Genomic DNA, 288,358 nt, shown 5'->3' with positions numbered 1-288,358 from the left:
AGCATCTGTGTCTTGGGATTTTCCCTCCTGGAATGCTGTTTTTGCCATGTGAAGAAGCCAAGTCTGATGTCTTTGAGGATGAAAAGTTTCACAGAGAGAGAGAAATTAAGCCCTACCAGGTATCCCAGTCAAATCCAGCCCCTAGTAAACCCACTAGGATTTCAGAATGCAGCTGTATGAGTAAGCCCACACAAGACAAGTAGAAGAATTGCCCAGCCAACCCACAAGATTGTGAGAAATAATAAATCATTGTTACTTTAAGCAACTAAATTTTAGAGTGGGTTTGTTACACAACAACACATAACTGAAATGAGGATAATCTATCCCTTTTCTCTGGCTGATTTAGAGATTTCCTCTTGTCTTTAATGTTCTGAAGTTTCATTATAATGTGTCTGGCTGGTGACTTCTGTTTATTTACCCTGTTTTATATTCATCTGGCTTCTTGAATGTATGGATTTGTGCTATAATCATTTCTAGAAAACTCTTGGACATTATCTCTTCTAATATTGCTGATACTCCATTCTCTCTCTGCTCTCCTTACAGAATTCTGATTAGACATAGGATAGACCTTCTCACTCTGTCCTCCATGTCTCTTCTCTGAACCTCTGATTGTCTGCATCTCTTTATCTCTCTGTAAGCATTCTGGGTAATTTCTTCTGACTATCATTCAGTTCAGTAATCAGCTATATTGAATTTGCTCTTAAATCTGTCCTTTGAGTGCTTCATTTCAATTATTGTATGTTTTATTTCTAGAATATCTATTTGGTTCCTTTAAAAATCTATTAGGTTATTTTTAATAATTTCTGCCTATTTTCATATTTAATCTTACCTTTTTTCTTTAAACATAGTAAGCAAAGGTTTTATTCAAAAGGTGAGGAATGATTCCATTATCTGAAGACTTTGCTGTCCACTTGCTTTCATTGTCCTTGAGAAATCATTCATGGGAATTTTTTTACTTACATGTTTTACTGTGGTAAAATATACACAACATAATATTTATCATTTTAACCATTTGTAATTGTACAATTCAGTGGTATTAAAAACTTTCACAGGTGGGCTGGCCCCGTGGCTTAGCGGTTAAGTGTGCACGCTCCGCTGCTGGCAGCCCGGGTTTGGATCCGGGCACACACTGATGCACTGCTTCTCTGACCATGCTGAGGCCGCGTCCCACATACAGCAAGTAGAAGGATGTGCAGCTATGACATACAACTATCTACTGGGGCTTTGGGGGAAAATAAATAAATAAACAAACAAATAAATAAAAATAATTTAAAAAAAACATTCGCGGGGCCAGCCTGGTGGCATAGTGGTTAAGTGTATGCGCTCCGCTGTGGCGGCCCGGGTTTGGATCGGGCATGCACCGACACATCGCTTGTCAAGCCATGCTGTGGCGGCGTCCCATATAAAGTGGAGGGAAATGGGCACAGATGTTAGCCCAGGGCCAATCTTCCTCAGCAAAAAGAGGAGGATTGGCGACAGATGTTAGTTCAGGGTTGATCTTCCTCACACACACAAAAAAAAATTCACAGTATTGTGTAGTAACCATCACCACTGTCTATACCCAAAATGTTTTATCATTCCCAACATGAACATACTCATTAAACTATACATTAAACTGTAACTCCCCCTTCCTTCTCCCTCAACTCCTGGTAACTCCTATTCTACTCCCTGTGAATTTTCCCATTTTAGGTACCTCTGTAAGCAGAATTATATGATATTTGTCCTCTGTGTTGGGATTATTTCAATAAGCATAATGTCTTCAAGGCCCATCCATGTTGTAGCATGTATCATGGGAATGTGTTAATGGCTAGGATGAAGGCACATTCCTCTTGAGAGGATTTGTGTTTGCTTCTGCCTGGTGCCTAGAAGCAAAACTAGTGTGAGGCCACTTTAAATTTACCATTTTAGGTTCTTGAACCACTCGGGTATTATGAATTTGAGCTTCAGATATTCAGAGGGGCCTGGATGCTGGCTACAACTTCTCAGAGATGGATTTTGTTCCCTCCTGCTCTGTTCAGCTCCCACATAACTTTCTTTGCAGTCTCCTGAGGTGGAATGGGGCAGGTTTGCCTCTGGTTCTCCCTAATTCTATGGTTAATAGCACTTTGGGGTCCCATCTTTGTGGAGGATGCATTCGTTTGCTAGGGCTGCCATAACAAAGACCACAGACTGGCTGGCTTAAACAAGAGAAATTTATTTTCTCATGGTTCTAGAAGCTGGAAGTCTAAAATCAAGGTGCTGGCAGGGTTGGTTTCCTCCGAGGCATCTCTCCTTGGCTTGCTGATGGTTGCCTTCCTGCTCCCATCTTCACGTGGTCTTTCCTCTGTGTATGCACACCCCTGGTGTCTCTGTGTGTCCTAATCTTCTCTTCTTATAAAGACACCAGTTAGATTGGATTAGGGCCCACCCTAAGGGCCTCATTTTAACTTAATTATCTCTCTAAAGGTCCTCTCTCCAAATATAGTCACATTCTGAGGTACTGGGAGTTAGGGCTTCAACATATGAATTTTGAGTGACAGAATTCATGTCCATTACAGAGGGAGAGGCTCCTATGAGAATCATCATCTAAGGGGAAACCTAGCTTTGGCATCTGTCCCTCCTAGCATCAGGAAACTGTCAAAACCTAGGCCTACCATTCACCTGGCTCAGCAGATGCCCTTAGGGCACCAGAGGTTTAAGTGCTGGGTTCCTATTTAGTGTTCTTAGTTCTTATTTCCATTTAGACTTTCACCTGTTCATTTCTTCCTGTTTTGTCAGCTTTTTCATGTTTTAATAACCTAACCTTATGTAGTATCAGTATCACAAATTATATTCTACTGAACTTTATATAGTAAATATGAGTACTTTGCTAATTTCATAAAAGTATTTTCCCACTATATTTATGTTTTGCTTTTTCTTTTTTTAGTTTTCAATGTGCAGAGATATAATGATTAAACATAGCAGGGCCTTGAGCACTGAGCACAGAGCTGGTCTCAAAGTGGGAGTTCATTCAGTATTTGTTGAATAAATGAATGTTCTTTATTGTTATGTGGTCAAATATGCTGCTTTTTTCCATTGTGAATTTTCCTATTTGTAGGTTCTAAAGTTAAAAAAGCTATTCTTATCATGCATGCATTAAATGCAGGATATACTCTGGAGTAAGAAAAATCAGTCAATATTTCTAAAATATATTGTACAAATATAGGTGAAATTAATGCAGACCTTATCTTTATTTAGCCAACCTGACTACACTCCAGGCCTCTGAAGACACTCTATGGCTAAAGACCTCATTAAGTGTGATTAGCACGTTGGATTATGTTTTTCCGCACTCCTGAAGTCAGTTAACCCTCATGGGAGATGTGCCTGCATACCACCAAGGGCATTATACCAATTTGCTTCTTAAGAACTTTTCCAAGCCATTTCCAAGGACCTGGACCTTGGAAACACCAAACCAGTGTTTAGGACATAACTTGGCGACTCAGAGTCCACTCTCAGCCTCCCCTCAATTTCCACAATCCCTTTCAGCCTTCCCGTCTGCAATGCCTAAGGAGCAAGGGGAACACTAAATCTCCATCTTAGTGATGGTGACTGGTACTCATGGTGTAATGAGCTCCCTCGCTTCCAAAAGTCCCAGGAGCACGTTCCCCATTTGGCGAGGAATCCTATTTATACCAGTGACCTTCCCCACACTCAGAACTTGAACAGCTGCACAATATATATAACGGAATGGAAAGTAACATGACACACGTTTCAAAGAGAAACTTGGAAAAGGATCTGTATCCAGTGTTCTTTCCAGCTCTACAAGGATCTACTTCTTGGAGTCTATATTATAAAAACTACGAAGGGGCCAGCTTGGGGCATGATGCGGGAGGCTGCTTTAGGGAAAATTATTTTGACTCCCTAAAGTTAAAGCCTGAAATAAAGAAGAAAATGTTTAAGGAAAAAAAAAGGCTACTGATAAAGACTCTTAGTAAATGATATAATTATTCTCTATCTGAATTTGAAACAGTACATTTTAAAAGGTACCAATCTTTCCACTTAACATATTTTAAAATAATTATAATTTATTTATCGGTACCCTTGAGATCCAGGATCATGTGTGTATGACTTTGTATCTCCAGGGCCTATTTAACACAGGGCTACACATATAATAGTCACTCAGTTCATGTGTTGTAATTAACAAATTGTGACAATCTCAAGAGCGACAGAGGATATGTGTGTGTTGGGTATACACACCATCATTATAAGGAATCGTTAGCATTTATAGAGTACCTACTGTATACATCACACTGCTCAAGGGATTGAGACATTTGAGGAGATACCCAGGTCATAAGTAGAGTGAAGATACTGGGCTTTGTGACAGGACAATGACATTTAGAGTGTAAAACTATTTTAAATCATAATTTTAAAGTCAAATTAAATAAACTCTTTTCTCCACCAACAAAGGACCTCCCCTGTCTGTCTGTCCAGTTACACATTGAGCTCACCTCTGGCCGACAGAGCTAGAAAACCAAGGTCAAAGGCAAAGGCTCCCTTGTTTGCCTGGCGCCTACCTTCACCCCATCTTCCCCATTATGCACCCCCATAATCCAGAAGCAAGTATATGCTGCTCGCTCAGATTGCTACAATTGCGAGATGAAACTCTGAAAGACACAATCCTACACTTACATTATCCTTGTCTCTGAAACACACTCCCTCTTTCTAATAGCGTAGCAGGAAAACAGTAACGTTGTTTTGCCATTATTAAACTGTCAGTGCTGCTCAGCAGAAAACATAAAGAGCATACAAACACAGGAATATGTTCAAATAACTTGGAAATAAGTTTATTTTTCTTTTAATATAAGAAGAACACAGGGACTTATTTCTTTCTATCACACCCCACCCAATTTTACTCACTAACCAATTTCTGGGATATAAAGTTAGTTTTTCTTCTTCTTCTTTTTTTTTTTTCAGAGAAAGTACATTTTGAATGGAAGAATGGGAAAGTCATTTTAGCAACACGAAGTGACATCTTGTTCTCAGAATTCAAATATGGCAAAGGAACACAGATAAGTTTGTCTGTAAAACTTGGGGTGGGTTCTACATAGACTGTGAGTCCCTTTCCTGCTCTAGAATTCTAAAATGCTGTGATTTGAATGAAGAAAGGTGGTAAGCAGAAAAGACAGGTGAGCAAAAAAGAGCTATCTCAAGAGATAACTGTCATTCTCTGTCTTACTACAGCGGTACAAGGCTGACCAGGAGGGACCAAGACCTAGTTTCTGCCTATTTGTTGGGTAAGAAAAGAGACTGGCAGAATATTCCTAGCTACAGAAGCTAGGAGGAGTAGAGGCAAGCCGAGACTGAAATTGGCCTGGTCAGACAATGCAAAGTGGCTATCAGGGGGCTCTACAACCCAGAATCAGTGAGTTCCAAAAGGCAGATGAAGAACAGGGACTGGGAATCCAAGAGTTGTGAATTTTCAGAGATCCAAGCAAAACAGGGGAAGGTGGCATCAGGGAAGTTGGCTGGGACTTAGGTTGACTCAAAAAGATGGAATCTGCTTTTGATGGAACCCAACAGAATTGGGTTTAAGGTAGACCTCCAGGCCTCAGGAAGAGGAAAAAGCCAGTTTTCAAAAGTAGACATAGAGGTGAAGTCAAGATGGCGGCATAAGCAGACTCGGAACTCACCTCCTCCCGTGGACACAGCCAATTTACAACTACTCGTGGAAAAATTACCCCTGAGACAGAACTGAAAACTGGATAAGAGGAACTCCTGCAACAACGGACAATCCTAACTGGGGTAGAAGAGGCAGAGACTCCCTTCTGGAGAGGAAAAACGCCGCCTTCACAAGCCGCAGAGCCTCACGGCCTCCAGGAGCCGCCCACAGGTCCGCAGCCCTCCCTGGAGGTGCGGGGCCCTGAGCCGGGGAGCGCCCCCGCTGGGGGCATTTTGTGGACCCAGCACAATCGAGACCAGCGGCATAATATCTGACTTTGCCTGCTACTAAAACATTGGGGAGTACCCCCAGAAAACCCGGTTCACAAAGAAACTAAAACTGGCTCTTAAAGGACCCGTGCACAAACTCACCCATTTCAGAAAGCATCCTAAAATCACGAGAAAGAAAGGTGCACAGTGCTGTGGTGAAAAGAGACTCACCTAACAGGCCCTGAGTGCATCTCGGTGAGGGGTGAGACCTCTCCAGGGACTGGGACATTGGCGGCAGCCATTGTTGTGGCCTGGTGTGAGCGTGCTGACACAGACATCATTGGAGTTCTCCCTGAGGCTTGCTAGCCCAGGGTCTGCCCCACCCGCTAGAGCACCGATTTAATCCAGCTCAGCCAGGGCAGACAGCCCACCCTAGAGACTGGCCCCACCCAACAACAAGCCCTCAGGCAACTTGTGGGCCTGCATAGATTGGTGACTGGATTCTCTGCAGCCTGGCAACTGAGCAGACTTGAGCGGGGCAGGGTGTGCACAAGGAGCGGGTGGAGAGTGCGGGGCAGTGGCGGAGTGTGTGGGGCTCCCACGGTGGAGAGACTGGGTCCGCTTGGGGAGGTCGGGGCGCTCACACGGGGCAGGACTGTGTTGACTGTGTGTGTGGACCTGTGGGCGGCAGGGTTTGTCAGCTGCAGAAGATTTGTGCTTCTCAAAGACCCACATAGGGGGTTTGCCCCACCTTCCAAAGCCTGAAACAATTGGGTGCTCCTGTGCCTGAGGCCAGCCCCACCCAGCTGCAATCCTCAGAGAGCTGACAAGAGACCTAATAGGCTAGAGGCTTACAGCAATTGTAAGGCCCTGAGCCTAACAACCTGCCACGCTGGGGGCCTACTCACTTAAAAGAAATACTGCAACACAAATGTGGTATTAGAACTTGCAGCCAACTGTGCTGGGGCTCCCCACACCTGATAAAGAGACTGAAGGGCCCACAACAACTACAAGCAGCTGAGCATTACAACAGCTGGCCAGGAGCATAACTCGGCCAACCTGGGCACCTACGGGGAGAGCAAACAGGCCACGACAGAAGGACACACGTAGCCCACATAGGGGTCACCCCTGGAACATTGAGAACTGAGGGAAACACACTGGAAGCCTCCTAAGGCATCACTTACATAAGGTCACCTATCCAAGAGCAGGAGACGTAGCTGACCTACCTAATACGTAGACACAAGCACAGGGAAAGAGGCAAAATGAGGAGGCAAAAGAATACATTCCAAGTAAGGGAACAGGACAAAACCCCAGAAAAGGAACTAAGTGAAACAGAAATGAGCAACCTACCCGACAGAGAGTTCAAACTAAGAGTGTTAAGGATGCTCACTGATCTGGGGAGAAGAATAGATGAACTCAGTGAGAATGTCAACAAAGAAATGGAAGATATAAAAAAGAACCAATCAGAAATGAAGAATACAATACTAGAAATGAAAAATTCACTAGAGGGACTCAAAAGCAGAGTAGAGGATACAGAAGAACGGATCTGTGAGCTGGACGAAAGACTAGAAGAAATTACCCAAGGTGAACAGGTAAAAGAGAAAAGAATTAAAAAGAGTGAGGACAGTCTAAGGGACCTCTGGGACAACATCAAGCGCACTAACATCCGTGTTATAGGTGTCCCGGAAGGAGAAGAGCGAGACAAGGGGTCAGAGAATCTATTTCAAGAAATAATAGATGAAAACTTCCCTAACCTAAGGAAGGAAACAGACATCCAGGTACAGGAAGCACAGAGAGCCCCAAACAAGATAAACCCAAAGAGGCCCACACCAAGACACATCATAATCAAAATGTCCAGAATTAAAGATAAAGAGAGAATCCTAAAGCCGCAAGAGAATGTCAAGTTACATACAAAGGAAACCCCATAAGGCTATCAGCTGACTTCTCAGCAGAAACCTTACAGGCTAGAAGAGAATGGCATGATATATTTAAAGTGCTAAAAGGAAAAAACTTACAGCCAAGAATACTCTACCCAGCAAGGTTATCATTCAAAATGGAAGGAGAGATCAAAATTTTCCCAGATAAGCAAAAATTAAAGGAGTTTGTCACCAAGAAACCAGTGCTACAAGAAATGTTAAAGGGACTGATTTAAGGGGAAAAGAGAAGACCACAAATAGGAGAAATTATCTATTTCCATGATTAGAACATAATGGATACAAATACACAAAAAAGAGGTTAGATATGATATCAAAAACGTAAAATGAGGGAGGAGGGGAGTTAAGAGTACAGCTTTCAGACAGAGGTCAAACTAAAGTGACCATCAATTCTGTATAGAAGAAGTAAGGAACAGAGAAGGACTACTAAAATACTGAGGAAAAAAAAAAAGTTAAAAAATGGCAGTAAGTACATACTTATCAATAGCTACTTTAAACATCAATGGACTAAATGCTCCAATTAAAAGGCATAGGGTGGCTGACTGGATAAAAAAACAAGACCCATATATATGCTGCATACAAGAGACACACTTCAGACCTAAAGACACTCACAAACTGAAAGTGAAGGGATGGAAAAAGATACTCCACGCAAATGGCAATGAAAAGAAAGCTGGGGTAGCAGTACTCATGTCAGACAAAATAGACTTTAAAACAAAAACTGTAAAAAGAGACAAAGAAGGGCATTACATAATGATCAAGGGAACAATCCAACAAGAGGATATAACACTTGTAAATATCTACGCACCCAATGTAGGTGCACCTAAATATATAAAGCAATTATTAACAGACATAAAAACAGAAATAGACAGTAACACAATAATAGTAGGGGACTTTAACACTCCACTTACACCAACGGATAGATCATCCAAACAGAAGCTCAATAAGGAAACATTGGCCTTAAATGACACACTAGAACAGATGGACCTAGTAGATATATACAGAGCATTCCATCCAAAAACCGAAGAATACACATTCTTTTCAAATGCACATGGAACATTCTCCAGGATTGACCACATATTAGGCCACAAAACAAGTCTCCATAAATTTAAGAAGATTGAAATAATACCAAGCATCTTTTCTGACCACAACGGTATGAAACTAGAAATCAACTATAGGAAGAAAATCAGAAAAGCCACAAATACGTGGATATTAAACAAAATGCTACTGAACAACGACTGGGTTAACGAAGAAATCAAAGAAGAAATCAAAAAATACCTGGAGACAAATGAAAATGAAAATACGACATGCCAGAATTTATGGGATACAGCAAAAGCAGTTCTAAGAGGGAAGTTTATAGCGATACAGGCCTATCTCAACAAACAAGAAAAATCTCAAATAAACAATCTAACAATGCACCTAAAGGAATGGGAAAAAGAAGAACAAACCAAGCCCAAAATCAGTAGAAGAAGGGAAATAATAAAAATCAGAGCAGAAATAAATGAAATAGAGACCCAAAAAACAATAGAAAAAATTAATAAAACCAAGAGCTGGTTCTTTGAAAAGGTCAACAAAATTGACAAATCTTTAGCTAGACTCACCAAGAAAAAAAGAGAGAAGGCACAAATAAGTAAAATCAGAAATGAAAGAGGAGAGGTTACAACAGACACCTCGGAAATACAAAAGATTATAAGAGAATACTATGAAAAGCTATATGCCGACAAGTTCGACAATCTGGAAGAAATGGATAAATTCCTAGAATCATACAACCTTCCAAAACTGGATCAAGAAGAAGTAGAGAATTTGAATAGACCAATCACCAGTAAGGAGATCAAAACAGTAATCAAAAAACCTCCCCAAAAATAAAAGTCCAGGACCAGACGGCTTCCCTGGTGAATTCTACCAAACATACAAAGAAGACTTAATACCTATCCTTCTCAAACTCTTCCAAAAAATTGAGGAGGGGGGGAAGCTCCCTAACTCATTCTATGAAGCTGACATTACCCTGATACCAAAACCAGACAAGGACAATACAAAAAACGAAAATTACAGGCCAATATCACTGATGAACATCGATGCAAAAATCCTCAACAAAATACTAGCAAATCGCATACAACAATATGTTAAAAAGATCATACACCATGATCAAGTGGGATTTATTCCAGGGATGCAGGGATTGTTTAACATTCGCAAATCAATTAACGTAATACACCACATTAATAAAATGAAGGATAAAAATCACATGATTTTTCTCTGCATCTCAATAGATGCAGAGAAAGCATTTGACAAGATACAGCGTCCATTTATGATAAAAACTCTGAATAAAATGGGTATAGAAGGAAAGCATCTCAACATAATAAAGACCATATATGAGAAACCCACAGCTAATATCATCCTCAATGGTGAAAAACTGAAAGCCATCCCTCTAAGAAGAGGAACCAGACAAGGATGCCCACTGTCACCACTCCTATTTAACATAGTACTGGAAGTCCTAGCCAGAGCAATCAGGCAAGAGAAAGAAATAAAAGGGATCCAAATTGGAAAGGAAGAAGTGAAACTGTCACTATTTGCAGATGACATGATTTTATATGTAGAAAACCCTAAAGAATCCACCAGAAAACTTTTAGAAGTAATAAACGAATATGGTAAAGTTGCAGGATACAAAATCAACATACAAAAATCAGTTGCATTTCTGTACACTAACAACGAAGTAGCAGAAAGAGAAATTAAGAATACCATCCCATTTACGATTGCAACAAAAAGAATAAAATACCTAGGAATAAACTTAACCAAAGAGGTGAAAGATCTGTACACCAAAAACTATAAAACATTTCTGAAAGAAATTGAAGAAGACACAAAGAAATGGAAAGATATTCCGTGCTCTTGGATTGAAAGAATTAACATAGTTAAGATGTCCATACTTCCTAAAGCCATCTATAGATTCAATGCAATCCCTATCAAAGTTCCAACAACATTTTTCACAGAAATAGAACAAAGAATCCTAAAATTTATATGGAACAACAAAAGACCTCGAATAGCTAAAGGAATCCTGAGAAAAAAGGACAAAGCTGGAGGTATCACACTCCCTGATTTCAAAATAGACTACAAACCTATAGTAACGAAAACAGCATGGTACTGGCACAAAAACAGACACACAGATCAATGGAATAGAATCGAAAGCCCAGAAATAAACCCACACATCTATGGAGAGCTAATCTTTGACAAAGGAGCCAAGAACATACAATGGGGAAAAGAAAGTCTCTTCAACAAATAGTATTGAGAAAACTGGATAGCCATATGCAAAAAAATGAAAGTAGACCCTTACCTTACACCATACACAAAAATTAACTCCAAATGGATTAAAGACTTGAATGTAAGACCTGAAACTGTGAAACTTCTAGAAGAAAACATAGGCAGTACGCTCTTCGACATAGGTCTTAGCAACATCTTTTCAAACACCACGTCTGACCGGGCACGAGAAACAATAGAAAAAGTAAACAAATGGGACTACATCAAACTAAAAAGCTTCTGCACAGCAAAGGAAACCATCAACAAAACGAAAAGACAACCTAACAATTGGGAGAAGATATTTGCAAACCATACTTCTGATAATGGCTTAATCTCCAAAATATATAAAGCACTCATGCATCTCAACAACAAAAAAACTACCAACCCAATTAAAAAATGGGCAAAAGACCTGAACAGACATTTCTCCAAAGAAGATATACAGATGGCCAACAGACACATGAAAAGATGTGCAAAATCACTAACTATCAGGGAAATGCAAATCAAAACTACAATGAGATATCACCTCACGCCCGTCAGAATGGCTATAATTAACAAGACAGGAAACAACATGTGTTGGAGAGGATGTGGAGAGAAGGGAACTCTCATACACCACTGGTGGGAGTGCAAACTGGTGCAGCCACTATGGAAAACAGTATGGAGATTCCTCAAAAAATCAAGCATAGAACTACCATATGATCCAGCTATTCCACTGTTGGGTATTTATCCAAAGAACTTGAAAACACCAATTTGTAAAGGTACGTGCACCCCTGTGTTCATTGCAGCATTATTCACAATAGCCAAGACTTGGAAGCAACCTAACTGCCCATCAAGGGATGAATGGATAAAAAAGCTGTGGTATATATACACAGTGGAATACTACTCAGCCATAAGAAACGATGAAATCCAGCCATTTGTGACAACATGGATGGACATTGAGGGTATAATGCAAAGTGAAATAAGTCAGAGGGAGAAGGTCAAATACCGTATGATTTCCTTCATTAAGTAGTAGATAATCACAACAATAAACAAACACATAGGGACAGAGAGTGGATTGGTGGTTACCAGAGGGGAGTGGGGGAGGGAGGAGGGTGAAAGGGATAATTCGGCACATGTGTGTGGTGATGGGTTGTAATTAGTATTTTGGTGGTGAACATGATGTAATCTATGCTGAAATAGAAGTACAATGATGTATACCTGAAATTTTTACAATGTCATAAACCAATGTTACTGCAATAAACAAAAAATTAAAAAAAAAAAAAGAGAGAGAATGTCCCCATTGAAGCCATGTGCAGCAGAAACAAGCCATCCCCACTGAGCTCTGCCCAAATAGAAGACTCATGAGCAAAATAAAGCATTGCTATAGTCTTAAGTCAAAAAAAAAAAAAAAAAAGTAGACATAAATAAAGCTAGGGGGAAGGTACATGGTAGTCTATTGTGGTGGATTAATGATGGCCACAGATCTGCTCATTTTTCCACCAAGAGATGGGCCCTATATCCTCTACCCTTGAATATGGGAAGGCTTTTGATTGATTTAACCAACAGAATATGAAAAGATACTATGCTTGTTTTTTGGCCCAGGCCTTAATCAACTGGCACTTCCACTTCTTCCTCTTAGCACTCTCACTGTTGGAAACCAGCTGCCATGTTGGGAAGAAGCCTAAGCAGTCCTGTAAAGAGACCTACATGTAGAAGAACCAAGGTCCCTACCTACAAATCCCAGCTGACTTTTAGCCAACAGGCAGCACTAACTTGATAGCCATGTGAGTGAGCCATTTTGGAAATGGATCCTCCAGCCCCTGTTGAGCTGCTCCAGCTGAAGACAGATTGAGCAGAGGCTAGCTGTCCCAACTGAGTCTTGCCTGAATTGCAGATTCATGAGCAAAATACATATTGTTGTTGTTTTAAACAACTGAATTTGGGGGTGATTTGTTTTGCAGCAATAGAAGACTAGAACATTCATTATACTGTTGTCTCTATTTTTATGTATTATGGAAATCCCTCAGATCCTAACTCTTCTGCTCGGTAGTTCTCAACCCTGGGTGCATATTGGAATCATCTGGAGAGTTTTGAAAAATCCCAGAGCCCAGGTGCACCTTGAACTGTTTAAATCAGTAACTCTGAGGGTGGGATCCAGGCACTAGTATTTTGTACAGTTCCCTAGCTGACCACGATGTGAAGCCAAGGTTGAGAACCATTGCTCTAACCCAAAGTCTCTTAAACTTTAAGGGGTATCAGAATTCCCTGGCAGTACCTGTAAAAATGAAAATTCTTTTTCCTTTCTGAGAGATCCTGACTCCTTTGGCCTGAGGCTGGATCCAGTAATCTATTTTACAAGCACCTTAGGGGAATGCTGATACCAATGGTTTTCAAACATTTGAGCTGCAAAGGAGTCACGTGGCACCAGATATGTGAGGAAGAGGGCTCTAGAGACTGGGAAACAGGCAGAGTCTGCTGGAGAAGGCTGACTATGAGGATGTAGAACTTGAAAAAGAATAAGGATTCTTTGTGACTATGTGACAAGGACTAAATTCACCAATACGGGATGAAAACTGGGAGAATATCAAATGAAAACTCCATTTCCATAATTTTAAAGCAATGGAAAATAAAGGTACCAAAGCACAAATTACAGTTTCTCTTCATGACTGAGTAGAAAATAGATGTTTTCCTGCTGAGAGGAATTCTGAGTCTAACTTCCTTTTCAAAATTTTTTCTGCACTCCCGTTAAAATTTTCGTGTCTCTCTTGCTATGTCAAAGGCGCTCTGAGCATGACTTCACATGAGGCCTCTGATTTTGAGTGGTGTGGTGAGTTGCTAAAGAAGTGGGGCTGTAGGGAGAACTGACAAGGACCAGGAGTATAAATGATGCTTCAATGGATTGCAAAGCAGGCAGACATGATGGGGCACAAATAATTAGTGCATGAGTAATCATAGCTTTTCTCCTTTCCCCACTGCTAAAGATAATTTTGTATTGTCCACTTGACTTCCACCCTTTACCTCCTCCCGCCCCTAAAATGGAAGAGAATCTAGATGGAGGGACAGGGAAGAGGAGAGAGATACCAGAAAACTTCACTGGCTGTTTGTTGAGAGTTTTACTCTGGACCAGCTTTGAGGTGTGAGATAATTAGGAGAGAAAAAGAGTGAAATGGAGTGTTGCTGTGGATTATGAAAGGAATCTCTTTTGTTATTCCCTGAGAAATCCAAATAAGAGGATGGAGTTGTTTTTTAAGTACTTGCACTTGCTCCTTGAATGCATCACCACTCTGAGACTGGTCCCAGATATGTAAATATTGCATAAACATGGACCTAGTTTGGGAAGCTGTGGTGACACCCCAGGGACTTTCTGCTCTCCTTGGAAATTAGATGCAAGGTCCTTGGGCCAACACTCCACCTTTTCAGGATTTATACACACTTTTATTAATAAGCTGCCAAGAGTTACGTATATATTTGACTAGTCAGTTTTCTTAGCATCACCAGAGACAAACACAACAAAACACATGTCCCTATTACTCTCTTGTAGATAGAATTTCAAATCTAAAATATTTTGTAGATAGTCATATGAGAGAAGCAAGAAAAAATTTCTTCTTGGTCAGTAGTAGACACAGACCACTATCCATCTTGCATAAACCCGATCTCTTGTGAGGGAGAACTCCTTTGCATTTGCTTCAAAATAACCAGAGAAGGGTGTTCATGGAAATGGAGCTGAATAGAGTCCTTGGGGACAGAGATGGTTACATCTCCCAAATATTGGTGGCCTCCTCTACATTTCCCTACCTCCTTCCAATGGGTTGGGAGCCACATGACTAGATCTGGACAATGAACTTCAAGTAGAAGTGATATTTGTCACTTCTACGTCAGCAGTTCAAAGCCAGTATGTTTCCTCTCTTCTGCTTTCCACAGTGACCTGGAAGTTGTACGATGCAGATAGCATAGCTATAAGATAGAAGCAACCCCAGAGTCCCTGCTTGGACAAGAGCTGTGACATGAGAGAGACGTACACTGTTGTTATGTTAAGCCACTGAGAACTTGAGCTTTATTTGTTATTGAAACAACCTAGCTTGACCTCAACTAACATGGTACCTGGGGGAAAGAGAGAAGAGATTCTATTGTCCTTCTTACTGGAAAACTGTGTAAAAGGAAGAAAGCCTAAGCGTACTACTTTAGAAATCAACTCAAGAAGGCTACCTTCCCACTTGGTGGGAGCTGCAAAGAGAGATGAGATACAAACATTAGGAGGCAAGATGATTTTGTATCTATTTGCCCAGATTCTCTGAGGCCCCCCCGATCTCCTGACGAATGCCACTTGGGACCAACTTTTCAGTAAATCTTACTGTATTTACCTGGGGTCAAGCCTGGCAGAATTCTGCACTGACTTTGAGAAAGATGTGGCAATACCTTTGACAAAGCCACTAGTCTTCACCTGCCTTCTCATTTATTCGATTGACGTTGAAGACTTTCTACAGCATGAGGCTGCCTCCAGTCCTCAAGGATCTTTTAGTCAATGACAGCTGATTCAAAGAAAAATTGACCTCTTGAGAGCTTTAAGCTCTCAGATCTTTAAAACAGTACTACCGAACTCAGCATTTAGTCAAAAGGACATTTCATTTTTACGTAAATAATAACCAGTGGTAAATTAAAACAGATTGAGATCTCAAAAATCAACCCTTTTTCCTTAAAACTAAAAACTTAAAGACTTGATGAGATAATGTTTTTGAAGCCCCAATTGGATAATATATTTGAAAGTACTTTTTGAACCATTAACTTTTGCTACTATCCGCAGAAATGCTCTCTTACTTGGATTTAGAGAGATGGAGAATACTCGCCTTATTTTCAAAAGACTACTCAACCCCAGTAACAATTTAGAGTTGTTGTCATGCAGCTGGTGGCCTCATAGGTGCCTTTGTCTTTATCTGATAGAGCTGTGAATGTCCCCTCACAGCCCCTCTCTGTTTCAATAGTGTGCAATCTGGTTATTATGTGAGTTTTATTCTTTTAAGCACCAAAACCCAGCATTTAACCCATGGGTTTCTTTATTACCATCTATGGAGTCCTGGCAGACTGGAGCCATTTTTCCCTCTGACAGACCTTTAAATGATTCTTCATGCTTTTGTCACATAATTAAAATTAGATTACTTCAACTCCCCGCTGGCTGGCCTGAGTGGGGGCCCTTGTAAAGCCTCCAGCTGGCCCAGGGGCCTTTGAAAAGAGGAAGACGGTCCAAACACGCTCAGCCTCAGCCTCACCCCACCCCCAGCCTGGAAGCCATTGTGCTTCTTGTCAGTCAGACAAGATTTACCCCGAGTTGATCAATGGCCGCTTATTTTCTAAGGGCTGGATTTTCCACTCTAAAAACTTGAAGTCAGAGATTGGTATGTTTGTTTCTAAGGATCTGAAGCTGTTCTAGTCCCCCATTTTCCAGCACCCAAAGAGCTCACTTCTTAGTGCTTTCCCTGGTGGCTCAGCTGAAACGGATGATACCAGAAAGTTCAAGCAGCTGGGCACATATATTGTCCTATGTGCTTGCTTCCATATACAGTCATGCATCCCTTAACGATGGGGACACGTTCTGATAATTGTGTCATTAGTTGATTTTGTCATCGTGCAAACATCACAGAGTGTACTTACACAAACCTAGATAGCCTACTACACACCTAGGCTCTATGGTACTAATCTTAAGGGACCACTGTCGTATATGCGGTCCGCTGTTGACTGAAACATCGTTACGTGGCGCATGACTGTTCTTGTTTGGTTTCTCAGCGAAGGCTGAATTCAAAATCCCTTCTCTCTTTGCTGGGCCCTTCTTCTTTACATCTCTCTACCCTCTGCCACTAGGACACTCCCCAGGTGCATTTCTAAGGGCAGCCTCAATTAGGTTTCCACATTAAGCAGAACGAGAGCTCTCATCACTGTAGAAAGCACAAAACAACTCTTCATAATACACCCTCTCCTGCTAAATTTTTGATCTGCCTCTTCTCTCACCTTCTCAATTTCCCTAAAAAAAAAACAGAAGCAGGACAAGTAAAGTCCAGTGTTACTATCCATGAAAGAATCTCAGCTCCCTCCACTAAAAGAATAGCTGTTGTTGGTCTCTTCTGGCGCGTTCTCTAATCAAATACCTTCTTCATAGTCTTTCCCTGGATCCATCTCTTTGCCTGTATTTCACCCATCTACTTTCTATTAAAAGTGCAGCCACGAAAGAGAGGGTTTGAATTTGATCAGATGTGCACTAGACTCCTGCATTAGTAACTTGTTAGGGCTGTGACCTTGAGCAAGTGACTTAACCTCTCTGAACTTTATTTTCTTATCATAAAATTAGGGATAATAATACTCATCCACAATGGCTGTAGGAAGGATTAGGAATAGTACAATTAATGCTTAGCCTACAGTAAATGCTTTTTAACTTGGCTTCTCAACAGAGCAGAGAAATTGCACTCTTATCTTAGTTATTAAACATTGCCTCCACTCTTTCTGTAAAAGGCAGTTAACTTTCCTAGTCTGTTTATTACTGTAGTCTTGACTGCCTCATGATAGGGTGGATCTCCTTTAATCCCCTAAAAAAGATAGCCATCACCATATCTTCTGCCAGAAAGCCTCAGCTGCTCTGGTGTGTGTGAGAGTGTGTGTGTGTGTGTGTGTGTGTGTGCATGTGTGTGTGCCTAACATTTACTGAGTATTTGCAATGTGCCAGGCATTGTGATATGCACTCTGCGTGGATTCTCTTATGTGAGGCAGCTTCTGTTATATCTCCATTTTACAGGGGAGGAAACCAAGGCTGAGGGCTCATAACTTGCCTGAAGCCACACAATTGCAACTGGCAAAGCTGCATTCTGAGCCCAAGCAGCCTGGCTCCAGAGCCTGCGCTCTACGGCCTGTTTCTCAGCGATGTAAGAGGTCAGTTCAGAGATAAAGCCTTAGAGGATTTTCCATGAAAAGAAAATGCAGAAGTCCCTACAACCTTGAGACATCCTTTATGGTCCTGTTCCCACAACCCTGCCCTACCTCTCTGGATCCTCTGAGCCAGTAGTTCTCAGCCAGGAGCCATGTTGCCCCCAGGGGACATTTGGCCACGTCTGGAGATATTTTTGGTTATCACAACTGGAAGGGTGGGAGAGAGGATGCTACTGGCATCCAGTGAGCAGAGGCCAGGATGCTACTAAACATCCTCCAATGCACAGGACACCACCCCTCTCCCTAACAAAGAATTATCCAGCCCAAACAGTCGATAATTCGAGGTTGAGAAAACCTGCTCTACATCTATGAACGATCTTCATTTCCTATTTCCTCCCCGAAAAGGAGGAAGGGAATAGGAAACCCATGTGTTTGTTTTCCCTATGATACCATCTAGCACAAAGCTTTAAGTTCAATGCCAAAGCAACCCACCCTATGTAATGCCATCTGTTGGAGGTTGGGATCATTCAAGAGTGATGAATGTTAATATTTTATTCAAAATATTTAGAGAAAGCTACCAAAGTGTTTAAAAATTAGAAAAATAATAGTGACAATATAAAGCATTGAATTTATATTTAAGCACAATCCAAAATATCTCAGGACCTTTTAAAAACGTTTAGGAACTAATATCACTAGCATCAAATGACAAACTATTAAATACAAGTAAAGATTTGTACTAGCCGCTTAGAAAAGATTGCTAATTGTATTTTGATACAAATTATGATACAATGTGTCACCAGCAGGACAACTATACGGTTTAAAAAGGAAGGAAGATTGGGTGAATCTGAGTGAAGGGGACATAGACTCTCTCGTATTATTTCTTACAACTGCATGTGAATCTACAATGATCTCAAAATAAAAAAGTTTGGTTTTAAAAATGGAAGGAAGGAAGGGTAAAGAAACAGAAATAAAAGAAAAAACGTATGAGATTTGTCTTTTGTTTTTCAAAATTAATTTCTATGTGTAGCAAATTACTACCAGTCACATTTGTTTTTAATACTTTTTTTAAAAATAAAGTTACGATGTGTGCTAAGCCCTCAGGAGGGAGATGGACACTATACCAACTGGCCACCTCCCCTGGGCTCAGCAGGGCACAGTAGGCACATGGCCTAGGGCTCACAAAAATGTTTTAATCTTAATTTCTTTTAAAATCAGAAGAAAAAATGAATAAAATAGTACCAACAATAATATTGTTAGGTTACATTATTGAATATGAATGATAATAGTCATAATAATGAATCCAGCTTAGATTATATTAATCTTTGTAGCAACATAGTCATAAGATATAATTTTTTTTTTATGTAGGAAAGAGCCCACGAACAGGTTCAGCACTGAGCTGATACTAAGGGGACAAGAAGAACCCCAGCGGCACCTCATATTTGTCCAGCATTGCCAAAAAATGAACTGTTCTACATCCATAAAATCTCTAGATAACTAAAGCTTACCTTTTGAAGCTGCAACAGTTATTTCATTTATTTTTTGGTGAGGGAGATTGGCCCTGAGCTAAAACCTGTTGCCAATCTTCCTCCTTTTGCTTGAGGAAGAGAGGCCCTGGGCTAACATCTGTGCCCATTTTCCTCTGTTTTGTATGAGGGTCGCTGCCACAGCATGGCTTGATGAGTGGTGTAGGTCTGTGCCTGGGATCTGAACCCAAGAACCCAGGCCACTGAAGCAGAGTGCACCAAACTCAACCACTAGGCCATCGGGCCGGCCCCACAACAGTTATTTTTATTTTAATCTTTTTATGAGGGAAGGAAATTTCCTAAGATATCTTAAACCCTTTGCTACCTTCTGAAACAGAACATCATTTAAGTTTTCCTTGAGGGGTCAAGGTGGACACTTATGATGCTGCAACACAGCAATTTCTGCTTCTCCCTTGCAACCAGACTCTTGGTCTCTCCATTGCCCCCCCTGCCACTGGGGTGTTTGCCTCTTACAACCTCCTCACTTCTGATTTGCTCCTTAGGGTCTGTCTTTATGTGAAATAAGATGCCTAAGCTGGCTAAGATTATAAGTGGCATCACTGAGCCCTGAATGACGACCCGGGGACTCTCTGAAAGCTCCTACTCTTCAGATTCTTTTTGACAATTTCAGTGACTTGAAAAGCTTCTGCCCACACCATTACCCATGGATTTCTCATAAACTAGTTGAGGAGACAAAGCGAACAGGCAAAACAATTAGAGAATCGCACAGGATTAGCTAGAATCAAACGGCCAACAATAAACATCATGGGAGATCGGGATAGAGAGTAAAATGGTAAATCAATCTTCAGTGGCAGACAAAAAGGGGCACAGAACAGATAGCAGCCTGTGGTTAAGCACACAGCCTCTGTGTCCAGCTCTACCTCTCACTTGCTGCAAGACCTTGAGTAAATTATGTAGCCTCTCGTGCCTCAGCTTCCTCATCTGTAAAATGGGGTGATAATATTACGTGCTTCATACTATTTTTATGAGGACTGGATGAGTGCATGTTTGTGAAGATCTTGGATTAGTACTTGGTGGACAGTAAGTGTTCCTAAGTGCTGTTAAACAAGCTGTGAAGATGAAGGGGCTGAGACTGTCAGAACAATTCTAACACAGAACAAAAAAGGAAAGGGAGCCTGGGATGAAAAGTGAGCCATCCAGCCAAGTCAGAATTATGTCCCTGAATCCTGTATTGCTGAGCAAGTGTGTGCTTCCTCAGCTGACTGCTCACTGCGCCTGCCGTTTCTGTGAGTACTAGGATCAGGCTGGGTCCTTCTCTCCATCCTCCCTGAGAAATAAAATTCATCTCTTTCTGAAAGGCCACGTATCCTTATGTTCCCTCATCAGATATCTCTTTGGCTTGGGTCTCCAGAGGCAAACCAAGAGGATTTGTGTAGACAGTTTTGGCTGTCTTTGCACCATACCCGCTCTTGGCATATATATGTTTATAGTAGTCCTCCCTTATTGGTGAAAGATACGTTCCAAGACCCTCAGTGGATGGCTAAGCCTTGGATAGTACTGAACCCTACATATATTATGTTTTTTCCTATACATACATACCTATGACAAAGTTTAATTTATAAATTTGGCACAGTAAGAGATTGACAACAATAACTAATAATAAAGTTGACTTTGGGGCCATTATTAAGTAAAATAAGGGTTACTTGAACACAGGCGCTGTCATACGGCAACAGTCGATCTGATAACCAAGACCCCTACTAAGTGACTAACAGACTGGATACACTGGACAAAGGGTTGATTCACATCCCAGGCAGGATGAAGTGAGAGGGCATGAGATTTCATCACACTACTCAGAATGGCACACAATTTAAAACTTATGAATTGCTCATTTCTGGAATTTTCTATTTAATATTTTTGAACTGCTGTTGACCATGGTTAACTGAAACTGCAGAAAGCGAAACTGCAGATAAGAGGGGACTACCATATATATGTGTGTCTCTATATATGCAAGGATGTATTTCCTATTTATTCCAGAAATGATGAAGAAAGTTTTGTGAAATGGTGCTGATCATCTGCCAAAGACTGGACTAGTATCTTAGTCCCTATGAAACCAGCTTTATGACACACATGTTGCCTTAGTACCAGTTCACTGAACCTGGATGAGTTTTGCAGGTGGCCATTGCAGTGTTAGCCACATTCTTGGCAACAGCAGGTAACAACAAAACCTCAGAGTTTATTTCCCTGCGCTGTGATTTCTTTCCTTAGCACCGTGGACTGGCAGGGGTGAGTAGGTAGAAATGGTCTGTGGTGTTCCGGAAGCCCAAGGACACTTCCTGAGTGGACAAATTAGTAGGCTCTGGTTGGGTATCCTGACCCCTGTACCCATGCCCCCTGCTTCCTGTGGGACTCTGCAAATGCAGCCCCAGGCCACCGAGAGATATGGGTGGAGGCCACAAAGAGCAGTCCTGTGTCACTCACCACCTTGCTGTGGCCATTTTAAAAAGTCACATCCACATCCATCCCAAAATTCAACACCAGGAACAGGTGACAAAGTGTAATAAGAAGCCCAGTTTCGTTTAGGAATAATTTTCCTGGTGTGTAGGTTTGGGGGGCATCTTTAACGCCCATTTTACACCCTCTCAGCACCTCCTTTTGATTTGCCCATTGCTGAGGTAGCCCTCATGTGTAGCCTGACACACTAGCCTCAGCAGAGTGGCCTTTCTCTTGCTGACTGCCCAGAGCTTTCCACCTGGGATGCCTGAGGAGACCACCAAACTCCTCTGCCACATATACAGGCCTGGCGCAAGAGGGAGTCAACACCTTCAGAACAATCCTTGAGCAAGGGAAGTCGAGCCAAAGAGTAAATATTCCCCTGCTCCTTCTCTTATGGAAAATCCCAAAGAATACTCTAGTAGGTTTCTCAGAGGGTCCGCAGTGGGCTAGATCCCCAATTGACAACAGGAGTACCAGCTCAATTATGCTTTCTTGAATTGGCTTCCCTTCTTTCTCTGTTTCACCCTCCCCAGCCCTCCCCTCCCCACTCTTTTTTCTTGGACTCAATTCCCTAAGTATGCTAGCTGCATGAAGGCCCTACCTTATCCCAGTCTATTTGTTTCTAGGCTAAGATGGTAGAGATGACTCCGAGAGCAGTATGGTATATATAAGGCTTTCATGGCGGTTAGCCAGGGCCCTGTAACAATGTTACCACACACAGACCCTAAAGAGGGAAATTGATTTCAACACGCTGTACATATGCTAATATGTGTTTGTTACTCAGTATCAGTAACAATTGAGTGTCAGTAAATTGCAGGCTTGCAAAATTCAAGTGAGTCTGTCAAAAGAAGGGCACTTAAAATTGTTTCAAAATGGTAACAGGAAATGTAACATAGCCCTCGTATTTGTTGAGGTTAATGGAGTTTCTACTTCTAAACTAAAATGTTATTAAGATGTGTGGTGCCCTTAATAAGGAATCCTCAGTTTAATTCCCATAATTTCCTTTCTTAATAGAAAACTGCCTACATTTTATTCGATCTCATTTGGTAACATTTGCACAAGTGCATCTGTAGGAACATCTTGAGACCCACAAGGAACCAGACTTATTCTGGTCATAACTGTCCTCATTTTATGTCATCAGAGCAAACAGCTCGTTTTAAGTGACATATTTGAGTTCCAATTCTTGTTTTTAATTGTTATCAGGGTTGACACAAATTTTTTTAAAGAGAGAGATGCTAAATGGAATGTGTCAAGAAACTTATCTTGAATACTTTTTTTAAAAAAGAAATGAATGGATCAGAGCTGCGAAGGCACTAGAGATGATGAGACAGCAATACAAAGAATGCTAGATAACCAATGAATAGCTCTGAAAACTCAAAAAAAAGAAGAGGGGGAAGGGAGACTTCACTTTAAGTCTAATTTCCTAATTTAGAACTAGGACCGAGAAAACACAATAAGCCGCTGCTCCTGTCGTCTAAGATAATAAATTCTAAAAATCCTATCTAGTCTAGAATTTCTTATCCCTTTCCGTTACTTCTTTGTTTAAAGGCAATATTTAAAAACAAAACAAAAAGAAAAAAGGGAAATGCACTTCCAGACTCTGGTAAGCTTTTATCGTGTAATTTCATACCAGATATGTTCTCACCTACAGAAACTCTGATGGAAGGAGATACAAGGCAAGTAAATTTTGATCATCAGCACAGACCTGGGAGAACAAATTCAGCAGTTCAGTAGAGAATCCTGGTTTTTCTAAAGACCACACGATATAATAAGATTGATAGTTCACGTAGGAAATTTAGTATATGATAAAAGTGACATTTCAAATAAATAGGGAAAAGGTGAATTATTCAATAAATGGTATTAGGACAAGGAGGTGGCCACCTGGAAAAATTTAAAATAAATCCACATCACATTCCTTGAAGCAAAATAAATTCCAGAGAGAAAATATATTTAAATGTAAACAATAAAACCATAAAGTATTAAAGAAAACGAAAAATTTTAAAGTAATTATGGAGTGGGCAAGAACTTTCTATGACTCTGAACACAGAAACTATAAAAAAGATAAATTTATCATGTAAAAAGTCAAAATTCTGCACAACAAAGAAAAAACATTAAAAATTCAAGACAACCAACAAACAGAAAAATATCTCCAACTCGTGTCACACACACATCGAGATAATTTCCTTAATACATAACGACTTACAAATGGCACTTAAACACATAAAAAGATATTCAACCTCACTCATACTAAAGGAAATACAAAATAAAACCATAAAGAGACATAGTCAGATTGACAGCTGTCAGAGAAGAGGCTAAAGGATTTAAATCTCACATGCATACAAACCACCTGGAGATATGATTAACTTGCAGATTGTAACTGAGAGGCTCTGGGGTGGGACTCAAGAATTTGCATTTCTAACAAGCTCCCTGGTGATCGCCTATTCTGCTGGCCCACTGACCACATTTTGTGTAGCATACATTGCCGGTGGGCATGTAAATTTATGTTACCCGTCTGGAGGGCAATTTGGTAACATCTTTCAAAATAAAAAGCTCACATACTGTTTGTCAGCAACTCCACTTTAGTAATTATCCTACAATGTATTCATATATATGCAAAGTTACATGCAAATGAAGAAATTTACTGCAACGTTATTAGTAGTAGCAAAAAATAGCATCAATATGAATACTCTTCAATAGGGGATTGTTTAAATACATTATCCATACAATTGAATATGCAGGTGAGAGAAAGAATAAGGCTGATACTGATGCAGGAAAATCTCCCAAAGACTTTAATTTTTTACAGAAGTTTCAGAAGGGAAAACCACATACATTGGTGCCTCTATGCGTGTGTGTATGTGGGTGTATGTATGATTGCTTTATTGAATGGACTGAAGACATAACTGGGCTTTTTTCCCTCCCCCCTACCTGTTCAAACCTGCTCTGTGATCTAGTTCTGTCTCAGACAGGTTCCATAGCTTTTTCAGACACACTTGGACAACACGCACGTGTACACACAGAGAATGCTAAAGTGCTATTTGCTTCCAATGTAATTCTCTTGACTCTGCCACTGCAGGCAGATGGTCACAGCTTCCTGCCCTTAGATTGCTCAAACACAAATCATCAGACATCATCCATTATTTTCCCTCAAACTCCAGGAGACACACTTCAAGCTTTCCAAGTAGACTCCTTGAAGCCCCTCTCAGGTTCAAGGAGTGGTAAGATAGAAACTTTTATCCTGTTTAAGCTATTATTTCTGGAGTTTCTGCTACTTGTTTCATTGAAACAGATGTAGACACAGATCCTATTGATACAAACTCTAATATTAGAGGCCACAAACGGGCAGCCTCTGCCGTGCCTGGCAGCAGAGATATTTTGGTTTTTTTTTGTTTTGTTTTGTGTAAAAAATTTTTCCAGCTTTATTGCGATATAATTGACACATAACATTGCATAAGTTTAAGGTGTAAAATGTGTTGATTTGATACATTTATAAATTTCAAAATGATTATCACAATAACATTAGTTACCACCTCCATCCCGTCATATACTGTAGTTACCATTTCTCTTTTGTGGTGAGAACAATTAAGATCTACTCTCTTAGCAATATTCAAGTATATGATACAGAATTATTAGCTATAATCACCATGCTGTATATTAGATAATCCCCAAACTTGTTAATATTTTAACTGCAAGTTTCTACCCTTTGACCAATATCTCCCCATTTCCGCACCCCTCATCCCCTGGTGACCACCATTCTACTCTCTGTTTCTCTGAGCTTGTCTTTTTTAGATTCCACAAGAGTTATTTTGTTGACTGTCAGAGTACAGTCAACATTCCCAAACTAGAAGATTTTACATAGACTTCCAGATTTCTGAAAATTTGAAAGATCTGCCAATATAGAGCCTGTGTTCCTCCTTTGCAATATTTGGCCGTAGCTGATCAATGGTTGCCTCTTTAGCGGGACCCTCCAGGCAGCATGTTCCAATCATTCCCTGTTGTCTCAGGTCCACTTATTATTATGCTGGCACTGTCGTCTTTCTTCTACCCGCCTGTTTCTTTCATTGGTGTACATTTGAGTATGTGACCCCTCCCCCCATAGAGAGCATGAACCATGGAGCAGGGCTGGCAAAGCCTCCAGAACATCCTTACTACTTCTTTCTAAACAATCTCCCCTTATTTTAATGCCCGTTCCCTGCCTCCAAATCCAGGAAGTTAGTGCTTTCCTACTGCCCCAGGTTCCCCTCTTTCCTGAAAGAAAGAAATGGGACCATCTCATTCACACTCAATTGTTGGTGATTTAATATGTCCTTTGGGGAAAAAAAATAGCCAGGAGATGTTTAACATTTCCAAATGGTAAAATTCCAGCCAGTCTGGTATTTGGATGAATGAGGCATCTGGGGACAGGAGAGTCTTCTCTAAGACCCTTCAAATCACATCCTGTGGACAATTACTCCTTCTCCACTTTTTGTCAGCCAGATAAAATATTTGCCAAAACTATCAGAAGGGCTGCTTCTTTTTTGCTTCTCAGGCTAGTGGCTTGCCAGGGAATCCCTGCCCTAGTTCGTTCTCCCTGGGAGAAATATTTATATAATTTGTTCCTATTCTGGGATGGAGTGCCCTGTGTGTGTTAGCCTACCAGAAGTTAATACATGCCAACAGTGCAGTGTGGCTATAAACACACACACACTTGAACATAATCTTAGCCATGTCATCCATAGAAGAGAAAGCATAAGAAATAGTTTCATTGAAATCTTAGCTCACGTCTGGGGATTTGCACAGATCATTCAGAGAGTCCACATTTTGAGGACACTGACAAGTTAAGAGCATTCTGAGGAAAGAAACCAGGAGGGGGAGAGGTTGGAACCACACCAATAATTAGAGAAGACTAAAGAAAGACTCAATGGCTGCCTTCAAAGGTTTGAAGGCTGTCACCGAGAGGGAACCAGATGGATTAGGTCTTTGTTGTGCCAAAGAACAAACTAAGACCAATGGATGGAAGTTAAGGGATGGGAGTGGGAGGAGATTTTGGCTCAGGAAATAAATTTAACAGCTACTAGATAGAGATTAGAGGAAAACGACTTTCCCTTTCACTAAAAATATCCTGGGAGAGGCTGTTTGACCATCTGTTTGGAATGCTATAGAAAGATTCCTTTCAATAGTTGGTGGCCTGATTCGATTTTGTTGGGACTCTTCTTACTAAATTCCACTTTTGTATGATTCCACTTGCATATCGCTGAGAACATATAATCCACAAATGCAAGATAATGTCTCTGCCTGTTCCATTTGAACTTCAGTATAATCATTTATGTGCAATAACATCAATGTTCTCTCTCAGACCCAGCATCCGTGATTTCTGCAGTTTTGTCTTTATGCCCCTTGGATGTGCACACTTTGTATTCTTGTTGTCAGAAAGCATGTGAAATAGATTTTCACTCAGTGGGTTTTTCCTAAGCACTCTTGCAAAGAAAATAATGTGGCCAATTGTTTATTCCATGGATAGCCTTTTTCTGTCCCCAGAATATGGCCAGCATATGTATGGCTCATATTCACAGGACAGAAGGATTGTTCTGGCTTATGCTTTTACTTCTTTTGGCCAATTGGAGAGTTATTTATAAACATTTATTGATTTGAATTCATAAACCAAAGGGGGGAAAATCTTGCTGTGCTGGTTGCTATGGTAACTAGCATTTCACACATGTACTTGCCAGCTAGCAATGATGGCTCAGAACAGAAACCCAATGCCTACCTGTAGCTTCAAACTGCATATTTACTCCTTTTACACTTTTAATTGAAAATCAGTGATTTCTACCACCAGCGTGATATGATAGCATATTGTATTGAAATAGATAAAAAACATTTTTTTCATTTATTCCTGAGGTGGTTTCTATACTTCTCTTGGGGCAACGTCCAGACAGACGTGACTTCTAATCAATTTTGGTTGTCAAGAATTAAAGAAATTCCACCCCAAATTCAGCTCTCTGCCATGTGTTGAAGGTGATAGGCAAGAAATTTGGGTTCTCCTCTTTATCTTGAAGGAACTTCTGGCTGGAATCAAGGAGCACAAATGTAAAGCAGCAGGCAGGCAACGTGAGGAAAATGTAGTTAAGCCCGAAACTATGCAACACAGAGGGTAACAGAAGCAAAGCATGCTGGGTGAGCACAGGCTGCAGAATGAGACAGAACTAGTTTGAACTGTCTCGCCTTGAGTAAATTACTTCATTTTTCTGTAACTCACTAAAATGAGAACCATATCAGCCCACAGGGTTGTCTTAAGGATTAAATAGGAGAATTATTCCAGTTACAAGATAAATAAGTACTAGGGATGTAACGTACAGCATGATGACTACAGCTAACACTGCTGTATGATATACGGGAAAGTTGTTAAGAGAATAAATCCTAAGAGTTCTCATCACAAGGAAAACATCTTTTTTCAAAACGATTGCTTTCTCTTTTTATTGTATCTATATGAGATGATGGATGCTAACTAAACTCATTGTGGTAATCATTTCACAATATATGTAAGTCAAACCATTATGCTGTACACCTTAAACTTACACAGTGATGTATGTCAATTATATCCGAACAAAACTGGAAAAATAAATTAAAAAATTAAGCACACACAAATAAGAGAATTATATAAAGTGTTTAATGTCAGACCTATAGCTAGCACTCAATTAATAGGAATTATTATTTTTATGTTGGGATAATTTGTTAAGATAATAAATTATATTTTGTTTTTGCCAGAAGAAGATTCAGGGTTTATGGGGATAGAAGCTTATGCAATTTTTAGGCCCCTACAAATTCAAAATTTAAGAAGCAGACAAAAGTCCAAAAATGCAACATAATATTTTATTATTTAATTGTCTGACACATATCTCTAATATTTCTTCCTATACTTTCTGACTGTATACTCTTTGATTGCCTCTTCATATGACTTTGATTTTATAACATTTTCTACAGAGTAAATACAAAGATAACTCAGTCATTCTTCTAGCAAGGTTAATGGAAATTTACTTTTTATTATTGATAGTTGAGATGCATAAAACAAGTGACTTCACGTACAGATATACTTGCTGTTTATACTGCTAAATATACTGCTAAGTATACAGATATACTTACTGCTACAGGCTTATGTCTTACAAACACAAGAATCCTGATAAATTTATTTCATGTGATTGGCATAAAAATAGGAAAAAACATATAGTGCATATGTGATTGTATATGCTGCACCATAGAATATATTCCAGAGAGAGCTTCTGTTTTGACTAGGCATCCAGGAGAACCGAATACTTGGCTTACATTTTTCTACACTTGGTGATTGGAATACCTCTCTGCATAGACTACCTTCCAGCTCCATACGTTTTAAACCTTGTCTCTCTTCCACTACTCATTTATTTCTGGTGCCAGGTACCCAAGGAGCTATGCATACCCTAATTGACCCCCTGGCCCTGCCCAAAGAGTTAACAGAGCTGCCAATAGGAGGATTCCTAGGAGCCATTCCTACACCAGAGTGGCCAGCAATAACCGAACAATATATGGAAGTGACTGCCTACCACATAAACATTTTCCACTAAATCTAAACTAAATGTTTTTCCAACTTACCTTTCTCTAGGCTGGATTTCCAAATGCCCACGCCACCATCACCACCCAACACTAGGGGGAAAAGAGTTGTCTTGTCAATTATAGCTAGAATATCTTGTTTTTGCTAATTTTGCAATGACCACTTGAATACACTGCTAGACCTCCCAGGGTCTTAGAAAGGGCCACTGCATGTGAGGGCCTTGAGGCTAAACTTCATTACCTTCATGGAAATGCTTTCAGTTCTTTCTGCTTCGGGAAAAGAGACTTTATTCCACATGTGAAAAAGAACATGAGCAAGGACTCTGAAGAAGTGTAGAGGATCGATGGGAACCTGGGCAACCAGACAGATATGAGCGGAGTCCTTGTCAATAGGGTTTATGAGATCCATCTCTGGAGGCCCTGGAAGGTCAGGCAGAGAAAGAGCAAGGAGTGAAAGGCTTTTGGCAGGAGGGAGACAAAATGAAAGCATTTCAACATATTAGTTTGAATGAATATCTACTGAGCCTTAGTTATTTGCAGACGCCCAAAGAAAAGCATATTGATCTCATCAGAAGGCAGAACTCAATATGGCAAAAAGAGCCTAGATAATAGACTAGGGAAGTTCTATCTTCCTAAAATATGCTATTTAAGGCAATCTGTGGATCTAAACTATAGATCATTTGGTTGAAATGCTCTTATGATGTGCCACTGGAGAATAATCTACTAGGCCTCAAACACAAGGAGAGTATAGAAAAATTATTGCTAGTGGTGCTCTCAGGACACTTATGCCAACTGGAATTTTAAATCAACAACCTGTTTTGTCCTCAGAAGTTCAAGATGTAAATGACAGATGCCAGAGAGAAAATCTGCTCCCATAGCTAGTCCACTCCACACTCACTGATGTCTCCCAGCCGTCATCAAGAGTACCCAAACTTGTCTGGTGGACCACTGCATTGTCTCCTGAGGGCTAGTGGACCATGATCAGAGGAAAAACAGGGCTAGCTATGGATGGACCAGTTACATGGGGTAAAGCGGTAAGAAATAAGAAATGGGCCCACAAGAAGAGGAAAGAGTTAACCAGGATACTTGGCTGAAAATGCCTTATAATGAGAAAGAGAGGGCAGCAAGAGCCTAGAATCACAATACTTTGAATATTAAAAGAGGTATGGCCATATTTTGTACCTTAAATCAATGCAGTAGAATATATGTATTTATATGTTAGGCCAATATGCCTGGATTTTAAATTGCTTACTTATTTATTCAGTGACTATTGACTGAGTGTCTGTGAATGTCTATACGCATTATTGTCAGTGTGGGAGAAAGCAATGTTCAAGACAGACAAGGTTCCTAATCTCACGGCACTCACATTCTAGTCAGAAGAGGGGAAATACAAAGATTAAAAAAGCATAATAATTTCAGGGGCCTGCCCCGTGGTGTAGCGGTTAAGCGCGCGCGCTCCGCTGCTGGCGGCCCGGGTTCGGATCCCAGGCGTGCACCGACGCACGCTTGTCAGGCCATGCTGTGGTGGCGTCCCACATAAAGTGGAGGAAGACGGGCACGGATGTTAGCCCAGGGCCAGTCTTCCTCAGCAAAAAGAGGAGGATTGGCATCAGATGTTAGCTCAGGGCTGATCTTCCTCACACACAAAAAAAGCATAATAATTTCAGATGCTAAGTGCTATAAAAAGTACAAAAGGAGGAGCTGGCCATTGGCGTGGTAGTTGGGTTCGCACGCTCTGCTTTGGAGGCCTGGGGTTCATGGGTTTGGATCCCAGATGCGAACATACACACCGCTCATCAAGCAATGCTGTGGCAGTGTCCCACATACAAAAATGGAGGAAGATTGGCACAGATGTTGGCTCAGGGTCAATCTTCCTCAAGCAAAGAGGAAAATTGGCAACAGATGTTAGCTTCAGGGTCAATCTTCCTCACCAAAAAAAAAAAACAAACCAAAATTACAAAAGGGGTAATAAGATAGAGCTTGTGCCATGGGGGGAAAGGGCACAGCTATTTTCCCTTAGATTACCTTAGATCTGTGGGGACAGCATATATGAGTTGAGAGATAAGAAGTCTGCCATCCAGACACCTGGGGCAAAGCATGCCTGACAGAGAGAGCACCAAGGACAAGATCCGTGAGGTTGGAGGAGCAGAGGGAACAGCAGAATGGCTGAGCAGACTGGGCAAGGGGGAGAGCAGTGATAGCACGAGGGCACAGAGATGGGAGGGGCCATCAGATCCTTTACAACCTGGCATTTGTACCAAATGCCTGGTAAGGCATTTGGATCTTAGTCTAAGCGCAATGGGAAGCCACTAAAGGGCTCTGAGCAGGGGAGTGACATGATCTGATAGATGTTTTTAAAAGACGATCTGGCTGTAACGTGGGGACTGGGCTGTGGGCATCAAAGTAGAAGGAGGGTAACAGTTATAATGGGGGCTGCTGGAGCCATCGAGTCAGGACCTGATAGTGACTTGGCCCCGTGTGATAGAATGCAAGCATGAACGGCCTCAATTAACGGCCTCCAGTATCCAAACCCTTTGGTCTATAATTTATTATCCTCTTCCATTCTGAATCTGGGCTCTGAGCAATGTGATGCAAGCAGAGGTTTGCAAAGGGCCTGTGTACTCGGGCTTGCTCTCCAGCATGGTTAGTCCTGCTTGCTTTTGGAGCCCTGCCATGCCAGGAGAACAGGCCCAGGCTAGCTGCCTGCTGGAGGAGGAGAGACCACATGGACCACAGCTGCTTCTTCCCAGTTGTGGCCCCGCTAGATCAGCCAGCCCCAAACCAACTCTTAGGTTGAGTATAGATGCATAAGCAAGCCCAGCTGAGATCAATGGAGCCCAGTCCAGATCAGCAGAAATGTCCAGGCAAACCAAGGACAGGTAAGAAACAATAACTGGTCGTTGTTTAAAGCTACTACATTTTTAGAGTGCTTGTTACTCAGTGTTAAACAATGCATATATATGCTAGAAAATATATGGGCAGAAAAATTTGGATTTGGAATATATTTTGGAATTAAGGAAGGCAAAATTTGCTCAAGATTAGAATACTTATCCACCCTCAAATACTCCCAAAGTGGACATATTAAAATAATTTAAATCTAGCCAAAAAAGTATATATTCTATGATCCTAATAAATGGCATATTTTTAGTCACTAGTGTCTCCATCAATTCTGGCAGTCCAGATCAAAGTGGAACCAAGAACTCCATTTAATTCTGTGCTGCTCACAGAATGGTACTGTGGAGACTTGGAGAAGCTAAAACTTTCACCATAGAGCAAATCTTTGAGGACTTAATGGGGCAGGAACCAAAAAAAGGGGAGGGTACAGAGAAGGACACAGCTTCTCTAAAAAGGAGCACATCATTGAGATAGAGGTGTCATTAAAAATTTAATTCCCAGAAAAACTGGACAGCCACATGCAAAAGAATGAAAGTGGACCATCTGCTATCACCATTCACAAAAAATTAACTCAAAATGGATCGAAGACCTGAAGGTGAGACCTGAAACTATAGAACTCCTAGAAGAAAATATAGGCAACACACTATTTGACATTGGTCATAAAGGAATCTTTTTGGATGCCGTGTCTACTCAGACAGAGGAAACTAAAGAAAAAATAAGCAAGTGGGACTTTATCAGATTAAAGAGCTTCTACAAGACAAATGAAACCAGGATCAAAATGAATATACAACTCACCAGCTGGGAGAAAATATTTGCAAAACATATATCCGACAAGGGGTTAATCTCCATAATATATAAAGAACTCACACAACCGAACAACAAAACACCTGACAAAAAATGGGCAGAGGAAATGAACAAACAATTCTCCAAAGAAGATATACAGATGGCCAACAGGCATATAAAAAGATGTTCAACATCACTAATCATCAGGGAAATGCAAATCAAAACAACACAAAGATATCACCTTACACCTGTTAGAATGGCTATAATCACCAAGATAAAAAACAACAAATACTGGAGAAGATGTGGAGAAACGGGAACCCTCATTCACTGCTGGTGGGAATGCAAACCGGTGCAGCCTTTATGGAAAATAGTATGGAGATTCCTCAAAATATTAAAAATAGAAATACTCTATGATCTAGCTATCCCACTACTGGGAATCTATCCAACGAACCTGATATCAACAATCCAAAGATATCAACAATCCAATGCACCCCTAGGTTCATTGCACATTATTCACTATAGCCAAGAAGTGGAAGCAACCTAAGTGTCCCTTGACTGATGATTGGATCAAGAAGATGTGGTATATATATATATACACACACACACACACACACACACACACACACACACACACAATGGAATACTACTCAGCCATAAAAAAGACAAATCGTCGCATTTGCAACAACATGGATGGACCTGGAGGATATTATGTTAAGTGAAATAAGCCAGAGAGAGAAAGACAAAGATCACATGATTTCACTCATATGTGGAATATAAATGAACACATGGACAGAGAGAACTGTATGGTGGTTACCAGGGGCAAGGGGGTTGGGGGTGGGCATAAGGGGTGAAAGGAGGCATGTATATGGTGACTGAAAAACAATAACATACAACCAAAATTTCACAATGTTATAAACTATTAAGACATCAATATAAAAAAAAGTTCCATCTTCAGAATGTTACAATGTTTAGAGGGTGATTTACCCTAGAAGTTGAAATATGAACCTAAAAATATGAATTAGGAGTTTGTTACTTGTTTTAGGGGGGAAATCTGAGTAAGTTAAACATTGGATAAATGTGCTATGTAGATCAAAGTCAGAATTGATCAATAAATCAATAAAGTGTGAAAAAAAATTTAATTCCCAGAAATTTGACTATGGTTCCAAGGAAGAAACTTTGGTCCAGTATCATTCAAAATAAAAGTTATTCTAGAAAATGAGGAAATTGAACAAAAACCCTAGAAATTGGGACTTCACTGCATTTGTGGCCTGGGCAAAATTACGTTTTTGGATTCAATCTGATCAAAGCTCCCTGGGTCACTATGTGCCAGCAAAGCTGTCTGATAGGTAGAGGCTGGGATTAACAGGGAGGGATTCCTGACTCTATTATCAGTTTTTCTGGGAAAATCATTAGTGTCCTCTGTGTCTTACATCAAGCTGCCCAGGAAATAGACTCTGAGATAGACGTTTACTTGGAGGAAGTTTATTGGGAGTGCTCTGAGAAGCCACGGTTGTTGGGGAAGGGAAGAAAGCCAGATTGGGCAGAAATTTCTCGCGCTGGAGGAATTAAACTTGCAATAAAGTTTTAAGAAAGACCTCAGTCAATCTCATGGAAAGATTTGAAGCTTGGATGGTTCTTCAAAGATGTCCTTCACTGAGGCAAGGGGCCCCTGTATTGACTCTAGATGGAAAAGTCAGCAAATGCAGGCTGCCTCTGGAGAGGAGAGCAACCTTGATTGAGGCAGCTCCCTTTTGCTGAGAGCAGTTACTGGGGAAGCCCTAGGCAGGTGACACTCACAGCAGCTAGGAAACAAGTGCTTTGGTCCTGAAGGGGGGATCTTCGTGGTTACAACAGTGTCTACTACAATCTGTCAAGCAAGGACGTTGGTATTTCCTCCTACATCACTGAGAGGAAAGACACAGAAATTAATCCAGGTGTGACCACTGACAATGCCTTTCCATTAGCATGATGAGGTTAGTAGCAGGCCACAGTGAGTTGAGAAAATGGGAGATAAGGAAGCAAAGGCAGAAAATATAAACATTGTTATGTGAGGTGGTGAAGAGAAGGAGAAAAGCTGGGAGTGACCACAGAAGAAAGAAGAGAGGCAGAGAAGATTTTTAAATAATGGTGGGGATTTGAGTATGTTAATAGAATGAGGGAAGATTAAATATGGTTATTGAAAACATAGAAGAGAAAAAATAATTGTTAAAACAAGTACTGAAAAAGAGGGGGTTTAGAATTGAGAGTTTATGTAGAGACAAGCCTTGGAGGGGGACAGGGAAACAACTTTCTTAGGAGAAAAAGAAAAAATGGCTGCAGGGAGAGTTGGAGGGAGGCAACTTGAAGGAATTCATGACCTTTATTGTTCTCTGTGAAGCAGGAGTCTAAGTCTTCTGCTGAGAGTGACAGGCTCAGGGTAGATTCAGGACTTGAGATAAATAATGTTCTGAAATTGCTGCCTTGAGAAATGGGTAAATTTGCTGGGCAGGGATGAGAAAACAAGAAGAGGCTAGAAATTCGACAATGGTGTGGAGCCAGTCCTAATCTACTTTTTGGCTTAGGTTTTGCTTTTGGTTTGGGGTTGTTTTTCCAGAAGCATTTTTCACCTCAGGAATAGGAACAGAAGACATGAATGGCTGCACTCAGCTTAGATGAGAGATTGACCGGATTGGCTGAGGTGGGTGGCATCATAGGGAAGAGAAAACTATGGGTGGTGATGAGAGCTTACTTGAAAGAATTGATCCTGAGCCAGGACAGCTACAGAGGAAAGCACAGCCAGGTGTGGGGCTGGTCACCTTGGATAACTAGAAGCAACCATTGTCAGGAGAGGTTTAGCGGAAGTGACAGAGCATTGGTATGGCAGCCATATCAGGGGCTGCTGAAGTGGGGTGAAGGGCGCGCCCCCATCAGGAATTCTATCTTGGGCCTTATCAACAAGCAATGATCTTAGGGTTTAAATCTTTCTGGTCTTGCTGGCCCTCCTGCCTAAGAAGCCAGTAGCCACGCTGACCCATCAGGCTGTGTGTCTGACGGTCACATCTCTAATACCCTCTGACTCTCAGGTCCCCAGGATCCTTTGATCTCTCCTTAATGTTGGATCCCACTATGCTCTGTTGTCAGCACCGTGAGGAGGTTACTGATCATACCTTTATAGATCACAGTGGGAAAGCATGACTTCTTGGTAAAGTGCTGCTGGGGAGGCTAGCCTTTCTTCTGTGGGATTTTCTTCTAACCCTCTTAAAATCTGACCCTTTCTCCCTAGTTACAAGACAAGGAGAAAACGCTCTATGGCAGAATTGATTTTATAGCAAGACAAAAGCTGTGGGTGTCCATATAAATGCTTTCCATATGGGAATGCACCCATATGCAACAACAATGAGTTTGTGTTTAAGTAAACTTGGAGACAATAACAAGACTTATGTTTCATAGTGCATATGTGCATATACATAAAAACTCTTTTAAAAATTTACTTGAGAGCCAGCCCTGATGCTCTAGCAGTTAAAGTTTGGCACTCTCACCATTTTGGCAGCGTGGGTTCGCTTCCCGGTTGTGGAACCACACCACTGGTCTGTCAGTTGCCATGTTGTGGTGGTGGCTCACACAGAAGAACTAGAAGGACCTACAACTAGGATATACAACCATACACTGGGGGGCTTTGGGGAGAAAATTTTAAAAAGAGGAAGACTGGCAACAGATGTTAGCTCAGGAGGAATCCTTCCCTGCAAAAAAAAAAAAAAGAAGTAGTTTGTAGTTCTGCAAACACTTTTTAAAAAGAATTTATTTGAGATTGTGAAATATTTCTGTTCTGTGAGATCACATCTGACTTAAGGTGATCTTTATTTAAATCCAGGTTACATGAGAATGGCTGTAGGTGTTTTGGGGGATGATAGTAGAAACCAGAGACGGATGAGGCCTTCAGGTCATCGTGCACTTCAAGCTCCTCGGCAGAGAATGCCCTGTGCTCGTTTATGCTTTTCTCAGGTCAGTTATAACAGATGCAAGAAATCAGGCTGCCAACAGCTCCTCAGGAGTTTCTCCTTTTCAGAGCTGATTAAGACCTTTGGCCTTGTTTCACTCTGATTTAAATTTTGTCACTGCCTCCTAGATATATCACATTATGATATTCTTGAGCATATCTCCTGCTTATCATGAGCTGGATTTCAGAATGCCTTCAAGAAAAGAGGGGGAGGGAGGACATTTTCTTGTAAGGAAGCTTTGGACGAAATGACCCCCCACTACCAGCTCACCACTGACATAAACCACAAACCGTCACAGAGCCCTTCCCACTTGCCTTAAGGACCAATATAAAGAGAGCATCCCAGGCCTCATAAGAGGGTAGTAGCTTGACAGGAGATGCCATAAATAAGTAATTCACTCCCAGGTCCAATTTCTTTTGTTTAGTTTAAGTATCCAAACGCCACCTTGTTGTTTTATTAATGCAGGTGTCTCATTTCCATTCTCAGTTTCAAAGCTGATGGAATCGGAAAAAAAAAACCCAAAACAAAACCCTGCATCTGTTAGTAGGCCAAAGTCCATTGATCTCCCCATGAAGAGTATGTTAATTTGGTATATTAAAGAAAAAAATTCTATTGGCATTGTCTCTAGTTTGATTGTTTAGGGTACATACCTTCCTATCCTATCATTGTTTGCTGCCTCTGTTTTGTCTTATAATGAGAAACCATTCCTGGTTGTATGTAAAGTGGATTCTACCAGTCTGTGTGATCAGCTTGTAAGGGAAAATTGGCTCCCATTCTCTAGGATGGGTCATTAAAATGAGCCCCAGACATCCCTGAGTAATGGTAGAGGAGTACAAGAAGCATGTCTGCTCATAGGCCAATACCAAGGTTAAACTTAGCCTCTTAGTTGGAAGAGATTCATGGAGGCTCAGAACTGGAAGGATGGTCTAGCTTAATCTCCTCCTACAGGCAAGGAAACTGAGGGCTAGGCAGTTCAAATCACTTCTCCAACACTAGCAGGGAACTAGGGGCAAAGACAAGAGTAGAACCCAGTCTTCCTGACCCCCAAGCCAATACTACAACCTGAGGTTCTTAAACAGAACTACCCAGTCCTAAAAGAGATAACTTCGTGTGCCAGGAAACACTCAAAGCCATATAAAGCATAAATATGCCACTTCTTCCTAAATCTTGAATATTACCTTAACATAAGTTAAAACAAAATTTTTATTAAAAAATGAACATGTATTTATTATGCAGTAGAAAACAAAATTCACATGAATTTTTAAAGAGAACACAAGTCTCAAAGGAAGTTTATGCTTGGGGCAGCCAGCTCAGACCGACAGCGGGTATGCGTTGCTGCTGCTCAGGGTGCATCGTGGGCTGGTTTGACAAGCACCGTTTTACCTCCCACTGCCTTTAATGCCCAGGAAACCCCTCTGAGGACCACTTTGGCTAGTTACTTTTTGTCCTGGCCATTTTCTTCTGCTCTATCCCTACATAAGCAAGTATAAGTAATTCAAGCCCAATGTCCTGGAATCTACTTTGTTTCCTTCTTCTTGAATAGAGAGGGAAAAAAAACGGCCTTAATGTCTTAACATGTTTAATTTGGAATCATTTTTATGCCTTCTCTGCCATATTCTTTTTGGACTATAGCTCCAATTTAGCAATACTAAGCCTGGGAAGGAATAACTTCTATATATATTTTTAATCTTCTCACTTAATTCCATATAGTGCTTTGGGTAACAAAGATGTTACCAAATCCATATGTAATTGTTTTTCTTCATCCCAATTTACCATCACTCCCATGTTTTAGAGCATAAACACAAGTTTTTCCCTTCACTAATTACTTCCTGTCCTTCGAGAGGAGTTGCTCTTAGAGTTTAGTTATAGCATCTGTGGTATGAAGCATCTGCTTTCTGGAAGTATAAACTGAAAGAGTGTTTGAATACTTTTCATACCCCTTACCTAATCTCTTTATATTTGTTCAGAACAACAGCTAGAATTATATAGGTAGGTGTCCCTGATTCACTTCTGTCCAGAGAAACAGGCTACAAACACTTCTCTGGATAGCTCTTTTTCACTAGTTACCTTGTGGTGCATTGCTCTGATGCCTCCAATTCTTTACCCCTTCTTACAGCCATGCACTTTCCCATATGACTTCATAGCCCTTCCTATCAAGGACAGAACATCCTCCCCTGTTCTTTGATTAGGAGCTTAGTCGTGTGATTTACCTTGGCCAGTGAGATCTTAACAGATGTGGCATGAGCAGAAGCTTAAAAGGTGCTTTCATGTATCTGCCTGCTATCTTGTGTCTCTGCCATTACCGTGAGAAGAACATTCTCAAACTAGCCTGCTAGACTCAGGAGGAGGATGAGAGACAAATGGAGCAGAGCCATCCCTAGTCAGCTCCACGTGTCTGGATGAGTCCAGCCAAAAACAGCATTTCGTTATTTTATTTGAGAGCTTTGAAGATATCATCCTACTGACTCCTGGCTTCCACTGTTTTGCTGAAAAATCAACTGTTACTCTTATTGTTTCCCAGCTGGCTGCTTGCAAGATGTTTTCTCTCTTCTTCTTTTTCAGCAGTTTTACTGTGGTGGGCTTAGATATGGTTTTCTTTATATTTATCTTTCCTGAGGTTTTTAGCATTTCTAAAATGTGTGGCTTGATGTCTTTCAGGGTTACTATTGTTTTTAATTCCCAGCCACTATCTCCTCATATATTGCTTCTGCCTCATCATCTGTCTCCTCTTCTTCCAGAACTCCAATAATACATATGTTGACATTTTTACTGTTATGCTCTATGTCTCATATTTTGGTGTTTTTCTTTCTTTTTTTTTTTGTGAGGAAGATCAGCCCTGAGCTAACATCCATGCTAATCCTCCTCTTTTTGCTGAGGAAGACCAGCTCTGAGCTACCATCTATTGCCAATCCTCCTCCTTTTTTGTTTTTTTTTCCCCAAAGCCCCAGTGGATAGTTGTATGTCATAGTTGCACATCCTGCTAGTTGCTGTATGTGGGACGCGGCCTCAGCATGGCCAGAGAAGCGGTGCGTCGGTGCGTACCCGGGATCCGAACCCAGGCTGCCAGTAGCAGAGCGTGCGCACTTAACCGCTAAGCCACGGGGCCGGTCCCTGGTGTTTTTCAATTTTTGTTACTGCTGTTGCTCTAGGATTCAATATGGATATTTTCTTGTGATTTATCTTCCAATTATTAATTCTCTTTTCATCTGACTCTAATCTGCTAATAAACTCATCCAATGAGTTCTTAATTTCAACTATTGTATTTTTTTACTTCTGAAATTATCATGAGGTTTTTTTATGTTTTCCTTTCATCTGTCAAAATTCTCATCTGCTTTTTAAAAATTTCCTGAATATTTTAAACCTTTTCTGATACTCCATTATCTATAGATTTATTTCTATTTTTTATTATTTTTCTTGTGTTTTTGCTATGTTATGTAGTCTCCTCACGTAACTGGTTAATTTTTATTAAGTATGAAACATTACATGTGAAAGATGGTAAAGATGATTTTAGGTTTTAGATGATATTATCTTCCTCCAGAGACTTATATTTGCTTCTAACAGGCTAGGCTAAGGCATTAGCAATCCCAGATCACCTTAATCCAATCAAAGATTGAGATGATTCAAAACTGGTCTATTTCTGGCTTATCCTCTCTCTTAGGATATAGTTCTTCTGGGTCCCAACCCAAAGCCTAGGTGAGGGTTCCAGGGTATTCCCCATCATTGGCAGGCCATAATCTTCATTTTTTTGTGCTCCTACTTTTATGAGTCAATGGAAAGCTCTTGTTAGATTTTCAGCTGTCTCCTCTGAAATCAACAGCTGCCTCCAAGAGAAAGCAGTCACAAATACTGACTCCAGCTCTCTGAGTTTCCTTTTGCTTCCAAATTTTGGCCCCATAATTCTTCAATGCCTTAGCAGCTATCTTATGTCTTCAAACAGATTTTTGCCCATATTCTCTATTTGTTCTCAGAGGGAGAGAGATGAAAAATTATCTCAGAAAGAATATTGAGATGTATTAGAAATGTTGGAAACCTGAAGACAATGGAATGACATTTTTCAAGTAAGGAAAGAAAATAACTGCCAACCTAAAGTTTTTTATCTGTCAAAAAAAATTTTTTTTCAATAGTAAGGGTGAAATAAACACATTAACAGATAAAAGGAAATGGAGACAATCTGTCACCAGTAAACCCATAATAAAAGAAATACTGAAGGAAATACTTTAGGTAGAAGGAAAATGATCCCATGTGGATACACATAAATGCAAGCAGAAATGAAGTGCAAACAAAAGTGGGTAAATGTGGGTAAATCTATGTAAATATTGACCATACAAAACAATAAGAAGAAGATTTTATAGGGCTCAAATATATGCAAAATTAAAATGTATGACAATAATAACACAAAAGGTGGAAGAGGTAAATGGAGTTAAAGTGCTCTAAAGCCTTATTGTCTATAAAAAGGTAAAAACACTACTTTATGTTAGTAGTATACGAATGTGTGGTGGTGGTGGAGATAGAAAGATGAAATACTTGATGAGTCCAAAAGAATGAAAGAAGGGAGAGAGGGAGAACCATAGAACAGATATAGGCAAATAGAGAACAAATAATAAAATGGTAAATATAAACCTTAATATATCTGTGTCTGTAATCACATTAAATGTAAACAGACTAAATAGTCAATTGAAAAATATTTCAAACTGGATTAAAATAAATGAAGTCCAACTATATCCTACTTATAAGAGACACCCTTTAAGTATACAAATGAAAAAAAATTGAATATAAAAGATGGAAAAAACGGTACTATAAAAATACTAAGGAAAAGAAAGTTGGTATAGTTATACCAATATCTGACAAAGTAGACTTTAAGGTAAGAAATATTAATAGAAACAAAAAGGGACAAAGATATATAACAATTGTAAATTTTTATGCACTTAATAACATGGTTTCAGAATATATAAAGAAAAATTTGACAGAAATAAAGGAAAAATAGACAAATTCTCAATCATAATGAGACAATTTAACCCTCCACCCCCACCCCCAGTAACTGAAAGATAAGCAGCAAAAATATCAGTCAGGATATAAAAAAGGCTGAACAACATGATTAACAAACTTGAATCATTTGGGATATATGGAACACTATACCCAACAGCAGCAGAACACATATTTAAATGTATAAGAAACATCTATCATAATTAGCCATTTGCTGGTTCATAAAGTGGGTGTCAAACAAATTCAGAGATTTTAATCATTCAGGATATGTTTTCTGACCACAGTGGAATTAAGCTAGGAATTAATAATAAAAATATAAGTAAAAAATTCTCAAATATTTAGAAATTAAACAGCAAATTCTATTCTAAGAATGCAAGATTGGTTTAAAATTTAAAAATCCATCAACGCAATTCACAACATTAACAGAAAAAAAAGGAGAAAAATTATATCATTATCTTGATAGATGCAACAAAAAACTTTTGATAAAATTTAGTAAAATACAACACCCTTTCATGATTCTTTAAAAAAACAAAAAAACCTCTCTCTATATAATAGTCACTACAAAATATCATTCTTAATGGTGAAATAAAGAACATTTTCCCTCTGAGATGAGGATAGAGATGCAGATTCCTACTATCAATTCCTATTTAACATTGTATTATATTTCCTAGCCAGTGCAATAAGGCAAGAAAAAAAGAGGATAAATTACCACAGTAATAATTGATTCAAGCAAATATTAATAGATGCTAAAGTCATTGGATAAAAGATGGTTGGGGAACTGAATAGTCACAGAGTGTGAAAGTATTGACTCACAGGTTTATTTATTAATTACAAAAGAAAAAGAAAAGTTTACGATGGAGAAAAATGGCAAACACTATCTTAACCAAGTGATTGGAATTAACGTCACCAATAATAAGTCAAAATGACATCATGTGCCTCCGGCTGTGAGGCCTGAGAGACATATTATCACATAAAAATTACTCCTGCCAAGAATGTTGATTCTGAATATAATCATCAGGAATCCATCAGATTAATTCATATTGAATGATATTCTGGTTAACAAATGGTCTTAAAAATTGTAAACATTATGAAGGACAAAATAAAAGGTTGGGAACCGTTCTAAAGAATTTAGAGGTGAAGAGTCATCATGTATGCAACATACGCAACTTGCACGATTCAGCAAAATACGTGCACATATGACTGTATCTATCTATCTATCAGAAAGAAAGAAGGGGAAAGAGCATTATACAAGAGGAAAATTAGCAAAATGTTAACAATTGGAGCACCAAGGCCAGGGGTCAGCAAACTATAACCCACAGGTCAAATTTGGCTGAAACTTGTTTTGTAAATAAAGTTTTATTGGAACACAATTTACACATTGTATATGGCAATTTTTACTCTATAATAGCAGTATTTAGTAGTTGCAACAGAGACTGGCCCACAATGCCTAAAATATTTACTATCTGGTCTTTTACAGTAAAAATTTGCCAACCCCTGCTTTAGAAGATGGCGTAGAAGAATATCTTCATGACCTTGGAGTAGTCAAAGATTTCTTAAAGAGGATACAAAAAGTACTAACCATAAATTAGGTTACATTAAAATTAAGAACTCCTTTCATCAAAAGATGCCATTAAGAGAGAGAATAGGCAAGCTGCAGAGCTGAAGTAGATACTTGTAATATGCATATACAGCAAAGAACACGTACCTAGGATACATAAAGAACTCCATGGTAGGCAAACTCCAAGATGGCTCCCAGTAATCTCTGATTCCTGGTATTTACAGCCTTGTGTAATCCCCTGTCCTTGACTATGGGCTGAATCTTATTGCTTGCTTCTAACATATAGAACACAGAAGAAGTAACCGATGTCATTTCTGCAATTAGGTTATAAAAAGACTGGCTCCCATCTAGGTTCTCTCTCACTCACTTGTTGCTCTCTCACTCTAAGAGAAGCCAGCTGCCATATTGTGAGCAATCTTATAGAGAGGCCCATATGATATGGTGAGGAACCAAGGCCCTCAGTCCAAAACCCGTGAGGAAGTGAAGTCTGCCAACAATCACATGAGAAAGCTGGGAAGAAGATTTTCCAACATTAGTCAAGTTTTGAGATGACTACATCCCTGGCCAACAGCTTAATTACCACCTCATGCAAGATCATAAGCCAGAGGCACCCAACTAAATAGCACCCAGATTCTTGATCCACATAAACTGTGAGATAATAAATGTTCTTTTAAGCTAGTAAGTTTGGGGAAATTTGTTACACAGCAATATAAAATTAATATAATATACACTCCTACAGATCAATAAGAAAAAGTTAACCCAATAGAAAAATAGGTAAAAATGGACAAAAGATTGCAGAAGAGAATATCCAATGGCCAGCAAATAAATTTTTAAAAGCCAGCTTCATTAGCAACTAGGAAAATGCAGTTTAAAGCCATAAAGAGCTACCACTATCCATCCACCAGTATGGATAACATTTTAAAGGACTAATTATACCAATATCGGTGAGGATGTGGAGCTACTGGAACTCTCATGCACTGCTGGTGGGAATGTAAATTGGTGCAACCACTCTGGAAAACTGCTTGGCAGTATCTACTAAAGCTGAACATATGTAAACCTTATGACTCCTAGGTAAACGCATTCACACCTATTAGAAATGTGTTCACACACATACAAAAAAATCTTGAATTCAGCAAAAAGACAATATATATTCATTGTAAACACACATTAAGATTTACAAAAAATCAACATTCTAGGCTACAAAGAAAGTCTCAATAAATACCAAAGAATTAATATCAAACAGACTTGGACAGATTCTCTGATCACAATGCAATAAAAGTAGAATTCAAGAACAAAAAGATAGCCAACTTCTCTCCCCACCCATTACGTGTTTGTAACAAAAGAAAAATCATTAAATAAGTCATTGGCCAAGAAGAAATCAAATATAAATTAAAACGATGTTTTGAACTGAATGACATCGAGAGCACTTCGTAATTTCTAGGATACAACTAAGATGGAACTTAGAAGAAAGTTCATCATCTTAGATGCATTTATCAGAAGAGGAAAAGATTGAAATTCAATGACATAAGTGTTCAACATAAAAAGTTAGAAAAAGATTAGGAGAGTAAACTTAATGTAAATAAAAGGAAGGATATAATTTAAAATAAGAATTTAATGAAATAGGTAACAAAAACAGTAATGACTAATTAATTAATCAAGTTTAAGTTAATATCCCTATACTTCTCCTGAAACATACAAAGATCTTAAAGTGCTTAATTCTTATTATCCTTTCCATTTTCCACATTGTTATCTAGTACGTTGTTTTTAGCTTGCTTATAACCAAATCCGCAATGAATCAATGCTTACTTAGAATTACCAACATGTTATCAATTTCTTTGCTTACTATTGCTTCTTGCATCCCACTTTTTCCTTTTGCATTCAATTTTCTTCTTAGTGAAATACAACCTTCGGTAGTTATTTAAGCTCTGGAAGTAAACTTATAGTTCTTTTGTGTGTGTGTATCTGAACGTGCTTTCATTTCAGCCTTGGTCTTGGATGATGGTTTAGTTGGGAATGGAATTCTATTATTTCCTCCAGTCTTCTAACTCCTAATTTTGCTCATGAAAAGTCTACTATTAGTCTAATTGTCATATCTTTATAGAGATTCTCTCCATAATAAGTACACTGAGAGAGCAATGTGATAGGGTACAAGAAGAAAATTACTTCGTTAATCTCCTCTTGGTCACTCAAACCCGCTCTATGGAGCTGGTTTTTCCCTTACCCCTCAGATGATATCTTGGGAAGGTACCATGACTTTTTTCATTGTTCTCAGCTAGTAAAATTTTCTGGGTCCTTTTAATTAACAAAAACAGAAAATCTCATTTCAGTAAATAAAACGTCCTTCCTTGTGTGCTAGTAAACCAATGGAAATTTATTAAAAGTTAAAGCCCTCCAGCTAGGGCCTGCTTCACACTAAAGCTTGCAGAGGGAAAGGGAAGAGGATGACTTCTCTGTTTTTCCTCCTTATGCTTCTCTAATTCTTGCCCCTGCTCCCTGACTAGGGGCAAGGGATTTCTAGATTCCTGGGGTAGAGTGAGGGGCCCAGTGCTAGTTTGCTGGGAAAGGAGTAAGGTCTGGCAGGAAATGTCTTACTTTACTGATAGTGCCATGATCTGGTTTGCATGTTTTCTGGGATTTATGGATTTCAACAGTGATTCTTTCACTTGGGGGCAACTTGGGTTTTTGAGCCCCTCAGTGAGACTCCACGTTGCAGTTCTGGCAGAGGCAACACAGTAGTTAACCTCTTGCAACCTACCCTCCCCTCCTGCCCCTAGCAGCCCATCACACAATCTTTTTTTTTTTTTTTTTTTTTTTTTTTTTTTTTTTTGTGAGGAGATCAGCCCTGAGCTAACATCCGCCAATCCTCCTCCTTTTTTGCTGAGGAAGACGGCCCTGGGCTAACATCGGTGCCTATCTTCCTCCACTTTATATGGGACGCCGCCACAGCATGGCTTACCAAGCAGTGCGTCGGTGCGCGCCCGGGATCCGAACCAGCGAACCCCGGGCCGCCGCAGCGGAGCGCGCGCACTTAACCGCTTGCGCCACCGGGCCGGCCCCGCACACAATCTTTTATTGCTTGGCTCCCCTCAATTGCCAGGCCTCCATCTTGGGCAGGTTCCTTGAAGACGGTTCCAGTTCAAGTCCACAGTGTCCATTTGGCCTTTAAGAAACAATACATATTCACCAAGCCAAACGGAGAAGTGTTTCAACTACCACTCTCCCTTTCTGCCTCACCTGGACCCTGTAAGTGGTTACAGCCAAAGCTTTTTACCTTCACCAAGGCTTCTTGAGACTGAGTGAAACACTAGTTCCTTGTATTTTCACAAATTCTAGGGGACAATATCAGACTCTCCAAGTGATCCTCTCAAAGCCCCCATTAGTAGACTTAAGAATGCGTGGAATTCTTGTCTCCCACCACACACACATCCACACCCACACTCACACATAAATGTGAGGGATGGAAAATGCCGCAGCTCTTCACTAATTATACTCACCACTATACTCTTGAAGTGGATTTGGGCTAAGTGTCATGGTTTTTAACACTCCCTTCCCACATTCTGCCTAGTAGTATAGTACCTCTCTTTGTAATAAGGGACTACTTGCTCCTTACTATTTTGTTATTGGCCTTACATTGCCTCCACAGAAATTGAGACAGAAAGAGTCCCATTGTAACATTCTATTACATATCTTTCCTTCTGTCGCTTTCAAGATTTTCTATTTTTCTTTGGTGTGCTGCGGTTTTACTCCACTGGGTTTAGGCGCAGATTTATGTGTATTTATTCTGTTCATAATTAGGTATGCATCTGCATGTTTTTCTTTGATTTGAGAAATAGCTATTATCTCTTTAAATTTTGCCTCTCTTCAAATATTGTTTCTTCTATCTGGAACTCCTACTAGGCATATGTTGGACCTTCTGATTCAATCCTCCATCTTTCTTAACCTCTCATTTTCCATCTCTTTACCTCTAGGGGTAATCCGCCCCCCCCCCACCCCAATATCTTGTTCTCTTTGGATGAATTCCTCGGCTCTACCCACTGGCACATTACTTCTCCATTCATCTGCATCAAATCTCTTGTTTACTTACCTATTGAGTTTTTATTTTAGTTTTTTCATTTCCTGAAGTCCTATTTGGTTCTTTTAAAAATCCACTTTTAACTCACAGTATCCTATCTTGCAATGCATTCTTTTTTCTTTCTTTTGTCTCTTCAATAATTTTAAATGTATTTATAGCATTTTTCCAATTATCTCTTATGTCCAATACCTGGAGAACTACTTGTTTTATCTGTTGACTCATCCTCACAGTGGTTGATTTCTTTGTGTAGTCCGTAATTTTTTACTGGTAGTTCACACTCAGTTTCTCTCTCACAGCCAACGGTATGCCTTATCCCTGAGTGGTGGAACTGTTCCTGTAGAGCCTTTTCCATTTCCTTCTGTCAAAGCCCCAGAGGTTTTCAGTGGATGCTAATTTTTTTTTTTTTTTTTTTTTTGTGAGCCCAGAGCTCACATTCGATGACAATCCTCCTCTTTTTTTGCCGAGGATGATTGGCTCTGGGCTAACATCTGGGCCCATCTTCCTCTACTTTATATGGGACGCAGCCACAGCATGGCTTGACAAGCAGTGCATCTGTGTGCGCCTGGGGTCCGAACCTGAGAACCCAGGTGCACACTTAACTGGATGCAGACTAATTTTTATGTTTATTTCTAAGTTTCACGTTCCTTTATACTGTAAGTAATAAAAATGTGGACTTCATACCTGCTTGTAACATGGGTTTGGAATTTTTTTTCTCCTTTATTTAGATTTGCTCACACATTTACAAATATCTTTGTCTACCATTGCTACAAGAAGACAACAACCTTCCTTTTAGCTTTCTGGGTTGTTGGGCAAAGTTTTTCTGGTTCCTTTCACACATGAGGCAAGCCTCCAGTATTCCCAACTTTAATAAGGAGCTTCGTTCCAAGCTCCTCTCCCTGCACAGGTCCAAGTTTATGTATCCTGTCCCCCATGCAGACATTAAAATCCTATCCAGTTCTTAGGGTCCGTATTTGGGCCTGATATTCCTGGGGGCTTTACTTCTTCAGTTTCTTCTTACAACTGCAACTTTGAGTTTCCTCTCTGTTCTAGCACCTAGGCATCTCCCTTTCTATCAAGCTAAGGAACATATTCTATTTTACTGTTGATATTTTCACGTGATTTAAGAAGTTAAAAGTGCAGAATCAGGCCATCTGGATACAAATCTCAGCTCTGCCACTTATTGGCTGTGTGACCATGAGCAAGTTACTTATCCTCTTTACACATCAGTTTCCTCATTTGTAAAATATGAGTAATAACAATACATAACTCATATAAGGAGTAAGAGGCTTACTATAAGTGGAGTGCCCAGAGCAGTAGGTTGCACATATTAAAAGGTCAGTAAGTTATTAGCTATTATTTTTCTTGTGATCATTACCACCATTATCATCTCAGGCATTCTCACGTATTTATACCAAAAGGAGGGCCATTTTTTATTGGAAATGCTACAATATATTTTCTTTTTAATTCCAAAACAGTATCACCCTGCCATCTGTCACACTAAACAAGACTCCATTCTCTGTAGCTCACGTAGGCTTACAGGATGCAAATCAACTTTAAATTTAGTCTGTGTAAACTATAATTAGGAAGAGTGAAGTGTTTCAAGGGCTAGTTACATATTTCTGAACTAACTATAAATAATTTTTATTATTTTCTCTCTCTCTCTCTTTTTTTTTTTTTTTGGAATTATCTGAATCATGGCTCCCCACATCAGGGCAAATAATTGAAAGAAGGGAGTTGCATATTAGTGATACCACCAATGGCTCAACTATCAAAGACATACTATTTGAGTTGAATACGCTGCTGTGAATCCCCTAGAGACAGGGGTCCTCAGAAGTGAAGGCTTAGCAAGAATGAACAAAGTGGAGCATAATGAGGGAGGCTTTGTAGTACAGTCTAATGAATGACTCCTTGACATTCTCTGATCTGACATGACAGGCATATGGTGTTTATCAATAAATAAAAAGGATATAATTACGTGGAGGCTGAAGTATTCAGGGCTTGGTAACATTTGGTAAGCTGGAAAGCTGTCTGCCCCGCTCTTTATCCTGACAGGTGGAATAAAATAAAATATCTCCATAAAAATCTATTCATAGTACATGATAGTCTTTGGCTGTCTTTAGTTTTCCCAAAGAAGCAGTAGGTCATGCTCTAATTTGTGTCCATAGATGTATGTTAATATATTATTTAAATGACACTTCAAGGTAATCACAATCAGTCCTCCGAGCTTTCAATACACAGCTCCTTAAAAATATCTCCAGCCTGAAGGTCAAGGTTTTTCATGACACGGCTAATCATTACCTGGGGTTTGACACAACTAGCATGTTATTTTTGTTCTGTGGACTCCACTAAAATCCTAATGAAAGGCACGGCTTTGTGCCCTTCGACTCCCACCTGTGGCAAAGGTGAAAGATACATCAACAAGGAAACTCCAAGGGGAAGGGCAGATGGCACACACTCTCTGTCTGCCTATTTTCTGCATCTGGGCTGTATCTACACAAAAATAAACATTTCGTCAGCAAGCAACTGGGGCAACTCAATCAATAGCACCAAATGAACTTTTAACTTATTCGTAGTCCACAAATTTGCCACAGTTTTTTAGAAAGGAGCCACTACCATGATGCTGTTCATAAAGCACCTGCTTAGGGTAAAATCCTTGATATAACCCTTAACTCCTTTCCTTCGGTCACATCCTACCTTCAATCTTTAGGAAATCCTGTTGGTTCAACCCTCAATGTATCTCTGGAGTCTCACCACTTCCCATCACTTCTACTGCCACCACCATAGTCTGAGCCCCTTCACCTCTCACCGTGATAACTGTGGTCACCTCCTAATGGTCTCCTTGCTTCTATACTTGTCACCCTATAGTCTAAAGTGACCCTAGAAAAAGATGGAAACAAAACAGATAAACAAAAATAAATAATTTTCATAAAATGTTTGGGTTGTTTCACTGAGTTTTTGTGGGTATAATTAGATGAATTGCTTTGTTTTGTAAACGGAAAGAAATAGATATCTTAACCATAATTATATATATATATGTATATTAATCTTTATAACATTACTTTCACTGTTTAAGTGATTTAAAACACAGTGAAGAAAAGTTTCTTGATTTGCACAAGGTCCACTCAGAATCACTGCAAGAATCTGACAGAAACTCTGATTGTATTTGACTCTTCAGTGTGCTATTTAGCTAATTTATTGGCATTTGTCTCTTTGGCAGAGCCCGATGAATTTCTTTCTAATTGGAGTACTTTAAGTATATAGATAGACCCCTGTTTTCTTAATTGACCCTCCTGCACTCCATCAACTGGTCGCTATGCTGCCTCTTCTATTTCTCACTTCTAGGTTCCAAATTTCTGGAGTTGCCTCTCACAACAAGGACATATACCTGTGGTAATGCAGGAATATTGCTGGGTGAGGAAAGATCAATATTCAGATGTCAGAGAAAACATCTGGAATGATGTTTTCAGGCACACAAGTTTCACCTAGGAAGAGAAAGCCAAGCCAGTAAAAAGCTCTATGATTCTCTGACAAAACCACACATCTGGAAATAGATACATCCCCATTTTCATGTCCCTTCTCAGTCCAATGTAGACAGAATAGGGGGATGTGCATAGTCTGGCCAAACACGTCTGGTTCCTCCTTCTCATGTCCTCTTAAAAGACTTACATATGTACACCTAGGCCATGGCTGCAAGAGCTTATATCATTGAGCATAAAATTTCCATGCTTGGAGGCCAAGAGCTACATTTGTGGAGAACACAGCTACATGTCCATGAAGAAAGAAGAAAGAATTCTGAGGCAGTGAAGATTTACACTTTGAGCCTATGGATCTCTTGAAAGACATATTTGCATTGTAATTTTGTCTCTTTGTGTTGATCTTAGTTCATTTACACTGTTCCTGAACATTGTGATTAATACAAATATGCTCTAGGCTAAACTTTGAGACAGTACAATCAATTTTATACAACTTGCCCAGAAATTGATGGATAAGGAGTCGATCTGGAAGTTGACTTTGATGGACCCATGATTTTTTTATTGCTAGAATTTGATCATTAAAATCAAGTTTATTTGTCTTTTGCCAAGGCAAAAGTTTAGTATGAAGAAGACATTTATTTACTCTGATAGATTTTTCTGTATGAATATGTACCTTACAAACAAAGAGAAATTTCCTTATTTTCAGTAAGAGTTTGCTGGAAATCCACCAGAAGTACCCTAATTGCTATATGACAAGCCTCAAAATATGTTTGCTTGATGAACTGAAAAATGAAGAAATACATTAATATTCTTAGGGTGAAGGAGTTTTCCTCAAAAATATTCATATTTATAATTTATTTAAAGGAATTCTGGTTCAGGCCATGATAAAGTAGCTGGTATCAGACTCATATCATTAAATAAGAACTATAAAGGCTGAACACAATATATAAAACAACTGTTAGAAGGCATTGGGCAGCAAGCAATTCAGGAGTACAATTTTCAAGCAAATGGAAATACATGAGGTGAGACCTACAGTTGCTCAAGATTTCTCCCTGAAAATCCTTGGCACAGGGAAATAAGGCCCAAGCACAATGTGCCAGTTTCATTGGGCAGAAGAAACAGAGACCAGAGTTTGGATCTGCTAAGAATGCTGGGATTGGGGGGAGGGAGGGCAGGTAGCAGGTAAGGGAGAACTCAAGATAAGGAGCCAAAAAAAAAATCTGCATAAAAATTCTTAGAATTTAAGCTAAGTGGGACATACTTCAAAAGAAAGGAATATAAATGTGTATATATATATAAATAAAGATATATAAATATAGTATATATAAATAATAAATAAATACATATATATAAAGAAAAAAAGAAAAAACAGCTGTTGGGAGGCTAATTGATGAGCAAAGATTTCAGAGGTTGCAAAATGCTATGAGATCTGAAAATTCCAGCCTATTCAGATTGAAAAGACTTTGATGAACACTCCACTCATTCAGCTGAGACTCTAGAAAGTCCATGTTTAAGAGTGAGGGCTACTTTCTAGGAATAAGAAAATAATTGAAAACCACTAACCCTAAAAAATTCTAAATCAAATATTGACAGAATTGAAGTGATCTGCCAGTAATTCAAATGCCTACTGATACAAAATTCAACATAACTTTAGAGAAAAATTACACAATGCAGAGCTTCTGCAACACAATCCAGCATACAATAAAATATTACTAGACATGTGAAGAAGTAGGGAAAAGGTGATGATAATCTAGAGAAAAAAACAGTCAGTAGAAGCAGACCTAGAAAAGACCCAAATATTAGAATTAGCTTAGAACAACTTCAAAATAATTACAAATAATAAGTTAAAGAAAAATACAGACAAAATAAATTAAAATATGGAACGTTTCAGCAGAGAATTTTATAATTCATAGAAGTGTTAAATGAACACTCTAGAACTGCAAAATATAATATCTAAAATTAGAAGTCACTTGATGTGTTTAGCAAAAGACTGAATACAGCAGAAGACAGGCTTAGTGAAGTCAAAGACAGGTTTATAGAAATAATCAAATTAAAGCAAAGAGCAAAAAAAGAAGAAAAACAGAATAAAGACTAAGACAGATTGTGGACATGAGCAAAGGATCTAATATATATGCCATTTGAGAGGAAATGAGGTATTTCCTCTCAATGGAGAAGAGAGAATAAAATACAAGAAATATTTAAGGAAATAATACTCATTATTTTCCAAATGTGATGAAAGACCTAAAATCCAGAAGTTCAACAAAACTCAAACAGGAGAAATACAAAGGAAACCACAATTTGGCACTTCATGGTCAAACTGCTGAAAAACAAAAATAAATAAACAAAAAAATAAAATTTTAAAAGCAGTTAAAAAATGTATATATACATTAATCTCAAAGAAAAAAAAAACGAATAAGAATGACAGCTGACTTCTCAACATAAACTATTGAAGTCAGAAGACATCATTGAAGCACCAAAAGAAAAAAAATAACTGCTGACCTTGAATTCCAGGTTGTATTAGGGAAAATACCCCTAATAAATGAAAACAGTATAAAAACTTCTAAGAAAACAAAGGTTAAAGCAAATACATCACGGGCAGACCAGTCTTACAAGAAATATTTAAGAAAGTTCTTCAAGTAAGCAAAACAATCATTGCAAATCAGAACACAGAAGTGCAAGAAGCAATAAAAAGCACCAGGCAAGAGTAAATATATGGGTAAACATAAAAGACTAACGGCCATTTAAAATAACAATAATAAAGTTCTTTGCAGTTTAAAACATATGTTGAAGTAAAATATCTTTTAAAAAATAGCAAAACATATAGGGGGTAAATGGAGGTAAAGGTTCTTGCATTGTTCAGGATGTGGTATAGTACTGATTTAAGGTAAATAGTAAAAAATTAAGAATGCATTTTGCAATTCTAGAGTAACTACTAAAAGAATGAAGTTATGACCAAAAAAAGCTAACAGAGGACATATAATGAGATAATGGCAGAAAAGGAGGAAAAAGGAAGGGAAGTCAGGTGGAACAAATAGGAAACAATAAGCTTGTAGACTTAAATTCAACTATATCAATAATAACATTAAATGTAAATAGATTAAATACTCCAATTAAAAGACTAAGAATCTGACCGAATATAAAATAGATGCAACTTTAGGTTATTTATAAGAAACGCAAAATAAATATAAATACAGATAGGTTTAAAATAAAAGAATGGAAAACATATTCCATGCAAACACTAATTTCAAGGGGGTATGGCTTTATTAATATCATACAAAGATTTTAAGGTAAAAATTATTATGAGAGATAAAGAGGGACGTTTCATAATAATAGAAAGATCAAATCAACAGGAAGGAACATAAATTTCCATGTACCTAATAACATAGCTTCAAAACATATAAAGCAAAAATTGGCAGGACTAAAAGGAGAGATAGACAAATCTACACTCACAAACCTCTCTCAGGAACTGATAGAATAAGCAGACCAAAAAAAATCAGTAAAACTACAGAAAATTTGGAAAAAAAGTAACAACTTGACCTAACATACACACACAGAACACTATACAATAATTGCAGGATACACATCATTTTCAAGTGTACATGGATTATTTACCAAAATAGAACATACTCTGAACAATAAGTAAGTTTCAACAAGTTGCAAAGGATTGAAATCATACAGTGTGTGTCTCTGACCACCGTAGAATCAAACAGAACCAATAACAGAAAGATAACTAGAAAATTTCCCAATGTTTGAAACTAAAACACCTTTAAATAACCCTTGGGTAAAAAAAAAAAAAAATCAAAATGAAAATTAGAAAACATTTTAAGATGAATGATGATGAAATACAACATACCAAAATGTATAAGATTCATAAGTTTGGCAGTTTCTTAAAAGGCTAAAATAAAAATACACCTACTTTATGACACAGCCATTCTACCCCTAGATGTTTACCAAAGAGTAATAAAGCATATGTCCATACAAAGACTTGTACATGAATGTTTATAGCAGATTTATTTGTAATAGGCCAAACTGGAAACAACCCAAAGATCCATTAACAGGTGAATAGATAAACAAATTGTGCTACATCCGTAAAAGGAATACTACTCAGAAATAAAAAGTTACAAATTACTAATACACACAACACGGGTGAATCTCAAAATCATTGTACTGAAAAAAAATTAGATAATAAAAAAATACATACTTCATTATTCATTTTATATAAAATCCTAGAAATCAGACTCTTTTATAGTGACAGTAAGCAGATTAGTGATTGCCTGGGGATGGGGAGGGGCAGAGGCTAGGGATTACAAAGGTCACAAGGAAACTTTTGAGCTGTTAGAAATGTTCATTGTCTTGACTGTGCTGACAGCTTCATATGGTGACAGCTTCACATGTGTGTGTATATATATGTCAAAATTCATCAAACTGTATATTTTGTGTGCAGTTATGATTGATTATAAATCAATTATATCACAACATAGCTGTGAAACTTTTACATATAAACTTATAGAAGGTAGCCTTTTGCATATGCTATGGCAGCTTAGTCAGAGTAATCGGTACTGAAGTAGCCCTTCTTCTGTAAACAACTGTAAATACAGGCATACATCAGAGATATTGTGAATTTGGTTCTAGACCACCACAATAAAGTGAATTTCAATAAGAGAGTCACAAGAATGTTTTGGCTTCCCAGTGCATATAAAAGTTATGTTTACACTATACTTTGGTCTATTAAGTGTGCATTATGTCTAAAGAAATAAGGTACATAACTTAATTGAAAACACTTTATTGCTAAAAAAAATGCTAACCATCATCTGAGCCTTAGCAAGTTGTAATCTTTTTGCTGGTGGAGGGTCTTGTAAAAAATACAATATCTGAGTACAATAAAGTGAAGTGTAATAAAATGAGGTAAGCCTGTACCAGACAAAATATATGAGGGTACTGTGTTCAGGCAATTTGACAATAGACAGCACTAGACTAACATCCCTGAAAGAAGGGAAACTCTGAGCTGAACATTATAATTGTCCTAGCTCTCTCTTTAGGGACAAATTCCTGACCTCCTGACCATGGCACAGGGAACTGGAGTCCCAGAAGAGCTAGGCAGTCTTGCTGAGCTGAGGAGGCAGAGATTAGAGTTTGGGGAAGATCAAGTGCCTAAAATCTGTGGAGCAGAAGCATCAGGAAGGAGAGAGCCTTGAGAGGCAGGAGAGGGGGAGAAATATGTGAGGGTTCTCCTATAAGTCCTTGGCTATGAGCTGGGCTGTACCTACACAGGGCAAGACTATGTGAGGCTTACCAGAGAGTGACTACTTTGGGAAAAAATACAAGAAGACAAGCAAGTGCTGAGGGGGTGTTGTAATTTCAGTCTGGCCAATAACTCAATATCTTATTAACATCCTAGGATGTAGCTGAGACACCCAAAATGTAGTACTTTAGAATTAAGAGCTATATCTTAGATTAAGGCCTACCCACCACCTAAAAGACTAACATCATGTCCAGACAAGATCTTCAGGGGAGAAAGTATTTGTATGTTGAGTTCTGCCAAGTTAGTGGAGCTTGGGAAACATCTCCACAGTTCTGCCTCAACAAAATGTAAAACCAAGCCTTCACACATCTAAGGTGATCAGCTAGTAATTTAACTGCCAGCTATCACAAAAGTCAAACTCTTTAGAGAAACATAACAGAAACCAAAGTCTCTCTAAAGTATCATTGCCAAAGGCCATTTTCAAAAAAATTACTAGACATGCTAAGAAATAGGTATTGTGATCCATAGTCAGGATAAAAAGCAGTCAATAGGAATCAACCCTGAGATGGCCTAGATATTGGATTTGGCAGATAATGGCTTAAAGCAGTCTTATAAACATGATCAAAATATTAAAGATAAATAAGGTGTTAATGAATGCACAGATAGGGAATCTAAGCAATGAAATGGAAACTTTCCAAAAATGAAAATTGTATTGCAGAAAGTATAATAATTGACACTGTAAAACCACTCATTGGATTTAATAGCAGATTGGAGATAGCAGAAGAAAGAGAAATGAACTTTAAGACAGAGCAGTAAAAATATTCAACCTGAAAAGTAGGAAAACATTTCAAGAAAAAAATGAACGTAGCCTCAGGGGCATGTGGGACAATATTAAAAATAGTCTAACGTAGGTATAATTGAATAAAATTAGAAGGGGAATAAAATGAGAATGAGGAAGAAAAAAATATTTAACAAAATAATGGCCAAAGAGACCTACAACAGCTAGGCATCCAACAGAACGTCACATTGGTCCACTACACCGATGACATCATGCTAATTGGACTAGATGAGAAAGAAGTGGCTATTATATTAGAAGCCTTGGTAAGACACATGTCCTTCAGAGAGTGGCAACTAAATCCTATGAATATTCAGGAACTAGCCATATTGGTAAAATTTGTAAGCATCTTCTCCAAAGTAAATGACAAATTATTGCATCTTCTACTTCCTATCACAAAGAAGAAAGCACAATGCCTGGTGGGCCTCTTTGGGTCATAGAGGCAGATATTCTATACCTGGGAATATTTTTCCTGCCCATATAACAGATGAGATAAAAGACTACAACCTTTCAGTGGGGTCAAAAGCAAGAAAGAACTCCACATCATGTCCAGGCTGTGATGCTAACAGCCCCATCTCTTGGTTCATACACCCTAAGAGATGAGAAAAGATACAATGTGGAGTTTATGTCAACTTTTCCTAGGAGAATGACAACATAGATCCCTAGGGTTCCAGGGAAAAGTGATGCCAACTGCAGCGGATAATACTACACCTTTTGAAAAACAGCTCTTGGCATGTCATTGGGCCCTGGAAGAGACAGACTGCCTGACCATGGGACACCAAATGACACCACGCAGCCCTAACTCCCCATCATAAGCTGGGTTCTGTCAGAACCACCAAGTTCTACAGGTGAACGGGCCCAATAACAATTCCTCTTAAGATGAAAGTGTTATATCCAGAAGTGAGCATGAGCAGAACCAGAGGGCACAAGCAAGCTATACTAGCAGGTAGTGTAGACCTCCTTCAGCACATCTCCATGGCTTAATCCTTTACAAAGAGCTGACAGAAAAGGAAAAATCCCCAGCTTGGTTCTTAGATGAGTCTGTCTATTACGTGGGGTATGAGCCAAAAATTGATGGTAGCTGTACCACAGTCCCATTCAAAGGTGGCCCTGAAAGACAGTGGTGTAGGGAAATCCTCCCACTGGGTACCATTTGGGCAATGTACCAGTTTATCCACCTTTATGTGGAAAAATAAGTGATTCAAGGTTAGAATATATATAGATAGGTGGCAGCAAATTATTTGGTGAACTGGCCAAAGTTCTGGAAGGAGAAAGATTGGAAGATTGGGGACCAGAAAGTCTTGAGAGAAAGAGGCATGTGGATGGCTACATGGGAATGGGCACGAAGTGTGAAGATCTTTGTAGCATATGTTAATGCCCATCAGAATGCAACCACCACAAAATGTATCACCACAATCAGACAGACAAAGCAGCTTCACCAATTGATATCAGCCACCCGGGGCTAGCACAATGGGTGCATGAACAGAGTGGCCATGGTGGCAGGGATGGAGGCTATGCACAAATCCTACAGTTCTTACCAAGGCTGATCAGATGTCAAACTTGCCGGCAGCAGAGACCAGTGCTGGCTCCACAATATCTCTCATCCCTCTATGAGACCAACTAGTCCCTTGGTAGCAAGTTGACTACATTGCACTCCTTCTACCCAGGAATGAGCAGAGATTTTGATATGTATAAGTATATATTTTGGGTACGAGTTTGCCTTTTCTGCCCACAGGGAGCAGTGTTTTATCCACTGGCACAGGATCCCACATAATATTGCAACTGACCAAGAGATCCCCTTTACAATAAAGGGGTATGAGACTGAGCACAGGACCATGGAATCCATCAGTTGTATCACACACCTCACTACACAGAAGCTGCTGGCCCAAAGGAAGGACGGAATGTTCTGTTGAAAACACAGCTAAAGTGCTATCTCAGAGGTGATATCTTGCAAGATTGAGGCATCAACTTCAAGGACACTATGGTTTAAATCAATGACCCTCATGAGGTGATTTGTCCCTGTGTGGTTTTTTTTCTGACACTAAATGTGTGGTGTCTTTTCCAATATCAACAAGCAATTCTTCAATTCTCCAACACCAACTAGGTGTCCAACAGTTCAATTCAATTCTGACACTAACTATCCAGAGTTAGTGCAGACCCCACAGGTGAAGGGCTCAGTCCCACAAGACTGCCCCCACTTCAGACGTCAGCAGCATGTGAGGCCACCAGGTAACCCACACACTGCCTGGCTGACTACACATTCAGGGGTTCTCATGACCGCTCCCTCAGGTTCAATAATTCCCTAGAACAACTCACAGAACTCAGGAAAGTGCTTTACTTATGATAACTGGTTTATTAGTGATATGATTATGATTATGATAACAACTCAGGAACAGCCTAGTGGAAGAGACACATTGAGCAAAGCATGGAGGGGATGGGGTGGGGTGGCGCAGAGCTTCCATGTCATCTCGAGGCAGGCTACTCTCCCAGCAGATCAGTGTGTTCACCAACCCAGAAGCTCCCTGAACCCTGTCTTTTAGGGGTTTTTATGGAGGTTTCATTAGACAAACATGATCAATTACATCTTTGGCCACAGGTGATTGAACTCAATTTCCCTCTTCTCTCCCTGGATGTTGGAGGGTGGGGCTGAAAGTTCTAACCCTCTAATAGAGGTTAGATTTTCTAGTGACCAGCCCCCCTCCTGAAATTATCCAGTCCCCCTCCCCCAGTCATCTCATTAGTATACAAAAGACAGTAAATTCTAAGGATTTTAGGAGCTCTGTGCTGGGAAAGGAGGACAAAGACCAAACACTTATTTTTTTACTATACTACAATTCCCAAGAGGTAGAACATAAGGGTCTGGGAACCAACGGGTGAAATCAAGAGTGGCCCTGTTTACCATCACCCTCCAGTGACTCTCTGGCAAGTTTGTGCTTCCTGCCTGTGCAACTCCGGGCTCTGTGAGTGTAGAGGTCCTAGTTCCAAAGAGAGAACTCCTATGCCAGGAGACATAGCGAGAGTCACATAGAACTATAAGCTACAGTTGCCACCTGAGCACTTCAGGCTCCTTATGTCCAGGGACTAGCAGACAAGAAGAGGAGTCACCATCCTGACAGGGGTAATTGATCACAATCATCAGGAGGAAATAGGACTGCTTTATACTACAGGGGCAGGAATAAACTTGACACTCACATGATCCACTTGGATGCCTCTTGGTACTCCCTTGCCCCATTTTGACCATAAATGGACACGTACAGCAGCCACATCATGAGAGGCACATGGTCAACAGGAGCTCAGCCCCTCGGGAATGAGGGTCTTGATCACACTCTGTAGTGATTAATTTTAGGCGTCAACTTGGCTAAGCTGTGGCGTCCAATTGTTTGGCCAAACACTAGTCTAGATTTTGCTGCAAGGCGTTTTTAGATGAGATTAACATTTACAATCAGTTGGCGTTAAATAAAAGAGATATTCTGGATAATATGGGTGGACCTCATCCAATCAGTTGAAGGCCTTGAAAGCAAAATTCTGAAGTTTCCTGGAGATGAAGGAATTCTCCTTGAGATTAGAACACAGAAGTCCTGCCTGAGTTTCTAGCCTGCTGGCCTGCCCTACAGATTTCAGACTTCCCAGCCCCCGACTGCATGCCACAATTCCTTAAAATCAAGAGTAGGGGGATATATATGGACAGAACAGAATGGAACTCAGGCGTAAGCAAATCAACAAATCACATTCCTTGGCCTCTAAGATTGGTTCAAAGGTGAGCTGCAACCTAAGATAATACAATCAAAAGGAAGATCAGACTTTTGTTTGACAATTGGGCAAAAAGTTCTGTTTTCCCCTGAATATATATATACATATATGTGTGTGTGTGTGTGTATGTGATTTTTATATATCCTGTTGGTTCTGTTTCTCTGGAGAACTCTAAGCAAATCGCCAAGACTAAGCGGCATGCTAGCTGAGGATGAGTGGAATCTAGAATAGTGAAGGAGGTGAAGATGAGTATCTGTTGCATCCCTGTGACCCCCTGGAGTTGTGGAGGCTGTAGTTCACCCCACTAACCTTCCACTTCTAGGTGTTTTTTTTAGGAAAAAGAGCACCAGCATCTTGGGGGATCTGCTCTCATAATTTACATGAAGAAGCAAATCCGAGAGGCACAAGGGCCAGACTGTAAAGGACACTGTGATGCACTGCCCATATACCCCTTCAGGAATGAAGGGCTTCTCTTCCCAGGTTCTAGCAGTGCTACTGGCAGCTGGCAGCTCCATATGGGGAATAACATTGGCTGAAGAGGGCTGCATGGCCCAAGTGCATGCCTTCTTCCCTGGGGCACCCCACATTCAATGACTGACCACTGAGAGGGTGTAAGGCACAGCTCCCTCAATTGTGAAGGGTCATCCCAGCTTCAGAACTCCCGTTAGGGTTAGCTGAAACCTCTGTTGAGACTGCATTGCAGCTCAACTTCTCCTTGTACCTAATCTTGCTTCCTTCAATTACTGAGAAAGAGGTTTTAACACCTCCAACTATGATTGTGAATTGAGCAAAAGAAGCCAGGCACAAAAGAGTAAATAAACACTGTATGATTTCATTTATATGAAAGTCAAGAACAGACAAAACAAATCCATGATGATAAAAGTAAGAATAGTGGTTTTGATTGTGTGTGTGTGTGTGTGTGTGTGTGTGTGTGTGTGTAGGAGGGGTGGTTATTGATTGGAAAAGGGCACAGGGGAATCTTCTCAGTTGATGGAAATGTTCAACATCTTGATCTGGGTAGTGGTTACATGGGTGTATAGGTGTGTACATTTAGATTTGTGCAATTGAGTATATCTGTTATATCTAAATTTAACAAATGTTTTTTTCAAAGGTAAAATAGAGTTAATTTGAATCTCAGTTGAGTCCTTGGCTAGATATATGACCTTTTGGAAGCCATTTCTCTAGCTAGGCCTCAGTTTTCTCAATTCCAAAATGAAGGATTGGACTGGATGATCTGAGGTACATGGCATAGGTCTATCAAAACAGCTCTTTACAGTGTTCTTAAAAATTGAAGGAAAAATAAAAAAAAAAAAACCTCTATTTAAAAGAAAACAGTCCTCAAAAGAAAAACAAATGGTCCATAGATATATGGAAAAAAAATTAAGTGCAGGACAATATTTTTACCCTAGAAAATACACATATTTTAAAAGTTAAATGCTAATATTCAATGTAGTTTTTTATTGCTTCCAAAGCATTCACGTTATCATTTCTTTGTCCCAAAAGAACCCAGAATCTCACAACCACGGGCTTCAATACAGTTCCTCAGTTCCACAGATGGGCCATCATGGGTCTGAGCAAATTAATGTGCCTTAGGGATCTGTCCCATGACGGGAAAGCAGAATGGAACCCAGGCCTGAGCAAATCAGCAAATCACATTCCTTAGCCACTAAAATTGGTTCAAAGATGAGCTTGCAACTTAAGATGATACAATCAAAAAGACGATCATTGTTGGATAACTGGGCAAAAAGAAGATCTCTTTTCCTCTGCATGTGAACAAGGAGGCTCATGGCTCTGAGAGCTGCTGGCAGCCAACTTGCTACCTTGAGGGTGTCGGCTAAAGAACAAAGTCAACCACCATGGAGGGCAAAGGCAGGAGGGTCTCGGCAGATGGAGTCATAGTCTTGGTGACAACATGACCCTTGGGGTCAAACCACACCTGAAGCCTGCCCTGCCTCTGGACTTTTCAATTAAAGGAGACAAAAAACGCATTTTATTACTGGAGTCAGTGTCAGGATTTTTCTTACTTGCAAACAAAATTATTCTATCTTATACAGCAGTGTCAATAAGGATTCTGGAAAGCTGACATCAATAGGCAGCTGGTAGAAATAAAATCTGATACTATCTTTTGGAGGGCAATTGGGTGATATGTATAAAAAGATCTAAATATGGGCATACCCTTCAACCTAATATATAAACTTGTAAGAATTTATTCATTCATTCAACAAATATTTAAGCATTTCTTAGGTGCCAAACACTATTCTAGGAGTCAGGGGTTTAGCAGTAGACAAAACAAAATCCCTTATGGAACCAGCCTTAGGAAATAATCAAGGATTTATCAACAAGGATGTTAACTTCAGAGCCTTTTATAATAGGGAACAATTGGAAATAATATAAATGCCCAACAAAAGGGGATTGCTTAAATAAATTTTGGGGCACTGACATGATAAAATGCTATTTAGGCATTTACAATTGCAGAAACTATTTAATGATAGGAAAAAATATTCACCATATATTATTAGGTGAAAAAAGCTGATAGTAAAACAGAATGTGGAGGGTAACTCATGTTTGTACACTTACATGTGTATATTTATGTACGAGAAACACCTGATATTAGACATTTTAAAATGCTGTGTTATTTTGAGTAGAATTGTGGGTGATTTTGATTTTCTTCTTTGTACATCTTTATGCTTTTTCATAATTTTCTGTCATGAATATGCCTTTCCTTTGTTAGCAGAGAACATAGCAATCTTACAAAATGATCTCAAGTTTAAATTAAAAAGTAAATGAATAACACTTGAGTGTTAACATTGGGCTCTCTCATAAACTAAACAAATCTGTAAATAAGAGGTCAGACTAGAGTCCTCCATTCTAGGGCGTGTCTGCTCGGGGAAGACTGTTGCAGGTTCTTCTAACCACGTTCATACTTGTTAATGGAATAAACCAAACAAGGTCTTGGAGCTGGTTAATCCCTGCCTGAGCGAGGCCCTAGGTCTCCTGTCTTGGGATCCAAGGCTATTTCCATTGCACCAAGCACACAAGCACCATCATTAAAAGGAATCTGTCATCAAGAGAGAGTCATTCAATACATTTGGAGAGGACCATGAGCTCCCTAAAAATAACTTGGCAGCTCCCAGGCTCACTGTTTAAAGACTTAAAACCGAAGTACACTCTGAATTTAAAATGTGAAGAAGCACACAGTGGGTTTAAAGTGTTTGCATTCTCTTCCTTGCCTTTCAGATTTATATAAGAGAATTTACAGTGTGCATCTACTTAAAGCAACTTCTACACGGTCAGAGTGAAACTGTTGGTGGGGCGAAGTTGGCAGTGAACTTTTTTTTCCCTCTCGCTTTCATTTTTGCCCTCCCCTCATCCTCCAAGTAACCGTATTCTGCCTTCTATTTTCTGGATGTTTGATGTAAAAGAGGCATTATGATTTCAATGATTGAGTAACAGTTACAAATTTCCATTTCACTTTACTTCTCAGCTTAGATGTGGTTTAATGCAGCATGAATAGAATTCTCCCAGAGAAGGATCTGAGCTGAACTGACTAGGTTTCTGACTGCCAATTCTTCTGCACACTAAAATAGCAGCATAACCTATTACACACATTTGTTATCTGTTACTAAGAGAAAATTACCAACCCATCCAGAGAAACAGAAATACAGCTGATCACGGGACTTCTCAAAAGGGCAGAAAACCTGTTGGTTTTAACTCAGAATGCTCACACAGACTCTGAAAAGAAGGTAAACATTTCCAAACAATCAAAACAAAAGACTTCATCAAAGTCATATTTTTGTTTTTCAAAAAAAAATTCCTGGCCTAAATCCTCTGCAACTGATCGGTTCTAATCCAGAATGTATTTTTTCCCATCAAGCTTGTAGATAGATATCTTTAAGATATTAATTCTCTCCAGTAAACATTTCTTCAGTGTTCATATATGTAGAACTCTGCAGAGGATCTAGCTGATCTGTAGGGGATCCAGTGACATCCAAGAGACCAATTCTGCCCACAGGAGACTTACTGTCCAAAGCAATATTATCTCTGGAGTAGGCACCTCCATAAGCTGAAGTAGTGCTTCTCTACCTTCATGAAATATTACTCTCTTTTCTCAAAATTCTTCATAAGCCTTGGACCGGGAGTTGATGTCCATGATTAATATAAGAGGAATGGGCAAAAAAAGAAAATAGATAAAGGAACGTGAAACTTGTGAGTTTGGTTCTGGCCTTTAATAGTCGGATAAACGCTTTGAACAAAGTAGAGAATAATTTACTGTAAGTAATAAAATAACATCGATCTTGCCATGGAGTAGGAACCAAGGACTCAGGGCCATCCATATGTACTAATTTGGATATGACAAGCTTGGAACCTATTTATAACTTTTAAAGTATTTTATGGCTCTGTCTTTCCAAACAAGCACACATCATATTGCACAACGTCTGTGAATATACAAGTGCTCTTCTCTGCCAAAAGCAGCTGAGAAAGCAAAAGGATTACCCCAGTATTGTTTTTCAAACCTGAATTTGTAATGGGTAATTGTACAGAAATATTTGGTACCTAATAACCTTGAAACTTTGAATTCAGAAAGATTTTATGGCCTCAAGGCTACATGGTCTGATGGCTCAGGTTCCTAAATCCACCAGGAATGGATCTGGCTGTTGTAACTATACCCACCTTTGTGCAGATGTAAAACAAAGCCCACAGTGTCAATAATGCCTATACCCCTGGCATAGTGCCTGCCTGTGGGGGGCGCTCAATGGTTTGTCATGCTGAACTGAGTATGAATTATGACTTTTCTTTAAATTGGTTTGGAAAACAAGATGCCTTATTTTCCAAACCAATTGTCCTCAGTGTATCACGCCACACCAGATTATTAGTATTGCTTTAATTATCGCTGGAATTCAAAATCAGGGATACCCAGGCAGCATTTCATACAAAATAAACAAAGTTTCAAACCAAAGCTATCAAATATTTACCACTCGATTGAAAGAATAGACTCACACCAATTGAGTTGCATGGGGTCGGGGAGGGTGGCTGCATTATTTTCTACGGGATTATGGCAAGGAAACATCTTATTCCCAGAAGCCAAATTCTGGGATCAGAATTTCCTTGTAGATCTCACCACTTTACCTAGTGAACATCCATGCTGCTGGCTACACTCCCAGACTCCCTCCTTCTCTGATATTATCACAGTCCCCTCTGGGGTGGGCTCCGTGTCCAGGGAGGAAGAGAGGTGAGACAGCCAAAGTCACTTTTCTTTTTAAGGCTTCTCTGTAAGTAGCTTCCCCTCACAAAAGAGTTTTTGCCTGAGCTTCATCTAAGTATAGTAATTCTTAAGTGACACTGCAAGATGGATGTTGAATATTAAAAAACACTCCTCCTGTTTCATGGCCTGCTTTGTTTTTCTAATTTTTAAAAATTATCTTTCATCATACCAGTACACAGAGTCCCTTTAAAACCTATACTTAAGCAAAGAGGAGAGGGTGTTGTTTACAACATCACTTTCGGGCTTTCTGTATAATGCTTTATTTTTCTTCAATTGGATTTTAAAAACATTTTTTCAAAAGAACTTTAGATTTCTTATTTCTCTACATCTCCCACTGGGAGTTCAAGCTTAAAGAAACTGATGACCTCAAAAGGCCAACCTCGTGCAGAAGTCAGCAAGATGAAAACCAGAATTTAACATTTTGCACGAGAATATTTGCATTCTCATTAGCTTTTGCAAAGGCAGTATATCTCATCCTCTTGGGTTGACTGCAAAGGTGCCCTGGAAAGAGAAACAGAAGTACAGTATGTGCCTCTCTGGTAGGTTAATATATTGAACCACTTTAAAGGAAGTAAATGGTATGGCCCAGGGGCAATTAATGTATGGACTTCAGCAGACACTCTAGGCAGAAATGACTTAAAAGCAAACTGTGCACCAACAGTGGTGGGTGAAACATTCTGCTCACATTTAATATCTCCATCCAAACCTCAAACATGACAATGATTTTAGGCATAATTGTACTCTGGAAAAGAAGTTGCAAAAAGCTAATATAAAAAAAATAAGCATATAAGGGGTGCACTAAAGTCTGTATTTTCTACATAAGATTTAAAGGTCTGCTGATAGAAACTAGTGGTTACATAATAAGTCAATTTCAAAAATTACACCTTTTACAATTACCTCCTGATAGAACAGTTGAGGTCAAGTCACTAAACATTCTTGCAATTCAAATAGAAGGAAATAGATTAATTCTTTGCTTAGAAAAAATAAAGAGAGTTTTATGATGAGAATTCTGTACCAATCTTCTCGAATAGTTAGGGAGGAATAAGTCAGGGGGGAAACAGAAATTTGGTGACTGTGGGGACTAAAGTACTAATTTATGGTTCTCTGAAACAGAAGGCTGTGCCTGATAGACTTAGGTGGCTGCGGTTACTTAGCTTGGCTGGGCCACGAGCAATTAAAGATAATGCTTCTCCCCAGCACACCCGAGCGCTAGACCCCTTTTTTTCCTGCTGGCTCTGCCTCGCTGGTTCTCCGCAGGACGGGATCTTTGGGGTCAAGGAAGGTTAGGGGCTCCCCTTCTCACCCTCCAGGCCCCAGAGTATCCAGCTCGGGTATTGTTAGCCGAGCTCGTTGGCCCTCCACGCCTGGGAGGGAACTGGATTGTCAGCGACCCGCCCCAGGCCTCCGGAGCCCCAGTCAGTCCAGGTCGCCGGCCCTGTCACCGTGACGGAGCGCTAAGAGCTCGCGTTGTCGTTTTGGAAAGCGACGCAGCTCCCTCCTCGGGCGCAGTCCTCGCGCCCTGGGTCCCGGCTGGAGCCACGCCGAGCCCCTAGGACTTTGATGGGTTAGAGCAGGCGACGCCGAGAGCAAGGCCGCCTCCAGCCGTCCCCAGCCCTACCCCAGCGCCGGCTCCAGAGCCCAAGCCTGGCGGCCCAGCGCCGCGCCGGGAGAGAAGCAGCTGTTCCCAACAGCTGGGGGGCGGTGGCGCCCGGCGCCCCAGGTGCGGCCGCGGCCAATCGCAGGCGTCCGGCCCGCCCCCTCCCCAGCCCGGCGCCGACCCCCGGCCCGCGGGGGAAGGGAGCAGAGAGGTGGAGAGCCGGCCTCGCCACTTGTCTTCCAGCTTCCGCGGCGGGAGGGACAGAACCGGAGCCGAAGCCGCGCGGAGTCCCTCACCCGCGGCCCCGCCGCCGTGCCCCCCGCCCGCCCACCTCCGCGCCGGGACGCTCTCACCGCCGACCCTACCCACGCCCCACCCAAGACACCTACCTAATTTCTAAGAAAGAAGAATCTACCTCTAAACGCACCCCGTTCTTCGCCGGAGGACCACCCTCTCTTTTGATTCTTGGCCTCCCCGCCGGGTGAGTGGAAACCGCTTGCACATTCTACAGAACCGGATCCTAACCCAGACGATCCGGAGAATTTGTACCGTGACCGGCAGGGGGGGCGGGAGGAGAGAGCGAAGTCAAGTGTCCGGGGCTGCTGGCGACTTCGGAAGCCACGCGCCCAGCGCCCTCGGCCGCCCCCAGCCGCTCGCCCCCGCCGCGCCCCCGCCCTCGCCCACCGGCCCGCCCTTGGCCCCCGGCGGCCGCGAAAGGGTGCGGGAGACGCGGAGCCGGAGGAGGAGGCGCAGCCGCTGCCCGAGCCGCAGCCGCAGCCGCAGCCGGAGCCCGAGCCGCGGGGCGGGCGCGAAGATGCACACGACCCAGAAGGACACGACGTACACCAAAATCTTCGTCGGGGGGCTGCCCTACCACACCACCGACGCCAGCCTGCGCAAGTACTTCGAGGTCTTCGGCGAGATCGAGGAGGCGGTGGTCATCACCGACCGGCAGACGGGCAAGTCCCGGGGCTATGGATTTGTAAGTTGCGCGCACGCGGGGCGGGGGGCGACAAGAAGCCCGGCGGGGAAACCGTGGACCGCGGGGGCCGGGAGAGACGGAGTGGCGCTTGGCTCCGGGGGTCGGAGTTGGGAGCGAGGGGCTCGGCGTGACCGTGGGAGGAAGCCCGCGGGCGTGAGCGGCGCGGCCTCTTTGCTGCCGGCTGAACTGAAAGTTTGCGCGCGGCGGAGCTGGGGGAGGAAGGGCCGGCGTCTGCCTCGCTGGGTTCCGAGGGGACCAAGCGCGGTGCGATATCGGGGGACGGGCGGAGCAGGGGTGCAAGGAAAGAACTGTAACGACTGCTGGATTCGGGGGTGCGGAGGAATGGGGGGGCGCAGCACCACCGAATTGCACTCCCGGGTCGGAGGCCGGTCGTTAAGCGCTCTGTTGCTTTGTAAAAATGCGTGTGTCTTCTGGCGTCCGGCTGGGGCAGGGAGGGGACACCCCAGGAGGTTTAGGGCTCTTCCCCTTATGCCACCCCCCATTTTTAATTGCAAAGATGGGTTCTTTAAAAAATGATTCTATGGTTCTTTGCGAACTAAGAGAACATATTAAGCTTCCTGGAGATGTAAGCGTGCAAATTCAGCTGCCTAAGAGCAAAGAGGTCTAGAGTTGGACAATAGCTATTGTCGTTGGGAAGTGTTTGCGGGCTGTTGGGAGCACCGGGCGGATGTGAGGCTGAGGCTGGACTTGCTTTAAAGCAAACAGTGCCTCTCTGGCCGGTTAGGGACCTGGGGAGCAGTCCGAGGAGGAAGGATCTAGAGGAGTTCTAAGACGAAATTCAGGCTTCCAGATCTTTACTAGGCCCTACTAGCACTCTTTAGCCTTTGGGGGGGAGATGTGTGCGTGGGAGGGGGTTCTTTCTTTCTTCCTTCCTGTTTTCTTGTTCTTTTGCTTTTTTGGACGGGGGATCAAGGAGTAAGTTCCAGCAGAAAAAAAAGAAAAGAAAAAGTTTAAGAACCTCCTCGGTTTTATCATGATTGACTTCTCCGATGTGATTTTTGGTTTCCTTCAGGGGTTGATTTAGAGTTTTGTATGTATGTCCTGTATGTGTATGTTGCTAAGGTCACCATGGCTGACCGGGCTGCTGCGGAAAGGGCCTGCAAGGATCCCAACCCCATCATTGATGGCAGGAAGGCCAACGTGAATCTGGCATACTTGGGAGCAAAACCAAGGATCATGCAACCAGGTGAGAATTGTCCCTCCGAACCGCCCCCCCCAGAGACCCCCCCCCCCCCCACTTCCCAGTAGAATGAATCCCTGATTCGGAAAACATAGATTCCCTGAGAATCTGTAGATATGTGTAGTAAAGTTGAATCATGATTGGTTATTCTATCACGACTTCAAGGCAAGTGAGAGCTATAAACACTCCTTTCAAGATTTGAAATGTACCTGTGTGCAAAATCGATCTTGGGGGTCTGGACAGTTTGTATATAGCCAGACACAGGCTTGACTCATCTGTTTCCTGTATGACATACAGTCGTAGTCTGCTCTCCATTTTCCAGTTTTTAGCCACTTGTAGATAATTCTAGTGTGGATTATATGGGCCAAATTTGTCCAGCTGGCTATACTTCCGGACTTCAAGTTGTCTCTCCTTTTACCACCAGTTGCCTTGTGCTCAGAGCAGGCAGTCTGATTTGAACACTGACCCGAGAGGCATAGGGGTGGGAGTGGTGTATGGCTGGTAAATATTTAACATAAAATCACAGAATATTAAGTAATTAAAGAAAGTAGAGATTTCACATACTCCAGGACCCTCAAGTTACAGGTGAAGAAGCTAATGCTTAAAGACAAGCAATGTTTTACTCCAAAGTCCTGTTGCTGTTAGGTACCAAAAGAGAGCAGAGTTTTGTCTGTGTGAAAATAGGACCTTTTGGATTACTTAAACACTGCCTTTTGCATGAGCACAAATGATTGAGAGTTGACTATTGAGAAAAATGTAATCTTTTTCTTGAGTAAGCAGCTTCGTTTGATTAAATCATGTACTCTTCACTCTTACATCTTCCTATCTGAAATTTTGGAAAGAGGTTGACACTTCCATCCAAACAGATTTATTAGGAAACTAGGTTGTCAAGAAAGTGAGTGCATGTACAAAGATCCACGAGCATTAAAAAACATGTATTTGTCTAATACATTGTGTTTGTGCACTATCCAGAAAAGCATTTTGTTTTTGTGAATTTTTTATACTATAATCTGTAAAATCCATAATCTTCCAAAGCATTGTCCAAAGCATTCCAGAATGTTCCAAATTACTAAAACTTGTTATGGATCATGGTTCAGAATTGTGGGAATATTTGTGACATGTAACTTCATTATCAAGTCCTATTGTTCTTGGTTTCAATCCACGAGAATTTTTCCCAGGTCTGATTTTCTAAGGTCTTATTCTATGTCTGTCAACTAAACTTTGCAGATTATTTTTAGTTTCCACTTGTAGCCAATTAAAATTTTTATTGGGATCAACAATAGCATTAATAAAAATGACTTTTTAGAAAGTATAATATTTTCTTTAAAATATCAAAAGAATGCTTATCTTTTCTAAGTGAAAGTTGTGATTGCATTTGATATGTAGGAGTAATAAATGCCTAACCATGCACAAATAGAGAATGTGGTATGTTTTATTGTTAGGTTTTGCCTTTGGTGTTCAACAGCTTCATCCAGCCCTTATACAAAGACCTTTCGGGTAAGTCAGTTAATCAGTTTCAATCTGGCTATCATTTGTTAACTTGCCTCTTTGTTATATATAGACAAGACCATCATGTCACAGAATGTTCCTGGTTATACATATTTATATATGTTTGTGTATTTTTCATGCTGATAATATAAATATTTTTAGATGAGTCAAGTTATCTGACCAAGTTATGCAGCCTCCAAACCAGACAAATTTTGAGCTTATGATTAACAAAACAAAACAAAACAAAAATACCAGGTATGACTTGTGTACAAGACGATTGTGTCCCAACACCATTACTACTGTTCAACTTGACTCAATTTTATTTATCTCTTTCTAACCTGACAGGGCTCGTATACAGTTAAGCTAACTGATCAGAAGGATACGATGATAAGAGGTGGAATAGTTCTGTTTGGAATTAAACTCTGTAACCAGTAGACTCAGACACACAAGCTCAGATGGTGATTAACGATGCATGGATGTTGGTGTTGTTGTTTTATTTTTCACAATAGTCAATAGACCTCCGTGTGCTTTATTTTATTTATTACAGTAATGAAGTGGTGTTGATAGCTAAACTGTGTGCTTTTTACTTAATTGAAAAGAGCTGTAGTGGAAGTGTTTTCTTTTCCTCGGGGAAGGGGCTCTTTGTGTTTTTGGTTTTGGTGGTGGTGTTGAGGAGTGACTTTTGACTTTGCCATGGGAAGCAAAGGGCCTTTTTTTTTCTTGCTTTTAAGCTGTAGCCTGTGACTTCCATTTAACCATATTTTTGTAGTGAGTGCTAAATTGTGTGATTTCCCTCTGTAAGAATACAGATTCATTGCCTGCATGTCCTAAGTTTCTGTTTTACTGGGGAGTTTTCTGGGAATGGGGTTCTTTGAGTTTTCTGGGAATGGGTTCTTTCTTTTGCAGTGTGTATCCACTTTTAGGCCTTCTAATTGAAAGGTTCAACAACTCTCATCAGATTTCATTAACACTAGCCAGTTTTGCGAGTAGAGGAGCACTAACTTTCACCTTTCAGACCTGACTCAGCTGAAGCCTGCTCCTGTTTGTGTTATCTCTGGTCCTGTGATTACCAGCTTTCCTCATCTGAGCTTCCTATTTCCCTTCTGTTCAGACATGACATGAGTGGGAGATCCCCCACCAAATACGTTTATTCTGAACACTTAGGGTCTGTTTGGGCTGTATCTACCTGATCAACATTGCTGTAACTCTAATGCCAGAGATTTAAACTTCCTTTTTAAATATTCTAATTGTTCAAGAAGTGTTTTATCCTCAGCAGTAGTTTCTTCTCTAGCTTAGCACCTAAACATCTACATGTGTAACCTGGAAGGTTGGAATCTGTCTATATAGATAGATGTCTACCTTCTGTGTTTCCAAAAATAGACCAAAAAAAGTGATAATAATTTGACTTGGAAGAGTCAAGTTATATTTTCCATGAATACTTTCTTATAACCCTCTCTTTAACGTATTGATACCTCAATCTTAGTCCTAACTCTACTTTTTTTTAACTATAGAAGAGTCTTCTGTCCAATATGATTAGAAAGGGACTCCACATATCCATAGCTATTTATCAATGCCCCATCCAAACCATCCTGGATACTGACAACAAGCAGTGGGTTGATGGGTCCAAATACTTCTGTGGATCCCCCCTCACTGGTCTAGACTATGTTTAAGGTAGTATTGGGGAGGAGAACATACATCTTAAGAAGTGATGATGAACTTAGTCATGATCTCACACTAATAATCTTGAAGTAGTTATAGAACTAAATCGATCAACAGGTATTAGCTTGTGTTTATTTTCCACTGTGCTAGTGGGTGATTCAAAATGAGATTGCACTTTACTTTGGGAAGGAAAACTAACACAAACCAATCAGGAGCTATTAATTGCTAAATTACTTGGTGTTGTTTTCAGTACACAAGGAATTCAGAATAGCAAGAAAATAGGTGAGTTGGAGGAGTTGAACAAGACTTTGTGGGGACTTGAACTAGACTTGAACCAATGGTGATGTTCTGGACAGGTAGAAGGAAGACTGGATATGTCTGAGGGGTATGGGATGAGGTGAGCATAAGGAACTACACAGAGGAGAAAAGCCTTAGTGTGTGGAGAAACCAGACTGTTCATGGAGGGTCTTGAGAGCTAGACATAGAAATTTGGACTGGTTGCGGTAGTCCTTATAGATCCTTGAGAAAGAAAGTAGCACGAGGAAACTAAAAACAACCAGAGTAAAAGGTGTTCTATGGAAATTTTAAATCAAGCCTGTTTTGATAGTAACCTTTGTTTTTCATCCCTTCTAATATTTGCTGTCTTTATAAAGGATGGTGACTATTACTGTTTGCATAAACTGTTTGAACTTGAGATTCTTGTTAGAAATAGATAGCATGCCAGATGGACCAAGCAAGCCTTCTCTTTCTTTTTCAAGGCGTTCTCAACACTGCTCTAATTCCCAGAGTCTGTACCTAACAAATCACACCTGGTCATCCTAAATTCTATTTGAATGCCACACGTTCTTATTTTAGGCCTGGAAAGAAGCTTGAGAATTTTTAATTTTACTTGACTTGTTTGAAATTCTAGTAACTGAACTATTTTTTTAATGTGGTCCTTAAATGACCCCCAGATTACTCTGGGTCTTTAAAGAGAAAACCTTGGACTGAAGGAATTTCTGATGTAACACAGGAGCCAGATGTATAGAAACTTGTGGGTTTGCTGAACAATATCTTATAAATACCTTATGTTGAAAGAAGCATTTTCTTATTGAAACGTTGGAGAAGAGAGACTGCGAATCTGTGAGTAGAAAGTTCTAGGCTAGTTTAGATCAGGTTGAAATACACTTAAACCTTTACTCAGTACACCTTTAAGTGCTAAGTTTTATGCTAGTTGTGTTAACACTGTACTAGGTATGATACTTTCCACTAAGGGGCCAGGAGGGACAGTAACTAACATTAACTGAACATCTGCTACATGCCTGGAACTTACTGATAAGGGATTTACATAAATTATATAATTTAATTCTCACAATAATTATTGGATGAAGCTACTGTCCAAGTCCTTTCCATGATTGAAAAAACTGAGACAGAGAGGTTAATTAACTTCCCACAGGGCTAGTAAGTGACAGAGTCTGGTTCTAGGTTCAGAATCATGGTTTGCCTAACCTCAAAAGCCCTGTTCTTTCCTCTGTGCCGAAAGACACAATCCCATCCTCCCTTGTAATCTAGCAAGAAAACTGACAAGCACCCAGAAGGGCTGTCCATGTGGCTTCAGATAAGGGAGAGAGACATCAGGCTGGTGGGATCCAGGAAGTCTTCATGAAGGAGGTAGAAATTGACCTAGATTTTAAAGGATGGTGGAGGATAGGGAACTCTTGTATTATAGGCTCTTCACATAGATCCTTTTATTCAATGCACAGCAATTCAGGGTTGGATATATTAGGTTCATTTCACATATGAGAAATATATGAGACTAAAAGGTGAAGCAAATTCCTGAAGCCTCTATATGTAGTGAGTGCTAGAGCTAGGGTGGATCGGATTTGGATTCCAACAGGTAGAAATGGAGTGAAGATTGGCATCCCTGAGAGAAGGATGGCACGAGCAAAGGTGAGGATCTAGGAACGTGTGACATGTCCTGGAAACGTTGAGGAGCCATTGACTAAGTGTTTTGGAGCCAGAAGCATAAAAGGCCTAGCAAGCCAAAGTTTAAGAAATTTGTGCTTAGTTTGGTATGATGGTACGGGCCACAGATTACTTGCAGCCAGCAAATGAGATGAAGACTTTGTAAGCAGTTTTGTGATAAATTAGAAGAGGTAACCAGTTAGGATGTCAAAAGTCACAGAGAGATGTCAGAGGGACCTGAAGAGATAGGAAGAAAAGGAAAACCTAGTAAATTTTCTTTGAAAATTTCCCAAAGTAGCTGCTTTGTTCTTGCCCTTTTGCAACTGCTAGGTATATACATTCTGTGATTAATTGAGGGAAAGGGCGTTGGTGGGTATCTAGTAGGAGGGAGATCCCTTTTAATCGCCTTTAAGGGTTCCTTAGGCTGTTAAAAGAGCTCCTAATACACGAATTGCTTCCGAAGTGCCACCTTAGGCATTAGTCTGATTCTGCCCCCTTTCCTGAACTGAGATTTTTTAGGCTCACCATGGTCTTCTGGGTTCTCCTTTCCCTAAGCCTTAAAGGACTGTAGGGCTTCATTTGTCTTCCAGACATCTTCCTACCCCTTGCCAGGCTTCGTGTAGGCTTCTGATGTTCCGGGGAACTTTATGCTCCCATTGGCTGGCATTATCAAATGAAAACCTATTCATGGAAAATAAACACAGAGAGCCCTGTAAGCAACCCTGCCTATCTTGTAAGGCATTCCTCACACACACACACACACACACACACACACACTTTTATGTGCCTTTTTGTAAGCTAAACTTATTTTCAGTTAACATCTTCATGCAAAGATACAAACCTAGCAACCATCCTGTTAGAACTGTGGGAGTCCAGGGGTTAATGTTTTGGTATCAGTGAGATTCACACTGGCCGGCCTTTGCCGCTGATAGACGTTTTACTTTGGCCTTATAAAGACATTTTACCCGCTGGAAACCCTTGTCGCATGACAGGATCAAAAATAGCCCAGCTGCAGCCCCTGCTGTCCATCACCACATGTAAACTGGCATGAGTGTAGGCTCTCTTAGCCATGTCTGCGTTGTGGCCGCGGCGGCCTCCGGGGACAGTGTTTCATAAAGCCACACCTGTCGCTGAGAGTGGGCCAGCCACCTGACCTGCAGGAAAGTTTTGAGTGTGTGCATGACCATGCATCTGGTTTCTGACAAGCAATTAAGAACATCTCTAAGTGTCCTCAGAAACACTTGATGACGTCGTTTCTCCTGGCACTGGGAAAGATCTACGAGTCTAGTAAAATTGAGTGTATTTTTATCATTGGGGTCAAAGTTCACTACCCTCTGTGATAAATTCATCTTTTCCATGGATGTTCGTTAATGAGTGCTTTCAGTAAAACTCTGAAAAGGCAAAGCAAAGTCTATGTTTTCAGATATCTAAATGTGAAGTTTTCTGTTTTGAGTTCTTTAAAATTTGAAGATTGTTACTTGTGCTTGTACTTGTTATAAGTTGGCTTTGCCAACAACCGGATGGCATTAGGGTGTCATATTTTTAGAAATATGGAGGGTTTTGTTGGAGATTATTTTAAAGAAAGATGAAAAAATCAGATATTCATGGTAGTGTTCTAAATGGACAGTAAGGAATCGCAAGAGTGAGAATTGAGATGCATGGGTGTTTGAAAATACCTCTTGTGATTTATTTTGTAACAAAATTAACTTTTAAGTCAGGTCATTGGAGTATGTCTTGTATATGAGCTCTGAATGTATAATTTTAAAAGGTACTTGATTTTGTTTCACTTTCTTGAACTTTTGCAGGATAATACATAATAAGAGAATTGATGCGTATGAAATATCTAATAGTAGGGCAGAGTTAAAACATATGCTAATAAATCTATATCTGTGGAGTAAAACAACAGTTAGATGTGCAAATTCCTTACTCATATTATGATGTAAACCTTTCACGTATATATTAATGTTGGAAATATTTAGTTGTATTTCCCTGTCCCTGCCTTTTCCCTCAACCTCATCATTTCCCCCGAAACCCCTTCTGTCTGTCTTGCATAGAGATAAACAAGCTGGCTGACCTTCAGTTGCCTCATAGTCAAACAGGTTTGATTGACCCTTGTGTCCTTATGAATTTTATGGAGAAAAAGAACGAAAGAAAGACAAAAAGCGTGCTGCACATCTCTTTGGGAATCACTGCCATGAATGTTAATAGCATTTCTGTAGCTTCCCACAACAGCCTCTTGTGGTAGAGTGAGCCGCACTACAGTTCGTTTGAGAAGTGTGATTCTGCTGTGTTTACCACACTTGTGAACTTTAAACTCCTTTTTTATTTTGTCGCCTGCTTTTTTTTATTATTATTTTTAATAAGGGTGACTGAGGTTGCAGAGAGATTAATGTGTGCTGAGTCTGCATAGCAATTTCAAGTAGGGTTGCCATGATAATAAACCTATGGATTTTGTTGACGTTTATTTTCGTTTTGAGAAACCGGCCATCACCCCCAGGGAACAGAATGATCATGGGTTACCTTTTGAGTCCTATATTCATGGCTAAGAATTTTCCTATTTGCTAAACATTTTTGTTTTATGAATGCTTTACAAAATTTTCTAAAGTCTCAATCAATTAAGCATTTATTAAATACCTCTTATATGTGTAGCCCTCATGAACCTTGACTTATTTTCCAAACTTTTTCTAAATGATATTTATTGGTTCTAAATGATCATAAATAAAAATTCTGGCAGGGAGGGTATCATATTTTTGTTGTTGAATTCCTTTTGGGGCACTCCATGACTTTGGCTATGGCCAGAGTACTTGCACTGACCACTGGAAAGTAGATATTGTGGCAACCCTATGCTTATAATAACCACTAAATTTGAGTTTGTCTTATCTCTGAACAAACAATGCTACAGATAGGAGGCAACTGCTGCCTGACTTTGTTTTCCATTTCTCAACAGGATACCTGCCCACTATGTCTATCCGCAGGCTTTTGTGCAGCCTGGAGTGGTCATTCCTCATGTCCAGCCGACGGCAGCTGCCGCCTCTACCACACCTTACATTGATTACACTGGAGCTGCGTACGCACAATACTCAGCGGCAGCTGCCGCCGCCGCCGCCGCCGCCGCCTACGACCAGTACCCCTACGCAGCCTCTCCAGCTGCTGCGGGATACGTCACCGCTGGGGGCTACGGCTACGCGGTGCAGCAGCCAATCACCGCGGCCGCACCTGGGACAGCTGCGGCCGCCGCCGCCGCAGCTGCCGCCGCCGCCGCGTTTGGCCAGTATCAGCCTCAGCAGCTGCAAACAGACCGAATGCAATAGACCAGCCATCTGATCAAAGTTGAATTGTTTTCTCTTTCCCTCCCAATTTCCCAATTTTTAGTAGCTAATAGAGTTAACATTGACTTAACAGCTTTAAAAAAAAAAAACAGCTATGCTATTGTGAAGCAGAATTATTTTTTTTTTTTATACTCCAGTAGTGTTCGAGATGAGAAGGAGGTGAGATTGAGGGGAGTGGGCGCAGTTTTGGAAATCAATCCCAAAGAGGCTGAGTAAATGAAAGGCCACTACGAAATGATGGCAGGAGTAACGAAGGAACTTCACTTTTATAAGGGGATTTTTATTTTTGCTCTTTTTATAGTATCAGGGAAGCAAACTGCCTTTTACAAGTTAGAAAATGCTATTTGAATCTAGTTGAACCAGGGAATACAGAGTGAGCAATATGTAGCTTGAATTACATTTAAAAGCAGATTTTTTTAAAACAAAATGGTGAAAGCACTGATTGTCATTTTTAGCAGTCACTATGGCCTATAGAACTTTTTCAAGTAAGAAGGTAATGTTCCTACTCTCTCAAAAATGGGCATCGAACAATCAATCTAGGAGCGTGGCAGTGGGTAAAATGGCGGACAGGCACCAAAGCTATTTTCTCATCTATCCTGTGGATGAGTGGGACTGTGGAGCAAGTGATGTGGAATTAATGGGTGCAACAGCTGTACAGACAATCAATAACACACACAGTTCTGGAAAGAACACATCACTTGTGCTTGTTTGATGAGCTTGTCACATTCTAATCCCTCTCCCCATCCTGTTTCAATTTTGGGAAACTTGTATCTGCTGGTGTCAGCAATTCTGATTCTGAAATAGGATCAGGCTTTTACTACAACAGCCTTCTCTTTCTATTTATTGTGTCGACTCGTGGCTTATGAATAAAGGCAGGCAAGGTTTGTGGACTCTAAACCCTTAAGAACTGTCTTAAGGACATTTTTTTTTTCCCTTTTTAAATAATTTTACACTTTTTAGTATCTATGTCAGAGTCATATTTAAAACTATTTATTAGTGAATACAGTACATGAGACAGCAAGGTTACTGAGATTACAATTCTTCAAAGGTTAATGATAATGTGGTTTATACTGTGCCTTAATAGTAATGCTATTTAAGATATTTATTTTTAAGTTTTACTATGCTGCACTCTAAAGAAAGGAACTTTAGATGTGACACTGTAAAATTATGTATTCATCTCATGGCATAAATTATTTAGTAGGTCTAGATGTAGCATATTAAATATTAACCTATTCAACTAAAGATGTTGACTTGGATTTATTTAAATTCATATGTGCACTGTATAAGAGAGTACTCTTACATTAACACATTTTAGTTTATTTTAGTTTTTAGATTTTTTTTTTTAAACAGGCTATACTGCTAGTTTCATGCTTCCTTCTCTGATTTTTGCTCATGTAGATCTCATTTATTGGTACTTCATTAGTTTAACACTATTACGTAGTTTTTAAATGCTGCTTTACATTTTTCTTCTGAAACTGCAATACTTGCAATTTTTATTCTTAAACTAAATTGAATACTATTTTACACTGTATTGGATTTTTATACTTGAACAATTTCATACAAGGGAAGACAGGTTAGCATTTTTATGGACTTTCTCCATTACCACTGGATTTACTTTAAGTATTCCCGTACTAGACAGTGTTATGTAATGTAGACATGACTCTCCTGTGCAAATTATTTATTCATTGTGTATATTGCTTTATTACATTTCAGATCTTCTATTCACTTGTATTAAATATAATTTTTAAAAACTTCCGTTGCATTGATTGTTTCTACTTCTGTCATAAAGGTAGAATGATTCCTCCTTTTCCCTAGAATCAGTGGTGGTGATTTATATGTAACATTTTCAGTGATCAGAAGGCTTCCCAGATATCCTATTTCTATACCTTTTAAGTAAATTTCATTAACTCAGAATCTACCTTATATTTAGCAAATGATATAGGTCATCCCCCAACAGTGAACCCTAAAGATCTATTCATATCACTGAAAATTGGTTAACTGAAGATGACTCGAAAAGAGTGGGCTGTAGAGGGGACCAGTCCATCAGAAGCTGGAGTAGCACAGTGATGCTGGGGTCAGGTAAAGTGAGGTTTGGGGCTAGACTCGAGCACTTTCTAGCATTGTGAATGGAGCAAGGTGCTTTTTGTAATTCATGTTTTGGGTGAGGTTTTTATTGGCTTCTTATCTAGGACCATAATGCTTGCCTCACATGGTTATTTAAATATTAAATAAAGTATCCACTACTTGGCACACAGCCAAATATGTAGTGAGCACTTGATAAACCATCACTAGTACCAGTTGTTGTAGTGCTCTATACTGAAAGCTAGCCAAAGAGGAAGTCACCTATTGGGATGTTTTCATTTCTGTCCACAATGATGTGGCAATATCTAAGGTGAGATTAACAGATCAAATGAATGCCTTATTGCTTGTCTTAAAGTGTATAAGTTATGTTAAATATGGAATGGATTTTTGTTGGTCTCTTGATCTTAGTATTTCCCAAATCCGTGATATAATATCTTTTATTGAACTCCATTAGTTTTTAATAATTATAAGCATCAGAAAGTTGTGATAACAGATTCCATTACACTTTTCTACTTTATAATAACATCCTATTTAGAGCCATCACAATCTTAAATTTTAATTTCCTTTAGTTTTCTAAAGAAAAATAGATACCGGTTTATCCCTAGGGAGAGATCTTATTGCACTCTCAAGTATTATCTTGGATCAGTAAAATAATTTCTAAGCTACTTAATTCAGTCAGTGCATCCATGATTCTATTCTTCCAAAAGACAAGTTCTACATTTAATTTTTCAGATTTATGGAAGGTCGCTTTTGTCCTCAATAAGCCATATATTGATTGCTGAACTTTAAAATGAAATGTTACTTGATTTATCAATTAAAAATAGGTCAGACAGTTCTGGGAAAAGCTTGTCAAAAATAGCCATACTCAGGAAAGCCAAAAGTCCACCTACCCCTGGCTGTATGTTTCTTGGGGGCCTTTCGTGATCTATACTAATACCAATATTAGCAGTTGCAGAGAGGGCAAGATTTTTACTTTATAATGCTAAAGCATACATTTCTAAAAAATAAATAAAAGTTCATAATATCTAATAAAGGGGAAAGTTGCCACAGCAGAGTGTCTACTTAAGTAGACAGGCGACTTTTAGCTCTGGAGTTAGAGAAAGCAATGGGTTAGAGATCCAAAGATCTGGCCGAGTCCTGGTTTGCTTACTTTCAGCAGGGTGAACTTGAACCCCTCTATCCTGGTAAAATGTGAGTTAATAGTACACAAGATAGTTGCCCTACCTACCTCTCAGGTTGTACTAATTAAATGAGTTAATTGATATAAGAGCGTATTAGAAATTCTAAAATATTAGGCAAATGGAAATTACACTGAGGGAATATAGATTAATTTGAACATTGATCTTAATTGCCTCATGTTAAATCACCCTTCCAAAAAAAGACAAAATTGTATCTCATGATGTTATCTTTACTCTGTCCCAACCAAGTAACAGCTCAATTTGCTGCACAACAAGAGCGGCACAAAAATAACGTGGAAAGATGGCGAGATTGCCCAGATTGGGGAAGGAAGGGGAGACAAGAAGATTATGGAATACATTTCTCTCACAGGGGAACTATATTTAGCTCCTTCCTCACTCCTGTCAAATATTGTTCTTCTTAATTACCTCTGAGGCTTGAAAGTGTTTATTAAGATGACAGCCTTAGGTTTGGAGGGACAGAGGTGAAGAGGAACCAAAAAATAAATAAATGCATTTTCGTGCTTACTTTTGTCCTCTCTTCTCTTTCAAGAGTTCCAGGCTGTTTCCATGGAAATTCTAACTTGTTTTGCTTAAGCACTTCATACAGAGGAGGTTTCATTTTGGATATTTGTTCTGAGTTGAATTTTAGAAGTTCGATAATGACTTTAGCTAAGTCATTTAAATTCCAGGCTTTGAAATCCCAGTTGTAAATCAAAATGGGAAAGAAATCAGACAATACATGTATGTATAAGCACTTGAGAATTTTAGATAAGAAAAGTGATCTACATTTATGGCTTTGATATCATAAATAGTTCTGTCTTATTACACAGGATTTGGTCATTGTTGACCAAGTTCTTCAGAGAGAAAGTCTATAAAGTCCCCTTCTCTCCAGTCACTTGTCTCCTGGAAGATGAATGCCGTTGCTTTTTTATATCCAAGATGCTACCACTAAGCTATTAATATACTTTAAGTGAGTTGGAGGGTGTGCGTTGTTTTCCACTTTGCCACTATTAGAGGCAATTCTGATTACATTATAACAGGGCTTGAGTGCCAATCGTTATTTCTTTTCAGATAATGTGTTCATAAAAGGGAAAATATCTGAAACTGACTTCAAAATGAGTTTTAAATACAAAAACAGAGTTTTGCCAAGTAGCAAGTTACATTTTAGCTCTATTTTTAAACTTTGTTCATCTGACAGTCCCAACCAGGTACGAACTTGTTTACTTTCTAAATGTTCTGACTCCTGGCTCTGCGTCTATGCTGCAAGTGTCCCAGGTGAGGTGAAAGAGATACAGTGCATGCCTTCAGAGAGTCTTGGAGTACGCATTTCCCTTCCGCATCCCCTTATGTACATAACGAGCTGAAGGAGTGGGAGTCACATGGGCCAGATCACGCGAGGCAAGGGCTTGCCACTAAAGGGACCACAGAGGGCAGAGAGGGAGAGGTGGCTTGCTGGGTGGCGGGAGACTATCTGGGGATGGGGAGTACTGGAATCATTTAAAAGACAGTAATTAGATATGTGGTTTTCATCTGTTTTCTAGTTAAATAAAAGACATTTAGGACAACAGCTGAGTTTTTGAACTTGCAGAGGTTTAGACATTTTAAAAAATGGAGTATATTCTTCGTAACTGAAAACTTTCAGAAACAAATTGTGGTGCCTTGGGTAGGATTAGATAGAGCTTCATCCTGGACCTTGGGCTTCCAGGGACAGGGAACATTGGCATTCCTTTATCTTATCTATCGTGACTTCCCATTTTAAGCAGACAAGCGAGTCAGGAGAGGTGGAAGATTACAGAAAATGTATTTATCTTGCTATCCAGTATACTTTCCCTCACCCATAAAAAAGTCATTTGTGGCTGGGAAATGTGAGCTCCTAACGTCTGCATTTGCACGTGCTGTGCTGCTTCTGTCTTGATGCTGGTCAAGTCCTGCTGTTGGGCCTTTGGAGAAATAGTGGAAAGTTTGCAAAGGGATGCAAGGAAAGAGGCCTGCACCGCTAACCACATACCATGTATGTACTTGTATTTAACCCTCCTAATAACGTAAGGTAGGTAATAGTATCCCCACTTTTCAGACAAAGGAAAGAATATAAAGGCAGTAAGCAGCCTGCCCAAAGTCACAGTGTCAGCATGGGGCAGAATCAGGATTTCAGGGTGGGGTGGCCTGACACCAAATCCTGTATGCACACCGCCTCACCATGCTGCTTCCTGACTCTCCTCCTTCTAGTGAACCCAATGAGCTTCCCCTGGGGATCCTTAGATGCACTGGTTCCGCAAGCGACTGCTAAATTAGTGGAGGGAAAATTCCTACACAAGGTATGAATTATTGGGAAGAATGAGGATAGAAGATTCCAGCGGGGGGCAGAAGAAGCCTTCAGTGTTGTCCGGAACAAATTTGATTCATTCCCAATCACAATTGAACCCACTCTTTAGCCTGACATCTAACTGTATTTCTGTACCTGCTTATCATTGGGGTACCACATTAAAAAAAAATCTCCTAATGCCAATTTTCCACACTATGCCTAATTTATCAATAATATTTTCAAAATGCTCCATACGCTCTGTCATCATGTGTTTGGCAATGTGCTTGGCATAAACCAATGCCCGATGGAAAGAATACGTTGAGAGCCAGTAACTGGGCAAATGTGAGGTCAGAGCAAGTGCCTCAAGTCCCACGAGAACTCAGAGGGGAATTGTAAGTATCAAACCTTACCTCACAGATGATTTGTTTGGTGCTTTCCCCACGCTCCTTGCTTTCACTTTTAAAGAGTCGTTCTGTGGCATCCATCTATATCAGAAAAGGAATATTGGTAATAATCAACATCAAATTGAACACTCTTTTCTATTACCATCGTTCACTTCTTTACATTAAATGTCTAGATTTTTGGCTACCATTTACTGGGCATCCATTAGCGTGTGCCAGACACTGAGCACGTTATCTTAAATCTTCACGACCTCGCTGTAGGCTTGGCATTATTATCTTCATGTGACAGAGAGGCCAGTGTAATCTGCCTAAAGTCACAGCAGAAAGTGGTAGAACTGTGAGTTGAAACCCAGGTCTGGCTGATGCCAAAGACTAACTGCCACTGGATTATTTTAGCAATGTCTTTCTGGGTCTCTAGGAATTGTCTCATAAATTCTAAGGGAAACTTAATAAACATGACTTTGGTTCTATAGACTCTAGAGTCAAAACCAAATCTAAGGACCCCGAGACAAGTGATACACATGATTAAAGCCTTAATAAAGATTGCATGGCATAAATGTCTCCATGCTCATGTTCTTAATTTAATTTCTACGGTCAACATTTGTTTAGTCATAGCACTAAGGATTATAATGACTATTTAGTCATCTTGTCCTCCATCCACTTGTGCTTTTTTGGGAAAAATATCATACTAATACTGTGATTTACTATAATAAACTACTATGAAATTGAATAAGAGTATATCTCGGTTTATGTCAAAGAATGTCAAATAATTATAAGCTTTTAATGAACATTGCCAATTTTAATAATAATGACATTGGATTTAAATGCAGAATATAGCTATTAAAGGTGTATGGTTCAAGTCATCTGCCACTAGTAGCATGACTGTCTCAATGATGATTGAGAGGATATTAAGAAAGGAATGGAGAACTTAAAGGAGTAATGGCAGAAACAAGACGCAGAGCAGCTTCGGAGTAGCTAAGTGAGGGGTATGCACAGAGTCCTCACTCGGAGAGAGTTTGAGGAGTGAAACTGACGGGTAAAAGAAGTCACTCTGCTTGTCCCCTAAGCGCACATGTTGAACATCTTTATGTCCCAGGCATACTGAGAATCTTGATAATTCACGCTTTCATAACAGCTGCATTTCTTATCATCTTTGGCATATTTCTTCAGTGAGCACAAAGCTTCTTATCTCGCAAACAGTCTTTCCCTGGAGCGCTGTCTCTTTCAGCTGCTTAGAGGCCACATCCCTTAAATCTCCCAGCTGTCTTTCTTACCTCTCAACCCTTGCTTCCTTTATCTGTATATATATATTTTTAATCTTTCCCAGCTGCCACTTTTGGCACAGTGGTTGTCTCTCATTCTCTCAGAATGAGACATTTCAGCACGCTGATGTGGGGAAGGAACATAACTGTTACAATGCGTTTTCAAAATTAGCCCTGAAATCTATCAAGAAAAAAGTTGTGTCTCAGCTTTCGTACAACCTGCGCTCCATGAATCAACTCGTGTGTTTCTGAAAAGATGAGACACCCAGAGTCTTGCACAAAGAAATGCAAGAGAGAACCACAGGGCACCTAATCGTCCAAAATAAGAGAGTTCTTCCCTTAGAAATGCAGATTCTCTGTGGTTGCAGCCTCACCCAGTTTCTGTAACACCCTCTCAGTTGGATACAATGTTAACTGGCATCCCCCATGTGTACAGAAATGTAAATGCTACAAGCTGGAGAGAAATTTCATTTCATATTGGACACTAGTTGGCTTCACTTGCCTGCCATCAATACTTCTAGTGGATTCTAAGCTTCTATAATCAATGTGATTGTCACTCCTTGGGGTAATTCTTACAAGAGAATTTTAGTTGTTCTGTGGGGTTAAGATTTACTTAACATGGTGCTTTCTGGGTGATTAAGAGAAATAGTATAATCCTAGTTGGGGGAGTGGGAGGGGATTTTTTTTAAAAACTATGTAATAAGGGTTTGAGGACCTCTGCAAAGCAGAGAGGGACAACTTTCAGGATGCCACACTGCTAGGCACAGCTAGGAGTTTCTGGCTTCGCAATTGTCACTCTTTTATTTCCACTCAAGAAAATGCTCAAAAAGTACAGATGTCTTGGGTAATATCCTAGTTCCCTTTGGGGTTGGCCAATAGTGCTTTCTTCTATATTAAAATTGGAACAAATTTGTTAAAGTATCTTTGTGTTACTAGTATGCTATTGAGATTATTCTTCCAAAGAAGGATATCAAGCAATATTAAAGGTAAATCTACATTTACAGAATTGATTGTACGGAAATACATACCCACCATACTTTGAAGTAAATGGGAACTTTTTATATACTTAGTAAAGTCCAGGTTCTTGGGATGAGGGGAAAATCAATAGACAAGTTCTATCCGAGCTGGATTTAATCATTATGACTGTCTTCTCAATCAGAATCAATTGCCACATCTGAATATATTCTGTAGAAATCTGCATTGATTATGGTCTGCCAGAAAGAACAGTTGAACTGATACACACACACACACACACACACACACACACACACACATACATATACATCTCCAAGTTACAAAGGGCAAACACTTTCTAACTATTGCTAATTAGATAACAGTTGGATCTTGATAGGAATAGTTTGTTAGAAGGATAGAAGCTCTCTAACTGTAAAAGGTGAATTGGTGTCATATTTGAGATCCAGTGATTCCAAAAATTTGTAATCTAACTGAATAGCCCTAGGGCAGACAAATGATGTAGCCAGTAGATTCTACAAATTACAACTTAAAAAATAAAGCTGTAATTATTTTTCATTTCCCGAGTCATTCTTACTCCTTTTTTTCATAATAGTGTTCCATTTTCCTATGCCATTACGATGATATCAACAACAAAATCTAATTTTTATTGGGCATTACTGGGCATTTCCTACTTATAAGGCATGTTAAATCACTACATGTTTCTGGAATTTTGCTTCTATGTAATAGCCAGTATATATGGCAGTTAACATTCCCTTGACATTATTAATTTTTACTCGATCTTTGAATAAATGAATTTTAAAATTCTCTGATAGGGCCGGCCCCATGGCTCAGCGGTTAAGTGCGCGTGCTCCGCTGCTGGCGGCCTGGGTTTGGAACCCCGGGCGCGCACCGACGCATCACTTCTCCGGCCATGCTGAGGCCGCGTCCCACATACAGCAACTAGAAGGATGTGCAGCTATGACATACAACAACTTGCTGGGGCTTTGGGGGGAAAAATAAATAAATAAATAAATAAAATCTTAAAAAAAAAAAAATTCTCTGATCGAATAAAGTGAGAGTAACGAAAATGGTGGGAACTGGTTTCTTAAAATTAAAATATTAACTGTTTTATAGATCAGTTACCTTTCTTATAATCATTCCAGAGGAATTATTTGCAATGGTAATCCTAAAATTTTAATCATTTGCGTGACTTCAGTTATGTCAAGTTAGATAAACCTAGTATGTGTTTATAAATTTTTCAGAGGAGATGTCAGTTAATACAGACATGAATCCAAGCAGAAAAGCTATAAAAAGACTATGGGAACACGCAAGCACAACAAAGAATAAGGCAAAGTATTCTCTGAGGGTGGCAAAATAAAAATAATGTGCACCATAGTGTGAAGAACCATAAATCTGAACAAAGAGAAGCGCTGAACTATTTAACTGTTCCAGTGTCTAATGTAGTATAACAGACCAGCCCAAAACTTAGTGGTGTAAAATCAAAAACAGCAATTTGTTTATACTCGCTGCCTGTGGGTCAGAAATTCAGAAAGGGCACAGTGGGGAGAGCCCTTCTTTGCTGTACAGTGTCAGCTCTAGAGTCAACAGGCATGATTAGAATGGCCCAGGTGACTGGAATGCCTGGTGGCCCGAACAGCTGGGGCCTCGAGGGTCACTTCCAAGATGGTGTCTCCAGCACGGCAGTCTCAGGGCTGTCTGGTTTCTTACACAACAGCGAACCAGGTGGAAGCTGCATGATCTCTCCTGGCCTAGCCTGAGAAGTTATGTAGCATCGCTTCTGCCACATTCTATGGATTCCAAGTGAGTCCACTAAGGCCAACCCAGACTCAGTGGCAGGGGACTTAGACCCCACCTCTTGATGGGAGGAATAAAAAGAATTTTGTGCTATCTTTAAAACTACCACATTAACAAAGTTTTTTTTTCAATATAAATTTGTTTACCTTTAATGCCTTTTTTTTAATCCCAATATCTGATTTGTAAAAAATAAGTTCTCTTCCTCTTTCTGTGGCTGTATTTGCTCATTTTTGAAATGTAGAAATTGGCGTGTTGAGTTTTGAGTGGCAGAGCCCAGGATATATCTACGTAAGAGGTTACTTCTGATGTACTGCTCACTAGTTTTAATAATAAAATAGGAATTCAAATGTCAATAAGGTACATTAGTTATTAGATATAATTTATCACTCAACTTTTTAGGAGACTGACATTTTTTCTAAGCCTGATAACCAGATGTTAGGATGTGGGTCCAAATTTCTAGCACTGGGATGTACATCAGAGGAAAAATAGCCAGATCTAGGGAGCACAGAGTGAATTATGACAATAAAGAGCAGAAACCCACATCCAGAGGAAGCCAGCAGGCTGTACAATTAGAAGGACGCTGGACTGGGAGGCCAAAGCCTGTGATTTTAAGCCATGCCCCACCAGTAATCATCATTATGTGCTTGGGCAGGTGCCTTTACTTCTTTGTCTTCAGTTTCCTCATCTGTAAAGAGCTTTGCTGGGCCGACCCCGTGGCTTAGCGGTTAAGTGCGCGCGCTCCGCTACTGGCAGCCCTGGGTTCAGATCCAGGCGCGCACGACACACCACTTGTCTGGCCATGCTGAGGTGGCATCCCACATACAGCGACTAGAAGGATGTGCAACTATGACCTACAACTATCTACTAGGGCTTTGGGGAAAAAAAAGGAGGAGGATTGGCAATAGATGTTAGCTCAGAGCCAGTCTTCTGCAAAAAGACGAGGATTAGCAGGGATGTTAGCTCAGGGCTGATCTTCCTCACAAAAAATAAAATAAAACAAAAAATAAAGAGTTTGGCTGGGTAACCTCAGGAGTCCCTTCCTTCCAGTAATAATAACACTGTGATTTTAGTTCAAGTCCTTCCTACTATGCTCCTAACAGAGCAAATCTTACACAATGTATGAAAAGGAGGTAGGAAAAATAACTAAACAAGCATCCTTTGGTAACCTATTTTATCTTAGAATAGATATTCTAGCACTTTGCATATTTCAGTGCATTTTTACATGTAATAAAATGCCTAAACTAGAAAAGATCTGAGAAATCACGTGAAGAGAAGGTGTTTTGGTGCAAATAGGTTACGCTTAAGATTCTGGGTCCAGAGAGAGCTTCCTGGTCAGCTTGAGAGATCTAGTAATGATGACTGTCTAGGGCAACAACAATTTCAGTGTCCCTCCCCTCCCGTCTCTATGGGCAGGGAGCCAGGGAAATGGTGCTCCTCCTTTGAGATGTAGCTTGAGTGACAGCCACCCTTACATTGCCTTGGGCGAGTATGCATGTGGGCTGCTGTGAGAGGACATCTGTGCCAGCTGAAATGAGGCTGGAGAGCTGTGTCGTATCTGTCTAGGGCGACAGGGGCCTTGCCTGACAGTGAGATCTATCAATAATCCATGGCCCTGTGGAGAGAGAACCCTATTAATAAGAGATGTTGCTGTTTGTAGAAGACAGAGCCAATGATGCCCTAGTTCCAGGGAAACAGAATACGCTCAGGGTGACGCAGCCCTCTCCGAACTTTCCAGTTACATCACCAGATAGTTTAAATCAGAAGCAATTTTAGAAGATGCATTCAACATACGACTCTCCTTTCAGCCAGCCTAACTTGTTAGGGTCAAAGTCTGGTCAGAAACACACTTGACCAGTTTGTCAATTATACCTCAATTAAAAAATGGAAAGAAAGAGAGAAACTTGACCAGAGGTTTGCTTGTTTGTTTGTCTTTAAGACAAAGTTATTTTGAGAGCCCAAGTTATTTTGGAGCCGTAGGCTTTATATCAGGTTATCTAGATGGTTTTAGATCTAATATAAAAGACAGAAAATCAACAGAATTCTCAAATCTAGTTTTTATTCTATGTAAAGCTGACAATCTTCTAGATCTGTCTAGTTCTTCTTTATGGTAACATTTAATTATTAATCTTTCCTTACTTTTAGGTTCTAATTTAAGAGTGCAGTAATAGATTGCTCACTAGCAAGTTTGCCAGATCACGGCAGGACAAGCTCATTAGCGGATGATGGCTAGGAGCATGGACTTGGAGGCAGATTGACTTGCGACTGAGACTGGGCTCCACCATTTGCCAGCTGAGTGACCTTAGGCAAGTTACACACCCTCTCTAGGTCTCTATTTCCTCCTATGTAAGAGGGGATGATGCCTCCTAAAGTACCATAACGTAAAGAATAGAGCAAGGCAAGGAGTAAGCACTCAATAAAGGTTAGATACTTTAGTTGTTGTTTTTCTTTTTTTTTTCTTTTTTCTTTTTCTTTCTTTTTTTTTTTTTTGTGAGGAAGATCAGCCTTGAGCTAACATCTGCCAATCCTCCTCTTTTTTTGCTGAGGAGGACTGGCCCTGGGCTAACACCCGTGCTCATCTTCCTCCACTTTATATTGGATGCCACCACAGCATGGCCTGACAAGCGGTGCATCGGTGCGCGCCTGGGATCCGAACCGGCGAACCCTGGGCCACTGCAGCGGAGCGCACTCACTTAACCGCTTGCGCCACCGGGCCAGCCCCTAGTTGTTGTTTTTCTTAATCATTCATCTGACAAATATTTATTAAGTGTTTAATATGTGCTAGGCATTGTTTTAGGCATTGGGGACACAGGAGTAGAAAAACATACAGCTTTGGTACTCTTGGAGCTTACATTCTAGGAGCAGGGGAGATCAAAAATAAACAAACAAGTAAATACACTTTTCCAGTAGGTGAAAAAGTAATGAGAAAGAATAAAGAAGGAAAAAAGGGGGCCAGCCCCGTGGTTAGCATAGTGGTTAAGTTCTGCACGCTCCACTTTGGCTGCCTGGGTTTGTGGGTTCGGATCCTAGGTGAGGACCTATACCACTCGTCACCCATGTTGTGGCAGTGACCCACATATAAAGTAGAGGAAGATTGGCACAGATGTTAGCTCAGGGTGAATCTTCCTCAGCAAAAAATTTTAAAAAATAAGAAGAAGAGGAAGGAAAAGGGATTGTGAGTGATAGAGGTGGGAAGGGGGGGGTGGCATCTTATCAGTTTCTTTGATAAGATGACATTTAAACAGGGAACAACAGGACGTAAGGGAGCAAGCCATGTGGACATTCGAGGGAAAATCATTCCTGGAGGGGAAAATGCAAGTGCAAAGGACCTGAGGTAGCAGTATGCTTAGTGTGTTCAAGGGAGAAAGTGCAGCTAGAGTGAAAAAAGTAGGGGGAGAGTGGTAGGAGATGAGGTTAGGGAGGTGGTAGGGAGCAGCAAGAACCTGTAGAACTTTACAGACCATGATGACTTTGGATTTTACCGAGGGTGAGATAGGGAGTCACTGACAAGTTCTGAATCCAGGAGGGTCAAGAAATGACAATGTTTCAGAAGGATTACTCTACCTTCTGTGTGAAGGATAGACTCTAGGGAGGCAAATACGGAAACCAGTTAATAGATTGCCGTAAGTGTCCACACAAGAGATGACAGCAGTTTGCACTAGAATGGTCATAATGAAGGGGTGAGATGGGCTCATATTCTGTATATATTTTTATTATAAAATAGGCAAAAGAATTTGCAGATAGACAAAGTGTGTGGTTTGGGAAACAGAAAGGTGTCAAAGGTGACTCCAAGGTTTTGGTCTGAGTAGTAGGTAGAATGGAGTTGCTCCTTACCAAGATGGCAGAGTCAAAGGCAGTGACAAATTCAGCAATATGAAGTGAGGATGAGAGAGAAATCAAGAATTTTAATTTGGATGTCCTAAGTTTGAATTGTCCCTTAACTATCCAAGAGAAGATGTCAAGGAGGCAGTTTGATACACCAGTCTAGGGTTTATCAGAGAGGTCAGGGTCTGGGATAAAACTGAAAGAACTGTTGTAATCAGTAGAGCTATTCACCAGTATTTCTATGTCCATGGTGGGACTGTACTTCCTGTCTCTTTAAAGTTAGGCTTAGCCATGTGACTTGATATAGCCAACGAAACGAGTGCAGATGTGGTCATGTCACTTCGGGCTGAAGCTTTAAGCTTTAAGAGTGTGATTCACCACCATGTCCCCTTTTCCTGCCTAGGTGATTGTGGACATATGTGTCACCCCGGGTCCCCGAGGGGCCACAATGAACAGATTCCACAATGATGGAAATTTAGAGTGAAAGAGAAAACAAATCTTGGTTGTTCTAAAGCACTGAGATTTGAGGGTACCTTGCAGAAAAATTTAGCCTATTCTCACAACTGCGTATAAGTCATAAAGATAAAAATGTATTTAAGTCATGGAACTGGATAAGATCACCTACAGCATAAGTGTTGATGGTAATGAGAAGGGGGCTGAGGGCTGAGCCCTGCAGTGCCCCAAAACTCAGAGATAAGGAATAAAAGGAAGTTCCAGGGAAGGAGACTGAGAAGGAGCAGCTGCTAAGGAAAATTCAGAGATGACATGAAGAGAATGCCTCAAGAAGGTGAAAGTAATGGACTGTGCCAAATGCTGCTGATGAGCTAAGAAAATGAGAATTAGGAAACGAACAATGGATTTGGCAACATGGAGGTTATTGATGACCTTGAGAAGAGAGATTTTGTGAAGTGGTGGGAGCAAACCTCTGCTTGTACTGGGTTCAGGAACGAATGTGATAAAAGGAATAAAGACGGCAAGTATAGTCATCTACAGACAAGACGGATGAGGAAAATTTTTCTGTTAAGAGAAGCAAAGAATGGAGAGGGCCAAAGGAGGGTGTTTTAGGGTAGAAGATTATGGTAACAAAAAAAATTACCTGGTAGAGAGGAAAATATTAATGATGCAGGAAAGCAATGTCATTGCTAGGCAGAGAAGATGAGCTAGCATTCAAATCAAGAGGCTGGAATATGGGCAGTCGTCCATGGTAAGTGGAGAGAAGAAAATTGTAAGGGCACAGATGCACGTAGAGAGGTAGGTATGGTTGTGAGGTAAAAGTTCTTGTTTGATTGGTTTGATTTTTTCAATGAAATAAGCAGTAAAGTCATTAGCTAAGAGTGAGGATGGCAAAGGTGAGGATGGTCTACAAGGTTCTATGTGTTCTAGCTGCTCCCTGGCACCTCCCCGATCTCATCTCCTACGACTCTCCCCCTACTTTCTCCAGTCCAGCTGCACTTCCTTCTTTGCTCTTCCTTGAACACACCAAGCATGCTCCTGCCTCAGGGCCTTTGCATATGCAGTTCCCTGGAATGATCTTCCCTCAAACGTCCACATGGCTTGCTTCCTTATATCCTCTTGTTCTCTGTTTGAATGTCATCTTATTGGAGAAACTTCCCAGACTAGCCAATCAAAAACACTACCCGCTCCTTCCCACCTCTATCACTCTCTATCTCTTTTCCTACTTCTTCTTTGTCCTTGCCTTTAACACCTATCTGAAAAGTGTATTTGCCTGCTTATTTATTTTGGGTCTTCCACGCCCCTGGAATTTAAGCTCCATGAGTACCAAAACTTCATGTTTTGAGGAGGGAGGAGAAAGTCTAAAATAAAAGGCTAGGAGAGTGGGCGAGTTGAGAGAAATGGAGTGGGACTACCAGGCAGCTCTCAAGGCCTGCTAGGGTTAATGATTGTGAATTTGAAGCACTGGATCTTTTTAAAAAGATGTCAACATTTAAAATTATCTTGTTTTCTACCTGAAAAAAAAAATCAGCTTCATGAACAAATAAGAGAAATAAGAAAAAGTCATGAGATTCCTAATGAAATGCTGTGGGTTGTTATGTAACTGGAGTTGCAGAAAGTGTTCCAAGAGCCCCAAAGCCTGATATCTTAGCTAACTTCTTTGCTTCCAACATACCTTTTCACATCCACATCACCCATCTCCTGTTAGACACTAGTGTTTTCTTTTTAGGAAAGGAGCAGTCTGGACCAAGAAACAGACTTTTCCACTCTCGCTACAAGAGGCTGAACAATAGAAAAGGGCTACCTTTACTTATAGCTTTATGAATCCCTCTATATAAAGCTGAGCGTTTGATTTGCCCCTTTCAGGATGGAGCCACCTTGAAGATAGGACAGTCTTTGTTTATAATATGTCTTATTTATGCGTAAGTTTAGTTTTGCAATCATGGCAACTAACTTAAAAGGGTAAAATGACAGAAATTGTTTCCTCATCACTTGTTGAGAGAGAAATGTATTCTCTGGGACAGAGGTAAACTCCATCAAGGTAATGCGCCCACCTTCCTAGTATCTATCTTGACCTTCCTTGCCCACAAAGGAGATGATTTTGGTGCTCCTGACCCTGAATATTTTAGTAAATTATTTCCTTGCATTTGTTTGCATGGAAGACTCGGCCCAACATCGTTGATCAATCCTCCAAAGTGTGCAGTGTGAATGGATCCCCAAATCTCAGTGGCTTATAATAACAAAGTTTGAATCTCACTCAAGCTACAAGCCCATCGTGGTCAGCTGCCACTCTGTTTCGTGTCATCTTCACTCTGGGACTGAGGATAACCCGACAGAAACTATCTGGAATGTGGCTGGTCAGCGACAGGGGGAAAAGAATGCGGCAAAGCATAAACTGCTCTTAAACTTTTGCATGGATGTGGTACACACCACTTCTCATATTCCATTGGCAGAAGCAGGTCTCATGGCTAAGCATAACTTCAATGGATTGGGATGGTAGAATCTTCTCCCAGATATTGGGATCAAGAGCAAGCAGATATTGGTAAACAGAAATACAATCTACCAAAGAAGCCTCCGGTGGTCTTCCCAGATAGAGTTCAACCCTGCTTCCTCTGTTTCACCTCTAGAACTTCTGTATGCCTATATTATTACAGAGGGTGTTATGACTGTTTACGTGACTCTCTCCCCTACTAGGCCAGGGACTCTTTGTGAGGATCAGGACTGCCTTTTATTGTCTTGTCATTTACACAGTGCCTGGGACACAGTAGATGCACTGTTGAATTAAATAGTATTGGATAGATTGATTAGGATTGGATGAGTTGAATAGAGTTGAATGGATTGGATCAGACTGATGTAAGATAGAGTGTTTGAGTCCATGTGTTGGTGTGCGGTATAAATAAACAAGCCTGAAGAGAATACAGCATAAGCTGAAATTAGCCTGGATGGGACTTGGAATGCAGAGATCTGTTTGTTCAATGAAGGTGCTTTACTGATGAGAAAATTAAAATCTAGGTAGAAGAGATGACTGGTCCCACATCACACACAGAGTCAGTGAGGAAACCAGGTCTCCACTTTCTCAGATTGGTTCTCTTTCTATCATAACCTGAAGCCTCTTTTGGAAAAACACCACCACCACCACAATCACCACCTAGACATTTACTTGGTATTCATTTATAAAATACATATTCAAAGTAAAATTTAAAATAATAACAAAGGATAAGCAAAATCCACCCTCCCCATTTCTTGCCTCCAGCCCAACTCTGGACAAGTAACTACTGTTGACACCTGCTAATGTCTCTTCCAGAAATTTTCCATCCATGCACAAGAATATATACGTGGTTATTTTTTTATGTAAATCATACAATACATATGCCATTTGCTTTTTAAATTAACAATATATCCTGAACACCTTTAGTATCAGTCTATGTGAATCTGCACCCTTGTTTAATGGCTACATGACATTCCATTATGTGTACCATAATTTATATAACTAGCTAGCTATTGTATACATTAAACATTTCATATCTTTTAATACTACAGACAATGAAATATATCACCTATCTGCTCATGGTTCCCTAATTTGCATCTCAAGCCTTGACCTCTCCTCCAGATTCGTACATTACCTGTCAACTTGGTATCTTCACTTTTAGTATCTAATAGGTATCAAAACTCAGGCAGAAAGAGAATTCTTCTGTCCCCATCAAACTTTTCCTTTCTTAATCTTCCTCTTCTCAATTCATAACATCTCCATCCATCCAGTAATACAAGCTAAAATATTAGCATTTTTATTTCCTATCTTTTCCTCAACTCTCATATCCAATTTTTCATTGGCTCCAGATCCAGAATATATCATGAATTCAACCACTTCCCTTGATCTCCAATGCCATTACTCTAGGCTAAGCTCTCATCATGCTTCACTTGGTCTGCCATAGTCTTCTAGCTGGTTTCCCTGCTTCTACTCTTGGCCCTGTTGGTCCATTCATATTTACCACAAAGTAGCCAGAGTGATGTGTTGTCATTTTTATTATCAAATTATATATATATATAGAGAGAGAGAGAGAGAAAGACAGATTCCTTACACACAAGGAATCAAACTATATATACTTATTTATATATTTATATAAATAAAAATATTTGTAAATATTTGTAAATTTATTTATATTTATAATTATATAATAAAATATATTTATATCTATTTATAAATTTATTATTTGTATTATTTAAATATTTTTATTTATATTAGTATATATTTATAAATTATTATATATAAATATATATTTTTTATTCTTAACATATTGTACATATACATATACATATACAAGGTATAAATTCTATCTTAGGAATAATAAAAACAAACACCAAGTGTACCCATCACCCAGCTTGGGAAAGAGAATATTACCAATAAATAATTTTGAAGCCCCCTATAAGCCCTTTCTCAATCACGTCCCCCTCCCTCCTCCCAAAGGTTGCCACTCTCTTGAATTCTCTTGAATTTTGTGTTCCTAATTTGCCTTGCTTTTTGCTGTTTTTACCACCCATGTAATTTGCCCTACGTAGTAGAGTAACTAGTGCTCATCAAGATTTCTGGTTCTCCTCTCCTTCTGAACACCTACAACCTTGATATTAGGTACAATCATTCAAGTTGATTTGGTCCGGGAAATGTGAGAAGTGGCATATCTGAAAACATATTTATTTACATTCATTCCTGAAATATAGTTTCACAACGCATATTATTTTGGGTTTACAGTTGTGTTCTAGAAATACCCAAGATATTTTTTCACTGTCATTTAGCTTCTAATGTTGCTGTGGAGAAGTCACCTGTAAATCTAATTGCCATTTCTTCGTGGTAATACATCTTTTCTCTTTGACTGTTTTAAAAATATTCTCTCTCTCTTTTTTGTTTTTCTGAAATTTTACTTTGATATGCTGAGGTATGGATTTCTTTTTACTTATCCTGCTTGTAGTAATATTTTGGGACTCCTGAGTCTAATGATTGATATCTTTTAATAATTCTGTTCTCAGTATTCAGCATTTATCTCTTGAACTGTTTCCTCCTCCCATTCTCTCTCTGCTTCCTTCTAAAACTCTAATTTGATGTATGTTGGACCTTCCCTCTCTATCTTCCTTGTCTCTTAACCTCTTCATATATTATCTATCTCTCAGTCTCACTGAGCTGCAATTTGGATATCTTCTAGTTAACTAATTCTCTTCAATTCTGTCTAACCTACTGATCACTCCATCCACTGTTTTAAACTTCTACTATTATTCTTTTTATTTCTAGATGTCTTTTTATCTAACCTGCTTGATAAAATCTTATAGTCCCTTGTTTTTTGCTCATAATCATAAGCCTCTCATATTTCTTTAAACATATTCTATATGATAATTCAAATACTCTGTTTCTGTAATGTGTTTTTTCTGCTGGTTCTCACTCATGCCCTCTTGTTTTCTTATGTTCCTTATATTTGTTTGTGAGCTCATTCTCCTTAAAACTTTATATAAGAGAATCCTTTGAGCCCTGGGTTGAAATAGCATTCTTGCATTTGTTTCTCCCAATTACTTACCAGCATTAACAACCTAGGACTCTTTAAATTAAATTCTTCCTTGGGGATACCTTGAATTATTTTTTGCTTTCCATCTATTACCAAAGTCAAGACAGGCACATTTCCATACTTTCTCTTTCTTCTTCCATTATTTTATTATGAAAATTTCTATTTTATTATATTTGTTTTATCACATATCTGCTTGTATATCCACTCCTTTATCTATCCATCAATACATCGTGTTTTTGATGCATCTGAAAGCACAAATCACCCCTAAGCACTTTAGCATACCTATGTATTATTAATTGAGTCAATATTTGTGTACAGTTCTTTCTTTTTTAGAGGATAAAATTTAAATGAAATGAAATGGAAAAATTTTAAATTTTCTGTTATATAAGTTTCAATTCTATCAAGATATAGTGCATTAACATAACACCAGAAAGTTTTTCATGCCCCTTCCCAGTCAGTCCGTGTCCACTGTCCTCAACCCTAGAAGCATCAACTGTTCTGATTTTTTTCCTCTTTAGATTAGTTCAGCTTGCTCTAGAATTTCATATAAATAGAATTATTCAGTTTGTGCTCTTTCGTGTGAGGCTTCTTTCACATAACATAATGTTTTTGAAATTTATTCCTGTTGTTAAACTTACCAGCAGTTTGTTCCTTTTTATTGTTAGCTAATATTCCATTGTATATATATACCACAATTTGTTTATCCATTCTTGTGTTGATGAACACTTGGGCTGTTTCCAGGTTGGGGCTATTATAAATAAAGCTTCTATGAACATTTCTGTACAAGTCATTTTTCGGACGTATGATATCATTTCTCTTGGGTAAAGACCTCAGGAGTAGAATTACTGGGTCATAGGGTAGGATTATGTTTAGTTTTATAAGAAACTGCCAGACTATCTTCCAAAGCGGTTACACTATTTTATACTCCCACCAACATTGTGTGGGAGCGCCTGCTTTCTCTTCCTGCGCTGTGGTTCTTTTTCTCGTTCACTCTTTAAGATTCACCCTTTTGGGATCTGAGCTTTATATGGGGGTTTCCTATTACACTCCCAACTTGGGTGGGCCCTAGACTTTCCCTCCTGCTCTGTGTCCTGAGCGTCAATCAAAACAGAGATTAAAGTTCACCAGAGTTGAGTAAATATCCGTAGGACAAAAGCCAGTTTCAAGGATGTACCTCCTCGGATTCCTGTTTTTATTTCATTTTGGTATCTGCAAATTCCTTACTTATTTGGAAGATCTTTAAAGCATTAAAAACAAAAAATTATCCAGAATTTTTAGTTGTTTTTAATGGGAGAGATTCATATTCCACTTTAATAGGATTAGATTTCTTTTAGGAAATCTGGTCTACCATGTTATCATAATTGGAAGTCTCCAGACTATATTTTTAAAAATATAAATCAGATCGCATCATAGCTCTGATTAAAATTTTCCAATGGTTTCGTATAGCACTTAGAACAAAACTTCAACTTCCTATTTTGACCTTCAAGGCCCTAGATGATATGACCTGTGCTCACTTCCATGATTTCATCTTAAAACATCATACTCCTGCTACATTGGCCTTCTTTCTGGTCCTCAAACACACCCAGCTTTTCTCCACCTGAGGTCACCACTGACTCCTTCATCTGCTGCCTCTTTCTCATCTCTAAAGTGTCAGAGGGACTTTCCCTTGACTTCGCCATCTGAAGTAGCCCCTCACTACTGATCACTCTTTATCCCAACAGTCTATGTTATTTCCTCATAGTTCTCATCACCATAAGAAACCATATTATTATTTACTTATTTATTTGCTTGTTGTCTGTCTTGCCCTGTTACAGAATGTAAATTCCATGAGAGCGGAGATGGTGTCTCTTTTGTTTCACTGCTGTTTTCCCAGTGCCTAAAACTGTACTTGTAACCTAGAAAGCACTCAATGAACATCTTTTAAATGAATGAACAAACGAATGCATTCTGCAACAACTAACCTTGTATTCACTGTGAGTGTAGTAATGCCAGAATACGTAAATATTAAATTGTATTTTAAAAAATAAACTGATTTCCTTTTATTTCTTCTTTACCTGGTATTATTTAGATTTTTAAAAAAACGTACATGTAGGGGCCAGCCCGGTGGCGCAAGAGGTTAAGTGCGCGTGCTCCGCTGTGGTGGCCCGGGGTTCGCCGGTTCAGATCCCGGGTATGCACTGACGCACTGCTTGTCGGGCCATGCTGTGGCGGCGTCCCATATAAAGTGGAGGAAGGTGGGCATGGATGTTAGCCCAGGGCCAGTCTTCCTTAGCAAAAAGAGGAGGATTGGCAGATGTTAGCTCAGGGCTGATCTTCCTCACACACACACACAAAAAAATGTATATGTACATATCATCTATGAATTGCAGGTGCACTACTATTTGTTGTATACAGGAGATGCTTGTTTTCAAAGGATTGAGAACCACTGTGCTAAGTGCTCATGATTATACTCTAAGCACCAGATGTATATTTGTCCAGGGTTCTACTGAGCATCTTGCCCTCAGATAATGCATGGCATTCTAAATTGAACATGTCCAAAGCAAATCTCATCCTCTGGCTCCATAAAACTTCCTTCCGGCGCTTGGTTTCTGGATGTTATGTTCTTGTTTGCTCCCCACCACCTACCATCATTTAGTTGGTCATCAAGTATCATCTTTCTAGCTCCTTGATATCACTTACAATTGTCTATTTCTTTGCATCTCCTTTACCTTGCCTTAGTTTAGATGCTCGTCATCTTACCCCCAGAAACTTGCAACATTCTCCTTTTGGGTCTTCCATCACCCTTCTATCACTCTTATTCATAGACTGTATAAATATTAATCATATTATGGATATCAAATAACAGAGAGGCTACTGTGCGTGACATGGACCACATTACAAAATTGATGTTACACAGTCTTTCTCAAGTTTCAGATCAGATCAGATCCCTGGTGCCACATTGCCTAGCAAATTAAACCCATTTCCCTCAGCGTGGCTATGCTGCCCTTTAGAAACAGTCACCATCTTAGTCTCCAGCATCTTCCCCAACACCCTACCCATATCCCTAGCCTTCAGCTGTACTGACTAAATCCACAGTTCTCAAAACATGTTCTTGGGGCTGGCCCTGTGGCGTAGTAGTTAAAAGTTCGGCCCGTTTTGCTTCGGCGGCCTGGGTTCGCAGGCCCAGGATCCACTCGTCAACCATGCCATGGCAGCCACCCACATACAAGGTAGAAGAAGATGGACACAGATGTTAGCTCAGAGCCACTTTTCCTCAGCAAAAAACACCAACCAACCAAACAAACAAAAACACATGTTCTTAAGTGCCTGAACGGCTTTGGACATATTTCCTCAGCCAGAGTCATTCCTGCCCCATCTCCTCTTACTTGCTGTTGCAATCTAAAATCATCCTTTAAAACTTAGCTGAGCCATTGCTTCTACTGTGGAGCTTTCCCTAAGCTCATCAAGATGAGTTGCTTGGGTCTTTTCTCTTCTCCATGTGTCCTTGTGTAATTGTACTTACTGCACATCCCCCAACTTACGTACATCCGCCAACTCTCATCCCAACTCCTCATAAAATCACAACCAGCCCCGTGCTCACAAGAGACCAGACACATAGAGATACGTAACAAACATTCCTTGAGTAGATTAATGAACCTTGCACTTGTATGGTATCTTCCTCCCCAGGAGTGTCATTTCCAATCTCTGGTTTATGAGCGTGAATTAATATTCCCCAAAACATTTCTTTAGGCCATCATTTTCTTGCTTCTTTTATAGGTCCTTAGAGTGGAATTTAATTAAACCATACTTACTGAATAGAATTACTGCATATCTGCCATGGCCAGAGCAATCTGGGCTTGAAAATAAACAAACAAAACAAGACACACTCCCTAGTGTTGTGAAGCTCACAGTCTCCTGAGAACATGATGGCATTGTAGAACTCTAGAGTTGGAAGAGACTTTTGAACTTCAATCCAACCCATCATTTTCCAGAAGAGAAAATTGAGTGAGGAGAGGCCTCCAAAGCAGGTTGTAGTAGAATTAGACTAGAACCAAAATTTCCTGGTAGGAATAATACAACACACACACACACACACATACACACACACAGTAAGAGAATGCTATAAGTACATGAAGCATTCATGTTTAACTAGTAAATGAAACCTATGTAGAAAGGAGGAAACACTAGTAAAGTGCTGAGACCATTGTGTAGCCTTGGACGAGCAATTTGACTCTTTGTGCCTCAGGTTCCTCATTTATAAAATAGGGATAATAATGGCTACCTTGCAGGGTATTATGGGAATTATAAATGATGCATGTAAAACAATCTCTCAGCTAGGGATGCTTTGGTTGCAAGCAACATAAAACCCAATTTATAGTATCTTCAACAAATAAGAGCTTATTTTTCTCATATTAAAAGTCTGGAGGTAGGTGGCTGCTGGTGTTAGACCAGTGGTGTGTGTCCCTGAAAGTTTCTTGGTGTTTTCTTACGTGTGTGGCCTCATGGTGGCCACATAACTGTTAAAGGTCCAGATGTCATGGCTATATTCAAGACAGGAATTAGGGGGAAAGAAGAAAGGTCCTGCTAGGACATCTATCCCTTGTGATGGGGACAGCAAGTTCACCTAGAAATGCCCAGCAGAATTCTCCCACTTGTCTCATGAGCCCTGTGCCATCATATCATCCCTAGCTAGACAAAAAGCTACAAAAGCAAACGTTTGGCTTTTAAGCCTCTGCAGGGGTCATGTTAAGGGAAAAGGAGTTGGGAATAGCTTTTCAGTAACCAATGAACAGAACCTTCCATAAGAACCTACCATATAAGAAACGGCTTGATAAAGGGTAGTTATTGGAATTTTAAATAAACTTTCAAGGTTTGCTCTGAATCTATACAGTCTCCTTGGTCTCCGTGCCCTTCAACAATGAACTTCTCATTATAAAGAGTGAACAAGAGAGTTCTACCAGCTGGTTTTGGTATGTGGTTTGTGGCTCCACTGCATCACTTGCCTTTCACATTTTGTCTGTTTCTTGAGATTGTCCTGGGATTATGGGAATTTGGTGACTCGGGTCATCAACTCCGTTATTTTGGCATTAATCTTCAAGGTAAATATCCAATATTAAGCTGGTCTTTATATCTACTTTCAATGTCTTAGATCTGGAGGTAAATGAGATTAGATGAAACCCCAAAACTCATTGAAGATTGTGAAATAATGAAAATGTAAGTGGAAGCGTGAAGAATCAATGTGTTCTTTATCATCCTTAACAGCTTCAATAAAATGACTGACTATTCTCAGAGTCAAAAATAATTTAGGATTTAATTGGCAAAGGTATTTTAAGGTTCTGTCTTTTTCTATTTTTCTCCTGCCTTGGTGAAGCTATGAATTATGTTGCAAGCACTGAGCATCTTGAAATAGTAGTTACTAAGACAACGTCTTGAATTAAGAATTAATTGGATTTTTAAGAATTCTCCAGTATGCGCATACAAACATTGGTATTGTGCTTCTCATATTGCCTTGGCACAGCGTCTTCCTAAGAGGAGCCTGTAGATCTTTAGATTCTGAAAGATAGTGTTTTCACACCTCCATAAGTAAGTAGAATCCTTTAAACATGATAAAGGATCTCTTTCCTAAGGGAAAGCTACTTATTACATGTTACAGAGTCGTATTATATGCTTGTTAGTAGGTCTGCAGGCTGGCTTCCACCAAATTATAGTAATAGCTACTTTCAGCTCGAAGTTGATTATTTGTCAGTGGTGCCTGGGCTTGCATTCTGTATGCTTTCCTTAATTTCTTGTTGTGAGCACATGAGTTTCCTCTAAAGTGGTAAATTGTGCATCTCACATTTGAGCTATGTAAGAGCTGGCAGGTACCATAGATGAGATGAACTAAGTATTCCAGTAGAATGTTGCTGTCTTTATAGAAACATCAGCCTTCCTGTAGACACGGAAGGTTAGAGGAGGAAGGCACTGTAAAGAACACACAACTCAACCTACGTATATTACTATAGAATCGAAGTGCAGATTAGCTGGACTATAGACTGGTGGCAGAGGTAAAATATAAAAGCTTGAAACTCCCTTGCACCTTTTTAACATGACAATGGTGCTCTCCCTGTCAGCATTATTCCACGTCTCCTTTGGATGTCAGGCATTGTGCTAAGTGCTAGGGATACAAAAGGACTGAGACGTGATCTTGCCTTTAAAGAGCTCATAATCTGGGGCCAGCCCGGTGGCAGAGTGGTTAAGTACGCGCACTCCGCTTTGGTGGACCGGGGTTCACAGGTTCGGATCCCAGGTGCAGTCCTACTCACCTCTTATCAAGCCATGCTGTGGCAGCATCCCATATAAAGATGGGTATGGATATTAGCCCAGGGCCAATCTTCCTCAGCAAAAAGGAGGATTGGCAACAGATGTTAGCTCAGAGCTGATCCTCCTCCTCAAAAAAAAAAAAAAATAGGACACATTTAAAAAAAAAAAAGATAGAGCTCATACTCTTCAGAATCTTTGAGAGGGATGAGAAAGATGGAAAGGGCTTGATTTAAGTAGAGTTGTCTTTGCCAATGCAAGAGAGAGAACAGTAGTAGGGGTGATGATTTAATTAAATGAAGTCTCTGCTCTTACTGATTCTGTCTTCTCTAAACAATTTTTCTCAAAAGGTCATGTAATGGCTTTGTGTCCAGCAGACTGAGAAAACAAATCTTGGCTCGGCCATTTACCTCTTTGCATCTCAATTTCTTTATCCCTAAATAAGAATAATGATAATGCTTAACCCCTAGAGTTGTGAGAATGTAGTAACAGAGCCTGTAATGTGTGCATTAAGGGGAGGACTAACTATTCACCAGGCAGCCTTCAGAAAATTTCTGATTTTCCTCTTATATTTATCCAGCCCAGTTTTTCCCACTGAAACAATTTGCCCTTCAAGGCTACAAGAAAACTTTCCTCAATACCCTTCCTCTTGTGCCTCTTGGATATGGTGACTCTCAAAGCTGTTGGCAATGCAAACCTCTTAGAAATCACCAGAGTGAAGTGTGGGGTAGGGGTGGGGGTGGGGACAGCTCAGTAGGATGTGTGGGGAGGTGGGAGGAAAGTTGTAGCAGCAGCCACTGCAGGCTCCTCAGCCACAATTGAAGCCGGGCTGCCAGCCCTTGAATCCAGGCCAACTCTAGAACAGATGACGAATAGAGAGCCTTCAGCCTCGATGCTCAGGATTTCCACTCCATCCTCACTTCTCACCCCCTGCCCTACGGGCACCAACAGGGACCACTTCAGCATGGTTTAGGCAAACGTCATTCTCTCCACTGGGAATAGTTGGAATCTTCCCCAGGTTTTTCTTCATCATAAAAAGAATATATATCATTTTTAAAAATCGGAAAAATATTGAAATATAAACACAATATTTTGAAACTTTACCATCTTTTAAACACAAGCATGGCAGTGAATTGTTGAAAAAAGGTTTGATAAAGGAATATCGATATTTCACCAGTTTCATGAAAAATGCTTTTCTTGGCTTAAGCTTTAAAGCGTCACAATAATAAATATATTCAGAGGATTCATTTGCATCGTTTCAGGTATCTTGATTGGTATGCATATTATTATGTATATTTAGTATAATGTGTATATCTTCTGCCCATAACTTTGGGAAACATAAGTGAATATACATTATGTCAAGGACATCTTTGATCTGCAATCATAGTAAATTAATATCTAGTACTCTACGCTTTCTGGATATTGTGAGATACAAACATAAATGCCCTCCAAGAGCTCACAGTCTAGTTGGGGACACAATCATTTCATCGCTGCCAGGAACTGACCTCATTGTCTTGCTAGCAGCTACTGACTGTGGTCCAAGATTCTAAAAAAGACATCCCAACTTACAAATCAACTCCAAATTATAGAAAAAATACAGTTGCAAATACAGTAGAAAGATACCAGCTCTGTTGTCTTTGTTTTCTATCTCTGGTGCTATACCGTATACCGCCTACTCAAGAATAAGCATAGTGGTGCTGAGACTTTGTCCTATTCACACATTAAAATGTAGGCTTGAGGAAATTATTCACATGGGGAAAACCATTTGGGTTTTTAAATTATTAGATTATTTATTCATAGACATTTTTGCCCTGAATTACCTAAATATCTGCCTTGGTTCTTTCATTCGTATTATAAGTATACTCCTGGGATAAGATTGAGTCATATTCAAGACAATGTTTGTTTATCCACTTATCTGGTACACTAGAAAAGGGAGCCATATTTATCCAAATCTGAGTTGCTTGGCAACTACATCAGCTTTCCATTCTAGTTAACTAGCTGGGGATGGAGGCTGTTAAAGTCCAAGGATCGAGCTAACACACATATTCACAGGAGGCCTAGAGCTAAGGCCAGACTGAGCTACCATCTCAATAGAATTGATGCTTATTGCGTTTATAAGATAATAGGCTCCAAGCTTTGAAAGGGACCCAAAATGTTCATTAATCTAAGTGCCATCCTGTCTGTAACTTCACTGCTGAGCTCTGGACCAACCACTGCATGAACATCTGCCAAATTTAGTGAACTATTAAACTCAAAACTTTTTTTCAGCAATGCACTAGCATGCTTGAGTTTAAACAGATGGTGTGGTTTCAAAATATTAACAATGTTTACACTTCAACATTTTTTGTTTTCTGATTTTTTAAAAGGGCGTGCATTCTTTTTACAATGAAGAAAACCACTATTGTTTACCCCATCTTTGGACAGTCTTACCCATAAAAATTCTTCCTTATACTGAGACAAAGATCTCTTCATTAATTCTCCCCATTAAAGATAGTTTAGCTGTTGGTGACTTATAGATCAAATCTAATTTCTTTCCCATATGACAGCCTGGCAACATCTTATCCTCGTCCAAGTTTTTCCTCTGGGCTAAATTTTCCTTTTCTTCAATCAAACCTCACACACATAGTGCCAAGTCCCTTCATGATTCTGATCACTCATCTCTAAACTTACACTAGCTTTCATATATTGTTTCTGAACTGGGACTCTGGGAGTAGAATGTAGCTTTCCGGGAATCATAGAGTAGATTGGGACCATGCCCTAACTTGAGTTGATACCATACTTTCATTAATACAACTCAAGATTGCATGACTTGTTTGATACAAACAATATTTGAAGTTGATACATATTGAGTTTTTTGAAGACAAAAACATCTGTGACTTGCCCACATGCATGATTATTAAATCAAATCTCCTCCATCATGTTCACATGCTTTAGGGTTTTTTGGACCCAAATTCAAGACCTTAAATTTATCCTGCTAAATCTCATCTTATTTCATTCTGTTCCTCAAGTTAATCAGTCAAAATCTCCTGATTCTTTCCTCCAATATACCCTTTCTTTCAGCTTGGTGTCATACAAATATACAAGGAACCACACTGTTTGCTACGCTCTTACCCAAGTAGATGACAAAAATGTTTAACAGATGAAAAGGACAGTCCCATGTTAAGTCTTAAAACCTATCACCAGACTGATAGTGATCCATTAATCCACCCTTGATTATAGTCTTTGAAGCAGTTATTAATCCTTGCCTCTAGCCCGTGAGGAACATATCATGAACAACCTTGTCAAATGCCTTGCAGGATCCAGAAGAAGAGAACTAAGATACACTGGCCACCTCCTACCTTCAAGTGGTTTATATTACCTCATTTAATTCATTTGTTTATTTGACAAGTATTTATTGAGCAGCTATTATATGGCAAGTGCTGTTCTAAGCTCTGGGGATATACAGCAAAGCAAAGAGTTTTGTATTATCATACATACAATATTATCATCTTCATTTTGCAGTGTAAGAAAATGAGGTTCAGAGATGTGAACTAACTCCCAAAGTGACATATAATAGTGTCAGAGCCAGAATCCAAATCTAATTTTGACCACGTCAATGCCATTTTCACTGCTGGGTGCCACCTCTGAAGTCCACACCCAACTGTAGCTACCCAAGCCTCAACACTTCCATTTCTTCACTTTTTGCCTTCTGTGCATAATGGTTTCCTCTTTATTAAATCCTCTGTCTGCAGAGTCTATACCTTAACCCTAAGGAGTGACTAATGGTGGGAATTATAGACATCATAGTAGACTGATAGGGAAAATGTTTGGGGCAACCAGACCATCAGTTTGCAAGGAATCACTAGCTTTCTGTGTTTTCTTTGCAGCAACTCACTTTCTGGTTCTATTGTGATTCCCTTAACATGGATCCAACTCTTGTAAAAATGAACAAAATCTCCTGAGGGAGGACAGGCAGGCTGAAGCACATTCAATTTCATACTTATAAGTAATAAAATGTGCCTCAATTATAATGAGTTATTGACTCTACCACAGCCCAAAATCATGCCTTGGAGAACAGGGCGATGGCTAAAGATTTCCAGTGCTGGCTTTCAGTTCCCAAAGAGAACACTAATGTTGTGTTTAATGCAAAAGATACCAGCAAAGTAGTTCAGAATCTCTTGTATTTGTCTTTATTCTTTCAGGTAACAAATTCAAGTTCATGTCCTTAATCTTTCACAACTATCTTTTTTTGCCTAATAAAATCATAATTAACTAGACTTTTATTGAAAAAGTAATAACTGAAACTGAGTTAAATTTTTTAGTAGAACAAAAAGGTATATAATAAAAAAGAAGCCTCCTGAATTCCCAAGTCTTTCTTTGTGCCACTCAGAAACAATTGTTGATTGCAGATAGCTGCATGTTCTTCCAGACCTCGTTTTCTGTGTACATATATATATGTATGTGGGTTTTTTTCTTGGAGATCTTCCCATGTTAGACAGGTGAACTTGCCACATTCTTTTTAAGACTTGCCTTATATACTCCTGTATGAATGTACTATATCTGATTTAACCAGCCTCCTGTTGATGGACATTTAGCTTGTTTCTAGCCTTCACAATTGAAAGCAATTATTTTAACTTAATTAATTAATTCAAAATATATAACATGTATCAAACGCCAAGCTGTGTTCCAAGCACTTGACAAAAGTGAGCTCTTTTAATCCCTAAAATAACCCATTCAGGTAGGCATTAATATTATCATCCCTGTTGTACAGATGAGGAAACTGAGAATAAAGCAATGAAATGATTTGTCCCAGCTGTGAAAGATAGAGCTGGAATTCAAACCCAGGTTGTTCTGGCTCAAGAATCCATGCTAAACTTTGATGGGCTTTTGTTCCTCGCCATTGCTGCAACACAATTGCCTATTCCTGAAGTAGATCAGTTACTAGGCATAAGGAATGAAAGATGCTTTTAGTAGCCAGCATTGACATGTGAAAAAACTGAGAAAAAAGAGAAAAAATAGATGACAAAGGGCCACTTCTATTCCAGTCTACCATGCTCATTCCCAACAACCTCTGCAAAGCTTTTTGGAAGGTGGACAGACCAAACCCTCCTAAGTGATAAATTCCCCTGCAAGCGTGAAGTCACTTCAGCCAGGCCCATTGAAGGCGTCGAGGTGACAGCCCAAAGAGCATAAGCGTTTAAATCCTGCAGAAAAACAGTACAGACAGTAACGCGATTTTGTACAAAGCTTCATTGTGCAAGATTTTAAGTTAAGGGTAAACAATCTAATCAAGGCTTTTTAGAAGAAGAATTTGTCTCAAGGAATCTTTTTATCAGAGCTACAATTACAGCTTCTCAGTCAGAAGAGATGCAATTTTGTTGCTCTGAGAAGCTCAAAAGCCAAAATGCACTCAATACTTTTTCCCAGATGCAAAGAAATTGGTTCTCTGGTGCCAATTCTTATATTTCTTAAAGATGATGTTGCATGCTGCCAGTAGTAACGCTATTTGAATCTCAGAAGACTTGAGGGGGAACCTTGTCAACGCTTTGGGTTTTAAACTTGACAAACCCCACCCTCCTATTCTCAAGTGGTAAATACAAAAAATAACTGCCAGTTTCTTTTAGTACATACAATGCTAATTAGTTCACTTCTCTAATTTTATTTCTGGCCTTTGGTACAACTGAAGCTTTGCTGGTATATTAGTAATGACGTAAATGTTTGCACATTTTTGAAAGTCTGAGAAAATGAATCACCTTGAGAGAAATAGCTTTAATTGGAACATCAGAGCTACATCTGAACAATTTCTTTACTGTTGTTATTATTGGTGGTAGAAAGGCAATTTGAACTTTAGGGTGAAAAATTATAGAGAACAAATGAAGAGAGGGAGTTCATGCAAAGTCTATGTAACTCGTGGATCAGACAATCAAAAGAGAAAAGTTCAGAAAATTAATGTCTCATCTGAGAGACACAAATTAAGTTGAAGATCTGATAAAAGAAAAAAAGATATTTTCCAAGATTTAGAAGAATTTAGAAATAAATTTCCAGAAATATTGAAAATCTTTGAAATGCTTCTTGGTATTTCATTTGACAACCTCAGAGGCCAGACCCACCAAGGATTCGAAGTTGGCTGTTGCCCTACTTCCATCTCCCAGTTCTGATGTGCCTTCATACCTGATATCTCCCCTCCCATCTATCATGGTCTCATTATAATACCACATGAGATGCACACTCCAAGAGGCAATCTGAGCTCTCAATGGCCATTTTAATCTTCTGCTTCTGCAAATAAAAGATGAATCTTCACCAGCCAAAAAATAAATGTATACCATTGCTCTACTTGGAATGAAATCAAATAGGATAACGCTATCTCTATATCATAAATACTAAGAACTTTAGACAATCATAGGGATAATTGTGTTTGGTTTTATGTCATCTATGTAGGAAAAAGTTGTGAAAGACTTTGGAATGGACCAAAAGCTTACTGGGTGTTTTCAACGGATAACTATTTTCTGCTTATAGCACACTCTTCTGAGTCATCTGGTTCTATGGGGCATGTGTCTTTATTGCCTTTGAGCTACTTGACAACTATATAAGTTGTAGATAATAAATGCAATGCAAATATTTTTTGTCAATAGACCTGCAAATAAATTCTGTCCAGTGGATAAAATTGTTTTCTCTCCCCTACCATGCAGAAGTAGCTAATTTTGCATCTATTTGCAAATATATTTCGTGGCCTACCTATGCCTCCACTTTTTTAATTCTCTTTGAAACCAGTTGTAACATCTTATTGGTTCCCTTATTAATTAATGAGTTAAACTCTTTGATCCTTATTTATTTTGTATGTATATAAAAGTCATGATTTAATCTTTTATGAAAATTGTTTTTAACAATTTAACAAATTGCTGTATATTCCGACTTAATTAAAATTACTCAAGCCATCACTTCATTTTGTAAGAGAACTTCTAGGTTCTCTCTCAAGGACAGAATCTGGATATATGGTGATTTCCCCCAGTTCTGCTCGTCATCCTTATCTTGCAAGTAACTTTTTTCTCATAATTTCATAAGATCTTTTGTTTGCCTTATAAATGTTTCACTCAGAGTCTTCTGGGAAAATTCATCAGAGGGGACAATATGGCTATTCTTTTAGTGGAATAGGTGTTTTTTTTTTTTCCCTGGTACTTTTTCATAGATACTTTATATATCATTGCTATTCTTCTTTTTCTCTTTTTGTGTTACAATATCTAAGCCAATTGAGCCAGTGGAGTGCAGCTAACTAATTTTTATGTAGAAAGTATGTTTGTGATGGGGCCCAAATTCAAGAAATGCCCCTAAGAAGGCCTTTAAGAAATATAGGCCTTGCATAATTTGTTCATATTCTCCTGGTCATACATTAATGCTGAGAGTATATTAGATATTTGAGAAAATAGAATCTCTAGCTTCCAGGAAATCTTTTAATAAATGAGTATCACAGTTCTTTCAGCAGTAACTACTAAGTTCTAATGATAACCACACACACATATTCCCTCAGCCCAAAAGTACTGACCAGGAAATATGTATTTTTCATTGAAGTTGATTTCAGTTTGAGACTTCCTTTAAAACTGCAACCGGTACATCCTCGAAATAAGTGGAAACACTTGGGGTGTTCCTGTGATATTTGAGTATCGGGAGCAGACAGAAGACCAGCAGTTTGTAGTGATAGAATTTTATTAACAACTTAAAACTGTTTCATGGAACCTACAGCTAAAGGGACATAGAAGGGAGAGACTCAAGAAGGACCATGGAGGTTAGTTAACCCTAATAGCGAACCATGACACTCCTTGCAGCCACAGCAATCTCTTTACAAGGGTTAAGAAACATGAGTTTATTTTTTTTAACTTACTCTTTCAGGAAATCTAGAAATAGGAACTCTTGTCAACTCTGATCCTTAAACTCCCTAGGAAACAGAGTTTTCATAGGAACAAATAGACCCAAAAATGCTACTTATGTTTATAGATAAAGCAATTTCGTTTTAGTTTTATATTTACTAATGCCATAAATGGCAACACTTTTTATAATACTCTTTGCTTAATAGCAAAGTGATGCTTTGCATGAAAAGTCCTCAGTCCTGGTGAGTTTCTTTCTGATCCTCCCAATAGTTGTGCTGGTCATCTGTAGGAGGTATATGGTGGTATTAAGAGTCAAGTCAGATCCCACCATTTACTATCATTTATTCAATCCCCAAATTTTCATTGTGGAAAATGACTAATAATAGTATCTATCTTAGAGGGGTGCTTTGAGAATTAAGAAAATTGATGTGAGTAAAGCACAGTATGTGGGATGCAGTAGGCACTCAATAAACATTTATTAACAGCATAAAGGTCAAAGATTGACTCAAAAGCTGTGTATACAAGGTCACTTTAGGCAATAATCCAGGAGTAATCCACTCCAATTAGTACAACTCTGCCTTCCTTCCCCCAAGACAGGAAGCAGAGAGAAGCTCTTTGCTTTGATGCATGGTGGGAGGTAGAAGGCAGAGAGGGCAAAAGAACCCCTGTTAAGAACCAACCAACAAAATGAATGTAGGAGTTCCATGAGCTTTTGTTAAAGGATCCCCTGAGGCAGTAGCTCTCAAGGGTGGCACACATATTTCTGGTGGCTCTTAAATATCCCCCAGATGGTCTGTGAACTTCCCTATAGATTTAAGCACAAGTGAGAAGAATTTAAGAGAGCACCTCACTGCTCTAAATAAATTTAGGTCTCCCGACCCGGATAAATTATGTCCCAGAAAACGGAGGCAACCAGCAGATGAATTTGTTAAATAGTTATCAATTGTCTTTAAGGAATCTCTTAAGACATGCCAAAAGATTAAAGAAGGGAAAATATTACCTTCATAATTTTAAGGGGTGGATTCTGTCAATTATCAATCTATGCATTTGGTAGAGATCTCAGACAAAATTCTAGGGAATACTACTAAATAAATAGTTTTTAAGTACTTGGAAAATAAAGGAGAATGGGCAAAAATTTAAAAGATTGATGATATTTTAGTGAGGAAAAGAATATATAGAGCAGTGTTTATCAAACTTTAATGACCATGTGAATCACCTGGGAACCTTGTTAAATGGTGGATTCAGTGGGCCCAGATGGGGCCTGAGAGACTACATTTTTAATAAGCTCCCTGGTGATGCCAATTCTGCTTGTCATAAGACTAGACTTTGCACAGCTGGGCTATGGAGTACTATCACATACTCTTGAAAGAAATATAAATTGGAGAAAAATTTATAGTACTCATTAGAATTTTAAAATGTGCGTGCCTTTTAATATAACAATTGCATTTCTAGGAATCTACACTACATGAATTCTTTCTCATTTGCCTGAAGATAAAAGGATGTCCATAGCAGCATTGTTTACAAAAGCAAAAATTTGGCAACAACCTCAATGTCCAACAATAGGAGAGTAGTAACTTGTGGTAAATTGAGGACTATTTTGAAGCCATTAAAGAGAATGTGTACTTTGTAGAAGATCCTCAGTTACTTTATTAAATGAGATAATGTAGAACACTATCCAATATATATTTTTCAAGAGAGAAAATTTTTATATCAATACATATACATGTAAACATATAAGGAAGTATCCAGAAGAATAAACATCAATTTCACAGTGGTTTCCTCTGAGTAAAGGCATGAGACTAGAGTAGAGGAGTAAAAAGGAAATTTTCATTTTTCAGTCTTCTTCCTTCTATATTTTATACTCTTTAACAAATAGAATTCAATTACAACTGTGGGATTGTTTTTGATAGAAAAGCAAGAGGTGACCAATGGAAGTCACCATGGGTTCATTAGGAATATGTTCTTGAATGTTGTTGTTACTGAACCAGGTTTGTTTTGCCCACTGCACGATTATGCCAATCACTGAGTTGATGAGTTTGCAGCAGAGAAAGGGTTTAATTCACAAGGTAGCCAAGCGAGGAGATGGGAGAACCACTCTCAAATCCACCTCCCTGAAAAATGGGGATTAGGGATATTTATGGGATGAAGGGGCGGGGTGGTCTGAACTGGGAATAGATGATGGGAGGTAAGGAGAAGTGAGGTAATTGATGATCTGCACAAGCATAATCATGCTTCATAGCTCTTCATACGGTGAATGTTTACAAAATGGTGGCATTAATATGATCTGAGGGTAGAGTTTTTGGCTCCCTGATGTCAGGAGGTCACCTATCAGACACCTGTGTAGGCCTGGTTGATGAGTCAGTGGTCTAACCAGCATGAACTGGACAAAGAGTCAGCTCTCAGTTCCTGAAAAACTCAAACATCTGTTCTCATGGACCCAGGCATTAGATGTTATCTATAGGGTGAGTTTTAGTAAGGCATTATCTAAATACTTTTGCAAACAGACAACTAACTGAGTATAGTTAAAGCAAGTTAGCCCCCAGTTTCAATGTCTAAAAGAAAACTTCTGTTTTTCTCTACTACTGTTATCGCACAAAATTGGGGTTCTCTTGCCCGATGCTCATAAACAAGCCAATTAATTACAGCATCAGCTTTTGGGGGAGAAATCAGCTTTATTCTGTGAGATTGATCTGCAAGGAGGCAGGGGGCATGTGCTCTTAGAACTGTCTTCCCAGTTCAGGATTTGGGGTGAAATTTAAGAGGTTAGAGAAAACAGGTTGACACTTGGAAATGCTGGCAGGACAGGTTTTTGATTGGTGGGCTTCAGGCATTTATGGTAAGATTCTAAACATGTATGGGAGGTTCTAAACATTTATGTTGAGGTTTTAAACATTTACGGTAAGGTGGGGAAGGACTTTTAACACCAGATCCTCCTGAATGATGGACCCCTCACTTTTAATAAGAGTCTGACTTTTAAGTTCCAGTCATTTTCTGGTCCTTTGGTTCCATGGGGAGGAGAATCTTTGGTCCCAAGGTCATTTCAGGTCAAGATTTCTTCTTCTGCACATGCTCTGGCTATGTGACTTCGCAAATTTTCTGAAAGACTGTTTCTTGATTACTCTGTTGATAAGATGTGGTCAGTTGAACTGGTCCTGGAGGGCCTGTGGTTACATTACTACTACTCCTCACATGACTTCTTACACCAAATGTGTGGGTTTTCCACACCAAACAATTCCGACACTAACTGCCTGGAGTTAGCAAGACCCCACAGATTAAGGGCTCAGTCCCACAAGACTAACCCCCTCTGCATATGTCAATGACAAGTCCGGGCCTCCAGTACGTCTGATGTTAAAGTGGAGCTTCCCAAGACCCTCTCCTCAGGTTTGATAATTTGCTAGATTACAGAACTCAGGAAAACAGTTTACTTACTGTTACTGGTTTATAACCAAGGATACAACTCAGGAACAGACGGATGGAAGAGATGCATAGGGCAAGATATGGGGAAGGGGTGTGAAGCTTCCATGATCTTTTAGCACCTTGATGGGTTCACCAACCCAGAAACTCTCCTAACGCCTTCACTTAGGGTCTTTTATGGAGGCTTCACTGTGTAGGCATGATTGATTAAATCGTTATCCATTAATGATCAACTCAATCTTCAGCTCCTCTCCACTCGTTGGAGGTCAAGAGGTGGGGCTGAAACTTCCAACTCTCTAATCACATGGTTGGTTCCCCTGGCAACCAGCCTATATCCTTCCAAAAGTCACCTCATTAACATAAACTCAAGTGTGGTTGACCTCAGCTTGTTTTGAATAACAAAAGACACTCTTTTCCCCTTTATTGCTTCAGAGCTATTTCAGGAACTGTGCACAAAAACCAAATATTATAACAAAAGATGCTCCTGTGGTTCCATCACTTAGGAAACTACAAGTGTTTTAGGAGCTCTGTGCAAGGAACTGGGGACAAAGACCAAATACATATTTCTCATTATATCACAATATCACAATGTCCTTATCAATAGATTGGATCCAAGGACAATGAGGTGGATTTGTAAGTGTTAGAAACAACTAAATCCAGATTCCATTCACCACCAAGGGAGATCTCTTGCGGGGTGCTCCAGGACTCTGTCCCTGGTCCTATTTTAAAAATATATTTACCTATGACTTTAATAGGAAAAGAAAAAGGCATTTACCAAATTTTCAAATGATGTGAGGTAGGAAAAAGTAGCTAATTCTTTAGATGATAAAATTAAGAATTCAAACATATCTTGACTATCTGGAAACATTGACCAAATCTAAGAGACTGAAATTGACTTGGGATAAATGTAAAGTCCTACCCTTAAATTTAAACATCCAACAACACAACTACAAAATGGGGGAAACACGGTTTGATAAAATCTCATTGGATAAGACAGGGATTTTAGCTGACTGACACTCCAAATGAGCTAAGAATATACTTTGGCTGCCACAGACATTTGATTATGTAGTTGAAAGAAGGTTCCTCAAGATCCAAACTAGGACAGTAGAGGGGAAGTTTCATGAAGACAAATTTCAGGTCAATACAAGGAAGATCTTTAGCCTAACAATAAAATAGATAGTTTTCTGAGGTCTTGTATTCCCAATCACTGGAGATGTTCAGAGACCAAACTGGTTCTTGCTAGATGAAGTGGAAAAGCATGATTGATCTTTAAGACCAATTCTGGGATTCTAAAAATGTACAATTTTATGACATAAATTAGAAATTGACTTGTGATTTTTAATGTTTAAAAACAAGAAATGATATCATACCTTAAACAAATTATTTTCTTCATTGGATCAATTCTATCAAGAATGATAGAGTCTTTTGATAGGCATAGGAAGTATAATAGGTGGTCCAAGGGTTTTCTGCCTCACTGAATTTAGTGCATACTTCTTTACTAAAGATACCTCCTTAAATTCCAAACCTGAAAGAGATGATGAACATCTAGGCTAGAACAATCTCCTTGAAGATGAAATAGAATTGCGTGCCTGAAGCAGATAGAATCCTTTGTGCTCAACCTCAGTCTCACCCTAGCGGGGGTGAGTAGAGCTGCTTTGTACTCCTTCACCTGTCTGCCCTGGCCACAATCATTCAGGAGCACCTAGTGTCGAGGATGGCTGCTACCATTTGAGATACTGGTAGAGGCAGTGTAGCAGTTCCTCTATATACTTCCACACTCTTGACAGTAATTTTCAGAGATATTCAGGAAACAAAATCCCTCACTCCTAGGCAATGGGGATCAGAACTGCAGATAAATTTCTGCCCTGGTCCTAGCTCCCAGTGGAGGACTGTACTTGGCCCTATGCCTGCCAACTTGCCTGATGCTAATGGGAGCTTTCCTGCCAAAGATTTCCGTGTTGCCCTTGCACAAAACTACTATGCTGTAAATTTATTTTTTAGCCATCTCCCCACTAAAAAACTCAAATTCGTCATCCCAATATTTTCATGGCTTAATATTTTTAGGCCATAAAATTGCTACTGGCTACCTTGATTTTGGTGTTGATGGTGTTGTCAAGTTAGGAAAAAATAAACCTTCAAAGGAAAAAGCAAATGGATCCATTTGGGGATTCATGTTGTGTATGGGAGGAGAGGAATTTGTTTCTGTGTGTGTGTCATGCTGTCACTCTAAAAACTGACGCAAGTGGGCAGAAATCTGCTAGTAGTGTTTCACTGCTCTCCAGGAAGAAGAAAAACACTGATTTGTAGCATTTGCCAATTTCCTTGGTGTAAATATTCCCACCATGGTTGATTTCAAGCTACTGATATAGACACCACCAAACTTGGGGAGGGAAGAGATATGCTAGTACATTCTGATGAGTCAAGTGAGCTTCCTCAACTGGAAGTGGGGGAACAAATTTAGTTGGGTATTCGGAGTAAAAAACAAATGCGTATAACATTTGATACCTGGAGTTAATCTTTCTTCATAAAAGATTTTACAGAGGTATTTAAGGCTGGTTTGGGCCTGGCATATTAAAATAAAGCAGTATTTGTTTCTTTTGCCTGTCCTTTTGCCAACTATTTTGATCAGCTGTCTAAATTTGCTTTCTTACTAAAAAGTATCTTAAGAATGAGAATTGCAGCTATTCTAATATTTATCTTGAGGTCCTTCCCATCATTGTGAAGTTTAATTGGTATTTTATATCAAAGAAGAAATTTTAATAACAGTTAAAACTATGTGGTTTTAAGAAGAAACATAATTATGTATCTTTAGAATGGTTCATATACCAGGGATACCCCTTCCCCCATAAAATAGCTACCTAAATAGTTTGATCCCCTTCTACATAATGAAATCTATTACTTAAGATTGATATTCTTTGGTGGAAAACAAAAGAGTATCAGAAATTCTTGGCTGGATATCCTAATACCCATACCCCATCCTTCTTCCCTATCTTCCTGAAGAAAGGCTGGAAAACTAAATGAACACTTTCCCAGATTTCCTTGTGGCCAGGCTGGAAAATTCCAAGTTTACTAGGTCTATCCAATAGCATGTAAGTTGAAGCCTACTCAGAGCTTATGGGAAAAATGGAACAGACACGACGGTCAGCATCCTCATTCCTCCCCCTCCCTTCTTTCTGAGTTGAGCGTGAACGTAATGCCTAGATCGGTGGCAGGCTAGGTCATGAGGCAGCTAGCCTGAGGATAAAAGCTACCACTATAAGTATGGCAATTTGGAAAGAGAAAGAGATTGACTGAATCCTGACAACATGGTCGAACCATTGACTAGACCTGGAGTGTATACATCTAGATGTCTTGTTACATGGAAAAACAGCCCCCCCTTTATGTTTCATTGAAGTATAATTTACATACCGTAAAATTTACCTATCATAATTGTACAATTCAATGAGTTTTAGTAAATTAATAGAGTTGTGGAACCATAACAATCCACTTTTTTCCTTAAGCTCATTTTCAGTCAATCCCTATACCCAGCACTGGCCCTAGGCAAATACTGCTCAGCTTTCTGACTCTAAACTTACCTTTTCTGGACATTTTGTATACACAGAATCATGGCAACATGTAAGCTTTTTTGTCTGGCTTCTTTCATTCACAATAATGCTTTAGAAGTTTATCCACGCTGTAACACGTACCAGTATTTTATTCCTCTTTAATGCCAAATAGTATTCCAAGTGTTTATTCATTTGTCTGTTGATTGATAACTAGGTTGTTCTCAGTTTGGGGCAATTACAAATAATGCTGATAAGAATATTTATGTGTAAGTCTCTTTGTGGACTTATGTTTTCACTTCTCTTAGCTAAACTTCTAGGAGTAAAAGATGGAATCACATGGTAAGTTTATGTCTAACTTTTAAAGAAATTGCCAAACTGTTTTCCAAAGCGGCTGTCCCATTTTGCATTCAGTAGTATGTGAGAGTTCCAGTCTCTCCACATTCTTGCCAAATACTTGGTATTGTTCGTCTAGGTCATAAGCATTCTTAGTAAGTGTGTGGTGGTATCTTATTGTGGCTTTAATTATTTCCCTAATGATGAATTATGTTGAGCACTTTCTCATGTGCTTATTAGCCATTTACATGTCTTTTTTGAGAAAATGCCTAGTCAAGTCTTTTGCCTATTTTTAATTGGGTTGTTTGTCATCTTATTTTCAGTTGTAAGAGTTCTTTATAAATTTTAGGTACGTGTCATCAGATATATGATTTGCAAATATTTCTCTCAAATCTGTGGCTTATTTTTTCTTAATCTTGTCTTTTGAAACACAAGTTTTTAATTTTCATGAAGTCCAATTTATCAATTTTTTTCTTTTACAGCTTGTGCTTTTAGTGTCATGTATGAATTCTTTGCTAACCCAAGAGCATGAAGATTTACTTCTATGTGTTTTTATAGAGGCTTAAGCATTTTAATTCTTTTAGGGCTAAGATTCCTTTGGAGCTTATTTTTCAGTATAGAGTGAGATAGTCTATGTTCGTTGGTTTATATTGTTTATTTATTCCATGTTTTTCTTTTTTGTACATGGATATCCAATGGCCTTATCACTATTTATTGAAAAGACCATCCTTTCTCCATTTAGCTGTCTGGGCATCTTTGTTGAAAATTAATTTACCATAACTGTAAGGATTTATTCCTGGGCTCTCAATTCTATTGCACTGATCTATAACAGAGGTCACAAAGTATGGTCTGTGGGCCAAATCTTTTTTGTTAATAAAGTTTTATTGAACACAGCCACTCCCATGTGTTTACTTGCTTGAGCTGCTTGCACTATGATGGCAGAGTTGAGTAATTGCAATAGAGACCATAAAGTCTCAAATATTTACTATATGGCACTTTATAAAAATCGTTTGCCAAACTCTGATATATATACTTATCATTACATCGATACTATATTCTTGATCATTGTAGCTTTACAATGAGTCATGAAATCAGATAGTGTAAGTCCTCCAACTTTGTTCTTATAATTGAAATTATTTTGGCCATCCTAGGTACCTTGCATTCCCATATAAACTTTAGGATCGGCTTGTCAATTTTTGAAAAATACATGCTAAGATTTTGATGGGGATTGTACTGAATCTATAGATCACTTTGGGGAGAACAAGCACCTTGACAACATTGAGTTTTCCAATCCATAAACATGACATCTCTCCATTTATTAGATCTTTAATTTTTCTTGACACTGCTTTTTACTTTTCAGTGTACAAGTCTTTGATTTCTTTTCTTAAATGTATTGCTAAGTATTTTATTATTTGTGATGCTATTATAAATGAAGTTGTTTTCTTAATTTCATTTTCAGTTTTTTTATTGCTACCATATAGATACATAACTGAGTTTTCCATATTGATCTTGTATTCTTTGAACTAGCTAAAATAGTTTATTGCTTCTTTTATGTTTTTGTGGATTTAGGGGGATTTTCTGCATAAAGGCTCATGATATATGCAAATAAACACAATTTTATTTCTTCCTTCTCAACCTGGACTAAATGCTTTTTTTTTCAGACTTATTAAACTGACTAGAACCTCCAATATGATGTTGAATAAAAGTGTTGAGAGAGGACATCTTGGCTTTTTTCCTTGATCTTAGGGGGAAAGCTTTTAACCTTTCACCATAAAGTTTGATTTTAGCTATAGGCTTTTCATAGATGTCTTTTATCAAGTTGAGGGCATTCCTTTCTCCTCCTAGTTTGTTGAGATTTTTTTAACCCTGAATGGATGTTGGATTTTTTCACATGCTTTTCCTGAAACAATTGAGATAATCATGTTATTTTTGTTTCTTACTATTCTATGAATATGGTATTCTATATCAAGTGATTTGCAGTTGTTAAAATAACCTTGCATTCCTGGAACACATCACATTTGTTCATAATGTATAAGTCTTTTTATATATTTCTGAATTCTATTTTCTAATATTTCGTCAATGATTTTTACATGTACGTTCATGATATTGACTAGTTTTCTTTTCTTGTGATGTTTCCGTCTGCTTTGTTACCAGGGTAATACTGGTCTCATAGAACGAGTGGAGAGGTGTTCCTTCTTCCTCTATTTTCTAAAAGAATTTGTGAAGAATTGGTAATATTTTTAAATAATTAATAAAATTTACCAATGAAGCCACTTAGACCTGAGCTTTTCTTTGTGAGAGATTTCTAATTACTAATTCAGTTTCTCTTCTTGTTATAGGTATATTCAGATTTTCTATTTCTTCCTGAATAAGTTTTCAGAATTTATGTCTTTCTAGAATACTTTTGCATTTCATCCAAGTTGTCTAATTTGTTGCCATAATATTCTTTGTAACACTCCTTATAATTCTTTAAATTTTAAAAAGGTCAGTAATGATAATCCTTCTTTTATTCCTGATTTTGGTAATTTGTGTCTTCTCTGTTACTTTCTTGATCAGTCTAGCTAAGGGTTTGTTAATTTTATTGCACTTTTGGTTTAATTTTCTCCATTTTTTTGTTTTTCTATTTCAATGATTTTCACTCTAATCTTTATTATTTCCTCCCTTTTGCTTATAATGGGTTTAGTTTTATCTTCTTTTTCTAGTTTCTTAAGTTGGGCATTTAGGTTATAGATTTGAGACCTTTCTTGTTTTCTAAAATTAGCTTTGCTGTAGATTTGATGATGTTTCTTAATGAATTCAATTTAAAATTACCAGGCAAAACAGCACTTATCTATGAAACTTATACTGTGGTGAAGTCATTTGATAACAACTAACGTTTAAATTATAAGTGATGTCAAGATGCTTTGTAAACCTACAATTCTGGCAAAATTTAAAACAAGAAGGAAGATCTCTATTCACATGGCAATTTTCAGTGGACGTATTTTCTGATCTGAAACTATATGAGAGGAATCTAATAGAATTCTATAAATACCTTCCAAGTGATAAATACACTCTATTAAAATCATATGATTGTAGTTTGATGTCAATATTTGGCAGTACCTATCTGTGTAAGAAGATTTTTTCAATGATGAAATACATAAAATCTCATTACAGATTAGCATTAACAGATGAACATTTGTATTTGACTGTGATATTGGGAACACTAATTTCGAACCCCAGTTTAGAAAAATATCATCCCCTAAAATGAATTCCATTCTTCTTGTTACTAAAATTGTCTTACAAAAAAAGTTATCCATTATTATGATAACATTTTGAATTTCTTCAATAAAGAATGTTTGAAAATTTATTTTCTTGTAATTATATAAATATGTACAAAGTGTCCTTGATTTTGCCTCTTGGTCTGAAAAATCTAAAATATTTAGTATCTGGTCCCTTCAAAAGGAGTTTTCCCACCCCAGTCTAAGATGATATCTGCCTAGCAATTAAAAGATTTACCCTCTCAAGAAGAAGATAACATCTCCAGAGCCTCTAGAATTTTCATACCAAATGTCTGGCATTCAAAGAAAAATTACTAGGTGTTCCAAGCATAGAACTAAATGACTGAAAACCAAGAGAAAAAACAGATGATAGAAACAGAGTTGTATATGTTCCAGATATTGGAGCTATCAGGCAAGAATACATTAAAAAAAAAAGAGAGAAAGATGGAGAATTTCACCATATCATCTACAGATATAAGAAAATATTCCAAACATCACAAAATCTAGAAAAAGAGCATTAATACTTTTATTAGTTAATTTTTGACACAACACCATAATGCTTTTCTCCCAACTTTTTGGGCTGCTTACTCTTTTTTTTTTGAGGAAGATTAGCTCTGAGTGAACAGCTGTTGCCAATCCTCCTCTTTTTCTGCTGAGGAAGATTGGCCCTGGGCTAACATCCATGCCCATCTTCCTCTACTTTATATGGGATGCCACCACAGCATGGCTTGATAAGTGGTGCATCAGTCCGCACCTGGGATCTGAACCTGCTAAGCCTGGGCTGCAAAGCGGAGTGTGTGAACTTAATCGCCACACCGGCCCTAGGGCTGCTTATTCTTTTATTGCCTGTTTGCATAATAATAATTTATAATATTGTTTTATATGGGGACAACAGATATTTTATTTAGTTTTTCCTCTAACATGGTCAATCATTTCCTGAATTAGTAGCAATTCTGGGTGCTGTTTCCTCAGAAAGCACCAGATTTTGTCAGGGTAAACTGTGTGAGACAGTTTATGCTAAGACACAATCCAACATATTGAGATACATAAAATTTGTGACATTTTACATAGATATACTCATTCTTTGTGACACTGCTACAGGTTTTTGTTATACAAATGCAGAAATTCTTGATAAATGTTATTTTACACAATTCTCATCAGAAAAAGGTGCATGGTACATTTATAATTATATATGCTATGTTATTGTGTATATTCATGACAGGAGAGCACTTTGGTTTTGATCAGATGTCAATGAGAACCAAGTCCTCCATTTATAATTTTACATGTTTGATGTTTGGAAGAATTTTCCACAGACTGTTTTTGACTCTACATTTCAAACTTTGTTTTTCCTCCACTATAGATGTTCTTCCACTATTGTACAAACTATGACATGTCCGTGTAGTGATACAGTCTCTGGCCCTGCACCTATGTGTCATAAGGCAGAGTGATTCAGCAGAGAGGACAGTAGGAATATTCCTAAATATTGCTAAACTCTATTCTTATATCAGAATGGCTATCAATAACTTAACTATACCTGAAAGTGCTATAAATCACATATTATACATCCTTTTAAACCTAAATTAAACGTATCCCTAACTTAACTTCCTCTTGGCTAAATTCCAAAATTAGATGCAACCACTCTATCGCCGCCCAAATGAGGGAAGATGTAATGGGGGAAAAACTGGAGTGGAAAGAGACAATGATCTTACCTTACTACAGTTGAAAATACCTTATGTTTGCAACATTTACAAAAATACATTTTGTGAACACATTGCTAGCACCCCACCCAGGGCTTTGGAAGGGACCCAGGCAAATCAAATGTCCTAAAGCTTAAGCTTCATTAGACAGAACAATAAAGGAGAAACAATAACAATGATTGTGCGCTGGATATTTGGGAACTGAGATCACAGGGGACAGGGGTAACAGAGAGACTTTCCACCATATGCCATTTTATCATTTGGACATTTGTATACCCATTAAAAATTAAATTAAAATGTTTAATTGAGGGGTCCAGCCCCACGGCCGGCCCCGTGCCTTAGCGGTTAAGTGCGTGTGTTCCGCTACTTGTGGCCCGGGTTTGGATCCTGGGCGTGCACTGATGCACCGCTTCTCCTGCCATGCTGAGGCAGCGTCCCACATGCAGCAACTAGAAGGATTTGCAACTATGACATACAACTATCTACTGTGGCTTTGGGGAAAAAAGGAGGAGGATTGGCAATAGATGTTAGCTCAGAGCCAGTCTTCCTCAGCAAAAAAAGGAGGATTGGCATGGATGTTAGGTGGGGGCTGATCTTCCTCACAAAAAAAATAAATAAAATAAAATAAAATAAACTTTTTAAAATGTTTAATTGAGGCCAAATATTATAAATTGGAAATGAGTGGCAATTACATTAAGCACTAGGTGAGCACTGCCAGAAGCCTAACTTTCTGATAAAAAAGAAAAAGAATCAGGAACCAGTTATGATTGTAGTAAAACAATCTATCCAAGGACTCTGAGGGCTGGCAGTAGACTCCAAATACTGAGCAAATAGTGAGAAAACCATTTCTGATTGACCCTCAGTCTCTCCCCCTCTTAGAAGAACTTCACAAATGTTATGCTGAGATATAGCCAAGTATTCCATAATGTGATTTCATACGTGGAAAAGTTCTGCTTTTATAAATTCAGGAAGTGTAGAACTCTAAAGTTGCACTGTAGCCCGAGCCACATGTGTCCATTGAACACTTGAAATGTGGCTAGTACAAACCGAGATGTGCCGTTAAGTGTAAAATACATGCTGTATTTCAAAGATTTGGTACAAATAATAACCTTAAAAATAAATTTCACAAAAATTAATTTGATTACATATTGAAATAATATTTAGAATATATTGGGTTAAATAAAACATTAAAATTAATTTAACCTTTTTTTTTTTTACTGTTAAAAATGTGACCACTAGAAGAATTTAAATCACATATTTGTCTCAAGTCACATTTCTGCTGGAGAGTGCTGCTCTAAAGGCAGCACTTCCCCTGCCCCTCCAGTTTATAGGACTGCTGAGGACATCACGCAACACACCTAGGCCAGCTTCATGATTTTTAGAAAGTTAAATTTCAAAATATCAAGAGCTCAAAAAATTCCCAGAATGAGAAAATTACATATCTGTCGCTACAATTGAATACATCCATTAAAGTGTTATAGAATTACATTGTCTCACAAGGTCGAAATCATCTCAAGAATTTTCTTCAAAGTAATGAATAGTTTCTCCAAATAGTTCTTTCTAATTTTTTTTATTACCAATTCACTTCGTGCCTCTCTAAAATATCTTGAGTTATATAAAATGAGAGTAATGGACTTCCATAATTTTTTTTAAAAAATCTTATGAGAAAAAAATTATAAGCAAGGAAAAGACACATACAAAAGCTGAATGAGTTCTTAAGTAAACACTATTTATTACAGTAAATATTGTACTGACTCATCTTTCAATATTAGCTAGTCTGCAGATCAAAAACTTACGTGAGTTGGTTCAATATATGAAAATCAATCAGTGTAATATACCACATTAACAGAATGAAGGGAAAAAAACTGTGTGATCATCTCAATTGATGCAGAAAAAGCATTTGACAAAATCCAGCACCTTTCTGTGATAAAAACACTGAACAAACTAGGAATAGAAGGAAACTATCTCAACCTAATAAAGGCCATATATGAAAAGCCAACAGCCAATATCATACTCAATCATGAAAGGCTGAAAGCTTTTCCTCTAAGATCAGGAACAAGACTAGGATGCCCACTTTCGCCACTTCTATTCAACATAGTACTGGAAGCCCTGGCCAGAGCAACTAAGTAAGAAAAGGAAATAAAAGGCATCCAAATTGGAGAGGAAGAAGTAAAATTATCTCTATTTAAAGATGATATGATCTTATATGTAGAAAGCCCTAACAATTGCACGTGCACACACACACAAATGTTAGGACTAATAAAAAATTCAGCAAAGTTGCAGGATACCAAATCAACATTCAAAAACCAGTTGCAAGAAGGTCAAGTACCATATGATTTCCTTCATTAAGTAGTAGATAATAACAACAATAAACAAACACATAGGGACAGAGATTGGATTGGTGGTTACCAGAGGGGAAGGGGGAGGGAGGAGGGTGAAAGGGATAATTCGGTACATGTGTGTGGTGATGGGTTGTAATTAGTATTTTGGTGGTGAACATGATGTAATCTATGCAGAAATAGAAGTACAATGATGTACACCTGAAACTTTTACAATGTTATAAACCAATGTTACTGCAATAAACAAAAAATTAAAAAAAAAAACCAGTTGCATTTCTAAACACTAGCAATGAACAATCTGAAAAGATAATTAAGAAAATAATTCCATTTATAATAGCATTGAAAAGAATAAAATACACAGGAATAAACTTAACCAAGGAGATGAAAGACTTATACTCTAAAAACTACAAAATGTTACTGAAAGAAATTAGAGAAGACACTAATAAATAGAAAGACATTCCATGATCGTGGATTGGAAGACTTAATATTGTTAAGATATCAATGCTACCCAAAGTGATCTACAGATTTAATGCAATCCATATCAAAATCCCAATGATTTTTTTCCAGAAATATAAAAATCAACCCTAAAATTCATATGGAATCTCAAGAGACCTAGAATACCCAAAATAATCTTGAAAAACACGAAGTTGGAGATCTCATACTTCTTGACTTCAAAACTTACTACAAAGCTATAGTAATCAAAACAGTGTGGTACTGGCATAAAGACAGACATATAGACAAATGGAATAGAACATAGAGCCCTGAAATAAACTCTCACACATATGGTCAAACGATTTTAAAGGAGGGTGCCAAGACCATTCAATGGGGAAAGAATAGTCTTTCCAACAATTAGTGTTGGGAAAACTGGATACCCACATGGAAAAAATTAAATTAAATCTTTGCATTACTTCATATACAAAAATTAACTCAAAAATATCTAATCCTAGAACATTTTAATCAACCCCAAAAGAAACTCCATACTCTTTAACAATCATTCCCCATTTCACCCTCCCCTGAGTTCCTGGCAGCTACCAATATACTTTTGGTCTCTATGGATTTGCCTTGTCTGGATATTTCATATAAATGCAGTTGTATGGATGTGTGGCCTTTTGTGTCTGGCTTCTTTCACTTAGCATAATATTTTCAAGGTTCATCCATGTCGTAATGTATCAGTACTTCATTTCTTTTTTAGGGCTGAATAATATTCGGTTGTATGGATACATCACATTTTTGTATATCTATTCATCCATTGATGGATATTTAGGTTGCTTCCACTTTTTGGATATTATGAACAATGTTGCTATGAACATTAGCATGCAAGTTTTTATGTGATCATATGTTTTCATATCTCTTGAGCAGCTACCTAGGAGTGGAATGACCACATGATATGGAGAAATCTATACAGACATACCTCATTTTATTGCACATGACTTTATTGCACTTAGCAGATATTGCACTTTTTACAAATTGAAGTTTTGTGGCAACTCTGCATCGAGCAAGTCTCTTGACGCCACTTTTCCAACAGCATTTACTCACTTTGTATCTCTGTGTCACATTTCTGTAATTCTCACAATATTCCAAACTTTTTCACTATTATTATATTTGTTGTGGTCATCTGTGGTCAGTGATCTTTGATGTTACTATTGTAATTGTTCTGGAGTGCCGTGAACCGCGCCCCTATAAGACAGCGAACTTAATTGATAAATGTTGTGTGTGTCTTCTGACCGCTCCACTGAGCGTCTGTTCCCCCATCTCTCTACCTCTGCTCAGGCCTCCCTATTCACTGAGACACAACAATATTGAAGTTAGGCCAATTAGAAACCTTACCCTCTAAGTGTTCAAGTGAAAAGGAAGAACTGCACTTCTCTCAATTTAAATCAAAAGCTAGAAAAGATTAAGTTTAGTGAGGAAGACATGTCGAAAGCTGAGATAGGCTGAATGCTAGGCCTCTTCCGCCAAACGGTTCCCCAAATTGTAAATGCAAAGGGAAGATTTTTGAAGGAAATTAAAAGTGCTACTCCAGTGAACACACGAATGATAAGAAAGCAAAACAGCCTTATTGCTGATATGGAGACAGTTTTAGTGATCTAGATAGAAGATCAAACCAGCCACAACACTTAAGCCAAAACCTAATCCAGAGCAAGGCCCTCACTCTTTTCAATTCTGTGAAGACTGAGAGAGGTGAGGAAGCTGCAGAAGAAAAGTTTGAAGCTAGCAGAGGTTGGTTCATGAGGTTTGAGGAAAGAAGCCGTCTCCATAACATAAAAATGCAAGGTGAAGCAGCAAGTGCTGATGGAGAAGCTGCAGCAAGTTATCCAGAGGATCTAGCTAAGATCATTAATGAATGTGGCTACTCTAAACAACAGATTTTCAATTTTTATATTGGAAGAAGATACCATCTAGGACTTTCATAGCTAGAGAGGAGAAGTCAATGCTGGCTTCAAAGCTTCAAAGGGCAGGCTGACTCTCTTGTTAGGGGCTAATGCAGCTGGTGACTTTAAGTTGAAGCCATTGCTCATTTACCATTCCAAAAATCCTAGGGCCCTGAAGTATTATGCTAAATCTACTCTGCCTATGCTCTACCAATGGAACAACAAAGCCTGGATGACAGCACATCTGTTTACAACATGGTTTACTGAATATTTTAAGCCCACTCTTGAGACCTACTGCTCAGAAAAAAATATTCCTTTCAGAATATTACTGCTCATCGACAATGCATCTGGTCACCCAAGAGCTCTGATGGGGATGTACAATGAGATTAATATTGTTTTCACGCCTGCTAACACAACATCCACTCTGCAGCCCATGGATCAAGGAGTAATTTTGACTTTCAAGTCTTATTATCTAAGAAAAACATTTCATAAGGCTATCACTGCCACAGACAGTGATTCCTCTGATAAATCTCAGCGAAGTAAATTGAAAACCTTCCGGAAAGGATTCACCATTCTAGATGCCATTGAGAATATTTATGATTTATTGGAAGAGGGCAAGATATCAACATGAACAGGAGTTTGAAAGAAGTTGATTCCAAACTTTCATGGATGACTTTGAGGGGTTCAAGACTTCAGTGGAGGAAGCAACTGCAGATGTGACAGAAACAGCAAAAGAACTAGAATTAGAAAAGGAGCCTGAAGATGTGACTGAATTGCTGCAATCTCATGATAAAACTTTAATGGATGAGGAGTTGCTTGCTATGGATGAGCAAAGAGAGCGGTTTCTTGAGATGGATCTCCTCCAATTTATCCATCTTTTCTTTGGTTGCTTGTGCTTTTGGTGTCATAGCTAAGAAACCATTGCCCAATCTGAGGTCTTAAAGGTTTACACCCATGCTTTCTTCTATGAGTTTTATAGTTTTAGGTTTTATATGTAGGTCTTTGATCTATTTTGAGTTAATTTTTGTATATGGTGCCAGGTATAGGTCCAAATTCTTTTTTTGCATATGTTTATTCAGTTGCCTCAGTAGTATCCAGTGTCAACTCTTTGTTGAAAAGACTATTCTTTCTCTATTGAATTGTCTTGTCATTCTCGTCACAGATCAATTGCTCCTAAGTTAAGAGTTTATTTCTGGACTTTCGATTCTACTCCATTGATCTATATATCTAGTCTTATTCCAGTACCATGCTGTCTTGATTTTTGTCACTTTTTACTAAGTTTTGAAATCAAGAAGTGTGAGTATGTCAACTTTGTGTTTTTCACAATTGTTTTATCTATTCTGGGTCCCTTGCAATTCCATAAGAATGTTAGAATTAGCTTGCCAATTTCTACAAAGAAGACAGTTGGGATTCTGATAGAGATTATGTTGAATCTGTAGATTGATTTGGAGGTATTGCTATTTTAACAATATTAATTTTTTTTAATCTACGAATATGGGATGTCTTTTCATTTACTTAGATCTATAATTTCTTTCAACAATGTTTTGTAGTTTTCAGTGTACAAATCTTTCACTTCTTTTGTTAAATTTACTTCTAAATATTTTATTGCTTTTAGTGCTATTGTTTCCTTAATTTCATTTTCAGATTTTCCATTCCTAGAAATAAAACTAATGTTTTATGTATGTTGATGCTGGATCCTTCAACCTTGTTGAACTCATTTACTAGCTCTAATAGTTTTTTTTTGTGTGTTTCTTAGGATTTTCTGTTTAGAGATCATGTCATCTTCAATTAGAGATAGTTTTACTTCTTCCTTTTCAATCTAGATGTCTATTTTTAAATTGCCTTATTGCCCTGGTTGTAACCTCCAGTACAATGTTGAGCAGAAATGGTGAGAGCAAACATCTTTGTCTTTTTTTCTGATATTAGAAAGAAAGATTTTAGTCTTTATTGTTTTTATATTCTTTGTTTTATTTATTTCTGCTCTAATCTCTATTATTTTCTTCTCTTTCTTTGTTTTGCATTTAGATTGCTCTTATTTTCTACTTTCTTAAGTAGAGGTTAGATTATTAGTTTGAGATATTGCTTCCTTTTTAATATGGGCATTTGCAGATATAAATTTCCTCCTAAGAACATCTTTGGCTGCATCCTATAGGTTTTATGTTGTGTTTTTGTTTTCTTTCATCTCAAAGTATTTTCTAATTTCCCTCATGATTTCTTCTTTGATCCATTGGTTATTTAGGAGTAGGATGTTTAATTTCCATGTATATGTGACAATTCCTTCTGTTATTGATTTCTAATTTCATTCCATTGTGGTCAGAAAACATATTTTATATGATTTCAATCCTTTTAAATTCATTGAGGCTTGACTTTTTGGCCTAATATACGTTCTATCCTAGATAAAATGCCTTCTCTAGGAACTTGTTCCATGTGTAATTGAGAAGAATGTGTATTCTATTTGGCTATTGTTGGGTAGAATGTTCTATAGATATCTGTTAGATCTAGATGATTTATAGTGCTATTCAAAGCTATTTTCTTGTTTTCTAGTTGTTCTCCCCATTTTGAAAAAAAAGTCTGTTTTTGCTCACATATTTTAGGGCTCTATTGGTAGGTACATATATGTTTGTATTGGTTATATCTTCTTGATGGATTGACATTTTCATCATTAGAAAATGCCCTTGTTGGGGCCGGCCTGGTGACACAAGCGGTTAAGTGCGCACGCTCAGCAGCGGCGGCCCGGGGTTCCCCGGTTCGGACCCTAGGTGCGCACCGACACACTGCTTGTCAAGCCATGCTGTGGCGGCACCCCATATAAAGTAGAGGAAGATAGGCATGGATGTTAGCCCAGGGCCAGTCTTCCTCAGCAAAAAAGAGGAGGATTGGCAGATGTTAGCTCAGGGCTGGTCTTCCTCACAAAAAAAAAAAAGAAAATGCCCTTCTTTTTCTTTAGTACTGTTTTTGTCTTAAAGCCTATTTTGTCTATAATTAACATAGCCATGACAGCTCTCATTTGGTTATCACTTGCACAGTATTTTTTTTCCAGCCTTTTATTTTCAAACTATTTATGTATTTGAATCTAAAGTGTTTTTCTTGTAGAAAACGTATATCTAGATTATTTTTTAAATCCATTTTGCCAATATCTACCTTTTGATTGGAGTGTTGACTCCATATATATTTAATGTAATTACTGGTAAGATAGGATTTATGTCTGCCAATTTGCCTTTGTATCTATAGGTATTATGTCATTTTTGGTTCCTCTCCTCATCTATTATTGCCTTCTTTTGCATTAAATATATTTTCTTATGTTCTATTTTAATACCCTTTTACTATATTTATTTTTAGCTATTTTCTTAGTAGTTACCCTGGGGATTATAATTAATATCTCAATTTATCCAGATCCAGTTTGGTGTACTATCAACCTAATTTCAATAGTATACAAAAGTTTTCCTCCTATATAGGTCCGTATCTCCCCCACCCCCTTTGTGCTGTTGTCATACAAATACATCTGTATACATTTATAACCATCAACACACAGATTTATTTATTTTTTTTTTTGTGAGGAAGATCAGCCCTGAGCTAACATCTGATGCCAATCCTCCTCTTTTTTGCTGAGGAAGATTGACCCTGGGCTAACACCCATGCCCATCTTCCTCTACTTTACATGGGATGCCGCCACAGCATGGCTTGACAAGTGGTGTGTCACTGCGTGCCCAGGATCTGAACCTGTGAACCCTGGGCCACCGAAGTGGAGCGCGCGTACTTAAATGCTGTGCCACCGGGCTGGCCCCTACACGTAGATTTATAATTACTGCTTTATACAGTTGTCTTTTAAATCAAACAAAGGAAAAGCTTTAAGACAAAAAATTATGTTGCCTTTTATATTTACCTGTGTAGTTACCTTCCTTTGTGTTCTTTATTTCTTAATGTGGATTTGAGTTACTACCTAGTGTCTTTGTCTTTCAGCCTAAAGGACTCTCTAGGATTTCTTGTAGAGAAGATCTACTAGTGATGAACTCCCTCTGCTTTCATTTATCTGGGAATGTCTTAATTTCTTTTTCATCTTTGAAGGATATAGAATTCTTAGTTGACAGTCTTTCTTTCTCAGTACTTTGAATATTTCATCTCACTGCCTTCTGGTTTTCATGTTTTCTAGTGAGAAATCAGTTGTTAACCTTGTTTAGGATCTCTCATATGTGATGAGTTACTTCTCTCTTGCTGCTTTCAAAATTCTTTCTTTGTCTTTTGCTTTAGACAATTTCATTATAATGTATCTAGGTTTTGATCTCTTTGAATTTATCCTACTCGGAGTTTTTTGGATGTGTATGTTGTTTTTTATTAAATTTGGGGAATTTTCAGCCATTATTTCTTCAAATATTCTCCCTGTTCCTTTCCTTCTCTCTCTTTTCCTTCTGAGACTCACATTATATGTATGTCAGTTTGCTTCATGGTGTCCCATAGGTCTCCGAGGCTCTCTTCATTTTTATTTTCTTTCTGTTCTCCACTGAATAATTTCATTTGACCTATCTTCAAGTTTGCTCATCTTTCTTCTGTCTATTAAAATCTGATGTTGAGCCTCTCTAGTGAGTTTTTCATTTTAGTTATTGTGCTTTTCAACTCTGAAACTTCTATTTGGTTCTTTTTTAAAATAATTTTTATCTCTTTATTTATATCCTCTAATGAAAATTCTACTTTCTTTTAATTCTTTTATTTTTTTGTGAGGAAGATCAGCCCTGAGCTAACATCCATGCTAATCTTCCTCTTTTTGCTGAGGAAGACCGGCTCTGAGCTAACATCCATTGCCAATCCTCCTCCTTTTTATTTTTCCCCAAAGCCCCAGTAGATAGTTGTATGTCATAGTTGCACATCCTTCTAGTTGCCGTATGTGGGATGCGGCCTCAGCATGGCCGGAGAAGCGGTGCGTCGGTGTGCGCCCGGGATGCGAACCCGGGCCACCAGTAGCGGAGCGCGCGCACTTAACTGCTAAGCCATGGGGCCGGCCCTCTTTTAATTCTTTAGATATAGTTTCCTTTAGTTCTTTGAACATATTTAAAACACCTGGTTGACAGTCTTTGTCCATAAGTCTAAAATTTGGGCTTCTTCAGTGAGTTTCTTTTGATTGCTTTTTTCCTGTGTATGGGCCATATTTTTCTGTTTCTTTTCATGACTCATAATTTTTATTGAAAACTGGACATTCAAAATAATATAAAGTGGCAATTTTGGACATAAGATTCTCTCCTCTCCCCAGGTTTGTTGTTGTAACTGGTTGTGGTTTTTTGTTTGTTCAGTGACTTTTCAGAATTAATTCTGTAAAGCCTGTATTTGTCACGCGTGGCCATGGAAGTTTGTTCTTGATCAGTTTAGTGGTCAGCTAATGATTTTACTGAGATTTCCAAAATGCCTGGAACCAATAAGTCTCCCAATCTTTGCTGGGAAGAAGATCCTTTTTGTGCATATTCTGGCACACCTACTTCACTTCCTGCTTGTGCAGAGCCTCACAGTCAGCCAGAGATGAAAGCTTAGGGCCTTCTCAGGTCTTTCTTGAGCATGCACACAGCCCTGGGCATGTGCACAGTCTTTCTTACACATGCTACAGACTTTTAGATTCCCAGGAGTATGTTAGACCTTTTCAAAGTCCCTATGGACACCTCATTCCTCAATTTTTCCTTTTAAATTTTTGCTTAGCCTATTGTTCACCATAATAGTTATTCACCACCTCAGGCAGCTGCTATTTTAAACAGTTGCTGTTGATTGATTTTGACAAATGCTCCTGAGGGAAAGGCTGTTCTCACTAGGAATGCTCCAAATCAGATCAAATAAAAGCAAGATTTGTGAGTGACATCTTCAGAGAATCACTAGACAGGCAAAAGTTGACAACTCTCTAGGAATGGGGCTTTGAAGGAGCTCCAACCCCGTTTTGCTCCACCAGTGCCTGTCAGGCTGCTGGTTTTCACTGTGAGATTGGGCTGTTGGTTTTTAAGGCCATCACGTTGCTGGGGTGTGGGAAATGGAAATAAGGCAAATTAAATCACCACCAAGCTCACTGTTCTTACCAGATTTGACCAGTTTTCTTGAATAAACTCTCTTCAGATTGCTGCAAGCCTTTAATTAATTTCCAAAGTTCTGAAAAAATTGATTCTGAAAATTTTTCCAGTGTTCACATTGCTTTTACAATGAAGAGGACTTTTGGAGGTCCTACTCTGGCATTGCCATTGGCATTCAATTATTTTTTTATTTTACTACAAGATTAGTTAACCAGTTAGAAGTGTGTCAGTTACAAATCCATATTTCAGATATTTGGCTCTGAATTTACTCCTCAAGTTCCTAAAATGCCATACAAATTCCCTCAGAGCTAAGATGACAAATGGACATTCCCTAGATATGGAGGTTTTCTCAAGTGAAAATTTCTTTCTAAATTAAATTTCTTTAATCTTAAAGTTTGATGACTCCTTGTTAAAGGTATTACTTTTATTGCTTTTCACTTGAAAGCAAATTTAAAAACACTTTTTACACGACAAAACACCACAAAAATATGAACTGATATTAATATCATCACCATTTATTATATGATATTCATGTCACTACATTGTAGTTACATTCTTTTTTTTTTTTTTTAAGAAAAATAGAATTTCACAATGGAGCTGAATCTAACTGTCTGATTATCAATTTGGGGTCATCAATCAATGATCCAATCCATGTTTACTGACAATAAAATAAAGCAAAGATAGACATTAAAATTTAAATATTCCTGAGTGACAGCATTCATATGCATTTACTTGATTCAGATATCTACTTTTCTTTCATTTGTTTGTCCTCAGTAGTCTAAGTTTTAACCTTCACTTCTGTGGCTCCCATTGCTGCAAGTCTTCTCCCTGAATAAGGCATAAATGAGCCAAGGCTCTGAGCTGACTCACAGTAGGCAAAGCATAGCTGTTCTGAACAGGAGTCTTGATTCTGAGCTAAGATTCTGAGCTAAGACTTTTACCTCTCAAATCACCATTCTATTTGCCTTTTTTCAGAGTTCTTTTTGCCTACCGTCACCATTTTCTAACAATTCTCTTTCCATAGACACCTACAGGCTGAATTCCACCATCCCTCATCTCACCTCTGACAGTGAATAGTTAAAAGTGACCTATTAATTAATAAATGACCAGACTTTTTTCCAATTAGCCCTCATCTTCCTTGACTTTCAGCAGACTTAGCCTACTGTGAAGAAATGTACTCTTTCATCCCTCATTGAATTGGTTCAGTTGTAGGAATGCTTGTCTAACTTTCTCATTCTGAGAGTTGCTCTGTCTAAGGTACTGGGGACCACTTCTTTTTCCCTTGAAATTCTGTTTCCTTGGTTCCTATAATGAGGTTCTCTCCTGGTTCTTTTTTGTTTTGACTTTGTGTTTCCTTTTCCTTTTGCTCTTTGACCTTCCAAATTTGAATAAGGGACTTCCCCAAGGTTCAGGTCTCAGTTATTTACCTTTCCTCCCTTTATGCTTGAAGAGCTCTTGGATCCTGGAAATCCAGATCTTATATGGTGTTATGTCAATTATCATTTCTTCAGCAATAGCTAAGGGACCTCTATTTCTGTCCCAGAACACTCTCGTGAGCTCAGATGCACTCTTCTAACTGCCTATTAGATGTCCACATGGCTATTCTCCACTCTCCTCAAATTCAACAGATCTAACAGTCAACTCATCACCTTATCTTCCCCTCCACTAATCCCACCTCACCCCGAACAGTTCCCCTTCTGACTTGTCTATTTCTGTAAATGGTGTCACAGTTTTCTCAATCCTTCAGATTTCAGAGCTGGAAAAAAATTGTTTTCAAAATATCTCTCTGACCATTTGCCCTCTATGCATAGTTATTTAGCTTTATTGATTCTTTCAAAGTTTTATTTCTTTGCTCACCTTTTTTTGTGGGTGATTGGCAGTATCTATTAAAAATTCTAGTGCACATATTCTTTGACTCAGTAATTATATTTAAAAGAATTTATCATACTTTTACTTGAACAACCTGGAAAAGACTGATACGTACAGGTATGTTTATTTCAACGTTGTTAAAATGGGAAAAATTTGGAAACAAACTAAATGTCTACCACTAGATGGTTCTGTATGTGCCAATATGATATCTAAGACATTCTGTTACATGAAAAAAGCAAGCGGCAAGAATAAATTTGTACTATTATTTCATTTTATAAAACAAAAAAAAAGATGCACACATACACACACATGGGCACTTTTTGTAACTTATTTTTTCCCCATTAAAAAAATTAAGCTAAGGGCTGACCTCGTGGCACGCTGGTTAGGTTCTTGTGCTCCACTTCGGCAGCCCTGCGTTTGCAGGTTCGGTTCCCAGGTGCAGATCTGCACACCACTCTTAGGGCCATGCTGTGGAGGTGTCCCACATACAAAATGCAGGAAGATTGACACAGATGTTAGCTCAGGGACAATCTTCCTCAAGCAAAAAAAAAAAAAAGAAAAAATTAAGCTATAATTTACATACAATAAAACTCACCTTTTTTAGTGTATAATTCTGAGTGTTTTGACAAAAGCACACAATTGTACAATCACCTAACAATCAAGATATAGAGCAGTCCTATCACTCAAAAAAACTCCCTTTTGTCACTTTGTGGTCCACCCCAGTCCTCACTCTCAAGCCCTGGCCACCATTGATGTTACTTTTTGTCCTATATTTTTACCTTTACCAACGTGTCACGTAAACAGAATTACACTGTTTGAATCTGGCTTCTTTAAGCGAGCACAGCAATATTAGGTTTATCCCTCTTGTTAGCTGTATCAGTAGTTGGTTCCTTCTTTATTACTCAGGAGTATTTCATTATATAGATAGACCACGGTTTGTTTATTCATTCTCCACTTGGGGAACCTGTGGCTTGTTTCCAGATTCTAGCAATTATGAATAAAGCCACTATAAACATTCATATGTAGGTTTTTATGTAAACATAAGTTCTTGTTTCACTTGGGTGAATATCTAGGAGTAGGATTGTGGAGTCATATTTATAAGTATATGCTTAACTTTACAAGAAACTGTCTTACTTTTTTCTAAAATGGCTGTGTTATTTTGGGTTTCTCACCACCAATGTATGGGGGTTCTAGTTGGTCCACATCTTTGTCAGCACTTGGTATGGTCAGTTTGTTCTTTTTATTATTTTAGCCATTCTGAAGGGTGGTGTCTCATTGTGGTTTTAATTCACATTTTCTTAATGATTGATTTGGAACATCTTGTGCTTATTTTATGTAGAGGCATTTTTGCTAAATATATACACACACACAGACACACACAAACTCTTTAATCATGATTATGTACAGTGCCACAATAAGAAGGATTTGCAGTAGTCAGGGGTGGAAGAAGACTTTTACATTTCACATTCTATTTTTCTTTATGTACTACTTAAATTTTGTCAAGAGCATGTTCATTTTAAATTTTTAAAAAATAAGTTAATTTTGGGCCGGCCCCGTGGCTTAGCGGTTAAGTGCGCGCGCTCCGCTGCTGGCGGCCTGGGTTCGGATCCCGGGCACGCACCGACACACATGCTTATCATTCTACAGTCTTTTATATGTAGTGCTTCCATTGTTGCTAATTTGTTATTGCAGTAGTGCTTTCTTCTTTGAGTCAAGAATTATTTAGAAGAGTAATTAGGGGCCGGCCCCGTGGCTTAGTGGTTAAATGCTCGTGGCACGGGTTTGGATCCCAGGAGCACACCAACGCACCGCTTCTCCGGCCATGCTGAGGCCGCATCCCAAATACAGCAACTAGAAGGATGTGCACCCATGACATACAACTATCTACTGGGGCTTTGGGGGAAAAAATAAAATAAATAAAAGGAAAGAAAAAAATAATAAGTTAATTTTTAAAAAACTCCCTTACATAAATCCATCCCTGTGCTTTATCAATCCTCTAGGGCTTCATATGCAAAATATAAGGATAGTAGATTATCCAAATGGCTATAGGATAATCCAGGCTTTAAAGGGGATTGTGTCCGGATCTATAAGATTTCTCTCCTCCATCTCTTCTTTTCAATTTCCTTAGTTTAGACCTCATCATGAAGTAAAAATTGATGTTATTTATTTCATATATATATATATATTTGTGTGTGTGTGTGTGAGGAGATCAGCCCTGTGCTAACATCCACCAATCCTCCTCTTTTTTTTTTTTTTTTTGCTGAGGAAGACGGCCCTGGGCTAACATCTGTGCCCATCTTCCTCCACTTTATATGGGACGCCGCCACAGCATGGCTTGCCAAGCAGTGCGTCGGTGCGCGCCCGGGATCCGAACCAACTAACCTCGGGCCACCGCAGCGGAGCGCGCGCACCCAACCGCTTGCGCCACCGGGCCGGCCCTATTTCATATATTTTTTAAAAAGTCAATAACTCATCACTTTGATCACTTGAACAAAAAATTAATAAGAAATCAATGTCATAAGCTCAAACTATGCCAGTCAGATGACAAAATAAAACTTAGAAGAGGGAGCAATGTGGAATTTATATTAGACATTAGAATGTCTAAAACTGGAAAGACTGAACATACTACGTGTTGGTGAAGTTATAGAACAACTGGAACTCTACTGGTGGGAATGTTAAATGGTACAACCAATTTGGAAAGCATTTTGGCAGTTTCTTAAAAACTTTCAAAATACACGTATCATAAAACCCAGTCATTCCACTCCTAGGTATTTACCTGAAAGAAAGGAAAGCATATGTTTGTACAAAGACTTGTACACAAATGTTCATAGCAGCTTTATTTGTAATAGCCCCAGAATGGAAACAAGCCAATTGTCCATCAACATGTGGGTAGATAAACTAATTGAAGGATATCCATAAAATGGAATACTACTCAACAATAAAAAAAAAATGAACATGGGTGAATCTCAAAACAATTATGTTGAGTGAAAGAAGCCAGACCAAAAAAGAATATGAGCTGTATTGTTCCATTTATATAAAATTCTAGAAAGTGGAAATTAATCAATAATAGAAAGCAGGTCAGTGGATGCCTGGGAGTGGGAGAAGGGGAATGGAGGGAAAAGATAGAGGAATTACAAAAAAGCAAGAGGAAGTTCTTGGGGGTGACAAATACACTCATCTTGATTGTGGTGATGGTTTTGTAGGTATATACAGATGTCAAAGCTTAACAAATTATGCAATTTAAATATGTGCCATTGATTTTATGTCAACTATCCATCAATAAAAGCTGCTTAAAAAAAGTTGAACCCTAACAATATCTCAAAAGTGTTTGACTTCTTTTTATCATATAAATATATTACATAGATAAGAAAGCATGCTGATGAGTTTAGACTATAGGCCTCTGGTTTTTAAAACTTAGAAGCATTAGATAATAGTGATGTTGAGGAGGAAGGAGTGTCAGAAACAGGCTGTTTAAGTGGTAGAGCCCTTTTGTCCTCTCAACTCTTTTTCCCCTACAACCAACTGGACAGCCAAATGCTGTACTGTCCAAAACAGTAGCCGCTAACACATGTGGCTAATGAGCACTTGAAATGTGTCTAGTGAGGAGCTGAATTTTTCATTTTGTTTTATTTTAATTAATTAACTTAATTAATTTAAATTTAAATTATAACAGCCACATGTGTCTAGTGGCTACATATTGGACAGAGCAGCTCTTGAGCACTTTTTGCTAGAAATCTGTTTCATTGTCATTCTTTCCCTATCTGATTGCTATTTGAATATTTCTGTTCTCACCAAAGGGTGACTGACAACGAAGATGATTCTTGACAGTGGTGGTGGAGGTGAACACTGGAACTTTTCAAATCAAACTTGGATGAACACCTCCATCACCACAGAAAGTTCTTTTGGACAGCACTGCTCCATAGAGAGTTGCTGAAGGTGTTCGAATATGACAGATTTGAAATAATGTGCAAAATGAAATTTGCTGTCTGCTTGCTTCCGAAGCCAGGAACTGGAAGAGTTATTGAACTGGACTGGCTGCCTGTCTTAAAATATACAGAGAAAACGCTACCATGAATCAGCCGTCCTCAAGTGGGCTCAGAACACAGCCTGGTCATCATTGCTCCAGACACCAGAGAAAGATGAGATCTGGGACTTGGGCACTAGGGCTGGATTTTATGTGGATAGTTGAAAAAGTATCTACAGAACGTACTCTTACATAATGAATAAGCTTCTCTCACTGACAAATGCCAATTTTCCAGTGGACCATGGAAAATTGGTTATTTTTGGCCACTCTGTGGGAGGCCATGGGGCTCTTACTTGTGCTTTGAAGAATCCTGGAAAATGCAAATCTGTGTCAGCATTTGCTCAAATTTGCAACCGGTTCTCTGTCTTTGGGTGAGTGGGAGGGCAAAACTCTCTCAATGGATATTTGGAATCAGATCAAAATAAATGAAAGGCTTATCGTGCTCCTGTTCTTAGGAAGTTTTATTCAGGTTCTGGTTAGAGGCAATCAGGGAGATGACGACTAAACATTTCAGCAAGATAGCTACTTCCTGACATCAACTGTTTTTAGATTACAAGCGAGTTATGATTATAGTTACTTTTCATTATAATTTTTATTAATGACCACATCAGACATCATGCAAAATTCCTGAATGAAGGAAAAATCAGAGACTAGAATCTCTTCTGAGTTATAGAAGTTAGAATAAAGAAAAATACAGTTATCAGGTTTTAAAATAGGAGTTTTCATGGCGCTAAAAGAGCTTCATTGTGTAGTTGAATCATCTTCTAAATAAATGTACATAATACAAACAAAAAAAGTTCAAGTGTATAATTATAATTTTAGAAGGCTTACCAAACATCAAACATGTTTGAATGACACCACACAGTTACTCAGACTTTTCTGTAGTTACTTTTTTAAAAATGTGGGCAGCCTGGTCTTATTTTACAGATCTCTTTGACGCTTTTTATGAGGTTGTGGTAAATCATTCAAGATTTGTCTGAAGATCAAGTTTTGTTGAATGAAGAATGAATTTTCTTTGCTACGTCTGCAAGTAGTAAAAATTAATCTACTTTTTTTTTCAAAGTCAACTTAGATTTAAGCCTCCAGTATTCATCTTCTTCATCATGTCAAACACTGGACGTGTAAACTATACTTTGTTCTGTGCTGTAGAATGTTCCCCCTTCCTGTTTACAGCCCTCTCCACACAGGCAATGCCAAGGTTACATTGATTTTATTTCATCCACTTTTATTTCATCACTACCAGGAGAAATCCACAAAAGTATAGTTAGGTACTTATTGAAGTTTCAAAAATGCAGAATTTCACCCATTAATGCTTCTATTATTCTTAAAACATGATAACAAAAATGTAGCCTCTCTAGGTTCTTTCCATTTAGATTTAGAGCTACTTTCAGTAAGACCTGCACATGGTCATGGATGGCGGCCTTGAAAGTTTTTATTCCAACCAGTCCCTGGTTCCACCCATTAGTGACATCCTCAGCCCAGCCAGCCATGTTACTCACCAACCCTGGCACCATGGGCTGGTCCTGACTCTGGCTCTGTCTGTCCTCTCTGCCCTGCACAGTGCCCCACACCTTTCCTGCTGCTTCCTCCAGGGCCTCTCTCCACACATGCACTGCCAGTGCATGGAAACCCATCCATGGGTTTCCTTGCCCTTCTCCTCTCAGTCACATACCTCTGGTTTCTCCAGCCTCCAACCCTACTGATTCCTCAAAAGTGGAAGCATGGGAAAAGAGCCAATGCTAAGCAAGGCCCCAGCTCCTCAATCAGAACCTATGCTTTTCCCCCCACCACTGATCCCCTAACTAGTAACAGATTCGACAGGACTCAGAGAATTTCAGAAGTGGCATAAGGTAAACAAGGTATGCTGTCTCTATATCATATAAAACCCAGCTGCTAATGGCCCACATGAGATACTCAAAAGAACAGGTATGCAGAAGCTAAAAGAATAACAAAAAAAGCTGAGCCTTTGCTGTAGCTTCAGATGTACTTTGGGGAGCACTAGTGGGTGCAGGTAGAGGTACCCCCCACTACTACTACCACCAGAAGCTGGGATGGTGTAATCAAAAGCATGCATACTGACTCTCTTCCCTTGATTCAGGAATTTCCCTCTGTCTGATCAAGTTCTTGTGTTGGCAGCTGAGAAAGCCACTGACAGCTGGGGAGTTATTTTCTCCCTTAGTCACAAGATGATGGAGATCATCTAGGATGGGAAGTGTGGGAGAGAGAAGGAGGAGACAGATGCTCGCTGCTCTGACCAGAATTGGGTAAGATGGCTCATGGATCTTCCTTTCATGTAGATCAAATATTTAAATAACTCATGAGTCTATCCCTTACATTGGATGAGAAACAACTGGACCATATCAACAAAACTCTTGAGGTGTCAGAAAGAAGGATCAAAATTTACATCAGCCTTATTGTTTCTTGTTAATTTTTTTAGGATCATTACAAAATACTTAATCTGGATTGCACTGTTTCCAAGTAACTGAGGAATCTATAAAACTCAATAGAAGACTATTTACAAAGTATGATATCTGACCAGGAAAATTATTTGAAGTTAATCCTTCCTGTTTTGTTGATGACTGTTGAACTAAAACAGGCAGAAACTTGGATATCGAGAGTAGTTCACTGTAAAAAGCTTAGGTGCCCTGAGTTAGGAATGCATCTGATTGTAGGAAAATACCTGATTGTAGGGAGAGTTATTGTTTTGCAATTTTCCACTTGCTACCTTAGAGATTCCACAAAATTATGAGTCAACCTACTCTTTATTTCATATGTATTAAACATATGAAATTATATACTTAGTGTATATACACTAAGTATATAATACATATATATAACATTAAATTCATAATAGAGCACCAATTATTATATTTCTTGTTTAAAATTATTTTGAACAATGAAAATTTCTTCCAGACAATGCATATTTTCCAGATTGTTCCCCGATGGTTATATGTCACAATACTCAGTCCAACCAATATCCATTGAGAGCCTTCTATGTGCCAGATGGATGGATATTCTAGCATTTCTGTCACTTAAAAGAAGCTAAGTTCTAAGTAGACTTCTCCATACCCCTCAGTTTTTCTTCCTTCACCATAATTAGCTGCCCCATCTTATAGCAATAGTATAAGCCCTTACTTCTGCCATGATTAAATGAGAGAGGCAGGAGTATTCCACTTGATAAATATAATCTTATTTTAAAAACTGAAATCTAATCCTCTATTTTAGCTATACATTATGGCATCACTTTTAACTTACAACTACAAATATATCACACAGAAAATATGAAAAGAAATGAAATAATATACAAATACTAGCATGTTGTGTTAGGGTGATATAATTATTTTTATCTGTTCTATATTTTCATTATTTTTAAGATACTACATTAAAATGAAAAATAAATAAGCTTGCCTTCTTACTAATAAACTCTTGTCTAACCATTGGCCTCAGGCAATTTCACATTCTCAAGCCTTCTCTATACTCAGTTAGAGGGCAAGAGTTAAATACCATATTGGCCCCTTTTTCTATACTCACTCTGGGTTCAAATTGGCCTCTAGGTCTGTTAAATCCTCTTGGATAATCTCTCTCCCTTAGGCTGTCTCTGAACTTTTGAATCTGGCTTTTCTCTTATTAATTCTGCTTTCAAAGCCATTATCTTATTTCGTCCCAATAATTGGAGTTTAAAAAAAATATTAAACACTTTTGGCAGTAGTTGTATTTTCATTAGTCTTTTGGACAAACTTATCTACTGCTCTGAGCTCTGCCTTTAAATCTGGATTTGTTTGAGTAAGCAGACCAACGCACTGTTCACTGACCACTGATTGCATGTCATGCACCGTCCTTGGTTAGGATCACTGGGTACAGCTGTGCAGGTGTACCCAGCACAAGGGCACCTGGCTAACAGGTGAATGGAGGCATTTGTCAGCATGTGCCAAGAGGAAGAGACTACTGGCAACCCTTTACTTAGCATTCCATAATGATATAAAATAAATTTGAGATCCTGCTCTTAGGCACCAACATATGTATAGGGGAGACTTGAAAAATAGAAAATAGAAAAAAAATTTAAGAGAGTAATTTCTTTCTAATTTAATGAATAGACTGTAAATTTCAAAGGTATTCAACGAAGGAAGAGATGCATGTGGACTGGAGTATTTAGGTATAGCTCCAACGAGTCAATGGAACATAAAAAGAGTCTTTAGGTTTAAATAGGTCTTATCTACTTCTAGTTACATAAAATTTTCATGCAGGGACATTCTTATCCACAAAGTGCGTTATTAGAGACATGCCCTGCGGTTTGAGTGGTGTCCGCCAGCCCCCTTCATCTTCTCAAATGCCTCTGAACCTCACCCCACGCCCACTTCGGTGCCTGGGATTAGTGAGCTATCTCTCTGAGTGAAGGCATGGTCATCACAAGATGCCCTTTAAAAAAGAAGATACCCCCAAAAGGTTAAACTTCCCAAATATGATCTACCTGGATGATTGTGTTGAGTGAAGCTGTTCACGTTTCTGCTCTGGAGAGCCAGAGCCTGTGTTGACCTGAGGCTGAGACGCTGCCTTTGCCGAGGGACTTGGAAAGAAAAGGCAGGAAGGAACTACTTTTCTCTGTTTTGCACTTTTGTAAATTATGGATATCTTGATCAATTTTTAGACATAAATGACTCCGAAAAAATGTGACAAAAGCTGTGGATCGTCTTCTCAGATAAATGCACAAAAACCTAAAACATTACTCACAATTCATGGAGCTCACAGACTCCTGAAGCCTGTCTAGAGATCCCAGGTTAAGAATCTCTGCTCACCGAACAAATAAAAAGTGTCATTTTTAGTGTCTGTGGTGCTGGGGAAACGTGTTGTTCACCTTTGCTTTCTTCTATTTATAGTTCATCCACTCAATTTCCGTGCTCATCCCCGCCCCTCCCCCCCACATTTGTGGGTGGACAGAACTATCAAAATAATGACTAAGAATCCTCACACTGGAAAAAAGAGGGCAGTGTGTTGCTACCTCCAATTTGTTTCTATGCTAGAACTACGTAACCAAGGGCAAGGTGTAGCCAAAAGAGGTGGGGTGGAGGTGGGAGTGGAGGGAAGGTGGGCGATGGAGGTGGTGTTGCAGAGGTGATGCGGTGTAGCCAGCTCTGCCATACTTTGTAGCTGCTCCATCAAGTGACAGCTCAGTACAACTCCTCCACATCAGGGAAAATCAGACCATGTAGCAGAGCCTCAAAGTGTTAGTTCTCTCTCTTATAGACACTAGGTCAGGACATATGGAAGAAATAAGATAGAAATCCTTACTAAGGACCGTCACATGGCAAAGGCTTGGAATATTTTAAATTTGTTTTCAGGGTCCTTGACTTCCCGGGCACAAGCTTCCAATGCTCTGATGGAGAGGAGGAGGGTCAGGACGCAAGAGTTGAGCTGCTCCGGTTCCCTCTTTGAGAAGAAAGAATGTAAAGAATTCATTCACCCAAAGCAATCAGTGTCTCGCTGTTAACCTCTGCCAAGAGAGTTTGATTACAGAAATGAGGTGACACTTAACTTATATAACTTATTTTTGTCCATATCTCATGAACTCAAGAGAGTATGACTCAGCTGCCCCTTTCTCTGTACAGCTTACTCAGAGGAACTATCAAGTTCCATCACTTTCCTTAGTCAGGTTTACTGATTCCTGGTACATCAGCTCAACAGAAGCAGGATATCCATTTTATTTCTAGGTATTCTTGCTGATGCATAGACATCAATCCCATCACAACTGTTCAGATATCTAGTCTTGTAGTAAGTATTTGTGATATTATCAACCGGCAATTTTCCATTCATTCCTATTTGTTCCTATTTATTCCAGTAAAGTGTAGTGGTTAAGTGTACAAAGTCAAGCCAGACTGCTAGATCCAGAATCCCACTACCAATGCTGCTTTGCAATCTTGGACAAATGGCTAAACCTCTCTGTGCCTGTTTCTTCATTTATAAAGTGCAGACAAGAACAGTACCCACCTCATAAGGCTGATGAGTTAATACATATAAAATGCTTAGAATGGAGCTTGGCAAGTGGTAAGTGCTCAATAAGTCTTAGCCATGATTCTTATTATCAGTTTGCTTAGGGTGCTGCATCCTCAGCAAGACAATGTGTGAATTAACTGCTGGTAAATTACCATTGGTAGCTTTCCACTTGGGAGTTATTAAAATAAAATACAAACTCTCATGCTACACTGGTAACGTGTTCTTCAGAACTTCTGACTCCTGAGAAGGCGTGTTTGTGGAGGTACACCATCTTTATCCTTTCCCCCTTCTGGACCAGGAAAAGCTCCAAAAAAGAACATTGTGTTGATTGGATGTTTTCCATTTGCCAGTAAGAGACCATACCAGTAGGGTAGAGGGGATTAAAGTAAGATAGCACTGGAGCAATAATTGGGTCTCAGTAGTCTCAGCAGTCATATGGGTGAAGTAGGGCCCTAGCATAACTTCCTTTAGGGCACAACTGGAATTCAGGGACCCATTCTCTTTCTGTGCCTCAGTATGAACACTGTTTAGGAAAGAGGGTCTATTTGGGTCCATTTGTTTCCATTCAATACACCCCTTTGAGGGAGAACTTTTCACAAAGCCAGCTCAGAGATGATTAGCCTCGTGCATGTCAGATTGATCTCGAACTCAGAAGTGGATTCTGGGAGAGGATCGTGGAAGCCTGCATTCCACCCAATTCTTGTATGAGCTTTATAGACTATGAATTTCGAGGTCCTGAGTCACCTACCCTCTGTCAAGATTCTAGCAAATCCCCTTCATAAAACATAGTTAATTTAAAAGTTTTCTGCTACAAAAAGAAAGGCAGAAGAACAGTAGAACCATTCCAGCGATGGGCCCCTCCTCTTCCCCATGCATCTACTGTGCTATCGGCTGTTGGGTACAGCCCTGGCTGGTGGCAACTGGAATGTTATCCAGGCGAACAAAAATCAATGGAGAGGAAAAGGCTTAGATGCAAGAGTAGGGGCCCAAGGTCTTTGTCAAGACAAGAAAATTGTTAGCTTTGACAAGAAAGGGGACATTAATTCAAGTGAAATATCAAGAGCAGAGGAGAGGAGAGGACAAATTTTGAGGTAGAGGGAGACAAGTTGAAGGCATGGAAGTTAGCGTGGCATCAGCGTCCTTGTACAGCAGGTAACAAGATCATCTGCTAAGGAGAAAGGCAGGTTTGCGTTGGAATCTCAAGGAGGACTGAAAAGATTTAGAAGAGCCGGCTGTCTATTCTCTTCTTTCCAACTCCACTACCTTCAGAAGGAATCCTGTAAAAGAAAAATGTATCAACAACTATGTACTCAATGACCTTTCTGTGTCAGCCTTGGGGAAACAGCCTTGAACCTTTACACAGACATGATCCCTGCTTTCTTGGAATTGTCAGGTCTAGTTGGAAATATGGACCATAAATATTAGAGAGTTGTGAGGAAGAAGACTTCACTGAGGATTAGCCCCATCGTGGGATGTCACATAGCACACAGATGCTATGCTAGGTGCAATTAGTTATGGAAGAATTCAGGCACCAGGTTAAGACTCATTACTTTCCCCTCCAAACCAGTGCATTATTTCTTAGAGGACTTCCCTGCCTCCTATCTCTTTCCAATCCTAGATAGCACTACCAAATTAACCATTGTTATCATGATTCAGCTCAAAAACTGTCAAAAGACCCCAGTGCCTGCCCCTTAGGGTTCAAACATCATAGGCTAAGATTAAAGGCCTCCCCCAGCTGGGACCTATCCTTCCTTCCCAGATCTGGCTCTCACGACTCTCCATTCCAGCTAAGCCCACTGCCTGTCCATACATGTCCCATCCTTTGTCACCTCTCCACTTTTGTCCCTGCTGTTCCTTTCATCTCGAGTGTCTTTCCCCCACCATCCACTCTTATCGTTTTATTTCTGCTTGAAGCTCAACTCTCATTTCTACCTGGATGCATTCTCTGATCCCAGGACTAGATGCAACCTCCCTCTCTTCTGCGCATCCACAGAACTTTGTTTATACTTCTCTTGGGACATTTTTTACAGTCTGCCTTACACTGTGGCTATCTTTATACTCTCTTCACTTTCTTACTATACTATAAACCTAAGGGCAGGATTTGTGCCTTATTCATCTTTATCCTCCATAGTACTTGATACTCCAATGCAAAATATATTTAGGTCAAGGAAACGTTCTACTAATATTTGTTAAAGTTAATGCTAGAAAATAAAAGTCATATTAGTCTGGATGCTTGGGAGGTCCCTGTGAACCTGCACAAATGGTTCTTATGAATATATTATTTTTTACATTCCTGGAACATAAATGTTCTAAATACATATATACTTCATCCATCTACTCATTCGTTCTTCAGCATAAATCTATTGAATACCTACCAAATGCAGGGCATGTGCATGAAAGGGATCGCCCTGGCTCTGGATATATGCAGTGTATGCATTCATTTATCAATGTTTAGGTCATTTTGTTTCCCTTCTTGCCAGACAAAGGGAAGCAAAGAGGCACTGCCCATCCCCACTGTTGGCCAAGGGCAATGTGTAATAGGAATGACCTTCATTTAAACTGTGACCTGTGGGGTCAGAACAAGCCTTGTAATGCACAGAACTGAATTAGATACAATTTTAACATCGACAGAAAATAATGGCTTTTTAGACATTCATCCTTGTGTTTGTTTGGAAATTTTGCTTTAAAAATCATCAATTACATTTCCTCCCTCTTTCTCTCTTGTCTGTAATTATTTTCCTGGCATTCATTCAATGAAGAGCTTCCAGTCCACTTTTTTAGATTGAAATAAACTGATGAAAATTGAAAATCATTGTCTCTCTTCTAATAGCGTTAACAAAAAAGTAAAAAGCTTCCAATTTTGTAATTATGATCAATATATAAAGGAGAAATGGACGCAAATAAAAATAGATTGGTTTGAGGTACATTTGTTTTTAAATAATCAGGCAACTTTTTTTCTTTTAAAGACATATGTAAAATACATTTTGAAAAACATTAAATACATTAAAAAAAATGTTACAAGATTCGAGCGCCTCTGAACTTGATGCCTAGCTAAAGCATTAGATGTCCACCTCCATCTCCTGCCTGGGCCTTTATCCATATATTGGGGTTAGGGGACTCACAGCCCTGTCTCTTGCTTCCTAAGGACCCGTCGTTTCTCTCCACAAGTCTTTGAGGATCCAATCTATCTGTGGCTCCTTCAACCAGTGAGCCTCCCAGACCTTTCCACACTTCTTTGCAAGGCTGCCTGATGCAGTGAATTCATTTCTTTCATAGCCTGGCTCTTGGCAGGCTGTCTTTCCCTTACTCTGCCTTCCCCGTCTCCCTCTCTTTTCTCCCACGGCCCGTCTGCCCCTCCTTTCCTCCATCCGCCTCTCCTCTCTGCTCCCCTTTATTTCCACTCTCCGCCCGCTTAGCTTTGCTCTCCCTCTCCCTCTCTCCCCCTCGGCTTGTCTGTATTTGGAGCTCCCGGAAGCCGCCGGCGACTCTCCCCAGGAGCAGCGTGACTGACACCGACTCGTTTTCAGGGAGGCGGAGGAGGAGGGGAGGAGGGCAGGCGGGAGGAGGGTGCGAGTGGCCGAACACGGATTTGCATTGCCGAGGACGAGACCCCAGGACACCCAAGCAGGTAATCCTGGAGAGGCTGGGCCCGGCGAGGGTGGGGAGGGCGGGGGGTGCAAGTGCGGGAGGCGCCCCGCGACCGGCGCTCGGAAGTTGCGCCGAACGGGTGGTGTGGAGAGGGGGCCGCGACGCGGCGGAGGCGCGCGAGGAATAAAGGCAGCCCGGGCGCGGGCGCCTGCGGGGGCCAGGATGCCGGGGACCCGGGGCAGGGACGCGGGCGGGAGCGGGGGCCTGCGCGCCTGGGATCCGGGCGCGGGGGCGCGGGCGCGGGCGGCCGCCCCATCTGGGTCAGCGCAGCGGCGCGCCCTGCCCCCGCCGCCTGCCCCGCTCCGGGCGCCCCGGCTGCTCGGAAGGGGGTGCGGGCCGGGAGCGCGCTCCGGGCTGGGCAGGCGGCTGCGGCCTCGCCGCCTGAGCGCTACCGCGCGCCAGGCCGGTCTAACTTTGGGGGTTCTCGCCGGCTCGGCTCTGAGCCTCCCGGGGGTTCGTGCGTGTGTTGCGGGTGGGGTGCTGTCATTGGACTGGATCTGACCATAGCCACCTCGATCAGAAAGTGCTGGAAAGAAACGGACCTGGCTTCTCTGCAGAACCTGACTTGAAGCAATGAGTCACTTTAAAAAAATGCAAAGGCAACTGAGGCATTGAGGGACAGCTCCCAAAAGGGCACCTCACAGCTGGGTCTCTGACTGCTTTGGGTGGAGGGTTATTCATGGAAGTAGCCGCATTATCATCACTTTTTGGGCTAATAATCGCATGTTCAGATGGACTTTCCTTCATTCTCATCAGAGTGGTGTTTGGCATCACAAATAGGCTGCAAATTTTAGCAGTATTTGAATTGATGCATTCTTTAAAATGAGTAAATTTGGGTGACTGCGTTTAGGATATTGAACTAGGATTAGGTCCAAACAGGCCAGAGCGGGAGATGAACACTTAGCAAAAAGATCAAGAGCCTTTAGTTATATAGTCATAGGGATGCAGAAGCCTGGGGGACTTATGCATAACAGTTGACCAGAATTGTTTGCAGAGTACTATTTCTTTACAGCTTATATAGGTTTCTTTTAATTTAAGGAACATGCCTTAGTGTTCTTGGTAAAATATCTAGGCCCACTTAATGTAAGATTACAGCGGTGGAGTGATCTTGGGGAAAATTGTTCTTATATTTACTAGAGTCTAATTAGACTGGAAGCCTCTTGAGGGCAAGGATGGGGTTTTTGGTAGTTACAGCCCCAGACAGTCCTTGACTCAGAGCGTGTAATGAGCAGGCAGTAAAAGTTTGTTAAAATAACTTGATAACTTGAGTGTGGCTGGATCATGACTTCTTTTTTTTTTTTTTTTTATAATTTTATTTATTTATTTTTTTCCCCCAAAGCCCCAGTAGGTAGTTGTATGTCATAGTCGCACATTCTTCTAGTTGCTGCATGTGGGACGCGGCCCCAGCATGGTCAGAGAAGCAGTGCATTGGTGCGCGCCCGGGATCCGAACCCGGGCAGCCAGCATCGGAGCACACGCACTTAACCACTAAGCCACAGGGCCGGCCCAGGATCATGACTTCTTGAAGATACCACATATTTTGCGAGGAAAGACTACTCCGTGACTCCCCAAATTTAAAAATCCTTAATAAAATTAGAATCACGATGTCATGTAAATATTTATTAAAGATAAAGAGAAAAAGAAATTGACTATGAGAAATCATGAAGGTGACTGTCAAGGTGGTCTTGGCCAGTAGGAAATAGGTTTTTGCTGCTCAGTGTTGAAGTGAGAAGTAATTTAATTTGTTGATTTAGAATAAAGTTTGTCAAACTTTTTGAGTAAAGGGCTGGACAGTCAATATGTAGACTTTGCTAGCCATATGGTCTCTTTAGTAACTACTCAACTGTGCTGTTGTAGCTTAAAAGCAGCTGTAGATAATACATAAAGGAATGATGGTGGCTGTGTTTCACTTTATTTATGAATTCTGAAATTTGAAGTTAATATAATTTTCACCAGTAACAAAATAGTCTTCTTTTTTTCCCATGCATTTAAAAATGTAAAAATCATTCTTAGCTTGGGAGAGGAGAGAGAGACATGAAAATAGGAGGGGAGAAGGGGCAGGCTTGTCCTGTTGCTAGTAGTTTGCTGCTGCCATCTACCATGTGAGAGTTTGGAGAGGAACCTTTTGAAAGGATTAATGGGTCAGATTCTCTGAGTGCCTAAGTCATATCTGGAAATTAAGTTAAATGCCTTCAAGAGTAGCATTGATTTATTTGGAGCATTATAGTATTTTGTTTTGTCTTGAGTATTTCCTAACAGACATCTTTATGCATGACATTTTGTTTTTAATTCATTAATTATGTAATATTTTATATATGAAAATAATATGCTGTTTATGTAAGCTTTAAACATTACATTTGGGGCTGGCCCTGTGGCTTAGTGGTTAAGTGTGCGCACTCCTCTACTGGCGGCCCTGGTTCGGATCCTGGGCGTGCACCGATGCACCGCTTCTCCGGCCACGCTGAGGCAGTGTCCCACATACAGCAACTAGAAGGATGTGCAACTATGACATACAACTATCTACTGGGGCTTTGGGGAGAAAAAGGGAAAAAAAGGAGGAGGATTGGCAATAGACATTAGCTTAGGGCTGGTCTTCCTCAGCAAAAAGAGGAGGATTGGTGTGGATGTTAGCTCAGGGCTGATCTTCCTCACACACACAAAAAACCAAACATTATATGCAAATGACCACCTGTGACCCCATCACATTTTTAAAAACTAGAGCTTAAGAACTAGATAATTCTGAAAAGATAATCCACAGTATGGGAGAAAATATTTAAAAATCATGTATCTGATAAGGGACTTGTATCCAAAATATATAAAGAGCTCTTACAACTCAATAATAAAAAGATAAATAACCTGATGTAAAAATGGTCAAAGGATCTGAATGGACATTTCTCCAAAGAAGATATACAGATGGTTGATAAGCACATGAAAAGATATTCAACATCATTATTCATCAGAGATATGCAAATCAAAACCACAATGAAATACCACTTCATACCCATTAGGATGGCTAGAATCAAAAAGTCAGATAATAAGTGTTGGTGAGGGTGTGGAGGAACTGGAACCCTTATACATTGCTGATGGGAATATCAAATGGTGCAGCTGCTTTGGAAAACAGTTTGGCAGTTCCTCAAAAGTTAAACATAGAGTTACCGTATGATACAGCAATTTCACTCTAAGTATATATACCCAAGAGAAATGAGAGCATATGTCCACACAAAAACCTATACACAGATGTTTAAACCAGCACCAATCCATAATAGCCAAATGATGGAAACAATCCGATGTCTATCATCTGATGAATGGATGAATAAAATGTAGTGTATCCATACAGTGGGATATTGTTTCGCCATAAAAAGGAATGAAGTACTGAGACATGCTACAACATGTATGAACCTTGAAAACATTATTCTAAGTGAAAGAAACTAGTCACAGAAAGCCACATATTGTGTGATTCTGTTCATATGAAAATGTCCAGAAAAGGTAAATCTGTAGAGACGGAAAGTAGATTAGTGGTTGCTTAGGGCTGGAGGTTGGGGGTGATAGTTAAAGGGTACAAGGTTTCTTTTTGAGCTGATGAAAATGTTGTAAAATTGACTGGTGATAGTTGCACATATCATTGAATTGTGCACCTCAGATGGGTGAATTGTATCGTATGTGAGTTATATCTCAATAAACCTGTTAAAGAAAATAAACAGAAGGCTAGAGAAAGAGAACTAGATTGTTACCTAAAATGTGGCATCTTTCTTTGTGCTCTTCTTCTATGCCATTCCCCATGTCCCTCCTATCCCTGAATTTTGTGTTAAACCTTCCCTGGTTTTATTGTAATACAGTTTTATGACATATGTATGTATTCCTAAACAATATGTTGTTTAGCTTTGCTTGTTTTTTGATTTACAAAAAAGTGTTATATAATCTTCTCACTTTTTAAAAACTCAACATTGTTTTTAAGAATTTTCCATATTGTTGCATGTAGCTATAGAGTATTTGTTGGCGAATATTCCACAGTTTGTTTATTCATCTTCTTATTGAAGGGCGTTTGGATTGGTTCCTGTGTTTTGCTATTACGAAGAGCGCTTTTGAAGACTTTTTTCCATTTGTCTTGGCATTTCTATGTAAATGTGAATGTGCCATGTATTTTGATGATAAAAAAAAAAAAAAACTTGATTCTCCTTCTGACTTATATATTAATGGTATATACCCAGCCTGTTCATTCTCCCAAACTAGATAAAGTGATTAGAGCTGAGATCCTGACTTTTCATTCTGTTTAAATTCTAATTGTAATATCTATTTTCTCATGTCCTAAGAAATGTGGAAAAACATGATCTAAAATTTTACAACTGAATTTCACAGCAGGACCACTTAACCCAGTCACTCATGAGTCTTCGTCTCGTTTTATCACCTGAGTTTAGGAGGGGACGGAGGACAACTTTAACTATTAAATCAAAGGGAGATTACTTTAAGCAAGGTACATAAGTGGTTATTAACCTTCACAAACATTTTCCTTCTGTGTGTATCTTGCTGGGTAGTCCAGTATTTCTAATATGATTTAGTTTGGTTATTCTGATAACAAGCAGCCAACTGGAAATCTGGTGTTTAAGCCTTGGGCGCTTTCTAGGTCTGCCCTGATTCAGGCTCTGTGCTTTTGCAGTTCATTCAGGATGTTTCTACTTGTACTTAGGAAGAGAAGAAGCACCCTAAGGTCAGAACAGGCCATTATAATGGAATTTTTTTTTTTAAGTTTTTTTTATTGTAAAATATACATAATATAAAATTTACCATTTTAACGTGTACTGTTTAGTGGCATTAAGTACATTCACAAAGTTGTGCAACCATCAGCACCATTTATTTCCAGAACTTTTTCATCATCCCAAACTGAAACTCTGTACCCATTAAACAATAACTCCGCATTCTCCTCTCCCCTCAGCCCATGCTAACCACTATTCTACTTTCCGTCTCTGAATTTACCTATTCTAGACGCCTCATGTAAGTGGAATCATACATTTATCCTTTTGTTACGTGAGCTTTTATATCCAGGGGGATTCCATCTTGTTTTGTTTTTCTTAAGTAGATCCTTTTCCCACTTATGGAAAACGTATCTTCTTTTACTGAGAAATTACATAATAGGACAGTTTCCTTTTCAGTATACAACCTTATATAGGATGGAACATAGGAAGTTGTCTAAAAACAGAAGAAGAACTTTTGGTTATTGTGGATGGGGTCTTCATCTGCCCTGTCTAGGTAATTAGGCGTCTAATAATTCTGGCTTCTCACTGACCACTTAGCTAAGTGGAAAAGGTACAGTAGTCCTAATTCCTAAAATTTCGTACCTTTCTGATGAATGGATGAATTAGGTAAACTTTGAGGTTCCTGTTAGCTCCCAGCTTCTCAGAATTTAAAGCCCATTCTGCGATATATAACAGTCTGATCTAAAGTCATTCTTGTTTTGATAGGAATGGGTATTAAAGAGCAGGAGGGTTCTGGGAGACTAAAAATAGAAGGGAGGTGGTTGAAATGGCAGTATTGAAGAGGAGGATGGCTCCTGGAGAAGCTGGATGCTGGAGACGCCAAAGCAGACCTTGTAGTACATGGACAACATTGGCTGTCTTGTGTCTATGCTTGTACACAGTTTAATGAGAAAATAACCTTTATTACTTTGCATCAGTCCACGTGGAAATCCAGAGAAACTCTGGGATTCATTGATTATTTATTCATTCCCCCATGTTGAATGACTGTTATATGCTCAGCACAGTGAAAATCACTGGGGGCACAGAGATGAATATCAATGAAGGAAGATGTAATGAACAGGCGATGACCTAAGCTGTGAGCATAGGTCTCAAAGGAACTACCTAAGTAGTTCCAACCTGTTTCTATTTAGTTTTATTCAGAGAAGAATCACTGGATTCTTATGAGATAAATTGATTATTTTACTCTGAGGCCACAAGAATTGCTCAAATTGTACTACACTAAGAAAACTGGCCATGTATAGAAAAAATAATCTTGGTATATGAACAGCACAGCTATGACTAGCATTTAATAGCCATAATAATGGAAACACTGATCAGTGATTCACTCAAAATTATGATACTGGTGAGACAGGGGGATGGGAAATATGTGTGTGTGCACATGCACGCGTGCACGTGTTGGTTTCAGGATAAGAAAGTACTAAATTCTTATTTTCTTAGTGAGAAGATATTGGATGAGGACTAAACCCGAAAAAACAATCAAGAAATAGCAACATAAACGTATTTGTTAGAGACATAAAGGAAACACCAAAGGAAGCTGTAAAAAGTAAAGAAAGCGGATCCCTCTAGGAAGAGGGAAACTGGGGAGCAGGGCAAGAAACTGCCTTTTTTAAGGGAATAAGCCTTGTAAAACTACTTGACTCTTTAAACAATGTGCATGGATAATTTTGATAAAAATAAAAACTCTAAAAAAAAAAAAAAAGAAAACTGGCCAGTTGGATTTTCCAGAACCAGGTAAAATAGGCTTCTAAGTGGTGAATGCATATTTCAGTCTGATTGTAGTCTGATATGTAGTTTAGGCTGTCTATTTTATGTAATCTTAGTTTGGAAGCGTATATATTGCCCAGAGGTGTAGGTAAGGAATTAGTGTGATATATGAGTGATCTTTCCATCTGATGAATACTGTCGGGTGCTTCTGCTCACCTCTCTTCACTGGCAGGAAGCCCAGATATCTAGCCTAGTGAGCAGGTTGATGGACAAGTCCATCTAATTGGTTGCTTGGCATTAGGAAGACTAAAAGCAGACAGTCTTTATCCTGGCATCATCTTCTAGCATGCTAGACGCTGTGGCTGGAGATTTTCAGGGGTACAATGCAGGTACACAAGTATTTAGGCAAAGTTTTTAAAGTTTGAATTTTAATTCCTTCTTCATTTTCCATTTCTTCTTCTTCATTTCTTAGTACCGTCATGGTACACTCTAGCTGTTCAAAGTTCCCACTGTGGACAACCCTTAATTCCCCCTTCTTCCGTCCTGTTTTAGAAGGGCCTCACCCTGCATTAGGTATCCTCTTCCTTCAGTGTCTTTTCTGAATGGAAGGTGGATGATTATCTAATTAAAGTTCTTCAGTAATTGAAAACTTTAAAAAAGAGGTTAATGCAAATGAGTCTAGATAATATAGAATTACAGGTGGGACTCATTTTTATGCTTCTTACTTTAGGCCAGCAGCCTTCAAACTGTATACATTAACTATACATAAAGACTTCCCAAAGGTACGTGCACACAGGTGTTCTGAGAAAATAAATTTCCAAATCCTCATCTTCCATACGTACCTTTTCCTCAGACTGGTCTTCTTGAAATCTGGCCTGTAATGGAGACCCAGGTTCTCTTTCCCACCTTCTTTTCTGTAATCACCTTTTTCTCACTTTATATAAGAAAAGCCTATTTCTAACCCATCTTACTAGTTCATTTTACTACAAGGCCTATCTCTAACTCCTTTTACTAAATTGCGTTGTTCAAGGATGTAAAACTCTAGGGGATGGGGAGGGCAAAAAAAAGGGGGGCATTTCAGATGATCAGTTTTAGGGGTGAGAAAGTGAATGACTCTAATGCCCGGACATTGGAAATCATGTGTTTTCTAAATCTTTGTTTAAAAAAAACAATAGAAGGTCAATCTAATCAAATTATAAACTGATGTTAAGGAGAAATTTAAAAGAGGATGAAATCATGACGCTTATACAAGTGAAAAACAACCATTTTTAAACATGTTAAAACATGAGACAGCCAGAAAAGTCTACAGTCAGTTCAAAGGAAATTATTGATAGGAATGCTGAAATGAATTTGCCTAATAGACATAAAACTGGCTTCTTCCACAGTGGGAGAGGGAAGTCAGTTGAACTTCCACAGAACATTTATTTGCATGCCTATAGACAATAATTACTTGCTTCATGATTAGTTGTCTACAAGTTAACTTCTGTGTCTACAGAGGTGTAAAATGGCCTAGTCAAAGACAATGAATGGCCAAGATAACCCGGATGGATGGGTTAGGATACTCACTAAATTTTAGTCTTCCCTAATTTTTCCTTACATTGATGATTAAAATAATTTTTGATGTTTCATCACCATGTGATGTTTAGTATATAACTCAGAAGGAGTTCAAAGAATTGAGTGACATTTCTATTACAAAATTTCATCCATTCCCATCTCCTCATTTATGTGAACATAGTTTCCCAGCATTTATGTTGATAAAAACAAAAATTAAGAATCAAATTTATGTTGAACCTTGACTCATTCTAGTAATAAGTATACTCATCCACATATGCATGAAATAATTGAAAAATAAAAGTGCTCAAAAGAGAAGGGTTTCTAATAAAAAATTACTTTAACATTTAGTAATTATATGTCAACATTTGTAGTATGTGTGTTGTTTTGATTAGTTGCTTTCTAATAATAGTTACAATGGTAGCAACCAGAAGAGCATTTTTTTGCCATTGAATTCAAATTTAAGTTTACATACATATTTTTGATGCAGAAAAGTATTATAAAGTAATGAATAAAAGACATTAAAACATAAAATATATAAAACTAGGATGAACTTCTATAGGGCAAGAAGAATGGAAATGTAAGTTCAAGGAGAAAATGTAATTATACAGAATTTGTGCATGTCAAATTGCAGCCAGTTTGTGTATTCTTTTTAAATGAATAATGATGAATTTCAATAGACATATTTCAGTGAGTGACAAAATAGTTTCACTCAATATTTACAGAGTGCTAGAAGTTACATTCTTCACAACTATTCACATTTTGGTGAAAGTTTGTACATGTATATCTAAAAATGTGCAAGAGGGTTTTACAAACTTTTTTTAGGTTATATACAAGTAAAAATTTGAGAATCCCTTTGTAGCTCGTCCTGCCTCTGTTTTCTGACCAAAAATCAAGAGTCTGTAATGTGGCAAACACTTTCTGCAAGTTTAGTGTTTGTAAATGAACCGATTTATTGATTGAGATAGTGACTCCTTGTTCTGCTAGATTTAGGGAAGACATTTAAGAATTAAAGGTCTTGGGACTTGTGGCACCTCTCAAAAGGGAATGATAGCCTGTCACATTTTCTTTCTTTCTTTTTAGGCAGTTATATCTTCACTTTACTCATCTTTCTTGTTCTCCCCTTTGGAGGCACTCACTGTAAGGTGTTATGTGTATATGTGTGTATGTGTGAAATAACCAGACAGATAGCACTGTTTGAATCTATAACTGTTTGGCCTTCACCAAGTTTGAGAAGTTTTGGGCTATTATTTCTTCGGGTATGTTTTCTACCTCCATCTTTTTGTCCTCTCCTGGAATTCCAATGACACTAATCTTAAACCTTTTAAAATTGTCCCATAGGCCTCTTAGGCTCTGTTCATTTTTTTGTTCAACCTTTTTCTCTCTGTTCTTCAAACTGGATAATGTCTATATCATCAAGGTCACTGTCACTTCTCTTTGTCATCTCCACTCTGCTATTGAGCCCATCCAGTGCATTATTTGTTATTGTATTTTTCAGTTCTTCTAAGATTTCCACCTGTTTCTTTTTATAGGTTCTATGTCTGTGTGGAGAACTTCTGTCTTTCCATTCATTTCAAGAGCGTTTACCTTCATCTCCTGGAGCATAGGTAAAATAGCTCCTGTAAGTCTATCTGATACTTCCAACGTCCGTGTCATGTTGGTGTTGGCATTTGTTGATTGTCTTTTCTCTTGAGAATTGATCACATTTCCCCAGTCCTTTGCCTGTCAAATATTTTGGGATTGAATTCTGGACGTTTTAAGTATTATGTTGTGAGACTCTGGATCCTTTTGAAATGCTCGATTTTTTTGTTTTACCAGGCAGTCAACCGGGTTCTGTCTTGTATTCTGAGGACAAGATTCCAACATCAGTTCATTTTTCAGAGCCTTTGCTATGCTGCTTTGGGTCCCGTGGAAGCACTATTTAGGGGTTAGTCTTGGACCTGAGCGGTGGCTTATATCATAGTTCAGTTCTCAAAGCCTTTGGATCTGTCCCACACGTACACAGCTCAGGGGCAAGACTGGGGCTTGTACTGGTTCGTGCACAAAAATCAGAGGATCCCGTTCTTCAGCTCTCTCCTCCTTGGGATTCCTCCCATACTCTCCTGCCCCTATGAGCATTTTTTTCCTGGTCCTTCCTGGCCAGGAAGATTGGGTTTCTCTTGAAGTTTTAGCTGCCACACTGCTGCAGTATAGTTCCCCAAGACTGGGGCCATCCTAAGGGCAAAGCAGTCAGAGCAGACAGAGGGAAAAATAACAGGGGTTCTCTCCACACACTCTTTGGATCACAAGGGGCCCAGCACCTCCTCTGGCAATAAGATCAGGTTTCTCTTAGAGAAACTTTTAGCAGCTTATGCTGCTGCTTGCTCTTCTGCCACACACAGTTCTGTGACTGCAGCCATTCTTGGGAGAGAAAAATGAAAAAAAAGGAAAAAAGGCTGGACTTTCCCTCACATTCTTTCATTTGCAGGAACCTCCTTTCCAGGTCTTCTGGCCAAAAAGAGGAGGTTCTCTCGGAGTTTTTGCTGCCTGCGTCTCCTGCACACTTCCAACCATGGGTCACCCCTGGAGAGAAAAGAGGGAAAAACCCAGAAACGTACTCCCAGATAAGTCCCTTTTTCAAGTTTTGATTGTTCTCCTCACTTCACCTGAGACTGTTTATCGTTCAGAGTCAGGGAGCTGCTTTTTGCATTTTGAGCAGATTAGAGGATGGGCTGGAGTGGGCTTATTCACGCTTGACCGTCACTGGCAGCCCCCCTTCCTTCCCATGCCTTCCCTTATTCTCTCTCCCCAACACCCCACCATTCTCTTCTTTCTGCTTTGCCCTTCTTCTCTGTTTCCCTCTTACTTTGAGCTCCCAGATCTAAAGAGCAAAAAAGAAGAACCTATAGGGCCGGCCCTGTGGCATAGCGGTAAAGTGCGCGCGCATGGCTGCTGGCAGCCCGGGTTCGGATCCTGGGCGCGCACTGATGCACCGCTTGTCAAGCCACGCCATGGCGGCGTCCCATATAAAGTAGGGGAAGATGGGCATGGATGTTAGCCCAGGGCCAGTCTTCCTCAGCAAAAAGAGGAGGATTGGTATGAATGTTAGCTCAGGGCTGATCTTCCTCACAAAAAAAACAAAAAAGAAGAACCTGTAGTCCTTTGGTGGTCCACAGCTCTATTTGAAAACTTTGATTTTGTTACAAGTGATAAATCGAAGTCAAGTATGAGAATAGACCCAGGAGGCTGGAGGCACATGAAGAAGCAAAAAGGGGTTGGAGGACAGCGCTTGGGCCAAATCCATCCCCTGCCTATTTTAAATCAAATGATCTAACTTGCACTTGTGAAAATGTCTGTGCATAAAACTGGCCCAGCACTTCAGAACTGATCCTTAGGGTTTTTCTTTTAAGAGAGCTGCTGAATCTGTTATTCATTTGTATATAAACCTTACAATAAATGCCAGTGAATTTTGAGATTAGAAGGAATTTCAGCAAACTTTATTACCTTAATTATTCCAGAGAGACATGGCATTCCTTATAATGAAATGACAGAGTTTAATAAAGCAAAACATTTTAGTTATGTTGTGAGAAATAAGTGACAATATGAAATGATATCCCCTTTTATACTTTCAGTCAATTGTGTTTCTGCAGCTTATCTGTTCTGTGGCATGGCCTTACAAGTGTGGTGTGTGAGATGTTATGTCATTGTGTTTAGGGGATAGGAGAGGTGATAACACAGGCAATAGTAAGTCATGGATTGAGCACTCACGGGGTACAGATCAGTGATGAGTTGTGAGCATTCAGAGATAAATTATAATAATGACACTTAGGCATGATTTCATAGTTCACAAAGTTCACTGCATCATCTCCTTTAATCTTCCCAAGAATCCTGGAGCAGGTGTTATTATTAGGTAGGTAATACTTATTTATTTATTTTTTGTGAGGAAGATCAACCCTGAGCTAACATCCATGCCAATCCTCCTCTTTTCTTTGCTGAGGAAGACTGGCCCTGGGCTAACATCCGTGCCGATCTTCCTCCACTTGATATGGGACGCAGCCACAGTGTGGCCTGACAAGCAGTGCCTCACTGTGTGCCCGGGATCCGAACCCAGGCCGCCAGCAGCGGAGCGTGCGCACTTAAGCGCTACACCATGGGGCTGGCCCCTTGTTAGGTAATACTTATAATTCCATTCCTGAAGTCCCCTGAGCTTCATGTCCCTACTTGCAGCTGCCAACTGTCATCTCAATATCATTGTAGATGCTTCAAACTCAGATGTCTAAAACTGAGCTCCTCCTCTTCATTAGCCACCTCCATTCCCTATCTCTATTTTTATTGGTACCACCCTACCTGGGAGCAAGACATCTACGACATCCTACCTTCTCCCTTTCCCTCCCAACCCCATCTAATCCATTTAAGCCTTTCTCAGATCTTGCCTAGTCTATGCATCTCTCAGATCTTCTTCAATCCACTGTCTCGTTCATAGTCAATTCCCAAGTCTCCTCCCAGCTGTATCTACCACTGTTACTAACTACTCATCAATCCCTTGTTTCTCATGCTGTCTCAGATAGCTCCTGGCACACAGTGAATACTCAGTAAATATTTTCTGACTGTAACGCCTCCATGTCTTTGCACATGCTGGGCATGGGCTCAGGAATGCCTTTACTTACCTTTCTTCTTCTGAATAACACCTCCTCATCCTTTGAGATTTAGTTTAGTTCCTAACTAAACTTTAGTAGCCTCCTACTTCTCGGGACTCAGTTGAGTACCCACCCTTCTTGACCCCCCCATTCCCACATGCACCGACAGCATTCCTGGGCAACTCTATCATAGCATTTCTCAAAGTGTGGGCCCTTGTACTCTGAAGTATACTTCTTAAAAATGCAGATTCCTGGGGATACCCAGAACCACTGGATTGGTACTGCTGAGAGTGGGGCCCAGGAATCTGCATGTTGGAAGCCTCACTTCTCCCCAGTGATTCTGATGCACAGGAGAGTGAGGAGCAGTGAGAACTGCTGTTCTGTTCTGTCACCTATCATGGTCTCTATAACTAGAGGGGTGTGGCCACTTAGAGCAATCTCTGGTTAAGGTTAATTACCACCTGTGACTTTGTTGGGAGATGAGAGCAGCAAAGTCACTCAGATTTAACTGTTTTTCAACTATGCCTTTATAAAGAGGAGCAGCACTTATTTTTTGGTTTGTTTTTTAAAGCTTTATTGAGGTACAATTTTGCAAACCATAAAATTCACCCATTTTAAGTGCACAATTCAATGATTATTAGTATATTTACAGCATTGTGCAGTTGCCATCACAGACCTATTTTAAATTATTTCCGTCACTTCAAATAGAAATTTTGTCCCCATTGGCACTCACTCCCTGTTCCTAGCCCCAGCCCTAGACAACCACTAATCTACTTTCTGTCTCTACAGATTTGCTTTTTCTGGATACTCATATAAATGGAATCATACAATATATGGTCTTCTGGAATCATATAATATATGGTCTTCTGTGGCTGGCTCTTTCACTTAGCATAATGTTTTCGAGGTTCATCTGTGTTGTAGCATGTATCAGCACTTCATTCCTTTTTATTGATGAATAATATTCCATTGCATGATATACTGCATTTTGTTTATCCATTCACCAGCTGATGGACATTTGAGTTGTTTCCTTTTTTGTCTGTGTGTGAGATGAGCATTATGAATGATGCTACCATGAACATTTGTGTACAGGTCTTTGTGTGTGTGGCATATGTTTTCATTTCTCTTGAGTAGATAACTACAAGTGGAGTGGTTGGATCATATGGCTCATACGTACTTAACTTTTTAAGAAATTTCCAACCTGTGTTCCATAGCAGCTGCATCATTTTACATTCCCGCCCACAATGTAAGGTCCACATCCTTACCAGCTATTATCTGCATCCTTACCTTGTTATTATCTATCTTTTTGATTGTAGCCATTCTAGTGGATGTGAAGTGGTATCTCATTTTGGTTTTGATTTGTATTTCCCTAATGACTTGATGTTGTGCATCTTTACATGCACTGCTAGCTCTTCGCATATCTTCTTTGGAAAAATATCTATTCAAATATTTTGCCCATTTAAAAATTGGAGTATTTGTCTTCTTATTGAGTTGTAAGAGTTCTTTATATATTCTGGATACAAGGAAAGCAATACATTTACTTTATGGAGGGACAAAAGGTCCATGAAAATCCTGCCCAGGCTGTGGTAGCCTGGCCAGCCGGGTCTCCGTGGCCCTTCTTTTTTCCCCAGTGCCAAGGTGTGGCCCTTGGGGAACTCTTAGAAGCACCTCTTTGACCGCTACTTCCTCCGTGGCCTAAACAAGAGCAAAAGGGCAGCATGGGGACACAAGAATAGGAAGAGCTTCCCCAACAGCATAGGAGTATAGAAAGGGTCGTGGAGGGGCTGGGGGAGGGAGCTCCTTTTCAGTGAAGGATCCCTGCCTCACATTTAGCTAAGGGAGTTCCCACTTCAAGATGGGGGAATGTAACAGAGTTCTGTCCTGGTCCCACTCAGCATTCAGAGTCTATGATTTTATGGCTCCATCCTTACCCAGCCGCATCACCCCAAGTCAGGGCACAGAGCCAGCCTTCAAGATATACTTAGACTTCCCCCATGGTCTCAGTTCCCACTGGGCTCTTTTTTGCTGAGATAGCCGAGGTCCCAGTGGCCTGCTGTCTTGTAGTGCTGGCCTGTCCCCAACAGCCGAACTGTCCACTCCTCAAGGAGATCACGGTGCCTTGAGGATAGAGTCTGTGTCTCATCCATGTGAGTAGCCCCAGCAGCCAGCACAGAGTATACCTCAAAACACGTTCACATACAATTTTCTTAAGTCAGTGAATGAAGAAGGAATGAATTCATGTATTGGAAGTGAGAAAACTGAGACTCGGACAGGTTAAGTAATCTGCCCAAAGTCACACAGGTTGTCAGTTAAGGGACTGGGTCTCAAATTAAGGTTCTCTGCTGCCAAAAATGCTTTTTCCACTATATCAAGTTATGAATTCCAGCCTCTTGTATTCAGAGATTCCAACTTAGAGGAGAAATATTTATCCTACAAGACTGATCGGGGTGGTTCTGAGGAGTGATACCACCAGAGTGGAGAGGGCAGATAGGATGGGAGGTAATTTCTAGATGTGGTGGTTTCTTTTACCCTTCTATACTCCACTCTGGATTTGAGGGAGATGATGGGAAGTAAATACGTCAAGGGAGGTTACCTCTGGTTTGTGGACAATGGATGACCTCTTGGAGGAGTTGGGATTTGGAGAATGGGTGCAGCAGTGCCTGGAACGACCCTCAGGCAGTGGAAACAGCAAAACTGCGGCATAGAGCAGGGATTGGGGGCATGTTTGGGAAGGGGCGAGTGGATCTGAGGAACCTGGTGAGGTACAGAGAGCCGGGATGAGGTCCTTTTGAAAATCAAACTGAAGAGTTTGCTTTTTTTCTCTGCAGTGGGACTTTATTAGAGGCTTTAGAGAAGTAAATTGGCTAATCGGGATCTCATATAGGTTTTTTCCGGTTTTGTGAAAATTTTAAAGTGTTCTTTTACTTGTGTAACTCTCTGATCGCTCATATTCTGATGACACTGTTTCAAAACTCAGGGACTCTTGAAACTTCTTTGCAGTGAAAAGAAAATGGTGGCTTGCAGAAAGAGAAAGACAAACACTATATGATCTCACTCATATGTGGAATATAAACCAACATATGGACAGAGAAAACTGGACTGTGGTTACCAGGGGCAGTGGGGGTGGGGGGTGGGCGCAAGGGGTGAAGGGAGTCATATATATGGTGATGGACAAACAAAAATGTACAACCCAAAATTTCACAATGTTAGAAACCATTAAAACATCAATAAAAAAAAAAAAAAGAAAAGAAAATGGTGGCTTGTTTTGCTGTTTGGTGAGAAGCTGGCTCCAGAAATCTCTTATGGGAGACGAAGTAAAAAATATGAAGGTGGGAACCTTGGCAATGCGAATGCATCTCTTAGGGAAACAACTCCCTGGCTTGACTGAGCCGGATCTGCTTCCAGAGCCCTCCCACTACAGCTGGGCAGGAAATGTATTTAATCACTTTTGATTTTTTAGATATGAGCATTGCATTTAGCAGATAGTGGGGACTAACTGAATGGATGAAACAAGCATATTCAATGAGCCAGTCATTGAATGAATGAATAAATACCATGGTTTGTTTCTTCTATGCATACCATTACCCCATTAGTAGCTGTGAATCACCAGATCACTTCCCCAGTGATTGGTAGCTTCCTGAGAAAGGAAAGAAGGTAATTGATACAGTCACGGTAAAGAGAATTTAACAATCTAGCATAGTCTGGTTTGATGGTAGTGTAACAAATATTTTTGAATTTGGGTGGATTTATAGAGAAAGTAGTCTATCGTGACTTCATTATTTGCAGAGAGCTCACATATGAGCCAGTTGCCCAGCCTCAGCATGGGAAAAGGTTTGAGTCTTCCATTTCCTGTCACTTCAGGTCTATTTTCTATTTAATCTTAGGCTCATGATCTTTGGAATCCATTGAATCTGAGTGTCTTACAGAATCAGAGGAGAAACTCTCACCACAATTATTTTTGTACCTTTGGCCTAGTGAGGAGAACTCTAAACTAGCAACCCGTAAGACCTAGCTAGCCCTTTTATCAAGATGAAAATGTTACCCGAGTAGCATTCTCCCTTACTTGTTATAGGAGCCTGCTGTGAGAAATTTACAAAACCCTTTGGACAATGTGGAGTTTTTAAAAATTTGAAGTCCTAGAGAAAAAGGAGCTATGGAAAACCCGATGGTTCACATTAGAGGGAGCAAGTGTGCTCCTTTAAATCACTGGACGAAGCCGCTGTGGTTTTAAGGGGGAAAGATAACCTAGTGAAGCCATCTGGTCCTGGACTTTTGTTTGTTGGGAGGTTTTTGATACTGATTTAATCTCCTTACTAGTAATTAGTCTGTTGAGTTTTCTGTTTCATCATAATTCAGTCTTGGTAGGTTGTGTGTTTCTAGGAATTTATCCATTTTTTCTAGGTTGTCCAATTCATTAGCGTATAATTGTTCATAACAGTCCCTTATGATCCTCTGTATTTCTATGGTGTCAGTTGTAACATCTCTTTCATTTCTGACTATTTATTTGAGTCTTCTCTCTTTTTCTTGGTAAGTCTAGCTAAAGGTTTGTCAATTTTGTTTATCTTTTCACAGAACAAGCTCTTAGTTTCATTGATCTTTTCTGTTGTCTTTTTAGTCTCTACATCATTTATTTCTGCTCTAATCTTTGTTATTTCCTTCCTAATGTAGTATCTTCTTTTAAATGGAAATTTCTCCTATGAAAATCTGGCTTTCCTCTGATCTGGGATTATGCCAGTGAGTGGGCAGGCGAGAGAAAGGCAGTGAATGGTAGCCAATTAATAGTCAATCAAAAAATATTTATAGAATTCTCTGTCCGTGGCAGCAGGCAGACTCAGTGGGAGATACAAAGAAAGTAAGATAAGACCTCAGCCCATGAAAAGCTCAGACTGGTTTCCTTGGGAGGCAAGGTGTGCATGTGTGGTGGAAAAGATAGCACGAGGCAGTCTTTTAATTGGGCGCTAACTCTTACAGATACTGAGAATGTAATTCAGACAAATAGGCTGTTATTCTGGGCTATCACCATTTACTCTCTGTTATGGGGTGTCCACTTTCAAAGCAGGTATGAAAGATGCTTTAGCAGACCCCTCACCACTGAGCATAAGGTGGTTTGGATGAGAAAATATGAGGAATGAAGGAGTGTTATTTTCCAGAAATGGTTCCACAGACATTGGGCTTGTGTCCTTTGCAGAGGACTATTTAAAAGCAAAAGAGTCATTACAAAAATGTTTAGGGGCTTCCAGTTATAGGAGAAATAAGTCCCGGGGATGTAATATACAGCATGGTGACTATAGTTAACAATGCTGTATTGTATATATGTTGCTAAGAGAGTAAATCTTAAAAGTTCTCATCACAAGAAAAAAAATAACTTGTAGCTATGGGTGGTGATGGATGTTAAACTTATTGTGGTGATCATTTTGCAATGTATACATATATGCTGTGCACCTAAAACTAGTACCTAATAAATAAAATAATGTTATATGTCAATTATATCTCAGATAAAAATACATCTGGGGGAAAATATGTGATTTAAAAACTACTAATTGCATACCAAAACTTTCATTTCATAGTAACCATTACACATGGACTTGAGAAAACCTCTTTTAGAAATGTTGGAGGAAAAAGTACATGGACAGAGGGAAATAAAATGTTGAAAAAAAATAATAAGAGTGTACCGACCTGAAGTTTTTGACTAGTCATTTCCATTGGCCAGATCTTCTAGATGATTGCTTAACATTTCAGATACATCAAGACTTGATGTAGTGGTTTGTAGATCTAACTGTTCCCACTGAGAGCAAAACAAGGTGAGATGTCTTAATAACAGTAGCTAACATGTTTATTACTGACCGTGTGATAGACTTTACATGCCTTACATACATACTTACAGCAACCCTATGTACAGGTAGTAACTTAAGCAAAGCGAAGTTCAGCTCTTTTCCCAAAGTACCCCAGCTAGTGATTCCAAAGCCAGGGCCCCTCTCTACTGCCCCAGTTAAAGATGGGCAAAACAGTTGAGACCTTATAAAATGTTTGAAAGTGTGGGGAGCTATCCCTTTCCGGAAACTGCTATGAAAAAGGATAGAAATGCTGTCTTTCTTAGTGTTTGGAGTGTAGTCATTGTACTGTTGGCATAGGACATAAAATTGGACAGAGTTAGGAGCTAAGTATCTGAACTTTAAGGATAGGTTTTATAAGATGACCAGTGAAGCAAAAAAAATTTTAAATAGTGACAGCTATCTTTTCTCCTAGGAAAATGTTCTCAGAACACCTTACTAGTCCAAGACTGTCAGAACACCGACTAGTGTATGAAGTATTTGTAAATGTGTGCAATTGGTGTGAGAGAATTGAATTGTTTAAATATTTAGAATGGTAAGTTTTTTTTTTGAAAGAAACAACAAAACTTGATTTGGAAACACAGCCAGAGTCAAACAATACACAGTGCCCGTTTTCCTCTCTTTTCTACGCCTCTTGAAAATCATTAGTAAAGAATATATTTGATCAACAACAAAGCATATCTTCATGAAAGTTCAAAACACTGGGGACAAACAGAAGATTCCAAAGACTGCTTCCAGAGAGGAAAACACAAGTTACATCCAAAGGATGAGGAATCAGAATGGCTTTGCACTTCTCAGCAGCAGCCTAGGGAACTAGAAGACAATGGAGCAATGCCTTTAAAATTATGAGGAAAATTTCTTCAGCTTGGACTTCTATACTCAGCCAAACCACCAATCAAGTATGAAGGCAAGCTCTTTCAGACTTGCAAGATCTCAAAAAGATTGACCTTTCGTGTATCTTTTTTCAGAAGAATATTCTTCCCAATTAAGGAAGTACACCAAGAAAGAGGAGGATATAGAATCCAAGAAATAGGTGATACCACCTAAGAGAGAGGGGAGAGAAATCCCTAGAGTGAAGGTGAAGGCAGATCCCAGGTTACAGATGTGCAGCAGGCCTACAGATTGGAGTAATTCTCCAGAAGAGATGGAGTAATCGCTTCATGAGCAATTCTCATGCAGATTGGAGTAATTCTCCAGAAGACATGCCTCTAAAAAGAAAAAACTAATAGAATTCCAGGTGTGTTTGGCCCTGTTGAAAGGAGACTTACACAACTGGGGGAAGAGTTTGGAGATGAGTAATTTTTGAGTATCTGGAAAACTGAGGAGCTGAAAGACATGGCTCTGGGAAAACACGTTGTGCAAAAAATGAAAAATAGTCTTAGTATAGCTCCTGATTCAGCTGTGAGTAGTCGTAATTGTGTTAACACTGATTATTGGTCACACAAAAATTGTGATAGAACACTATTGGGAGGATGGGACAAAAGGAAATATGCATGTATGTGGTGGTGGGTATTGGGCAAGAAAAAAGTCACCCCTCATGTTTTTGATGGGAACTCAGTGGATAATGCCTAAAACTGAAGAAAAACAAACAAGACATAGAGATATAAGCATGTTATTTAGAGATGAGTTAATTACTAAAAGAAACAGCTAAAATAATTGAAAATGGTTGACCCTCGAGACAAAGAATGGAAAGAGGCAGCAGGGGACTGTTGTGTTTTTGTAATAAGCCCTGTAGAACTGTTGACTCTTTAAATTCTGTGCTTCTTTAACTTTGATAAAAATAAAAATTAAACTTTAAAAAAAGGAAAAGTGAGGGAGAAATTCAAATAAGAAAAAAAATGACAAAGATATAATATACTTCCCATTATGAATAAACTCAAAAGAGAATACTCAAAAATTAATATAAAACAAAAAATTAAGATTAACCTCAAGTATAATTTCCTAAAACATTAAAAAAAGAAAGCCGGGAAATTCTCTATGCCTCTCCTTTTTCTTTCCACCTACCCTCACGCTCTGGTCAAATGTCTGTGTTTATCCTCTATAAGTAGCTTATAGGGGACCTCAACTCAGAGTTGGCTTCTACTTGAACGGGATGACTAGAAAATCTAATCTAGAGGTCAGGTTTGAGCTGCGTCATCTAACCCAGTCTCTTGATTCTCCAGCTGTGTATCTGACTTCTCTTTGCTTCTCATCTGATGCTTAGAACATCTTACGTCCGACCATCTTGCCATGTCCTCCTCCTTTGTTGGCTTCCTGATCCAAACTTATCTGTCTGTCCACCTGGCCCTGACTCATTCTTTACCCTGATCTTGCTGTCTACATTTGCTACCCTACAGTGCCCTGTCCATTTCCTCAGCCTAATTCTTAGTTCGTGGTTCTCACCTGCTCGTCAAACTTGGCTAAATCCACTTTGAAAAACCAAGGCAAATGGAACTTCCTGGGAAGAATTTGGAAAATCTGCTGCTCTACTCTTTCTTCATTTTTGAGAGCCAGGATAGCAGCTGAGGGCACATGTGGAGAGAAGTGAGCATGTGCCCACGTGTGTGTGTGTACATGTGTGCATGTATGTTTTGAGAGAAGAGGGCACAGCCATCTTGAACGCCATCATTTTGCCTTGGAATGCTAACATGTTTGTTTTTTTTTTTTTTGGTGAGGAAGATCAGCCCTGAGCTAACATCCAATACCAATCCTCCTCTTTTTTTTTATTTTTTTTGCTGAGGAATATTGGCCCTGAGCTAACATCGGTGCCCATCTTCCTCTACTTTTTTTTTTTTTTTTAATGGGACACTGCCACAGCATGGCTTGACAAGCGGTGCGATCGTGGGTGCCCGGGATCCAAACCTGCAAACCCTGGGCCACTGAAGCGGAGCTCGAGCACTTAACCACTTGCGCCACTGGGCCAGCCCCTAATGTGTATATTTTTGATATCCTGGTGTATTCTTTCTTTTATTTGTTCTTCCGTTTCTCTTAGAAATTGTTCTACAGTGTTAAACCCAGAGGCATCTTTCCAGCTTCCTTGCCTGAGCTGTATTTTGACCTCGTAAGAGGCTGTGGCAAGACTTTGTTCATGGTGATTTTACGTGAAGTGACATCTGATTCGCTTTTAGACTGCATTCCACACCAATCTGCCCAGCCCTGCAGTTTATGGGCTAACTCCTGTTGTCTTTCAACATATGGGGCACTATTAGATAGTGTGACTTTGAGTCTTGTCAGGGAGGCTGATTAAGCCACAGTCAGGGACAGCAGCCCTACGTGTGAAATGTAACAGGCCTTCCTGAAACAGCTCTGTGAGCTGCTGGAGGTGGTTGGAGCTTTTCTGCTGGGGGATAGGGAGCTTGCTAACAAAGCCAACACATTTTTTTCTGTCATGGGCTAGGTCTATGGTGGTAACATTTGGCAAGTTGAATAACAGGGAACATAGATAACTGTGAACAGATGGGCAACTATTAAAAGATTTGAGGGGCTTTTATCATTTCTCAAATGGCCTTCACCCACCTACAGGATACCCAGTTCCCTTGCAAGATTACGTAAAGGATTCAATTAAATTTTTTCTTCTCTTTTTTTTTTTCCAATTGCGATGGAAGCAAAAGCTCTGACGTTAAGAGGAAAAGAATAGATGAGAAACTTCTAATTTTGAATCCCCTTGGGATTAGATGCTGATTTCAGCCATGCAGAGAACACTGCCCCATATTTTGAAAGAGTAGCTGCTGGCAGTTTCAGAGGAGATGACTTTCCAAAATAGACAGTGAACTGCCCCATCCGTATCTGATGACCATCTGACATTTGGACACAGAATGACAGAGCCGTCCACATGTTTTGATAACTATAACCTTGCTTTTAAAAACGGCAGTGGCAAGTCATCGTTATGTTTAAGCTCAAAACTAATGGAATACAGAATACAAAAGAGAAGTGCATTACTTGGTTCCCAGCAGAAATAGAAAATATTTACGTATCTTAGAGCAATACGGTTTACCCACGCTCTGGGGCAGTGTTGTCTCTGATGTGGGAGCATGCCAGTTCACTTTGGCTCAGAATGACGCTTGAAAAGTTCCTAAGAGTGAGAAGAACTACAGACACTGATTAAGATGAGGCACGTTGTACTATCTCTGGGGCAGCAGCCTGATTTTGCCAAGAGCCTTCATAGGTTGGTATGGTCAAAGTTATGGTGTCTATAAACTGGATCTCATGAACCTGGCTAAATAAGATTGGGTTCCATTCCTCAGAGGTTGTCTTAATAACATTACATTCCAGGGCCAACAATTTTAAGGTACTTGCCTTGTGGACACTCCCTGTGGCTATCTAAGATCTGTTTGGAAGCAGGAAGGATGGATACCCAGCCCCACTTTTATCCCCAATCCCTTAGTCAGCTTCACACCCAGTTTATCCCAGCCAAGAGTGCTGGGTGACTGAAGGTCCCTGTCTTCAAAACCACCCCACCTAAAACTAAGTTTTATCTAAAAATAGGCAGCAGCAAAGGAAAATAACAATTTTTAATATTTTAAATTAAAATCTCCACCATTCAGAATAATTGTAATTTGAAAGAATTCAGCAACAGAAACACCGAAACTAATAATAAGAAAATTAGCTCTTGGAGGCGATGGCCTCTATTTGCTTGCTAAATGATGCACACTTTCATAAACTCATAGTTCTCCTGAGCTGTCCTTTTTGGTTTAAGATAATTGAGTAAACAAGGATTATCAGTGGGTTTAGTGTTCCCTGGAGAATTAAACTTTAACGGAAAGAATTACTGGAAATAGTTAAAATATGCTCCCACCATTTAGCAGGATGAGTTGGCAGGAGAGTTGGCAATATTAATTGTGAGATACATGTTCATGGGCTTTTAAGTAAGTGCTGGAAATAGATTGTATCATAGCACAAAGAAGCTTCCGAGGAGACACTTGATGATGGTGTGAAGAGAGTGAATATTTGTGTGTTGCATATGGGACTTGTAAAAAACATTGAACTGAGTAGAAAATAACTTCAATGTAATTTATTTATTTTTTTTCCAAGTTTTATGTTCTTTTGAATTTCACATATTTTTGTGACGTGGAGAAATATTCTCTAGGTAATTAAAGCCATTCCGGGTAATTTTTATTTTCCTTCTAGGTGCTGTTAAGTTTAATGGTGTCAGTTTACTAATCCTCCTTGACGCTTAAGTGGCCTCCATTTGTGCCTGTGTTTTTCTAGAATGGCAGAGATGCAGGGACTGATGGAAAGACTGGAGCGGGTGGTCGGCCGACTGGAGTTGCTGTCTGCAGAGTCACACCTGCCTCCTGGGGCCTGTGGAGAAATTAACGGTGTCAACGGAGGTAGGGTCTGAAACAGCCGTGGTTACCGGTCTCTATGTGGGTCACTTAATTTCATCCCCGTCATTTAGTTCTCAAGAAATATTTCTATCTACTTTCTTCACCTTCCCTACTCCTTCCTTTATGTGTGACCATGGCACTAACCAGATGCCAACGATCCCTGAAAAAGAGAAAAGAAAAGTTTCAACCCACAATCCACAAAAATTACCAGTTTCTGTGCCTAAGAGCATAATCCATGTGCCAAATGTCATTATTCTTTCGTTTTCGTGTTTATACTGCTGTTTCACACTCAGTGACTAAATATATTATCTAAGTAATTGTCAAAAAGAAACTAATGTTCTCGATTAGAATGTAAACTGGAAGGAATTATCATTCTGTAGATTTTAATTTTAAAGAGAACAAGTCGTTAAATTTCAGAACTGCAGTTTGAAAGGAAGTGAGTCTGATGTGAAGCCAAATACGACTTCGATGTGACATGATCACATCACGTTGCTTTACTTTTGCCCAGTCCTAATCAAATGTTTTTAAAATTATAAGCTAATACCACACTTTAAAAAAAAGATTAAAAACCAATATGATCAAACATAAAAAATTACTTTCTTTAAAAGGATACCGTATATGGCAAACTCTCTAAGTCATCTACAGTAATTTTTCTAATTTCTTCTTGTCTAAGGTTGCAGATTTAGCAAATAAAAATATAGGACACCCAGTTAAATTTGAATTTCAGATAAACTACATTTTTTCTTTTATATAAGTGTGTTTCAGATACTGCATGGGATATACTACATGGGACACACTTATTCTAAAAATTGGTTCATTGTTTATTTGAAATTCAAATTTAACTGGGCGATCTGTGTTTAATCTGGCAATGCTATTCTTGTCTCATGTGCATTTCCTCCTTATCTGACCCATTTTGAATCCTATCAGGCTTTGGGAGCTGAGAAAAGCCTTGGGGAAGAGGGGGCTTCCAATAAAGCTTTCACCAGGCAAGATCCACAGTGGTGCTTCTAGAATTTCAGGCATATTTGGAGCTATGCCTTGTATTACATGCCCTGGGACAAAAATTACTGTGTGAGCACAAATGCACAGGCTGGTTTTTTTTCCCCCTGAACATAATGAAAATTAAAATGCTTTGAATGAATTGAAAGGGAGTGTTGTTTAAAGGAAGGCTGCCAGAGGCCTCTAAGTTTTTTCCACATCAACTGGGGCACATCTCTGATTTCATTTTAAGCCTCTTTTTGTTAACTCTACAGTTAGTATATGAGAGTCAGTAAACCTTATTTGTAAGAAAATATTTTCATGTTATTATCAGTAACTTTGTTTCCTTAGCCTTTGGCCTCACGTGATCAAAAGACCTTTCTCTAAGATTGCTGACCGCAAATATGAAGCCTGTGAATACATAAAATAAAGTTAAAATCCAACTCCCAAGAGACTGTGTAGTGTTGTTGAATAAAGGAAATTTTAAAAACTTCAGTAATTTGAACCTCACTTACTCAAAGAGGTACTAGGCCGCATTTTGTATTTTCTTTACTAAAAAAAAAAGATTTTTCTGGGAAAATTACATAGGCTAAGCAAAAATGAAGGCATATAATTAAATTAAGTATTTAAACAAATATTTTCTAATGTAGCAAATTATTCCAAACCAGTTATTAAAGTTCTTTTAAAACAACTTAGCTAGCAATATATTATCCTACCAGAAATGAAATAGAGTAATTAGTAAGTAGGATAATTGGCAAAATGTCTGAATGATATCCATCCTTAAAACATTTTGCTAATCCTAAACTTTGCTTCCATTTCCTCTTAATTAGTAAACTTTGGTAATTTTCTAAATTCGATTTTTAACAGATCCTTAAGGACAACCTCTCACTTTGAATGTAAAGATCATCATTACACTGATCTTAGAACTAAATGTAAAACAATTTTTTTTTATTTAAAAAGAAACTTTTAGAAGGAACCCATTCCATTACAAATCCATAATATTCACAAGTCAAAGAACTGCCTTCTTATGATACTGGTGATAGGATGTATTTTATGAAGTTGTCACTTCCCCACTGACAATCAGGTAAGTTTGGCTCAACAGTTGAAGAAATATTTTTGCATGCCTACCAAGTGGCGAATACTTGCTAGGTGCAGGGAAATCTAGGATGAATTATACACAGTCCTAAGCCTCGAGAATCTTTGGTCTCGATGCATTGCTATTCAGGGCTGCAAATGCTTTGATTAAGGGATGCTCAACGGATGCAGGCTGGGGAGAAAGACAGGTCATTAAAGGCTGCCCGGAGGAGGTGTGAGCGGAGCTGAGTGATGAAAGAAAATTGGAAAATATTCCCTTTTATCATTGTACCTTCTGCTATGTAGAGGCCTCTGTCACGATTCTAAAACTTTCTCCCGCTTTAAATACTCAGCAGAGACCTCTCAGGCCTCTCCCGTGACAACAAACGCATTTATCTGTTTCCAAACGGATCCATAAGGAATCTTTGGGCTTGTGCCTCTTTTATGTTCTAGAAGTCGGTACAAACTGTATTTTGAATTTTAAGATAACTCAGCTTCAATAGCCTGCTTAGAAGTTAGACTGTAGGTGCAGAGAGCTGTAAACATCTATTTCCGTCACCCTTTGGGCCTGTGGAAGTGGACAACTTGGGAAAAGGAGAAAAACAAGTTTGTTCTTACGAGTTTATGTGCGTGGATATTTCTGTCCAGTATGAGAAAGGGCATCCTAGGTTTTGGTTTGGATTTTAATAGCCTGTAGTGCTGAGTTTCTCAATATTATCTTTCTCAGTATTAGGGACAAGAAGTCAGGGACTTAGACACATTTTTTCTGTTAATTAAAAGGCAGGGAAAGAAATGCAGAGCACACCAGGTTGGGCCATTGTCACTTCAGCTTTTACAGTAATTTGGCAGATCAAAACTTAACGTGTATTAGCTCGGCAGTCACGTTCATGTCCACCGTTGCTGCCTCCCCTCCCCTTCCCACCGGGAAATGCAGAAGGAACAAAATGTGTGAAATCAGCTTTCTTTTCCTATTTGCCCAGAGTTCATTATTACCCTTCAGTTGTCCTAGATAATTCTGACATTTGTTTACAGGGTTGTTACAGCACCTGGACAGGTCAGGATAGAAGAAAGTATGCTGGCTTTGGATTAATAAGGCTTAGTTCAGTTTTTGGCTCTGCCTCTTGTTTGATATATAGCTTTGGTCAAGTTAGATGCTCTGTTGGCATCTCCATTCTCTCCGTAAAACTGTGATGGTGCTACTTACCTCATCAGTTTGGAGGCGAATTAAATGAAATTATGTAGTGCTTCCTCAGGAGGATGAAAAATAGGAAAACACTGTTTTCTTGAGCCGTTGAGAAGTGTTTAATAGATACTGATTGAGTGAATGAGTGACTTAGTGAATAGAATGAGAATGACATGAATGATATTAAACTTCCATATTGCCTATGGCAAAGCAGTACCAGCTTTTCACGAAACCACCAGGGAATAACAAAATGTTCTTCTTCCAAAGGTGTGGCACCCTCGGTGGAAGCGTTTGATAAGTTGATGAACAGCATGGTGACTGAGTTTTTAAAGAAGAGTAGGATCCTTGCTGGCGACGTGGAGACTCATGTGAGTACTTTCCTCCCCAGTTCTCTGTGGAAAGGATGAGTACTATTAAAAAAACAGAAAATAGCAAGTATTGGCAAGGATATGGAAAGAGAGGGATCCTTGTGCACTGTTGTTGGAAATGTAAAATGATGCAGCCAGTATGAAAAAGAGTATGGCGGTTCCTCAAAAAATTAAAGATAGAATTATCATACAATCCAGCAATTCCACTTCTGGGTATATACCTAAAGGAATTGAAAGTAGGATCTCTAAGAGATACTTGTACACCCATGTTCATAGCAGCATTGTTCATGATAGCCAAAAGATGGAAGCAACTCTAGTGTCTGTTGATGCATGAATGGATAAGCAAAATATGGTATATACATAGCAGGGAATTATTCAGGAAGGAATAAAAAGGAAGGAAATTCTGACACATGGTACAACATGGATGAAGTTTGAGGGCATTATGCTAAGTGAAATAAGGCAGTCACAAAAAGAGAAATACTGTATGATTCCATTTCTATGAGGTATCTAGAGTAGTCAAACTCATAGAAACAGAAAGTAGAATGGTAGTTGCCAGGGGCTGGGGTGAGGGAGAAATGAGAACTTCTTTAATGGGTACAGAGTTTTAGTTTTGGCAATGTGAACTAAACTCCAGAAAAAATTCTGGAGATCTGTTGCACAACGTGAATATTCTTTTTTTTTAAATTTTATTTATTTTTTATTTTTTCCCCCAAAGCCCCAGTAGACAGTTGTATGTCATAGCTGGACATACTTCTAGTTGCTGCATGTGGGACGCGGCCTCAGCATGGCCGGAGAAGCGGTGCGTCGGTGCGCGCCTGGGATCCGAACCCGGACCGCAAGCAGTGGAGCGCGCGCACTTAACCGCTAAGCCACAGGGCCTGCCCAATGTGAATATTCTTAACACTACTGAACTGTACACTTAAAAATGGTTAAGATAGTAAATTTTGTGTTATGTGTATTTTACCACCGTTTTTTAAAAAGTGCAGCCTGAGGAAAAGCAAAGTCATAGAATTTGATAATCTCTGGATTGGTAGAGATCTTTAATGATATCTAGGCCAGCCTGATAGTTTTAGACACTTTTTATACATTGAAAAATGTTTAGCATCCTCCCTGAGGATGTCATTATTTAGATGCATTTAGTGAAAATCTAATGTAGTAGCCAAATCAATTAAAAACCTAAAAGAATTTATCCCCAGGTTCTTCTTTTTCATTTGCCGTTGTTTCTCACAGAGAACTGAATTCCAAATCCATCTGCTTATAGATTTCCCAGCAATGAGACAATCCTGGCAAAACCATTTTCAGTATAGATTCACAGAAAATCTGATTCTTGAATAAAATCGTGGTTTGGAGGAAAATAAAAAGCAAAATGTAAAAAGGGATTCTCTTTGCTCCTTTACCAATTAGACATTATATGCGACACCCAGCACCAGTCTTCCGGGGATCTGGTGACTCAGGTTATACTAGAAGTTCCAGGATTATAATTGTATAGGTGCTTATTTCATCGAATTTGAGACAAATTTGTTCACTATGTCTAAGAAAAATGAAGATTCTTCTCATGAACTCCATTTTTATTAAATATTCCTGTTGTAATACCTATTGGCAAAAGAGGGGAAGCTCTGATATACGTGAGTTCTAGAAAAGTCTGTAATAAGACATGTTCACTTCAGATGTATCACAGAGCTCTATCTATTCTTGAGCTGATTCTTTTTTTTTTAATAAGAAACCCTGTAAGCAGTAAGATAGTGTCTGAGCTTCTTATATTCTGAGGCCTGATAGTACCTGAAAGCTGACATAAAAAATGGAATATTACCCCCAATATTCACTATACACTAAAAGAGATTCTTGAGTGATTGACAAAAATTTACTCTCTTGAACATTGTTACAATAATTATCGTATCATTATTGTTACTATTAATTAATATTGACATTATGTTTCTGAGGTACACAGTACATTAAAACTTTCATTAGTAATTGCTCACAAAATTCTATATAGAAGTTTTTACCAGAGAATAATGAGGCCTATAAATAAATACATTTAATTTTGCTTTTAAAAAAAATGTAGAATTTGCATACTAAGTCTCTTCAAATTGCATAGTAAACAGTTCCTTTAAATTCTTTTTAGAACAAAGTGAGTTAATAAAAAAAATAAAGTGTGGCTTGCTTTATATTAAGTTTTTTCTTCTCTCCACTCATCAGCCTGGAACAGTATGACTCAAATGAAGAAATATTTTCAATCATGAATACGTAATACTTAAAGAAAGTTATGTTTTTCACTACGTTTTAAAAAACGAAGGAAGGAAGGAGAGAAAGAGAAGAGACAGAGAGAAAGAAACAGAAAAACACTTGTCATCTGAAAGTTTAGACTCTGATTCTACAACACAAAAAAGTACAGGCAGCGATCATCCATCTGCCCCTTACTTTAATACGTTGAACAAGTAGTTTATTTTTTCTCTCTTATGGAACCATGTGTCATTGACATTAAGCTTGCAGCTGCTGCCTCTCACATAAGCCAGAAGTGGGGGCTGAACTTTGGGTCCAAGAACACACCTGTTGCCTAGAAAAAACCCTCACATACCTGATTGTACAGTATGGAAATTTGAGAATGACACAAATGTGCATCATGTTAAATCCTGTCCCCGTGCTCAAAAGCTGTTTCACAGATCCTAATAATGAATAAGGGCAGCTAAGCTATGATTTAACGTCTGTCTTGATGTGTTGGCTGCTGGTTGGGCTTAATTTACTGCACACTCAATAGTCTATTGACAGAACAGACCACAAAAAAGGGGAACTAATAGCTACAATTAGGAAGCTCTGCTGAACCGAAGAACATAACAGGTTTAGAAAAGATTAGGTCTTGTAAAGCCTTCTTGTATGCAACATAAACCAAAGGGCTTATTTAAATTACTCTTCAACCCAGGAACACTGACACAGCTTGAGCCCCTTTTAAGAAGGAATAAACAATGCATAATTTTATAATAGATGTTTAGAGTAAATGTAGTCCTCAATAGCAAAGGAAAGGATCCTCTAGAAACTGGGCCTACGTAATACCAAGACCTTGGTCAGACATCATTTATCCTTAAGTGGCCTAATGTGATTTTTTTCCTACAAAGCTGTCCTGTTGTTATTCATGGTCTATGGAACTAATCTCAAGTCTATTTCTAAATGATGTGACAACCTTGAGACACCTGCATGTCATATAGCTCTTCCTAACTCAAACCAAAATTTTGGAGATTTATAGAATTTACATTTTAAATGTTTCTAGAAGTCTGGAACATTCATGTCCTATTCTTGATTAAAATTGATAAAAAAGAAACACTCATTAATTGTTTAATAAAAGTGAGAGAATCACATTTTGAACAAAAGGGCAATAAAATTCAACTAAGAAGTAACACACGTAAGCATAGTATGATTGAATCACACTGCACAATATCACATCCTCGAGTTCCCTGACTTTATAAAGGATGAACATGTTTAGACAATTATTATAGCCACACTTTTGATGGGTCACAATTACTATTCTAGATTTGCCTACTCTTTGTCATTTATTTAAATCATCTACAAAATGTTTTGTTCATTTTATGGCACGCTGGTTAGGTAACAGGTTCAAAGAGTGCAAAGTAAAAAGTACCTCTTCCTCTGACTAGCACTAGCAGTTTGTATTTGGATTTTAGAGCTGGCTCTACTTTGTACAGCGTGACCTTGAACTAGTCCCTTAACCTCCTCGGTAATGAGCTGGACAACATCACTTCCAAGGGCCTTCCGGCTCTCACAGCCCGTTGGAGTGACTCACTCATTGTCTCAGCGTTAAGGCATGAGGGGCTATTCGGTTTCCAAACGAAGGGCTTGCAACAGGGCAGCATCGTCCCCATTATAAAAAGCATCTTGAGCTGTGCCAGGGAAAGCACCTCGATCATCTGAACATGCAAAACAAACAGAAGGAAACGTGTCAGAAAAAGGATACAGAACACTAAAGATGAAATATCACCCTGCTGTCCTAGGTTAGAGAAGAAAATCAGACTCCTTCATTTAAAAAGACCTTGAGACCTCCTTGAGTCTGTGCTTCTTGGTCTCACAGGTTGTCACTTCCTCCTTGACATGGTCCTTATCTCTGGAATAAGTAATAACCTTATCTCTGGGATAGATAATACCAAAATGCACATTTATTTTACTAATTGTATCAGTATACTTCCTTTGATTTTAGAAAACATTTATAGGTAATTTGTACTCATTTAAAAAGCGACCATTTGCATTGTTGGTGCTGTATAATCTGGATCTATATAGGAACCCTCCTGCCATAGCCAAAAACATTATCAGAAGCACAAGTTTGGTGTTGTCTCAGCATAACAGCCCATTCTTCACAGATCCGCCTCACTCTCCCGCTCACCTTCAGCTAAGTTGGGCCTCCCATTAACTTCTAGTTTCCTGCTAATTGTTTTAATTTGAACATTTATTTTTATTATAACTAGACATAGAATACCTTGACAATCTCAAGCCCAAAGGATCTGTATGCCTTTCATATTCTCCAAATGGCAGAGATCCAAAAAATAACTTGTAGAAAGAATTCTGCCTCTAGATTTTATACAGGCTTTAAATTGGGATTCTCCTTTCTTACTGTCTTAGCCAGTTACGATAGTCAGAATTATTAGAGAAGGAAATACCCTAGAAATCATACATTCCAATATACAGCCCGTTTTCTTTGTCTTCCTTCCTTCCTTCTTTCCTCCCTCTCTCCCTCCCTCCCTCTCTTCCTTCCTACCCCTTTTCCTTCTTTGCTTCCTTCTTTCCTTCTTACCTGTCTTTCTCTCCTTTTTAGAAAAGAAAACTGCACACCAGAGAGGTTAGGTGATGTAAGTGATGCGTTGAATGGACCATCATGACTCGGGGGCAGAGCCAGGAGTCTGGTCTCCAGATTCTCTACCCATTGCATTGGGAGTCGCCTGGCTGTGACCCTCTGGGCAGCTGTGTCTCCCACCACCTTTGTGGGTAACTGGATCCCTAGTGAGAAGCAAGCGGCACGTACCTGCCACCTTTTTCCTGCCCTCTGTACTCTACAGCTGTTACCGTCCCCCTACCAAATTTCCACAATATGAGGAAAGGTCATCATGACAGTTGGCTTAGGCACAAGGGCTGAGGAGAGGCTGGAACACCACTGTAACTCGTGGCTCTCATGTATCTCCTCAGAGCCACACTGAGCGAGGCGACAGGGAGAATGGTGACCTCCAGGACAAATGAATTGTGTCCCTCATGGGTCTTTGCTTCTGCTCCATCACACTGGCCTTGTGTCAACCTGATCATCACTCACTGAGCTGTTGGCACCAAATTTGCAGAATTCAGAAAGGTCGCAGATAGATCAGTCTCTGTTATCATTTCTTCCCAAGAATGTGGAGAATTTTTATTCTCAGCATTGAACACATACTTTGCTACCAGACATATGCTTTGACTCACAGCCCATCTCTTGCTAAGTCTCTGGTCTTAGACATTCCTGTGACCACTTTTTTACTTAAGCACATTTGTTTTTAGAACATATAATCCCTGCCTCTTTCATTGAGCATTCTAATTTCGTAGCACATTCAGAGCTTTGGAGACTGGCTCATAAGAAACTGGACTTAGAATCTAAATAGCTCTTGAAGGGCCACCAGGCATCACTAACCACCAGGAACATCCCATTTACTCTACCAAAAATAAAATATATCAACAAAATATTTTGCTGAAACAATGAATTAGGTTCCATGAATCTCTCAGGTTAAGATGATACCTGCCTTTTTTTCTTTCTGGACAGTAAATAATACTTTTGCCAAACTTGCCTGAGTGATTTTCTTTCTGCTTCTTAAAGGAAACCTTCTAAGGAAACCAATGGAACGCCAGCCCTGGTTATTCTTTTCTGTTCTCTGTTCTCTGGCGTAAGCAAAACGGAAGAGCCAAAATACACAGGGATGCATTCTGAGCATGCCCAGGCTGCTGTGGTTGGGGGTAGGCTATGTCACCCACTGGCTGGCACCTTTTGGCCTGCACCTGGGAAAAAATTAGATTATTGAGTCTCACATGAATGGTGTTGCTCTACGTAAAAGCATAGCAAAAATCTACAGCTCAGTCGCTGTCAGGAGTTCCTGAGGGTAACCAGCAACTTTTCTCCAAACATTGTTCTCCTCAGAAATACCCTTTCAGAGGATTGTTTCTCATGTCGGAATTTAATCATGGTGCCAAGTACTGCAAAATATATGTCCTTTCTCTTTCCTTTGCCTGTTTCTTTTTTTCCTGTCTCTCTTTCTTTCTAAAGCAATGCCATTAATTGGAACATTTGTTGTTGTTTTCTATCTAGATTTCAGGATAATTTAATTGCTTGCCTGGAGGCTGCTTCAGCATCTGAAAATTAATACTTTGTCTAAAAGTAATGACCTGATTTCATTTAGGTTATCTTGTTATGTCTATCTACGCATCCATCCCCCCAAAACACACACACACACACACACACACACACACACACACACACACAGACATGCACACACACACGTGCATATCCACCATTCACCTAAGAATTCCTCATAATGCCGTATTAGCTACATAAAAGAAAAAGCAGTCTCAGTCAAATATATGGGAGCTCTGACCCAAGAGTCACTCTGATTGTAAGAAATGTGTTTGCAGATTTGTTAGTGTGTAAGGCAAGTACAAAATATGCTTTCTCACCTTTAGTATATTTTTTCCCTTTCCAGTTGTATTTAGATTGTGGCTTAACACTGTAAGTTTTAAAACATGACAGTTTATACATTTTATGACATGTTACAAGCCAACTCTTTTCAGTATGTCAAATATAAGATGTTTTGGTGATGTAAAAGAAAAGAGTATTCAATGAATTAGTAATTTATGACTCGTATGTGTTTGCAATAGAAATCCTTTCCCTTTCAGAAAACACTTTGCAAAATAAATATTTTAAATAGTAAGGTACTTGGAATGCTGATACTTGACTTTCAATTGCTTTAGTTAAAACAGGTTAATTTACAGAAAAGGTAGTATGATTTATTACTTTGGGCCCACCTGTTGAGTGTTGGGGTTTATTTCAAGGTTCCAGAAGTATGCTGTTTTCCTCTGGCCCTCTCAGCACCCAGCACTGTGTCCATAGTAAGTGGTTAATAAATGTTAGCTAAATGAATGAATGAAAATGAATGTTTAAATGAATGAATCAGATCCTTAATGAATTATTGAATCAATGGATGGATGAATGTACTATGGCTGACAAGGGCTCAAGCAGTATTCTAGACTAGCAGTTAAAAAAAAAATCAAGGCCAGGTTTTAAGTCATGAATTACAAGTGAAATATGGAGAAACATAGACTCTATAGATTTTTTTCTTCTTTGGTTAGGAAGATTGGCCCTGAGCTAACATCTGTTGCCAATCTTCCTCTTTTTGCTGAGGAAGATTGGCCCTGAGCTAACATCCATGCCCATCCTCCTCTATTTTTTGTATATGGGACTCTGCCACAGCATGGCTTGATGAGTGGTGCATAGGTCTGTGCCCGGGATTGAAACCCATGCACCCAGGGCTGCCGAAGCGGAGTGCACAAACTTAACCACTATGCCACTGGGCCAGCCCCCAACTCTATAGATTTTTGTTTATCACATACACACACACACGCGCGCGCGCGCACACACACACACACACACACACACACACAGAGAAGTCCTGAATTTATCATAGCCCTGAGAGTTTATCTAGTACATTCTCTTCATTCCCATTCCTGTTTTGTAGTTGAGGAAAGTGAGCCATTGAAAGACTAGAGCTGTAAGGCAGATTAAGAAAGCTAGATGAGAATTCATAAGTAACGTGGAAATCCGTCAGTATATTGACTTGTAGTAATTGCCAATAGAAATCCCATGAGCTCTATCTGAGACAGAATATTTTTGTGAACTTTATTATAAGTATTTAAAACTAAAGTTCCGATTTTAAAAAGAAATAGAATTTTGTTTGGTTTTTCTGTTTGGATTGGGTTTTGGCATGTTGCTTTTCCCTTCGATTATTACCATTCAAAATGATAGTGATCAGGCAAGAAATAACTTTGGAGTCTGAAAGGGCCAGTTGGGAAATTAGATTTTTGTCTGGGACTTTATGGCGTATTTCCAATAATCAACTCTCCCTGGTTTCGGGAGTCTTTAGCTCTATTGATATAATTTTAAACATCTGGATGAAAAGTGAAAAATTCAGTATATCCAAATACAGACAGTCCCAAACTTTTAAATGGGGACTCCCACCCCAAAGTTCATTTGTAAATTAGTTCTTAGAAACTTGGAAGACGTTTGCCAATAGACCTAATTTAAGCTAATGTAAGCGATGGTGGTTCCATTCCTATGCAAAGATACAGAAGAGAATTACTCCATATGTAGTACACAGACCACTACCCTCCGCAAACTCTTTGCTAAGGGTCCACCATGAGCTAAGTACAGAAACTGTAAGACTTCGAAAACTTTTATAATAATCCAATGGAGTAATTTTAAGTCTGCTAAATCTAGTAATTTAAAAAACTGAGACTAGTACTTTGTATGTCTGGTTTTTTAGTATTTTAGAAAAGTATCATCTGTGACAGATAAGAAAATTAAAAAAAGAAAACCTTCACTGAAGGTTTTTTGAGCAGCACTTACGTAAAGCAAAATGCTAGAAAGAAATTCTCGCACTACGCTTTTAGTTAAATGAAGCAGGAAAACAATAACATTAAATGAAAAATTGTCATTTATAGTGAATGCTGATACCTGGGGGGATGTGACTGTAATTAGAGAATAACAAAGAAATAGATGGGGGTTTCTGTGTGGATTCTGCATACTTTCAGCTGCTATTGGGCCTGATTCTTTTCTACTTCTGCTACCAAAGATAAGATTTTTCTTTTTCTTTATGTGAGTGTATAGTTACACTCCTTTGATACTTAGCAACTAATATAAGGGTAACTTTGGAATTCACAACTGGGACAAAAAAGGTAGGAAAAGAGATTTTCTGAGGATAACTGAGCAGGAATTAAAAGAAGAGAGAATAAAGAGGAGATACATACACTTAAGAAAGATTCGCCGTATTGAAAATAGTCTGGAAGGATATTCACTGAATTGCTGGCAATGGTTATTTTTGCGGGGTGTACTTAGTGAAAACCTGTACTTCCTAAATAGCCCCGTCTTTTGAACTTTTTACAAGTATGTGTTACTGTTATCATCAGAAGAGGGGGGAAGGAATATTTGGTACTAGAAGAAAAAAATCTTGGCATCAAGTTATTGCCTGAAAGGGAGTTCACTGAGCAGCAAAAGACAAGTGAAGAGAAAATGCATGCACCAGGTGGTGTAGATCTTGCACAGCTTGGCTGCAGGGCACCCTGGTGGTCAGGGCTCCAAGCTGCCTGGGAATCCATGGGGAGTTGGAGAACCAGTGTTCAGCAGGACTTTTCATGGGTTAAGTGTTCATAGTAAGATCTCAGTCCAGATGGATTGATTTGGGTAGATACGGTTGATGAATGAACAAAATTTGGTTCTTGGCTGAATTTTATAGTCGTTAGAGATCAACTTTATTTCCCTGCCTTATTTTCATTTTCCATGTTAGCAAGAGAGGCGATTGTAAAGAAGGGGAAAGAGAACTAGCATTTATTCAGGGCCTGCTGTGTGTCAGGTGCTTTGCACAGCTCCTGACAACCATGACTTCACCTGATCATTAGGAGAACCCTTTAGGGTGGGTAACATTCAAGATAAAGAAGCCAAGACTCAGAAAGGTTGGGTAACTTGCTTATGGCCATGCATCTAGTAAGGGGTAGAGTTGGATTCTATCTCAGGCTTATCTGAAGATTTGAAGCTCATGGTTTCTCTACTATATCACACTGCTTTCCAAGAATTTCATCATTCATTATTAAGCAGTAGTTATTGAGCTTCTATTGAACTAAAAGGCCCTTCTATGTAGGTACCCACCAGCCTAGTCCTGGAGAGCATATTATTTACTTGGAGACACAAGGCATATACACATGCGTGAAAGTTAAATAAGAATGTGACTTAAATAACACCAAATGAAAGGACAATGCGTAGTGTTACAGTGCATTCTAGAATAAGGAGTACCTTGTTGTCTCTAATTTTTCTGAGTGGGCTTGGAGCAGCCAAGCATCCTTTACTTGTGTAGACCCAAGATTCATTAACCATGAAGCAGTTCTGGCTTCATAAGTCAAAAGATTTGGTTTAAACATGTTGATAAAATGCTTTAGATTCCTTAAGTGTTAGAAAAACAAGTCAGAGAATTTGGAGAGGGGCCAATCTGCCAAGTGTTTTGTAGCTACACGATGATTGAATTTGAAAATGAAGTTAATTTAAGAGAACAGTTTATTCAAAATACAAACTTGTAGCAATATTCATACCTGTCAGAAAAGCAAATGGATTTAAACATACAATAGTGTTTTCTTTTTTTTCTATTCCCATGCCTTGAGAAATACGCACTGTTTTTAATTCTTTGAAATCTTTCATCTTTTTTAATGTAAATTGCAATAACTAATTATTTATAAGAGTTCTATACTGGGTTTTTAAAATTATCGTGATTAGTTTTCTATTATAGATTTTGCAAACTTTTCTGCACATTCTGTTTTTGTAACCTGTTTGTTTAACTTAGACCATATGTTCTAGGCCTCTTTCCATGTCAGTAAGTTGAGGTCTACATTATCATTTTTAATGACTGCATAGTATTTCATTGTGTGGTTATACCATAATTGATTTAAACAATCAAAATCATACACGGGGGAAATAACGTACAGACAAGAAAGCAGAGCCTGGACTAGGGTGAGACAAGGGAGGCCCTGGGATGTGACTCTGAGAGGGAGCAAGCCTGGGCTCCTCACCAGACTCACCCTGGCCTTGTCCCTACAAGGCTGGTCATCTAGTATTATTTATAATCATTTAAAAAATTAATGACATTGGGGCCGGCCTAGTGGCGTAGCAGTTAGGTTTGTGCACTCTGCTTCGGGTGGCCCAGGGTTCACAGGTTTGGATCCCAGGTGCAGAGCTGTGCACCACTTATCAAGCCATGCTGTGGCGGGCATCCCACATATAAAAAAGTAGAAGAAGATGGGTATGGATGTTAGCCCAAGGCCAGTCTTCCTCAGTGAAAAAAAAAAAAGACATTTGACATTTTTCAGTTTTTCCCCTATTAGAAATGAAATTGCAGTGCATTTCCTGGTACAAACATTATTTTATAATTGTACAATTCTTTTCTCAAGGAAAATTCCTAGAATTGGAAGTATGCTGGGTCAACGGCAAGTGATCCCTAATACTCCTGCTCACGCACATTGTACTGATTCATACTCTCACAGTGTCTAAAAGTGCTTAGGCTATTTAGTGATAATTATGAACTAGGAAAATAAGAATTTTAGGGAAATAATGCATGATTTGAATGCACATTAATATTCATGGTATTGATTGTTTAAAAATACTTTGCTCTCTGCTGGATGAGCAGGAAAATAAAGACAAAGCTATACTTCCCCGTATAAGTCATCCTTTTTGCAAAAGACAACCATTTATCTGTTCTACCTTTTATCTATTTAATGTACCGAGAAATTTGTTTAAATTGCCTCTTTGGGGCTGGATAGGACATGTTTTGGGTGGGGTTGGTTGAGTGTTGAGGTCACTTTAACTGAGACCAATAATGCAGCTGAGATATATAATAGAAGATTCAGGCATGGATGTAGAAAGGGCATGTTGGAGCTGTTCCTTAGTGTCAGAACTGTGCACCGTGGCTCTTGTAAATACTTATGTGAGCTGGAAGTTGCCAAGGCAACAGTCCTATTAATGAAGAACTCTTTTATTATCAGTACCTGACTGATTATTTTTTTAATAAAATGTGCCTAGTAGTCTAACATTGACATTCTCAATCTACCTACTCATCTTTCCTTTCTAGACTGCAAAACCATTTACCTCTATTGAATAAGCATGCCTCCTTTCTCTGCCAATGAAAGCAGAATCGTTGGGAAAAAAAAAAAAAAACCAGTCAACTGTAAGGGAAGTAAAAATACTAATTTATAACAATTGCCTAATGTAAAATTATTGCCCTTTTGATATATGCTTTGGCTAAGGCAGAGCCTGAAATTACTGGGACTTGGTTGGGATTTGAGCAGGCCAGAGTCTTTAAATTAACTTGTCTTTATGAATTAATGGAGCATTGCCAACATATTTTTAAGTGAGTGGAATGTGACATTACTGCTTCCTTCCCCTAGTCAGACTGTAAATTTAAACTTCATTTTATTGTGCACACACAGGATACTTCAAAAAGGCAGCTGTAGCTGAGTCGTAAGCTGTAGGGAACTCTGTTGTCTTGAAGAGCCGGAGAGCCACGTGAAGGGGAATGATGGTTAGAAATGACTGGGTACCAAGCATTGTGCTTCCCGGGTCTAGAGGGAAGGAAATCGTTTCTTCAAAAAGGAAAATATTCCCCTTTTTTATGAGAATGCTTCTTGTGTTTTGTCAAGCTAACTGAATGGGAAAGCTTACCCTTTCAGTCATGGGTTGGTGATATCAGCAATCCCTTTGTTCAAGATTGGATGTTTGTTGTCTGTTTCACACAGCCAGCGTCTTATCACTTATGACTCACATTCAGTGATCATTCTCTACGTTCACGACTTGTTTCCCCTGGTAGCACCTAGGCACAGAGGAGGTACTCAGAAAATACTTTCAGTAATAAATAATAAACTTCTATTTTATTCAGTTATACCATTTTAATAATTGTTTTCTGATAATAAAATTTAAATGTTTGATATAGAAACATTTGAAAATAAATGTATGAAGAAGAAAACCACTCATATTCCCATGACTTAGAGATAACTGCTGTTGAAATCATGGCATATCTATTTCATAAGGACACTGGTCAAAGTCCTGTTTTCTCCTCGATAAGATAAAATCAACACTATAATCTGTGCCAGCCGTATGTCTAAGGATAAGTGACACATGCCAAGCACTGGAAGGGTGCAGGTAGTCCAGGTGAGGTATTAAGATGCTGACTGAAATGATGGGGCCGATTATAGTCCAGGCAAAACTTGGCTCTTCTCCTGTGTCACTGTGGCAATTCCAGATTCAACAACAAATAGCAGTCAATCTGATTTCTCATTTCTTAACTGTTGGCTTCAGACTATGTTACTGACAAAACAGATTTTGCCCTCAGAACAAGTTTTAGCACGACCAGATGTACACGTTTCTTTGTTAATGGCAATTCTGGCTTGCTTCTTTGTGCCCTTTCCTGTTGGCACACTGGGAAGGGAGAGAGCTGTTTCCCAAACTTATCATGTGAAATAGGCAAAGTCCATGGGAACTAAAGAAGTCATAGCAAAGAAACATTGTGTACTTGTATGTTTTATTTTTGGCTGTGACAACATAAAGGGGCAGTTTGGATGTTGCTTTAGTCCCCCCCCACCCCCTGCCAGTAATCTCCATAAGCACACCCAAGCATCCCGAGATAAATATGATAAAAATAACAAGAATAAGCACAAAGAATAAAATCTCATGTCGTGAGGATAAAAGCATATTTACAAAATGTTGCTATTTTTAACAAACAGAAACAATCCAAGTAAAAATAGAGTGTTTATCATAGAGTCTCTTAGTGACCTCCATCATCACAGTCCCACCATCCCTTCCACCAGATAACTGCCCCTAAGCCCTCCCACGTAGGTGTTCATAACATCTCTGTGTGTTTTTGACCCCCACCCTCACCTTATCCACAGTCCCACACACACACGTTGAAAGGTGGGTCTTAGAGAGATGCTCTGTCTCCAAGAAGATGAAGCTGGGAGGGAAGTTCCAAAATGTTGTCTGAAAGTTGAAATGCAATAAGTTTTTTCTCCTTTAAAAAAAAGTGGGGGAAGGACTTCCAGTTTCTTGTTCTGTGTGTAAGGAGCTTGGAAGTCGCCGCTCCATCCTAACAAGGAAAACCTGATCAGACCGAAAAACCAACACCTCGGATCCATAAGAGAAGAGAGGACACAGGGCAAACCACTGTCCCCAAGATCCGAGAGACAGGCGAATACAGGGAGTTGCGGCTTACCGGGGCAGAGACTTACGAGTGACACTGCCAGGGGAACCAATGGAACCAATGTACTTGATAAATTGTTGGAGACTCAGTGTGGACAACTCTGAGAGTTAAGAGCTCTGGGGGACACTTCATAGAGGGCCCCCACGATATTGTTAGATTTACCTCCATGAGCTCGACCAGGTTCCAATAGTAAATATTAGAGAAAAATCTCCTCAGACTTCTGGCCGGGGAGGGGGAAAGGAAGCATTTTGAAATAAGCCAGAGCACTCTGTTCTTTACAAGGCCTGCCCTCAAGGGAAACTAGTTAATCAGAGCCTAAGCTGGTAGGGTATTATCAGAGCCTAACTGACCTGGGGAAGGGAAATACTCAACTCCAACTGGCTCTAGTCTTCCACATGGGGAAGGAAAATAGCAAAGTCCAGCCTGCCTAGCCATCCTGTCCCACCTAAGGGAGAAGAAAAAAAAGTGAGAAGCACTTGTAAAGTTCACATTCCAGAGGCATAGGCTCACTAAAAGACTGAGACCTAATCATAGGATTAAAGTACACTTCCCCTCTCCTCACACCTCACCACCACATTACTAAGTTCTATTTACAGCAGTTCCTTTCACCCAGTACATCACGTCCAGCTATCAAGAAAAAATTACAAAGCATACAAAAAGACAAAAAACACACTTTGAAGAGACAAGAGCAAGCATCAGAATCAGACGTGTCAGAGATGTTAAGATTATCAAAATGGGAATTTAAAACAACTATGATTAATATGCTAAGGGCAATAATGGATAATGTAGACAGCATGCAAGAACAAATGGGCAATGTAAGCAGAGAGATGGAAATCCTAAGAAAGAACCAAAAAGAAATGCTAGAGATAAAAAGCACTGTAACAGAAATGAAAAATGCCTTTGATGGGCTTGTTAGTAAAATGGACACGGCTGAGGAAAGACTCTCTGAGCTAGACGGTACATCAATAGAATCTTCAAAAACCAAAAATCAAAGAAAACAGAGACTTAAAAAAAACAGAACAGAATATCCAAGGACTGTGGGACAACTACAGAAGGTGTAATATACACATAATGGAAATACCAGAAGAAGAAAGAGAGAAAGGAACAGAGGAAATGTTTGAAACAATAATAATTGAGAATTTCCCCCAAATTAATGTCAGACATCCAACCACAGATCCAGGAATCTCAGAGAACACCAAGCAGGATAAGTGCCAAAAAACCCCCACTACACTTCAGCATATCATTTTCAAATTATAGAAAATCAAAGATAAAGAAAAAATCCTGAAAGAAGCCAGAGGAAAAGAAACCTTATCTATAGAGAAACAAAGATAAGAATTACATCCAGCTTCTCCTCAGAAACCATGCAAGCAAGAAGAGAGTAGAGTGAAATATTTAAAGTGTTAAAAGGAAAATACTACAAACCTAGAATTCTGTACCTTTCAAAATTATCCCTCAAAGGTTAAGAAGAAATACTTTTTCAGGCAAACAAAAATTGAGGGAATTTGTTGCCAGTAGACCTGCCTTGCAAGAAATGTTAAAACAAGCTCTTTAGAGAGAGGGAATATAACATAGGTCAGAAGCTTGGATCTATGTAAAGAAAGGAAGAGTATGGAAGGAGGAGTAAGTGAAGGTAAATAAAAACTTTTATTTTTCTTATTCTTAATTTATCTATCAGATAACAATTTGTTTAAAATAATAATAGCAACAATGTATTCAGTTATGTATGCTTATGTGTATATATATATTTATGCTTGTGAAATCAATGACAGCAATGATACAAGGGACAGGAGGAAAGAATTAAGATTATTTTGGTGTTATAAGGTATTCACACTACTGTGAAACAGTAGTGTTATTTGAAGTGGACTTGATTTAGTTGTAAATGTATATTACAAACTCTTGGGTAACCACTTAAAAAAGTAAAAAAGGAATATAATTGATATGCTAAGAAAGGAGAGAAAATGGAGTCACATAAAGTGCTCAATTAAAACCACAAAAGGCGGAAGAGGGGAAGACGAATAACAAGGGCAACAAACAGAAAACAGTAATGAATATGGTAGATATTAATCCAACTATGTATATATTTGAATGTCAGTGGTCTAAATACACCAATTAAAAGATAGAGATTATCAGAGTGGATCAAAAAACATGACCCAACTGTATGCTGTCTACAAGAAACCCATTTTATATATAAAGATGCATATAGATAAAAAGTATGTGGATGCAGAAAAATATACCATGCTAACACTAATCAAAAGAAAGCAACAGTAGCTATATTAATTTCAGACAGAACAAAGTTCCAAGTAAGGAAAGCTATCAGGGATTAAGAAGGGCATTGCATAACGATAAAGGGGTCAATTCTCTAAGAAGACGTAACAATTCTTAACATATATGCACCTAACAACAGAGCATCAGACTGATAGAACTGCAAGAGAAGTAGATGAATCCACTATCATAGTTGGAGGCTTTAACACCCCTCTCTCAGAAATGGACAGATCCAGCAGGCAGAAAATCAGTAAGGATGTAGCTGAACTCAGTAACACCATCAATCAACTGGGTATAATGGACATCTGTAGACTACTTTATCCAACAACAGCAGAATACACATTTTTCTCAAGCTCACATGGAACATTCACCAAGATGGATCCCATTCTGGGACATACAACACACCTAAACAAATTTAAAAGAATAGAAATCATACAATATGTGCTCTCAGACCACGTTGGAATTAAACTAGAAATCAATAACAGAAGCGTAACTGGAAAATCCGAAAATACATGGAAATTAAACAACACACTTGTAAATGATACATGGGTCAAAGAGGAAAACTAAAGAGAGATTTAAAAATATTTTGAACTGAATGAAAATGTAAGATCAAATTTTGGGGATGCAGTGAAAGCAGTGCTTAGAGGGAAATTTATAGCATTGAATGAATATATTAGAAAAGAAGAAAGATCTAAAATCAATAATCTAAGTTTCCACTTTAGGGAACTAGAAAAAGAAAAGAAATAATAAGAATTAGAGCAAAAATCAATGATATTGAAAAACAGGAAATCAGTAGAGAAAATCAATGAAACCGAAAGCAGGTGCTTTGAAAAGATCAATAAAATCAATAAGGCTCTAGCTATGCTAAATAAGAAAAAAAGAGCCAGGACACAAATTACCAATATCCAAAAAGGATAATAAAGGAATACTGTAAACAACTCTTTGCCCACAAATTTGATAACCCAGATGAAATAGACTACTTACTTGAAAGACACATCTGCCAAAACTCACACAAGAAGAAATCAACAACCTGAATAGGCCTATATCTATTAAAGAAATTGAATCAATAATTAATAACATTTCAACAATAGAAAGTACCAGGCCCAGATGTGTTCACTAGTGAATTCTACCAAACGTTTAAGTAAGAAATTATACCAATTGTCTACAATCTCTTTCAGAGAATGGAAGCAGAAGGAATACTTCCTAACTCATTCTATGAGGCCAACATTATGCTAATACCAAAGTAAGACAAAGACATTATAAGAAAAGAAAACTACAGACCAATATCTCTCATGAACATAGATGCAAAAATCCTCAACAAAATATTAGCAAATTGAATCAAAAAAAGTATAAAAAGAATTGTACACGGTGACCAAGTGGGATTTATTCCAGGTATTCAAGGCTGGTTTAACATTCAAAAATCAATTAATGTATTATATCACATCAGCAGACTGAAATCTGATCCTGTCAGTCATATGATCATATCAATAGGTGCAGAAGAAGCATTTGACAAAATCCAACACCTATTTATGATGAAAAACTCTCAGTAAACTAGGACTAGAAGGGAACTTTCTCAACTTGATGAAGACTATCTATAAGGAACCTATAGCTAACATCATACTTCATGGTGAGAAACTCAAAGCTTTCCCACTAAATCAGGTACAAGGCAAGGATGTCCCCTCTCACCACTCCTTTTCAACATCATACTAGAAGTCCTTGCTAATGCAGTAAGGCAAGAAAAGGAAATAAAAGTTATACAGATTGGGAAGGAAGACATAAAACTGTCTTTGGTTGCAGATAACATGATCATCTATGTAGAAAATCTAAAAGACAAAAGAACTCCTGGGGCTAATAAGTGTTTATAACAAGCAGCATCAGTATCACCTAAGAATTTATTAGAAATGTAAATTCTTGGGCCACCCAAACCTGCTGAATCTGAAACCCTGGCGGTAGGACTCAACAATCTGTTTTAACAAACCCTCCAGGTGACTATAATGCACACTCAAGTTTGAGAAATAAGCCTTCTGCCTGGTTCTTAATATGTCAACACAGATGGCTTTCATAATCTGACTTATAGGGTCAGTGCTTATGTTCATGTCTACAAAATTAGGCATGTTTCTTCAGTCTTGTTTTAAGCAAAATCGAGAAGTGGGTGAAATTTGTCTTTGGCATCCTAGCATCTTTGTTTGTCAGCCCATTTTCCTGTCTCGCTTTCATCTATCAGATGCCTTTTTACCTCTTCATTGCCTGAAACTCAGGGGACTTCTTCTTTAGGGTAGAATAGAGGCCCCTAAAGAATAAAATCTAAAAATATGATATCTCTAATTATGAAATATAGGGCATTGGCAGACTGACTGGGGGGTACGTGGGGAAAGCATTAACAGCGACTTTCCCAGGGCCCACAAATTGCACTCGATGAGCAGATGCCCATCTCGCTGTCCTTAGAGGAAGAGAAGCCCCTTCCTTCCGCTGTCTGATTCTCAAGAAGAGGGCTGATGTAGTTTCAGAAGATCTGGAAATGCCTGCAGCACAGGCACTCTGACGGGATGCTTTTTGCATCTCCAAGTCTCGCCTGTGCCCTTTCCCCTAGTTGTGCCTGTTCGTTTTGCCGTCCACATGGTACTTTGCAGCCTGTAGCTTTCCCAGTGAAACAATGCAAAGCTTTGATGAGTATTCAGAGATCAATTGGGCTTCCCCAGGGAGCCAGCTCTCCCCCGAGGGGATTAAATGGAAATAAGTCATATTTAGCTGGTGTCTGCTTGCTTTAAACTGATTACTGAAATTCATTCTCCGAATCTGTCCCCTAGGACCACAGAACAAGACAGTCCACCAACCTGTCTGTCCAAGAGCTGCAGCTGCCTGAGTGACAGTTGATAGAGTTCAAACAAAAGAAAATGCACAGCTTTGACTCTTACCGGAACTGTCCCTTTCCTCTCTGCACACACGTGCTCACAGGCAGATAGACGCGCATGTTTACTCACAAAGGTCACTGAGGCTCTCTGAGCCCTATACATGTGTGATGGACAAACTCAGCAAAAACCCTCAATTATTTGTCGTTACTGAAAATCCCTCCGTTTGGCTTTTTCTTTCACCGTGTTTTGAACTGCCTGACTGAGCCAAATTCTCCCTTTCAAGTTGTCAGAACTCAGCAGGTTTAGCAAAATTGCTCCTAAATAGGATGCTGTCTGGTTGAGGGGGCTCACAGAACTTTCCAGAAGTAAGAAGCAGGTGGATCAGAATATCTGAAATGTGGAATGAAAACCCTTTGAAACATGGACTGATGAGGTTAAAAATGAGTGCGGTTTAGAGTTTGCTAATTATGCCAGAGTTCCAGAGAGCTGGAAAAAGTGCACAGCTGAATCCTTGGAAAGATTTGTCTGCATAAGCAAAGTGAAAGGGAGAGTTGAAGCAGATATCTGGGTATTCAGCTCTTCTCCACTCCAACCTCCACCCCTGTTATTGAGTGAAAGGCCATTTGGGGGAAGAGACTAATTAATGAAATTGGCCATCTTTGCTAATCAGACCCAGAAAATTGTTCTATTAGCAACAGGCTAAATGTTGTAACCAGGGGAAGTAAAAAAGGCTAATGATAGTGTTCGCCTTGGGATAACTACAAAAATATTGTTAATGCCACCTTTGAGCTGCAGTTTTAACTACAGAAGTCAGCTGAATTACTGTTCCCACAGCAACTACAATTCAGTCAGCTCTGCAAGGCTCATCATAGATGAGGATGCTTCCTCTATATTATCGTTGCTGGGAGAAGTGCAGTTATTTTATGTATATCCAAGCTGTGGAAAGTTATGTTTCATAGTCTTCTTTTTGGAAATGTCATCATGAGAGACTGACAAAATTTCTTCTGAACCATTGAAAATACACATTTTGATACATGGATAAACATTCATGCAGCCTAGAGCTTCACATTCATAGGGTCATAATGGCCTCCAGGACCATAAAATTTGAACATCCTCTGTCCTCCCTAAGGAATATCCAAAATTTGAGGTTTTGGGCAATATAATCCCAGCAATCAGGCTACTGGACAAAGAGAAGAGGAGATGGTATACACCAAAAAGGAAAATATACCCTCATTTAAACATTCATGAGACTTTATCTGTTATAATGATGATGATTGAATTTGTGATTTTAAATGTAAATGGTCTACAAATCTTGGTTTGATTTCAAGCATTTTCTTCTCAGTAGGAAAAAAAAAGTCCTTGGATGAGAAATAATGAGAACAGTTAGAAACAAGATTAAGGTGCTCATTTCAGTAAATATTTTGGAAAATTCATCAGATACCAAAATGTGATAAAGAAGTGGAATGACAAAAACTAGTCATTTCCCGGTTAGTTAACACATTTACCCTTCTAGCCCGGAAAATTGTTTGATATTGACACTGGGATGAAATTAACCTAATCCTGTTGTTGCTGTTCTAGTTATCTGTTTCTGAAAATGTATTAAGCTGGTTCTTACCTGTCTATCAGAGAAATCAGTCATTATCCAAGATGGCAGAGAGAGAGAAACTGCCCCAAAATAGATGTGGCAATAACAAGGAGGAGATGAAAGATGAAATCGATAAGTGTAAAAGAATATATAAAAGAATAAAAGTTTATGACCGAATAAAACTGAATCAGAATTTTTCCCTCTGCAGAAATGAGCCAAAAAAAAAGGTAAAAAAAGAAATTTTCGCTGATCGTAACTAAACTAAAAAGCCATAACCTAAAGCAATACATTTCAGTAACTGAAGGCTGAGCAGCTTTCGGTTCCTAACTCTGCCCCGATTCCCCACCCCCTTAAAGATCTACCTTAAAAGAAATGAAATTAGGAAAGGAAAATATGAAACAGGACAAGGAAACCATGGGGCTGCTTCCATCTGTAAATGTAAAGCCCCACGTCTGTGTTCTGAATGGAGAAATGATCTAAAATCTGAGGGGACCCTCCATCAGAATGGTCTGTGTTCCAAGTAGGTGGAGTGAATTCTGGTTTAGGACATTTAACATATTCCCAGAAGAGTGAGCAGCACCCAAATTCTCAAATAAAGACTAGACGTCACCTCAGCTGAGTTCTTCCTTTCCATATCCTCCGGTGCCATCAGCTGTTAGAAGAGGGGATAGAACACAAAGCAATTAGCCCTCAGACTGTTGCTTGGAAGGGAAAATTAACTGATCTCCAATATGGTGGCAAAAGGCTCAAGGAATCACCCACATGGCGGCTACAAATAGTGTGTGAGAAAGGAAAATAGCCTGGAAAAGGAAAGACACAGACTAGCCCTCAAAGAAAGTAAAACTTAAGGAACAGAAACATGTTCTTCACAATGGCTTAATAAGAATATAACTTATACTCTTAAAACTTAGAGTATAAATGTATTTTTTAAATAACTTAAAGCAAAGCGATAAAGCAATAAGCTAAAACAAAAATTTCATAAGAATGAAGTGAAAAGGGAAATTGAAAGTCTAACAAATCAAGAACAAAAACAACATTAATGCAGAAATGATACATAAAGGGAAACATTAATGTATATGAGACTGTTGAAAATCTGTTTACTAACAATAAAGTATTTATATAATCACAGTAAATACAGATGAAAGACAAGGAAATTAAAGGCAGAGAAGGAATCTAAAAGATATGAAGACATTCAAATATTATACAATCTGAGCCAACCCTGATGGCCTAGTGGTTAAGTTGGGTATGTTCTGCTTGGGCGGCCTGGGTTCAGTTCCCGGGCATGGAACCACACCACTTGTCTGTCAGCAGCCATGCTATGGTGGTGGTTCATACAGAAGAACCAGAAGAACATACAACTATACACAACTATGTACTGGGGCTTTGGGGGAAGGAAAGGAAGAAAAAAAATGGAGGAAGATTGGCAACAGATGTTAGCTTAGAGTGAATCTTGCCCTGCAAAAAAAAAAAAATATATATATATATATATATATTCTATAATCTGAGGATAATAATTGGAGTCTCTGAATAGAGATTCTAACAAATGGAACAGAAGATAATTGAAAGATATAATAGAAGAAAATTTGCCAGAACTGAATAAAGGACCAAATCTATTCCAGGAAATGTGATATAGAATGCTCAAAACTTAAACATATCTTAGTTAAACTATTAAACTCCAAGGATAAAGAAATAATTCTTCAGGTGTCAAACCAGAAAAAGTCAATTTCCTACAAGGGAGAAAAAAATCAAGCTAGCTTCAGATTTCTCCCTTACCACATTTAGTGCCGTGTTATTTGAAAATGGAGAGAGAGACCCAAGGATGTTATATGAGCCAAGATGTTGTTAAAATATAAAGACGACAGGGAGACATGCTTAAACCTGAAGAACTAAAGGAACTTTGAGACTTTTTTGAAGAAAATACTTGATAATGAGAGTCCAGCCAATAAAAAAATATCGAAATAACTCAGAAACGGAGAAGTCATGGTAAAATGACTGGTGAGAACCACTAGGTATGTTTAAATGTAGAACTAATCCTAAACAACTATGGGAATTAATATTACAGGGAGAATCTGAATACTATCAATTGAGAAAAATAATAACTAAAAAATATGGAAGATAGAGGACCAGAGATAGAAAGAAGGGAGAGAGTACTTATCTTTCCCAGCAAGGAGTCGATCAATATTGTCTAAAATAATATCATGTAGTTTAAAAAGCAAACACATAATTATTTCAGTCTCTTAATATTTTGTAATCTTTTTGTTTTTACTTTAAAATGATCATTTGGGACATAATAATTATACTGCAGAAACTTTTATTTGAAGTTTATCATTTTTTTCTCTTTCACCGCTACTGTTCAGTCATAATTATTTATACTTTTTATTTTTAAAAATAGCACCTAGGGTATGATCCCATTTTATAAAAGTGTCTCTGTGCATATGTCTTTAAGAGGTGGCTGCAATAATGTTCATCTGATGTTCATAATGATTATTTCTGGGTTGTAAAGCATTTTTATAAACTTTCATCTTTGTAACTTTTGGCATTTAAACCATTATTCTAAATCATTATGCTTTGTCTTATGAAAACAACTGTATAAATTTTCTTAAAAACTAGGAAAAAATGCCAAAAATGACTAATTGTGTGTGATATGAATATTTGGAATTATTTTCTTCTTGGTACTCTTCTGTAACTTTTTAAATTAAAAAAATTAAAGAATTCGTTAATTAGTTAAGAGTGGGTAAAAGGTGAGGATAAGAGAATATGATACCATGTGTTTGAAGACATTCCCACCTGTACAACTCCTTTTTGGGAGGTTGAGTCCAAGTGGCACTGAAATCTCTTCCGGATCCATCTTAAGGAATAGTTGTAGAAGCCACTGGCTCTCAGCGAGCATATCTTTATTAAGGGACAATTCTCTTTCCACCAGAAGGTATGGAACAGATTTGAGCACACCATGAAAGAGGACAGGAGAGACACTCTTTGAAAAAAATTGCACTTTAGGGCTCAAACATTTTTTAACAGAGATATTGAGATATAATTCACATATCATAACATTCACTCTTTTAAAGTGTACAATTCAATGGTTTTTAGTATATTCACCAAGTTGTGAAACCATCACCACCGTCTAATTCCAGAACATTTTCATCACCCCCAAAAGAAACCTTGGACCCGTTAGCAGTCACTCCCCATTCCACCCTCCCCCCAGCCCCTGGAAACCACTAATCTTTCTGTCTCTATAGATGTGCTTATTCTGGACATTTCATATCAATGGAATCATACCAATGTGGCCTTTTTGACTGGTTTCATTCACTCAGCATAATGTTTTCAAGGTTCACCCATGTGGTAGCATGCATCAGCACTTCATTTCTTTTTAATACTGAATAATATTCCATTGTATGGATATATCACATTTTGTTTATCCATTCATCAGCTAATGGACATTCTGGTTGTTTCCTTATCTCGGCTATTGTGAATAATGCTGCTGTGAATGAATTTATAAGTTTTTGTATGGACATACGTTTTCATTTTTCTTGGGTCTATACCTAGAGGTGGAATTGCTGGTGGTGGTAACTCTTTGTTTAGGAGATCAAACATTTAAATTTCCCTCTTCCTCTTTGTTCCCAGGCAGAAATGGTGCATAGCGCTTTCCAGGCCCAGCGGGCTTTCCTTCTGATGGCCTCTCAGTATCAACAACCCCAAGAGGTAAGAGGGTATACTGAGAGATGGGCTTTCTAGGCAATGGGCGATGTAAGAGAGAAAACAAGGAAGCAACAGAACCAGTTACTGTGATAGACATCCCGAAAGTGAGATTTTAGCACATGTGGGTTCTGTCTCAAATCCAGACCACGGCATGGAACGTTTCTTCTGTCTTCATAATCTTATTATGGCCAAATTCATACTGTAACAATTGACATCACCAGTTTAAAAGGTCAATTTATTTATGTCATCTGTAGCCTTTTCTTTCTACTGGTCTCACAACTGTTTTATAATCAAGAAAGTGTTTACTACTAATTTTCAGTTCATATTTTGTGCTGCTTTGTTATCAAAAACTGTTCACATCTGTCATCGTCTATAAATTCTGTGTGTGAATTTGATTAGCTCCTATTTCATAAATATCATAGATGGGCTAAGGCAGTGCTTCTCAAATGTACTGTGTATGCATCATTTTGGGAGCTTCAATGCGGTTTCTGATTCATTGGCCCTGGAATATGGCCCGAGATCTGCTTTTTTAACAAACTCATGCCCATGCTGATAATTCTCATTCTCAAAACACCAAAATTGGAGAGAATCTTTCTGAATCTGTAAGTACTTAGACATATTCCACCTCTCCTTTCTCTGCCACCATGAATATGGATTAACTTTTCTTGGGTTTAAGATATTTAGAGATTTTGATGCTAAGTGCAGTGATATTACCAATATGATGATTTTAACAACTTTTAACCTACCATAGCATTGACATATAAGGCCCAAAGTAAACTTCAAAATATAAAGGAATCAAAATGAAAATAATAGATGTTAAGAGCAAAGTGGTGGTTGGCAGGGGTCCTTCTCATTTCCCAGGCCACTGTCAATTTCTCATTCTCTAAACCCAGACCCCAGGCCCAGCAGCCCAGACCACTGACATTGTGTCATGCAAATAACTCCATTTCTTCTATCAATGGTTCATAATAACAACGTTTTAACGGTGCTAATTGTGTAATGAATGAAATTATTCATTAAAAAGTAGATCTATGACCAGCATACCTTGTTAAATAAGAAAAAAATAAGAATTGTTCTTTTGACTAAATATTCTGCTTCTGAAGTCTGGTAACAACCGTATAAATATAAAAGATAATTAAATATTCATTATAACACAATAGTTTAAATTTAGTAGCTCACTTTGAATTCTGAAACAAACTCCTGAAGTTGAAAAAGTTGAGCTGAGAATCCCAGGAAACTAGGACTTTCACTTTCAGGGGATGAAGCTCTGCTCCACAAAGGGCCAAGAGCTGAGATCCCAGACCCTTCCTGGAACAGTGGTTCCCAGCCCTGCCTGTGCAGTGGAATCACCCAGAAAATTTTTTAAAATACCGGTGCCTGGAACTCACTCCAGGAGGTTCTGGTTTAATTGGTCTGAGGAGTGGTCTTGGCCTTGAGAGTTTTACAGGCTCATCAGGTGATTCTAACTTACAGCCAGAGCTGCCACCCCCCACCCTGGATGCATCGCTTTGCTCGTGTGAAATGAGGAGTTAGCACACAGCCTAGGCAGGCACCTCTGTAGAGATGGAAATATTCTGTGTCCACTGTGAATGCATTTTCCTCCTTGGCCTTCTCAATTCTGCTTTTTTTCCCTTTGCAAAAGAGAACAGTGAAACTAGGAAATCACAATATGATACATACTAGATACAGCCTTAAGTCTGGCTTTTCTGTGGTTAAAGTGGGAGGAGAGGTGACTTCAGTGCATCATTGAGAGTCTCAGATGGAGAGAAGAATCATGACTTTCCTGGCTGGTGCCCCACTCAATCCCTTCTTTGAGCACAGAGCAAGAGGCCTCTCCATTGGCCTTGCACATAAAAGTCACTCGCTAAATATGAGATGAAGAAGGGAACGAGTGAACAAATGAACAAAGGCACTGGAACAATAGCGTCCCAAAATGAGCCATGGTCAGGGGTCGTGTGTGGCTTAGCATGTGGCTGTGCAGATTCTTGGGTATAATATCTGTGGTTCCCCCATTCTCTACTGCATTCTTGACAAAAGGGAGAGGAACGGATCTGTCTCAGGGGACTCGTACCCAGGAAGGGCATGTGCTGGAAATGTTCCCCTGTAGCATTCAGCACAGTGCTCCAAGAGTACTAAGGCCCAGCAGGATCAGGGAGGCAAAATGCAAAGCAATTTTTGATGTCTACCTCCCTTTCTGTCCCCTCCATCTTTGCCCAGAGCACCTAGTACTTCCACTCAATAGGTAAGCAGAGTTGAGAGGTCACCCCCCACAGTGATGAAAATAGTTCATGGCAAGGCCTTGATTTTCCTGGTGTACATTCTGGAAGATACATCATAAAGATTATCATAGAGCCGGTCGTATTTTCTCATAGGAACAATGTTATTACTGTCCACATCCTCCTCTCTTCTTTCAGGAGAATTTTAACTCCTGTAATTTCAATTCTCATTGATATATGGCAGTGGCTCGCACACTTTAGTGTGTAGAGAAACACCTGCAGGGCTGTTAAGACACAGATTGCTGGGAAACTCTTACAGAGTTTCCAACTCAAGAGGTGCTGGTTGAGGCCCAAGAATCTGCATTTCTAAAAAGTTTCCAAGTGATGGTGATACTGCTGGTCCAAGGACCAACCACACTTCAAGAACCTGTGCTGTATGGATTGCTCTGGCAGTTATACCTCCAGCTCAAATTTATTTCAGGTGCTTCTGACTTTCATTTCCAGCTGCCTTTAGGCCAGTGCTTCTCAAACTCTAATCTTCATTTGAATCATCTGGAGATCTTGTTAAAGTGCAGCATCCCGAGTCAGTAGGTCTGGGGTAGGGCCCAAGAGTCTGTAGTTCTAACAAGCTCCCAGGTGCTGTTGATGCTGCGGGTCTGTTGCAAAGAACTCATATTCTTTGCTCCTAACATTTCTATATCAAAGCAGGCTGTGTTATGCCGCAGTAACAAACATCTCCAAAGTCTTAGTGACATTACTGCAGTTTATTTCTTGCTTGTACTACATGCCTATTACAAGGTGGCTTCCCTTCTAGTGGATGAGTTATTAAATAATTACTCATATAATTATTTACTTAAAATAATTACTCAAACAATTATTTACTTAGAGTTGTAATAGGGATCTGAGAGAAAAGGGTAGAGAATGAATCTTTATAGGAGTTTCAGGTGTTGGGAAGGGAAGATATTTTAGGGCAGAGAACCTTCTAGGGAGTGCTTGCAGTCCCGTTGATGAAGGTCACTACTTATGCTGCAGAAGCATAAGGCAAGGCCAAACCAACATTAGTGGTCACTTGTGGCCTGAGGATTGTATAAGCTAGATGCCCAAGACTGGGAGTGAGCACCCTGGCCAGCTGGAAGCTAGCAACCTCCTAGAACACAGAAGAAGAGCACTGATAAAAATACTGAAACCCACAACAATGCAAACATGCAACTAATGTCAGCAAATATTTATCAAGCGCTCACTGTGGACCAGGCTCTGTAAAAATACCTATGAGATGGGCAGGGCTTGGGGACAGGCATATATGGAAGATTAGATGGGAAGGGACCTTAGAAATCATCTCTTGCAGCACTCTTAATGTAAAGGTGAGCCAGGAGAGGTTCAGAGGCAAGGTAACTGCTTTACTCATTAGTGCCAGTGCTGATGAACTGCCCCCGGCTAGCTCTGATCCTCGGAAATCTCAGCTAACACGCTTCACCACTGCACAGCTGCCTCCAGTGCTCTACGCTGTGTCTTTAAGCCAGAGCACCAGCCTTCAAGGAGATTAAGTTTAGTAGGGGGTCACCATCAAAAAATTAATGTATTTTATATTTTCCGATTATAAGCAAACTGGCAATCACGCAAGGTAAACCATCAGCGCTACCGAAATTCAGGGAAATAGGGATCTTGTAGACAAAGGTGATCGGGAAAGGCATCGTTGAGGAAATAAAATGACAATACAAGAGCAATAATACAACTGCTTCTTAATAATATTAATATTACAGTAATATTAATAAAGTGGTGGATTTATTTAGCACAAATTCAAAAAAACTTTCCTGGGTTAGATATGTTTGGGAAAATTCCATACTCTATTCAGTGAAGAAATGTGTTAAACGTTAAACCCACATTTTCCCAAACTTATTTGACCATGGAGGCTTTTTGTAGAAGGACATGTATTTCATGTCCTGCAGAAGGCTGGTGCACCAGTTGCAAAATGCAGACGTGCGTTTCTTTTAAGTTGTTCTAAATGCTTGATGGTCGTTGCTTTAGGTGCATTCTAACTATTAGCAGGGATTCTGTGGTAGGCAGAATTCGAAGATGGACCCCAGGATTCCCACTGCCTAATGTACACACCCAGTATAATCCGCTCCCCTTGAGTGGAGGCGTGACCTGTGAATTATGGGATATCACTCCTTTGATTGGGTTTATGAGCAGGGCATGGGATAGTCGCTCCAGTAATTAAGTTATGTCATATATGACTGTCTTAGTGGCTGGAGAGAGATTCTCCTGCTGGCGTTGAAGACGCAAGCTACCACATTGTGAGAGGGCAGCCTCTGGAAGCTGAGAGAATTCCCCTGCCAACAGCCAGCAATAAAGCAGGCATCTCAGTCCTACATCTGCAAGGAACCAAATTCTGCCAACGGCTACATGAGCCTCGAAGGGGACCCTAAGCTCCAGGTGGAAATATAGCCCTGCAGACACCTTGATTTCAGCCCTGTGAAACCCTGAGTGGAGAGCATAGCATTGCCTTGCCCAGATTTCTGACTTACAGAAACTCTGAGATGATAAATGGATATTGTCTTAAGCCACTAAGTTTCTGGAAATTTATGCAGCAATAGAAAACTAATACAGATTGCCTTGATTCCCTTCTCCTTGCCAGACTCTAAAACAGTTAATTGGGTTTTTTAATAAGGCCATGAGCCACAAACCAAAATATCAAGCCACCTTGCCATTTGTTTTCTCTTCCCTGCCACCCAGTTCCTTTCCCCTCCCCACCACCGCATCTGTCCTGGGAGGAGCAGGATAAGAGGTTCATCTACAGCCCTTATTGACAGTGATGGCATCCAATTTCAAATTTCCTTGCTAATTTTGGACTAAGAAACATGTTTCTTATATTCTCTAATAGAAGGGCTTTCAAATTTTTCAACCATGACCCATAGAAAAAAATATATTTTCTTTCACCATCCAGTTTCACAGAACAACAGTTATCCTTACCATATGCACTGCATTCTGATATTTTTCTTCTAGTCCATTCTATTGCTCTGTTCTTTTCTTCTTCTTTTCTTAATACTGATCATTATCCACTGAATCAATTTCATGACGTACTAATGGGTCATCATACCTTGCACTTTGAAAGCACCCTTCTCGTTGATATGGAATATGACAACAAACGCTCATGACATAGAACAATGCTCATGACATAGAACAAGTTATAAAACATGTGCAGAACATCTCATGCTTTTCTTCTCTCCCCTTGTTGTAATTTATAAAAATAATCTTGGGGCAAAAATATGGCCTAGTTCTTTCAGTATCGTTGTTTAGGAATTTTAGTGGTAATTTATCAAGCCCATCTTTTCCCAGTTGATGGAAGGATTCTCACATGGAAAATGGCCAAGAAGTCCCTACTCTGTAAGTGCGAAATTTTTCAAGGGACCCTGGCACACTCAACTGTTCATTTACTTTTACAACAGGTGAGTATAGAGAAAATATGTTATTTCTAATTCACAAGCATGCAAAATGAAATTCAGTGACACATTAATGACCTGGCCACGGAATCTAGACCTGGGCCCATTCCTTTACTCACCATCCAAAGTCCTTTTTGTAGACACTACACATAATAAGAGCCACACCGCACAGTCATTTATAGGAGTGATATGTCAAATAAAACTGTAGAAAGTGATTAGTTGAATAGGGAGAGGTGAAACAAGTGGTTTTGGCATTGAGACATCTCACATCACCTGGGAGAGATGTGAAACATGATCTTTAATCATCTCCACCTTGGGTGACCCCAAAACTCTGGCCTGAGCTGAACATGTAACCTCCTCTAGACCAGTGCCTCTGAAGCCCTGGATGGGCACCACCTCCAAGGAAGGCTATCACCAGGGGGTTCCCCGGAGGTCTCACTGCTAGGCTCCAGCACCTCTAGCCCTGGGTAATTTTCAGGCAGATGGGAAGCACCACTGCGGTGAAGATCTGCACCTGTTGTGCCATCACTACAGCAGGCGTTCTCCTTCCCTCCCACACACACTTTCCATATTTTCTCCAACATTCCTTATGCTGCTGAGACTTGACAATGAACTGGTGTGCGTGTGTGTGTGTGCGTGTGTGTTTGCATGGAATTAATGTGTATCGGTACACAGAGAAAAACATTAACCCTAACTTTCCAACTTCGGGGAAGATGCTTTATGGTCATTGACTGCCCTGTGGATTTTATTCTATTGAAAAGACTAGAAAGTCTGAGTTTTTTCTTCCTCCAGAAGTGAGAGAGAGAGTTTCTTCTACCTTCCCTCTCCTTTTCTGTCTTTATTTGGACTTGCACTTAAAAAGGAAATAGTGCGTTCCTGTGCATAGAGCAGGAATCTAAAACTGATTCTTTGTCCTTTCATTGTTTATACAGTCTGAAAAATTTGAAAGGAAAGGAAGATGAGAGACTCTTTCTGGCCATTCCTTCATCTCCGAGTGAATATGCGTGTCCCAGCACAGCTCTGCTCAGAGCACCCAATGAATTTTCCAATGCATGCAGCAGTAATCTAATTTGTTAATAATTTGTGAAACTAAGCAGAAAAGCCCAGTGGCAGTCACCTTAGGACTTTAGCTAATTACTTGGCGCATTGGTAGATCCGGATTACTAGTGGGCATAAATATGTTTGAGATTTTTATAAAACATTAATTTGTGAGGGTGATCAAGAGTAGAAACTTTGGTCTTGGGTCTACCTGGATTTGAATCTCAGATCTTCTACTCATTAATACTGTTAATCTAGATGCAAGAAAAACCAATTCGTCTGTGTCTCCTAAATGTGAGAACCTTCTATGTTTTGCTGGGTGACTACTGGCAAATTAATCTGGTAGTCTGCAATACATTTCCACTGAGCCATAATAACCAAACCAGCTTGTGAAGTGACCCGCTTGGGGGAAAGAAGCTAACCTCTCACAAGCCCACGTTTCCTTATCTTTAAAATGGGGATAATAGTTCCTGCCTCACAGGAACTATTGTTCCCAGGTTCCTATGTGAGGACTGAATGACAAACAGCATGCAAGGGTCAGTGACTGGGTAGAAGAGTTCAGCATTAGTCAAGGTAGTCCAACTGCTTTAGGAAAAAGTCCCCAAATCTCAAAGGCTTAACATAGTGGACATTTTTTTCTTGCTCACGTAAGGACTGCTCTGGTGTTTTTGGTTGACGGTCTTCTATACGATCATCAAGGACCCAGGCTTCTTTCATCTTGTGGCCTTTATCTCCTCTAGGTCCTCAGCCATTGAATTGGGAAGGAGAATGCAGGATCATTCCTGGGAAGGTCTTATGGGCCAGGCCTGGAAGTGGCGTGTGTCACCTCCACCTTCATTCAGTCTTATGGCGATTCCTAGCAGCAAGGGAGCTGAGGAATTTAATCAGCCCGTATGCCTGAAATGAAGTCGTAGATTTGGTGAGCATCTAGCTAGTCTGCCGAAGTGGGTAACTTGGTTTGGCTAAAATGAGGTCTATCTCCGTGGAAATATATTGCCTTTCTAAACACTCATGTGAGTTTTTCAGGGTCATCCCCCGTTAGCCATCCAGAGAAAGACCAGAAAACTTTCAAATCTAACCGTTGAATTTGTTTTTATTGCACTTGGGTATATGTAGAGAAACAGAGGTATAGATATATGTGTACAAATATCTCAAAGTTTCTTTTAATTATGGTGAGTTCATCCTTTTTGCCTCTGTAATGTTTTACCATAACTATTGAAGGTGTCAAACTATTGTCCAATATTTTTAAATGTCAAACAAAATAGTCACGTGACTTTGATCTCAGAGCGCGCCTTGGGTAAACTAGGTGGTGCTGGTGGCAGGTCTGGAAATTGTAAAGGAAAACAAATGAACAAAGCCAAACTCCCAAGTGTTCCTTAAGATCATGCCCGGAAAATGTCACCACATTGCTCAATCCGGGCTGCTGAATCTTCTTGAAAGATTTGGCCATGATTAGTGCTGCTGAGTTCTGTTGTTAGGAGGCATATGACAGATAATGTAATGCAATAAAGTAATTCTGGCCCTAATGTAAAATGAAATGCCTACTTTAAAATATTGCTATAAAGACTTTTTTCTTAATACAAAGGCATCATGAAAATATTCTGTTGAGTAACTGCTATTAATTATATGTGCTGAGCCAGTATTTTTAACGCATTTTTAAATAGAGAATTCTACATTTATCTTGAAAATAGAAAAAAAAAACTACAAGAGAAATAAAAGGTAAAATGTTTTCATCCTGTGTATCATACTCAGTTATGTTTTCGTTAATAGAGGTATTTCCCAGTGGTCTGGGTTGACAGAATTTCAGGAAGGAATAGCACTTTAGAATCTAACCAGTAGCTCACTTTGTGGCCTTTACCAAATTAACCCTATATTCTCGGTTCATAGATATGCATGTTTCTGCTCCTACTCATAGTGCTAAATGGATTGGTTCTCTGCAGTAGCTATTCAAAGGCACCCAAAGGCAACAGATGCTTTAATTTCTAGAGAAGAGTACATGCTTAAGCCCAACTCATATATCTGCTCAAACACAATCTATGAAGAGCAGGTGAAAACTGAGTGCTTACTGATAACACAGGGTCACTTTTTTGTAACCGGCAGCTTTCTGAGTAGCACTTCCTGTTGTAGGTGGAGAAGTGAGGCAAAAAGAAGCCTTTGCTTTTCATATGAGCCTTCCCATGGTAGGAAAATTACCTCAGTAATTACACCCTGGCTAGTGTGTGAAGGCTGGATATCGACCTGGTTAAGGAAGAATAAAGCTCCAGGGAGGGAAGGAGGGGAAGAGGTTTGTGTGATACCATTGTGGTCTGCTTCAGTTGACAGCCTGAAGCTACCCAGTCAGGGCTGAATCCCGACAGGAAAGCTGATGGTTGGTTTATCAGGATGCAGAGAGGAGGATAATCAGAAAGGAGAGTAATTCTGTCATTCTTCAGCCCAGACTGTTGGCTTTAGCAGCGTAAAGCTGTGAATGAGCCCGTGAGCTGTGCCCGTGGGTTAGCAGCTTTATAGCTATTTAGAAACCCAGGACTATGGAGGCAGAAAGGATTTGCTAAGATCCTGGCCTGTTGGACATCACTCATGGTGACTTTTTTTTTAATCTGACAAGGCCCATTAGCTCATCTCTCTTTGTGTAAGACGTGAATTAGATAATGAATGGTTGCCCAAAGGAAGTGAGGTGGTTATCACACACAGGGGATTTGGAGGATTATCTGGGGGGTAAAGGTTAATAAAGAAGGATAATATCCTTTGTTTTATCAACTATTTCATACCAAGTTTGTTACAACTCCAGACTGCCTTGATGGCAAATTCTGCCTAAAGGCTAGAACTGTGTATATGGCTAGGGAATTTCTCATTCTCCATTTAGTCGAATGTTAAGATCACTTTGTCTTTTTAAGAAAATAATTATCAACTATTTATCATTCTCTACTGTGAAGCTAAATGTTTGCTTCCTAGCCACCATAAATCTGATATAAAAAAAATTGGAAGGCTTGCAAGTTTTTCTCTCATGGCCTAAATCAAAAATTAATTTTAAAAGAAGTCATTGAGTCATTCAGCAAATCTTCTTAAAAGCCAAACGTATTTTGGCTTTCAGATTTGCTACTTGTTCATCATTTCGGCAGCTTTAACTTGGGTCCTTTTTACAGGACATAACTTCTATCATCTGTACAAAGCTGTATATGCGAAAATAGCAGACGAGGAGAAGGTAATTCCAGCTGGCATTCCAGGCTGGATCCGCCGTCATAAATTACTAAGCAGAGGGCATGGTCTGTTACTTTTTATGGTCATGTTCTATATTTGTATGTGCTGGGGGACGAATCACATGACAAAACCATCATTTGATCTTAGTGTTTATGTGCGCCAACTAGAAAGGGCTAGATTTAAGCTTCACTCTGCAGGACTTAATTTGTATATTTAGACCTTACTTGAAAATGCAGACACTTCCCTAAGTACTAAAATTACAAATAATCCAGAAAAAATTTTACATAATTGTTTTAGGAGAAGACAAGCTACTGTATATACTAATTGAAATGTACTGTGCCTTCTGGAAAATTTAAAACAAGTTTTTAACACGAACAAGTCAACATTGCCAGAATAATAAAGACTCCAATTCACCATTATACACCTTCTAGCTCCTCTCCTAATTTGAGCATGAGAGCATCTTACTGATGGCAGTTTGTTTTAAAGGAGATACGTTTCCCCACCTCTTTGAGAGAAGAAAATACACACAGCTTTTTTTCTTGTTTTCCACATTGCTTCCCTCAGTATGGCTTAATATTTAAGTTTCTAGTGGCAAACACCTAGAGAATGTACTTCTTCTTTGATGATTACTTCTTTTCATAAACTAAACAGAAAGAAAAATGTTGTTGTCAGGTTTTGGGGGATTAGCTGCTGTGAGGACTAGCGTTTCCATATCTGGAATCGCTTATTAGATAAATTTGCTTCAAATCTTTGGTAGCCCTGTTCACCTTACATCCTCCAGCCCTCTTTAATTTCTTCAACTCCATTAATTTATTTCTTGGGCCTTTTTTTTTTTTTTTACCAAACGTTTACCGGATGCCTACTATACAGCTATCGTAGCATTTGGCACTTCTACATCTATTGTTATCTTATTTGTATGAGAACATATTTTGGAAAAATAGGGTCTAAGTGATGTTATTTGTCATGATTTATATATTCCTGTGCTTTGCACTTATCTTAGCTGTTACCACCTCGTGCCTCCAACACCACCACCATTTGAACTTGATTACCCACTCTCCTCTGTTAAGGAATATATTCACTATACCTTCTGATGGTCTCTGTATAGCTTTGAACTTTCTCAGCATCTATATAGTAGTTTCTGTTAAAGCAAAAGTAACTTGTTTATGTGTTATTTTAGAAACATTCACTGGTTTTTTTGGTACGTATTTTCCATCCCTTCAACGAGATTCTAAAAGCTTCGAGGATCTTTATAGTTGATGTGTCTTGGCTTTTATGATGTTTTGTGGTCTTAACTATATTTTATTTGATATCAAATTTGATAAGAAGAGAGACTTGGGCTCCTGATCAGTCTTGGTTTGTTAGAGGAATAAAAGCTGGGTTAATGGATTACTGTGGCACAGGAAGGGAACCGAGTGAAATGGCATCTTTATTTGGTGATACCGTTATCTTTTACCAAAAAAAAAAAGAACTCAATATTTAGAGGTATACTTGGTATGGACTGAGATATCAATTGAGGGTATAACTGGTAAAATGTGAGTCATGGATCAGCCACATAGAATTAGCCTTGAAAAAGTATTCCTTATGGGAATTTGGAAAAGGGAAGCTCAGAGGAAGAGCAAGTGATATGGTGTTAGTAAGGTATTTCATTTCAAAGATTCCATTTCTCTTATGCACGCTTTTATAACATGAGTGCCTTTGAGGCTACCACAGAATGGTTCACTTCTGGATGTGTGGAGCTAATGACGAGAATTGGTCACAGCCAGATTGGGGTGACAGATGTAGCTCAAGCATTCAATGATTATAGAATATAGGTTCTGGGAAGAGTATGCTGATTAAATTCACATGGGCTGTGGAGATCCAGCTGGCCTGATATTTAAATGCTGTTCAAAAATGTACCAACCAAATGGGTTCTTCCCTGTGCAGAGTTTTCATGTAAATTGTGAAAAACAGTACTTTCTTGAGGCTGTGAAATTGTTAGAACCTCAGAAACTGCAGTGCAGAAGAACTTCAGGCTCTAATCCTGTCTCTGTCCAGATGGATTCTCTATATAGAATAATGGGCAGCACATCACACAAATTGGATTTAAATGATTCAAACAGCAGGAGTCCCATCGTTTTCTTTGGCTAAATATCCTATAGTTGGATGTGTACAGGATTCCTCTCAGAAAGTCATAAATTGGATTATATTTTCCCATAGGAACAAGAATATAATTTGAAATTTCATATTTTACCAACTTGACAGCAAATAAAGCACAGACAGGGCAAACTATACTTCATAAAAACTAAGATGGAACTCAAACATTATAATTATTTAAAATGGGAAAATTTGGCTCCACGTTCTGTAAAGTGGTTATAAATATCCTGTTCACTTTAATTATGAGTTCTTAATGAATTCTAACTACATATATGGCTCATAAAAAGTCTATATCATAACTTACCTACCTGAAACTGATGAGGGCTATAGTAAATATTCATCCGTAATGATTTTACTTGACTTTTTAAAATTCGAAGAGTCTTTTTGTAGAGACGCACTGGATGATCCATGTCTTTAAAATACTTTTTGTGGAAAGTGAGAATACTTGCCTTTTCTTTTCCTCTCTTGACAGCATTTCTCTGACCTGAGCAGACATTGAGAATCATTCTGTGATTCTCTAATACTGTACTTGAGATTGAATTATCCTTTTCAAAAATCGTAACCAAAGAATCCCGGCATTCAGAGACCGGACCAAGGAGCGTGTTTGGGAGGGTTCTGTTGGCCCTGGTCTTCTCGGTCAGCTTTTCTTTGCTCTTCCCTTTCCCAGGACTTACAGGGGAGAAAGCATCAGAGAAGAGCAATGAGAGGAATGTGAGGAAAAAGAGTAGAGAAGGAAAATCGAAACCCTAAGGGTTATCAGTTAGACGGGAGGAAGGGAGTTGTGAGCCGAGCGTGCGGCTGTGCAGCTTAGAGCTTTGTAGCACGTCACTTCTCTGAACCACTTGGCTCTTATTTCTTCTTTGTGTCTTGGTCCATCATTTGTAGCCCCCAAGACGGGAAAGTAAAGTGTAGGTGTTAGTAAGAAAGCACCAATGAGGGAGTGGAGCTACCTGTGCCGCTAGAACACGTCATCAGACCATTTTAATTTCCTTTGACTTGTTTTTACATCTTTATTTTGAGTCAGGTTACCTTAACTTAGTTGTTTTCTCTATATTGATTGATTCTTGATGCTCTTATGTTGTTCCTGGCAACAAATCAATTGGACTGTTGACTTAGTTAGTGAGTAATCACTTAAATGACTACCAGTAAGTACGAGGAAGGGACTAATATAATAGGATGTGATTATTCAGTACTTCTGAGCAATGAATGCCCAGCTCTTGTCCAGTGCCCATAGTAGGTGCTTAACAAGAGAAAGAATGAATAAACCATCTAAAACCAACCAGACCCCAGATATCCACGATGATTACTGATCATCCAAGATCACTTATTAAATGAGTCTTTGGGAACCTCCTCTTGTCTGTGTTGGTGGGAACAAATAGTACATAGAGAGGCAACCCCGATGACTTTTTACAGTAATTGAATCTCAGGGTGTCTGGAAGAGGATCGTCTCTCCATGCTTATGGCATGCATGTGCTCTAGCAAAAAGGAGATTCACACTCAACAAGACCATCATGAAATGCCTTAGCATAACTATCTCCTGGCAATGGATTGGTCATGAAAAAATACTGTTATTCCCATGTTAGATAAGGAAGAAAGTACAGAAAGATCACTTGTCTGGTATCCCTCAATAAGAGCAAAAAAGTTGACAGCCAGGGTTTTCCAATTCTGAGCCTGTATGCATCACCTCAATCTCTCTTTTATTTGGCTTCTTTGTTCCTTTTTTTTCTTTAAATGCTAATTAAATTTTGTTCTTTCTACCTGAACGTCAAGATAACTGGCTTATAAAATCTCCCAAATGAATGTCGTCACAAATTTCACCAGTGAGCTGTTTATCACTCTGAAATGCTCTGTGTGGTTTTAATCTTCTTTGGTTTTTCTAAGTGGAACATTTATGTTACTATTGATGGGACCTAGAGATAGATTTGTCTCGCTTAAAAAGAGTACTTTTGCTGAAATTTTCTATGACCTGCCCATTTTCTTGACTCTTCAAAGAGGATTACCATTTTGCCCCTGATTTTTTTGTTTTGTTAAAAAAAAGTGAATTTAAGAAATTCTAAAGGAAATATGTAATGAACATTATGCTCTAATGGGTTATATTATTTCACATTCTCCTCAGTTCTGTGTCAGAGTACTTTTTTGCTCTTTCAATGTAACATAATTAAATATTCACATTTTCTCATATCAACATAATCCATATGTCTGTAATTTAATAGACATACAGTATTCAATAATTATATACAGCATGATTTGATTAAGCATTCTCCTATGTTTGAGTCACTTTTGGTTAGTCATAAATTCTTATAATCCATATGTTAATTCTTTATTCTCTACTAAATTTTAGCCCATACATATAAAACATAATTTTTTTTATAACGAAGAATGAGTAGAGAAGACTCTCAAACAAGTCAGCCTTTATAAAGAGCAAATACCACCCAATGTCCTCAGCCGAGCTTGGGGAGAAATCAGGAATAGTTAGGGTGAAGATAGATTCAAAGGGTGAGGTTCTAAAAGAAATTTAAGGCTACAGGAGTTGGGTCTTGGCTTTGCCTCTTTTACTGACATTATTTATAAGAAAAAAAATTTAATCATATGATATTGCTTAAATGGAATTCAGTTGATATTTTTTTCTAATACTGTTTAAGAATATTATAGGTATATGTTTATTAAATGTGACTTTGTTTCCCTTATGTGTGAAATTTTGGGAAGAGATCTGTGTTTATGGAAAAGAAAATATTTTTAATTCTGTCATTTATAATATATCTGTTAGTTTTTCCTTAATTATTTCAATTTTCAGTTTTGTCTCTATTCTTTATTCTTTATTATTTCTTCAGACATGTCTTGAACAGAGTTCGTTAGGCAATGACTAATTTTATTTCTTCTTGCATTTGCCCCACTTTTCTTATATTTTTTTTATGTTGCTTACTATTTTAAACAGTAACACTTGCTATTTTAGATAGGTTGTGTCTGTTGCAATCCTATAGTGACCGCTCATTGCTTTTTATTCAGAATTCTTTTTTTAATCTGATAACGTTATAAGTATCCTTATGGATGCTTTGACCTCCTTCTAATTTATCTGGAACCTTATCTAATCAATCATTCCCTTCTTTCTCTCCCTACTGACTCCTTCTGTTTAGTCTACAAACCAAATCAAGTTTCTCTATCCTTTAAAACAAAAAACAGCTTCCTTGACCCCCACACCATCTCTTTTCTTCCCTTCACTGCCAAACTTCTTAGGAATATTCTCTTTCTTGATTTCATGTCCTCACTTCCCTGTCACTTTTCAGTCTCCTGTAATCTGTCTTCTCTCCTTATCGTTTTACCAAAAAAGACTTTCCCGGTGCCCTGCTATCTTCCTAATTGTCCTCATTCCATTCAACCTCCTTGAAGAATTTTTATCACTGACCATCACCCTCCTCAAAGTTTTTCCTTCCCTTGCAAATAAAACTCTATTCTTTCTAAATTGTCTATTTCATTTAATTTCTTTCTCTGACTTCTCTTCCTTCCTCTACCCCTTAAATTACATATTCCTTCAAGATTTCATTCTTTATCGTCAGAAGAAGACTTTCTCAAACCTAGTCTCTCCCTGGTTGATTTCATCTATTTCCAAGGTGGTGTCAATCACCCATATGCTAATGGTGCCAACTGTACATCTCCAGACTCCAGGCTGTTACTCCTTAACCCTAGGTCTGGATGCCCTATGTGAGCCTCAAAGGCACTTTATCCAGAACCACACACACCTCAACCAAATGCTGCTCTCCCTCCTGGTTCTGTCTCTCAATTGATGGAACCCCAAACCACCCTGTCACTTGAACTAGAAATTCCTAAGTCCACTTGACACCTCCTTTTCCTTCATCTGTCAGGTACAACCTCTGAGTCCTGACAATGCCCTGACCACAGGAATCTGTGGGATCTGAAACCTTGCCTCCATTCCTATTGCCCTGATGCAGAGAGGAAGAAAGGATGAGAGAGAGCAGGGAGAAAAGAGAGAAAGAAATAAAAAAGAAAAAGGGAAGAGAGGGAAGGAGGGAGGAAAAAAAGGGGGAAAGGAGGGAGAAAAGAAGGTAGGAGGGAAGAAAAAAGAAGGGAGAAGAAAAGAGAGGAAAGGAGATGAGAGGAGAAAAAGAAAGAGGAAAAGAAAGATCGCCTGCTTTTTAAATTTTTTAATATAAAGCTTGCTTTTTAAAAAAACTGTGAAATAAGGAAAGGACATAGGAAGAAGAAAAAGTTCCCACCAGTCCCTGACAAACACTATAGGTACAGCCTCTTATAACTCGTCTCTCTGCCTCAGAGCTCCCTCTCCTCCAGTCTGTCCCCCGTTCTCTCATCAGAGGTACTGTTACAAAACAAAGTGAGCAAACAGAAAACAAAACTCATCTGGAACCCTGCCGTTGTTCCCCATTGCCTCTGCAACCAATTCCATAGACTCCACAGGATGACATTTAAGGCCCTTTGCAGCTTATCGTTTCAGCATCTGAGACCTCTCCCCAAGACTTCTCTCCCACGACGAATCCAATATCCCAATCACACTGGACAACTAGAGTTCTCTGAACATGTATAATTTCACGCCTGTGTCCTTTGCTGAATGATGGGCCTGAAATGTCCGTCCTTTTCTTCCCAATCTATATATTTTTTCATTTTAATAGATATATCATATTCCATAATTTTTTAGCTAGGCTTGGAAACACCAATAACTGCTCTCTCTGGGAGCTCGAGGTCTAATGAGGGGAAAAGATAAATCTAAATGTGGTTCATTGTAATAAGTGCTGAGCTGACGGGGGCCTCTAGGTAGCAATCTTGAACACTGCCTGCGGGTTGGGGAAGTGGGAGAAGGGGTCCTAGCGAAGGGGCCCCTTGAACCTGGTCTTGCAAGATAAGCAGAATTCAAGGATGTGAAATTGCATCTAACAAATGGAAGAGGCTGAATATCTCTGCTTTTGTGTGTAGTGGGTTAAATCTCAGACCATTCCTCCCTACCCCTCTATCAAAATGACTTGGTGCTAAAAATATTTCTTTTAAACAACAGATTATTGAATTTTATTTTTTACTCCAGTCAATTACTTTTTTGTTTTAATAAGCAAGTTTAGGCTGTTCATCTTTACTTTTTAATACATTATTTGTCCTTAAGCCCAAGTAAATTTATCTTTATTGTAGTCATTTATTGCTTTCTCTTTTCATTTCTGCAGTGGATTTTAAACTCTCTTTCTTTTTGAGCTGGGCCAAAAGGTAACCTTAAGTGGTCTATCTGTTAACATTTTAACATTAACGTATTTCAGAAAAACCATTTTAATTGCTTCTATTTATTTCTTATTAACCAAATAAACTTTGATTCCCTTTTGGGGGAACCTTTTGTTCCCTTTCTACTATTCATTCTTTGTAGTTATTATTTGAGATCCTTTTGAGGTTCTGCTAATACCTGATAGTTCCAAGAATTTATTTACTAACTTACCAGCTGTTTTCATTATTACTGAAAGGATTATTAATTAATCCTTACTTAATACTCTAGTTCATTTGTTTCTCAAAGGGGTCTTTAAATCTCTGTCTAGCCTTAATTATCTCCTACAATGACATAATGAGTATGAGTCTTTGTGACCCACTGTTTTTATTTTTAGTTGGCTGACTGTTTTAAGTACTCTAAGTCTTAAAATATTCTCCTCTGCTTTCAGAGAGCAAGGTGACCCTGGTCAAGTACTTTCTCTTGGCTTTGTCATAGCTTCTCTACCTAGCCCTATTCTCCAAAGTCTAAGGAGGGAAATCTAATTAAATTATTATCCTCATATCATTAAATACCAACTTCCCTTATTCGTGATAGCTTTAAAGCTTTACTTTGTCTTTTTTTTTTTTTTTTTTTTTTTTTGGTGAGGAAGATTACCCCTAACATCTGTTGCCAATCCTCCTCTTTTTTCTGAGGAAGATTGGCCCTGGGCTAACATCCCAGCCCATCTTCCTCTACTTTGTATGTGGGATGCCTGCCACAGCATGGCTTGATAAGCAGTGCATAGGTCCGCACCGGGGATCCAAACCTGCGAACCCCACCCCAGGCTGCAGAAGCAGAGCGCGTGAACTTAACCACTATGCCACTGGGCTGGCCCCTGTCTTTATATTTTTTTAAAGGTGATAGACAAGCATGTGAAGAGAAATTTGGGTATGGGAAGTCACCCACCACTGAGTGAATTTGACTGGATTCTCTTGATGTCCGTGCCAAAATTCTATTTCCATTCAGTAAATTTTCTGTTATCACTGTTCCTAACTTTGTGCTCATCACAATCCTTTCTGACTCCATTGGATTTCTGTTCTTCAAAGCTTGAGGTTCCTTATTTTATTTCATTAGTGTATTAGTTTGCTAGGGCTGCTGTAACAAAGTACTACAAACTGAGTGGCTTAAACAACAGAAATTTATTGTCTCGTGGTTCTGGAGGCTAGAAGTCCAAAATCAAGGTGTCAGCAGGGCCATGCTCCTTCTGAAGGCGCCAAGGGAGGATCTTTTCCAGGTATCTCTCCTAGCTTCTGGTGATTTGCTGACAATGTGATATTCCTTGGTTTGTCAACACATCACCCTGATCTCGGTCTCCATGTTCACATGACATTCTCCCAGTGTGCATGTCTCTGTGTCCAAATTTCCTCTTTTCATAAGGACACCAGTCATATTGGATTAGGAGCCCACACGACTTCAGTATGACTTCATCTTAACTAATTACATCTGCAATGACCCTGTTTCCAGATAAGGTCACATTCTGAGGTACTTGGGGTTAGAACTTCTACATATGAATTTTGGGAGACAAAATTCAATGATTAACACTAGCTTTGTCAGGTGCTTTTCCAATATTAGTATCTGTGTAATGCAGCCATAATTTGGGCCAGTCGTTCTAGCATGTCATAGTAACACTAACTCCATCTGTGCTGCACCAATTCTTCTCTTTGTGTTTTTATTCCTTTAATATTTGCAAGCTTTGCTGAGCTTCATATCACTCCATATTTCTCTGTAGTGATAACTAATTCTTTTCTCTTTGGATGTTGTTGTCATTAGCTCATTCAGACGTGTTCAAGTGGATAGCCCCAGGTCCACGGGGCTTTGCTCATTCCCCTTTAAATTGCAAAACTGTTACATAAGCCTCTGACTGCTAATTGGTGAATTTTATTTGTTCAACTTATTTATTATTTATGAAGCTTATCATACTGTGTTTGTTATGTCTTGCTGGTTCTCTACTTCAGATCATTCTATGGGAGGGTGTTACCATCCGCCGAATTCCTTCTCAGGAGTCCAGAGTACATAACATCCAGCTCTTTTCTTTAATTCCTTTTTTCCTTCCATTGTCTCCTTTCTAATTCTTATGGACAGTTTTGCGAGAATCTTTGTAACTTCCTAAGATGTCGTGTGTACACATGGAACACATATAAATGTGAAGGAAAGATAAGACGTTGTTGGTGTGCAAGAGGCCACATTCCAGGACGACATAACCAGCAGTAGACTAGCTGAACAGGTGCAGATAAGGTGATGCCCAAGGATACAATTTGACTGGGATTCCTTATTACAATGGGAAGGGGTCGGGTGTAGGACACTATGCAAAAGAACCAAATACTAGTCCATAAAGGGAAGGTACAAAAGGATGGACATTCAGACCTGCATGGAGCCCCGGGACCCCTTGATATAGCATTGTCACATGCCCAGCTCCCACCACTAGATCACAAAGCCCTTAGGAAGCCTGGCCTTAAAAGCAGTTTAGAGACTTCTTTCCCTGGTATTGCCGGCAGTATTGTTTTCACACCAGGAACCACCAGCTCGTTGTTCAGTGATAAGAAAAGTGGACCATACTATCAGTATGCTGAGGAGAACCCTGAATAAAACCAGAGGAGCTTGCCCTAGAAAATAGCCCTTTGGGTTCTCTCCTACATCTCTTCTATATGTCTTCTGGACACATACAGGTCACTCCTATTTGGAGTCGTGTAAGTCTAGTGGGAAGAGAAGTCCCAGCAAGCAGAGTGGGAAGAACCAATCCATTCCCATGCTCATGTCCTTGGGAACATGTCTAGTCTGCTAGCCTGAGGTGAGAACCATTTCTGCAGACCAAAATCAAAGACGATTGACTCCATCCATTTTCTTTCCAGAGCTCTTGCCTGGCAGTGAGAATGTCTGTGGGCAGGGAAAGGTAGAAAATAATCATTTCTATACCACTTTCGTGAGTCTGCTTCTGTGTATTCGACACTTGGCTGGGGCCCCCCCTCCCAGGCATGTCCTTGTAATGAGCCCCTGTGTCATGAATTGTTGGAACCCACAGCCTGGCTCAAATGACCACGGGTGCCTCTTTGTCAGACACACGTTGTACATCTGGCGGCATCATCGGGGGTAACATGAGAGGGCTCACAATTTTAATTTTAACCAAAAATACATCTGTCAGGTTCAGTTCAGCTGACAGGATAAATATCGTATTTCTTTACCCGTTTGTAAACACCTTACTTCTCATCTCTATCTGACATGTTCCCCAAGGGTTTTACAAATGGAAAAAATCAAGTAGGATACATATGGGGCTGAGTGTGTGTGTTGTGAGTTTTGGACAGTCAAGTGTGGGGGTAGCTTTATGTGGAACTGGGTTCAGTACCAGCAACACATATGTGCCTAACTGGGAAATCTGACTGTGACAACACCTTAGCATTGTCTTGGGTAAGAAAACCCAATAGAGAATATGGTTTTGAGCAGCTGCCTATAGAAACCTGGAGTTGTCCCTATTAAGATGAAGGATGGATTGTGTCATTGTCTTGGGATCTGCATCTCATTGCTTCTCTGGACACAAACTGTTCTAAACCAAACATGGTTTTCTTTCACTATCTTTGAAAATAATTCTTTATGATTTTCTAGTATGAAGAGCCTTCTAAATGAATTCAAAATACAAGATTCAAACACTGTTGTCTGATTTCTCTACTCACAATGAGAGTGCCAGTGTAGTAAGGACAGTATTTGTTTGTGAATTTGGAGAGTTCAGCAGGGAGAGAATTTGAGGTAAGTAGAATGGCAAATAGAAATAGTAAAATAGTAGATTTCCCAGTCCTGAGGGTTTTTTCCCCCAATCCTAGTATAAATAGTGTAAGTACTTACAGCATTCTGTGTGAATATTTATGAGGGACGTTTTAATTCAGGGATCTCAAAATTATTTTATCACCTGTTAGTTTTCACAGTGTCATGCTAGAGTGCATGGGTAGTCATGTTAGACTCCATCTACAGATGGAGAGATCGAAGCTCATAGACGTTCAATTACAGAACTTGCCAGAGACCTGCAGTGATCAGCTGGGCTTCTTCCAGCCCAGGGCACAAGCCTCTGGTTACCAGTGCCACCCAGCCTTCCCCAGCCAGACTTAGTCACCAATGACATCTGGCCCAAGACAGCAAGTGAGCTGGTTCTGAGAATCAGGTCTAGGGCTAGCCCTGGGACACAATAGGAACGGTGAATTTGGACCTCACCTTCTCAGCACCCTTTCCCACCGTGCAAGCTCCCACTTGCACTCCTCCTCTTTTCGTGTCAGCCTGTTTATTGCTCTTGGTTGATTTCCACTGACCTTGAAAAAGGATTAACTGATAGCTAAAGGGGTGAGTGATTATTAATAAGGTCATACTTATCCAAAAAGTGTATACATTTTGAAAGGAAAATCTAAATGGCAGCCAGGTCTTCCCACACTTATCTCCTTTTCCCTGTTTCACATGCTCTTTCTCTTCGTTGTCAGGAACCGGAGAATCATAGAACCTTCTATTCAAGCAGCCCTCAAACTACACCTCCATGGCAGGCTCTGCCAGGGCCCCACACAGTGCAGGGGTTTCTGAGGATGAGGAGGGACGCGGGAAGGAGGAATGGAGGAAGGACTACCAGTACACATTCCCGCCATCCACAGCGCCATAACGCTGTGACAGTTTGAAAACCACACATCCCTCATATGCAACAATCTCCTATGTTTGTGGCCAAACATGTTCTAAGATCTAATGAAATAGAAAAATCCTGCAAAATTATAGGAAGTAAAACTCCAGGAATTTGTGACTCGATAACTTAAGTTTTTTCAAGGGAAAACACTAGATAAATAACTTACAATATTGAAGCATGGCCAGGATATCATAAAAAGATTATAGGAGTGCTTCCCATACCATCACATGGGATCATTGAAGGCTAGGGATCTAAAAATGTTTTCTCTTATTGACTCTGTGACTCTAACCCAAAGGCCACCTGAAGTCACTCTTCCCCTTAGTATTCAGGTAAGATGGGCTTGAATTCTCATCCTATGTCCTATGGAAATCCCAGGATATCTGGAAGTCCTGCTGTAGCATATTCTCATGGTCGTCTCTGGCTTCCAGGAGGAGCTGCTGCAGAAGGCATGCGCCATCTCTGTTCTGCCTGTGGAATCCGGAAATTTTCCTGGATTTCATTAACAGAAGGCAGTTGCAGTTTTAAATAGCATCCTCCAAACAAGGAGTCTTAGAATCATCCTCCCCCTCTTCCTCTGCCATCACTTTTCATATTCACCTCATTCATCAACTCAGCGCTTGATTATGGAGTGCCTACTATGTGCCAGGTGCTCGAGATACAGCAGAAGAGAAACAGAATCCACCCTTGTCCTACAGTCCTCTCAGATCCACCTGCTTCTCCTGGTTGCCCTTGCCACTGCCTTCCTCAGTCCCTTGTCAATACCTTATAAACCCCCGCTGACTGGCCTCGCTGCCTCCGCTTTGGTGCTCCCCTCTGCGCCTTGCTCGGAATCTCCCCTCCCTGCCAGTTTGGTTATTCTAAGCTTCCTAATTGGGCACAGCTCTGCTTGAACTCCTCCCAGGGCTCCTTGCTAAAATCCACATTCCTCAGCACTGCACGTGGGGCTTCTCAAGAGCAGATCCCCGTCTGGCTTGGCAGCCTCATCACCCAGAATGCCCCCACAGGATTCGTATCCCATGCCATCCAGGAAAATTTGTTTCCTGCACACCGTGAATTTTTATGCCTCTGTGTTTTTTTTGTATTTTTCACAGCCTAGAAGGCCTTTCTCATTCTCTCAGCCTAGAATGCCTTTTCCCCTCATATTTCCTCTCATCCTTAAAGAATGAGCAAACATGGCCCCTCTGGATTGTCCCACCTGACCCCAACCTGCCTCAGGCCAGCTCCGCCCAACCCTCCAAGGCTGTCACACAGCTCCACTGACCACTGTAACCATTTGCTCACGGGACCATCTCATTCATCTGTGAACAGCACACCGCCAGGAGTGTGGTCATTGTGGTAATTAATAGTAATTGTTCAATGAATTGTATACCCTGTTTTTTAAAAAAAATAAAAAATTCATATTATAAGCCAACATTAATTTCAGAGATAAAATATTGTCTGCCTAAACCTCAGTGTCCTCTGCTGAAAAATGAGGATAAAATACTTAATTTCAAAGTCATTAAGAGAATTAGCATCTATCGAGTTAGAACCCGTAGTATCGGTCATATCATAGCATCTCACTAAGTAGTAGTAATTTGTGTTAGTCATTGAAGTATGCATTCTGAGTTAGCACAGTTGGCCTCAAATTATACCCTCTGGAAGTGTGAAAAGGAAGGGGATTAATGAACATGGAGCACCTATTGCTTCATAGCTGTTCCGTGAGGTGGATATTATTCTCTCAGTAAATAAGGGGCAAAGGCAAGACTAAAACCCAGGACTGACTGTGGTGCCCGTGGTGTGTGGGAACCCCATTGTGCTGCCCCTTATGCCAAGGAGTCTGAAGCAAACAAGACATTTACCGCTAGAGGTTGACACGTGTCTTTGCCTTCGATCCCTCCTACAAACACAGGGCAACAATCGCACCAGAAAGTCTAGAAACTGATATTAATTCTAAAATGTATAAATTTGGTGGCCACAATGACCACAAGAGAAGTTGCTTTTAAAGCAAATCAGCAGCAGAGTAACTGCCCTTCAGTGCTGGTTCCCACAGGCCGCAGCATTCAGTTCTCAGGGTCCAGCATGGTGCCAACACCTCAGAGGTGACACAGTGACGCCTAACATTGAGTTTGGGCCGCCTTTCTCAAGGCCTGTGCCTCAGTGCTGCAGAGATTGTCAGGGTGCCCTGTTTGTGCTTCAGCTTATCTAGTCTGTCCCAGGAGCACAGGAGAAAATTGCCTGGGATTCTCCAGAAGAAAAGCCCTAAGATTCCACCCCATCCAGGAGGGCCTGCGCTGAGCTTGTTCTTCTAACTGAATGTCGTGGACACTGCTCTCAGTTCTTTTATCAATTATGATGTTTAGCTCAGTGATAATTCCGTTTTGTGTGGCTATCGATGACGTACTGTTTCTTCAGTATTTGAGGTCAGCACAATGCTGGAATAATTATGAAAATAATAACAGCTACCATTTTTAGGCCTCTATTATGTGTCAGATAATGTGGCACACATTATCTTATGTATTCATCATCAGAACCTCATAGATGAACGTTACTCATTTCGTAAGAGGGTAATGGGGCTCAGAGAGAGGGAGTAGCCCCAACTGGTGTGAAAGACGTGTTTAAACCCAGACGTGTCCTACTCCAAAGGCGGTGCTTTCTTTGTTGTGCCTAAGAATATAAGTTTTGAGAGTCAGACATATCTGGGTTCAAATCCCAGTTGTAGCCAGGTGATCTTGAGCAAGTCACTAAGTATTTCTCCACCTTGTTCCTTCATTCCTAAAACAGGAATAATAATGTCAACTTTTCCCAAGTTTTGCGATGTTTAAATAAGACATGGAATACAAAGTACAGTGTCTGATTTATAGTAGGCAATCAATCATTTTTTCCCTTCCCCCAAACTGATCCTCAGATGATACTCCTTGCCAAATGGCTCAGACAGATTTTTCTGGGGTTCCTAACATGGGCTGCTGATGAGGACCAAATCCCATTGGCCGCCCAGCTCAGCTGCTCTTAGCCCCAGCCTGTTCTTATGTCTATTCTGGAAGGAGCACTTAATGTGCCAGAGGAAGGAAAGAGTTTGACCTTTTGGCCTTTCCTTTGCAGGAATTGTATTTTGTGCTTTGCAACACTAATGTGTGATGCTGGGAAGGTACATCTTAGAAATTCTGAGAAATCTTCTAAAACCAACTGTGGAAGATGATTATATATTTTTCCTCTCTGTAAATTTACCAACTTCTTTTTTGATGTTGGCCAGGGGTAGGGTGCATGTATTCATATTTTAATTTTTTTTGGGGGGGTTGCAAAAAAAAAAAAACAACAACAAGAAACCGAGTATATTTAATACAGTAACTCCGTGGGGTGGAAGTCTGAAGGACCCGGAGCTGACAAAAGGCACCAAAAGAACAAACCGAGATTGGTAAGACACCAAGGTCATCAGCAGGTACTTTAAACCGCGGCTGGCAGATTTTATTCTGTAATGCTCATCAACAGCAAGCATATTATCCTGTACTATGTGCCAAGGTCGAGAGTATCTGGAATTGAGAGTGAACTATGTAGCCTGTGAGTGGCTGAATGCAGGTCAGCCAGTTGGGGGGAAAAGCAGCTTTTATGCCCTTCTGCTTCCTGTTTTCTCCTCATGGATGCTCCATATTCCATTCTGATCAGCTGCTAGCGTGTGACGGACTGGCTAGAGCAATCGGAATTAACCAAATATTCAGTCAGCCAACTCTTCTCGTTTAAGCCTTTTACATTAATAAAAACTTCTCAGCACTCCTGATCCCTTTTCATTGCTCTACTGCTTTTTTCATAGTATGATGTATTTATTGTCTATTGTAAACTGCATAGGGAAAGTCTTTCCTTTCTCGCTAATGTATTCCAAATACCTGGGATTATACCTGGCACTTAATGGGTACCCAATAAATATATTAGGAACAAAAAAGCGTGATGAGGTCAGGGTAAGTGCCACATCAGGCAGAAAAAAGCTTAAAGGAAAACAGAGGAGGAAGACGTAAAAGAAAATATCTGATAGTTCTGTTCGCTTATGAATAAAAAATACACATATCGAAACAGGATAAACTATTGCTGTCTTTAGGTAGATAAGTTTATTTCTGCTACCCAGATCACATCTGACTTCTCAGAAGGTTCATTTTTATTTATCACTTCAACATTAATTTGTTCATTCATTCATTCACTTGTTATTTGACAAGCACTGTGTTTAGTATAAAAATGCAAGCTGGATCTCCAGCATATGCTCATATAACATGATTGGGTCTACCCCAGATCAACCATCTCAAACAATGTGTCTCTATCTGTTACCTCAATTAGTTAAAATATGATACAGATGAAGCCTGGTCCAAAGGTTAGATCTCTCTGTGAGCCAGCTAGTTTCCAGATATAATGAGTAATTGACCTGGGAAATTAACAAAAATAATTTTACTGCCAACTACAGAGTATACTCATAATCCAGGCTAGCTGTCTCACAAACATTTGCTGCCGGCCAAAGTGGATGACTCAGCACAAGCCATCACCAGGGGAGAAATAGCACAGAGCTCTCTCCTTGATTGTTGTGGGCCCAAAGCACCATCCTTGTGTGTGAGGAACAATACATATATATATTGTGTTGCACTGAACTGAGAATGTGAGAAGATGCTCCCAAGCAAAGGCAACCTGAAGAGGGTAACCAGAAAGGGACCAAGCTGGGAGGAAGAACATTAAGGATGTCAGTGGCCACACTGCAGATAGTATTAGTAGCGAATTGTGGCCCTGGGAAAGAAAGGCTGGTTAAGCAGTGTGTCTAAATCTGAACTCCTGGTCTGCCGCTAAAACCTGTTCCTTTTGCAATTTCTCCTTCTCAGACCATGGCAACTCCGTCCTTCTAGTTACTCAGGTCAAAAACCGAGGAGTCATTCTTAACTCCTCCTTTGCTCACATAGCCCACATCCAATCCAGAGTCTACTTCTCACAGTCTCCACTACAGTCACTCTGGTCGCAGCTGCCTTCATCTCTCATCCAAATTATGGCAAAGTCTCAAATATGATCTCCCTGCTTCTACCCTCACCCCCACCCCCGGCAATCTAGTCTCAATAGAGCAGCCAGAGTGATCTTTATAAAGGAAAATCACATCATGTCATTCTTCTGCTCTAAAGTCTGTGGTGATTTCCATTTCATTCAGGATAAAAACCAAAGTCTTTTCAACAGCCTATGGGATCTGTGCCCCTGCTCCCTGCCATTTCCTCTCCTACCTCATACCTCACCACTTTCCCTCCCGCTCATTCCAGCTCCAGTGGTCTGCTTGCTGTTCCTTGAACACTGGAGACGCATTGCAGCCTTAGGACCCTTGCAATGGTTGTTTCCTCTGTCTGGAAAGACCTTCCTTCAGATATCCACATGGCTCGTGCCTCCTCCAAGTATTTTTTCAGATGTCGCCGTCTCAGTGAGACCTACTCTGACCATCCTATTTTTAATTGAAACTCATCCCCCATGTAGATTTCTGATCCCCCTTGCTCAACTCTCCTTTTTCCGCTATGGCTTTTAACACCTAACATACTATATAATTTAGTTATTCATTATGTTTATTGTCTGTCTTTCACTGTGATGGTTAATTTTAGGTATCAACTTGACTGGGCCATGGGGTGCCAAGATATTTGGTCAAATATTATTCTGGGTGTTTCTGTAAGGATGTTTTTGGACCAGATTAACATTTAAATCAGTAGACTAAATGAAACACTAATGTGAGTGGGCCCCATCCAATGAGCTGACAGCCTGAATAGAACAAAAAGGCTGACCCTCCACTGTTAAGGGAGAATTCCTCCTGCCTGACTGCCTTCAAACTGGGACATCAGCCTTTTCCTGCTTTTGGACTCGAACTGAACATCAGCTTTCTGGGTCTCAAGCCTGATGACCTTCAGACTGGAACTTAAACCATCAGCCCTCCCTGGGTCTCCAGCTTGCCCACTCACTCTGCAGATCTTGGGACTTGTCAGCCTCCATAATCGCATGAGCCAATTCCTTATAATAAACTCTTTGTGTGTGTGTGTGTGTGTGTGTGTGTGTGTATATGTATATATATATTTCCTTTATACATATATACATACCACATCCTATTGGTTCTGCTTCTCTGGAGAACCCTAATACACTCCTCACCCCACCTGAACAAAAGAGGGCAGGGATATAAGAGTCCCTGTATTGTTGACTGCTGTACCCCAGCACCTCTGACCAGCCTGGCACATAGATGACACACAGTATGTGTTTGTTGAACAGATGAAGAAACAAATGAACTAACAGTTACCAAGATAACTCTCTTTAGAGATACAGTAAACACAATCATCTCCATTTTATTAGATGGTCAAGAGCTATAGCCTTTGTATCTAATAACTAAGCCAAAAATCAAAGAATGGCCTTCCTGCACATGCCTCATAGAAAGTAGTTCTGCATGTACGGCACATTTGATGCTAGCTTCACACATACTGTTGGCCACACTTTCTCTTTGGGGAATGTGAAAAACCAAGCACAGCAATCTGCAAGCACTGGTAAGACTCTGAGTGCATGTGATCTATGGCATAAGGCAGCCTTAAATCAGGAAAAGCTATGGGATGCCTTTCGACTTGGAAGTAGCCAGAAATCTCTCTTGGGTAACAAAGAAGCATCCCGCGGCCATGGGGCAGCACAGGGAGAAAAGATAGCTCAAGACCTGAAGACTAAAGCAAATGTCATTGGCCATCAGTGTGCTCTGCAGAAGGAGAATACTGTGGTTTAGTGGCGTTGTTTCTAAATAGTCAGCCTTTCCACACCCAAGATTAGATGTGTGAGAGAAGAAAGAGAAAACAAAGACAATAGGAGACATAAGGAGAGGAAAAAGATTGGAACTGCCAGTGGTGACCAGAAGCGGGGGCAGGGCTGGCCAAAAAAAAGACTGACAGAAGAGACAGCAATAGAAGATAGAATTGCAGTGCAGAAGGGGAGGGGCTATGCCTTCCACAAATTATTATAGCTCCTGAAAACAACCACACTGTGTGTGTGTGTGTGTGTGTGTGTGTGTGTGTGTGTATTGGAGGTGAGAGAGAAGAGACTTCTTTACCTCCACTAACTGCCCCTGAAAGTGTCTCCATGGTAATGAGCAAGAATAACTGGAGAGGAAGAGGACGAATGAATACACAGTGAGCGCTCAGCAGGTCTCTGTGAAGCCTGGAAGCCGCTCCACAGACTTCCTCTAGCAGCGTTTCCTGGCGTCTGTTCCACAGAATACCAGTTCCCTGGAAAACGGGGGGGGAAATAAAGAGTTCTGTGGGCAAAAAAGCTTGAGAAACACCAGATTAAAGAAAGTTAAATAGGTTTCTTTAGTACCTCCTTTAGTACTCTGAGGTAAATTGTGACTCGCCAAAAAGGGATGCCGTATGCAGAATTCCCCCAAACTCCATTGACCAGGAAGCACTATTTCTGTCGAGCTGCTCGCCAAACTAGGGCGGGTGCTCTGCTGGATGCGCTGTGGGAAGCACTGGTCTTGAGAAAAGCAAACAGTGGAATCCTAAAAAATTGTGCTAACCTTAAAAGAAAAAGCAGATTTCTGATTAAGGATGATTGGAGCTAAGTATCAGTAGCTCGGTACAGTAGTGGTTCATCTATCCTGTGGAGTAACTTAAGACTCACAGGGTAGTTTGTTGAAATCCTTTGCATCTCCTGAGTTTGAAAGGGAAACTGTAGATTTACGCCATCTCAGCAACATTCTGCATAGATGGGGAATGTCAGAGAAAAGATCTGGCCGTCCCTTTACCGTGGGCCGCTTGTCCGGGGGAAAGACAATGACCCAGTAAATGCGGTTGACTGGGCTGGGATCTTTCAAATGGTGGCTTTGGTAGTTTAAACTGAGATTTATCATTAGGAAGTAGGCATAACTGGTGAAAACCAATCCATGTGGTGTTTGGCATACAGTCAATGCTCAATAGGTTTTGGTAGAAAAAAAATTAATGGCAGTTCAGATTTTTTTATCTTTGCTATTTCAGAGAACTAATTTCTGATCACAGTGTATTGTTTTAGCTTTTATAAAGCTGGTGGATTTGAATGATTTTTGTAGTTTTCTCCAATCCCTATCCCTAGAGGTTGTTAGTTAGTGAGGCCCTTGTGCGTTTAAGTAAAGCACAGTGAGATCTACTGCTGTTCAGCCTTAATGTTCGGAATCCCATAAAGGAGAATTATAGGTGATTATAAAATTCATCACTGTCAGAAGCCAGATGGTACCTACCCAGAGAGGGTAAGAGTTGATATATTCTCAGCTGGGCCAATAAAATAAGCTGGAACAATAACAAAATGCAAGATGAGATTCTTCTTGGCCACCAGTCTATTCTCTTATGCTTATTATGGGCAACCAGGTTAAGCTTTTGATTTTCAACTTAATTTTCCTTCTGGTTTCTCTCTGCCATGATTTTATATGTCTTTGTCATTGCTCATTACTGACCCACTGCTTTCTTCCTAGATCTCAAATAATCCAGCTAATCCCATGTCCCTCTCATGAACCCAGCATTTTCTAGGAACCCATTTTCTCAAGTCCAGTCATACAGGAGAGATCCACTAGAGCTTCATGTGTACCCCATGTTCATTTGTTAGCCTGCACACCAATGTGTGAACGCAAAAGATATGTTTTCTCTGACTGGACTATTACCTTTTTGCACTACCAGTGAAAGACTCTACCTATCAGAACAGGTATAATGGAGATTTTAAATCTCAACCTTAAGTTGCAGTTAATGTTAAGAGTTTGTTTGTTAGCTGTTTTTTGTTTGTTTGTTTTTTACCAATTTCTGACCCCTGTTGTTAGAGCAAGATTCGCAACATGAGATATTTTAAGGACACAAGCTATTGTGGGTCACTGTGTAAACATTTAGATTTCCATTGAACTTGACTTTTTATATCACATACCTCCCCTTTTGAGACATGTCAAATGTTGAGAGCTTGGAAAAAATTATGGCCCATATATCATGTCAGCAGAACTGCGTTCTTGTTCTGATGAATAAATTGTAGGTTTTAGAGTGAGGACTTCCACCAATACCCCAGCACAAAAACTAGAAATGATGAGAGTTTGGGCTTACACCTGTGAACTGTGGCAAAGACAAAAAATAGTGAGAACTGACAAAGAAGTGGCCATTGCTCGTTGTGTCAATGGCCCTGAAATCCTAAATAAGGCTTTGAATGATTCTGACAAATTAAAATATATTGATAGCAACAGTGTAAATTATTATCTGAAGAGTAAGAAAATGACTTTGGAGAAGGCTCTTTGGCCTACGATTTGCTGGATGCTTTTGCAGAAAAGACTTTATGTTAAAAATGCCCAATTGGCAACTGCAAGTGGACTGTTCTACCTTTATGAGAAAAGTAGAACAATTTGACATCGAGCTTCACTGCCACTCCTGAGATCTTATTTAAGTGGTTCTATGTCCCAGGCTCCAGATCTCTGTATTTCCAGCTGTTCTTCAGCAAATGTCAGTAAAGGGAATGTCAGTAAAGGGATATCAGCGTGGTGATCCTGGGCCCCAATGTGATACTAAATTATGTTTCATATACATGAGTGCCTGTCATTATTATTTTCTATGCTTTTCTGTATGTCTGAAAGTTTGTTTTTAAAAAAAATTATTACTGGAGAAAATGCGCTGATGAGTATAATGAGTTGCTGAAAGAATTTGCATTAAAAATATAAGGAGGAGTTCATGCATGCTAGAAGCTTCTCTCCTAAGTATCAGGATAATGCAACTCTCCAAAGCAATTCATTGCTCAAGGAGACCTAATCTCCTTGATTTTACTCTTTAAGAATGATTTTTAAGAAATAGAAGCAAAAGTCTGTGGGATTCTTGAGTGTATTTTTAAGAGAGCTTAGCAACCCTAAAATAAGATATATATGTGGACTGTAAAGCCTTAAAAACATATAAAAATATTTTCCAAGGAATTTGTCATGATGCAATATAACAGCAAGTCCCATAGTATCATGTACATTTGTGGTGCTCAGTAGGTTTTGTTTATTTAAATTGACTCCTGTGACAGTTTTGCAAATGTTTTAAAATTTCAAGTTGTCTTAAATGCACAAATGTTTCTGAAAGTATTATTATGAGCATATTCTGAAACCTCCAGAATGTTCCTGAACAGTGGAAAATTTTTATGTAAGAGGAACATGAAGGGGAACCGGGCACCAAAGCAAGTTAACTCGAAATAACATTTCTGATAAAAAAATTTTGCTCCTAACTTAAAATGGTGAAAACAATTGCTTCGTTTATTAGAGTGTGCCCAAATCATATATTTTTAGAAGCAAACGCTGTTCCTGATTTGGATAACCTTTGTCTGAGAAAATGTTAACTGTTTTTCTGCATCTGAATAATTTATTCTGATAGTTTTTGAACATATTTTCCTGAATCTGCTTCCCTGATGGTAAAAAAAAAGCTTAATACTTTTCGGTGTATGTAAATTTAATAGTACGTATGTGAAATTTTTTCTACCATTGAAGGTACAAAACTAGTATGTTTTAAAACTTTTCCCTTAATTACAAAAGAAATGCATGTACATATTAGAAAATTTAGATTATATGGATAAGCCAATAAAATTAAATAAAAATTTTAGGTTAACACCTTGATGTATATCTTTCCGTGTGTTTTCTGTGCTATAACTCACACACATGTACACACATGCACCCAAATGGAATCAGCTGGTAAAACTTTGCACAAAAAACACCATAGTAATGATGATTGATATTTGGTAGTATGGTTGGCTAAGTGCTGCTAGATATGAGCTTTCTTAGAATTTTAAATGTAGGTGGGATACAAATATTAAAAAGTCCGATTTTTACTTTAATGCTGCTAAGTTTGCCCAAGTTGTACTAGTAATGCGTTTGTAGTATTTATGTTGAAAACATCCTATCTAAAGTGATAGCCTTCTCATGGTACTTGCGAGGGACATGTTGATGGGATTTTATTTGTTTGTGTACTTGCTTATTTTAATTGAACTGCTTGAATTGAGCTCTTAGAACCATTCTTTATGGTCTTGTCATTTTAAAAATAATTATTGTTATTTTTGAAGATACCTCTAATAATTATATCTACAAGGAAAAATAATCAACAATTAGCACTGCTTTTTTTCATGTGGTAGAATTAAGAATGTTTATTGTTTACTTAGGTTTTCCCATCTGTGTTTCCCGATGTTTCACAAAAAGTGTATATTGATTTTATAATCAGAAAAGGAAAGTATTTAAAAAGAAGTAACAAGAGATTGTCCATTTTCTACCTGACGTAGGACCACATAAAAACCCTGGATTCCAGAAATAGCAGGCTTGTTTCGTTTTACTCAGTGACACATCTTCGAGGTCAAACTCCCAGAGTTTGTTCCATCCCTTACAAAACAGCATGAGTGGGAATTTGGTTTTCCTTTTTGGGTAAAGTTTCTACAAAGCTTGCTGATAAAGCTCTTTAATTTTCCTTTCTGCAAAACAATTATTTCTGGAGCTAAGCTGAGATGAAGCTGATAACGGGTCTCAGTTCTTCAGCTTTAAAGCAGAAGCTAGGGTCGTAAAGACATGGAGTCCTGAAATACTCTCCAAAGTACAGTCCCATCAAGCTAAGATAGCCCTTGGGAACATTTGCTGAAACTTGCAGTTTGCACATGCATCTCCTCCAGTTGGGCCATTTTTCACCTTCTGTTAAAGCCTAGAAACCTGGGGATGGGCGGGGGAGATTTTCCAGCTAATCTTCACATGAGCCTTGAAAAATTATATTCTTTGAGGGAAACATCTCTCAGAATAAAAGAAACCTGAGTGATAAGTTAAAAAAAACAATCTGAGTGAGACCTATGTAAAACCGGCTGTTTTAAAGTCATCTCAGAGCATGCTGGCCACACTAGGTGTGTCTGAGGAGCAACAGCCAGTGTACGCTGTTGAAAAAACCAGGATGCCTCTTACATTTATCTGCTATCAGTGGAAAGCCCTTTTGTAGTGTTAATTGACATCAGAGCAATTCAACCTGTATTTATTGAGTATGCCTAATACAGGCTTAATCCTTAAACAGGTGGAAGGACCTCTAACGAATAGCCTCCCCCATTCTTGTTTCGTCTGACATCCCACACGATCAGCCTTGGTGGAAATCACACCATAGCTCTAATGTTCTCTCTCTATTTTTGATTCCAGCTGTGAAAGTTCAAGATGAGCTGGAGAATGTAAGCCGACTTTAAAGTACGGGAGAAATCTATTGGCACAGAATAAAAGCTGTACTGTTTATTAGGGTTGTGCAAATAGCCGTTGTACTTAGTTCTCTTAGAATTTTTCTTTTAAATGAAGACAATTCTTCACGCAATTGCCAAACTAAGGCAAAAGGCAACTTTCTCAATCTTTATAATGCTTTCATCAGATAACCAATGTAAAATATCTTCCAGAATACTCTGTCTCCTTGGGCTTTAGAGTTTGTTCTTGAGAAGTTAGAGATAAACAAAGATGGCCTTAATAAATCTATCTAACATTGTAAATACACGGTTTCTGGTTCTTTTTCCCCTTGGGGCAATAGGCCAGGTATCATGGACAATTCAGATATTCTGGCCTTTCTCAAAAGTGTCATTGCATCAGAAATATTATGGCTCAGCAAATTGTTGGAGAAAATTAGGATGCTTTGTAGTAGTTTTGCCATAATTAAAAATCAGCTGCCTTCTGGGAAAATCTATAACACACCTTAGATCAGATGTTGAATTTGGGGTAAAAGAATCCCTTGAAGAGGTTTAAAATGCCTTATCTTTGCAAGTATTATTATCTCTGATTCACAGATGAGGAGACCAAGGCTCAGATTAAGTAATTTGCTCAAGGCCGCATAGGTAGTAAGTGGCAGAGCTAAGATTTGAACCCAAGTCATTCTAATTCCAAAGCCCTTACATGCATTTCCTTTAGGGGAGGGTTGTATAAAGGAGTCAAGAAGGAGAAGTGAGGTCTGAAAGCTGCCACAGCTGGACACAATTTCTTTCTTAATGGTTTGCTCTCCCTGGCAGGAATGACTGTCCTTGGGGGTGTTAAGCCACCCCTGTAGCAGTGATTAAAATCTGTACTTGTTGAGCTTTTCGAATCCCCCCCAACCCAGGCCACCTCCAGACCAGTTAAATCCGAGTCTCTGGGGATGGGACCCAGGCCTCTGTTTTTTAAAGCTCCCCGGGTGATTTCAGGTGTAGCCAAGGCTGGGAACCTTTGCTCTGAAGTCTTGGTTAAAGAAATTAAGGACGTTAAGGGGCTGTTCCATTTTACTTCGTGCAAACAAGATTTAGTAAAATACTGCTGAAACCTCTTCAGCTGCTTTTACAAAGCTGAAGTACAAGAATGTTGCTATTTCTTTGAAACACACACACACACACACACACACACACACACACACAGAGTCAGGTATCCTTGTATCTTGTATCTGCTCTTCAAAACCGAAGAAAGTAGAGAATGCTACAGGGATGGATGGCGAGATGTTACAAGCACCTATCTCTGTGATACTTCAGAACTCACCTCACATAATTTTGAAAGTCATTTCTTATATGACTAGAGAAGTCAGTTGTTGAATTAATCAGAAGTGGGAGTGGCCAGTAGTCATAGGCCAAGTTGGCTGGGGACAATGTAGAAAGCCAAACCAGAGTAAGGTAACTATAAATATTAGAAGCCATCACATTTTCTTAAAAAGAGCCTCGATGAAAGACTTTTACTTTTTCACACGGATTATGGTAACTATAGTAAAACTGATGACCCTCCCTCACGTCATTTTCCCACAGGAATAGGAAGATATCCTTTTACTAACCTCTCGCCCACCCCGATTTGAAACCTGTGTTATTCTGTTGTGTGATCTATGCATTCAATTTGAAAATATAACTGATCTATGCTGTTTCACTGTATCGCATGCAGGATTCTCCAAAACAGGGGCTATATTGTACTTCTGGGTTTTTTCCATGTCTCAGGAGACAGTGTTAATAATGTTAAAAATATGTGCAAAGTTCATACATCACAGAATGAAAATACAGTATTACTATAACAAAAAAAAAAATCCATTCTATTCTGAAAGATGGATATATGCTTCTTTTAGCCCCCAGGACAATGGCTAGTCTTGAGTCCTTCTGCTTAGGCCAACATGGGTAGAGGCGCTATGTTTCTGTTCTGTATTTAGTAGCAGTCCTGTTTGTTTACAGAATGACGTGGCTGCACTTCTGAAACCAATATCGGAAAAGATTCAGGAAATCCAAACTTTCAGAGAGAGAAACCGAGGGAGTAAAATGTTTAATCATCTCTCGGCCGTCAGCGAAAGCATACCTGCCCTTGGGTGGATCGCTGTGGTGAGTCCCAATGGAACGTTGCCCCTGCATCTTGTCACATTTTTGGAGTGTTGAGGAGAACTCAGAGGTACCCTCAGCCTCCTTTGTCCTCCTCCTGTTACACTGATCTGGCTGAAAGCATCAGCTCTTTCTTATCCTGTTTGAAGTTCAGCGCTTTGTGTTCTGACATGTGGAAAGTGTTTTACTCATCTTTACAGAGCAAAATTTGCCTCCGACTTTCAAGTCAATGTCTCCATTGCTTTTCTTCTCCTTTAAGGCATTTTCTTTCTTATCTTATTTTTTTTTTCCTTCTATGCTTGGGTGATGGTCCTGTTCTCTCAGTCCCCCAAACCCGGTCCTTATGTCAAGGAGATGAATGATGCTGCCACCTTTTACACTAACAGGGTCTTAAAGGACTACAAACACAGGTACGTACTTTCTTTTACTGACTGAATTTTCCACTGATCGCTTGTTAGACATTTGCCCCAAAACAATACAGTTCATTACTGATTTCTTTCAAAGACTAGTTTACTATAAATGTTAAGGAAAAATCCCATCTTTGCAGGTAAAGCAAAGTGGAAAGTGAAATCAGTTATCCAGATAATATATGTGTTTTAGAAAGTTGGCCTCAGTTCTCTTGTAATGAATAAACTCTCCCTACTTGAATACATATCACTCTTACATATTCCCACTATAATGAGAGAGCTCTGTGATGGTTTGTCACAGACCAGCTCTGTGTGGGCACAAAACTTTTACACTGATAAAAATAGAGTTGGTGGATGAGCAGAGAGAAGAAAGGAGGAATCAGGAAATGAAGTGTAAAGGAAGAACAGAAATGAGATGAGACAATAAGGCAGGCCAGTCAGAGGGAAACCGGAACGGAGATGGTGTTGAGATGAAATCCAATTGGGGTGGACAGAGAGACATCATAAGAATAGCAGCCATTCAGAGGGCTGCTGGGAAGAGAGATGAGTCTGAACCAAGGGATTTTGCCTGAAGAATGAGCTCAGAAGGACATTGCTTTCTGCAGCACAAATAATAGATCCTAGAGAGACTTAAACTGGGGTTAGACTTGAAAATGGGACCAAATGGAGAGAGACCAGAGCTGAATAACTAGAAAATGTCTCGAAACTACTTAAGGGGTATCATGAGATTCCTCATTCTCTGATAATGTCATGGCTTGCCCCATAAACAGCTGGCTAAATGTGATGTGGCTGATGCCTAGTCACTCAGGGAAGGAATGGGGCAAAACTATGAGCAACGAAGTTCACGCCCTAGGTGCTGGGCTCCAGAGCGCATCCCCCTCTGAGCCTGTGGCAGAAGCAGAAGTGACCATCAGTCAGCAAAGGCAGGGGCTCCGGTGCCTCACTCACGGACCCAGACTATTCAGATGAAAGGAAACTTGAGGAACTGAATGGTCTGGATTATTGCTTCAGTTCACCTCTTTATATTACTAACATAGATCCAAAAATATGAACCAGAAGAAATAGTTCATTGTAAGACAGGAAAAGAAGAAAACAACATTATAAGACAAATTTTATATGGAATATACAAAAATTGGATAGAATGTAGCGATAAATACCTACTGTAGTTTCAGGTCATTGACCAATATTACATCTTCAAATTTTGCATACCTATTCCTTGTTTAGGTTATTTTTGGTTTTAAAAACATTGAGTAGATACAAAGGAATATTTATATAATATATGTGAGCTATAAAGAATTACAATACAAAAAATACCCATATATCCACCACTCAGTTTAAGAAATATGTACCAATATTTTTTACTATAAAAAACAGCCATGCTCAGCAATTCCACTGCTAGGTGTATTTCCAAAAGAAATGAAAACATATGTCCACGCAAAAGCTTGTACATGAATGTTCATAGCAACATTATTTATAATAGTCAAAAAGTAGAAACAGTCCAAATGTCCATCAACTAATAAATAGATAAATAAAATGTATATCCATACAGTGGTATATTATTCAGCCATTTAAAAAAAAATGAAGTATTGATACAAGCAGCAACATAGATGAACCTTGAAAACATGCTAAGTGAAAGGTCAGACGCAAAAAACCACATATTGTGTGATTCCATTTATATGAAACTCCAGAACAGGCAAATCCATAGAGACAGAAAGTAGACCAGCAGTTGTCTGGGGCTGGGGAAGTTTGGGGAAATGTGGAGTAGCTGCTAATGGGAATGGGGTTTCTTTTGGGGGTGATGAGAATGTTCTAAAATTGACTGTGGTGATGATTGCACATGTTCAGATGTTGAACCAAACTATTGACTTGTACCCTTTAAATGGGTGAATTGTATGGGATGTGAATTATATCTTAATAAAGCTATTATATTTAAAAAATGAAAACAGCCACAGTGCTCCACTCCCCTCGTAGAGTTTTGTCATTCTATTTTAGCAAAATAGGTCTTGTAGCTTTTAGGAAGTACAGCTGTAAGAGACTTCAGCCTGCCTTTTTCCATCCTAAGGTCTCTTTCACCCTGAGGAAACTTTGGTTAAATCAGTGACAGCCAGTAACAGATTTGCTGCACGCAGAGAACTGTGGTTGAGGCAATTGTGCCCAATGACGCAACTCCAAATGTTGTTATGTTGTATTAGAGACTATAGAATTGTGCAATAAGAATGAGAAAAGGCATCAGAAATGCAAGTCAACCTGCTCTTCTCACATAAAAATAACAGTTCAGGGAAGAACAGGTTTAAGTTACAAAACCTAGACATAAAAATATGTCAGCATGAATGTACACCCATGGTGACTGCCACATAATAGATGACCTCTTCACATAGTCTTTTTTTCAGGAGGTACAGACACACACCTACACATGCCTGTTCAGGACCTTAGGCTCCCCCTAGGCCTCTACGTTTTTGCATATCACCCTTGGAGGCCCTTTTCGTTTTTATCTCAGTCCATCAGCTCCTGTCCTCCTCCCACTCCCTACCTGAGTGTATGTTGGGGCCATGGGTGTGACTAATTCTCCCCAGGTGGTAGCATAGCCAACAAGGTTGGGGTTTTCCACTTTTTTGTACACATATGAAGAGTGTCCAGTATTTGCCCCTCGATGTCAGCTATTAAGTAGAAAATGTACTTACATCAAGGACAACTCAGTTAAACTTAATGGACCCCCTGAAGACTGTGTAATATGCTGGAGATATGCAGCCAGAGGTGTGGTGGATTCATTCACTTCACTTCCAAAAGTGGTCAAACCAGTCCCAAGTCACTGTTGAGCTTACAGGGGTGGTAACCCAACAGAAGTAGAGTACTCCACACCACTCACCTAACACCCATTTCTGGGTGCACCGGCCAACTGTGCTTTCACTGTGTGGGCTTGGTGAGAGCTGCAGGATGTTGCCATCATTTGCGACTCATGCTGCCTCCCTGACAGATCAGCCCGTGGGGAGAGGAGTTGAAAGGCAGGCTTCCTTGTGGTTTAAACAGAAGGGCTGTGGCCAGTGGACTCTGTGTCTGTGAAACCCTTACAACTGGCTTGACTGGTTGGTTGGCTCTTTTTCAATAAATGAATAGAGCAAGTTAATTATTTTGGCATTACAGAGTATGACCTCTCTGAGTCATAATCATTAAATGTCACATGACCCCACCATAGCTTCCAGGGTAAGTGAAAACTGAGGATGGGTTTGCAGGTCCCAATGTGTGGTTGAATCCTGCTCAATTTGTTGTCTCTGAGAGACTGACTTCAGGTTAGAAGGCACCACCATACTGTTATTCCTTACTGCGAGTTTTGCTAGAACTTTCTTCAAGTCAAAATCATACTGTAGTAGTTAAAAGAAAAAGGAATTTGCCTATACAGGTTTGGACTTCATCGGTTGTTAAACTTCTTATAGAAAGTATATTGAACATGCAGCCTGCTATTTCTATAATGTCTACAGACATTTGTGTGTGTTGTATGTGCATACACGTATGTGCATATGCATATATATGTATTAAATGACCATATATAAAAATATGTGTGTACATTTATATTGAGATGATTTTAGTTCTCTAAGCTGTTGTATATACTGCTTCTTATGTGCAAAGCAGTGTACTAAGACCCTCACAAAACCCTATAGGATAAGGAAACTGACGTGAGAGACTATAGAGCTACGCTTAGCCATTTGGGTTTTGACTGTGAAAATGAGAGAAAGTGACAATGAAATATTTCATAGATTTGATAAATATAATCAGTAAACCTAAAAATGTAGAACAAAATCACACTTATGTTTTTCCTCTTTGAGGAGTGCATAATTATGACTTCAGTTCCTCATTTCACTTATCTTAAATGGCATGACTTAATACAAGCGGATTCTAAACGTGCTGGTGGTACTTGGAGCTTTTCAAGGAAAACAAAACAAAATATGTCCAGAGACAAGTCATTATTGGCAAGAGTTGGAATAGTAGAGATTTCCTACAGTGATTGTCTTCAGATTACTGGCCCAGGTACATGATTACATTTTTGTTAACTGAGATTTCATCGTTTTCTCGTTTACCACTACTTCGTTCAAAGTGGAAAAAAATATGTAGGTGGAAATTATCCTAAGGAAATGCAACTATTTTTTCCTATCTGTAAGTTTAATATTTCTAACAGTTCTCTCAAGCCTGTATCTTAATCTTGTTTTAAAAGGTAAGCATTTTACTACCTCTTGGTTCAGTAAAATTGGGATAAAAATAGTGATCGTGTCCTTGTCATCATGAGTGTCAGATTAAGGTCATTTAAATGAATGTCCCTTTAGAAGTACGAGTGTTACCCATTTGTAGGAAATCATTTTTCTTACAATAGCAACTTCCTTACCAGTCTAAAATTCTCCAATTTGGTTACACTTTCAACTGAATAATTCAACCAAATTATTAGAGAACCAACCAAAAGACTTTTTCTCTTTTCTGTACCATTCTCCTTCCTGAAAGCACATTGTTTTTCATTTTGTATCAGAAGCAGTCCAGAAAGAAATGGTCTCCCCTCCGTGTTCTTCTGCTCATTAGAGATAACATGAGGACACACGGCCGAAATTGGCTTGGTTCAATGGGGTCCCCTCTTCGTGGTCCTCTCTGCTTCACTTGGCTCCTCTCAGGAGAGGCCTGGACCACCAACCTGTCACGGTTCTTTTTGGAATCAGCTCATGGTAACTGGACCAGAAAGACAATTGCCCCAGAGTCATCTGGAGTCTTAGTAACTGGATTACCATGTAAGACCTCCAGTCTTTTTAAAATTTTATTTTAGATCTTAACTCCACTCTCTTCCACTCTCTTTTATAACAAAGTGATTTACGCCATGTGGACTGGGTGAAGTCATATTTGAACATTTGGAGTGAGCTTCAAACATACATCAAGGAGCACCACACCACAGGCCTTACTTGGAGCAAAACAGTAAGTACCAAGTCCCCTTCTACCTGGCTAACAAAAGGCCATAAAAATGTTCATTCCCAGTAGCCTCGCAATCTCGCACTTTAGCATTTACCTCAAGAAAAGCATAAGATAAAATATACATGTAGAAACTATTTATGAAATGTCATTTGTCATAGGACTGGAAATGCCTACAATCTGGAAACTGCCTACATGACATACAGAAAGAAAATGGTTGAGTTGTCTATGGTAAGAATGCAATGAAACACTCTACAGCCATTAAAAATAACATACATGATGATTACATGGGAAATGATTTACCAGTCAATGTTAAGTGATAAAGGAGAATGCAAAAGTTTGTGAGTTAAGATGGCATATATATTAAGAAACCGTGTGATAAAAATTGAAGGAAACAGGATGGTTTGAAAATAATTACTATTTTAAGGAAGTGGAGTTATGAATAAAATGTATTTTTAAATGTTTTTAATTTCCCTTTTGGTGTTTTAAAGTTTATTGAATAATATACTTGAACATTTAGGTAATTCTAGTACTTTGAGTGGTATTCTAGTTCTAGGATAAAATCTCAGCCTGTGTCTGTTCCTACTTGGATTCCCATGTGAGAAGTTTATGTGACCTTTGCCCTCTTCTTCAGCCTCGTCTCTCCTGTCTTCCTGTGTCTCACTGCACCCCAGCACTGCCAGACTGCTTGTGGAATCCTGAACATATACAACGTTTAGGTCAAACCAAATCAAATTGTTATTGCTTGAAAATTTGCAAATCTCATATGGTTTAGACTTTATTGCAATGTTTGGAACATATATTGTGCTGTGTGACCTGAGTTCCCCGGGGGAAGTACCTCTCCCTCTTCCCCAAGACTCAGCTCCAACATTGCCTCTTTAAGAAACTTCTATTGATCTCCATCGGCTCCTGGTCCGGGTTGAGTGGCTCTCCTCTATGCCTCTTTCATATCTTGAGTATTCCTCAACCATAGCCCTTAGCACACCCTTTTTGTGTGCTTTTGGGGTTCTGCCACTCAATTGAAAGCTCATCTCTGTCTCCAGTCCCTAGCATAGTGCCTGGCACAGAGTAAGTACTCAATAAATGGTTTGAACTAAATTGTGAGGTAGGGAACTCTTAGAATCTTCCTTGCCCTTTTAAGTCTCCGCACTTCTTATAGAAAGGCTTCCCATGGAAACTCCCTTCCATTAGAAATGAATGTTACCTTTAAATGGTCACAGTGGATGATGTCACTGGAGCAAATGTTGAGAAGATGAAGTGGCATATTTGTGAATTCCGTTCAAGGGCAGAACCCTCACTCTCCTAATAGCTGTACTCCAGCACCCAACCCTCGTTCTGAATATTGATGTCAATATAGCAGGCTGAATACCAAGGCAGAGTTCATGATTTTTCAAGGGAGTGTGGGACTTCTGCCTTTGTTCCCCAACATGTATACAAATGCTAACATTGACCCCTAAAGATTGACACTTCTTTTTGTTTTCTACTTGGCCTATTTTCTCCATAGTGCTGAAATGCACAGTCCAAGGTACAATAACTAAGTTGATTATTTTTCTTCTGCACACAACATTATTATTTCTGAGAAGAGAACCCATAAAAGTTTGAAGGGTTTTAATATGGAAGCGTATGTGTGGATGTGGGTGGGTGTTTATGTAGACTAATTGGAATTATTTTTCATAGATTTCCAATGAAATGCTGTTTTGTTATAGATCAATTTGTCATAAAGGGGAATTGTCACGTGTTTGCCATGGAGATGGGTCATCATTAGAGAATATAAACTAAACATCAAGAGTCCTTGGATGTCTTATTATTTCATGGTAGATAAATGGAAAAAGAGTGAGAATCCATTTGTGGAAAATAATCATGTCAACAAATGCTATTAATTCTCTAATGGTGCCGATGGAAAATGAATGGAAAATTACTTTTAAATAGTTTGAATACCTTCAGTGCAATGTACAAAGCGGAGTAATTGTGTTTTGAACATAAAAGAGAAGAATTGATTATTAATTATAGAACAATAAACGTAGTTGTTTTCCTTTTTTCTAGCGTGAATACTTATCTTTTCATTATGTTCATTGGAAATATTTGCCTTGTAACAATGACTCTCAAACTTTTAAAGGCAACCCATAGTAAGAAATACATTTTACACACACACACCCCCTTACTCACAATACTAAAACAAGTTTCACAAAACAATACTTGCTCTTACCACATGAAATGCATTCATATATTTTCTTTTCTATTTTATTTCATTTTTTTATAAAATCCTGCTGAGACCCACTAGATTGATTTCATGACCCACTAAGGGGTCACATCCCACATTTGAAAAAAATGTTATAGGGGGCCAGCCCAGTGATGTAGTGGTTAAGTACGCACGCTCCACTTTGGGGGCCCGCGGTGGACCTATGCACTGCTCATCAAGCCATGCTGAGGTGGCATCCCACATACAAAATCGAGGAAGATTGGCACAGATGTTAGCTCAGGGCCAATCTTCCTCACCAAAAAAAAGAAAAACATGTTATGAAACATAAATGTTATATTTATACAATATAAATATATGTATATTTATATAAAATATAATCCTTAGAGCATACAGTGGACAGCATGGATTGCCATAATAATAATGACAGCTATTATTTATTGGGCACATGTTATGCTATGGGAAAATTCTATTTAAAATGATAATCGTTATAAAGCAAAGCATCTACTTCACTTCTTTAATGGAAGAATAGTATGATAAAGTTTTGGCCAGATATTAAAAGTGAGGAATGATTATGGTAAGAAAATGTTGGTTCAGAGATAACATCATATGTACAAAATTTTTTGACAAGCTTTAAGACATATGCATAGAAATATATTTCCTAGTATTTTTGTCTTCTTGTTCTAAGGTTTGGGGGTAAAAAACACTATTGCAAAGTATATTATAAAAATTATAGTTTTTAATTTTAAATCTAGATGATTAAAAGCTGTTTAAAAGATTCAAAACATAATCCATAGAGCATAAATCAAACTAATTTCTCCTAACTTACTATGGTCTGTCAATGTACCAGCAAAATAAATGATAAACAATTATAGCCAGGATTACAGCATTCTTGCAAGGAAGAGGGCAAAGGCTATTAGAATTATCTGGTCAAATGGCCTTTGGGAAGAAAAAAATAAATGAAACTCATTTGTTTGCCCGCTCATCACAACTATGCAAGAAGTGTGTATTTATAAAATGATATGGATCATAGAGAATGTAGAAAAATGTGGTGTTAGTGTTATTGATACCACAATATTCAGAAATTTTAAGAAACACTTTCCATCTTAATAAATATAGTCAAAAAGCTTAGGCGACTTAACATCTCAAGTATTTTGAGTAACCATTGTTTTCTTCTATTTTCAAATTGGGTTTTGAGATTCAAGCTCTAGGGGGTTTTAGTGACCAATGGCATGCTGCCTGGGACTCTGAGTTTCCGAGGGTGCACCGCTCTAAGGAATAATCGTTCCCCCTGAGTTAGCAGTTGGAGCTGAATTTGCCTGCTCCCACCTCCTAACCTTTGTGTTCAGACTGCAGCTGTGCAGGGCAACTGTTGCTCCCTTCGGTTGTCAGCGAAATGTAAAACTTTGAGGCCAGCGATTTTTCAGGACGGCGATTGGAGAGGGGGTCTATGTGTGTGCACAAGTGTGCTGGCGTGGGGGGCTTGGGGGTGCCTTTTGGGGGAAGAAGCAGCTGTGGAGTCGTCTATCGGGAATTTCTTGTTACGTTTACTGTGGTAAATGGAATCTTCTCGTTTCTGTGAGCTTTTCTTCAACATGACCGTGAACTAGAAGGACTCTACACCAGAAACTACTCGCAGTTTTCAGTTAGTTTAATAATTGGGAATTCTTTTCCATATTAATTTAAATAGTTTCCTCAGGACTGGGTTTCAAATACACTTTGTTGAATAAATTGATCTTTTGGCAGGAACCCAATAGAGACACAGTTATTTATCATCCCTTGCAGTTGGTCAGATTTGTAATATTTGTTGGCAGTTCCCGCAAATCAGATAACTAAAGCTGAAAGACTAAAGCCTAATCTTTACACTTAGAATTACTGAAATAACTGATTTTTTCTATGAACTGTCCAGATCAACATTCAAACTATTATTTTGTTCTATGTGGACCTGGCCAGGAAAAGGTTATGGAAAGAATTCAATGAACAGGATAAAAATGTGGTTGTTTTCTTAACTTTCTGGTATTGAATTTGTTGACATATTTCTTTCCTTTCACATGTCTTTCCGAATTACTTTGGCTTTGGGAACAACGCGGGTATAGTTATTTGTAGAATAGAATGAAACTACACATAGATAAATGTGTATAAAGTCTTATGTAATGGTGATATAATTCTTTCTGCTGCTAATGTGGATTTTAAAAATCTATCCTATATGCCAATTGTCATCCATCCTAAAGAAAGTATATATTTCTTTTCAGCCTCTTTCTTAATACAAAGGCCAAATGTCCATTAACAAAGCGCAAGTTTGCTCGTGATCAAATTAAAACTCAGCCGGAGGGTATCCTGACTTATAAATAATGTAGACTCTGTGGCATGTCATTAAATATGTATGTCTTGTGAGTTTTCAAGTCTTCTAGCCTCTCTTGATTTTTACAAGCAAAAACTGTTCTCAATCTTTTATATCTAAGTTTTCATTTAGAACTTGTACCAAACCTGTGCCTTAGGTTTATTAATCAAAGCCAAGAGGTAAAGCCTCAGATGGTGTGTTGGTTGTCTGGATCACAAAGCTCATTGATCTCCTCTATGGGTCTACGGAGAGCGGTTCTCTCCAGTCTACCTGACCACAGCTGCTTTCAGTCTCCTTAATTGCTCCTAGGTTTTTAGCTCCCTTTTGGGGCTTTGGGTAGCCAATTACTTTTCTTCTGCTATGGAAGAGATCCAGACCACTCAGAGGGAGTTAGGAGTGTCATTGACTAACAAAGGAGCTCCAAAAGCGCAGATAATGAATTAGGTTGGAAACGGCTGTGAGTTCAGCCTGAAAGAGACGACAGTAATTAAACAAACATTGCTCAAGCACCCACATGCACCAGGTTCTGGGGAAGGTGCTGAGAATACAAAGATGGATATGTGACACAGTACACATAGTTCCTGTCCATTGAAACTCACATTCTAGCTGAAGAACACATAAACGATACAACTGGATATAACAAGGTGAATAGCATGCTAGAGGTAAGTGCAAAGCACGATGCTTGCATAGACCGGGAAAACACGGAAGGAACATCCCGTCCTGTAGTACAGTGTGGTTCTTGGGCCAGCAGCAATCTGGGAACCTGTTAGAAATGCAGAATCTCAGGCCCTACCCCCGACCTGAATCAGAAACTGCATTTTAACAAGATTTCCCCAGGTGATTTATATGCATACTAAAGTTGGGAAAGCACTGGTCTAGTGTGTTCAAGTTGGACCAAAGGAGTCCAAGTTGAGGGAGACTCAAGGGAGATCGTTAATTTTTACTCATTCGTGGGCCGGCCCTGTGGCTTAGCGGTTAAGTGCGTGCGCTCCGATGCTGGCGGCCCGGGGTTCAGATCCCAGGCGCGCACTGATGCACTGCTTCTCCGGCCATGCTGAGGCCCCGTCCCACATACAGCAACTAGAAGAATGTGCAACTATGACATACAACTGTCTACTGGGGCTTTGGGGGAAAAATAAATAAATAAAATTAAAAAAAAAATTTACTCATTCATGTATTTAGTAATTCATTTGCTTAATAACCATGTATTAGCTACCTACCATGTACAAAGCACGCACAAGACATAATCATCAAGCAGCAGGTTTTAATTATGATGCAAAAATAAATAACAACAATATGAGGCTCTATTGGAAGATAAACCTTGCTAATTAGACTCCTGGGTGGGCACGGAAGACAACAAAGGGGCTGACATTTGATTAAGTCTTGAAGGATGAGTAGGATTTCGGAGTTCCTTAGGCAGAGAGTAAAGGAAAGGGCCGTTCTTAGCAGAGAATTCAACACGTGCACACAGGACGTGAACAAAGTACTTGGGGAGAAAAGCTGATAGTTTTGCGGAGCTGAACATAGCAAGAGGTGAGGCCGGAAAGGCAAATTGGGGCTAGATAGTGAAATCCTTATGTGTTACCTAAGAAGATGGGTCTGTATGTGATGTGCAGGGTTTTGTCTTCACCATAGGATTTTAAGCAGAAAGTTACACGTTGTAAATAATGATTTAGCAGTTGTGCACGATAGATGGAAAAGGGAAGAGATTAGAAGCCCCAGTACATGTTAGAAGACTTTAGTGGGTGGCTAGGGGAGAGGTCATTAGTATGTGGCCTAGAGTGTGACAATGGCAATGTAAAGAAAGAGATGGAGTGGCCACTGAGTTGGAGGACGAAAGAAAGAGAGAGATCAAATCTAAACCGAAGTTTCCAATGTGACATCAATAAAAATGAGGAAAGCAACAGAAGGAGCTAGTAGAGGAGCAAGAAAAATATTCACATGAGCTTCCACCATGTTGTTTCACCACATAGCCACATGAGCAAGAAAAGTATTCACATGAGCTTTTACCAGATGTAGGTGAGATGTCCATCTACACGGAGTGGTGAAGCAGGCAGGTGAAATGCAGGTCTGAAATTCACTGAAGGGAGGGACCTAGAGATGATAGTTAAATAGATGAAAAGATAGAAAAAAGAGAATATGTTGGAGGATAAAACCTTGGTGGACACCATTATTTAGAGAATGGAGTAAATCAGTCAAGGAGACAAAGAAGAGAGAGAGAAGAGAACTAGAGAGTCGAGAGTCTCAAAGCTATAAGAAAGATAGGCTGGCTACCACTGTCAACTGTGACAATTTGGGGAGAGTAAGGATTGGAAAAAGGGCGTCATCATCTTATTAGTGACCTTTAAAAAGCAGTTTCTAGAAGGTTGAAAGTGGATGCAATTTTATAGAATTAAGAAGTAAGAAGCTTTTGTATAATGATCTCTTAATTATTTATGAACCAGCTGTCTGATTTGATGGATTATTGCCTATTGAAGTTTTGGGATTTCTGCCTTTTGAAGTTTTGGGATTATTTGTGGATTTTGTTTTTACCTGCCTGTGTCTTCAGTAGAATAAGTGTAGTTCAAAAAGAAATATCTACAATTTCATACACAATAGTTTCGAGATAGCTGTACTATGAAGCTCTAAGTAAGCTTTTTATATTTAGAACTGTTTTTATTATCTCATAAATACCTTTGAGTTTTATTGTTAGTTGGTAAGAATACATAAATGTTTTTAGAGTATTTAAATCTTCCTCTCCCTAAATCAAAACAGTAGTAGCTTTTAAAACTGCCTAATTTAACAATCAGGATCATTTTATTTACTAGAACTGTTTCATAACCAAGAACTTGAACTCTCCAAACCTGAGGTCCAGCAAGTTAATATACATTCCTAATTTATTTAAACCATCACCTCAAGAATATTTTAATTAAGATGTGTTTATTTAAAATTCTTTAATGTGTAATGTTGGAGGCAGTGGGGGTGTCCTGTTGCCCACTCCCTCCTCCAGCTCCTCTTAGAAAAGTCAGGAGGTTGTGGTTTAAGGGTACAGGCAGAGGTGCTCCCCAGAGCAGAGCTGGTGGTGCCTGGGTAGGGAGGGGGAGACTTTGAGTGAACTGACTTTGAGACTTTGAGTGAAGTGACTTTGAGTGTCAGTCCCAGCCCAGAACAGAGCCACACTGGGCACCCTTGGGTTCTCCTTCACCGGTGAGGTGCCACCCCTCTGGGTCCACCCTCTTAGCCTTTGCTACCCCCGGGACTCCCCCACTTCCTGAGACTGGGCCTCCCAGTAATCATTGCCACGGCTGAATGGCTTTTTCCATCTCCCTGTTCCTCCCCACCTCCAGTGAGAAACGGCAATGGCAGATAAAGCCTTTGGCCCATCCTTTTTAGGACACTAAGTGGTAGCAAATCTTCCTTCTTTATTTATTTATTTGTTTATTTATTTTGTGAGGAAGATCAGCCCTGTGCTAACATCAGCCAATCCTCTTCTTTTTTTTCCGAGGAAGACCGGCCCTGGGCTAACATCCGTGCCCATCTTCCTCCATTTTATATGGGACGCCGCCACAGCATGGCTTGCCAAGTGGTGCGTCTGTGTGCGCACGGGATCTGAACCGGCGAACCCCGGGCCGCCGCATCGGAGCGCACAAACTTAACCGCTTGCACCACCGGGCCGGCCCCAAATCTTCCTTCTTTAAAAGTGAATTTTATTCTTTTCAAATGGCCAAAAGCCATTGAGACCCTCTCTGGAGAGGGATTAATTCAAATAATAATCTTTTCAGTCCGAAGGAGCAGAGTATAAAGGCATGAGTGATTATTTGGTGTGTATGTTTTTGTAAACAGGTCTGAAGGCAATCCTAAAAGACAGTTTTGAGTACTGGCAGTTTCATGAAACAAGTGTGTAGCATCAGAAGGTAATGCTTTGAAAGACAACACCACTGTGGATCCGTAAGCTCCTGAGTGATTGCTAACAATTCAGTTACGCTTATTTGTTGTAATGACAACGTGCATGTCCCCTGCTCCTGGAATCCCTTCCTCTTGTGTCCTTATGTCAGACCTTTTCCATCTATCCTTCAAGGTGTATTTCAAATGGTCTTCTCTCCAAAAAGCCTCTTGGATCTCCTCTGCTTATCACCACGCCCTGCCCCAAGCTGGAAGTTATGCCTTCCCTCCACAACACCTCCACAGCACTTCTTAAAATCTATATTTCTTTTGTGATACTTAGCACTTTCTACCTTATAAAGCAGTTACTTAGTCACGTCAGTAAATATTTATGAAGCACCTACCATGTTTCAGGCACTGGGCCACATTACTGGTGACATTAAAATGAATAATGAGTGACTGTTCAGAGCTCAGTCTTGGGAGATGACCAAATCTGAATTCACAGATAAATAATTACAATGTAATATGAAGTATAATAAGGATGTTCCTAACGCGTCCTTGTAATAGAGAAATAGGAAATTTCCTCTTAGGAGAGCTCCAGGAAATCTACGAAAAGAAGAGAGCTTTGAGTTGAACCTTGAAGGATATGTAAGAATTTTCTAGATAGTAGATTGGGGAAGAGCCTTCCAAACAAAGGCTCAGCCTGAGCAAAGACACAAAGGCCAAGTGCCAAGTCCCTGTTGTCTGGGAACACAAAAGTGTCTTCTGTCTCCTCCGAGGCTGTGAGCTCATGAAAAGCTGGGTCCTTTTCCCATTCCACCTGGGATCTGCAGCAGAGATGGGTACAGGGCCTTAAACACAGACAGTGTCCAGACACATTTGCTAAATTGTACACTTTAATTGGTAGTCGCATTTCTTCACAAGGAAATTTTCATAGTGTTATTCCATTAACTACAGATTGTGTTCATTGTTCAAGAGCCACATAAATAATATTTCTTTATTTCTTCTATCAAATGATGGTGATGGAAATGGACAATGCATTTTATTACAGACAACGGCATATTGATCACAAATGCCTCCTCCCCGTACCTGTCGCTTGCCACCCACATGCCCCTAATTCCTAGTTGGTTATGAACTCAGGAAATGTAAGCTAATATTAGATTTAGCAAAAAGGTTTTCTTAAGGAGAGATGGAGGAAAGGTCCAGATTGTCTTCTACAGGTGAAACAAACCCTTCGTAGACTATAACACAGAGCCCAGACTAGATCACAGTTTGTTGGGCCAGGTGGCACCCTTGATGCAAGCTTTACTAATCCCAGACCTAAGCGCCAATTAACCTTTCCTGTGAATTTTGGAACTGAAATTGAGGCAAACATTACTCTGTCTTAGGTGCCTCAACTCTAAAACTCACGAGATGTTGATGCTTCTATTTTTTAATTTTTTCCTTAGTAAATAATATACATAATTTAGAGCCGCATGTTAGTCATCTTTATAACAGCTATTATTTTGCCTCATCCACCACCTCTGCCATCTACCAAGTATAGATAATTTGAGAAATAGAATAGTTTCTTTATGACCCCAAAATCTGAAAGAAAAACGAAAACTTTCATTCAATGATAGTTCAGATCTAGGCTTTTCTGGCCAAATGAAGTAGTTGTCCAGATCATTCAAGCCACATGTCCCTCTTGGTCTTCATATAACTGTTGGCTATCTATAGTTTGTCTCTGTGATGGGTATACTCTGCTATCTTTAACTCTGGAAAATTTTCCCATGGAAAATTTAATTTTCTCTTTTCTTTTTTTATGAGAAATTATATTTTCAAGCTGCCAAACCTGGCAGATAAGAAGAAAAGACAGTCTGGAAATCCCAGATTTGGTCCACATAGCAGGAGCAAAGCAAGACCAAACTAGTAATTAAGGCTACTTATCAAGACCATTTATGCAAAATAGCTAGATCACGTGAGCAAATTAGATTGTGTTCCATATATTCTTCTGGACTCTGCTCTGAAGGCATAGTCTGCTTTTATCAAATATTTCTACTTTGGGCATATAGAACAGAAATCACCACCTGTTTTATCTGAAGGACCGCATCTGGATATTAAATCAGGAGAACAAAAAGCATAGAAACCTGTTACTGGCTTCGAGGAACTAATGTAAACTGCATATGGCATTCCCAGGCCGTTTCCCAATTTAAAGCTGTTGTTGTAAAGCGACTTTGTTTCTTGGTCTGTCTTTTTCCATCTACTGCTATAGCTCCCATCCCTCCAGGTCATCAGAGACCACAGGAGGTTGGGAGGCATGGGGAAGAGTGAAGCCGTCAGATGTCATTGACGAAACCACAAGATTTGGATTTTTCATGACCTTCCCTCATGTACTTCAATCTTGGGGTCAGAGTGTTTGGAGTCTTGTCTCTGCAGAAAACTGATCAAAATGGGCCCCACATTTCTGTCACAGTTGTGGGAACACCTTTTTATCTCAGCTGCCTATAAGTACTGTTGGCCCTTTGATGGAAACCTGAAATTCCAGTGGTGTTCTGTTACCATAGATGAAATAGGAAATATTCCCTAAATTGACTTCTTAAAAAATACTAATAAATATATGCTTAAAATATTATACCGCACTTCATTGTAGTATTTTTAACAATTCTATTTTCTTGGAAAGGCCCCCAGAAATTTTGTTTTCATTGGCAGAAGAAGTCTCAAAATTATGGGAAGTGATAAAAATAAGAGAATAGAGACTAAAGTCATAAATTCACTTTGGCTCACACTTACGTTGTACAGGATGATCATCTGTTAGTTTACGTGCAATCTTTTTTCTTGATTATAGTTGTCTGCCAATAAAAGTGTAGTATAAATATGAATGTAAAATTTGCAAGTACTTATCGAAATTACAAATTTGGAAATGTATCAGTTTCACTAAGTTCTTGATCAAAGTACATCTTGCAGAAAATAGAAAAACATTAGTTTTGACGTCTAAAATGTAAACAAACCCTAAACCATAAATTTGTGAAGTATATTTTGCTGCTGTGAAAACTGTCTCTGTGTATAAAAAGTTAGTCTTTAGTTCTGAAACTGGTAGTTCTTTCTTTTAATCCCTCCCTCTTATTGTGGTATATGAGAGGTTTATCTTCCTCTTATTTTATGTGCCATGTAACACAAGGTCATTTGAGATTCTTTGTCTTTGGTGAAATGAATAAGCAGCATTTTACAAAAATGTTCAGTTGTAAAACACTGTGAATTCCTATAGCTGAAGCATTTTAATGTAAATATATTTGTGGTTGAAATGGCTGTGTGATATTTAAGCTGCTTTTAATGTGTGTAATTGGGCACATATAAGTTGTCACTGCTACCTGGAGATCATTAACTGTAAGCCAGGTGATTAATGGGCCAGGATGGCTCAAAGATAGACAGCTAAAGAGAAGACCTGACCAAGCACCAGAAGACAGCCATATGTGTGTGTGCATGAAAGGGAGTTGAGGGGGTGGCCTTAAGGGAAGGATGGGGGGCGGGGGGCAGTAAAACCCATAAACAGTATCACTGCGTGTCAGCTGTTTCATTTTGTAGATTTCTCTTCCATCTCCACAAATACTTAAAGACAGGTGGCTCAAAATGTTACTATCACTAAGCTAGTTTTATAGAAGAAACATCGTAACAAAAGCTCTGTTGTGAGAGACACAGTCCACCTGTTCCAAGAGACTGTCACATGATATTTCTATTTTCTTGATCTCTGCTTTTTAAAAAATTAGTTAGGGGCCGGCCCGGTGGCGCAAGTGGTTAGGTGCGCGCGCTCCGCTGCGGCGGCCCGGGGTTCGCTGGTTCGGATCCCGGGCGCGCACCGACGCACTGCTTGGTGGGCCATGCTGTGGCGGCGTCCCATGTAAAGTGGAGGAGGATGGGCACAGACGTTAGCCCAGGGCCGTCTTCCTCAGCAAAAAAAAAAAAAAGAGGAGGATTGGCTGATGTTAGCTCAGGGCTGATCTCCTCACAAAAAAAAAAAAAAAAAAAAAATTAGTTAAACACAGGCCAAGATACAGGTTGCCTGACCTATTCTTAAAGCTGGAGATTAATATGTTATCTATACATACTTTTCGCCCTTGCGTAAAACCCTTCAGTTTCTCTCCTTTGGAGACAGAGAGTTACAAAGTATTGGATGGCATCGCCCAGGCCTAAGCCACAGCAGCCCTGTCTGTGGCTGCCCCAACCCAGCCCTCCTGAGGAGAGCTGGTCACTCCCTCCTTTGTGCCCACAGTATTCCTTGTTCATGTGACACATACCACATGTCAGACTGCAAGTACTTATTTGCTTGCCACCCCCATTAGATTGTGAACTTCTTAACAAACAGAATTTATGCCTACTTCTTCATTGGATTCCCAGTTCCTTCCAAGGTAGCACTCGGTAAATGTTTGTTGAATTGACTGACAGATGAGCCTTACTTAGTCTAATTCATTTCCAATCCATCTGCTAAAGAGTTAGGTTCTCTTTAGACCAAATCACCTGCTACCCCTATTGTTGGGTTTGAAAATCTTAGAATTTAAAATGTGAAAGTTGAAAATTTCCAAACAATTTAATTATCTGGGACAGAACTACAGAAAATCTTAGATACAAAAATTTTCTTTGTAGCTGATTTTTTTTCTTTTTTTTTTTTGTGAGGAAGATCAGCCCTGAGCTAAGATGCATGCCAAACCTCCTCTTTTTGCTGAGGAAGACTGGCCCTGGGCTAACATCTGTGCCCATCTTCCTCCACTTTATATGGGACGCTGCCACAGCATGGCCTGGCAAGCGGTGCATCGTGCGCCCCTGGGATCCGAACCCGGGCCACCAGCAGCGGAGCTCGTGCACTTACCCACTATGCCACGGGGCCGGCCCCTGATTTTTTTTTTTCTTAAGCATCTATGTTTCACTTTTTGCTTAATTTTGTTGGAAAAACATAAACCTCTGTCTAAAAGTACCCTATTAGTTGTACTTTCTACAAACTCAACAGAAAGGATCCTTGGAATCATTTTTGTAGATTACTTAGATCCAAAGCTAGACTGTACCGGAATTAGCTGGATAACTAAGACAACTGGGTTTGTCATGGGGGCTAGAAGTGGGTTGTTAATTACATATGTAATTGCCACCACAAAGCAATGTGGATATTTCATTTAAGAAATAGAAGTAGTTTTCCTTTCAGAATAAAATATAAATTCTAAAGTAATAAAGTAATTAGTAATTATTTCAAATAACCAAAAAAATTTTGATGCACATTATATTATGTGTAATATAGTTATATAATTGTGTATATGTAGTATATATAACCAAAACATTACAAGCTTTCCACATGCCGCATACAATGGTTTCATTATTTTATAGTTATAATTCATATATTTAAAATCAGAGGAGACAGCTGTTCTGAGGAGAGTTGAAATTAACTTAGAGAAAGGTATTTGCAGACTTTTTAAAAAGTCTTGTGCCTCCTCCAAAAAAAGTATATAATCAAACGTCTCCTCTCAAAATTAATCTTAATTGAGCTTTCAAAAGCAGCATTTTTAGGTTTTGTGGTGTGTTCTTACAACAGCAGTGAACTTTTGCACCCTGAATATGACCATTTAAAATCATAAATGTGCTGCTTTTCTTGTTTTTAAGTTGTAAGCCACTGTTACAATGACTTTAATAAAATGTATTTTTCAATTGTTCCCAGTCTGGGGTTCATTTCTGGGAATGTTTCATCAACATAACAAAGTGGTATTTTAAACAAGCATTTGTGTAGGGGTCATTGCTGCTTCACTAAGGTGAAGTCTTTCTCCAGGTGCCTCCGTTTCAGTCTTCGCCTTGACTTTCCAGTCTATGTGACCCTGTGCAAGTCACATGATATCCTAATCCCGTAGGTTCTGAGCTTTTAGATGTATAATTCTACACTGTAGAAATGAAATTAAAGTAATTGCCAGGGTCAAACACACTGTAAAAGAATTTTTGTTGTTAAGAAAAGGGTTCTTTTAGAAGCACTAGAAATATTCAGATAATTTGCAAGTAGATGGCATCTTTTATTAAATGTCTTTGTTTTAGTCTGCATGTGTTTTATCTGCATGCATAGGCTCTGAATGTAGTCTGTAGGCTAATTAAATGTTATCCCCTGCGACTCTCCCAGGACCCTCTCAGGTCCCTGGAGCAGGTATGTTGGTTCAGAGGCTCTTCCCAGCCGTCGTTTCCGGCACCTCCCAGATAAGTGTGCCCATCTGGGAGCTATCCTTCTCTATCCCTACACGGACCTAAACGCAAAGTGTGAACTGGGTCAAATCTCTGCCCTTTTCCAGAGCTCCTTTCTCCTCTTAGCTCCACTTCCTACAGGGCCTGTATCCCATTGAGAATAAGAAGCAGTGGATCACTCAATGGGCAGCCGAGGTTATATGCCCAGACATGATCCACTACCTTTCATTCAGTCTAGACAACCTGGTGCCTTCCCTCTGTCATGAGACTTTATCTCCAAAGGAAATCACACCGAGAGGCGATGCCTTTAAATCTCTGGTCCCCAGGAGTGGGGTCAGGAGCCCATCCCAGAACAACTTGAGTGCTAGGCAAGGAACCAAGATTTGGGTGCAAGTACTGTATTCTTGGAACCACTGGGTACTCAGGAAAAATGAATAGGACAAGTTTCTAGAACCAGGGCATAGAGTAACAACAAACTAGTGTCAAGGGTGATTTGATGCTGAGATGCCACTGTCAACGCCCAAGACCTTATATCACCATAGGATCAAGCCTGGCTCCACAGTTGGCTGTAGGAGTTTGGTCAGCTGCCAAGGCACTAGAAGGATGGAGCAAGGAATGGTGGAGATAAAAACTAAGCCAGTTATTACACCGCCTCCCGATACTTCAGTCATGTATCTTCAAGCCAGAGGCCCATGAGCAGCACTACATAAAGGGGTGAAGTAGCCCACACCTCTGGTTCTTTCATTTGACTAGTGACTATTACAAAGAAAAAAGTCTGAATATAGCATAAAGGATTTCCCTGAAGAAGGCTTTATTTTTTTAAGTAATTTTTTGTTGAGAAATTACTGACATATAACATAGTTTCAGTTGTACAACATGATGATTTGATTTTTGTATATGTTGTGAAATGATCGCCACAGTAAATCTAGTTAACGTTTGTCACCATACGCAGTTACAAATTTTTTTTCTTGCGATGATAACGTTTAAGATCTACTCTTAGCAACTTTCAAATATACAATACGGTATTATTTGCTGTAGTCACCATGCCATACATTAGATCTACAGGACATGTTTATTTTATAACTGGAAGTTAGTACCTTACGACCCCCTTCACCCGTTTTGCCCACCTCCACCCCGTGCCTCTGGCAACCACCCATCTTGAAGAAGGCTTTAGGATCGAGCAGATATGTGCTTGAATTATGTCTCTGCCATTTACTGGCCATTTAATATTGGGTCAGCCTTTCTGATTTCCTGCTTTATTTTCTGTTAAAGATGGATTTCAATACAGTCCTAATAATATTGTTGTAATGACTGAGATTAACCTCAGCACATAGCATATAGAGTGGTTGTTCCCAAACTTGTCTGCACGCTGGAATCACCGAGGGAGCTTCAAAAAATACACTTGCCTGTGTCCCACCTTCCCAGAGAGCGTTTTTGCGACGTGGCCTGGCCTTTGGAATTTCTAACAGATCCCCAAATGATTTCAATGTTCCGACAAGTGTGGGAACCCCGGGCATAGAGCCTGTCCTATACGGAGCGTTAAATATCTGTTAAATGAATGGAAACAATCAGTGCCTGGCACATGCTGGACTTTCCAGAATTCTTGGCTCCCTTCCCTTCCCTAACCGTCTCCCCTCTGATTTGATTGGGACGCCTGAAGACTTAGCGTTGGGCTGTGATTCCAGTGGATGCGGTTGCCACTCATGGCCAGGCACATGTGAGAATGCACAAAGTTCTGGAATCATGTGCTATAATATCCTGCAGGAGGAGATGAGGAAAAAGAGGCAGAGATAAGGGCAGCCCACAGAGATCCTGTTAAGGGAATGTCTAATGAGTTTGCTTTCGAGTACACTGTATACAGTAAAGCCCCTGAATGCTAATTGTGAAGTAACCGTGGAAACCAGAGCCTAGTTTTGTGCTCTCACTGGGGCTGATACAGGAATAAGCCAGAACGTACAAAGGATAAGTCCAAGGCAGAGTTTCAGCTGGTCCTGAGTGCTCTTATTTTTTGGCTTTTGTATTCAACATCTGTTGCAGTAAATCCTTTGTTTGGTGTTCCTGGGTCAGCCATCTGAATGTATCCAAGCTCCAAAAAGTTGAATATGTGGCTTATTGGTTTCAGTGTCCTCTAATGGCTCTTGGAAAGAGGCTCTGAATTCTGAGAGCGAGGGAACCATCTAAATCATTTTAAGATTTGGAAGCCAGTATCATCTCCTCTTGCCACAAAATAGGACGACCATAAAGCTGCAGTGTTTCGGGTGCGGGGGAGGGGGTCTGTCCCTTCACTGACTTTGAGTTATTATGTGCTTATGAGTAAAAGTAATACTTCGTGGCTCTCAGTGTCTGGAACTGAGGACTGGAATATTGTTTGATGTGCAAAGCTATATTATACACTCTTTAGGATTCAGAGCAAAATCTCAAATTTCACTCCAGTAACATAATGGAAAACATTTATGATACTGCAAAAAAAATTAGTCAGTCTCAAGGACTGCAGTTCTTTTCTTCCTGACGCGAGAATCCTGATGGAGTGAGGCTGGTCTTCTTTAAAAACAAAAAACCATCACAAATTACATCTTCAGGAGACAAGACCTCCAGCCTGCTCAGTTTTTAAGATGTGCATTCTGAATAAGAGAAGAATCTTTTATTGTCGGGGTAATTCTACACTTAATAGGGGTTATATAGAACTTTGAAAATAATGTGGTTTTTTTTTTCAACTGAAAACTACTACAGATTAAAAACTTCCTGCTATTTGACCATTGTAATACTGAGTTGTTTATGAAAATAGGGATATGCTGTCTTTGTTAATATTTAGCACTTACTTATGTGATGTTTTACATTTTGTATTTGGTATTAAAAATATACAAGCTAAGCCACATTTCCATCACTCTCAATTTTTTAAGTTTCTTGACTATTTTTTAATTGAATTCGCTTATAATTCCTTCTCATAGGTATACAGTTTTACTTCATGGTTTAAAAGTAAAATGGTATGTAACCCAAGTTTGTTGTATATGTATGTTTCTATCCTACTAGTTTTAAGCTCTGTGACAACTTCACCTATGGGGTCCTCTCAAAGCATTAAGACAAATTCCTCTCTTGTCTATCACCTTTTTCTGCCATTTGAATTTGTTAGAATTGCGTATCCACTTCACATAGCAGAGAAAAAAAGAATAAGCATAGATCCTGCTCAGGAAAAATCCAGTTTTTAGTTGGTTCACTTACAATCAGCATTAGATGAACCAAACCATCAGATGGGTTCTGGACCATGATCACCTTCAGGTTTTGACAGGCATCCAGGTCACATATGGTCCTTGCTTGGGAGTCAATTTGAGGCATACTTACTTGAAAAATGAGTTCCAAAGAGTTTCAGTATCTCTTTCTTTAAAGCTGTTCAAAAAGGTTCAAAAACATCTAGTAACCACTGAATGTTTTTCACCACTCTCTCTCCCTCTCTCTCGTTGGTGGTTGCAATTCCCAGCATCCCAAAAAGCGAATCCTCTTATCATTTGGACCACATTTTTCTTATGATTCTCAATTGGTTCAGGCCTGGTTTCATTCAGATCCTGAGCTTTGGACATGAACCTGTGAATATGGTTTTGTTTGCCTCTGAGTTGGCAGCGTGAATCCTGGACATGCAGTTTCTACTGACAAGGCTGTACGGCTAAGTCATGGTCCGTTCCCAAGGTGAATCCCCCCTCGGTCCCAGGTTCTCCCAAACAGACTCATGATGCCCAGGTGTGCCCCCAGGTGCCCTTTGTGAGTCTTGAACCCTACTCCCTCATGGGCAACAGGTTCTGAGTGACGTTGACAAAATGCCAGCTCTTGGCAAGGGCACTGGTCTCAATGCAGTGCCTTCCATCTTCTCTCTTCCACAGGGTCCAGTAGCATCAACTGCATCAGCATTGTCTGTCCTCTCCCCGGGGCCTGGCCTTCCTCCACCCCCACCTCCTCCACCTCCTCCAGGGCCACCTCCACTTTTTGAGAATGAAGGCAGAAAAGAGCAGTCCTCTCCTTCACGCTCAGCTTTATTTGCCCAACTTAACCAAGGGGAAGCGATTATAAAAGGTGAGAAAACCAGACCTTGAAGGTGTCTCCCTCTGGCTCCAGGCACACAGATCCCCCAGAGCACACAGTCTTTGATGCATCCTTCCATCCCAGTCCCCAACACGCAGGCAGCTGCTCTTGGGATGGCAGAAGCCTGCAGTGTTCTCCATCTCAAGATAGATGGGCTCAGTGGACTGTAGTGTGGACCAGAAAGAAGAACTCAGATACTTTGGGTTCTGTTTGGACCACTGCACCGCATCACTGCTTCAGCCTCGGATGCTTCAGCACCACCTACAACCAAGGCGTCAAGATTGAGTGAAATAAAAAATGACAAACAGTAGCACCTCTGTTCTCAAGCAGTGTACAGACTTGTCAAAGAATTCTATCATTGAACGACCTTTGTCCTCACAGTGAACGATTAATTTAAAAAAAAACATACAATATTCAAAATACATCAGGATCAGGGGCACATGTATTCTAAACAGTAAAGTCATGTTGCCAAAAACTTTATGCAAATATATTTTTGCTTTGCATGAGTAACAGGGATTATGGTATAAGTGTCCCTATGCACTGGGCTGGGAGCTAAGAACCCAAAATTCTAAATTTTTTTCTGGCTCCAGCTGGCTGTACTGTCCCCTCATCTGCCAATAAAGGAATGGACTCATAACCCTAAAGTCAATTCCGTACTCTGACATATACTTACTGGAATGCCCTAACCTTTTAGGCTATGTCTGGGGAATGATTTAGCCATGAGAGAAGTAAATCATGTAATCCTTTTTGGTGAGATGGTTTGTTTTTTGCAGAATTTTTATCTATCATCTCATCTCCTTAAAGAAGAGGTTCCTCAAATTAAAACATACTTACAGTGCTTTCTATTAACTCTAAATTTATACAGGTCTCAGACTCTGCATATTAACCTTGAGAAAACAATAGGCTACTTTGAAAATAGCATTATCAAAAATTCTTGTGCTGTTTACATCATATTGATCTAAGAAGCTAGGGGCATTTCTCTTTGCATAAAATATAAATAAATGTCTATGTATTACCTTCCCAGGGCTCCGGCATGTCACAGATGACCAGAAGACATACAAGAATCCCAGCCTACGGGCTCAAGGAGGACAAACTCCATCTCCAACCAAAAGCCACACTCTAGGCCCCAAGTCTCCCCAATCTTATCCTCCTCAGAAACATGCTCCTGTGTTCGAGTTGGAAGGAAAGAAATGGAGAGTAGTGAGTGAAATCATTTTACCTTTATTCCTGACATGCTCCCATGAAGGGACCAATGGCTGAACCGTTTACCAAGGTCTTAAGGATTTTTAAGTGAAATGACAGAGGCAAAAGCCACTGGCTAGAAGAGAAACTGGGGCATTTCTGAGGATTTCCATAAACGTTTTTATTTTTCATTATTTCTCATGCATTCTTTTCTTCAACTTTTTTAAATTATTTTTTTAAATTGTGGTAAAATACACATAACATCAAATTGACCATCTCAACATTTAAGTGTACAGTTCCGTGACACTAAGCACATTCACATTGTTAGGCAGCCATCACCACCATCCATCCAGAGAACTCTTTTCGTCTTATAAAACTGAAACTCTGTACCCCTTAAACAACAACTCCCCATTCCCTCCTCACCTCAGCCCCCGGCAACCACCTTTCTACTTTGTGTCTCTATGAATTTGACAACTCTTTGTTTTCATCTGTGCCCCATTCTGATCTGCTGTGGGATGTTTCATTCTATCCCACTGATGGAGGTGCTGATATAACCTACCATTTCACCCACCACTTTGACCACTGTGTGAGCAGGACAGAGACGCTTTGAATGAGGATGGAAGTTGGTGCCCCTGCCAAGCCAGGGGCTTCTCTCATGATGGAGGGGCAAAATCCCTGGAAAGTGTGTCATGGTCTGAAAATACACCAGGACTTACACCACTGTTGTGACCCTAACTAGCCTATTTGCCTAACTCCTACTTGACACAGCAGATCTTGCTACAGTATGAAGTCCAGACTCAGCATCCAGACTCAACAAAAAGCTCTCACATCCCTGCTGCAGCCCCTACCCACTAGTCATGGTGCCTGATACCTGACTGTTTGCAAATTGACACTGACCCCTCTTCCAAGCAGTGGTTCCATCCATTTCCAACACTACAATGACAAAGTAAGACCTGTGGTTTAGTCTGTGAGAAAATGGGTTCTGAAAGAAAGAACATATTGAAAAGCTATAATTAATGAATGCTGAGCTCTGTAGTAATTTCAGTATGTAATGGATTCAATTTATCTACACATCCTTAATATTTGCGTGTGTTTTAATTTTAGGAGTACCAAGAGGACAGGAGTGACCTTGTGATTCCACAGACTGAACTGAGACAAGTGGCTTACATCTTCAATTGCAACAAGTCTACTTTACAGATGAAAGGGAAAATAAATTCCATTATAATTGGTAGGGCAGAACTATCGCTCTGTAGTTACTATCATAAGTTGCTTTGTATAAACATGCGATGTGTATTTAGTGGAGTTGTTTTTTTCCTTTTTCCCTAGACAACTGTAAGAAGTTTGGCCTTGTGTTTGACAATGTGGTGGGCATCGTGGAAGTGATCAACTCCAAGGACATTCACATGCAAGTAAGTGGCCCTTTCAGTCATGCTCTGTCCCCGCTATGGCTTTGCACAGACGATCCACTCTGCCTACAAGGGGCCCTCCATGTCCAACTAGCAAATTCCTATTCCCTTTCCCTCTAGACACCGCTCTGTCATCACCTCCTCTCTGCAGCCCTATCTTACTTCTTAGACAGTGTTAATTCCTCCTTTTCAGTCTCTTACAACACATCCTATCTTGCACTGCAATTACTGGTTTACCATCTCTGTTTCAAGAACAGCTAATTAATCTTTACATCAAGAATAGCTAATTAATCTTTACAGCCCCAGAAAATTGCACAGTACCTGCACACAGTAGGCTTCCAATGAATGTTTGTTAAGTGAGTGATTGGAATGAATTGATTAATGAATGAACAAATAAGAGATTCTCCAAGCTTAATGGTATCATGCCAAAGAGAATTTTTTTTCCTCAGGAAAAATTGGTTCTGGGTAAGGAGGAGGAAAAGTTTTTCTGAGGAGTCAATGAGATAATCAGACTAACAAACTGGAAAGAAGGGTTGGAATTGAATTTGCAAAACAGAAGAAAGTCTGCACTGCTTTAGAAATTTTGACTTAGCCAAATGAGATTTTACAATACGCCAAAAGCTAAAGTGGTTCTTACCTTTAGCCAACTCTAACTTCTATCTTTGATTACGTTCTTTTCATGTTATTAATTACCCCTTATTATCTGATGTTCCCTAATAATGTTTGTTAAAATTGGATTCTGGTTTTATAGAGCTTCCTCTTGTTTTGCTGGGCTTTTCACCACTGCCACTTTAATTAATTAGAGTACATTCAATTGCACATTTTACATTTCACTAATTGCCATTTAAGAAGTTGGTTTTGCCCGTGTCTGTTTAATGGAAAGTGCCCTGAACTGGGCACCATGAGACCTGGGCACTAGCACCAGCTCTGCCGTCACTGGCTGTGTGCAATTGGGCATTCACTTCATCTCTGACACTGAGCACCCTGCCCTGAAACACAAGGCTGGCTAAGGGATTTTAAGTTCTCTCCAGCCCAAATTCTAAATATTCTTGCCACATAGCCTGTATGGATACATTTCTTTCTTTCACACTCAAGTTCCATATATTCTTTTAAATGCCTCTGTGTAAATCCCCTTTCTCTAACCATTCTGCTTTCACTCCTTCATAAATTCCATTCCTTGATAGAAAATCATTTAGAAGAAAGCAACCAAATAATTCCCCACAGACATATACCATATTGTCACCTTCACTGTGCAAACAGAGAGATGTGACTATCCTTGGGTCACACTTCAGATTCTAAAATGTGGGTTATTTGACTCATTCATTCATGTGTTTGCCAAATATTTATTGAACATCTCTGATATGCCATGTACTGTTCTCAGCACTAAAAAGATTAGTGAGCAAATGAGACAAAAATCCTTGCTCTCATGAAGCTTACATTCTGATAACACTATCTCCCAATTTTATATTTCTGATAACCACATTTATCCATTTAATAACACTGCCTCTCCCAAAATATTATGCATGAAAATTTTAAGGAAATCACTCATGTCAGAAAAAATTCAACTCCTCAAGGACAAGTATGGTTCATAGAAACCTAATAATGGGTCCACAATTTCTGAAGAACCACATCTGTTTTGGACAGTGGAAGTTCCTGTGTAATAAAGAGCCAGGCTTTCACCCACTTCACATTATTTTTAACCAAAACAAACTAGAAATAATATTCTTTGGCAGAGGTGAGAGTACATATTTAGCCAGTTGAAAAGTATCTTGGAAATAATCTAATCTAATATCCCCCCTCTTAATTTTAGAGAGTTTATCTCAAGCTTTTGTTCTTACAGAAATGGCATTGGGTGGCAATGATGATACCATATATAAGGAGTTAGCATTATTTTTTAATGTAAATACATCAAATTCAGAATAAAAAAACAAATGAATTAAATGTAAAACATGAAACTATAGAAAAGTAGAGAAAACAGTTCTAAATATTCATCAAATTCCTGGAGGGAGGAAAAAAATCTAAATTGAGAATAGAAGAAATTATCAGAAAAGATAGAGAGATATATCTACTTAAAATTTTTAAACTTCTGAATTCCATACAATGTAACTGTATTTTAAAAAGTGACCTAGAAAGATATCCATGATATCTTGTTAAAAGGAAAGAACACTTTTACACCATTATGCAGAGAATGTTTTCATTTTTCTGAATACACATACATACATATATACCTAGCTAATATCCATATCTGATAATCCTAGAAAAAAAGTCACAGAAGATATACTACATTCAGTAACCAAATTAAGGGTATCTATCAAAATCTTATAGCAAAAATCATACTTCATTTTTAAATGAAGTTTTAAGCTTTAGAATTCCCATTAAAGTCAGAATCAAGAACAGAATTCCTCCTGTCATTACTTCTGTTCAATAATGCATTAAAGGTTGTAACCTGTGCAATAAGACAAGAAAAATAATTGAGAAATATAAAATTGGAAAAAGAAGAGACAAAAATGTCCTTATTTGCCAACAAAATGATTGCCTTTACATAAATCCAAGAGATTCAACAAACTATAAAATTATAGGAATCCTCAGCAAGATGGTTGGATACAATATCAACATGCAAAAATCAATACCATTTTTTACACCACAAATAAATATTAGAAAATAAGATTAAAATAGCAAAAGAAAAAAAACTATAAGGTACCTAGGAAAAAATTAAATAGCAGAAATACAAGATAGTCAAGAAGGACACAAAATAGATGTAAATAAATGTACAGAAAGATATCAATATCAACTGTCCCATTTATTTAATCTATAAGTTCAAAGTAATTCAACTCAAAATCTCAACAGGGTCCTTAATGTAAAATGATCTTAAAATTCATTTGGAAGAAAAATGGATAAGAGTAGCTAAAAAATTTTAAAGAAGATGAACAACAAGGGACCTGCATACCAGATAGTAAGAGTCATTATAAAGTGTTATATTATTGGAGGGATACAAAAATGGACTAATGAAACAGAGTAGTTAGCCCTGAAAAAGACAGATGCGTACATGGAGACATATTTTAGGACAATCCACGTGGGAAAAAAGAAATTCCTACCTCACACCATACGTAAAAGTAAAGTCCTAATTGTGAAAAGAAATACTTTTAAACTTTGAGAATAAAATACAGAAGAAAATCGTATGGCCTCAGAATAGGAAAGAAATTAATTAGGGTCAAAAAACACAAAGAAAAGGACTGATGAATCTAACCACATTAAAATTAAAATTATATGTTCAACAGAAGACATCATATACAAAGATGAAAGACAAACCTTGGATCGAAGAAAGATACTGACAATGCAGATAGTCAAAAAGGATTTGTAACTAGAATTTATAAAGAACTCAACACAAATCAATAAGGAAAAGACTAACAACCTGATAGAAAAATGGGTAAAGAATATTAAGGCAATTCAGAGAAGGAAAAACTGAAGTGTTTGATAAATATGTGAAAATATGCATAACCTCCCCAAAAGAAGTAGAAGCGTAAATTAATGCTACAGTTAGATATATCTTTTCACGCTCATCAGTTTTGCATTCAGGCTGTCCTTACTTTGCAAGGAGCCCATTAACTGAAACCCATGCATATTAGAACTGTGCAACTGCCTGCACATTAAAAAGTCTGATGGTACAAGGATTGTTAAGGAAGTGGAATAATGAGAACCCTGATACATCAATGTTGGGAGAGTAAATCTATTACACTTACTGTGCAGAGCAAATTGGCACCATCTAACAAAGACCTTCGTAGCCTATGCTAAAGAAGCTCTTTTTTTTTTTTTTTTAAGATTTTATTTATTTATTTTCCCCCAAAGCCCCAGTACATAGTTGTATGTCATAGCTGCACATCTTTTTAGTTGCTGTATGTGGGACGTGGCCTCAGCATGGCCAGAGAAGCGGTGTGTCGGTTCGCGCCCAGGATCCGAACCCGGGCCGCCAGCAGCGGAGCGCACGCACTTAACCGCTAAGCCACGGGGCCGGCCCAAGAAGCTCTTGTACATATGTCTATGAGACGTGAAAAAAATGTTTATTGCAGTATCATTCATAATGGCAATAAAAACAAAAACAATTTAAATGTCCACCAACTGGAAAATGAATAAATAAACCCACCTAATAAAATACCGTACAGTTGTTAAGATGAATGAACTACAGTTACATGTATAAAAATAGGTAAATATCAAAAGCAACATTGAGCAATAAAGGCAGGTTATAGAATGGCAGGTACTGTATAATATGTCCCTTTATATAAAGAGTGAAAATGTGCAAAACAATATGCACATGTTAAATATACTTAAGAGGGCTCAAGGTCACCTTACCCAAGGGACAGACCTGGTGTGAATGATAAACACAAAATTCAGAAGAGTAGTTACATCTGGGGAGGGACGAAGGGAGGTGAATGAGACGGTGGATGGTACAGAGGGGGCCTCAACTATATTTTAAGATTATAATCCTAAAAAACAAGGCAAATAAGCCAAAATGTTACACTCTGATAAAGCTGTTTAACAGACATATACTTATTTACATATTTGTTATATTATTCCTTGTATGCTTCTATGTTTGAAATATATAATTTCATTTTTTAAGGCTATGGGCATGCATTCTAAAAATAATCTGGAAGGATAAACCACGGCTATCTGTCCAAGAGGGATACAAACTTGGCAGCATGGTTCAGAAATAAGAGAGAGACATTTCACTGAATACTTTTCAAACTTTTGGATGTTCAAACCAAGTGAACGTCATTACCTATTTAAAACATTTAATAAGTTATTTTAAAAGGGCCTGGACACAATAGAGACAGAGAGCAGATTAGTGGCTGCCTGGGGGTGAAGACAGGGATTGACTGTAAATGGGCATTAGGGATCTTTTGGGGATGATGGGAATATTCTAAAACTGAACTGAAGTGATGGTTGCACAACTCCATAAATTTACTAAATATCATTAAATCATACACTTAAAACAGGTAAATTTTATGTTTGCAGATTTTACCTCAGTAATGCTGTTAAAAAGATTGAAAGGAAAAAAAGGGCATGGACTGAAGCTCATATGATTTGGTCCAGTAATTCTGTTTTTAGCAAACTATCCTAAAAAAATAGTACAAATTATGGGAGAGAGAAGAGATGAAAATATTCCATGGAAATTTTTTTAAATTTTATAAAGAAGTAAATTTATGAAAAACAAAACTAATACAGAAACATGAATTAAATGCTAGACCAGTGGCCTGGGCAAGGTCACATATCACCTGTCACTCACCAGAGGAGCTACTCTTTGGCCCTGTTCTCCTGATAAGAAACAATCTGTGTTCTCGAAGTGTTCACAGACTACCAGGGAAAAAAAGCATGTATATAATCTACTCTAATGCAGTATTGACCAAAACGCTGGGGAATGACAATTCTTACAAAATCAGGGCTATTTTTCGAATTCTGCTATTGCTTTTTCACATACATAGGGCATTTCAATATTTTTAACATAATATAGCAATATATAAAAATAAATAAAACCTACTAGTGTAATGTGCTTGCTTCGTGTGGCCCCACTCTGTCTCATAAATGAATCACCTAAGACTCACTGACAATTTACTCCTTTCCTTTACTTGCCTGGTATTTATAGTTCTGGTTAGTATGTAAATGCTCTTCATCATTATAAAATAAACAAATCTAGATTGCCAAAACATTACTGCTGACACATTCTTGAAATATAGATACATGTAATACTATTTTATTTTATTTATAGCAAAGCCCTGTGCTTACCTGACCTTGAACTACCTCTGCCTTCTTTGTTTTGCCCTGGGGCTCATTTCCAACTCAGTGTCCAGTTTCTATGGAGAGAGGAGAAAACAGAGAAGTGTAGTGACCTGGCTAGACTCCCCCTGAGGAGTTCTTTACATCACCTGCACCATCAACAGGAGTTGCTCCTTTGGTTTGCAATCCAGCCTTTTCTTCAGGGTGAAAGAAGAGATGTCTTTATCGCTTCAGTTACCATTACAAGAAGCATTATAGAGTTATAGAGCTGGAATATGGTCGTTGGGGGGACAGTCTGTCCCTATAGAGATTTTGGGGGTTGTCTGAAAACTGACTGTTAAAAGAGAAATTTAAAACTGATCAGAATTTTTATAGCACTTAGATATTCGTAAACAATCCAAAGAATCACCTCCTCTGGTGTATGGTCCTATTTACGCATACAATGAGTAGCCTGAACCAAGTCTCCTGTTTGGGCTCCTGAAATTAATACACTTCAAAATACCTAGACATTCATTATCTCATGTAAGCTTCACATTCAGCCAGTGAGATTTTTATCTAGCAAAGGACTTATGTGAAAAGAATTGTAATGTTTCTTATTTATTCTAATTTAGGTTGAGAAAAAATCTACTCAATTACAGAATAATTTACTTACTCTTAAATGACAATATTAGAACTTGTTTTAATCCAGGTGTCATAGAGATTTGTCAAAACTAAAATTTTAAGCCCACAAAAGCAAATGCAAATTGTTTCTTTTATCATGAAATCAAATATATGTTTCAAATCCGCTAACGGGGTTGCGAGACTTTTTCTCAACATTCAGCTGCTGTTTTCAAATTAATTCCTTTATCTCAGGAAAGAGACCCTGAGGTTTGAGAATCCCTTTGTGTGGTCCTTTCATTTTGTCCCCACATGACACCTACCAGTTCAGCCTGGAGACGGTACGTTAACCAGCCTCTCCAGCCCTGACCCAGCTAGTCCTAAGACTTGGTTAGGCCCGTGAATTGTACTTATTTGGGGACATTGTAATTTCTATTTCTTTCCTTTGGTCCCAGATTTTTTTTCCTATTTCAGGTAATGGGGAAAGTGCCAACAATTTCCATTAATAAGACAGAAGGCTGCCACATATACCTCAGTGAAGATGCACTAGACTGTGAGATTGTGAGCGCCAAGTCATCTGAGATGAATATACTTATCCCTCAGGATGGTGATTACGTAAGTACCTTGTAAAAGGCTGTAAAGAATTTTTCTTGAGCCTTCTTTATTAACATTTTTAGAGATTGATTAATCAGCTCCCGAGCTATGAGCTTCATTTGCAGAATAATTCACAGGCAGGAAAGGTATTCAGAGCTGCCTGCCACATATCTTCTCCCCTATCAGCTTCTTGACTACGCTCACTCCTGGATTTGTGATTCTCAAGGCAGTTTACTAATAATTACTTTAATGGGCTAGCTTTTCTCAAATAGTACACCATGTATCTGAGTTCATATTACTTAGGACTAAATATTTTCCTTTGCTGTGGTGGAGGCAAACAGAAAAGAGGGAGAAATGCTTTGGCAAAAAAAATGGGATAATAAGTAGGCCTATTTGTGTGGGTATAGTTACATCAGAGGTTCTCAAACTCAGCATGAGAATCAGCTGGGAAGCTTGATGGACATGCCAGCTCCCAAAGTCTGCACCTAGAGCTTGGATCCAGGAGGTCTGGAGTGGGGTCCAGAATCTGTATTTTAATAGACATCCCAGGTGACTCTGATCCCATCAATCCATCCAACAACCCTTCTGAGACACACTCACCTAAGTGATTTTGCCACCGTTTATTTTCTTTGTCTCCTCTCCCCAACAAAGCAGCTTCTAAAAGAAGCGTGCAGAGATTCTCACACACTGAAGAAGAAGTATCAATAAATACATTTTCTGTATCATGCAGTGTGGTAGACCTGCTGGTTGTTGCTGTTGGAAGCAAGTTACTACTTCCTACTAGTTGTTGCTTCTTGGAAGCAGGGAAATAAGTCCAGAGATAATTCCCTCCAGCTGTGCACGGGGCCAGTGAACCAGGGAAGGATGGGAGAAAACCGAACTTAGCAGGCACACCTTTGGAAGAGGGGCCCCCATCAGCCTGTGGGTCAGTCACTGGCCATCTACACAGCAGTCAGCACTCTGGTTAATCTCCTTAGGCAGACAATCTGACTGCTGCTGTGCTCTCTCTCCCTGCCTGTCAGTAAGTTCTTCAGCCACCCAGCCACACATCATATATGGAAGCCTAGAATTCATCATTTAAGTCTAAAACACAAAACTCTGAGCATTGGGTCATGCTTCACTACTAGGTGTATGGCCAGCCAAACCCTGAGCTAGAGAAGAGTCTCCTCTTGGGCTCTCCACCTAAAACAGACTGCTGAAGAGCGAAAGCCAGTACAGATAGCTTCAGATAGGAGAGCTAAAACTTAGGATGATTCCTGGCCTTTGCGGCTGTTTAAGCAGAAGGCTCGGCTGCGTGGGAACTGGATCTGCTAAGAAAAGCAATGGGGTTTGGCTGAGCACTCCAGACTAATTAAGCTAGAATCCCTGGACATGGCACCCAGACATCTGTATTTGTTAAAGCTTCCCAGGTGATTCCAATGTGGAGCCAAGATTGAGCTCCACTGACCTAAAGGGTTAGTATAGGTCAAAACTTGAGCTTTTATGCTGAAAAAGTAAAGTCTTCCCTTCATAGGTAAATTATCTGGTGCCCTCAGTCCATGGCCGCCTTCATGCATTTTTCCGACTGGAGGTAATAGGGGGCAATACAGAGGTTCTGCCATGGGCATGGAGATGTGGGAATGGATGACAAAGATGATTCATCCTGAAAGAAGTCAGTCTCCCGGAGAAGATCCGTCATCATGTGACTATCACTTCACTCCCAAAGAAGATTTGGAACAGTTACTATCAAAGAGGTGCTTCCACTCGGGAGCATTCTCTCCCTGGCCTGGTACTTGAGAGCAAATACAAAGCCTGATTTACTCATCAAGAAGAGCCCCAGAGGGATATTGGCTACATAGACACACAGACACAGACAGACACACACACACACACACACACACACACGGTTATTTAGACTGTGACTTCTTTGCTTCATCTTAAGACCTTCCATGGCAGATTTCCCTCAAGGAGACAACATCACTCATTATAGAAAGGGCCTTCCCTTTAAAATAAATAAATAAATAGCTTCTTCCAAAAGAAATAGTTGGATCCTACATCTAGGAAGATACGTACTCCTGTGTGTATTCCACTGAAACATTGGTGAGCACAGGCATCAGCTTGTCGATGCAAATAATCCATAATCAATCTATAAATCAAAATTGAGGTGAGTTTATTATGAGCCAGGCCTAAGGACCATAAAGCCCTTCACAAAGGAAGGAGGCACTCTAAAGAAGTAGGGTGTACAGAGTGGTTATATACTGTCTTGGAACAAAGAGCATACATCATGTATGACAGCAATGTCCCTTTTACAGCAGTCACAAGAAGCTTTGCTGGCACAGCAGGTCAGTGGTCACAAGGTGAACACAAGAAGTCAGTAATTAATCCTTCGTTTCTGGGAAGAGATGCTTATCCTTAAAGAAATGCCGATATGGGGGGAGCCACATCCCTATCTTTAAGGGCATCATTTTTGGCTTTGGGACATTAAAAGTATTTAAAGGAGATGTGCAATGCATGCTCAACAGGCCATGTCAGGCCTTTCTGGAAAAACCAGGTCAGGCCACAGTTTTAAACCAAATGGCTTTCTCATATGCCCCAATATATCCTATTCCTTTTCATTTATTCATCAAGCTTAACAGACACTTGGGGTTTCAACAGCGCGGCATGTCGAGGAAGTCTCGGGAGGCCACACAGAAGCCAGGGCTCAGGGTCTGCTCCTCACCTTCCTTTTCGATCCTCTTCTGAAATGACTGACGAATCACTCTCTGGGGAAAGGAGAGATTCCAAACTACTTTGATTTTGGCTATTCTGCATTTTTCTTTGTGTGGGTATGTGTGGGTGGGTGTATGTGTGTGATGTGTGTGCATATATTTCTCAGTGGGAAGAGTAGGGTGGCAGGATGAAGGGTAACAAATTTATATACAGCCCAAAGCATATGTTTATATTTCATCAAAGAATAGACAACACCGGGATAAATCCTTTCTACTTGGTGTGACTGGGGACCTGCAGCCTAGGCATCCCTTTGGATCTTGTTGGAAATGCAGATTCTCATTCTCTTCCCCAAATCTGCTGAATCAGAATCTGCATTTCAACAAGATGCCCGGCTGATTCACGTACATGTTAGAGTTTGGTGGAGAGTCGTGGGTAAGAGAGACTGTCTAGGTTTGAACTCGGGCTGCTTTCTTGTGATACTATCTTGGGCCAGTTGCTTAACCTCTCAAGCCTCCGTTTCCTATAGATGGCATCTCAATAATATCTAACTCATAGGTATGTGTAGGAGATTAACTGAGTTCACACGTATCCAGTGCTTAGAAGAATGGCTGGTTTCTAGTAAGTGCCCGCTTTACTGATGATGCTGGCCAACAGTCACAGAACTGACACATGCCCACGCAAATCTCCCTGTGACACAGAAGACCACTCCATGATACTATTGGCAAGAGGAAGCCTTGGTTTAAAGAAACTTTGTTCTTCTTGCCTTTTTCCAGAGAGAATTTCCTGTTCCTGAGCAGTTCAAGACAACGTGGGATGGAGCCAAGTTGGTCACTGAACCTGCAGAAATTATGGCCTAACCTCCGGGGAGACCGAATCCCCTGACCCGAATTCCCCCATCAAAAGAAAAGAAAAGAAAAGAGAAGAGCAGCATTAAAGACCTAGAAGTTGCAGTAGCACCTACTGCTTTAGTCTTGGCCTCCAACAATTCTGTGCTCTAGGAACAGCATCATTTCTGGCACGCCTTCGTGGGCATTTTGAAGTATTTAATGTTTCTTCATGATTTGCATTTGTGTGTGATTTGAGTTCCACATGATGACTTGTGAGCATTACACGTTTAAAGGGGAAAAAAAAGAATTCTGTTCTCTCATATCATTAACACAGTAGCTGATAGTAAAAATATTGCATGGTTCACTTTTACACTTATGTTTAATTGCTAGTTGGAAAATAAAACCTTCGAGAATCTAAGATGTACGTTTTGAACTTTTAGACAATTTCGATATGATGTAGTAGTGGTATGCTCTGAAAAATCTACCATTTTTTTCTTATTTTTACCATATGTTCACCTTTATCAGCGTGGCTACACTGTCAGCATGAAAAATTTCAACCCATGTTTTTACAAGACATAAGAAAATTCCATACTAAGGACTGTATCCAGTTTCTTGGTCCTTGGAAGACTTTAATTTACAGTTATTAAAAATCAAAAGTAAATTCTATTGATTTATCTTAAATATTTTTCTGTCATGTCACTTGGAAAACTTACTTTTCTGCATAAAGATTTTTATGCCAGAAATTAGTAGGGAGGAAGCAGATATAATACCTCACGATTTTGCTTTCAGATCAAGCTCAATTTTTGTTTCCCAGTTTTGAACCTGTTAAATATCAGATGCCTTGTAAATGATGTCTTTACTGTTTTATTATAAATTACTTTCTTCTTTTCCACTTGCCAGACTTGCTAACCAGTCTCAAAAATGAACACGAAAAAGCCATACATGTATTACTTCTTCCAAAACCTAAGGAATTGTTTGTTGGTTTGGCTTGCTGCTCCTATTTTGTAGTATTGATAGTACACATTTTTTCAACCTAAGAGTAACTATGATATTCCTTTGTATCTTTTCAGTACGTAGAGCTGAAAAGTCAGCAACTTCTTGGATCATGTGTAATGAATTACAGCATAGTGCTTGCAGACCCAATACAAGCATATATATTGTGCCTATTACAGCCTCTGGAATACATCATTTCCGTTTTTTAAATATCTTCTATATCCATATAGTATTCAGATTACTAATGCTCATGTACCAAGGTTTTGCTATAAAAGTTTTGTCCATAGGAATAATGTTGTGGCTTTAGTAAATATCTTTTTTTCAACTGTATACTTATTCTGAAATAAAGTAAAATTCTAATTGTTTAAATACTGTGATGAATTCTGGATGTTAGAATTATTTTTTTCCGCTTTGATTTCCCCCTTGCCTATATGTCAGATTTAGGAAAGACAACTGAGTCCTTCTGGTTGAATTAGAGAATGTATCCAGCATGCCATTAGCTTCCCTGAAGAATGGCTTCTTTGAGATAGATATCAGATTAAGCCATTTGCAGTTGGAATGACTGTCAGTCAGAAAATTCTAGAATCCAGTTTTATAATTCAATGCCTCTTCACTGAGAAAATCTTTCTCATAGATCTTTGTTAATGTGAACATCCCAGAAATAAATTTAGTTTATAAATATGATACAGTGTTACATATACTATAGATTTTTTACTGTGTAATATAAATGCAAATAACCTTTATAATAAATTTAAAAATAAACTTCTGGAGGAAACAATTTAAGTAGGAAGAAAAGACTCTAAAAAAGACATGCTACGTACCCATGACGTAGTAATAATTTTATATTGAAAAAGATGTCCACTCAGAATTCTTTACCTCTATTTTGTGTGTGTGTGTGTGAGGAGATCAGCCCTGTGCTAACATCTGTCAATCCTCCTCTTTTTTTGCTGAGGAAGACTGGCCCTGGGCTAACATCCATGCCCATCTTCCTCCACTTTTTTTTTTTTTTTTTTTTTGATGAGGAAGATGGGCCCTGAGCTAACATCTGCCAATCCTCTTCTTTTTGCTGAGGAAGACTGGCCCTGGGCTAACATCCGTGCCCATCTTCCTCCACTTATATGGGACGCCTGCCACAGCGTGGCCTGACCAGTGGTGCGTCGGTGCGCGCACAGGATCCAAACCGGCGAACCCCAGGCCGCCACAGCAGAGCAAGCGCACTTAACCGCTTGCGCCACCGGGCCGGCCCCCCATCTTCCTCCACTTTATATGGGATGCCACCACAGCATGGCCGGACAAGCGGTGTGTCGGTGCATGCCTGGGATCCGAACTGGCGAACCGCGGGCCGCCGCAGCGGAGCGCACGCACTTAACCACTTGCTCCACTGGCCGGCCCCCCACTCAGAATTCTCAGACTCTGTCGGCTGGCCTTGGACTTGACATCAGCCTCTCAAAATGCTTCACCACAGCCATTGAAAATCTAGACTTGAGGTTCAAGCAATTATTTTACCAGCCCTGGTGCCCCAAGTCAACTACTAGTTTTTTGAGTAGGTTGAATTGTTGAAAAAGGACCAAAAAAAAAAAAACTGGCAATGTACAGGAAAACAATTGACAAAGCAATGTTGCATTTCCAATACACTTTTTTCCTGCACATTGTTGAATTCCAATGTCACCAATGCTATGACCTAATAAATATTGTCAAAGAGGTAAGAAATCCATATGTAGCAGAACTGCATGTCATGTACATTCATAAAGAATCAAAAGAAAAATAAGTATCAGCCAGAAAATTAAGTGCCAAAGGTTACCTGTATCTCTTTACTTTGTAATATTACTGTCTATCATTTGTAGAATGAAAATGATACAATAATCCACAAGAGTCTTTGTTGTCTTAAAAATCCTTTCCTTGATAATACTATTTCCATTAAATACTCTATTACTGATAATCTTCCTTTCACAGCAAGGCATCTTAAAGTGAGTAGTCAATACTAACCACTTCTCCTTATTTATGGAAATTCTTTCTAGAACTAGTAGGAAATACATATAGTTTTATTCATTTACTCTTTCATTCATTGAAAATGTCTACTTCAACTTCTCAGAATCTAGATGAGTTTATCAAAGGAATCCTCCCATTTTAAAGATGAAAAGGCTGAGGTCCAGTGACATTAGCAACTTGCATAAAAACAAGCAACTGGTTAGAGGTAAAGCAAGGACTAGAATACACACACACCCCTTTTTATAACTACTGTAATTTGGCTTGTGGTCTCACCACTTTTCTGAAACTCTCAAAGGTCATTAAATCCAGTGACTTTATCTCATTCCCATCCACTGACATTCCTGACACTGCCCTTTACTTATTTAATTCCCTTTGATTTTGTGATACACAATAAGCTTCCCTGGCTCCTCTCCCTTCTGCCTTTTTCCCCCACTCAAATGCTCCTTTGTCTCCCTTAACTTCATCTATCACCTCTATGTAGATGACTCTCAAATTTACCTCCCCTACTCAAATCCATCTCCCTAGATTCTTAACTCCAAGTGTCCACAGAGTATTTCTACCTGCGTGTCCCAACTTCATTCAACATAGCTCAAATGAATGCACATTTTCCGCACATATCCATATTTTCCTCATCTGCCTTTCTAGTTTCAGTCAATGGCCTCATACTTTTCATCAGAGATTTAAAACCGGCCATTTTCTGTGATAGGAAACACTGAAAGAGAACCAGGATCTGGAGGGAACCATGGTTCAGTCTTGCACATGTTTAATTCAGGGCATCTTTGTGACATTTAACGGGAAATGGAGAGTAGGCAGTTAGATATGGGTCTGGAGTCTTTTCCTTTGTCTCCGATGCCAAATCCTTAAGAATCATAAGTTTAATATTCCAAAAAATGACGTTCATTAAACACATTCACTTCAGAAGAATTATTTTAAACCATTGGCACTTTGCACTACTTCAGATACAGACATAATTTTAAGGGCTTTAATTGCCTTAAGTGAGACAAGCTGATTTGATAGTCTTTCACAGATTTCTTTTCCAAGTTTAACCACTTCAGTGTTTCTGTACATGGTTAAGCTTATGTCTATGCTACCAGTAGAAAGTACGCCAGCTCATATTAACTAGTGATAATTCACCCAGATTTCTCCAAATGGTTTTTGTTCTTCCACTGTTTGTTTAGTAACTTGGCACAGAACATGCACCTAACAAAGGGTAATGTTTGCCTATCAGTAGAGAACTTTTTTCAGGTTTCCCTCCAGTACAATGTATTTTATATTTAGAGATAATTTTTGCCTAAAACTACAACTTTGAATATTTGAGTTCTAAGTCCACTTTTGTTTCAATATCTTGCTTTTTAGGACCATCAGAGTCAAAAAATGATACCTAATCTGACATGAAGATCCAGATGAAAGAAATGCATCATTGGCCACACGTACTAAACCATGATGCTAATTTTTAAATCTCATTCACCAATATCACAAAGGTTTTTTCACTAAAATTCAGTTAGTAATTTCCTATAATATCAATAATTCATCTTGGAAACTAATCAGAAGGTGTGCATTTTAAAATTTTTTTGTTATTTTAAATAACTCGATGGCCTCATTTCTTCAACTCATAAGTCCATAAACATATAATGGGAAGTCTTCCCATGAACATTACGGTTTTATAGGTTTGTTTGGGAAGACTGTTCTTCCCTGTTCATTGTCCCTGTGGGGCATAACCAAGCCCACACATAATGAATGGTACACATCCCCTAGCAGGTGACGCTAATGACACGTCCCCCAGAAGCCTGCCCTGCATGCAGGATTCCTCTTCAGCTTAAAAGCTGTAGGAAAAATATCAGAGTCAGGTGAGTGCAGACTCTCAGTTCCAGGGGAGCGACTGCCTTCCTCAATCAAGCATGATAAAAATCTATGACCCTTTATGGATACTTAAAGATATTGCCCTGTAGCTTTAGTAAAAGATGTATAGAGGTTTGGAGAAATATTTTACAAGAGCCATGTATAATATGTGCCTTCAGGAAAAGGATATAAATTTATGGGAGTATGGTATTTAAAGGGGTTTAAGTCATATGCATTCTCCATATCCTGGGACAGAGAAAAGTTGGATGAAATAACCAGGAGTTTCCTCCACTATTATTTTTTTTTTAACTTTTATTTTTATTTTTTCCCCCAAAGCCCCAGTAGATAGTTGTATGTCATAGTTGCACATCCTGCTAGTTGCTGTATGTGGGACACGGCCTCAGCATGGCCAGAGAGGCAGTGCGTTGGTGTGCGCCAGAATCCCAACCTGGGCCGCCAGCAGCGGAGCGCGCGCACTTAATGGCTAAGCCACGGGGCTGGCCCCTCTCCACTGTTATGAATCGCATTTCTTTAGCTCTGACTACAATGGCAAATCGAAACAGAGATTTTGATATTTATCTGACTAAGCAAAAAGAAATTGTATGTGCCTGTTGAAAAAGAAACAGTATTTGAAAACCTAAGTTATCAAAATTACCTGTCCATATTCACTAAAGAAGTGGTCGACATTTTCCTGTATGCTCAGTCACAGCTGATATGCAACTATCTGAAGAATAAAGAAGGATTATTTTAATGTGAGCCCATTCAGTGGACGTAGAATTCAGGGAGTGATGTCCCATCGTTAACAACTAAAATCTGGTTCACTAGAAAATTATCAAAATGTTCTCTCATTTGTTAGCATCTCAGATAATTACACCAGCAATATGGTCTATGTTCTGCAGGCTGCTTCTACCAACTGGCTAGACAACTATTTTCTCAAATTAAATTAACTCTATAAACTCTATAGTTTACAGAAATGAGTCTTTCTTTAACATCTTACCAGATAGACACACTTCCAAAAGGGCTTATCCTCAGGGGAAAAAAGTTCATACTTGTATTAACTCTTCAAAAAACTAAAATAGATTTTGCATTAACTAGAAAGAGCTTTGGCATGGGAGTCAGAAGACCTGGTTTCCATTCTGGAAACCACTAACCAGAGTGTCCATTTGACAAATGCCTGTGACACCTTTAAAGATATGTAATTCTTTAAAAATGAGATCAATGTGTTAAAAATTTTTTCCAATATGATTAAACAAATATATAATAAAACTGCCTTAGGCAGAGTCACTAGCTGTCCAACAAAATCTAGTCTTTCTTTCCTTAGTAAACTACATTTCCTGGTCTCCCTTGCAGTCAGATCCCACGTAACTAGATTCTCCTTGAAGGAATGTCAGTGTTAAGTAATGTAAGTCCCACTTCAGGACTCAGTCTTCTAAGACAGCGTGTTTTCCCCATGTTCCCTTTCCCTTCCTCCAGCAGGATCCTAGACATGGCAACCAGTCTCAATCATGCAGATGACAGTATGCTCTGGTTATGCAAGAATAACAAGTTAGAAAGACCTTGGGTCCCTGAGTCACAATGTGGAAGACAGGCACTCACTGACCTGAACCTGCATAGGTAGTTACATGAGAAATCAACTTACCTTATGCTTAAACTATTACATATGTGGATTTATTTATTGGAGTAGGTTAGCCTACCAAAACTAATATGCCACTTAAGGAACCCTCTGATTTACCAGTTCAGTCACCAGGAATACCTTCAAAGAATTTGGAAAGATGTGCACAATACATTAAGTAAAATGAGGATGTATCAGCAAAACAGATTGTAAGAATATTTTTATTAAAATGTATGTCAATTAAAAGAACTATATTTTGTTTGTAGAATTGTAAGAATATTTTTATTAAAATGTATGTCAATTAAAAAACTATTTTTTTTGTATATAAAGGTATATAAATATATATTTGACAAGAGACAGTTTACTATAGTGGTTGAGAGCATGGATCCTAGTTTTATCACTTATTGGCTGTATAATTTTGAGAAAAATCACCTATGTTTCTCACAAAACTTCATTTTGTTCATCCCTAATATAGACATGATAATAATAGTACTTACCCATTTGGTTGTTTTGAGGATTAAATTAATTAATATATGTATAGCACATAGTAAAGGTTATATAGTGTTAGTTACTATATTATCATCATTATAGCATAAAGAAACATTGGAAAGATACATACTAAAATGGCAATAATGACTATCTTTGGAGTATGGGGTTGGAGGGAAGGATCTTTCCACTTTCTTATTGTTTGAATTTGTCAGAATAAGCATTATAAGCATTTGATTATTTAAAATTCCCATAATTCTTTGTGATTATTAAACATCCAATAACTTTTAAAACACATTCAAAAGAAGATAATCACCTTTTAGTTCATAAATTCATTATTTGTCTGTTTCAGATTACAGGTTTTTGTTTCAAAAGAGTACATATGAAGGAAATGTTTTTTAATCAACATAAAAAAATATAGACCAAAGAGAAAAATAAAATAATATTTTTAAATGTTTATTTGAAGAAATGTGGTAAAAGCTATTTACCAGCACAATTGCTTAGAACGTAGTGATTTCAATTCAGCAAATTAAACATTTCTGAAACTTCTGTGTCACTGGTACTGGGGATACAAGTGGGCAAGAGTCACAGTCCTTGCTTTGAGGAAAAATATGGATTGAAGAATTCTTTAGAGAAACTTCAATTTTCTTTTTAATTTTTAAAAAGTTATAAAAAATATATATATATTTTCTAAGACACTAGAAAAAACAAAAGAAAATTATATACCAAAGTACAGAAAATAAATGAATGAATGAGATAGAAAAAAAATAGAGCAAGATAAAAAATAAGGCCAAGATATTATAAAAATAGGTACAAATGTGATAAATTATACCACGAGAATACAGAAACTCAATTCAACAAGTATATGCACTGTTTTTAAAAGCCACATCTAAAACAAAGCATCTCAAAATGTTAGAACTAAAAGGATGGGCAAAAGGATATTAGATGAATGCAAACAACAAGAAAGCAGGAGTCACAATACTAATAATATATATAATTCAATAAAATTCACAGTAAATATATTAAACAGAAATTTAAAGGTTATTTTCTAATGATGAAGGATACAACTCACACCGAAAATACAACTCTCAGAAGTCTTTATGTGTTTTTATTAGTTTTCTATTGCTGCATAACACAGTACCACAAACTTAACAGTTTAAAACAATGCCTGTTTATTATCTCATAGTTTCTGTAGTCAGAAGTCTGGGCATGATATAGTTGAGTGCTCTGGTCAGGGTCTCTCAAGACTGAAATGAAATCAAGATGGCGTCAAGCTATGTTCTCATTTCAGCTCATCTAAGGCTTGGGGATCTCTTCCAAGTTCATTCAGATTATTAGCAAAATTCAGTTCCTTGAGGTTGTAGGACTGAGGTTTCTGTTCTCTTGCAGGATATTGGCTGGGGATTGCTCTTAGCTTTTAGAAGCCACCCTCAAATCCTTGCCTCATGGCACCTTCCATAGACAGTTCACAACATGGCTCTTTCCTTCTTCAAGGCCAGCACGAGGATCTCTCTCACTTCGAATTTCTCCAAACTCTTCCATCTCTGACCTTCAAACTCTCTTTGAAAGGGCTCACCTGCTTTGGTCAGGTCCACTCTGGATAATCTACCTTTTCATTAACTTAAAGTTGACTGATTAGTTGACCTGCAAAATCCCTTCACCTTTGCCATATAATGTAATCTAATCATGGGAGTATTATCCCATCATAATCACAGATCTCTGTCATGCTCAAGGGGAGAGACTATATACAGTGTGTAAATCAGGGGGCAAGAATTCTGGAGACAGTCTCAGAACTCTGACTGCCACAGTGTTGAATTGTTTTTTATGAAAATATATTAAGCAATATGAGTTTTTAAAAATATAAAAGTAGAATGGTCTAATATATATATATTTCTATCTTGGACAGATTGAGTAGGCAAAATAAATTTGACTGATGTAAAAAATCTAAATTACATCATTAACAAGATTGACTTGAAAGAAAGATTATTAGAACTCTAAAAATAGATAATATACTTGTTTTTCCAGTGTCTTATGAACTTAATCCTATATTAGGGTAAATGAAAATCTTAGAGTCTGAAAAGTAAATATTACATGGGCCATAGTCTCTGAGTGCAAGGCAATGAAGCTAAAACAGAGAAAAAAAATTTAGGAAAGTAATCCAACCACTGAAAAAGTTTAATTACTCTTATAATTTTTTATTTATTTATTTATTTTATTTATTTATTTATTTTTTAATTTTTGTTTATTGCAGTAACATTGGTTTATAACATTGTAAAAATTTCAGGTGTACATCATTGTACTTCTATTTCTGCATGGACTACATCATGTTCACCACCAAAATACTAATTACAACCCATCACCACACACATGTGCCGAATTATCCCTTTCACCCTCCTCCCTCCCCCCTTCCCCTCTGGTAACCACCAATCCACTCTCTGTCCCTATGTGTTTGTTTATTGTTGTTATTATCTACTACTTAATGAAGGAAATCATACGGTATTTGACCTTCTCCCTCTGACTTATTTCACTTTGCATTATACCCTCAATGTCCATCCATGTTGTCACAAGTGGCTGGATTTCATCGTTTCTTATGGCTGAGTAGTATTCCATTGTGTATATATACCACAGCTTCTTTATCCATTCGTCCCTTGATGGGCACTTAGGTTGCTTCCAAGTCTTGGCTATTGTGAATAACGCTGCAATGAACACAGGGGTGCATGTACCTTTGCAAATTGGTGTTTTCAAGTTCTTTGGATAAATACCCAGCAGTGGAATAGCTGGATCATATGGTAGTTCTATCCTTGCTTTTTTGAGGAATCTCCATACTGTTTTCCATAGTGGCTGCACCAGTTTGCACTCCCACCAGCAGTGTATGAGAGTTCCCTTTTCTCCACATCCTCTCCAACACATATTGTTTCCTGTCTTGTTAATTATAGCCATTCTGACGGGCGTGAGGTGATATCTCATTGTAGTTTTGATTTGCATTTCCCTGATAGTTAGTGATTTTGAACATCTTTTCATGTGTCTGTTGGCCATCTGTATATCTTCTTTGGAGAAATGTCTGTTCAGGTCTTTTGCCCATTTTTTAATTGGGTTGCTAGTTTTTTTGTTGTTGAGATGCATGAGTTCTTTATATATTTTGGAGATTAAGCCCTTATCAGATGTATGGTTTGCAAATATCTTCTCCCAATTGTTAGGTTGTCTTTTCGTTTTGTTGATGGTTTCCTTTGCTGCGCAGAAGCTTTTTAGTTTGATGTAGTCCCATTTGTTTATTTTTTCTATTGTTTCTCTTGCCCGGTCAGATGTGGTGTTTGAAAAGATGTTGCTAAGACCGATGTGGAAGAGCGAACTGCCTATGTTTTCTTCTAGAATTTTCATAGTTTCAGGTCTTACATTCAAGTCTTTAATCCATTTGGAGTTAATTTTTGTGTATGGTGTAAGGTAAGGGTCTACTTTCATTTTTTTGCATGTGGCTGTCCAGTTTTCCCAACACCATTTGTTGAAGAGACTTTCTTTTCCCCATTGTATGTTCTTGGCTCCTTTGTCAAAGATTAGCTGTCCATAGATGTGTAGGTTTATTTCTGGGCTTTCGATTCTATTCCATTGATCTGTGTGTCTGTTTTTGCGCCAGTACCATGCTGTTTTGGTTACTATAGCTTTGTAGTATATTTTGAAATCAGGGAGTGTGATACCTCCAGCTTTGTTCTTTTTTCTCAGGATTCCTTTAGCTATTCGCAGTCTTTTGTTGTTCCATATAAATTTTAGGATTCTTTGTTCTATTTCTGTGAAAAATGTTGTTGGAACTTTGATAGGGATTGCATTGAATCTATAGATGGCTTTAGGAAGTATGGACATCTTAACTATGTTAATTCTTCCAATCCAAGAGCACGGAATATCTTTCCATTTCTTTGTGTCTTCTTCAATTTCTTTCAGAAATGTTTTATAGTTTTCGGTGTACAGATCTTTCACCTCTTTGGTTAAGTTTATTCCTAGGTATTTTATTCTTTTTTTTTTGCAATTGTAAATGGGATGGTATTCTTAATTTCTCTTTCTGCTACTTCGTTGTTAGTGTACAGAAATGCAACTGATTTTTGTATGTTGATTTTGTATCCTGCAACTTTACCATATTCGTTTATTACTTCTAAAAGTTTTCTGGTGGATTCTTTAGGGTTTTCTATATATAAAATCATGTCATCTGCAAATAGTGCCAGTTTCACTTCTTCCTTTCCAATTTGGATCCCTTTTATTTCTTTCTCTTGCCTGATTGCTCTGGCTAGGACTTCCAATACTATGTTAAATAGGAGTGGTGACAGTGGGCATCCTTGTCTGGTTCCTGTTCTTAGAGGGATAGCTTTCAGTTTTTCACCATTGAGGATGATATTAGCTGTGGGTTTCTCATACATGGTCTTTATTATGTTGAGGTACTTTCCTTCTATACCCATTTTATTCAGAGTTTTTATCATAAATGGATGCTGTATCTTGTCAAATGCTTTCTCTGCATCTATTGAGATGATGATGTGATTTTTGTTCTTCATTTTATTAATGTGGTGTATTATGCTGATTGATTTGCGAATGTTAAACCATCCCTGCATCCCTGGAATAAATCCCACTTGATCATGGTGTATAATCTTTTTAATGTATTGTTGTATGCGATTTGCTAGTATTTTGTTGAGGATTTTTGCATCGATGTTCATCAGTGATATTGGCCTGTAATTTTCTTTTTTTGTGTTGTCCTTGTCTGGTTTTGGTATCAGGGTAATGTCAGCTTCGTAGAATGAGTTAGGGAGCTTCCCCCCCTCCTCAATTTTTTGGAAGAGTTTGAGAAGGATAGGTATTAAGTCTTCTTGGAATGTTTGGTAGAATTCACCAGGGAAGCCGTCTGGTCCTGGACTTTTATTTTTGGGGAGGTTTTTGATTACTGTTTCGATCTCCTTACTGGTGATTGGTCTATTCAAATTCTCTACTTCTTCTTAATCCAGTTTTGGAAGGTTGTATGATTCTAAGAATTTATCCATTTCTTCCAGATTGTCGAATTGGTTGGCATATAGCTTTTCATAGTATTCTCTTATAATCTTTTGTATTTCTGAGGTGTCTGTTGTAACCTCTCCTCTTTCATTTCTGATTTTACTTATTTGTGCCTTCTCTCTTTTTTTCTTGGTGAGTCTAGCTAAAGGTTTGTCAATTTTGTTGATATTTTCAAAGAAGCAGCTCTTGGTTTTATTAATTTTTTCTATTGTTTTTTTGGTCTCTTTCATTTATTTCTGCTCTGATTTTTATTATTTCCCTTCTTCTACTGATTTTGGGCTTTGTTTGTTCTTCTTTTTCTAGTTCCTTTAGGTGCATTGTTAGATTGTTTATTTGAGATTTTTCTTGTTTGTTGAGATAGGCCTGTAT

At 39.2% G+C, this 288,358-nt stretch overlaps 2 protein-coding genes across 2 annotated transcripts; both read left to right on the top strand.

Annotated features, from left to right (window-relative positions):
• Positions 1 to 68,133: 68,133 nt before the first annotated feature.
• On the top strand, positions 68,134 to 80,310 carry RBM24 (RNA binding motif protein 24). The gene is made up of 4 exons (XM_058555201.1): positions 68,134 to 68,934; positions 70,018 to 70,141; positions 71,578 to 71,632; positions 78,174 to 80,310. The coding sequence occupies exons 1-4, from the start codon at positions 68,767 to 68,769 to the stop codon at positions 78,535 to 78,537; spliced, it is 711 nt and encodes a 236-aa protein (XP_058411184.1). The 5' UTR covers positions 68,134 to 68,766; the 3' UTR covers positions 78,538 to 80,310.
• A 70,632-nt stretch (positions 80,311 to 150,942) lies between these two features.
• On the top strand, positions 150,943 to 277,407 carry CAP2 (cyclase associated actin cytoskeleton regulatory protein 2). The gene is made up of 13 exons (XM_058555200.1): positions 150,943 to 150,994; positions 174,652 to 174,773; positions 178,273 to 178,373; positions 202,706 to 202,783; positions 238,844 to 238,987; positions 239,309 to 239,394; positions 244,233 to 244,338; positions 262,784 to 262,973; positions 264,007 to 264,182; positions 265,269 to 265,392; positions 265,491 to 265,573; positions 272,411 to 272,551; positions 275,992 to 277,407. Exons 2-13 carry the CDS (start codon positions 174,653 to 174,655, stop codon positions 276,073 to 276,075), a joined length of 1,434 nt encoding a protein of 477 aa, XP_058411183.1. The 5' UTR covers positions 150,943 to 150,994; position 174,652; the 3' UTR covers positions 276,076 to 277,407.
• The last annotated feature ends 10,951 nt before the right edge of the window (positions 277,408 to 288,358 follow it).

This window comes from Diceros bicornis, chromosome 14 (genome assembly GCF_020826845.1).
Source record: "Diceros bicornis minor isolate mBicDic1 chromosome 14, mDicBic1.mat.cur, whole genome shotgun sequence".
NCBI lineage: Eukaryota > Metazoa > Chordata > Mammalia > Perissodactyla > Rhinocerotidae > Diceros > Diceros bicornis.
This window is presented reverse-complemented; position numbering and strand designations above follow the sequence as displayed.

What these genes read in the sequence shown, in the direction of transcription:
- RBM24 (XM_058555201.1), top strand. Translation starts at nt 68,767, where the DNA reads ATGCACACGACCCAGAAGGACACGACGTACACCAAAATCTTCGTCGGG. An exon ending in ACCAAGGATCATGCAACCAG is followed by an intron (nt 70,142 to 71,577) that starts GTGAGAATTGTC and finishes TTTTATTGTTAG; the next exon opens with GTTTTGCCTTTGGTGTTCAA. An exon ending in CTTATACAAAGACCTTTCGG is followed by an intron (nt 71,633 to 78,173) that starts GTAAGTCAGTTA and finishes ATTTCTCAACAG; the next exon opens with GATACCTGCCCACTATGTCT.
- CAP2 (XM_058555200.1), top strand. Translation starts at nt 174,653, where the DNA reads ATGGCAGAGATGCAGGGACTGATGGAAAGACTGGAGCGGGTGGTCGGC. An exon ending in CTGGCGACGTGGAGACTCAT is followed by an intron (nt 178,374 to 202,705) that starts GTGAGTACTTTC and finishes CTTTGTTCCCAG; the next exon opens with GCAGAAATGGTGCATAGCGC. An exon ending in TTAAAGGACTACAAACACAG is followed by an intron (nt 239,395 to 244,232) that starts GTACGTACTTTC and finishes TTTATAACAAAG; the next exon opens with TGATTTACGCCATGTGGACT.